Source organism: Trachurus japonicus, chromosome 16, assembly GCF_045865225.1.
Source record: "Trachurus japonicus isolate A0001 chromosome 16, Traja_1.0".
NCBI classification, from domain to species: domain Eukaryota; kingdom Metazoa; phylum Chordata; class Actinopteri; order Carangiformes; family Carangidae; genus Trachurus; species Trachurus japonicus.
The window spans coordinates 12,838,441-13,093,240 of NC_140922.1; the positions used below are offsets into that span (position 1 = coordinate 12,838,441).

The window sequence follows — 254,800 nt, forward strand, 5'->3', positions numbered from 1 at the left end:
GTTTGAATTTGATCTTTTCTTTTTTTTTTCTTCCCCCACTTGTTGGAAGGCTTTCTCATGACACCATCAGGTTGTTGTGGGGACGCTCACCCTCTTTCCCCTTCCCCTTCCCCCTCCCGTTGTGTTGTTTGCCCTGGTCTTACTCCCTGTGTGACCCGAGCTAACATTTGGGTGAGGCCCCGCAGTAATTAATTGGTTTCATATGAGAACCGGAGCATAAGCAGGGCCGAAAAATTCATTAGTCTGGTTTTATGTGCTCCCCTGGGCTCTGCATACACACACACGAAGGCACATACACACACACACCGGTGAGATAGAGAGTAAATGTGAAGTTGTAAAAAGCTTTCAGGATGAGGGAAAACAACAATAGGTACGTAGGTAAGTGTGTTTGGGTTCTCTTTAATGAAGAAAACTAAATTGAAATCTCCCAGGTGGCTTTATAGCAACAACTAAACTGCAGTAAGTCTCATTAAAGTGAATTATAGCTCTGGATCTGGGCTGGCAGTTAAACCTCAGTGGTCACTAGAGGGCTATCAAAGCCAGCATTAGTATAAGACTGTAGCTGCAGTTAGTAGTCAGGTGTATTGAGCCGATGGTGCACATGCTTCTCATTTGTGGTGTTAACAGTGTTTATGTGCACTATGTGATACATGATATTACAACCGTGTTCAGCTTTATAACCTTTCGAGAAGTGTGTGTCACAGTCTATGCAGCCACTTACGAACAAGCCTTCTGATCTGTGTATGTCATCAGAGTGTGAGAGGGTCAACGCACACTGGTTTCCCAATCAAGTTGTTGTTTTTTTTATCTTAGATGTATTCCTGGAGTTTTGACCTCTTGTTAGACAATTCCCTCTCTCTAGATAGAAGAAGAGGTTGTTACAGAAATCCCTACTGTGCTGCTGTTCTGTTGGAAGAGAGACACATTTTTCACACGTATACAGAGACCACACACACACACACACACACACACACACACTGATTTATGGCTTGGGCAGTTGTCCCCCACCCCAGTCGGCGTCCTGGTGCTCCAGCAGCGCTGTGGGGGGTGGCGGGTCCTCGGCCCTGACGACTGGATGTCCTCCTCAGCCTCTTCTCTGCTCAGTTTCTGCTATTATAATCTGCAGTGATGGAAAGTAACTACTGCAAATAGATTAACTGAAGCTCTGTACTGTACAGCTTTGTGCTTCAGCTGTGTATTTCTATTTGCTCTACTTTAATTTTCTACTTCACACCAATTCAGAGTACGATATTGCAACATAAGAATACAGTATTTATCTGACTGTGGCTGTTACCAATACACTAAGATTTTACACAGGACAATACATTCTGTGATAAGCTTAAAAAAAACAATATACTGTTGAAAAGTAAACCAGTGTTTCACAACCCGTTTGGCCTGTGACCACAAAGAAGAATTTTCCCTCTAAACTTCATAATACCAAAGAGGAAATATCTACAATACTTCATAAAATAAGACGGTGTTTCGACTCTTAGAGAACATTAGGTACAAAATATTAATATCAGGGTGTTTTCACATATTGTGAAGTGTTAAAAGCTCTCAGACCTTTACTGCTTTGCATTATGGGTAGTTTCATTTCGAACAATACAAGTTAAGCAACTGCTACAGTGGAGGGACCTCAGGCTATAGCTACTCCTTGTCCACCAGTCTTGTTGTTGTAAAAAGCAGTCACGGCCATGTGATCTGTCTACAGCAGGGAAATACGATCAGTCATTCAGTCAGTCAGTCAGTCAGTCAGTCAATCAGCAGCGTTCAGGACTGTAGCGCCGCCGGCCCCACTGTTGTGGTCCAGCCTAATAAATATGGGAGACACCTAGGTCCATTCAGGTCAAATATTTCTTTATCACTCCAGATGTGTAGACAGTAGAAATAGCCTCAGTTGTTCACAGCGGCAAGATCATCATTGCCACAGAAGAACTCCCAGAGGTGGTCATGCTGCTCCCATGTTTTGTAACGACTTAATGCAGTGAAACAACAACAAAAGAAAAAAAATCAGTCTGTTAGCATCACTTTACTTCAGGTGATCAACACTTGGCAAACTATCCCAGCAGTATGTCAGCGTGGGGTAAACGCAGAGAAACAATATTTGCCACAACAAGCGTTCATCACAATGTGTACAGAGCAGCTTTCCCATATTCCTCCTGCAGAGGGTCACAATATGGCAGCTGGGTTTGTTTGCTCAGAGGACTTGTGCTTGAGTGTGGAAAGTGTCTGCTCTCTGTTTGACACAGAGCTCTCCAAAACACAAAGCACTGCCAACACAAACTCAGAGGGATTTAGTATGTTATAGTTCAGATATACTGTAAATAGTAGTGGCTTTATGTCATTTAATTGATATAATGCAGCATTGTGTGTATGTGTGTGGATTTTACTCTGTGTGTGTGTGTGTGTGTGTCTCTGCCTGATGGTGCATGAATGAGAGCTCGTTGGTCACTGGCTTGTGTGTTTGTGTCTGACCCTGTTTGTGAGTTGGGGCCCATGTGTCAATAGGTATTTTTAGCGCCACCTCTCACTGCATTGCAATGGCACTCATTTGCACCCCTCTGAGCCCACCACCCCCTCCCCTCCCCTCCCCTCCACACACACACTCCTCACCCTTACTCACCCACCCTCTCCCCAGCACCTTCCAGTCCGCCACAACATTCACTCTCACTGGATGGAGCCAGCAACAGCCTGACTGAAAGTTTTAAAGGTGGGAGGGAGAGTTTGAGAGATCCAGGAGCGGGGAGGGGATCAGACTTTACGTTACCATAGCAATAAAGTCGTTGAGCGAGGCATTCAAAATTAGTCCAGTAAAGTAGCTCAATTTTGTTTCTCCCTTGGGTCTTGGCCAATTTGAATATTAATTAAGATAATTAAGGCATAGCTATAATTATATATCTTTACACACACACACACACACACACACACACACACACACACACACACCGACCCTGGGAACATGACATGGCTGTATGAGACAAAACTTCAGCCAAGTCTAACTATTGTTTAAGCCCAAACATCAGGGGTGTGGAAAGGCTAAACATGTAATTGGTAAAGACAGTAGGGCGGATCATGCTCAAAGCGCTATTGTTAGCAGGGGAAGAGAGTTGGAGGAAAAGAAAGGGAGGCCATTCATTCAGCGGCTGGCTCGGACAGGTGAGGGGAGGACGGAGAGAAGGAGGGAGGGAGGGGGTGAGGGAAAGGGAAGTAAAATCCTAGAGCGGCTGGAGTGACAGTTTGAACAGAGGGTGACAGTTGTAGAGGAGCCTCCCAAATGCCATAGCAGAGGCAGTAGTCCAACACACTGTTAAGATTTGTGTGTGTGTGTGTGTGTGTGTGTGTGTGTGTGTGTGTGTGTGTGTGTGTGTGTACAGATGAATAGCAGGGGATTTCTGAGGGGGGAAAGAAACCCGACACCCAAAGAGTCTGAATCTCCCTCTCCCCTCCTCCCTCCTCCTTCAGCCATGAGGAAGAGGAGGCACAAGTGCGCTGCTGCTACAGCTGACAGGGGTCTCCAGGGACTCCTGACTGTGTGAGGGGTCATGTGGAACGCTCACCCCCACCAACACCGGACAATCCCACCTCACCCTCACCCTCACCCACGGCCTCAGCCTCCCTCCCTCCCTCCCTCCGTCCCACTCGCCTCACCCCTCTCTCCCCACATTCCCCTGACAACACTGAGCTCATCGTATACTTCACACACATCCAGCTGCGTGATCACGAGGGCACTCGAGGCAGGATAGGATTTATCTAGTAGCAGATACTGGCGTGGCTTTGAGAGAAGCTGTACGATGTGAGGCCGCAATAATCAATCTTTCCGCTACAGGTGAGAAATGTTTTGGTTTCCAAATGAGAGTGTAATGCTTGAAAGAGATTTCACCTTACAGGATCATTAAAAGCACAAAATTCAAACACAGGAGGATGGATTTTAAGCAGTGGGTACTTATGTGACATATAAGGATAACACAAAGTCTCAATGATGATTTTAAATTAAGTGCATGATTTACCCGATCTCAGCCAGGGTCGTGGCTCTGGAGACAACAACTACAACACAACAACTGATTCCATCTTAGTTATTCATGGTGCTCAGATGATGAAACCATCATAACCATCATAACATCCCCACATCTATGTGATGGATTGAACATTGTATCCCAATTCTCTGCCTGTTTGTCTCAGGTAGGCCTTCAAGGTTTGGGTTTTTAATGCCACTCTGATTATAACTTAAAGTTATTTTTGTGGAGTGTTTTTGCCTTTATTGGATAGGACAGCAAAGAGAAGCAGGAGAGAGACTGGGGGAATTACTCAATTTGAATCTAATCCGGCCATCGACTGCTCTGGAGCAGACAATGTCCATATGGGATGCGCTCTAACCACTTGACCACCCGAGCAGCCCATAATCAATGCCATTTTAATTGGTTCAATACTTTGGGTTATATGACCTGCAAACTAAGAGTAACTGCAACATTCCCGTGGAAAGTGAGAGGAGCTGACACGCCATTTTTTCCTCACTGAACACCTAAAAGGAGAGCTTCAGGGCAGGGATGTACACCGTGACCCCTCTTCCCCCTCCCCAAACCACCAACCCACCCACCTAGGAACCTCCCCCTGGAGCAGACACCGACCCAGCGACCCCTGACACCTCCACTGCTCCCAGATCCTCTCCACGGGCCAATCAAATACAGCCTGCCTCGGGCCTGTGACACTGATATTGACAGAGCACGGACAAGTCACCGTAAACACACATTAGGGGAGCATGTGGAGTTGTACATTTACACAGACACACATGTGCTCTCTTTCTCACATGCAGACATGTGTGTTTACACCAAACATGGACTTGAAGTCACACATGCGTGTGAAGAAAGAGAGTGTTTTGTGGTAAATGGAGCTGTGGGGCACTCTGGGGATTTCCATTCACCATAGAAAATCTGAGACATTTATTGGTTTTCGATATTCCCAGTGAAAAAGAGGCTGGCAGAGATGTTTCAAAGGGCAGAATGCTTGGTATGTGGTTTTACGCCAGTTCCCAACATACTGCAAGCTTTGCATTCTGCAACTGATCTGTGTTGTCTGAATCCCGCAGCCCTGCACAGCTGTCAGAGCATGACAGGGGGTGGACAGGCTGCCTGCGCCTGTGTGTACGAGTGTGTATGTTGTCGCAGGAAATGCCTTTGAGTCGAACACTTCCATTTTTAATTCAGATGTTTGTGCTTTTTGACTAAAGTGATGTCTGAGAGGTGATAAATTCAAGCTGTGTATTCACCGTGACAGGCAATAGATCTTCTGTCATCCCTCCTGAAAAAGAGGCTCTCGATGAAAATGGTAATTTTCTGCTGAATGCAATAACCTTTTTTAAAAAAGTAAAGCTATTCTTTAACTTTTCTTTTAACTTTTAACATACTTTTCTCCTGTTGAAAACCTCCTTTCTTTGCCTTGACAGATCATTGATGTTCCAGGCAACTCATTCTTTCCCCCTCTATTTATCTTTCCTTACCTATTGCACCAAGTGCTTGCTTGTCCTTGCTGACTCATAAGTGCAGTACAACTTTCTTTCTTTCTCTGTCTGTCTCTCACTGAGTGAATTCCTCACAGGATCAGACCTGCTTTTTAAGCTCCACTGGTTTTCACTCAAAGCGAGAATGAGAAGAGAGAGAGAGAGGGAGAGAGGGAGAGAGGGGAGGGGGGTGACGACAAACCAAAGTCTATAGAGGAACTCATCGTATTTTGTAAAAATGGAGAAGGAAATATAAAAGAAGCAGGTCGTGGGGGAGTGAGACACAAAAAGAATACGAGAGAAGAGGTATATAGGGAAGAGAGGAAATAATGCTGAAAAAGGTCATAATTTCATGCCAGGGGATTTGCAGTTGCCCAGACAACGAACAAACCAGAGCCAGCTGGACTATGTGCACAACAGAAAGGGCTGAAAAGAGAAGGGAAAGGCTCCGGGGAGCGAGAGAACAAGGGCTGAGAATTAGTGTGCTCGTCAGCAGCATCATTTCTGAGAATCCGTTAACATTTTATTGGTGTACACAATTGATACAAGTGTTAGACATCCAAGGGGACAACATCCACAACTTGAACATACCTTTGTCAATATCTTTTATTTGAACTGCTTTAATAAAAAATCAAGTTCTGAGGGGGGGAAAAGTAACAAGAGTCCAGAGAGGCAGAATAGATCCATAAACCATGATAGCACTGGGGCTATACAGCAAGAAAGCTCAAAAAGCACAAGGTTATGTTTTGTGTAGAGGACTCAGGAAGGAAGGATAGCTATTAAACAGAGAGAGAGGGAGAGAGAGTGTTTTGATTTTAGTTAGGTCTGAATTGAAAAGTGGTGAGAGAGAGTGTTAATGATATGCAGAGGAAAGGAGGCCAGGCCTGATGAAAGTCCAGCTAAAGTCTGTATAAACACAAAGACTTTTGGAGGAGGGTGGGGGGTGAGGATGGAGGGGTGGGAGTGGGTGAATTGGGGTGAAGTTGGCCTGAACGGCGGTGAAACAGAGAGAAACAGCTCAAGAGCAAAAGTAAATTCAGAAAATCAAACACATTTGATCTCCTGGATCTATCGAATGATATGCGCATACACGCTCGCACGCACACACACACACACACACACACACACACACAAAGTGAACCTCAGGCAGCCGAGTGTGTCAGTGTCCTCTTCCCTGTTTACCCAAGGTGGAGCTCAGAGTTTGTTAAATGACCTTTATTGTCCCCGGCTGGTGAATGAGCTCCAGCTAAAGTTTCCCTGCTCTCTCTCAGTCACGCAGACAAGAACCAACACATACAGTCAGTGCTGCTCAGCCTGTTTGTTTCAGTCACTTCATTGTTTGACTTTTTGATATTAACTCCCAGCACAAACACAGGCACATGTGGCTCTTTTAAAACATGAATTCCCACCTCGCTGCTGCTGCTTTTCCTCACGGGCCCCGTATCAACAGCTCTCCTGCTTTACTGCGAAACCTTTCAACCCGAGTCATTACAGCCCAGGGCCAGTAATGATATACAGTTACACCGCTGCTGCTCTGTAATAAAGTTTCCTCTAGGGGTAAATACCAAGGCAGGGTGCTGTGGCTCTACATTAAATGGCCTTATCCAGGTGCTGAGAAGTGGGACAGATAATTCAAGAAGTTTACAAGTTTATATTATGAAGGAATGTGGTTTGAAACAATGTGTTACATGCAAAGGGTTAAGGAGGTGAAACTACCTCTCTGCCTGCTGCTGTATCATATGTCATATTCTCCAAATCTCAGTGTTGCTGTAACAAAGACCTCCCACCCTCCTCCTCTCCCCCCAACTTCACATTGGATCTCACTCTACAGTGTTGTTAAGGTCACAGGTCCCGCCCACAGGACTCTCTGATTGGATGTCGACCCTGTTGGGATATTCAATCAGACACCTTGCTCGGCGCTGTGATTGGACACAGCCGGTGCAGTTATGCAAATGAGCACCTGGTGGCGCCTGCTGGCCGGACTGCAGATCCTGGACTGAGGTTAGAGCAACACAAGCCAGGGTTTGGATTCAGTGAAGGGGCGCGAGGAAGCGCAGGGACCCCGGACGGTCTGGTTTTAAAAAAAAAATATCTCTCTCTCTTATTGTCGATAAGTTTTTGAAAGAAAAAAAAAACTATCCATCCCAAGAGTGTGAGCTGAAAATCTGGCTGCGGGTGTTACTATATCGACCAGCAAGTGCGGAGTGTTTGGTTGTTGTCTGACTTTGGACAGAAGTCGTCCGCGGAGCGCAGCAGCAGCAGCAGCAGCAGCAGCAGCAGCTCACTGCTCCGGGGCTCGGGGCTTGGATTATTCAGTGGACCCGTGTTGTTTATAGTGGCAAAAAAAGAGACAAAAGTCAAAGAAATACAGCTTCTCCTCCTTCACACAGACTTCACGTGAAAGTCTGGACTGCTGTCAAAGAGCTCCTCTGCGTGTCTTTTTAGGTAAGTCCTGACAAACTCCTTAAACCCTCCGCGCGTTTCCTTCCCCCGCGCACTTTCTACTCCATAATAAGCCACTGTAATAATAATATTGCAGCGGATATTTCCAGCTGTCTGTGTGTGTGTGTGCGTGCGTGTGTGCGTGTACGTGCGTGCGTAGGCTATCTGTCTGCCTCTCACTCTGTGGTTTGGCGTCTGTGAGTCTCGGTGTGAGGCTGGCACGGTGACGGCAGCCCTCAGCCTGGACGCTGGCCACGGGGGCTGTTTGGGGAAGCGCACACGGTGTGTATGTATAAACGTCGCGCCCCGGGGGCTCTGCACGTTCAGTGTGGGGCAGACACGCTGCGGCGTTCACGTAGCTGAAATATCCCGACAGAGTACATCATCACCACCAGTCGAGTCTTATTGCAAATTGTGCTGCTCAACATCTCGCTGTCCTTGGCAGCAGAAGAAAACCATCATCCACAGCCCCAGACTATGACTATTGCTTTCACAATGTTTACATTCACTTAATGTTCCTAATGTACTTTTATTTCTTCCATCCAACCCTTCATAATTTATATACCCTCACCAAGGCTCATGGAAACTGTAACCCTCAACTGTGACATGGATTTAGGTGAAGTTGTCACCAGTCATAATGTTTCACTCATTTCTTCAGCAGCTTTACATCGCACCTCATTCAAAGAACTCCACAAGTTAAACAAAAGTAATTCTTCCCGGCATGTCCCAGCTTTTACAGCCTGCCCCAGCCCTGATGAATGGCTCAGTAAAATGTGTAATGTTTGAGATGACCTCCACACATCCAGGTGGGGGCCGTCATTAACCCTGAGACCTCCCAGCACCACAGGTGACCTCCAGTGAGAGACCATCAGCTCCAGTTTCACTCACCTCTGGCTTTAACATGTGGATGATGATGATGATGGTGATGGTTTTTGGGGCCGAGTGAGTCACCAGAACCAAAACGCCTGAAAACGAGCAAAGAGCAGCTTGGCAACCAGAGACGGGAACACTTCACTCTCTGGGGATGAACTCGCCAGAGGGTTTGGACTTTGAACAGGTTGTCGATGTTTTGTTTTTCGTGAGCCAGGAGAAAGAGCTGGTGTTGAGAGCGTCTCAATCGTGTGGTATGATAAATGGATCCTCATCTTTTTTTTCCAAGAGCAGGAAAGTTATGCTCAAAAACTGCATATTTCAGCTCCCTGCGCTGTTCGTGGTGTAAAACAGACAGAAGGAGAAAGGTGGCATCGTGGGTGTGTGATTGCAGGTGTTCCTGTCACCTGCTCGTTCCCGGTGTGTTTGTGTGTGCTCCTGTGCTCGCAGGGAGGCGGAGGTGGCCTGATGTAGGAGGTAACAATGGGCTTCAGTGGGTGTGCAGTGCAGCGGTCAGCCACCTTTCACATCGTATGAAAATGGTACGTGTGTGTGGGTAGTTTGTGCGCTGCTGGGCGAGGCGTTAGGGGACTCTAACAGAGTCCAGAGGAGGTGTAGCTCTGTTCGAGGTTGAGGGGAGGAGGTTGTGGAAGCTTGGTGTGGCTCAATGTGCTATTTGCCAAAAGATAGGGAGGCAATAAAAGGCACATTTCTCTTCTCGCCATCCCTCCCTCTTTAGCTTTTTGTAGCAAAGGCATAAAGGGAGGAGGAGCAGTGAGTGGTGGTGGTATACAGCCCCTCGCAGCAAACACTGGTCTGCTGGATCCCCGTCTAATGGGCATCTGGCTGATTCTCCCAGATCATCCCTCGAGAGCCATTGGCCTTGCATAGCTGCTTTTTATCAGCTGTATAGTCCAGCAGAGGAGACGCAGAATATATGAAATGGTTGGATAGACCAGTTATGTGAGTATAATTGTGAATGCACACACACACACACACACATTAGGAGCATTTTTTTGTGATCTGTCTTTATCATGACAGGTTTTAGGAGAAAATGACGCTAATTGCATAATATGATTTGTTGGGAAATGTGCATAGAGCAAAGTAATTTGTCTGATGGTGTCAGAGAAATGCCTGCTGTTTTTTTTTCTCCGTCTTAAGAGATTTTAAGAATCAGCAGTGAGACTATTGGAAAGCTGCTTTTTTTAATACACAAAATAAAATACAAACAAAGTGAGGTTTTGTGGCATTGCTGCTGTGTTGGGACTGGAAACACACAGATGCCTGCCTGTGTGCAAGCTTACACACAGACACACAGACACACACACACAGCAGTAGGATTTGTTGTCCACAGTGAGAATTGCTGGTTTGCACAGGCTGGTTGATCATTGACCTCGGTCTGTTGTCCCTTATCCGACCCATTGTTTTTTTGTGCTTTTCTTGACTTTGTCCTTGTGTTTCTGGTTGTTGACCGTTCTGAAAAGACTTTAAGCAGGTGGGTATAAATCCAAAAAACCCAAAGGCAATTCCCACACAATGGTTGACCTGCATGTTTTGCACAGTTGCCTGGTCTTAATAGCAATGTGGCTATAGTTAACCACATAAAAGAGCACAATGATGAGAGCGGTGGGGGGGTTTCAGTCCAAACGAAATGTCTTTCATGTGACTTCTCTCGCAGCGATCGTGTTGGGAAGCAACTCCTCTAAAATTGTGTGTGTGGTCATAATTGGCTCCCAACAGACTGTGCAGGAACCTCAAGGCCACTGGAAGAATTCATTTAAGTCCAAAGACACGGCACAGCTACTCGCCTCCCTTCACTACGGCTCGCCTTCTAATCGGAAATGAAACCAATTGAAGGCAGGACTCCGATGTCCACCCCTGTTTTCCTAAACCAATTTCCCCCTCAAGTCTAGACAGCTGGACTTTTCAATTGCATTTGCCGAATGTGTGGTCATGTGCAGAGCGGGCCTGACGTGACTGTCGGAGAAACAAATTCATCGTGTAATGGGCGGTGACACTTCAAAGCGGTATCCAGTGTTTTCTTGTGCTTTGGTTGTCAGCAAGTTCTTGAATCTCTGTTTGATTTCCTCTCGATGAATCTCCAAAGTCCCACCTTCCTTCAGATCAGCCGTGCCCGCCCCCCTCCACTCGGCCCCCCCGCCCCCCCCTCCCCGCCTCTCCGCCCCACCCTGACATCCAGCGTACCTTTTGATCCACTAATTGATCATTCTGGCAATCTGTCTCTCTCTCTCTGTATCTAACATGGTGCACAGATTCTGCTTCTTCATCTTCTATCTTCACATTCCCTTTGAAGCAGCACTAGATGTTCCATTTATTCTGCTCCCTCCTTCCTCGGCTCATCCATCTCATCCTCAGCCTCCCATCTCCTGTCGTTCCTCTGACTGCGAGCACAACCTCATTTATCTGTTTGCTCATCCCACTACTGGTTGCCCTGCTCAGATACCAGTGTTGTTGTGTAGATATAAGCAAGCAGGGGTGATGCTCTCACTGCTTCAAAGAATTTGCCACAGTCTCTTATCAAAGTATCTCAGACCTTGGCTTCATGCTTAATTTTTACCTGAGGAACTGAAATAACTGTTTCTGCATATAACCCAAAATTTAAAGGCAGGCTATTTTTGAAGTGCAAATATGAATATGATGTTAGTCATCACCAATCAGAATGAGGCAACGTTGTTTTTTACAGAAAAAAAAAAAGATTGCCAGTGTTAATACAACAATTTTCTCAACAATGATGAATGTTTAATAACCCAGAAAATACTGAAATACTTTAATTAGAAAACAGCTCTTCTAATTTATTGTGCTCTTATAATATAACACTGTCAGACTTCAATGGTTTTCAAAAAGCGATTTTGTCTTTCTTGCCTTTACTTGTCAAAACCCGGCAGCCACGTTACCCACAATGCAACTTGGTCCGCCAACAGTTTAGTCGAAGATTCTGCATGTCGTCCTAAGCAGTGGCAGAGTGCAGCCTGGAGCCGGTTTGCCTGGAGCACAGGTGACGAGCGTGCAGGTTGGTTAGCTCACTTCTTTCTGGCTCCATGTTTTTCACTTTCAGACATACAGTCTTTAACCACCACCGCCTCCAGTGACATCACTCGAGGCGGTTTATCAGACTTTGTGCAGCTCCCTCTGGAGCCACAAAAGACTTAACACAACTTTTTCCACACATGCACTTGTGCTCCCGAGGACCAGTAAACAGACTTTACTATACAATCTTTAAAATCCCTCCTTTTTTAGATCTCATAATGTCGAGTTTAGGTAATGATCTCATTAGATAAAGACAATGCTTCAGTGCTAATGCTGAAGCCTGTGGGCTTAAAACCAACCACAAATCATGTCATGTTCCTTCACATGTCTCTCCAGCATCTGGCAGTCGAAGTTATCGCTTCTGGAGAAAGAAAGACAACCCAGATGAAAGATGGAAACTCACAAACCTAAAAGCCAGTGTGCGCTCTGTTCCCCCTTTCGTCTCTTTCTTTTCAGTTTTTTTTTTCATCTCCGTTCAAGTCCTCACACTGTGGTGGTGTTTTCAGCCAAGCTGCCAGCACACACCGTGCCTCTTGTGGCTCACTAATAATTACTAATAGCTCCTGGCCAAGTAAGTGCTTTTTGAAACCTTGGAACATGGAAGAAGGCCGCGTCGCACATCAAAGGTTACCTCCTTCTTCATTATGTCTCCTCCTCGTATGATGAATTTGAGTTGTAACAAAATCCACGCCGAGCGGGGCGGACCTGTCTGCCGTTCACTCAGAGGGGTTTAGAGGGGCACATTAGCATCAGGAAACAGTTGTGTGATGTGTAATTTAGCTCTTTTCAGGGGGCGTTTTTTCTGCTGAGAGGGAGGAGGAGGACTGTAAATGTGATAGAGGTATCAGCCCGTGCCCCAGGCTTTTAACTGCGACGAATGTGTGTGTTTATTTGGATATATGTGTGAGTGGGGTTTCAGCAAATACCAGACTTTATTATTAGTCAGGTGCCACACATTTTGAATGGTAATTTGCTTCTCGTTTTTTGGTTGTTGCTGCGGGTGTTTTTTTGTTGTTGTTGTTTTGTATTTTATGCCTGGTGCAGAGGCTCAAAGACGTATGAAAAGATTTTCTCTGTGCTCAGCTGTCGTTCATTAGGAATGAGGAAAAGACATCTGTTGGAAGGTTGTGTTAGGCCAGACTTTTTTTCTCACTTTGACTCAAAATGCTGAGTCTCACTGAACTCCTTCCCGTTTGACCTGATCTCTCTGGTTTTTCTCTCTGCTGTGTTCTGTTTCTCTCCAGGCCATCCCTCCTTCACTGTGTCCCCCACTCTCTCTCTCTCTCTCTCTCTCTCTCTGTTTCAATAGCTGCTCACTGGATGAATAATTCTCACCCTCCTGCGGGGCAAAGAGTTGCCTTTGTCCCACGCTTGCTCTGTCATTTGGAGTCTCTGTTCAAATACTTGAGGGAATTTTCCTTCACCATGGCGTTCTTCTGTCCGTCCGCCTGTCTGTGTCTCAGTCTGTGGTCGTTTTCTCTCTGCCCATTGTGAGAGTAGCACTGTGCTGTCACATGCCTCTCCTTTCTCCTTTCACCTCATCCTCTCCTCTGCCTCTCACTTGTTCTCTGACAGGTGGCAGTGAGACTGTACAAATTGAATTCGGGGAATTGGCTGCCATGGCACTGCAGCCCTAAAACAGCCCTTGGTGTCAAACCACAACCAGAGATCCACATCGTGCACTCTGCTGCTGTGCTGTCATATTAACATGCTAATGTTACCACATGCCCACTAGATTCTCATTATGATTTTTGCACCCACGCTTCAACTAAGGTCACACTCCGGGTTTAATCTTCACCCACTGCAGCGGCGAAGCAGATAACTTGCCTTTTTAGCACAGGAGAGTGAGGTCTCTTAGAACTTGTTTCACTAGAAAGTGAAATGACACCCCTCTCATTCCTGTTGAATTATATGCAGAGGGGAAAAAAAGGGGGAAGAAAAAGTAGAACATAGTCTCAGGACGTGTGTGGACATGCATGAAGCTTCAAGCCCTAAGAACCAAAAGGTGATCCAGTTGCTGTGAGTCAAAACCAGTTTCCCAGAGTAAATTATAACGCACACACTGTTCTAGTGTTTTTCCTTTGCGTGCACAGAGAGAAGATTAAGTTGGTTCACGTGGCAGCCGACTCTGTTTAGATCATGTTGATTGACAGAGGTGCCAACAAGGCCTTCACATTGTGGTGTTTTTGTGTTGTGCTCTCAGTTTGTCGTCATATTTCAGCTCTCACAGAAAGTCTTTTGTTTTATTTCCTAGGCTCTTAGTTGTCATACATATACAAAAGGCAGCCCACCTCCTTCTGGGTCGTTTGTTGTTGTTGTGATGTGTCTCTCCAGGATTATTTCCTTTTTATTGCTTCTGCAGATGCCATAGTGTTGTAGCATAACGACGCAGCCATAATTAAAAAACAGTCCAGACTAAATGTTGTATTTGCACTGCCGGCTGGTAGCTACAGGCACAAAGTCTGGGTATACCTGGTTGTAACTTTTTAATTTGCAGCTCACTAATTCTTGCGATGATTGACGGAGGACAAACCTGCAGATGTCACCTTGTTCTTTTCTTTTGTTGTTTTGTAATTGACAAGCTTTTAATTGGAACAAAGGTTAGACAAATCAGCTGTCACACATTCACATTATCAGGAAAACAACGTTGCTCTCCGAGGACAGAGAAATGGTGGTGCAGGCTGCAGCAGAGGATCAGGGTAAACTGTATTCTCCAGGAAACCAATTATAGACAACTAGACCCAGTCTGTGAAGGAGAGGCTGAGATGTATGCATTTATTATTATGTATCATTTGTAGCATTCAGTCTGTTGAAAGCTGTTAATGAGGATGGAGCCTGACCATGGCTGGATTTTTGTGGGTGATAGAAACATCGCATTTGAAAGTTTTAAAGAATCTGATGATGATAAAAGGACTGATATTCATTTTTATACCACACAAATACAATTTTCTCACAGAAAATCTCTTTTGCATGTAATCCGTGTCTTGTCATAATTGGCCGGACCACAGCATAGACTAATATCAGCTGATATTTTGTGCTGGCCGAGTCTAAACTCAACCAGGAGCCATTGAACAAACATATACAGTACAGTATCACCAGCATGGCCAGAGGCACAGAAAACTGCTCACCTCCACCTGACTCTTAAATAAGTGATTTTAAAAGTAACTTTTGGTTTGGTTCTGCGCACTGTGTGCCTGTGTATTATACATATTTTATGTCCGATTTCGTTTGGTTCAGATGTGAGTTTTAGGCTGTAATTTTACCACCAGTCCAGCACAAATCGAGCTTCTACCATGAAACTTAAAATCTCTGAAATTTGATATAATGTTTCCCAACCAACCCACCAGTCCATTACACCAAAAAAAAAGTAAGGAAGCAAAAGAAAGTGTGTCTGGGTTAAAGTGTAGGCTAATCTTTTGTCCCTACACTTAGCAACAGGCCTGTGAGGCTGCTGTTGATGAGGGCATTCTTCACTTGCCAGACCAACCTGTAGTAATCAGTCACCATTTGTCTCTGTCCGCCATGCAGATATGCTGAGCACTGCTGCTACTGGTGCGGACTGATGGGACCAGTGAACCTGCTTCCAAGTATAAAGTAGACGGCGAAAGGAAAAAAGATGGAAGTTTCACTCTTTTAGTTATGATTGATTTCAGTTTGTATAGCTGCATGCTAATGAACCCAGCTTACATCCGTTTTCCCCCAGTTTTTCGGGTGTGCTCTCTCTGCTGAACTATCTCTGGTCTTATAGCTCATAAATTATATGTGTTATTTTGTTTTGCACAGCACTGCTTTATGACACTGCTCTGATGTGACTGTACCGCCAGGAACTTGCGTTTTGAATTGGGTATTTTTTTGTGGAAGCTGAGCTGTCATAATGACTCAATAGATGTTAATAGATGTTAAGAGCAAGCAAAGTATTCCTGGAAACATGTTTCTGTTTTACAATCCCCTTACCGAGCTTTCTTTATCATGACTCACCACCTCTTGAAGTCATCCGTCGGTCCGATATGCTGCACTTTCTCCTTTTTTTCCTGTTGCTGCCGTTTAATTTGTTTTTCTGACTCTGCCACTTGCTGTCTCCTCCGTCAGCTCTCATTACCTTGTTTAAGTGACTCATCCATCCTTCCCTCCTGCTTCCTCAACCTGCGGTAAAATTCAGCAAAATCAGATTCCACAGCTCTGACCAGCACTTCCTCATATAGAGGAATATTGTGATACACGCCGGTACAATTTGATGACCAGTCTGTGACTGATAAGACTGTAGCCAACAGAAGAGCACATTGCCAAACTTCACCCACTGTTACTGTAGGTATTATTAGGATTGGTCTATAATTTCAATTTAAAGAGCAAACGTCTCCAGCCTGTCTCCAACATCCCCGCAAGCTTAGGGGGAGTTCTTGTTGTGGTGTCGTGTTACCTTGTTTAGCATGGGGAAAGTATTACACAGAGTGATGTATTAATATTTAACCAAAGAAAGCTGAAGAAAATTCGTTCAAGACGGGAATGAAAGGAACCCTCTCAACAGATTTGTGCAAGCAGGAAACTTCTGCCTGCCCTTGGAGTGGGTCTTCAGTAAAAACAAGGAAACCGTTGCCCCACAGGGATCATCACTTCACTCACACCATCTCTGAGTCACACTGAAAGGAGCTTGTTTGTAGGAAAGCCATCTGAGGACCTTGTTTCTCACCGTTTCAAAGTGTGGCAAAGATTGGAGACTAATTCACACTTCCTTCTCTCCAGGACGCATAGGCTAGCGGTGTGTATGACCTCGACAACTTCCTCACACACTAATGGAAATCCAAAAACAAAGAGCTCACTGCTCCCGACTCCCCAGTGGCGATTAGTCACGTCTAAGTGGGGCAGTGTGTTACTCTATCCGGCCGTGATTGGAGACTTCACACGAGGTCTGTGTGGGGAACAAGAACAATGTGAAAGCATCAAAGCTCAGTATGTTGTAAATCATGTGATCACATTATTTCTGTCTTTCCCCCAAAATTACAATTTTTAGATGAGGTTTTAACATGTATTATAAACCAACTAAGACTAAAGGCTGTTTGTAGCTATGTGAGTGAAATTTCTCCAGAACTACTGGATGAGTTGTCACAAAAGTTTATTCCGACCTTCCTGCGGAAATGATTGTTCTGAGAGAAACATCTCCACAGCTATTTAATGGATTTCCATGAAACGTGTTACAAACATGTTGCCTTCAGCATAACATTGACTATCTGCTCTTCTTATCTGCTTTTCATCTCACGCCATCGTCAGGGCAGTCTCAGCTTAATGTTAGCATCAGATCACTGGGAGCAAGTTAGCATGTGATGTAAGCTTTTGTTGCTGACTTGGTTGTAAACTCGAATGAAATGTGAATCAATTTTCTTTTAATCAGCAGTTGTTTGCCATATGGTCCTGTGGTACAGTTGAAATATGAAATTGCAGCTACTTAAAACACTCATGACAACTATCCACCAGAGAAAACATGATAGAAGATATCAAGAAGATGAGAGAAGGGGCTGTTTTCTCCCTCAGCAACTCTCATTCAACAACAGTTCATTTGTAAATTGGCTGCTAAGAGCTGCCGCGTTCAGATGGTTTGTATTGTAAAGGTAAAACTGAGATAATGAGCAAACACTGCCACATGCATAAATGTGAATTTGCTGAGGATGCTGCGCAGCAGCTCTGTTAAGTCTCAGATGTTGATAATGCAACTGTGACAGCTGGGAAAAAATGGACTCCATATTGACTGTGATTGATTGCCTCTGTTAAGTCCCAAGCTTCTGTGAGCTGATTTTAATACCACTCTGACACATTGAAACTAATGTCTGTCTGGAAAGGAGGAAAACCGACCCAAAAAAGTCTAAAAGTAAGGATATGCATTGGGAAATGGGCAGCAGTGATGTAAAACATACACACTTTTCAGTAACTGTGATAAAAACTGAAAACCACCTGAGCTTTGCCTTAGGTCACTGTGCTGACATTTGGACCGGCTTTATTACACAACTGGAAAGAACAACGTATGCTAACGTTTGGTTCCAACACGAGGGCCTCTCTAGAAACGACGCTAACCAGCGCCAAGGCAGCGTTGCCATTTTCTTTTTTAACTGAAGCAATCTAATTATAGAGACTCTGGCAGGCTAACTTTAATGATGCAATCACTGCTAACTAAAAAAGTTCTCTGTGTGTCTCTCTGCCCTCGACTCTGCCTCTCTCTCTCTCTCTCTCTCTCGCTCTTGTCAGTGGTGTTTAGTTGTGTGGGACAGAAACGGCAGCTGCTCATGAGTATTCATTAGTCCTGCTCGTGGATTAGCTGAGACAAAATGTGAGAGAGTGGATTGAGCTCCACAGTGCGCTGCCTCCTCCAGAACACAGCGGGTCCTTCTCCCTCTCTATGAGCACTAACCACAGCTGTTCAACAACACTTGACTTTTCCAACAACAATGTTCTCAGATGGCGGCGGGTTAGGGTTCGATCCTGCTCGCCGAAACATTTGTCTGGTTTTTGTTTTATTGGTGTTTGTAGTGTCTTTCTGCAGTGTGGTAGATTAAAGTTTATTCCCCCCCTCCCCTCCCTCCCTCATTGACAAATGGCGATGAAACACTGTCGAGCATAATGTTTGTTGACATCGTGGTGGTTGTTATGGTGATTGCCTTGGAATTGTGGCCCCCAGTCATCAGATTCGCAGCTCAGATTTTTGCACACACAGCTCAGTCCAGTAAGCCCCATATTTCACCATTTTGTCATCTGGCATACTGTATGTTCACACACACACACACACACACACACACACACACACACACACACACACACACACACTGACTTGAACGACTTGTGTGTTTTTTCCTGCAGCTTCTCTCCCTCTCTGTTTCTCTCCCCTCCTGGAAACACATGCACCATGGATCGGTTGCGTTGTGTCTCTCATTCAGGACAGCTGCACTGGCTGGCTGTTTCTAAGATCTCCTCTGTGCCCACATTTGCAGCCCATGTACCCATGCGTACACGCACTGTGAGGCCATAAGTCACCCTCCCTACACCACATGTACCCGTGTCATCGCTGCTCTCGTTCCACCGTCTCCGCCATGTTGTGCCTGAGCTACCTCTAATATTCACTCTGTTTCCATACATTCACCCTCTCTGCCTCCCTGGTCGACCTCCCCCGCCCCGCCCCGCCCCTCCCCATCCTCCAAATCTCCTGTCACTACAGCTGTGTGTCAGCTGTCGGCCTGTCGCAGTCTAGGCAGAGATGAATCTGAAACACAGAGGGTCTACAGGGAAGACAGCCTGGCCCCTCCGTCTCTCCCAGCTGTCACTCCCACTTCAGACTTCCACTTATCAGGAGGTTTCTTTCCTTCGTCTTGCTCCACCACTGGAAGTCTTCCTCCGACGTGTTCAGAAGTAAAACATGCACATGGGACAGTGCTGTGAAATATGCATGTTTCTTTTCCATATGATTTATATGTTCATTTGGTAATATTAAACTGGTGTTGTCAGACAAAAAGCACAAAAGATTTCTAGGAAGAAAGCTAATAAATACTGCAGACATGCCAGTTTATTATGTACGGACTAAAACTAATGAGGGCAATAACAGACTTGCATTAAATTCTAGGCTCATTAAGGCTGTGATGTTGAGGTGCTGATTCATTTGTATGGTCAATTTGGAAGCGTACTCTTTAACATTTTTTCCACCCCTTTTTTATTTATGTGGGTGAAACAACGGTCTGTATATCATTTCAACCACACAGTAGAATTTACTGCAGGGCTGTTGCATTAAACTGCACTATGTTTTAGCTTGGTGTACAGAACAAACTCACAACTAAGTGGAGGTATTTTGAGAAGCTTTCATCTTTCAAGGATCTCAAGCCACTCAAGAACTCATACAAAACATCTGCGGTGTGGTGTCAAGTCAAAAGTTGTTTATTTTGCGCTTCAGCAGCACAGACCAATGTTTGCGTCCCCATTACCTCAAAATACTTTCGACATCTGTCCTTCTCCTCTCTGGCACTCATTGGTTTTGATTTCTCCAATCTCAACGCTTCATCTGTTTGTTATTTATTCCAAACAAGCATCTCCAACTGGGTGCTCCAAATATGCTTCGTCCTATTAAGGGAAACTAGGTTTGAAATCAGTAATTTGGAGAAATGATTGGTATTTCAAATACAGACGGAATAAAATTATCTGGGAGTAAATGGGGCCGGCTAATTATACCATCTTCAATTACCAAGCTGTTTGTACCCCTGCTAAAGGCAGCGAAGTATTAGTGTATCACGGCATTCGGCTGCCAGAGACAAAAACAAATTAGCTCGTGAACGTGGCCTTTGTTATGTGGCTTTGTGCTCCCTCCTCTGGGGTCCAGCCTGAGCTGGGCATGCAAGACGCTGAGAAACAAACGACTGAGACGTGCTACGTGCCGTGGACTAAGAGGATTGGCTTGAGGAGAGTTGAGATATTGATGGAGATGTTGAATGTGTTTGCATAGCAGGCAGAGGCCAGAGCTGCATGAGTAAATGTTTGATGTATTTGTATACCTGACAATGACAAACTTTGTGTTTTCATAGTCCACAGGCAAGAATCCTAACCAGACTTGTATATCTCTGTTTCTGTGACAGGTATGCCTGTGGTCGTCGGCGTGTCTCCGGACAGGTAACCAGGTGCGTTGCTGCTGTCATGGCCTTGCCTTCCCTGCGGCCATTTCCTGTCACTCTGCTCACTGTCCTGGTGGCACTGGTGTCGTCTTCAGAGGAACATGAGTGGCACTTTAACCCAGGTAGGATGTCATATCGAGTGAACATCGAAATTGTGATGGATAAATTGTAATTTTTTTCCCCTATCGTTGTTTTTTTGCTCCCAAAAAAACGGTCACATTTCATACTGTCGTTGTTGTTTTTTACAGCCACAAACTCAGACATGATTGCATTTTCAAACCTCTTCCCCGCTTCCTCCCGTTCGCGGACCCAGCAATCTTCTGTCCCATTGCTCCGACATTCCCCTCACATTCTCAGATCAGTAAGGCTCATTCTCCGTCCGCTATCAACAGGCTATCCTGTGTCCGCTCCCTGTCTGCCAGCCGGTCGTGTGTAATAGGAGAACGAGATAGCTGGGCAGGCCTCAGCCGCCCTCCCCTCTCCTCCCCCTGGCTCGTCAAGATTGCTAATGCACAGGCAGCTCATGAAAGTGTCAGTCAAATGCCGGGGAAGGGGAACGCATGAGGGGTTAGTTAATGCGAGCCAACCAGGTATGACCAGAAGAAGACTGTCAACCCTCTGCCTGCAGCAGCCAGACTGTGAGGGAGAAGGAGGATGTTGTTGTGACTGTTGTTTTAATTATAGGCTGATTCTGCAGTCCATCAATGATTCCTGAAAGCCCAAGGTAACATCTTGAAATGCTTTTTAATCCATTAAACAGTCCAAACCCCAAATACTGTCAATTTTTGATGTTATAAAACTGAGCAGAGAAGAGAAAATCCTCACATTTGAGAAACTGTCAGGAACCAGCGAATGCTTTGTGTTTTCGCTCAACAAATGACTTAAATGACTGAGTGGAACAATAGCTAAAATGACAAAATGAAAATGTGTTGGCAATTATTATGCTGTTGTGGCATCTGCATGGTGCCCCAGTGTCGGTTTGTTGGTCCAGACTGAAATATCTCAATAAGTATTGAATGGAAAGTTGGGAAATGTGGCGAGCTGAGAGGAATTGTAATAACTCTGCTGATCCCTTAATGTTTTATTAAGTGTCAACACCAGCTCAACATTTCCTTTAATCCAATTGTGACCAAATATCTGTGACAATAACAGCATTATCATGAGGCCCAGCTGTGCTTTGTGTGTGGTGCTAATTACCAAATTCCTGGGGGCTAATACACAAATGTTACCCCAACTAAATATCAGCATGTTAGCGTTGTTATCGTGAGCTTGCTACAATGCTGTAAATTAGCATTTAGCATTTAGCTCAAAGTGCTGCTTTTCAGCCTCAAAGAGCAACTAGCACGTCCATACACTCTTTGTTTAAGAGAAAGTGCCTGGAAACCTTTTTAAATTAAGGATTTGCTACGTTCCTTTGTCTAGAGTGATCATGTAATATTTTAGGCTTTTGTGCCTTTTGGTTGGACAAAAGTGATTTGAAGATGCCATCTTGGGTTCAAGGAATTTGTGATAGTTTATGTTTTTAATTATTATTTTTTAATTTTGTTTTTCCATCAAGTGCTTAATTAGAAAAAATAACTGCCAGATCATAATGAAATTATTGACTTGGTTGTTGGTTGGAGGCGGAGCCCTTAAAGAAATTGTTGGAGTAATTGTCTGCTGAATGATCTGCTGATTTATGGCCTGTGCGTGTCAACATAAAGTGAAACTGGGATTTGTAGTGAAATCGATGGTGATAGATGGACAGACTTTAGCACAACCCACTGACAAACACAGACACCTACACATTTTGTCTCGTAGAAAAGAGGCGAATGGAGTTTGACAGTGTGAGCAGAAATGTTTTGATACGTGGGCTAAAGTTTCATGAAAAATGACAAAAACAGGAGGTGAAAGCAGAGGACACCGGAGAGGAGAGGGAGCCAGAGACAGAGCTTGCAAAGATTGCAGGTGGCAGGGTGTTGACTGGCAGTGTGTGCTGATGATGATGGTGTAATGAAATGGGCACCTGCCTGTAGGGTATGGATGAATTGTGTATGTGTGTGTGTGCATGTGTGAACTGAGGGTGTGTGTGTGTGTGTGTGTGTGTGTGCTGCACCCGTCGGGGTTTTTAGGGTTTGTCATCCAGCCCAACATTCCTGTGCGCTGACTCAACGACAGAAACTGAGTCAGACGCCGACCCCCGCCCCCGCCTCTTTCTGTCACCCTCAGCTTCCCGTCCATATCACTGTCAGTACCCCTTTCCACTTTATCACTACCCAACCCCTCCCTCAGCCTCTCACCTCCCGCTCCACCTCCACCTCCTCCTCGTGACTGACTTTCGGAGTGGATAGCTGGGTTGTTGGGTAATCCCTGCCTGGGACCATGCTATCTGGATCATTTGATAATGCTGCCGCTGGAGCGCAGTCAGCACAGATATTCGAGACCTGTCTGTGTTCTTGAGTTCGCCCTTCGTTTCTTTCGCTCCTTTGTTCTCTTCCTGCAAATCCCCAAGCGTTGGTAACTGGAAACGGGGGGTGTGCAGGGTGGCTGGAGACGAGAGGAGGTGGCTTTGTGTGGGATGGAGACAAATGGACCAAAGAATCTGGACTGGTGTAACTGGTGTCTCATAGGACCACTTTATAGAAGAAGCGTGCCAATTAAGAATTAATGACGGTCTTTGATACTGTCAGTTTTGAGAGGACCGAGGGGAATTTCTGGAATAAATGATGCAAAAAACACTGCTATTTAGTTTCACACGACAAACAAATCCTCAGAGATTCTGCCCCAAATTTCGGCAAAGTGGAACAAATTATTGTAGGGTTTTTGGTATTTTCCTCCCTCTTCTCATTGTCTACATGGGTTATGAAGCATGAAGTCCGGAAGTTTTCACAGGGATGACATAACAACATTATGCTCCGTGACCAATGATGGCTGCTGACACTTTAATGGAAATATTAAATTTCTCCTGGGCATGTGCTCCGTGAAAATGAGTGTTACTCATGTCTTTATTCGGCCTCTGTCCCCCTCTCTCCTTCCCCCCATCCTGCCCCGACAGCTCAGTGTCGTTACGCCCTGGGGATGGAGGATGGCACCATCCCAGACTCTGACATCACTGCCTCCAGTGCCTGGTCAGACTCCACCGAGGCCAAACATGGACGGTAGGAAAGTGTGTCTGTGTGTGTGTGTGTGTGTGTGTGTGATGGAAGGATCACTTGCTTGTATTTTTGTATTGCTTGACGTTTACACTTTTGCCACGATAAAGATGATACATCATGTATTGAACATATAGCATTGCACCATTTTTGGATGCTTGCTTTAAAGATAGAGAGAAAGATTTCAGGAGCCATTTTTCCTGTAACATACATTTTCCAGGTGATCATTGGTTTGTTGTTGTGAGATAATTCAGTGCAGGCTGCACACATGACCATGTAATGACATTTTCCCAATCTCTAAAACAGCACAATGATTAGCTTCAATGCAAAGTGTATATTATAGGTTGTAAATGGGTTAAAACATACACAAGCAGTGGTATACCCCTTTCAGTTTGGTTTGCCTTGCTCTTTTCAAACCAGCGTACAAAGAAAACATAATCACCACGTTGAGCTGCCGTGCTGAATGGGATGATTGGTTGTGGCTTGATAGGGCATATTTAATTACCTGGTCCCTGAACTCTATAACATCTGCATCTGGGATTTGTTCTGCCGTTCATTTAATGAATAAGGTGTAAATTGGACCAGTTAATCAAGCTGTATTATCTGTGTTGTCATTAAAGCAGCGAGGACCATGATGTCACGTTGACTAGTAACTTAGTAACTCTAAGTCAGAGTGACCTTTAAAAGAGCGGATGTTGTACTTTACTGCAGCACAAGTGATTCAGTCAAGTAGCAGCACTTTTATGAGATATTTTTGTGCTGCTCCGCATGTCATGGACTGATGTGTTTGTCTGCATGCCTTTTTTTTTCAGCATGTTGGCACCACGCTCGAGTAATTTGTCAGACGTCTATTAGATTATGATAGAAGATGATAGTGTGTGTCTTTCTAAAACCCACTGGGTAATTATATTACCACCTTGTCTGTCTGGCAGCGAGGTCAGAGTCACGAGAAGTAGAACATGCAACAGCCATGTGCGCAGGCCTTAGAGGATCACGTGTGTGTGTGTGTCTGTGTGTTCATTTGTCTCCATTGGTCTGCTTGGCAGGGTCTCTTGGCCGAGTGTCTATCCATGTGGAAATGATTATTAGCCCTAGCTCGTTTTAAGATACACCGGGGAGACGCTGAGAGAGAGAAAACAGAGAAAGCAGTGAGAAAAAAAAAGAAAACAAGTGAGAGGTGGATCACTGCTGTGGTGTGCTGACAGTTGGAGAGGAATTAATTTGAAAACAAGGTTTGAGGGAGGGTGTTATGTTAAGGGAGGGATTGAGGGATGGAGATCTGGTAGGTATTATCTTTTTTTTTCATGGCTGTTCTTGCTCAGTGGGCAGCGATACATCATCACGTTGGTGTGAGGGAGTGGTGCAAAGATGGAGGGAACTGAGAAAGAAAGAGGAGAGAGGAATGAGATTGTGGGCTGGTATTTAAGTTAGGAAGCGAAAGGCAGACTGGGACAAACAGGAGGAAAGAGAGGTACAGTACTTGGCAGAGCAGTGTGCTGTAACGTTGATCCCACTGGCCGCTGCACGCCGGGTCGAACTCTGCCCAGTCACATTCCTCCTTCCTCCGTCCCTCCTCGTCCTCTCCTCGTCCTCGCCTCCCTCCATCACAGGACACTCTGCCGAGCTCTGATGTGTTGATATCATCTCGTGGGTTTCCGGCTCCATGATCTCACCCATCAAGTGGGGAGAGCAGGATGGATTGAAATATTAGCTCCACTGTCAGCGTGACGGGAGTTGATAGGATGATTTGTTTTGGCGGCCCAAGCAGCGGCTTTCGGTTATGAGAGAAGCCCCACAGCGGTCAGAGCAGGGTTGTGGCCTGGCGTCTGCACTAAACACACACACACATATACACACACGCACACACACATATACACACGCATACGCATCCACACACGGCCAAGTTTGTGGTCTTCATGTGGCCAATATGTGGTGGTAGTATGTACTTTTCTTCTCAGACTGGATTGAAGAAGGTCACACTGAGTGAAAATGTTTTAGTAGTGCATGTGTGTGGTCGTATCCCGATTTTCCATCTGTCTGTAGACCCTCTCTCTCTCTCTCTTTCTCTCTCCCCCTCCCTTTCTCCCCCTCTCTTTCTATTACCTGCGGCGTGTCTTTAGCCGTAGCCAGGTTTCTGTATCTCTGCATTTCTCTGTTTCAGACAACATTGCCTCATTTATGTGAATGTTCGGCTGCCGTGGAATCCAATATGTACGGTGGTAGAGGAGTCGGGCTGTTTGTATTGAATTCTCACTCGTACCTCTGCATGCTGCCAGCACTGGGGGTTTTGATGTTGTCGGTGTTGTTGTGGGTGTGTTGTTTGTTTGGGTGTGGGACTGGGATTTTGTGAGCTTTCTCAGTTGGGTTGTTATTCAAAAAATGTCTTTGTTAGTTTTTCTCGATTTGTTATCGAACATTATGAACCAACACCCTCCCTCCCCCCCTAATCTGTTTGTTTCTCTCAGGCTGAGCACTGGAGAGGGGGATGGAGCGTGGTGTCCTGCAGGAGCCGTTTTCCCCAGTGGATCTGAATATCTTCAGGTCAGACACTTGGTTTACTCTGCTCTGATCTGTTGTTATAATGAGCGCTCAGTCCAGTTGTGCTTAATTGTGTACCTACAACCACAACTGGTGCACCATAACTATCAGTCATCATCATCATCAATCGGATGTCGGCAGGATTGTACCGACAAGGTTTAACTTTTAAACCACATAAATCATAGTTTAAGTTCTGTCACACCAAAGTTTGAAATGAAGAAAGATTCGATTTAAAGCTCTCTATCTTGAAATTTATACTTAGTCATGACTCATGTTTAGTTGGTTGGTTATTAGTTTAGTTTCTATTTAGTTTCCAAAATTGGATTTAATTCTGTTTGTCTTAAACCTTGTTGGTTCAATCCAGCCACCTTGTTTGTTTAATTTGTGTGAAAAGTGTTTTGTGACAGAACGGGGCCAGCAGTTTCCCTGTGTTTTGATCATGTATTTTTTCTTGCCAACAGGTCGACCTGCACAAACTCCACTTTCTGGCTCTGGTTGGTACCCAGGGTCGTCACGCTGACGGGCACGGCCAGGAGTTTGCTCGCAGTTATCGACTCCGCTACTCTCGAGACGGAGTGAAATGGATCACCTGGAAGGACCGCTGGAGCCAGGAAGTAAGCAAGATTATTTAGTGTTTAGTTCTTTATAACACAGCTGGAGCTCGCCGCCTCTTCACATATGTGCACACAAATTAAAGAAAGAGATTGTTTACATCTCACTCAATGAGCCTGGAGGAAATTAACCTAAGGAAAAGACTCCATTGCAGATAGGAACCGGCTAATTATCCCGAGTCTGCTGAGTATAAAAGCATTGCAACCTTATTATTCATCTACATTTGATTTATTATTTATTTAGCAGTGAAGCAGTTTATGTCAGGCAACAGACGCAGCCTTCACTGCCTGATTTCTCAACACCGAGCAATGAAAAGCCTTAACCTTTTGAAGGTAAAAGCACCTGCTCTGCACTGTATGTTCAACCACGCTGACATGCCAGAGTTTTAGGGGAATATTCAGATATTACACACAGGCGCATGTAAATCTTTGAATGAAAGCTGCTCCTGAAGCTCTCGCTCTGAAAAATCCTTCAGTCTGCACACCTTTGAGTATTAAAGAATAAGTTCAGTCAGTTCATTTGTACTCTTCTTAGATTAACAGATTTTGAAGACACACTCTGAATAAAAAGTCAAAGCCTTCAGGCGAGATTATTCAACCTTGCAGATAACGGAAGAGACGAACGATGTACTGTGTGATTGAATATTTGTATTTCTCTCCCCCAGGTGGTGTCAGGTAATGAGAACACCTATGATATCGTGCTGAAAGACCTAGGCCCTCCCATTGTGGCCCGCATGGTGCGCTTCTACCCCCTGGCTGACCGAGTAATGAGTGTTTGCCTTCGGGTGGAACTCTACGGTTGCGTTTGGGACGGTAAGTGTGTGTTGTGTTGCTGTTGTGGCCTACTTAGCTATTCATTTTGTCTGTGTATTCGGAGGCATGCCCTCCAGATCTTGATAAATCAGATCACATCTCATATGGTGAAGGTAAATGAGTTTGCTATCATCCTAGATTTACTTTTGTATGAGATGGAAAAACAGGAGTGAGGGGTTGGGGGTTGGAGGGGGGGAGGGGGGGGTGTTGCATGGATAAAAGAGGCCGCACAGTGATGAATAGTGTTGGTCTCTCTGTTTCCTGAAGCACAACACTGACTAACTGAGTATTTATGACTGGCTCGACTTCTGTCCTGCCCCGGCCTCCTCCTCCCTCAGACAGCATCGGGCTGCCTGTAAATCAGAGCTGTCACTGAGGCTAAAAGCCCCTGTTTCATGGTCTGTGTCTTCGGTGAAGACCACCTCTAAAATATGCTCTCATTCTGATTCTGGGTCGGCGCAGCTCCACGAGCCAGACATTACGCTGGATCCACAGAATGTCAAGGTTTTACATGCATTCGGTATCATCGAGCGGCGGCGCGTTGTCTTCCCCCGTGTTTATTGTTCCACATTTGATACAGACCCGCACGGCCCTCACCCACCCACACGCAGGCACACGAGATGCACATCTGAATGGATAACCACATCCAGAGACACTCGCACTGTGCCGTATGGTCTTTTGTGAAGTATTGTTTATTATGAATAGCAGAGTGACGGCAGCGTCTGTGTCGCTGACGTCACCTCTGTTCTTAGGGACTGGGCTGATTAGCTGTACATTGGAGAGCGGAGGCTTAAGTTTCATTGCTTAATGGTGGCTTGGACAGCGCAGGCCTGAGCAGTGGACCTCTGCGTTTGTTTTACTACTTAGAAAGCAGCTGTAGCTTTTTTTTCCCCCTGTGGCAGTGATTACTGTTGAGTTCTGGCTCAGTCCACATGTAGCTGCTCATGATTCAAATGAAAAACTTTACAAATGAAAGGTGCATCACATGCAGCTGGTGTTTGTGTGTGTGTGTGTGTGTGTGTGTGTGTGCACCGTATACAGTAAACTACAAAAAGCATGTGTCAGTTCAATAACCACATGACTGATATTGATTATTTTCTGTCATCCAGATGGCTTGAAGGCGTACACGGCTCCAGTGGGTCAAGTCATGCAGCTACCTGGATTGCCTGTCTACCTGAACGACTCCACATACGACGGGAGCACTGAGCGAGGGTAAGATATTCAGCCGCTCTATGCTTCTTTGGTTTTTTTGTTTTTATGAGTAAGCATCTCATTTCCATAGATTCCTATAAACTGCTCTCTGTGGACTTTGTTTTCATGGAAATGCACAGACCCCACAGCCTTGTTGGCTGAGCATCGGAAAACACAGAATTGGCAAATCTGATCGTGATAAAGATTCACAAGTGATACAGCACCGTGGCGCTAAATGCGCCTCGATCAATGGGCTCTCCACAGCGCTCACCACGTTACCACAGAGGAGGGGGTCTCGGCCAAATCCTTCCTTGACGAAGTTTATTCTGGGGTCCGCCTAATCGAAAGGGAATGACATTCATTTTTTTTCCCTCTAGTTGCTCGGGGACTTGAGGCGTGTTTCCTGGCTGTAATGTTTTGGCAGCGAGCAAAGGAGGGTGAACTAGGAATTTGTGGGTGGAGGGGGGGTTTACTGGGGTTGCAGTTAATGGGGCTGAAATGTTGTGCTAGCAGGTGAGCTAACAATTTTGATGTAATCCAGATGTATTTGTAGCAGATGTGTGTGTGTGTGTGGGAGAAACTCAGATGGCTTGGAGCAAAGGGATCTATTCGGTGATCCTGTTGTATTGCTTAACTTGTACTGAGGTCTGTATTTGTATTTGTATGCAGTGTGTGTGTGTATGTCAGTGTGTGTGCACTTGTTTGAATGTGTATCTATGTATATATGCTTATTTATGCATCTTTCCATGCCGGCTCATGAATGTCTGTAGAAATAGAAAGTGACAAGCAGTCTTCGGCGTCCAGAATTATTTCTGCACGGAGCAAAATGTTAACCCGCACGGTGCTCTATGTGTGTGTGTGTGTGTGTGTGTGTGTGCAGGATGCAGTTCGGGGGCCTGGGTCAGCTGTGTGACGGTGTCCTGGGAGGAGACGACTTCATACAAACTAAGGAGCTGAGGGTCTGGCCTGGGTACGACTACATGGGCTGGAGCCGGGAAGCCCTCGGGAAAGCGAGCGTGGACATCGAGTTCCACTTTGAGAAACCACGTGTCTTCCACAACATGCAGGTATGTTGTGTGTTTGTGTGTGATGGTGCATGTGTTGCTGACTGCGAGAGGGTTACGCAGGACGTTGTTTTCCCTCTGGCATCTGGCTTCCTGAAATCGGAGATGTCATGGTGGCTTAAACCCCCGGCTCTTGGTCTGGGTCTGGGTCTTCAGGGAGACCGTCTTTCTAAAATCTGAATCTTCACACAGAAGGTTGCAGTGAATCTATAGAGGGCACGAGTTTCATGTGCGTTCACTTTTATCTCATCCTGTATCAGATGTTTTTCCCTCTGTTGCTGCGTGTAAATAACTGTGAGAGAGTTATGCAGAACATCCTTCTCCCATTTGACTCTCTCTTTTCAGGGCAGTAACTCACAAACCACACAAAGGAATTCCTTGTAGCCGAGTATAACTGCAAGATACCATGTTCAATTTCAGCTGGGGGCCTCAGCTGCATGTCATGCATTGTATCCTAAATCATCATGTTTCTTGTTTAAATCTGAAAAGGTCAGAAAAATACCAAAAACTAAACTAAAAGAAAACAGTCACAGTAAGGTTTCCTCACTTGTCCCAGCTTTAGCGTAACTGATGTGATTAGATTTTGCGGCACCTTGATGCATAACTCTGCATATTAATACTGACTTAATCTAAGTCCTCATGAAAAGACAATGAACATGACAGCCAAACCACTTGTTAATTATTAAATTGATTTGGTCAATTAATTATCTCATTTACACCAGACAAACATGTCGTTGTGATTACAGCAGGACATTAGGCTGATTCTCTGATTCTTTTCACGTCTGATGAAATTCCCCAGAAATTCCTCCGACCAATGTTTCCCTTAAAACTGGCCCACCACCAGCAGAGTTATATTTGTTTGTCTGGTTTTTTTTTCTGTTATCTGTAATAACTGTTAATCTGCCATCTCACCAGAAAGCAGCGTTTCGACTTAAATAGCTTTGCAGCCATTTAATTAGTTTTAATGTGCTGTTGTTTATCATGGGATAGCGCGTCTGTGCTCGGATGTCTGGGTGCCACCCAGTTGCGTCACAGACTGTGGTTTTTGAGGTTAGTTTGTGGGGCAGCAGGGGGGGTGATGATATGAAGCAACCCAGTTTGAGTTATAACTGTGTTGTCTCATTGGAAGCGGTTTGGAATGTGGGTTTGGGTGTGATACACTTTATCTATGTGTACACCGAACACCGCAAATCCCCAGTTAGTGTGGTAAAATGACTGAGATCCAAATATTCCTGTGTGTTCTCTCGCTTCCTCACTTGTGTTTTTTTTTCCGTCCGTTATTAATATCCCAGCGTTTCTCAGTTACCTTTTTAAAATCTTTCCCAGAGGTATCCCAAGTGTTTTTCCTTGGCTTATCCTGTTTTTCTTGCCTTTTCCCCAGTGGTTTTCCCACATTAACCTCAGCCGACATGCATTGTTATTCTGGTTTGGCACAGCCTAGCGGATATGTCAGACACACAGGTCAAATAAATAAAGAACTGGAACCTGAACCTCATTCTAGCTCGACTTGTGTCCGCAGGTCAGAGATCCTTAACCTGTGTAGTCACTTCCAATGAGAAATCTGCGCCTTGACCCTTTGTCGGTCATAACCTGCACTTCCTACATTGACTTCTAACAGACGGACTTGGGACACTTCTCTGATCTGCCAGATCCAGTTCTGTCCTCTGGGAATTTATGCAGAACTTTAGTTTGTGAGCGGCGCACGTGTGCAAGATGAAGCAACTAAACAAAAAGATCAGAGGGAATTTATAATGTAGGTTAGATTTATGATGAAACAAGTGAAATGTAATGAATGCAATGTTACGCTCCCAAATTAAGCTTAGTGCGGGTCACTGGAGCTGCATTCCCAGAGGGAGGAGTGAATTACCTTGGTTTGGTTCTTATTAGACCCCCAGCACCACCACCAACAACACACCCCCATCCTCCAGAAAGAATCAGTTACACGTCAACTTCAGCGTCTTGTGCAGCTTTTCCTCCTGCACCTGGCGTGTGTGAGTGAGTATGTGCGTGCATTAACATGTGGATTAGGTTAGAGTGGTGGTCCCTGCAATCACTGCCAGGTTAATACCTAATGTGTCGGAGCACCCTTTGCACCTCCTCAGGGGGAAAAAAAAGATCTCCCACCATCCATCCTTCGTTCTCTATCTCTCAAATCTATAGATTTGACCTCTCACTCGCTCTTTTAAACACCCTCTATCTTCCCCCATCTCCTCTCGACGAGCTCCTCTTCCTCCTCCCAGCCACAATGACTCCTCATATATTAGATCAGCTTTTATGGATTCCCCTTTCTTTCCCTTGCCGGTAAAAACAGGAGAGATATATCTCCTCCATTGCTCTCCTGTCATATACGTGCTGTTCTCCTGCTTCTCTTCTCTGTTTTCTTGCCTGCTGTATTCTAATTTTGTTAATTTGTCGTCCTGCTCAGCTCAGCTCAGCTCAAATTGTGCCAAAGCAATTACAGCAGAACGGGATGAGGATGTGTCATTAATTCTGTGTGTTAATTGAATCTTTCCCCCATTTCCACAAATGCTAAGTGAATAAAGGTCCAATATTTCCCAGAGTTTTCAGATGTTTGTGCAGAGGTCGAGCAAATTCATGTGTAGATTGTTTTCTGGTGGATTATGCTCTCTCCCATCTTTCATCTGCCCTCTTTTCTTTTCTTTTCTTTTCTCTTGTCTGCACTCACACACTTGTCCCTCCACTCTAGGTGCACAGTAACAACCGGCACACCCAGGGCGTCCGAGTCTTCAGCAAGGTGGAGTGTCTTTTCAAGCCGGGCATCCTGCAGCCCTGGTCCTCCCCCGCCCTCACCCTGCCTGTGCCCCTGGAAGATCTGAAGGACCTCTCCTCACGACCCATCTCCCTCCCACTGGGTGGCCGACCAGCACAGATCCTCCGCTGCCAATTCTTCTTTGCCGACCACTGGCTGCTCATCAGCGAGATATCCTTTCTCTCTGGTAGGAAGCTGAACTGATGTGATAGAAGTAGCAGAAGTAAGCGGAATGTTTGTGTTAATAGAAGTCTTAAATAGTTATATCTTCCGACGGCAATCACTTACATAGAGTGTTTGGTCCGAAACACGGGTCTGTCAGTCACTCTGCTCTGCTGTAAGCCGAGGAGAAAACTTTCCTTGTATCCTACAACCTTTATCCAATGAGGAGAGAGAACGGCATAAAGGGGCGGTCCTCTCTGTGTGTGCAGCCAAGGGATGCGCGTGAATGTGGTGACGTAGGGACGAGGGCGGGGACTGCTAACTCCATCGGCTGACAGGAAGTTAGCCAAAACGACCGGATCACTTACTTCCGCTTTAAGCTCAAGTTTTGCACTCCTAGAAACTACGTCTGGTCTTAGAGGTCCAGTAGATTTTTGAACAGTCATTGAATATAGTGAGTTATTATACTAAGTCTAGTGAAGTGCAACTTCATTTGATGAGCTAGAGTTTTTCCCTGACTCTATCAGCATTTCTGGCACTCGACAATCATCTAGTCCTTGGCAGCAATTCAACAGAATCATAATACTATATTTTATTGAAGTTTTTGGGAAAACATTAAGACAAATTTTTGCTCAAATAAGTTGAAAGGTGTAGATAAATAGGCTGAGCAAAAACATAGATTTTGTGTTGTTGTTATTCTTTATATTCTCTTCATTTATTTTAAAGTTTATCAGAATGAGAATCAGAAAGTGTTTTATTGGAAAAATGGCCATTACTCGTCTGTCTGCTGTCTTGTCTTCACACTATCTTTCTGTTTACTGGCTGAAACACGCCCCTGCAGGCAAACAGAGATGGGAGTTCGATATCTCCTGTGAAGATAGGATTCATGCCTATCTGATTGGAAGTCAGATAGAGGAACCCTCTGTAGCTCTCCAGCGGAGATTGCTGTGACTAATTAAACTGTCCTCTGTACTCAAAAACACTGTCGGTGGTCGCGTGATAAGAATCGGTAAAATGCCCAGAAGTCCCACTGTTCTCAGGTCTCTGAAATGACTTGACCCAACACCGGTCTGGTTGTTGGACTGGTGCCAGACGAGTGATAAATGTTGCACTAGCGCACTGGTCCAGTTCATGGCCTCTGCTCTTCGAAAATGACCAAAATCATGCAGGTGTCACAACAAACTAAAATACCTGCTACTGCAATATAAGGTTAAAACTTTGACATGAATGTTGAAGTTCAAAACAATTCAGAAATGGTCCGTTAGTCATTGAACTATGGTTAGTGAGCCGACACAACGATTTAGTTCCCATGAAAAAAACAAACTCATCTCCAGAAATGAGTCGTTTTGTTCGGGAAATAAAACCAGAGCCGCAGTTTCCCAACAGCTGAGGACTCCTACACACGATGTGTTGTGCCTCATCAAAACTCTCCGAACATATAGAACATGATTCAATTTCACTGAATTGTTTCCCGTTTCTTTCTCTTTCTCTCCCCATCCAGAGCCGTTTGAGGAGGATGTCACAGAGCCTGATTCATTTCCCCCTAATCCTCCAGAGATTCCCTCCATCAGTTCCTCTCCTCCTCCTGTAAACCACACCTCCCCCTCTCCCACCTCGGGCCACAGCTCCTCCAACACCACCGCCGGCGCCTCAGGTAAGCTCCTGCTCCTCTTCATCCTCCCGCTCTCAGCCCCCACATCTTCTTGTCCCTACTATCCCTCTTTTCACCAGCCATCCCCCCTTTCATCACCCACCACGCTGCTTCATCCACCCCTCTATACTTCTCTCTCCTGGCTATCTAATTCCCCTGATCCCTTACTCATCACCTCTTGTCTCCGTGCCCGTCTTCTTCACTGCAGTTGTGATGAGTGTGAGCATGTCGGCAGTGTTTCCAAGCCATGTGTCTAATGCAGAGCCAAAGGCAGGCCGTGCCAAAGGAGGCCCATGTCTGAGTAGCCGCCCGCTTTATCATGAGCGCTGAAATCCTTTGGATTCGAGCCAACATTCGCTGAAACTAAGTCAATGCCGGATGCTTATCTTTAAGATTTCATTATACTTAAAGGGCAAAGGAAGATATGGCTTAAAATTAAAGGTCAAAAAATGTTAAACTTATAACTCTTTATTTTTTAGAAGCCAGACCGAGATAATGAAAAAACTTAAGTTGGTTGAAACCTGTCTTGGGATTTTCATAGTAATGGATGAGAAGCCAAATAAGCTCTGCTAAACTCTGCTATCCATGATTTCCTCTCCTCATCACTCTCTTCTGAGTCCTCACCATCTCTCTTCTCACACATTCCTCCTTTGTCCATCCCTCGCTTCCTCCAGAACCCCCCACCACCATCACCTTCATGACGGACACCACTGATAACTGGACACTGTCAGGTGAGAGAGAGCAAAAGAAGAAATGGACAGATAAGATGAGCTGAGGGAGGGGAGCTCGATCCGTCCACTCTGACCCTCCCTCAGCTTCTAAAAACCATCCAACTGCTCAGTAGAGAGTGTGAAGTATAATGGAGGAGGGATAACAGGGGCAGGCTTTGGCACTGGGCTCGGTCCCCTGGGCTTGGAGATATACTGTTGTAGAAAGAACACTAACACAGCTATAGTACATTATATTTATGTACAATATCAACTTGGCTTCCTGTGGTCGCACAAATGGCATGTTTTCCTTTCAGGGAACTGGCTCTGTTCGACACAGCTAAACATTAACAGGCTTTTTAAAAAGCTGGAAATGTTTTTGTGGCGTGTATGCTGCTTTGTCCTTGTAACTGGCTGTGGTTGAATGGCTTTGTTTGGGTTTATTTATTGCCTACACGCATGGTGTTGAAGTGACAGAGAAAGAGGCGATGGCTTCTCTTCTGTGGTAACAAAGTGGCATGGAAATCTTCTGCTAAATAAATGTGTGTGAGTGCATGCCTGTAAATGCTGCTTGGTATTTATGAATGTGTTGTGTGCATACATGAACTTAAAAGCGCCATGTATAGAATGGGTGGCAGATTTTTTTTGTTTGTTTTCATCTTTTTAACCAAGCTTTTTTTTTTTCCGTACCACTTACTCTGTTAAAGTGGTTTGAAGAGTTGAGGAAACTCTTTCATCCCACATTTAAATAACATTTCACGTGTCTCTTGACCTTCAGCGGAGAAAAAAATAACTGGATGATTCTGACTAATAGTCGACTACAAAGCTGTTGAGAAGCAGAGCAGTGTTCACATTCTGTTCCCATGCTGCCGCCCCTGAGAATCCCTTTGGTATGAGCGGGCAGGCTGGATGCATACTCTCACAGACAATCCCCATCAGATGTTTAGTAAGCCTGATGAAACTATGCTGGTGTGTGTATGTGTGAGACCTCAGCGACTGCACCGAAACAGCTAAATGCTCAGACTGAACCGCGCATTATCTCAATCCAAGGTCCTGTCATACCCACAGATAGAGACAGCATTGAACAGTGCTCTAACAGGCGTCACATTGGACGGATACATACTGTACCTGCAGGTTTCAGACAATAAACCGCGTACGCATGCAAACGCCTTACATTTCATTTCCTTTGTTTTCCTCCTACAGGGTCTGAATTTGCGGCCGTGACTCCCAGAGCAGGCCTTCCTGTCGCCAAGGACGACAGCAGTAATACAGCTATCCTGATTGGCTGCCTGGTCGGCATCATCCTGCTGCTGCTGGCTGTGATAGCTGTCATTCTGTGGAGACAGTACTGGAAGAAGATCCTGGGCAAGGTGAGCTCACATGCAGCTGGTAATATTTATGTTCATGTTTTTGACCCTCATCGATTCACTTCACCCACATTATCTTTCTTATTTACCCCAAATGATATCTCTGAGCGCTCTGTTACCACCTTAATACAATGGAGACAAATTAAATTTTGTTTGTATTGATCCAAGCTTTGGAAAAAAGTACAATTTGAGGAAGAAAACAACAAACAACAACTTGCTTTTCCAGACACAATGATCCCAGTTACTCCATAGATCTTGCTGATAACAGTCTCAGTTTCATTAATTGCTCTCTAAAGAACAAATGGCCCTATGTGAGAAATTCTTTTTCTGGGGCGATCAGGCCGAGCTGCCCCTTTATCTGAGTTTAATTGACTGATGGCAATCTGCGATCACAAGTGAGTCTCCTGGCAGAGTGCCACTGTGTCTCCATCTGGATGTGTTTCGGGAATCGTTTCACATTTACTTCCGATTGTTCAAAGATTAGAAGTGGTTCCCAGAGCCTGGTGGTCGACACCTGCTTTACCGATTCAGAGGTTGCGTTTTTGTCACCTGTGTTCAAGCGAATGCTCTCTGCCACCACAGGCCCAGGGTAGCCTGTCCAGTGACGAGCTGCGGGTTCACCTGTCGGTCCCCTCGGACAACGTGGTCATCAACAACACGCACAGCTACTCGAGCCGCTACCAGCGCATCCACACTTTCCCCGACGACCGTGACCACGACAGAGAGGGAGAGGGAGAGTACCAGGAACCCAGCGCTCTGCTCAGGCCACGGGATCAAAGAGACAGCACAGGTAAGTTAGAAACACACACACACATAGACGGTTATCTTATGCCTTGAGTGCATCTATAGACATGTTTGATAACTATAGGGCCTGTGCTTTTATCGTAACTTAGTCGTGTGACAGAGACCATGAGAACATGCTGACAGGCAGTAAATCAAACCACATGCTCAATACGTTGGATTGATCAACAGTCAACCGCACACATTTATTATGGAGTCAATAAAAACCACGAGACAATGCAGCTGCTCATGTGTTCAGAATTTAAATTTCAACAAACATGTATGTGGTTTGTACAGATTGCTTCATTTGCACCCATGTTCGTGCTTTTGTAACCTCCTCCGATCATATCAAGCACATTTGGAAAAGGGAAACAGCAGGGGGGGAAAAATGCATATGAGGGAAACAGTGGTATGTCAGTGTATTTCACCACACCAAACAAAAAGTAAATCAAACCAAACACCCCACGAGGAAGAGTGCTTCCAAGATGCACAGCACAGAGGGAGCACAGAAGACCTATTGTTCTGAGTTAAGGGAAGAAAAATAAAAACGAGAGGAGAAATAGAGGAGTAAAGAAGGAGAGGTCATTCCTTCACTTGCATCGCACCGCAGGAGGCCTGCATGCCGTCTTTACTGCGCGCCTGTGTGAGTTTGAAATAACACCAGTAACAGAAACATTATTTCATCCACTGGTTCTTGTTTTGTTTGGTTGTGGCCTGTGTTATGTTAACTTTGCCTGTTCTTGCACTGCTCCTCTGTTCTCCATGTGTCAATGCAACCCCCTTCCCCTCCCTCCTTTTAAAAGAATGGATATGCTAACAATGTCACGCTAATGGTTGTTATTGTGTTTTGTTTTGTGTGCGTGTGTGTGTGTGTTTTGTGTCACGTGCCACTTTTTATCATGTGTATGATTCATATCATGGTACCTGTGTGTACTCCACCTCGTCGTGTGTGTGTGTGTATATACTGTGTGTGTGTGTGTGTGTGTGTGTGTGTGTTTGTGTATGTGTGCCCTCCCAGCCTTGCTGTTAAACAACCCAGCATATCACCTGCTCCTGTCAGATCACAGAAAAGGCTCCAGACCTGTAGTCGTCCCCAGCACCACTCTGGCTCAGGAAAAGAGCCTCAATGTACCCCAGGGTAAGACACCTTGGACCAGGCCAACACAGTGCGGGAGGGGGTCCCGACCTCACTACCCACCTACTTCTAACTCTCCAGGCCCGGGACATTAGAGGAGCTCTTACAGTCAGCTTTAGGGAAAACGTGCTTCTCATTTTGCATGAGTTTGACATTCATCATTCATCCTGTTACTCACATAATTAGTCACTCTCAATCACTCACCACTCAAAATGACTCAAGCTTTGTTTGAAGGGAAAGTTTGGTATTGGGGAATTGTACAAATTTGAAACCATGTAGAGTCTGACAAACTCATAGATGCCCTCGTTTAACAGTGCCTGTGCCATGGCTCTGTAGATGCCTTGTGTGTGTCTGGATGAACTGACATGATGTTTTGTAGAGGTATGCCTGAGCTCCACTAGCAGGTCAACGTTTTCATTTATTCTGTGGATTCATTCAGCAGCTTCTCTATTGATTGGGGTTACATTCACTTTTCTCCGACCTTGGATCTTAATGAATTTGGTGATGTTCTGACTTTTGCGCAAGCAGCAGCAGTATGAGGTCAAAAATTAAATTTGCTGAATAGTTTTGCTTTATGGCCAAACACTTTCTTCCTCAGATGTTATAGCATGTTAGCAGCTTAACACGCTAAACTGAGGGGGTTAAATGTGGGCAGTTTCATCTGCTAAGCAAAAGGATGTTAACATTGTCATGAGGTTAGCATGCATCCATTAGCATTTAGTTCAGCGCAGCTTCACAGGTGTCGCTACAGTGAACTTAGTTGAAATGAAGTCTCTCTCAGTTGAATCAAGAAGATGCTACTTTAAATCTCCTGAACTTGTTTAGGGTTCAGTAGGATAAAAGCTTAATGCAACATTTTTATGAATACCACATAAGCATTAGAATACAGAATTCCTATTCATGGGCTTTCCACGTGTTTGCATCGGAGTAGACAGGGGAGATACCTATCACCTCCATTATCATTTTAACAAAGTGGCCTTCAGCAGCTTAGTATTCAAACACCACACTCCCACCATCCCAAGTCTTTAACTTATGTGCGTTGTCAGAGCCTCATGGGAGATCTGTCTGTGTTGAATATTAAGTCATTATACCTTAGTTCAATTAAAACTTGTGTTTAAAATTCATCAAAAATTTAAGTGACAGATTCTCATTTAGTTTCAAAATAAAGAGAGCAGACCGGTACGCCATCCCTGAAAATGTAATTGTAGAGGTGAAGTGTGTTATATATCGCTGATTTGGACAGGAGTCGCCAGCCTACTTGATACCACAGCCATGAAATGAAATGAATCCAAACTAAGCTAAGAGCAGTGTTGAATAGCTGTCAGACTGTGTATTAAAAGCATTTATGAGTTCGTCTGGATCTTGGTGAGTCAGCACAATGATGGAAAGGCAGATCATTTTACTGTACTGTAGACAAATTCAGTGTATGTGTATAGTCATCTGGCCAAGGTCTTTTCATATCCCTCATCATTACACAGAGAACTGAGTGACTCAATGCACGAGGTCAGAGAGGCTGAATGAATCTGCAGATAAATATTTTTCCAAAGAATTTGATCATTTACTTTTGCTTTGTTCTATATCTCTGTCGCTCAGAGCCTTTGTTTTTATCATCTTGTGTTTAATTGCAGTCCTTTTTTTTTCCTGTAAAGATTTTTTCAGTTGGTTATTCAAATAAATAAAGTGTCCCCAGGCCAAACTATCCCTTTAAAACAAGTGTTCTTTCTAAATTCTGTGACAAACCGTAACAAAGATGGTTTTAATCACACAGTTCCTCTTCTCCTAAAGTAATCTCTCTCATTTCATCCACCCTGTCTGTCTTTTACTCCTCCCTCCAGCCTGTGGTTTGGACATGGACATGGAGAAGGGTTTCCCACCAACTCAAGAAGAGCCTCCTCCCTACCCCGGCTCCCCTCCGTACCCTTCCCTTTCTCCCCCTGTATCCCCCCCACTTCCTCCCAGCGTCCCTCATTATGCTGAAGCAGACATAGTGAGCCTGCAGGGCGTCAGCGGGAACAACACCTACGCCGTGCCCGCTCTGGCCTCTTCGAGCCCCGGGGCCGACGCCGCCCCGCTGCCCGAGCTGCCGCGCCAGTGCCTCATCTTCAAGGAGAAACTGGGGGAGGGACAGTTCGGGGAGGTGAGAAATGACTTGGAAAAAACCTTTTGGTCAGTGGAAGGTGGAAAGGTAATCATGCTTTAACAATATCCTTTTTTTTCTTTGTTGTTGCTGTTGAAAGGTGCACCTGTGTGAAATCGAGAACCCTCAAGACCTTCCCAACTTGGAGTTTCCCTTCAACGTGAGAAAAGGGCGCCCTCTTCTGGTGGCAGTGAAGATCCTAAGACCAGACGCCTCCAAGAATGCCAGGTGTGTAACATCATCACACACAAATAAGCCTGCACTCTTTTCTTTTTGCTTTTACAGCTCATCTCTTCTGTCAGGTGTCCCACTCATTATAGTGGATTTGATGGATGGTTCAGATGATGGACAGAAAAATCTCCATATCACCTCAGGCTTTGTTTAATTTGGACAGAATTTCACCATGTTTTGAGATTTTCATAGACCACAAAATAAATCAGAAAATGCTATTTGTGATGAAACTGTGTCAGTTTCATCACACACATCAGTTAATACCAGGAATCTCTCAAAAATACTGAAGACGATTTTGTAGGAAAGTAAAAGGCTAAATTCTTTTGCTGAATTTTTACTTCAAGCTGTGATTTTGAAGTTGGATGTGACCTTTATAGGGCTGAAGGCAGCCTCCAAAACAAACACAGCAATGAGCCACCACATGCTCTGTAGCTACTGCCTTAGTCACCAATTACCTGATATAGCTTATCTATGACATCCAGCAGAAGTAGAGACAGGATTTATTTCCACCTGTTATTTACTAGTCCAATATTTTCTCTTACTTAAAACCTGGTTTGATCCCTCAGAACTGCGGTAAAATATATGGGTCTTGAGCTTTTCTAAATGTTTGACTCCCCTCAGTGTCTGCTTGTTTACCTTGGCTCTCCACACATTATGCACTTGGCAGATAGAAATGAGTCTGAGCAAGGAGCGGCTCCTCCACAGGTTTCACAGGGAAGGTTAGTGAAAGCCGGTGCAGCTCATCCAGCAAAACAAATCAGCGAGGTGCAAGGCTGCAGAGAGCTGCAGACCAGAGTGTTGATTTCTTAAGGTGATCAGATACCTTCTCGCTTGAAAGTGAGGGCCAGGAGGGAGCGCAGATTCTGCACGGTTCACACTTTAGTCCTGATTTGTTTTATCAACTCCAAATCCACCAGCTTTTTCTTTTTCTTTACCTCCAACTCTCCAGGGTTTCTAACTTTTTCTTTGCTCCCTCCCGGTAGGAACGACTTCTTGAAAGAGGTTAAGATCCTGTCTCGCTTGAAGGACCCGAACATCATCCGCCTGCTGGGAGTGTGTGTGAGCAGCGACCCGCTCTGTATGGTCACTGAGTACATGGAATGTGGAGACTTGAACCAGTATCTATCCCACCGGGTGCTTCTGGATAAGACGGGGCCTTCACACAACACCCCGACCATCAGGTAATACAGAAGTGTGCACACACACACATGCGGAATCACACATATACACAGGTATAAATGCACACACAGTCACAGTTTGACTTATTTATTATTCCCTCTATCTGCCATCAGTTACCCAGCCCTCATCTCCATGGCCAGCCAGATTGCATCAGGAATGAAGTTCCTCTCCTCCCTCAACTTTGTGCACCGGGATCTGGCCACTCGTAACTGTCTGGTTGGAGGCGAGAAGGGTGAGAGCGGGGAGGATCGGGGCGGCGAACGTCACATCAAGATCGCCGACTTCGGCATGAGCAGGAATCTGTACGCGGGAGACTACTACAGGATCCAGGGCAGAGCTGTGCTGCCAATACGCTGGATGGCCTGGGAGTGTATACTCATGGTGAGAGGACAGGAATGTGTGTGTTTGTGCATCTGATGTTTAGTTTGATCAATTTTGGATCACACTCAACTTGTATTTATTCATTTTTGTTCTTGATTTAAAACAAGAATTTAGGAATTTTTATTTATGTACCAAAGAAACTAGTGAAACTTTGTTCTAGCCTCAGCTGAATCACCTCAGCTCACCTCATTTTACTCCCAGTTTTTGAGTTCTTTTTCAATACTGAGTTATACATGCAATAACAGGAGCTAAGTAACTGTAAATTGTCTTAATAATAGTGACTGAAATGTACAGTGTGATAGTTGGATACTGACAGAGAGGTCATACTCTCTATCAGTATCCAGTATGTTGAAGGTGATGGAGTCTGGTTGTGTGTTCCCAGGGTAAGTTCACCACGGCCAGCGACGTGTGGGCTTTCGGCGTCACCCTGTGGGAGATGCTGAGCGTTTGTCAGGAGCAGCCGTACTCCAACCTCACGGATGAGCAAGTCATCGACAACGCTGGGGAGTTCTTCAGAGACCAGGGTCGACAGGTACATCACACGGAAACACACACGTAGGCCCACAGGCGCAGGGATACATGACAACCTAGTCACAACATGAAATGTTTCAGCTGCTGAAATGTTACTTTTAATTTAATATATTTTTTTGCCTTAAAGGAGATGCTGTTTTGAGTTATTAATGTTTGTTATCAGTTACCTGGTGTTGTGCAGAAGGAGAGCTAATATTTACTCGTGTTTTAGCCCTCAGGAAGTTGAGTTTTGCCACTCTTAAATTGTGTGCTCTTAATTAATATCTATTAGATATTTTGTGTCAAAATTAACAAATGTTCAAATTGTTAATGGTCATGAAGCAGAGTCTAATTTAATGTGAATGCCTTGCTCTCTATATAGCCCAGTTTTCCTGAAGATCTGGATTGGTCTTTCTCAGTATCTGCTCCTTCCTTTCTTGAAATGTTCTCATACTCTGCGTTTATCATCTCGCAGTATGATTGACGCAACTGAAAGCTGTAAAGTTTTGCTGCTGGAGTAATTACGAGCTCAAAGTTACACATTTATCCTCACAAATAGGACTTGGAGACCTTTATGAGGGCAGTATGAGGAAGGTCCGACTATGTAACATCCTTGTTTCCTGTTACGTCTCCTCCAGGTGTATCTGAGCAGGCCAGCTGTGTGTCCTCAGGGTCTCTACGAACTCATGCTGAGCTGCTGGAACAGAGACTGCAAGCTCCGCCCGTCCTTCGCCTACATCCACTCCTTCCTGACGGAGGACGCCATGAACATGGTTTAAAGAGCAAAGTGGGAGAAACTTAAGAAGAAAGGCAAAGTTAAAGAGGGGAATTGTCCCGTGCTTTCATGGATCCTTGCTGCAGTGGGGAAGTTTTCTAAATCAATGTGGTGGAGGTGCCGCACAGCAGAGGCAGATAGGAGGTTAACGTGGGTTGCTCGCTTTTTATATTTTGTACTTTTTTGGGTGAATGGGGCTGAGACACCGCTGGTTCGGTTTATTTCCACTTCAGACTCCAACCCCAAAAGCAAAACTAACCCCAGCTTTAGATAGGAAACGGTTCACACTACTTTTCAGTGGTTGGTGGTGGGTGCAGTCTGCATAGGAACTTTCTCTCTTCTCAGATACTTGACATATAAGAAGGGGTTTAGGTGACTGGGGATTAAGTGCTGTAGAGTTCAGAAAACAGGAAGTTGCAGAAGCTAAATATCAGAAAACACTCCATAATATGACCATAGGAAAGCTAGAAATTTTAACATGAAATTTCATGACTTTGCTTTATTCAACATCTTGAATGCTACGTGTGGCGTCACGTAACGGGGTGAAGGTGCACACACTCTGACACACAAAGTTCTCTGAATTCAACACCTGTTGATGAAAGAGATGAAACTTCACACAGGCATTGTCTTAGTATTTATAGTATGCACAGAATACTTTACACATTTAAATCGGCCTAATTCAGACAGACATGACTAAGAAATAATGTTAACATTTAGATATAAACTTGGCTGTGTAGAGCCTGGATATCAGGAGAACTAATCATGCCCCATGTACTCACCATGATCCTTAATCAGTCTTCTATCTCAGCCCCAAAACCTCATATAATAACCCACATCCACGGCTGTGACTCTTAAGTTACTGTGGACTAATGTGAAAATGATGTGGACCAGACAACAGCAACCCCCCTTTCTGCAGTATGATCAAATGAAAAGTGTGCTCTCGATCACCGACAACCAAGTGTTTTGAAATGCATCTAAAAGCCACAGAAAGAGAAGAACATACATCCCTGTTGCCAAATAGACGACTCAAACCTGAGGGAGGAAGCACAGAAGAAGAGAGTCTGCTGCCGCCGATGAGATGTGACCCACAAACTGGAACGGCTTTTCTGAGTCGAGAGACAATGCTGCCAGCAGGGGCAGTGGATGGGACGCCTTCAGATGTGCCTGCTCAGATATTTTGAGAGAGATATTGTTTTTGTATCTGGTTTTGACCCAGACACAAAAGGATAGATGTAAAATTCCACAACCAGCTGCACTTTAAATCCTACGTGCATATCCCCCCTCCCCCAACCGAGATGAGACTTTTCTCTGCGAGGGGCCTGATATGATATGATTCCTGTTGACGTGGATTCTGGCGCGTTTTACCTGCAGTGATTAAGGTATTTTGCCAGGGGAGATCAAAATGCATCACACATGCATTTCATAAGGACGGCCTCTCCGACAAGGCAAAACCAAACCATTAGATGTAAAATATTATTTATAAAATGGAATGGCGACATCAGTTCATCTCATTTTTTTTAAACGTACGAAAATCTTTTTGTTCTGAAACTTTCAGTGTGTTGAGATGTGTAAACTCATCACACAGTCTGTGTACGCTCATCCAAATGCATTACTGTATTTTTAAAACACAGTTCTAGCATTGCTCAAACAGGGAACGCTGGGAGTAAACTGATAAAAATGGTGAATGTCAACTTCAACTTCTGCATTATCCCATGTTTAGGACATTAAGCTGACCACGGTAGAATCAATACAGCTACCTTACTGATTGTATAGCACTGTAAATCAGTCCTGAGATGATCAACATTATCACGTACCACATGTTTACTGATTGTGAATGGTCGTGTCATTGGAGTCATTTTTGATACACTGTAGTTCAACTAAACCCATATTTTTATATACTGTATGTACTTAGACACTCCTTGATGTCTGATTTCATCCCTTTGTGTCTTTGAAGTTGAACATTATAGTATGTACATATTTTAAGGACAGAAATGTAATTTCCTTTACTAATATATAGAGAACTCTTTGTTACATTTGGGTCTTCTGTATCTCTGTAGAACGCTTGCTACCTTGTTGCCATTGTAATTCATTGTGTTGTCTATTTTTGTAGATGTTTTCATAAAGTTAACCTTTTCAAATAAATCAAGATGTGCTCTAGGGCTGCAACTAACCATTATTTTCATTTTTGATTCATCTGCCAAGTGTTTTTTTTTTTTAGTCGGTCAAATATTAGGTGGTCTTAATGCAATCACTCCCCTGAATAAAGCAATTTGATGGTGAAACTAGAAATACCGCCTCGCGGTTGTATGCCTCCACCTATCAGTCCTTTATCCATGTCAGTCCAGAGAGAATTTGATTAAGGTTTCGAGTGTGCAAGAGGTGGATCATATAGTGTCTCACTTTTGAAACGTAATGAGACAATTTGACTGGGGAACGCCGTTAATCTTAACATTGATTATGTTGCAAAAGCGACACTTACATCCATGCCTGCCCAGACACGCATTCAGTATAGTGAGGACTTCCAAGGAATTTAATAAAAAAGTATTACCGGTAGGTGTATTTTGTCAAGTGTATATGACAATGGCTGTTGCCACAACAGAGGCAAAAAACAACAGGCGCTAATGATTAAGGTTCATTTTATTGTCTACAATATCTTAGAACATTTCACTACATATAAATCTTCAATACTGGACGCCAGTATACAACTTTCACACTATGTAACATTTATTTCCTATGTCAGTTTAAAAGAGACATGCAGCAACAGTGAAAGATTAGTTGCAAGAACATACAAAAGAAGCAGAGACTGATTTGGCTTTTGTCTACAGCTGTCGATAGTGACGGCTAATGGCTTATAATTAATTACTGGACATAAGAAAGCATTCCCTGACAGAGAGGTGAGACAGATTTAGCTTGAGAAGCCAACTTGACTTGGCTGTTGAAGAGTCTTGACCAGGCACTTCGAGGTCACAAAATGCATAAGGCTAGTTAGCTGGAAATTTAGTGAGGTGGCTGAAGGACTGTTGTTCAAAATCATTGCGAAAGTACAAGACCAACAATCTGCCAAAATCTGTGATAGTCAACTTCATATTGCAACAGAAAATGAGTATAACACAAAAATAAAAACCAAAATATTAAAATCATTCCATCTCTTATGTATAAGTTAAAAATTCAGACAGGTTAGTTGGTTAGTTAGTGATGATGGTCGCTCTTTGGTCTAGCCAGAGAAAAGATCAAGACTCCAGGAGACAATGCAGCAAAGAGTCAAAGTCAAACTTCTCCTACTCCCCCATAACATACTTTCATTGCATTTCAAAGAAAACCTCAATACCTTGTTTCCACCAACCACTTCCTTTCCCCTCAATCTGAAGCACAAAGAAAATTCTCCCACTTGCAGTACATCTGATGTGATTTTGGGCCCAGATATGTAGTCGGTTACAACCAAGAGATATGTGGAATACACTAATATAAACTAGAAACGTGCCATCTTTGTGTGTCTTCATCCTTCAAAAAAACAAAAACAAAGCTAGGTTATAAGTAAATAGTATAAAACTACACTGACAGAAACAATACGCCCACTCACAGTGGTATGAGGTGATGCTGTGATAAAGAGAGTTCAGCAGCATTTAGTGGATTGAAAGGCACTGAACATGAAAATCCGTTTCCAGTTAGAAAAGTTAGAAAACATATTTCCAGCTTTTATTAACCCAGACATTAGGTAGGGATAAAGAGGCTGATAGTAGTAAGAAAGAAAATAAAAACCAACTTGCATACGGAGGGTCAAGTGTAAAAAGACAAAGACAGTGTTTTTTTCTACTGCACTGACAGTCGTGGGCTCCAGGCAGATAAAGTAGCTCCAACAACGACAGAATCGCTTGCATCTGCTTTTTGCTGCAGAAACCACAACAGCTCAGATACAGGTCATGACAGCAAATAATGTAAAAACCCTCTTCCACCTAAAGGGGATCGGATGTTAGAGGGAGGCAGAACCAGCAAAAGGGACACACAAGTGAACAACATGCATGCACACAGATAATCAACCAGGACTAGGATATTGGTGGTTGATACAGTGATTAATGGCACAAGAAGATGGAGACCTCTCAATCTGAATATTGGTGACACCTCCTGATAACCTCCACTCTCCCTGTCGTCTTAACGCACACGGGTGATCTCTCCTCCAACCTGTGAAGTCAATGAGAGACATTTAGATAATCACTACATGCACCATCCTTTCAGCCTCTTACATCATCCATCAGTCTTTCACACACATACTCTGACTAACCTGAGAAATATTAACTCCTGTGAGTTTCTCCACAGTGGCGGGCAGCCTGGTCATGATTTCCAGCACCTCTCCGGCCAGTTTGGCTGCTCCCACCTCCTTGCTGCCACTGGACACCATGGTGACCTTACGGGCCTCCGACAGTGGCTTGCTGATCTCCTCTGCCATCTGCAGGACAAACAAAAGCACTGAAGTCAATACACAGAGGAAGATATCCAACAGTCAGTGTGAACGGGGAAATGTTTTCTTAACTAGTGCTTTGGATTTTGCTTTTTGGATAAAAAAAAATTGGGGGGAAAGTGCCAAAACTGGGACTCCCAAAAAAAAAAAAAACACTTTGTTGAACTCAAACATTATACCATGATACATCATCATCGAAAAAAGGTATGATTTTCTGTACATTTCAAATTAAGACACACAAAGTTTGGAAAAACACACAAAAATGATCTTAAAAGTATTGTGTACAGTGACTCAAATCCATACTGTTGATTAATGACCTTACAATAATTTAGAGTCAAATCAATATACTAAAGAGGTACTACATAATACTATATTATAACAAGCCATGCTACGTTCACAAGTCTACAAGTAATTTTAAAAATGCCTGTGGTCTTGATAATTAGTATTTATAGTACTTAAACATACACCTCTAACATCACTTTATTCATCATCCCATCATCTAGTCATGATAGTCAGACTGACCAGTGGCAGTTTCTCCAGCAGCATGTCCACCATGGCTCCCTCTTTGTACTCCTTGAAGGCCTCAGCCTTCTTGGCCATCTGCTCTGCCTCGGCACGACCCTTAGCCTCCACGGCAAAAGCCTCTGCCTCGCCCTTCATCTACACACACAAACACACACATAGGTTACAGTTAATTTTTATCATAGAGGACGACTAGTCCTTATATATATATAAATGATATAATTATCCACAGGGAGTAAATAGCGAATAGAGAAGAAGAGAAGGACAATCATGGCAGTACTCACTTTGATGGACTCGGCCTCAGCCTCGGCCTCCATGATGAGCTGCAGGCTGCAGGAGAGAAAACAGACCAAGTTAAATTGTACACAGGCACAGCCTCCTCTGTATGATGAGAGTCAATTATATTAAGCTCTAATGCTCACCGCTGTGCCTCGGCCAGCTTCTCCATCTTGTATTTCTCTGCCTCTGCAGGCTTCTTGACTTTGGCCTCCAGCTCCTTCTCCTTGCGAGTAATTTCCTGGTCCTGCAGAGTAATCTGCTGTGTCCGCTCCACCACCTGAATCTGCATCTTCTCCTCCTCAATGCGCTGCTTTGTCTTGGCCACCTGATGAGGGAAGAAGATGAAAGGGAAATTAAGATCAACTACTATATATACACACAACATGGATGGTCTGATGATTGCAAACAAAAAAAACCCTGTGGACAAGATGTGTAGAGGCTGAACCAGACCTTGTCCAAAAATTCTACAAAAACATAGTAAACTTCAAGTATTTTAAAAGAAATATTCAGAGTGTAGCACTGGAAGATCTGATTATGAACATATGGCTGTACCTGAAGCTGATAGGCCATTTCTGACTCTGCCTTCTTAGTGTTGACCTCAACATCATAGGCTGCCTTCTTCAGCTCGTAGTCTCGCTGGGCTTTTGCCATCTCAATTTCATTCTTGTACTGAGCAGACACCTTCTCCTGCATAGCATGAGCCTCCTGTGGGTCGAAAGTAGCAGGGCAATAACAGAAATTTTAGTATTTCTCTTTTGAAATGATGGCTCACTCACATTTTCAGACAATTCCCACGAGCAAAAAGGCAGAATAACAGGAAAATGAAAGGAGGCATTTTACCCTGATGACTGCATCTCTTTTGTACTGGGCCTCTCCAATCCTGGCATCCTTCTGCACCTGAGCTGTTCTGGCTTTACCCAGTGAATGAAGGTAGTCCTGCAAGAGACAGATGGGGAAAAAGTGACAGTTAATCGTGAGTGGAATTACCACCTCGTGGTTGCATGCATTTGTCAACCAGCCATGATGCAGGAAATATGGTCACATCTTCCCCTTCCTGAGTTACAGTTTGTGTTTCTGCAGAGAATTTTTGCAGATGTCTTTGACTACTTCAATATAAAATACCTACTCTTCATCTTTTATCCTGTTTGGTAATTGTGTTAAATCAAGTCATGAGGGGTCGTCGTATGGCAGCTCACTGGGTAGAGCAGGCTCCCCTTATACAGAGGCTAGAGTCCTTGCTGCAGCAGCCTCGGTTTGATTCCACCCTTCAGCCCTTTGCTGCATGTCATTCCCCTCCTTTCTCAGTACGTTTACATGACAACTGAAAATAAAACTAATTATTGCCTTAATCCGACTATAACTGGACATCTGAAGTGCATGTAAACATGTTAGTCGGACTAATATCGCAGTTCTCCAACTCTGATAAAGACACCCAGATAATGCGATTGGAATTTCGACTTTCTTCAGCATGTATACGCTTCGGACTGAAACTGGACAATGCATGTGCGCATGCCCCACAACAGTAGAGACAGCACAAAGTGGAGCTTCTCTGCTCCACTTTGTGCTGATTCAGTGCATTTCACACAGTGCGACCAGCAAGAGGATGTCTTTTATTATAAAAAAAAAAAAATGTAAAAAGAGAGAGAGAGAGAGAGAGAGAAAGTAAGCCCGTGGACCGTCATTTGTGTCCTATTCTCAGCCTGAACCCGGCCCAGACCGGCGAGTCTGGTTGGGGACTGTTTATATTCAGTTTTTTACACAGGGACAGAAAAGTCAACCCGCTAAACTAGGCATATCGCCGCCTGAGGAGGCGGACACCGTCAGTTATTCGATTTTCTCTGTTGCATGTAAACTGGGACAAGCACAGAAGTCCGATTAGACGCCAAAATCGAATTTTGAGCATAGCTCGATTAAGCTGTGCGTGTAAACGTGGCTATCCAGCTATCCTGTGAATTAAAGGCATAAAAGCCCCTCAAAAATACTTATAAAAAATAAAAAATCAAGTCATGGGTCCTATTTGAATTTGAGAGATATTTGGTTGGTGAGGTCACAGCGGCCTTCACCTTCAACAACCAAGTGAATATCTGTACCAGATGTAATGAAATCCCCTCAGGGTGGTTGTGGTATGTTGCAGTCACAACAACAACATGGAACCACTGTGACATTGATCTTAAACCAGCAAAATCTAATAAGGCCACAGTTGAGTCTAAGTAAATGTTTGTGCTGTGCATACAGAAATTCTGTCAAGATGTTACTGAGATATTGTGTTTACGAGAAGGGACATATGGACAACTTCAAAACATAATGCATGCAGGCCCTGGCTGTCGCCGACATTGAGGGATGAAAAGGAAGGCAGTGCATTAGACAGACATAAAAAAAAGATGGTGTGGTTAAGCACTTAAGGCTGAGGCCTAATTCATCACTAATGCACAGAAGAGCCGTGGTCTGTTGAGTCAGAGACAGAGTCAATACCAATTACCTAAGTGCTTTACTGTAACAGAGGAACTCATCCCAGACTCAAAGGTTACATATGAAAGAGATGTGGGATTACAGTGACACTACAGGTTCCTGCTGCTGCACTGATTAGTGTTCACCATCAGAAAAAAAAACAGACATAAAATACCTGATCATCATGAACATCTTTGAGCGTGTAGCTGACAACACCAATTCCCATGTTGACCAAGTCGGAGGAGGCAACCTTAAAGACCTGCTCGGAGAACTTCTTACGGTCCTGGTAGATCTCCTGCAAACAGAGATGGATTATTACAGGCACTGCTAACCAGATTTACCTAAGGGTACAAATAAAGCATCCTTGAACCTTGAATTATATTAAGTATATGCAGAGCGTTCAGAAAATAAAAATGTTTGTTCATATTTTGTTGTGCTACAGCCTTATGCTAAGATGTATAATGATGTATGAATGGAGGATGGATGAGGGAACGGCAGCTTCCACTAATGGCGCTTCTCCACTGGCGCGGCACGGCCCGCTTATTTTGCTTTTCCACTAGCCCTAGTACCTGGTACCAGGTACTATTTTTAGTACCTCCTCGGCCCTGGTTCCAAGCGAGCCGAAGCGATACTATAACTTGACGTCAGCGCAAACGCGACGTCCGACATGAGAATCAAACCCGGAAATTTCAAAAACACAGCGGCAACAGCGCCAGCTGATCTGTATCGAGACTGTTGTTATTCCTTCACCTGAGTTAACTGTTGCTGTGTGTAAAACCACACTGTGGTCTGTTAACGAGGTGCAGACGAGTGAGTTTGGAGCTGACGAGCGGATCGAAAAAAGAGAGGCGGACAATGCGGCCCCGCGATCGTCTCCGCTATCACCCCTGTGCCGCCCCCGCCCCCGCTGAGGAGGTACTAGAAGAACTCAGCTGTAGTGGAAAAGCACCTTTGCCGAGCCGAGCCGTGCCGTTCCGTGCTGTGAAAGTGTAGTGGAAAAGCGCCATAACAGTCTGTAAGCCTGAGCTCTTAGTCATCTCGGCCAATCACTCTCTTAATCACTACACAAATATCTATAATATAAGTTTCTTCATCATATACCCGGGTGTCAAGACATAAATGACATATTCCAGTCAGGACATTTACAGTAAAACCAGTGCAGAAACAGGATGCAGATTGTGATTTAGGTCGTGGATTACAATTCTACACAAAAAACATATTCTGAGACCGCCTCCTCTTCTCCTCTGTACTTGACCTTCTTGCACTTATTTGTTGTTATTTGTTTGACGTTGTACTTACAACTAAAACCAAGGTCTCCTAATGCACTTATGTTAAAATCAAAAAATGTATTTTCACCACCCTAATCAAACTGCATTAAATACTCTGTAATAACAACGTGAAACTAAATTTCATAAAATTTAGCAAATCCCTATTAGCTCTGCTGCCTCCCACTGCTCTTAATCATCTTTGAGATGTTTAAACACCACAATTGTAGTTAATTCTAGCATAAGGCTGCTCCATAACACAATGCGAGAGAAACACTTGAACAGTGAGTGATCTGAATACTTTCTGAATGCATTGCAGGGTGAGTTGGTGATGTATGATACATAATGATACATATCATAATGCCTCTGATGGGTGGAAGATGCCAAGCTAATCTATTTGAAAATATCAGTACCAACCTCCACAGTCAAATGGGCAATAATGGCTCTCTGGTGCCCTTCCAGTGTTTCCAGGGCAATCTGGGCGATCTCATGCTCAGACTTGCCCATAAACATTTGGCAGGCGGTAGCCAACATCTCCTTGTTCTGGCCCTGGATCTTCACCTGTATTAAGACAGAAAAAGGTGAAATAGCAGCAGCTTTTAACAAGTGGCTGTAGCAATGTTAGATACTGAAGCAACTTTTTTTTTTAAAGCGTCTAAACGGGGAGAAATCCAAGTTGCAGTTTTATGAAGTCAGCAACACAAAATTCAAAAGACGCCACCACCAGATGTTCTTTATCTCTCTCTACCCTCTTCTGTCAAAAAATATGCTTCCATTTACAATTAAGTTCAATCCTTTCCCAATGCCGATGTCACATTTGACCGTGTCCAGCCTGGGAATCTTTTCAAGTGTCATCTTCCTTTCCCTTGTTTACTAACAGTAGATAACCTTCAAACTGAACTGTACATGATTGCTGTTATACTTAGCGTTAACAAGACTACAGCAAGCTTAATTGTGATTATATTTATATTTCTCCATTATATAAAAAAAAACTGAATAGTAGTTTCTTGTTGCTACTCCTTAATATGTAAATCAACCAGTGAACCCCAGGCCTGTATGTGCTGTATATGAGCCAATTTCTGTAGTTGATTTTTAGCAGCTGACTTCCTTCTCTGCCTTCTGGGGTAAATATAAAGTAAAATATTATCAATATATTAGAATAGCCTTAGTTATATTTTTCTTGTGTTCAGACAATGAAATCAAGAGTGATGTTACCTGCTTGACAGTTTCGACTGTGACTCCAGTCTTCCTCAGAAGCGTCATCCGACGTGTTACTGACGTGTCATTTATCAGCTGGTCGGTTCGGCGGACCTGTCCGAGTCCGCCGAACCGACCACGCCCCCTCCACCCTGGGTGGTCTCTGGAGCACGGAATCCCAGGTGTGCGAGAGAGTGTACGCCCCCTCGTCCCGGTTGATGGTGTCCTTCGCCCGCTTCCTGATCTCTATGGCCTCTTTTATCCAGCGTTTGAACTTGTTTGTTTCTGATGTGATGATTTTGCCTTTGTCCCAATCCATGATGTGGTTATTTCTTCTGCAGTGATCTGTGATTGCTGATTTTAGGTTTTCCTGTTCTGCTTTTTCTTTTTGTGTCCGTGTGTATCGTCCAACTGTCTCTTTTTCGCATTCTTTTTGGTGTTCTTTTTTCCTTATGTTGAATGACCTCCCTGTTTCTCCGATGTATGTTTTGTTGCATGATTTGCATGGTATGTCATAGACGATACACACGGACACAAAAAGAAAAAGCAGAACAGGAAAACCTAAAATCAGCAATCACAGATCACTGCAGAAGAAATAACCACATCATGGATTGGGACAAAGGCAAAATCATCACATCAGAAACAAACAAGTTCAAACGCTGGATAAAAGAGGCCATAGAGATCAGGAAGCGGGCGAAGGACACCATCAACCGGGACGAGGGGGCGTACACTCTCTCGCACACCTGGGATTCCGTGCTCCAGAGACCACCCAGGGCGGAGGGGGCGTGGTCGGTTCGGCGGACTCGGACAGGTCCGCCGAACCGACCAGCTGATAAATGACACGTCAGTAACACGTCGGATGACGCTTCTGAGGAAGACTGGAGTCACAGTCGAAACTGTCAAGCAGGTAACATCACTCTTGATTTCATTGTCTGAACACAAGAAAAATATAACTAATATATTTGAGAAGACCAAATGAACATAATTATTAATCTATTAGAATAGCCTTTAAAGAAATTTAAATAGCTTTTTGTGGCCTCGAACTTTCAAAGTGTACCTGTGCAATGCCAGTGACCGAGATAGGAACACCATGACGGGTGTAGACTTTGTCACTCTTCACATTCAGAGTGAGCGTGTTGAGTGTGATTCTGAAGGGAAATGGCACAAAACACAGGGAAGGGTGGGAGGCATTAGATGCAATAACAGGCAGCACGAATGAGAAGGCATTGGTTAACCAACTTTTACATTAGCATTGATTTCCCTTATTTATTAACAACTACATCGCGTTAATCAGCTATGTTCTAACAATATGAAATAGAAAAAGGAAAGAGAGAGACTGAAAGGCAAATCACCTCTGAATCTTCTGAATACATGGGACGACAAAAACTCTTCCTCCGGCAATCATTAGAGGAGGGGAGCGGCAAAAGCCTGGAGAAAGATAGAGGAGGGGTAAACATCACACTATCATTCAGTAACACACAGCTAGTTATTGAGGTCAAAGACAAAGTTCAACAGGTAACCATGTATTACAACAATGTGAGAAATGCTTTGCCTTTGTAACCTTCACTTTACACCAAGCTGGAAAATTCCTAGCTTACCTCAAACTATACTGTAGCTGTTGCTCAACTCAATCTAATCACATGGTGTGATGATTCAATCAGTCACAGATATACAGGTCCATGCACTGTCCTTTTTTACTGCATTATGATGACATTTTATAATGATATAGTTATAGACTGGAACATTACAGCAGCATGGGGGCTGGAGTGTTTTAATACCCAACAAGGAATCTATGTGTTATCCATGTGTTATCCATGTGTTATCCATGTGTTATCCATGTGTTATTGTGTTATTGTGGGAAATAATCAAGTAACAATGAGATAAGTGGAAATAAGTCATCTCACCAGACACCACCATGGCTTCATTGGGTCCACATGTGAAGAACATCTTGGTTCCTTATTAGAGACCTTGTCAAAGTATAAACATCACAGTCAGCTAAGTACAAATACAAAACAGTGTAACATGATATGAGACTAGACAACAGGACTCCATACAAAATATCCTGCGTCATCGTAGAGAACATGCACTAGTACTGTCCTAGTGATGGCACCACTGCAACAGAGACTTTCCCACATGTGTTCATTCATACCTAGTAAGTATGAAATTCGCATGAGTAGCCTATATTATTGCGGGAAAAAAGTTGTTTTATGGTTTTAAAGGAAATGTTAGTTAAGTGCAAAACTGTGACTCACGCCCACCAATCACGTGTTGCTGTCAATCATCATAAGACACAACCGTAAATATTTATGCTTTTGCGTCCGTCACCTTAATTGTCCCCTCCCACTGACTCCTCCCTTCTAATGAAACACAGCCGTTGACAATGTGGTTGTCACGCAAAAGCAAAAAAAAAAAAAACCAAAAAACCCAAAAACCAATATGTGGTCAAATAGAGAAACAAAAACAGTCGACGCTCGCAGAATAAGGTCTGCTGTGCGGGTGTAAACCTGGTGTAAACCGGATAACGTTGTACTGAGAGAGTTAGCTAGCTGTTAGCCGCTAGCTGTTACTGTTATAATGCAGCAGGATCTGGACTGGGTCCATAACGATGAAACGTCTGTGGGAACAGCCCCGGGTGGATACAACAACAGCTATTCGCCACAATTAAACGCGATGGGAAACGCTGAGTAAATTGATTGTTTGTTTGTTTCACTTACCGACAACAGTCCTGCTAATGTGATAAAAGGAGTGTTTAGGATAAATCCAAATAAGTTCCCAGTCGCCACAGTCGAGTAGGACGTCGCTACGAGGAATGGCAAAAATGTCTGTTAGAGAAGGAAGTCTTCGCAGACCACACCCATTCTCCTACAAACAAGAGCTCAGTCTGGCGACACCTAGCGGTCAATAGTGACAACTGCAGCCCCCCAGACCCTCTTGCCCAGATCTATCTATCTATCTATCTATCTATCTATCTATCTATCTATCTATCTATCTATCTATCTATCTATCTATCTATCTATCTATCTATCTATCTATCTATCTATCTATCTATGACTGAAGTAAACTAGAACTCATTAAGGTTAGTTAGGCTACTTGGATGAATGTTATAATATGCCTGTTTTCTTGTTATTGCAATAGCCTTTTACAGTAGCTCTTCAATGTGGTTTACAGTCATTTTGTTACATGTAGCCTATGTCTATCTTTTAAATTTTAATGTGACAGTTTCCTGTTATCCACAGGGAGCTCTCAACTGACATCAACACTTACTGTAATAGCTCCAGTGGAACAGACCATCGTGACTGGCAGTGTTCCCAGTTCCCTTGATTGTACAACACTGTAACATAGGCTATACATCTCAACAATATTACTGTACTAGCTATGCCATTTTAAATAAACCAGGTAGAGTGTGGTTCAGATGAATAATTAAAAAATATAGGTTCATTTGGCTTTTTGACTTATAATAACGTTAATAACATGTTATTATTCATTTTTGTTAAGTTATTGCATCACATCAATTGATTGTAATGGAAATGACACAGGTATCTCAACATCATATTTTCATATTATAGCTACCTACTTGAGTATACTGACAATGGATGTACTGTATGGTAAATATATGCTGAAATGTGTTTGAGCTGTGTGATGATTTCCATTGACCTTGGTCTTTTTGAATTGCTCAGGGGTCCAGTTGGCAGCTGCCTCAGCAAAGTCTGGTCTATACCCTGCCTGACCCTGTATTCTTACATAATACCGTCTACTGCTTTTTGTCCTTTGGTTGCATGATTTAAAATAGAGGACACAGAGTAGGGTCAGTGTATCTTTTGGTCATTGGATTTTATTTTGATGAATGGGAATTAAAAAACCAAAAACCACTGGTTTATTCTATTTTCATTTTGAAATAGCCTACAAAAAATAAAATTGAAACACAAAGTGTTCTTGTTTTAGAGAGTCAAAAAAAACAACAACTAAATTTTAAAAACAGTTTGATTTTCATGTTCTATTTCTATTTCATACAAAAATAAAATCACCAGTCAACAGAAACAAATAAACTGACCCAGACCAAAAACACTTTTTTTCCTCCATATTTTGACACTGGATGTTGTCATTTTCAAGGCAGGAGCGCCAATCAGCAAAGTGCCTCTGGTTCTGTAGGCCAAAATGTCTTTAGAGCCCCACTCAGATATGATTTCAGATTTCATATGATTTCAGCAAAATGAGGCCTGACATTTACAGAAATCTGTGCACATATAAGGCAAGGCAAGGCAAGTTTATTTTATTTGTATAGCCTGTTTTTACAAACAGTTTGTCTCAAAGGGCTTTACATGGCATCATAACAACATCCTCTGCTCTTAGACACTCACATCGACTGAGGAAAAACTCCATAGAAAACCCTTTTGTGAAAAATTGGAGAAACGTCAGGGTGAGCAACAGAGGAGGGATCCCTCACCCAGGACGGCAGACGTGCAATAGATGTTGTTACAGACAAGAAAACAGTTTACAGAATGTGGAATTGAAATGTTAACAAGAGCTGGTGGAGGCAGCTTCTGGTGGGAGGAAAGGCAGGGAGAGCAGGCCAGCTTAATGGGAGGACTGGATGGCAGACTGGTTCATGGGAAGGCAGGCCGGTTTAACAGCAGGGGAAAGGGGGGGGGCAACAGGGGAAAGGGGGGGTAATATATAACACGAAAGTGGGGGCAGAAGAGGATTTTCTGCAAGAAGTTTAAGATGAAAACTGCATAAGCTTGAGACTCCAATCTGGAGTTAGAGGTGGCAAAAGTCATAACCAAAGTATGAACCTGCTATATCTCCCCTTTTCTATACTCTGTATTTGGTTAGTGTGCATGTGCGTGTGAAGACTTTGCTTTTCTTCTAAAGACCAGTCCGGCCCACGGCCTTGCCTTGTAAATGACAACTTCCAGTGTAGGAATATGAAAAAAAATGTTAGTTCTTGTTTTGTTTGTTTTTTTGATTCTGTCTTCTCAACTCAACTCAACTCAACTTTATTTATAGAGCCCTTTAAAACAACCACAGCTGAAACAAAGTGCTGTACATAATGCAACAGAAGAATAAATATAACATAATAATTGTTAATTGCTTTTAAAACAATTTAAAAGCAATAAAACAATTTAGAATTTAAATAACACAATTAAAATAAAAAACATTAAAAACAATGAATAAAACAAACCATAAAACACTAAAACAGAGGTAGAGTCTCATGCTGAGTTGAACGCCAAAGAATAAAAGTGGGTTTTAAGACTAGTTTTAAAAATGGACAGTGATTTTATTTTTGTTATATGAAATAGAACATGAAAATCAAACTGTTTTTGAAATAGGCTAGTTAATTGTTCTTTGACACTCAAAAAGAAGAATTCTTTGTGTTTCAATTTTATTTTTTGTACTTCAAAATTAAAATCCAATAAACCAATAATTTTTTGTTTATTTCCCATTCATCAAAAGAGAATCTTGACCAAAAATTGACCGAAATGCATACTAAGTTGAAGTAATTCTAGCAAAAGGTAATTTCAAGACTTCTGTAATCCAGTGAGACTGTTTCATGAAACAGAAAATCCTCTAGCAGTAGATGTTAGTTCATAATCTATAATCTGGGGCTAACGCGCTAATCTGATCGTTTTACAGATGTGGATGGTTTTGCATGTGCTCCTGTTCTTCCTCACTGACTGCTAAGGGCTGGGAACATGGGACTGCGTACCTGCTCACACTGAACGGGCTTTACCGCAGGTGTAAAGGTTCCTGGAGATGATCCTTCCCCTTTTTGTCCAGGCCACTGAGTCAAGGAGGTGCAAGGCCTGTTAGCAGATGTCTGACAGATATGAGCCAATCCTGACTCAAAAACTTGAAACATATTCCTTCAAAGCTTTTGTTTACTGTCTTCACACACTGTGCATATTACGGCTGTTACAGCTCATTTCTAGGTGATAAGGTAGGCCTGAAACATTAAAAGATTAGCTTTATGCTGCTTAATAAATGTAATGACTTTATTATAAGGCTTGACCAGATCACTTTTTCTGACAGCATCATATAGGGACAATTAAAATTGTCAATCAATCAGTCATTTAAGATCTGGAGTAGGCTACTCAAGGAAAAAATGAAGCTGTGAGGTACTGTGTCTAATGGGTGGCAGTAGAAGCCCTATATCAAATGTTTGACCACAGGCCTGTTAAGTGGTTAATACGGCCCTGACATCAAACATAATCATGTCCGGCATTATGACTAAGCAGCTGCAGTGCTAACAGTTTCATCCCTTTCCTTAATATGCAGTAATAGCCAAACACAGCTACACAAGTCTTACAGAAAGAAAAGCACATCAGCGATGCAATGCATCAGAACCCACAGCAACATGACTCCTGGTTTCCTGATGCAACAGTAAAACAGACCAAGGAACATCTAGGAAATGACAAAGTTAATGTAGTGTTTGTGTTTTAAGGTCAATGATGAAACTAACCTTGTGGTGGGACTGCTTGGTTAACATATGATCCCAGGAATTTCTTTAATGCCAAGATGGCCTGGGCCATGGGGCTTGAGACGACTGAACCCATCTTGTGTCAGGCTTGAAACTGAAATTTCAGCCATCTGCCCTCTCTGCAGGGGTGGTTATAGTAAAGGGAGAGGGGCATTAGTGCTGATTTATAACTCTCATTTCATATCTGAAACAAAAAAACCCCACTGTAATACCGATTTTATGGGCGTTTCTGGACACCAGCTGGTTAAAAAAAAGAAAAAGAAAAATCCTGATCAGTCTTCCTATTTAATTCCCACTCCCTGATCTGCAGCAGCCACCCTCCTCCTCCCACTGGTTCTGGGTCAGTCTCCTCGCAGAGTCGCAGCCAATCCCCGTTCGCAACAGCTGGGTCTTGGGTCTGGCCACGCCCGCTGCCCGGCCCCAGCCTTGTTCTGGAAACGCTCCAACATTATAAATCCATTGTCCAGCACGCTCACACTAGTCTGCGGTGGGCTCCTCGTGTGGAAGAAGTGAAGCGTCTCTCCTCGTCGTTGTGAAACTTTCGCTATCATAATGAGGGAAATCGTGCACATTCAGGCCGGCCAGTGCGGTAACCAGATTGGTGCCAAGGTAAGAAATTAAAATTATTTAAAAGCTGGGCCTATTTATTCCTGTGTAAAAAAAATGATGCTTTCACTTCACTGTCACGCCCAGACTGATTATGCAGGTCACAGACAACTCAGCAGACATTTAAAAAAAAATCTTAATGTAGCTGATTTTGATAGGTGAAGACAAAGGAGTCCTTTTGTCTCTTTGTGAGTGAATAAAGACTATTCCTTACATATAACAGTGCATGTTAATACATTATAAACCAGGAAATCTTACTCTCAGATAGTAAAAAGCAACTGTTGGACTGTATTTTTTGTGCTTTTCTGTCTGGATCTTGTGCACTGCGGTAACTGGGAGGTGGGTGTGGAGCAGCGGACCGTGCAGGCTCCTATCGAAATAACGGTATAACGGGACTCTTGTGTCTCGACGGGTTTTGTTCACACAACACCGGGCGTGTCTGCGTCTCAACACTGTGGATTGAGCTGACCTCAAGACATTGTCTATGGGAAAAGAAAAGAAGGAGAAAAAAAAATCTATTCTTCCCCTGTCAGAGCCCCTTCAGTCCGCACTGGGTTCTTTGTCTTGCACAGGCAGATATGACTGGTATTCCAGACAATGAGTGGGAGCTGGGATGGAAGGCCTGGTTATTTTTCTCTAAATGGTCGATGGATCAATAGTCCATATTGATTATACTTTATTTCTGCGGGCTGTGGATGCAGACTGCTGTTTCAGCTGGTGATGAGAAAGCAGGGGAGCTGTGGAAAGGGTGTGGCATGGATAATTTGTAGAGACAGAATATCTCACAATAAAAAGAGAATTTTATTTAAAGACATCTGCTTTTAAGATTTAAATGCCCACACTGACTTTTTTTTTCCGTCAATTTATGCGTAATTTTAATTCATTTAAAACTATATTTTACCCAGTGAGACCCCACTGTCTCGCCTCACATCACTACATCACCCACCCAGTCTCACAGCAACAATTGCAGTCTGCTACAATACATGTCCTCTTGGCCCATTATTATCCCTGTCTTATTATCTCCTTTTGTTCTAGAGCTGATTATTTTCTACAGACAGCATATGTTTAAGTGGGATCGCTTGAATGCAGGAATCTTGCCCGGCACACTCTAACAAATTTTGGAGATCACATGAACAATGGCCCATATTTTACAGGATACATCATTATCGTGGTGATGCTCTGCTGACAGAGATCTTAATGTCCTGTATAGCGGGGCCTGTCTTTGTAATCAATGTCTTTTCTTTCCTAACCAAATTAGGGGTGGGGTGGGGGAGGTATGGAGGAAACAGCTGATGCACAGTGGGTGAAGTCACTGGGTTCTCAATTGATTTAATGTGCAACTGCTGGCAATGTCTTGGCAGAAAAGCCATAGGAAATGAACACAACCTATAATCTAACTAATTTAGTTTAGAATTTCTTTGGCATTTTATCGTAGAAAGCTACAATGTGCTGTGGTGTGGTGTTAAAATAACTATTGGTAGCCTGGCACTGAGGATCCACATTTGTTTCCATTCCCCCAGGACTCATTGATTCAGATGTCCAGTGGATATGATTGACAGAGTTGCTGAGGGACTACATTGTGGTGAATTAGGTCAGGGTGTGGCATTGCTTTCCTGCTTATTGTCCTCAATCTTTCTCCACGATTCTTCTCTTGTCACTGATGGCTATCTGCTGTGTCACTGTCAAATGCTCATCATTTTCTCAGCCCCTTATAGACGCTTCCTTCCAACTCTTTGTTCGTCTTTGTCCTGCTGCGCTCTGATCTCCCTCATATTAAGGTCACTTGGCCATTTTTTGTTTTACATGGTCTTATTTAAATGTCATGATACTTAGTCCACAGCTGACTCCCAATCTCTTAAGCACTGAGCTGCAATACAGCCTGCTTATCCAGATTACTCTAAATCCTCCGATTGCTGCTGTTAGCAGAAAATCACAGGCTGTATGACCAAAAAATTGTCTGAGTTGGAAGAGAGAAAAAAATCTGCATGCAAAGATACGCAAGAAGAGTCACACCCACTTCTGGGATTTAATGCACACACACCGTTGAAGACGCGAGTGTTGTCTTTAAAGAGAGAACCAGACATGAATACAGATCTGAAAACAATGAGTGTCTTCAGTGTTCTGTGACTGCCTGCAAATAGAGTTTATTTTCAGCTTTGCCTGTGGAGTGATCTGTAGTCCCTTTGTGCTCTCTCCTTTGCATTTTACATCTGAAAGAACTGCATTCTGCCAAGTCATCAGTTGGCGACTATGGAAACATTAACAGCTGTATTGTATAAAATGGGTTCAGATATGGCTTGGTGAAAGGGGAAAAAATGCTCTCATTTTCATTCAGACTCCAAAAATGCAAACCCTTCTGCTGTTTTTCTCGTTTAAAGTCCACAACCGCATTGCTAATAGACAGATGCATACTTTTTTTTCCTTGTAAGTAACTGCCATGTGATACTTTCTATTTTCTGTCTGCAGTTCTGGGAAGTGATCAGCGATGAGCACGGCATCGATCCCACAGGAACTTACCACGGAGACAGCGACCTGCAGCTTGACAGGATCAGTGTTTACTATAATGAGGCCACAGGTTAGCTGCCTTCCAATCAAGTGATTCACACATAAAGAATATATTACAGATACATTTTTTCAAGTTTACCATTTAATTATGAAATATAAAATTAGACATGCTATAACTTTCTCATGTCCTCTGTCATGCATGTGTAACATCATAAACTGTGATTTCCTGTGTTATTGAGTTGGTATACCTTTTCTCCCTCTCTCTTCTTCTTATTCTTTCTTTTTTTTTCTTGCGTAGGAGGTAAATATGTGCCCAGGGCCATTCTGGTGGACTTGGAGCCTGGCACCATGGATTCTGTGAGGTCTGGTCCCTTTGGTCAGATCTTCAGACCTGACAATTTTGTTTTTGGTGGGTGGAATGAAGACATTTTGTGAACTAAATTACTAAAAGTTTTTATGAGCTAGGTAAAAGAATCACTCACCTGAATGTCATTGCTTCCCCTCTAGGTCAGAGTGGTGCTGGAAACAACTGGGCCAAGGGTCACTACACAGAGGGAGCTGAGTTAGTGGACTCGGTCCTGGATGTGGTCCGCAAAGAGTCAGAAAGCTGTGACTGCCTGCAGGGCTTCCAGCTCACCCACTCTCTTGGTGGTGGAACTGGATCCGGTATGGGAACCCTCCTCATCAGCAAGATCCGTGAGGAGTATCCCGACCGTATCATGAATACCTTCAGTGTGGTGCCTTCCCCCAAGGTAACATACCCTAACCCCTAAGCCTTGTGATATATAAATTTAGCTTCTCGTGGCTTTGTGTGTTCTTTCCGAGATCATGAGACTGACAAGCAGTTCTGTGTGTTTTCTTTCCTCAGGTGTCCGACACAGTGGTTGAGCCTTACAATGCCACGCTGTCAGTCCACCAGCTTGTAGAGAACACTGATGAAACCTACTGCATTGACAACGAAGCTCTGTACGACATCTGCTTCCGCACTCTCAAACTGACCACACCCACCTATGGAGACCTTAACCACTTGGTGTCCGCTACCATGAGCGGAGTCACCACTTGCCTGCGCTTCCCCGGTCAGCTCAATGCTGATCTCCGCAAACTGGCTGTCAACATGGTGCCTTTCCCTCGTTTGCACTTCTTCATGCCTGGCTTTGCTCCACTGACCAGCAGGGGCAGCCAGCAGTACCGTGCCCTTACAGTCCCCGAGCTCACTCAGCAAGTGTTTGATGCCAAGAACATGATGGCTGCATGCGATCCACGTCACGGCCGCTACTTGACCGTCGCCGCCGTTTTCCGTGGCCGCATGTCCATGAAGGAGGTTGACGAGCAGATGCTCAACGTTCAGAACAAGAACAGCAGCTACTTCGTTGAATGGATCCCCAACAATGTCAAGACCGCTGTCTGTGACATTCCTCCCCGCGGCCTCAAGATGGCTGTCACTTTTATTGGAAACAGCACAGCCATCCAGGAGCTGTTCAAACGCATCTCTGAGCAGTTCACTGCCATGTTCCGTCGTAAGGCCTTCTTGCACTGGTACACAGGTGAAGGTATGGATGAAATGGAGTTCACTGAAGCAGAGAGCAACATGAATGATCTGGTGTCTGAGTACCAGCAGTACCAGGATGCCACAGCTGAGGAAGAGGGTGAATTTGATGAGGAGGCTGAAGAGGATGCTTGAAGATGTTAAGGTCAAGACATCAATGCCAAAAAAAAAAGTCAAAAAAGAACAACCACAACAGTAACTGAGGAACCAACATAGTGTTAAGAGCATTACTAGAATCAAACCTAGCGTATGTTAGATATCCCTTGTCATTCTCTTCAAATAAAATTGAAAAAGGAAAAATTGTCTGCCTCTCATTAATGCTTGCAAATTCCAGGTGCCTGATGAAGCTATATGACAGTGAAGTACACCCTTACATTCTACTTACCACAGTAGACATGGATGGACATGTAGTAGGTTAGACGGTTGCCAGAAGCTATTTAAATGATTACTAGGCTGTAGTACCCCAAGGGACTAATTCTCCTCATTATGATGGTAAAGGGCAAATGAAAAATTGCAACATATTAGAACCAGTTTCCTTCTCAATATCAAGCCACAGTCCCACACCTATCCCAGTGCTAGGCCTGAATCAGTCTGAAGAACATGCACGACCGCACCATGGCAGCATTCAGATAATCTAAATATACTCAAGAATGTAACAAGGTATTTGTTGGTTGAGCAAAATACCATTACACATATGTAAACTTTTCCTTTTGTGTTTGAATTCCTGTGGAAAGTTCTAGCTCACATTTTAAAGGGAAATTCCACTTTTGTCTAAAGGATCACAAATCAACATTTGTCATATCAGAATTATGATACGGGAGAGTGGGGTAAGTTGAGCCACTTTTCATATTCAGGATCATTACATCAAGACAATTATAGTTTTGTTGCTAACTAAATCTGCATGTCAGGATGTTGTGCATCCCTACAAACAAACAAAAAAAAACCAGAATGAGTGTAAACATCACTATGTTGATAATATACCGTACCATATCCAAAAAAGTGGTCTCATGGCACAACTTAAAGGGACAACGAGGAGTTTTGGAAAAGCGAAGCGTTTTCACACTACATTTATGAGCCTCCGCGCGCACCGTAAAATTCTTTGACCGGCGCAAGACGGACTTATTCATTCATCAATAATTAAAGCAGATATCAGTGGAATGTTTTTGTTAATATAAGTCCTAAATAGTCCTATTTTCCGTCAGCAATCACTTACATGAAGTATTTCAGCCTAAACACGAGTCTCTCCGTCACTCTGCTCTGCTGTAACCCGAGGAGAAAATTTTCCTTGTGGGATACTAGTGTTATCCAATGAGGGGAGAGAACGGCATGAAGGGCTGTGTGTGCAGCCAAGGGATGCGCGTGAATGTGGTGACGTAGCACGAGGACCAATTGATGCCTGACAAGGGCGGGGGCTGCTAACTCATGGTGCGTTCAAGGAAACTCGTACTTTGTGTTTTTCCTTCCTGTGAAGTCATACCAGTTCGATCTGGTACGAGTTCACGGGTCGGAAGTTACGAGTGGCCGTTATAGGGAACTTTCACAGACAACAGGACGGTAAAAACACGAGCTACGGGTTACCTGGAACGCTACCAAGTCGTAGTTGTGACTTGAAGCTGTAACTTACGGTTTCAAAAGCCTGCCTTGAACACAGCATTAGCCGAAACGGCCGTGCCGCTGTTATCTGCTTTAAAGTCAGAGGTTCAAAGAGGTTCAGCTACCGTCGTAGTTCCGACCATAAACGGCGATTTGGCTGCGTTATTCTCATGACTCGCCACGAAGGAAACGCTGGTCGGCTCGACCAGCATTTCCGCCACCACTAATAATAACAAAATAACGATAGAGACAGAACGATATATTTATCGAAAATGGGCCCATTAACAAATGTGGGTAGCGGAGATTCATCCACATTAACGTGAGACTTTTTTATAACCGAATAGAAACTCCTCGTTGTCCCTTTAAAGGAGAATTCCGGTAATTTTTGACCCCTAAATCGTTGTCCTGATGGTCACCCAGTGTTGGGGGGAGCAAAAAACGCGACTAAAATTGATGCAGGCAAACCAGAGTTACACCATGGCTAGACGGCGCTAGCGCTAGCGACAACGCTAAAGTATGGGGGCAATTTTTTCAACCACAAAAAACAATCAAATATCTATGGTACATGACTGGAATCCTTATGACACACCACTGAACTCATAAACTGTACAGTATAAACCGGTATAAACAGTATAAACTTTGTGTTTTTGCATGTAATCATTCACCTCAGACAGCCGAACTCTGGAACAAAGACATAAAGCGATCGCAGAGCGCCTTCTCCCCGCCACAGAAACAAACACTTTTTCCTTGTTGTGATGATTTCTTTACAAAAATAAACGGTCGAGCAGTGCAGTGGCATGTCCAAAATATCTCTAACCGTTCACTGGGTGACCATCAGGACAACGATTTAGGGGTCAAAAATGACCGGAATTCTCCTTTAACCCGGAGCCTACAGGTGGATGCTGGGGTGGTGGTATGGAGAAAGAGGAGAAAGAGGGTAGAGCAGTGTAATGCTGCTGTCATAGACAGGCAAAGAGGACGATGGGTAAGTCAAATCGACCGCCATGAAATGATGCAGGCAAAAATACTACTGCCACCCCCCCTACTCCCCCCCACTGTGGTAAATTGATGACACACATTGCTTTAGTGATATACCAAATTAACACAAAACTGAAATATGAGCGAACTGAATTTGAGCAAAATTTTGACAAGAAACAAGTGCTATGCGGAATGTTTGTGTGTTATGTCTACAACCTTTATCGGCTATTTGCATTTTTTTTTTTTTTTTTAATAAAACAGATGACCATTATTGTTATTCTCTCATTAAACTATCTATAATTTTCCAACACAAGCATCTAGAAGTATACAGTTTGACCAGTTTAGTCAGTGGTTTAGAACAAGTGAACTGCTTCAACTCACCTCACAATCACATTACGGTCTCTTTGGTGTTCGGTTACGGCGCGAAAATAAATGGAGGAACAATGACGCCCCTCCGACGTTTGGTCCAATCAGAGACGTTCTCAGTAAGCCTGTGGTCTGAATGTCCAATGGGAACAGAGTATAGCGTGAGTGACGGTTATGCTATCCAATCGCTTGTGGTTGAAACGCCTCTTGTGGGCGTTGTTTAGGTTTTCCAGGATATGCATGCACAGTTTTGTCCACGGAACGAGGATTGGCGTGTGAAGGTGGGTAGCATAGTACAACCTTTTTAATCATAGACCATTACAAGAAACAAATTGCAACGCATCCACATGAAAAAAAAGAGAGCACACGATTTCCTCATGCAGCTGTTTGAATTAACGGCCAAGCGAGCCGTTCAATCGCGTTAACTCTCTAATTTCCATGGTAACAATCAGGATAAGGATTGTTATTTTCTTGAAAACTAACGTTAGGAATCAACTCATGTATAGATTTGAAGCATGTTTCTTCTTCAAAACTTATAAAACGAGCGGTTTTATTGACCTTACCCAAACTCGTTTAAGTTGTTTTGTTTTGATACTGACAGGAAGTCGGTGATTCAGAAGACATGTTTGCATGTTGATAAAAGTTGTACTATCTAAACGCCGTTTGCCTTAATGCTAGACAGTGGGCGCTAGCCACGGATCTAATATAATACACCCATGGTGCTAGCACGAAAACAACAGAGAAGTACAAGATAACAATGCGGTATCAACGTTAAGACCACTGCTCCGTTAGAAATCACCACTTAGCTTCTCGGCTAACATTAGCTTCTTTGAGTTGTCCAGGTAAATCTGGTGAAGAAGATATTAACGTACGTTGTTGACATTATCGGCATTTATCTGTGCAGAGCAGTCACCCTGTCCTGTGTGAAGCATGGATGCTACTCAGGTGATCTGCGACTCATTCATTGAGTCAGATGAGGAAGAAAATGAGGAGGAGGATGAGAGCAAGAGGGAGCGTCCTTTGGCTAAACTGTGCATCCTAAAAAATCAACACATCCCTGAAACAGGTGAGTGTTACTGCTACTGTTAGCAATGGTGATGTATCAGCTGGTTATTACAGTGTATGTTCTCTATCACTTAGATTTACCCCTCTTTTTGGGAGATAATGTGCTCGGCCGTGACCCCAGCACCTGCACCCTGCCCCTGACAGCACCCTCAATATCCAAGCAGCATGTCACCATCAGTATATCTCTCTACCGCAGAAGAAGTTCTCACAGTGACACGGATGTAGAGGCTTTGGTTTGGGATGTTGGGAGCATGAATGGGACCCGCAAAGGCCGCTTAAAGCTGACTCCTAACGTGCGCTATGCTCTGAGTGATGGTGATAGTTTGGTGGTGGCTGATATCCCATGTCGGTATGTCAGCTGTGCTGTAGACACTGTAGTCTCTTCTCAAGTGGACCTGAGGACATCTGGGAGCAGAAATTCAGAGGTAAAAGACAGATTGCCAGATGCCTTGGGAAAGAAGGGAGATGACAAAAGTGCAGGCAGCAAGAAAAGTGTCAACAGTGGTGCAAAAGCTAGGGTGTCATCACTGAAGACTCCTGACAGAGCCAGTTGCTTGTCCTTTGAACAAACTCCAACCCAGCCACAGGGCACCCTGGTCCCAGAATCTGATTCAGACTCAGAAGGAGAGAGAAGGGGAAGAGGAGACGGAAGGCGCATGACTCTAGGTATGCAAATCATGTAAATATATATAGAAATGAAGCTCTGTCTTTTGTATCTGATGATTTACAAACTCATCTTTATTGTCTTTTACAGTTTCTGATTCCGACTCTCATAAGTATAGTCCCACTTGCTCAACATTCTTGAGTCCCACTAATAAAATCGTCCCTGAAAGGTTTGTTAGGCTTTTTGAAACATGTATGTATATGTCTATGCAATTTATCCCTTCATCTCTAAATTATAATTCTTATCACCTTGTTTTCCTCTGTTTTACAGTGAGGATGAAAGTCCCATCACACCATCCTCTTCCACTAAAAATAGACCTCACAAACATGTCAGCTTTAGCAGGGAGGAAACAGAAGTAGATGTGCATGGACAGCTGCTGGAGGAAAAAAAGGCGCTTGCATTTGTGCATGACAGTGAAGAGGAGGGAGGAAGGGAGGAAGAAAGAGCAGCACCAGGAGATAAGGCTGAGAAAAGTGGACAACGTGTGCCAGTGAAAGAGGAAAGCAATGCCAGTGTCACAGGACAGGATGAATTGCCTGTGTCTACAGCAGCAGTCTCCACAGATGCAATTCCTGAATTTAACATGGACAGTGACACAGACGTAGAGGGAGAGGATGAAGGGGTGGCATCTGTGGGTCCTGTAACCTCAAACACTAACCAGGTCAAAGAGCCACCAAACACAGCTCAGTTCCACATGGACAGTGATACAGATGTCGAGGGGGACGAAGATACAGTAGACAGAGCTCCTAAAACTGTGCCTACCTCTGTTAATTCATTTATTCAGCCTGAGGAAATGACTGTGGACAGTGACACTGATGTGGATGATGAAGCTGCCACAGAAGCAAAACCCTTGTCATTTCAGACAGCACACACAGCTGACACTGGCTCTTCAACACAGCCAAAAGATTTCCACTTAGACAGTGACACAGATGTTGACGAGGAAGAAGACAAGGGGTGTGAAACAAAGAAACCAAGCTCAAAGATAGAAGGAGCTCCCACTAGATTAACTGGGCCTGAATCTGCCCCTCTGCCTGTTAATAGCCTTCATCCAGACAGTGACACAGATGATGAAGCAGTCCCTGCCCCTGCCCTCAGTGACCCTGTGGTGGTGCCTGCTGCCACAAAATCGTGCACTACTGCAGATGGAGGTGCTGATGTGCTGTCTGACAGTGACACAGATGTGGATGACGATTCACCCCTGGTCATACCTGTTGAGGTCACAGCCTTGTCAGAAGTCCTTGAGTCAGATTCTAATGACACAGATGTGGATGCATCCAGCATGCCCCCTGCTGGGGAAGGAGCCAATCCACCTGACAGTGATACAGATGTGGAAGACAAGGAGACAGACAAGGGCCACATCCCCAGCCTATGCAGAGAGAAAACGCCTGAGCTGCTGGTTCCTGTTCAGAAGTGCTCTACCCCAGCACAGTTGTTAGGTAAAACAATAATATATTTATAAATCAAGAACAATATGTATGTTGGTAGTTCTCATATAATAATTATAATAATAATTATTATTATTGATATAGCCTAGTTATTAGTTCTCATATAGAGAGGATAATTACTAAAGGGAAACTATAATGAAGTGATTCAGTTAAAGCAGACTTCCATTTTTTCACTCTGAAGACACATTAATGCCTCTGTCCACTGTTAGTTTTTTGGCATTTCTGAAATCTTTTAAACATGTGTTCAACCAATGTTATGTGACAAAAGCATGTTCTTGTCTAATTTCATTATTTTCATTCTTGGGTGGTTCCAGAAAAAAATGTGGAAGTTATGGAGACTCAGCCTTTCCTGATTCCCTCTTCAGTTCCTTTGAAATGTGAGTAAATTGCTTGTAATACATAATAACACAAATAACACATAACTTTATTTTAAAGTAGATGGATATACAGTATCATTGGGTTGCAGAAACGTCTTTATTTTGTCTGTCTCCCAGGTGCTGTAGCCCCGGTTGCACGACCTGTAACATCGTCTCCCTGCTCAGACAGCCAGGACGATGAGGACATGGTAGTGGCAGAGACGCAGTCCTTTATTCTTCAGACCCGAGATTACAAGAGCAACCCTCCAAAAGTCAATACCACGGACCTGACCCAACCTTTTGGCCTTGAACCTTCTGATGTTGAAAATGATGAACAGTCCACAAGAGAAGGCTCTTTTCAGCTGGGATTGTCTGACAGCAGCCACCTGCAGTGTCCGGCCCAAGACCTGGCCATGGAGAGCACTCAGGCGTTTGTCCCTACAGGTTATAGTGTGACAATGGAAGACACCCAAGCATTTGCAGCTGTCTCTACTGGAGAGAATGATCTACATCTAGAGGCCACACAGCCCTATGGAAAGACAGAGGAGCTTGCCAGAGGTTCAGTAATGTCTGAGAAGGAACCCCGGATAGATTTGGCTCTAGAAGCAACACAGGCGTACACTTCAGAGCACCGCAGTGATTCAGAGAGTGAAACAGATGATGATGACAGGAAATACATTACTGCTACAGCTGAGACTCAACCTTTAAGCATTCCCACCACCTCTACACCTCCTGTACTTAAGGGGGAGGCAGGGCGGCCTCAGCGGAGACGCCGTGGTGAACTTTTATGTGCCGAAACTCAGCCTATGAGTGCATCGGATGATAAAGAAAGTGATGATGAAGATTTAATTCCAGTTCCACAAAGAAGAAAAGCAAAGCCACTGCAACTTGAAGAGGAGCAGACACAGCCCTTCATTAGGTCTGATTTACCAGTTTTTGAAACTCAGCCCATGGTTATGAGTGAAAATGAGGACAGTGATGATGGGGACTCGTTTCCATTTTTTCGTGGGAAGAGAGCAAAGCCTTTGCAGCTTGAAGAGTGTACACAGTCCCTCTCCTGCTCTGAAGTATCCACAAACGAAACCCAGCCCATGCACTTTAGTTGTGCTCAAACTCAGCCTATGGATGCGTTAGAAAGTGAGCAAAGTGATGAAGATGACTTGCCTCCAGCACCACGAAAAAGAAAAGCAAAGTCACTGAAAATTGAAGAGGAGCAGACGCAACCACTCATTTCTGAAACCCAGCCTATAGATACAGGTAAAGACAACGAAAGTGCTGTCGAGGAACCGATTCCAGGTCCACGTAAAAGAAGAGCAAAGGCAAAGAAACTTGAGGAAGATGAGACCCAACCGCTCACAAACGCTGAGGTCTCAACTGTTGAAACTCAACCCATGGAGACACAACCCGAGGCTGGGATCAGTGGAGTCACTGTTGGAAAGAGAAGAGGGACAAGGGCAAGATTAAGAGAGGAGGAAGAGCAGGCGAAGTGTTCTGAACCACCAAAGAGACAGACAAGAGGGAAGAATAAAGCTTTGACTACTACCAGAGGACGGAGAGGAAAATCCAAACCTGATGAGGAAGAGGAGGAAGTAGAGCAGGCCAAAAGCATTAGAGGGAAAAAACCCATGAGGCAGCAGAAACATGAGGAAGATGGAGAACAGTGTGAAATGGAAGGAGATGAGCATGCTGAAAATAGCAGCCTAATAAAGGAGAAACAAGAAGGGCAAGAAAAACAGAGAAAGGAACAAGAAGAAAAGGAGAGATCTGCTCAGTTACAGAAAGAAAAAGAAAAATCAGAGAGAGAGAGAAAGGAGCGAGAAGAAAAGAAGAGATTGGAGCGAGAAAAGGCAGAACAAGAGGAGAAGGAGAAACTGGAAAGAGAGAGAATAGAAAAGGAAAGAAAGGAACAGGAAGAAAGGGAAAGACTAGAGAGAGAAAAGAGGGAACTGGAAGAGAGACTTGAGAGGGAGAGGAAAGAACAAGAACTCCAAGAAACACTGCAGCGGGAAACAAAGGAAAGGGAAGAAAAAGAAAGACAAGAGAGAGAAAAGAGGGAACTGGAAGAGAGACTTGAGAGAGAGAGGCAGGAACAAGAACTTCAAGAAAGACTGCAGAGAGAAGCGAAGGAAAGGGAAGAAAAGGAAAGACTGGAGAAAGAGAAGAGGGAACTAGAGGAACGACTTGAGAGAGAGAGGAAGGAAAAAGAACTTCAAGAAAGACTGCAGAGAGAAACAAAGGAAAGGGAAGAAAAAGAAAGGCTGGAGAAAGAGAAGAGGGAACTGGAGGAAAGACTTGAGAGAGAGAGGAAGGAAAAAGAACTTCAAGAAAGACTGCAGAGAGAAACAAAGGAAAGGGAAGAAAAAGAAAGGCTGGAGAAAGAGAAGAGGGAACTGGAGGAAAGACTTGAGAGAGAGAGGAAGGAAAAAGAACTCCAAGAAAGACTGCAGAGAGAAGCGAAGGAAAGGGAAGAAAAAGAAAGACAAGAGAGAGAAAAGAGGGAACTGGAAGAGAGACTTGAGAGGGAGAGGAAGGAAAAAGAACTCCAAGAAAGACTGCAGAGAGAAGCGAAGGAAAGGGAAGAAAAAGAAAGACAAGAGAGAGAAAAGAGGGAACTGGAAGAGAGACTTGAGAGGGAGAGGAAGGAAAAAGAACTTCAAGAAAGACTGCAGAGAGAAACAAAGGAAAGGCTGAAGAAAGAGAAGCGGGAACTAGAGGAAAGACTTAAGAGAGAGAGGAAGGAAAAAGAACGTCAAGAAAGACTGCAGAGAGAAACAAAGGAAAGGGAAGAAAAAGAAAGACTGGAGAAAGAGAAGAGGGAACTAGAGGAAAGACTTGAGAGAGAGAGGGAGGAAAAAGAACACCAAGCAAAACTGGAAGGGGAGGCAAAGGAACGGGAAGAAAGAGAAAGACAGGAGAAAGAACAAGAAAACAAGGGAGAAGTAACCAGTAAAGGGCCCACAAGAGGTCGGAGGGCAGCCAGAAGAACAACTGCTGCCCCATGTACAACAGGGCCTGAGCAAGACTCAACCATATCAACCAATGATGATGTCCCAGCTAGGAGAACCAGATCTCGCTCCAACTCCTCCAACTCCGTCAGCTCAGAGAGATCTACTTCAAGCGTCAGCACCCTGGAGGGCAGGGGGAGAGGTCGAGGCAGAGGCAGAAACAGGACCAGTGAACCACCCCAGGCGACCATCAGCAGAGGCAGCAGCAGGAGGAGGACAGTGGCTGCTGAGACAACAGAGCAGAACAGTGATAATAGTTTTCCTCAGGGAGCCCTTTCGAGGTCTAGCTCCACTAATTCTCTCAACTCTGACATTTCCAGTTGCAGTGTGAGCTCTAAAAACAGAGGAAGAGGAAGCAGGCGGCTGGAAAGTCAGAGGAGAATAGAGCCTGAACTGGACTCCATCCCGCCTGACAATAGTAATGATAAGAAACCTGCAGCCAGGGGCAGGGGCAGCAAGAAAACCGAGAGACCTCAGGAAAATGAGGAGACAGCAGACTCTCAGCAGGCTAGTGCCACAAGAGGGCGGCGTCGAGCCACTGCACATGGCTCTGAACCCAGAGCTGCAGAGGAAGATCAACCAAATGAGGAGGAAGGTGTTGCCAGCGAGGTATCACTTCAGCCTAAAAAGAATGTCAGGAGCAGAGGCCAAAAGCTAGTGAAGACTGAAACTACAGAGGCCCCAGTTGCTCCTGCAGTCAGTGATGGGGATGAGAGTAAGGACAAAAGAAAAGGAAGAAAGAGAGAGTTGGAGGCAAATACAGAGGAGGAATCCAGTAGTAGCTCCAAAATCTCAAAAGGAAGAGAGAAGGCCCAAACAACTGAGGCAACAGAGGAAGAAGGAAAAGAGGAGGAAAATGCTGTCGAAGCCAAGAAGAGAGGTAGAGCATCCAGTGCACGAGCCAAGAAGAGTGCAAAAGAATCTCCTGATGAAGTGGAGGCAAAAGAAGACAGTGAAAAATTGGAAAAGGATGTTGTTGAGAAGAAAGCCAAAGCTCGGCCGTCTGCAGTCCAGAAAAAAAAGAAAGAGGAGCAGGAAAGTGGAACAAGTGTCAGTTCAACGACAGAGAACGCCACATCAGAGGTGATTGATCACTTCACTTCAACATACTTGTTAGATATTAAGGTGTTGGAAGAGTTTGTTGTTGTTTTTTTAAAACATAAATCAGACGAAACAGAAAGCTTGAGTAGCGTGTAACGAGTGCTCTGGATCATCTGTCCTTGAAACGAAAGGCTTTTACCTTGGCCAAAGGCCCTGGTGCATTTCTCTCTCGTGAGTCAGCCTTTCCAGACATCATAATGTACTGCAATCACCGTCAGGGACTGTCTCAGTCTCTCTCAGCATCATGTGTAGTTTGACCCGCTTCACATCGCCATTAATACACAAATAAATTAAGAGGTTTAGTGGTCACACAGTCACTTCCCACTAATGTTTTATCAACATTGCTTTCTTTATCCCTCCTCGCCTCACTGCTCTCTTGTGTGTTTCATGCCTTACCCTTGTCTACTTTGCCTCTTGCACTATTTTGGTGCCCCCCCCCCCCCCACCTGTCTCTCCCGTTTAACAGCCCCAGACTCCAACCACCAGTGCATCCCGGAAGCGACAGGCTCCCGCAGACTCCTCTCCCGTGGCAAAGACTCCACGCTCCTCCCGTGCTTCCCTTGCACCTAGTGGTCAACAACAAGCTGCCAGCCAGGCCTACAAGGTCCTTTTTGTTTATCTCTGCTTGTCAATGCAACCCTTTAGGCAATTTGGTCATGGGAATTATTTACCAGAGGGAAATATTAAAGCAGAAGTAAGTGATATATTTGTGTTAATATAAGTCTTAAATAGTTATATCTTCCGACAGCAATCACTTACATAGAGTGTTTGGTCTGAAACACGGGTCTGTCAGTCACTCTGCTCTGCTCTGAGCCGAGGAGAAACATTTATCGTATCCTACAGTTTTATCCAATGAGGAGAGAGAACGGCATGCAGGGCTGTGTGTGCAGCCAAGGAACGCCGTGAATGTGGTGACGTAGGGACGAGGACTGTTATGGTGCGTTCAAGGAAACTCGTATTTTTCCGACCGTGAAGTCGTACCAGTTCGATCTGGTACGAGTTCACCGGTCGGAAGTTACGAGTGGCAGTTATAGTGACTTTCACCGGTATAACAGGTCGGAAAAACACGAGTGGGTTGCCTGGAACGCTACAAAGTCGTAAGTTGTGACTTGAAGCTGTAATTTACGATTTCAAAAGCCTGCCTGGAACGCAGCATTAGCGAAAACGACCGGACCACTTACTTCTGCTTTAATATATGATGAATATAAGAATGTGAAGGAAGAAAATTTAGAAGATTGATGCCACTTGTATCTGTTAAGTATGTAGCTAAAGCCAAGCTAAAATTACCCTACCATAACATACTTATTGGAGGCAGAAGGAGGCAAAAATATAAACACAGAAATGTAGCAATGACAGTCATGTTTCCCTCTGTTATGACCTCCTGTCTGTTGCTTCATAAGTCATGGACACTCATTAGATTGGTATCAATCTGCAAAACTATCTATCTACTATACGTATCACATCCACACTAAGGATGTGTAGATGTTCATGCTGTCTACTTTTTTGTTTGGTTGTTTTGAACTGCCTAGTTTTGCTCCGAGCAGTCTGTCTTGTTTGTGAGGGGGATGGTTGTGTAATTCAAATCAGCAACAGGAAATGATACAATGATGCATGGTAAAATGCACACAGAAGATGTGCTTTGCCAAAGTTAGAAGCAGATTTGTTTCAATTGCCCCATTTCTAAAATCACTAATCTCATTGGATAACGCTTTGTCATAAGATTGTTCAATAAGCAAAGATGACAACACAGTGTGTCTGTGTGTGTCATTCCCTCAGGTGCTGTTCACAGGCGTGGTGGATGAAGCCGGGGAGAAAGTGCTGGCTCGTCTAGGAGGCAGCATGGCTAAAGGTGTAGCAGACATGAACTGCCTGGTCACTGATAAAGTGCGGAGGACCGTCAAGTTCCTGTGTGCACTGGCAAAAGGAATCCCCATTGTCACCACACACTGGCTACAAAAGGTTAGTCACTATAATAGCAGTTCAAACTGGCCCTAGAGTATTTGTTTCACTCTTGGACAAATAAAAATTAAAGTACACTGTATACACAAATAGTACACACACTTGCAGAGACATACTCAAGCAGACGCTGTCCTCTCATGACGTTTCAGAGTGGCAAAGCTGGGAGCTTCCTGCCTACTGATGCGTTTTTGGTGAAGGACCAGGAGCAGGAGAAAAAGTTCAGTTTCTCCCTGCAGGAGTCTCTGGGGATCGCCAGCAGTCAGCTTCTCTTACAGGTACCCTCTAATCCTGTTCATTTCAGTGCTTACATATTAAGAGTGATAGGTTGACAGTGTGTCAGTGTAGTGTTTCACATGGCAGCAGGGATGAGGAAGGTGTCTACTATTAGAATACTTCGTAGGGCTGAAAACCTTTCCTCTTTATCTACAAGATTAGCTTTTGGCTCAGCATTTTTGCTGTTGAATGTGCTCACATCTTAAGAAGAGCACAGTGCTGATTGTTTACCATTATACTGTGGCTTTGTGGGAAATAACTGGACATTTACTGTTAATGTACTGGTTATGTTTTATGGGCACTTTGCATAAACAAGCAGGCAGTACATAGTCCTGCTGCTCTGCACCGTTTCATCAAAGCTGCAGAATTGATACCACATATTGTGCTGATACCAGCTATAGTTGAGGAACAGTATACATGTGTAATATCAAAATCTATTCTCAGGAGTCTTGTATTGATTTGCTGAGGCACTCTTGGATAGATTAAATAAAAACCAAGAAATCACATCTCTTCGTAGGGATATGAGATCCATGTCACAAAATCAGTGAAGCCGGAGCCAGTTCAGATGAAAGACATAATCTGCTGCAGTGGAGCTACCTTTCTACCTAAGATGCCCTCTTCTCCCAAGGTACCTATCTTCCTTCTCAGTGTTTCACAAAAAGTAAATTAACATTTAATCACGGTGCTCTTTGTTCAAGTCTCATTATTCCACCTTAACCCATAAGGACCCACGGTGACACGGGTGTCACACTGCCTTCAAGTGTCCTGGAAAGCCCCTTACACATATTGATGTTGAACTTTTAAATCATGAAGTCCCTAAGTGACATCTACTCAACATCCTGGTGCAGTCACATGACTCTCTGTGAATCTCTCTATCCATGACAACATTTCCAAGATGGTGGCCAGCAGAGTTGGCACATTTCACAGAGGCAGCTACTTTTAAAAAGCTTGCTTTCTGTCAATAAAATAAGCCACCACCCATTTCACAATGCAAATCCTTTTATAACATGTCCCTTGTTGTATTTAACCTGTTCTGACCTCATTTTTTGAAGAAACTCATATAAAACAACTTAAGAAAATATTGCTGTGACATATACGTCACATCGGGCCTTAGCCTTAAAAAAGTCAGGAAAAATACCATGTGACGCCTATGTCACAATGAGAAAAATGGGAAAGAACTGCTCAATTAAATTAGGTGATTCAGGTATTTTGAATTAATATACTCTATGTTGTTCAATTTAAAACATAATTTTAAAATGTTAACATAAAAATAATGTCAAATTCAATCAATATTTAATAAAATGATATATCAGTCCGGAAATTGAACCACAGATTTAGCAGAGACACTCTTCTCAGTAAATGAACAAGATTTTAGTATCCCATGCTGGTCCCATATTAATGTAATTATGCTTTTTTGCTGTATTTTCTGTAACAAAATAGGATACAGTGTTCAGGATGTACTGATGATCATCAGACGTGCAATAGATGTTGTATACAGAACAACAAATACAGCAAAGAAGAATGAGAGTTTACATAAGAAAATATTAGGAAACAAATAAGAAAAGTTAACTCAGTCAAACAGTCATGAACCAGGTTTGAGACAAGGGTTCTGGACTGCTGTACTGATGGGAGAGAGGGTCCCATGTGGTGCATTGTGAGAGAAGGACGTTTTACCCAGCTCACTTCTGACGAATGGAATATGACCCAACTATCAGTTCTGTGAGTGGGTACCAATGTTTTGTGATTTCATAGTTAACAGAGATGATAAATAAGGAGACAATAACTGTGACAGGGCTTTAAAAATGGATAAAAACCAATGCTCTTTTCCCCGTACTGTCAGAAATGACCAGCCGACATTTTGATAAAGAGTGCCGTGATGAGTATTATATGAATCATTGGAAATGAAATGTAAGGCTGAGTGGTAAACAGCATCCAGGGGAATCAAAGTGGAACTAGCAGCTCTTCCATAGATGTCATCTCCATACTCTAAAACAGAGAAAAAATAGTGTCTCCAATTTTTTTCCTGTGGTGAGTAGGGAAACGGTGCTTATTTCTGTATAGAAAGTCTTAGTTTAGCAATGAGGGTGGTGATATGGTGCTTAAAATTAAGACAACTGTCCATCCAGATGCCAAGGTATTTGTAGTTGCAAAGAAAATTGTGGTTGCACAGCTTTTAAGGCTTCAGTAACTGGTTAAAGCCTTCAATATGAGGCAATATTCGCATTTCTATAGTGTTTGCCCTTTTTTGTTGTGAAACTTGTCTTAAAAAGGTGTTAATAGTAACCAGCAAATTTGTAATTTTGATATATGTTATGGAAATGCAAATAAAAGGTCAAATTTGTGTTACAGAGCAAAAGAAAATGTCAAGCCCATTTATTTTCAAGTGACAATTTTAAGTTACCAAAAACGCCCGATGTGACATATATGCAACATTCCAGATCTCTGACAATAGGTGGCGCTATTTCAAAAAAAACTTCAAAAATGTGTTCCATGCATTCCACTTGGTCTGTGTTTCACCCCACTTAATTTTCCTTCAAGGATAAATGGGTCTGGGTTCTTATGGGTTAATTTGGAATCTAAACTGTGATCGCCCCTTTAATTTTCTGTCTCCCTGCTGTCTCTATTAGCCTCAGACTTTGGTGGTTTCCTGTGAAGAGGACTGGGCGCTGTGTGGCCCCGCCGTCTCTGCATCTCTCCCAGTCGTCACCGCTGAGTTCATTCTCACAGGAATCCTTCAGCAGAAAGTTGACTTTCAAATGCACACTCTCTCTGGCCCTGTAGCTAATCCACAGCCTGCAGGAGGCAAAGGGAGGGGCAGGAGGAAGATGTAGCATCAGTGGCGTACAGAGGAAATCTACATTAGTGTGTGCGTAGTCATAATTTGCAGGCAACCTTTCAAATCAGAGGTCAATATAAGACCTAGTGAGACGACTGATTGTCTGAATGAAAGCCTTGAAAAATATATTTGCTGAATGCAGCTAATGTTGAAATGAATGTGAAGACATTTTGTATGTGCATTGTCAGCCCTTGAAGTGATAGCTGTCAAAAGTTCAGAAAGAACATCTCATTTTATATGGACACATTTCTGTTTTGCCAGAGGAAACTGTGAGAAATTAAATTTAGGAAGCAAAGAGGCAAATGTCTCTACTTTTTATGTTTCTTAATTCCAGTCTTTTCTTAGTCTTACATGTTGCCTTGTCCATGTGGGAAGGATTTAGTTTTTAAAATAAGTAAAGCTAAGAATGATGTTGCTGCTATACAAGGTGTTAAATAATTACCAATTAACCGTCCTTGTCAGTCCCTCCTCTCCTCCTCCTATGTGCTCTACCCTTCTCTTTACACAACAACAACCAGAGTAGGAATTACCATTGCTAAACTGCTACCACTCTCTGCTAAGTGCTTAAACTCAATCAACCTTTTTGGCAGGTAACCAGCTATGAAAAGGGAGTTGTTTAAATCATGTTTAGTCGGTGGAACCGTAGACCCCACGGGGTCTATTTGCAAGTCCATCAGCTACAGTGACCAGTAGATGGAAAAAAGCTTCTTTTTTTTCTTTCCTGATAAGAAGTGCTTAGTGCCTTTTTATACCCAGGTAATCAGGAGCCTACCAGTGTATCTGTTGTGTCTCTGTCTCCATTAACCACCACCACCTACTCCATTAATGCTTCACCCAATCCTATTACATTCAGGGATGAGATACAATACAGGCACCTGAATGCTGATGCTGCTATTACATCAATATCTTATGATGTTTCCCCCTTGCCTGTCTCTTCACTTCTTACATACGGCCTTGAAGCTATGTTGTTATTGTATGGCAGAAAAAAAGACAGGATATGGTACTGACATGATATCTGATTGCTGTGTCAGTGGTGTTTTAGACAGACTCATTAGCTTGTAATTTTGTAGAACTGTTATCTTATCTAGTTTGTATTTGCACCAATTATGAAATCTGTCTGTACAGTCGATGGAAACATTAAACATTTTCTAAGACAGTTAACCAAGTGTTATTACTTTTTTGTGCCAGTAGCTACACTTAATGTTGATATTTTTGGGATTTCCGTAGACTGAAGCGGTTTGGTTGAGGAAGGCCACAAGATTTGACTGAGAGCACTGGAGAACATTGAGTAAGGGGACCTTGTTGAGTTTTATTGAAACCGAAAATGACTGACTCATGAAAGGAATTTAGTTTTCCAGTAAAAACAGAAAATGTTATTTCACTGAGACATTCAGTATGTCTTGTGACTTCATACTCATTAGTTACAACCTTAACTTAGAGTATACAGTTGCTACATTGACTCACTTGAATCTTAACTATTTAGATTTAGAAGTGTGGTGATGATACAGGTTAACATTCCTGCCACCCTGTTGACTTAATTAAGTTAAATTGACATTTTTTTATTTTATTTAATGGACCATGCAAGCAAAATGCATCTAAGTATGTTGAAAACGCCTTTGTGAACACCATATCATCCACTTAAAGTAACATGTAAACTCAATTCGTTAATGGATGAACAGGTTGTGCTGCATCAGCATCCTCTATTAAATAACCCCCCCTCCTCGCTGTCAGATGACCGTATAGGTGTCTTTCTTTCGGGGGGCGAAGGGTGTCCGGTGTTTCCCGACACCAGTCGAGTGGCTCCGAGTGAGAGCAGCGTCCGACATATTCTGAAGATCTTCCAAATGTTGAGCCCGAGTCGTGAAGTGCTGCTCTTGAGGGGGGCGAGGTTCAATGGGAGGGAGACGACGAGGGAGCAAACGGGCATCGTTCACACAGATTTTCACCTCTGAGAGCATCCGGACATCTCCGCAGACAGGCAGCGCAGCTCCGACCGCTTAACGTGAAGGTAGGTGAGCTGCCGAGCGCTGATTTTCTTCTTCTTAACATGCATGTGCCGATGCGCGTCCTAAATTTGGCTGGTGTGTGACGGGTTAAATTCTGCAGTTTTTTGGTTGATGCGCTTCCCGGCTATCCTGATCAGATTGAAAGCTGTGATAGATAGATAGATAGACCCCTAAATACACATCATCATACATGCCCGCAAGGAAAGGTGTGAAATTTAGTTTGTGCTGACCTCGCCTTTATTGAATATTCTAGGTTTGTTTCACTTATTCCCCAGACTCCCGGTGAGATTCAAGTGGTCAGGAATATCGCGCAGATCCATTTTGTTGGATGCCAAATGATGTCAGTTATTAATATTATAGGCCTACCCTTATATCCATGGAGACAGCTTTGATAAACTGATGCGAATATTAAAAATATGAGAAAAAATAAAGTAGGCCTATATGAAAATAACATATGATATAAAATTGCCTGATCTAATTTTACATAGGTTGCCTTAAGGAAGTTTAAATTGTCCAATTGACTGTATGTTTTCTACACTTGAGTTAAATAGCTTATATTATCTGGGAGGATACTCCCAGCTGAAGGCTCTCTGGCTGTGCCGCCTCTGCCTGCAGTGTGCTGCTCATAGACTGTGACCAGACCTGCTCTAAGGCCCTAAACACATCACACACCACTGGCTGCACTTAACAGGAGGTCCAACCCAGTCAGCATGATAACCATCACCATGAACTGAATCCATATATTCTGCTCCTCAAAGTCACATCTCTCTGAGAGGATTTTGTCAATACTGCACGTAGCTCCTCCAGCTCCCCCCCTCCTTCCCCACTCCTCCCTCATGTCCACTGATTTTCATGAATCTGACAGGTGCAAGCAATATGGTGGAAGCCTGTCTTATCCATTAGTTCACTGCCAGCCGACTCACTGCAGGCTTCTTCTCCAGGACAAACTTTAGAAATCATATATTTGGATTTTGTCTAGACAAGATTTTCCGCTTGTTTGAATCCCTTCCCCTGCATCGTCTTTCTCTGCTGTGCTGATCTGAAACATGAGATGAGTTGTAGTGATGCAGAGGCCACTATAGTTGGGATCATCAGAGTGGAAAATGTGAAGTTTTTGGATTTGGTATGCTTCTCATTTTCACAAAGAGAGATCTCCATACTTGTTTGAAGGCAGTGCACCCAAAGTAAGCATATCCACTTTCACATGTGTGTTGGTGCAGCCGTCTTTTTTTATTTATTAATTTATTTTGATGCCTCATAAGTTATAAATGTCTAATGCTGTTAGAAGAGAGTGCAGTACATGCATTTGTGTGTGCACACCAGTGAATAAGTGTGTTCATGTCTAGCAATCCTCCTCGCCATCAGGGGACCTTTCCCTTATGAGGTTATTTCTCCCCATCACTTGTGCAAAGAAATCAGAAAGAGAAATGATGAGGGGTAAAGGCTACAGAGATAGCTTTGTAGGGTCCCCACATCTGCAGTCATTGAAGGCATTTCCGCCTCTTTAAAGCCCATGGACAAAGACTTGTCTGTCCTTCCAATAAGCTGGGAGTTTGGAGTTTTGAAGGAACACAGGCACAGGCTTTCATTTCAGAGTGGGATGCACAGGCTTGGATTATATAAGATAAAGAGGAGGAGAGGATGAAAGAGACGTGATAACGAGAGAGAGAAATGCAAAGAAAAAGGGGAGAGCGATATGAGATATGTCCCCAAGATATGGAGTGATACGGGGTTCAGGTTGAGAGGAGTCATACCGAGAAGACAAAATGTGGCGGATACAAAATGGGAGATGATGCAGAGCTAAACAGAGGCCTAGAAAGTTATAAGAGGCAGCAGAAGAGGAGCGGGATGTGATGATGGTACAAAGTAACACTGGGAGATGTGAAAATGTTGACAGAAGTAGTGAGAGAATGGGAGAAAAAGAAAAGAGCGAAGAGACAGCTCAGGATCCAGTGAAGTAGAATTAAGGCTGAATGAAGCTAAGTGAAGGGAGAGGAAGTCGGGGAAGGGGAGCAGATGGCATATCTGTCTGCGCCCATGGTCTACAGCCCAAAGGACAAGTGTATGAATAAGCTTATGATGCAGCTTATTGCATGTGTCTCATGTGCTTGCATGTTTGTGCTCAGCTGGGCAGACCTTGTAGTGGTACTTTTGGCTTCAAATACTCAAAATCACACAAAACAAAGACAAAGTCTTTGGATTTTTTTTTGCCTTCCAGACCCTGCATAGAAATACCAGATCGGTCGTGGTGACTCCTGTGAGGCCTGCTGCTGGCACTAACAGATGGACATGGTTCATTTCCCTCTTTCATCTGAGCCAACCAATGTTATATGTCCAATTGCTGTATTAATTAAATGCTGGCAGCTACCGGGGGTCAATTTTTTTTATGTCTTTTTGGCTGGAAGTTATGATGCTGCGGTCGCAGAGGGTTCAAACCCCGACAAGAATTCCTGAAACAACAATGAGGGCTGCAGTAAAGAAATTACAGTGTCCTTTGTTGTACAGATGTCAGTAGCAAATGACACCAAGGGTTTGTTTGCTAAGAGACATTGTTCTGTGTGACGCGGTTCTGTTCCGTATTTTGTTTCAGATACAATAAAATCAGTGGGCTTTTAGGCTTCCTGCCCAGAGTGTGGTGCGGGGATGTAGCAGTGCAGAGGGCTGTGTTAGGCTGTCTGGGAAACAGCAGCTCTGGTTGTCAGATAATGACACAGTGAAATGTTGATTATCCTTGTCTAATAATAAGGAGCAACATGCACATAAAGACAGACATGTGGCAGACGTATGGAAAGCCAGCACAAGATTTTTTCATACGTGAGGTTGGCTTAAAGCTGCATCATTTGCAGCAGCAATTTAGATGTGTCATGATGTCTGCTGTGTTACAATAAGACACTTTAATCGGTGCTGCGTGTCTATTAACTCCTGCAAAGTGTGACTGTGAGCACTGCAGGTGTTCGCTCCCAGTCCCCTCCTGGGCTTTGCAAATGAAAACCGCAGCAAAACCTCTTTTGCACAAACTCTGGATGTGTCGCCTCAGTGTAGCAGAGAGAGGAGTTCAGATCATCATAATATCCTCTGTGTCGCTTTTAATCGTGATCCTTCTCAGAAACCATCACAGGCTCTGGAGGGAGATATGTTTTCATCCTGGATGTTTCCTGTAGGAAACTCGGCAGCCCGGTCATCACTCAGTTATCACCACCATCCGACTGATCTGGTCAGTCATGAATTATTCTGTATTTAAATTCAAGCCCGTAATCAATAGACAATCATTGGCTGTGATCCAAAGCCAGGTGGCCCTGGTAAACGTGCACACACTTCAAAGGGGGGAAGGGCCTCTTTAAGACAAAAATAGCTGTTGGTATGGCCTTTAAATAACAGTAACTTTGACCAATAAATCTACTCATAGCCCCCATTTAAAATCAAGCTCAGGTATGTTATTAAATTATGACACTGTCTTTGGCTTTCTAAACAAAGATTGACCCACAGGCTGTTTTTATGTCTTAAGTCCTATAATAACCTCTAGGTAATGGCCGATAAATTGAATTTACAGGGACAACAAGATTGTCTGCAGATAGTCTCTTCAGGGAGTTTTTCTTCTTTAGATTTTTAGTGTGATTAAGTAGCCTAATGGTATTTGCAGGACACCTCAAGGAATAAAAACGAAAGAACGACACAAAGAAAGCCAATGCCGACCTCAAAGACACTGTTAAAAGTCACTGCTTGAATAATGAAACATTCATACAATAATTATGAGGCTGATGTGCATTCTTTCACTTTGTAGGATTCTTTTCTGGTATATAACCTTGGCTGCATGCCACATAGATGCTGCTCTGTCTGACTCTGTGAGCACTGCAGGTGTTTTCCTCTGATCCCCTCCAGCGCTTTTAAAATGAAAGCCACAGGAAGGTGTCTTTTGCGCCAACCTCCTTGATGTGTTGCCTCTGATGTCTCAGCACAGAGGAAAGCCATTCGCATGATCAATTATCTCCTCAGAGCTGCAATTAGTCAGGATCCTTCTCAGAAACCTTCACGTGCTGTTGTGGAAATAGGGGAGTGGGTTGGCAATGGATCATATTAGCATATTGGGATTTGATATTGATTGTAGCAATGGAGAAATTATGTCTAAGAGATTAATGTACTTCTTGAATATCTGCAGCAGGATGTGTATACCATGAGGAACATTTTACACTTTGGATTATTAATAGTGACATCACTGAATGGTGGAGCACTTGAGAATAATTTGTCAATTTATTGTCTAATTGCAACTGACACATTTTTTTTTCTCTAAGTGCCTCTGTGTGTTTGTGTACCTTTGAGCATATGTCAGCAGGACATCTCCCAAGCAGCAGGCATCTCCCAAATAATAAATCTCCACATGATTGTCCAAGCCATGTCTAGACTGCATAGACCTGTCTAAGTACAAAATTCATGTGTACAAATATGATGGAGAAATGCAGCTTTCATTTTTCTTTCTAGACACAAAGACACCGACAGGATGGGGAGCCTCAGTGTGATCACACTGAGCTTGATGGTCACTGCAGGTAGGGAATAATAGAAGAATGTATTAATGTCAGTGGTGCTGGGACACTCCTTTAGTCTAATAGACAAGATGTGTAGTAATTTAGGTATAAGAGGAATTTCTGTAGATGATGTAGAAAAACCTGTAGGTCTTCATTTTAATAGTGAAGAAAAGAACTCTGACACTGAACTTAAATTTATCTGACAGCATGAAAGAGTCCAAGTAATACGGAGCCACTTTTGATCTGTGTTTTCTTTCATCTTTGTTCACAGTCCTTTCTGCCCCTGTGAAAGGTAGGTCTCTTGTGTAGTTCATCAGATATAACTGTTAGCTCCTCACCCATCAGTGATGATTTATGAGCTTTTCTTATTAGGGTCCGGGCAGCTAAGCTGCCGGGACACTATTGTATTCCTAGGAATTCTTCTTCTTCTTCTTCTTCTTCTTCTTCTTCTTCTTCTTCTTCTTCTTCTTCTTCTTCTTCTTCTTCTTCTTTCTTTCTTTCTTTCTTTCTTTCTTTCTTTCTTTCTTTCTTTCTTTCTTTCTTTCTTCTTCCAAGGAAGTCATACTTCCCATGGGCGAAAACTCACCAAACTTTGCACAAAGGTTCAGTCCCATGCCAGATTCACTCAACTCCAAGGACATGTGCCCCCCCCTCCTAGGGGGGGCACAATAAGCGTTTAAATTTAAAAACTTTAAAAATTCCTACCAAACCAACGGTAGATGCTACAGTGTTGAAACTTCACCACAATGTAGCCTCAATACTGCTGAAACTTTTGTCCACTTAAACTTATTACAAATTATGAAGTCCATCACTCTGTTTTTTTCAATAACTGTAAAACTTTTAAAATGTATCTCCTCCCACAATTTTTGCTCAATTGACACCAAACTTGCTACAGAGCATCTCCAGACCGTCCTCCACAAAACTTGTTTCTCGGATTTTTGATTAAGCAAAAATTGAGCCTACAGTGCATGAAAACGTTTGACTGTAAACGGTACTGTAAACATATACCATTAAATTCTTGATAAATACATTTTCAAACTTCCTGAAAAAAATGACAATATTCTGGAGTCATGGTTGATGAAGTTTAGCAAATATCAGAATTTTAATTCAAAAACTGAATTTTCTAGAACATTTTGAATTCTGCTCTCATGGGAACAACTGCAGCCAATGTGAGTGTGGAATTTATAAACATCATATTTTCTCTTATGAAGCAAAACACGTATCATTAAAAACAAATCACCAACATTTCCATGCTGTCAAGATGCAATTTATGTATTATCAGATTTTTGTTTAGATGACTGAATTTCTGACTTTTGACCATTTCATCACAACAGCTGCCCGGGCACTGACTCACCTGAGTGGATAAATGAAGCTACACAGCAGGTCTCACTACCAGCCAATTAGCTCAGTGAGTTAGGAGCTGGTTCTTCGTGTCAGAGGCTGTGAGTTTGAGACCCAGCAAGGGTGATGATGATGATGACAGATCAAAATGTCAGTTGTCCTCAATACGAAATACAAGACAATTGTCCTAATGGTGGCATCACAGCAAGCCTCTAAGTTTAAAAATCCAAATAGCTTGGACTGGACCATGTGCGAAGGCTCCTAACATCTTAAGAGTCACAGTAGATGTTTTACAAATACATATCATTATTTTACCTCAAAAACTGATTTTTCTTTTTACTGTGGTTTCAAATCTGCCTACACGACAGTGAATGACTTACTCAATTTGTGAAGCCACTGTTGCACTGCCACTTGTCAATTAGCTCAGTGCGAGACAACGGTCTTTGGTTCTAGAGGTTGTGGGTTCAATCCTCAAATGATGCAAATTGGACATTATAAGGACAACTGTCCTGTCTTCCAATTCTCCTGTTTGTTGCTCAGAATTACCTAAATATGCCCGAAAGTAGCCCGGACCCGACCCATTGCTGCGCAGCAGCTATAATCTTCTTTTGTGTTTGTCAGTGCTTACACCTTCCTTTGTCCCAATGTGTAATTCCAGTGGACGAGGACATGACCTTGTTCCACGGAGAGGACTTTCACATCATGCTGCCCTCGCTCTGGCTGGAGGTCACATTTCAGAACAGGTCCACTCCTAGGGCGTCTGATGTGGTCCTGATGCAGGGCGGCGTTGTGGTCAACAATCGGACCAAACTCAACCGCCACCTCAGCCACCTCATTATAGACGCTGTGGGTGAAGGAGACGAGGGCGTGTACACAGTGAAGAATCCAGATAAGCCGGAGGACACAAAACACATCACTCTTATAGTCCGAGGTACTGGATGACACATTAGGAAAGATAATGAAGTGCCTTCACTGACATATATCACTCTCACGGGTACAGCTTGAATTTCAATTCACAACACTAAGATGAAATGTAATGGACTTGAAGGTTTAAAATTCAGACTCATATTAGAACCAGTTTTACATCACTTCATCTGTGATCATACTAAATCAGGTTATTCTAAATCAAATCAACCATTAAAACTTCTACAACTTTCACTCTCAATACAACACAGACCAGAAAAACAACACTTTAGATCCAAAATAATTGTACAAGTTTCTGTTTTTAATATATATTTTCTAAATGGTTCCTGTCAAGATAGTCAGTTATATGGCTGCATCTTTGAATAATCTTATAATATTCAACAAAGGAAAAAAGGGTCTCCCGCACACTGTCCAATCACTTGCAAAAAAACGTTATTATAAAAGAGACAACGTTTCGGTCCACAGGACCTTTTTCAAGCAGAGATTTTTAAAAGAATACTTTACAGGCAAATATATGGCCTACCATGTCTAAGATAGCCAATCACAGGCTGGGTCAGTGGGGGGTCCCAGAAGGTCCTACAGCTATAGTCAACTAGTGGTGATTTGGGCAGCTCCACCCAGGGGAGGTGCCAACAGACTCAGTGAGTGCATGGATAAGCAGTGAGCCTGTGAAACTATATATTATATTTTCTAAATGGTTCCTGTCAAGATAGTCAGTGATATGGCTGCATCTTTGAATAATCTTATAATATTCAACAAACATAAAAAATAGTATCCATCTTACTCCATCTTGATGGACTAAGTGACAATAACATTATTGTCTTCCTCCAGTAATGTATTAAAAACTTAGAGGGACCAATTTCCCAGAATATTAAAATTCATAGAATATTTATTTTTGTATAGATAAAAAATGACTTTACATGCTAGAGTTTTACTTTTAATATTCCATTTATTACCTCTGAACATTGTACCTAAAACTCCAGGATGACGAATAATCCTCTCATATCCATGCAGTCAGTGTCATTTCCTCTGTAGTGCAGTGAACGGCCTGATAAATCTCACAGTTACACGTCCTGTTTGTCCTGTGAGTGTTACAAGTTGCAGCTGTGTTGACTCATCACGCTGCCCAGCAAATTCTGATGAAATTACAAACGTAAACAAAAATGTGAGAGAAAGATGAAATGACTCCACCTGCACAGTCTGAGTGGGCTCAAACCCAGCGTGGATAAAGGAGACTGTAGTGTAGCAGTATGTGGACGATGGACCATATGGAAGGAGTCATGTGTTGCGAGGTGATGAAGATACGCATGTGTGTGTGTGTGTGTGTGTGTGTGTGTGTGTGTGTGTGTGTGTGTGTGTGTGTGCGTGTTCTCAGAGTATGCCAGAACTGCCAGGCAGTAATTAGCCAGCTCTTCAACCGCCAACCCACTCCCCTCTCCTTACCTCCCTGCTGCTTTCCTGTCTTTATCTAGTCTTTACTGTCTTCCCCTCTGCTTGGTTTGTACCCCTACCCTTTCATTGCAGCTAGTCTGATATTTTTGGATCACTGCTCCTTCTGTTTCCCTGCAATCTGTCCCCTTTTCGCCACATCTGCCAAACCATCCCCTCCTCCCCCCATCCTTCTTCGATCTTTTCTTCCTTCACCTGAAGCAAACACTCTCTCTCTCTCTCTTTTCACTCCTTACATGTCAGGCCATTTCCTATCTACTGTAATTACTGCTGCTTCTTCCATTAACTCAAGAGCAAAATGTTTACCACCTTCCTTTTACTGTCTAGATTGCTCCAACGAGCAAATCATTAAATATGGAGACAACTACCATATTCCACTGTTGGGGGTGACGCCTCCCATCACCCTGGAGTACAGGTCCATTGCTGTGGAGGCCAACCTGACCTCCAGGTAGAGTCAACAAAATTACTCTGATATTTTAATCTAAGAGAATGTGTAATGACATTTTCCCACCGTGATGTGCATGTACTGTGACAGGCCGTTACAGAATTACCAGGAGAGGTTGAGCAAAGTTCAGCCTCTTTTGACTTTCTCTCCTGCAGACCGGGGATGGTGCTGCTAACCAACGCAGGCTTGTCCAGGGAGGGCTACGTGGGCCGCATCAGCGTCAACGATCGCCACGTCACCCTCAGCGCTGTCACCGGTGCAGATGAGGGTAGCTACACTGTCAGGGATGCCGATGGTGTTATCCAAAGGAAAGTGTGTCTCAACGTCAAGGGTGAGAGGACAGATGAAGACAGATGATGCGCTCTCTCCTGTCATGCTTGGACTTATTTAAATGACCAACAGCTCCCATCAGGATGTTGTTGTTGTTGTAGTTCCGTTGTTGTGCTTTTCTTGTGTGCAATAATGGCTTTTTAAAGACCTAAATGTTAATGGGCTCTCACAGGCTAATGTATCTTAGATGATCTAATGGACCTGTAAACAGAGCTGTGATGTTATTTATTCTCCATCTTCCCTTCCCCTTCATCTTTCCCTGTCTCAGAGCACCAAAACTTTGTGACCCTGCCTTACGGTAAAAGACTGAAGATCAACCTGATTCTCAACAGCTCCTTGGTCCACCTCTACTACACGTCTGACCGTGACTCCACAACCCATCTGCTGCTGGACAAGGGAGAATTCACAAGTGTAACTGGAGCCCCTCATTTATCTTTATTCCCACCCCTCATGTGATTATTTGCTTCCTTCATTAATCACCATAACAACAAAAATGGGTGATATATAATGGAAGCTCTCTTTGCCCTTTCCCTTTCATTTATTTAGTTGGTTTTTATAACCCCAAGAAAACATGAATGTTTCATTTTGTATATAAATATATCATATTAACACAAAAGCATTTACAAGATAAGAATTGTAAGACGATTACGATTATATCTAATAAAATCTGCTAATGGACATTTAAGTCAGTATTACTTCAGAGTTAAAGCCTTTAAGCAACTGTTACAAGTGGTGTTTATATTCTTTTATCTTTGACCACATTCACTGATGTTTTATGTATGCTGTCCTGTCATGATTCAGTGTTTTGATGTTAAAGAGAGTCATGTTTGTTTTTGCATTCTAGGCTCTAGAGGAGCTTCGTCTCAACGACCGTCTCTCTCTGGAGGGTTCATTCATTTTTCTAGATCAGGTCACGGGTGCAGATGCAGGCCAGTTCAAAATTACTGACATGCTGGGATTCACTGTGTCCACAATCCACCTGGGAGTACAACGTAAGGAGGAGAGGAATGGTTGATAAATGGGATAATATTGCTGTGACAACTGTTTGCTGATGTCAAGAAATAGAGGAGCCAAAAGACTTGGTTTATAAGCTAAATACTAAACATATTCCCTTTCTTTTGTCAGCTGTCATTCCTGCATCGGAATTTCAATACGTCAATGAAAAAACAGTTGAATTATTTACTCTCCCACTCATGTCCTTCTCTCTCTCTTCCCACTGTGCCACCATGTAGCCTACAAGCTGGAGTCACTGTATGTGGCCATCATCGCCCTGTTGGGCCTGCTGGTTTTCCTTCTGCTGGTTTGCCTGTTGTCCTGTCTGGTCAAGGTGAAGAAGAGGGCTAAGAGGGCTGCTGCCCTGGAGAAGATTGCCCAGAACGCTGGTAAAGAGGACGAGGGAGAGGCCTTCAGACAGGTTGGAGAGACAAATACGTGTCTGACAATGTGCTGCTGCTGCTGCTGTTGATGTGTGCCCTGATGTTGTTTTGTTTTTCTCTGCACTTCTTCACAGGTGGTGAAGAACATCACCAAACTTAGTGAGGAATCAAAGCATTCCCAGGCTGACACCACCGAGAAATCTCAAAGCACTGAGGTGGACATTAAAGTAAGTGTATGTGGTGTCTATCTTTTAAAAGTGCATCTTTGAGAGGTTTTAATCATGTCTCCATTTGTATGCTGTTTTCTGCGTTCAGACAGCTGCAGTTTATTCAGAATACTGCTGCTAGAGTCCTCACTAAGAACAAGAGAGAAGATCACATCAGTCCAGGTCTCAGATCTTTGCAGTGGCTTCCTGTGTGACAGACAGTTGATTGTATAATATTACTGTTGGTTTATAAAGCACCAAATGCTTTAGGGCCAAAATACATCCCTGACCTGCTGCTATGTTACGAACTGTCCAGACACCTCAGATCTTCTGGGGCAGGTCCATTGTACCGTCCGCAAAGTCAAAGCTAAACTCAAAGAAGCAGCATTCAGATATTACCCACCACATATTTATTTGAGATATTTATTTGGTTCATTTCGGGCATGTCAATTAGTCATCATCATCACACATCATCTCAATCCAATTAATACAATACACATGACCGAAAGGGAAAGCGGGAGAAGCAAAAGCTTATCTAGTCCCGCCCCCAATACTCACATATTCATTTTTTCTGCATGTTACATTTTTGACATATCATATCATATCTCATATCATATCTGGAGCTACAGTGCTGTGGAGACAGGTCTGGCTATGTGAGACTAATTTGAAGTAAGGTCCCAGAAAACCTGAGGTCTACCCAACTCTCAGTTCCTTTAAATCAAGGCTGAAAACTTTTCTGTTCGCTGCTGCCTTTTATTATATTTGGGTCTATTCCCTATTATCTTGCACCGTTCTATACCTGTGCTGTGACCGTTATCCCCCACTCTTACCCAATTTTTACCTATTATTATCTTCTTATCTTATCTTGTATATTATCTTTTCATCCTTTTAAAATCCAAAGGACATGTTTCTTTTATATCACCTTGTATGGCTCTTATATCTTGTCTTCCTATATTGTGTCAAGCACTGTGGATTGGCTCGTCCTACAAAGCTGCTCCGCAAGTGACTGTAATTTGCCTTGTTCTCTGTCTGAACTCAGGGTCTGGAGGTTTCCTCTAAAGAGGTTGGAATCGGTAACCTAGAGACCAGTGACTCTGGTGTTGGCTTTAACACCGCCCTCCCGCTGGACACTGACACTGATGCCCCCGATCAAATCCCCGACTCTGAGGCTGTAAGCATCTCTGTTGCTGCTGAACCCAAACCAAGTCCACCATCTGCTGCTGAATCCAAGCCAAGCGCTCCACCAGCTATGGAAATTAAACCCAGTCCAGTCGCTGAAACTAAACCCAGCCCATCACCTGAGATCAAGAAAACCCCTGATCAGCCCATGGAAGCAAAGTTGGATGTGCCCAAACCAGAGGAAATTAAGCTTAGCCCAGCCCCGAGCCCTGAGCCCAAGGCTCGTCTGAGTCCCGCTGATCCAAAGCCTGCACCCAGCCCAAGCCCAGAGCCTAAACCAGCTTCCCCTAAAGCCCCAACCCCAGAAAGCAAGAGTGCCCTAACTCCCACACCTGAGCCCCCGAAACCGACCACACCAGAACCTATCACCAACGGTACACCTGAGCCAGGTCCGGATTCCAAACCAAGCCCAGATCATGCTGATGTTATCGGAGACTCTGGTCCAAAGGTAGCCCCGCCTAAAACCCCCGAAGTGGAGCTGAAATCTGGTGACACCGTATTAGAGGCCAGCAAAGATGGCACTGTGGCTGAGGATTCAGCCACCACCTGAGAACTGCCCTTACAAAAACACAAGGGAAGCCCCACAAATCTTTTCCATGTCCCACCACTGTAGACAATCGAGCACCCCCTACCAAATGTTGAAGAAACCACTGAAACTAGGGTGAGGGCTTTGGTTTAACATTTCTAATGTCTGAACACAACCTTGATTATGGTATCTCACTTGTCTGTTACTAACACCTAACCTTTGAGACTTTCTGATTCAGAAAAACTTCACGTAACAATTGCGGCTTGTTGATTGTTAAATATTTAGTTGTACTGGTAGTGATAGTTTAAGTGGTGCTGGTGTTGTTTTTTGTCTTTGGTTTTGTTTTTCTGGTAGCTTCACAGTAAAACTGCCAGACTTCAAATGAAATCCCCTGCAGTGTTTACAACTTATCTGTTAACCCCAAATAAGGTCTTTTCTAACATAATGAGGTACCCAGAAAAGTTTACAAGATTTTATTAATACAAGGACGAACTAGAATTCCTTAGTTGACCCTAACTAACCATCCTTTCCTATGAAGATGCCTGTTTCCCTACGAGCATGTTAATAAAACAGACAAAATGCATGCATCAAACATACTAAAATGCGCAATGACATTTTTTGATTGGACCTAATCAAAACAGAAAAGCCCTTTTGGTTACTTATACCACATCCTGTTGTTGCCATTTTGTACATAGTGAAAATGTGGATGTTGCTTACACTGCATATGCTTCAGAAACATCAGAAACATTAACATATAGCAAAAACAAAAAGAGTTCTGCATAGTTTAAGCCACACAAGGAAATATACTAATAATCCTAACCTGACTATTAATAGTCTGTGATATTGAGTTTCAGATCCAAAGTGGATATCTCAGATGATTAAACTGCTTTTTTCAGACTGATCCCTCAAGTCCAGATCAACCGTTTTATTCTCTTTGATCTGGATTTTTTTCAGTGGCTCAACAAAATCTCATTACTCTTACGATTAGAATAGGAAGCTCATGGCAGCAGAAACTCCAGGCAGTTATCGGGACCACAACGTTCCTCCTGTATGTTGGGCTTTCCACAGGTGAAATACTGAATGAAAGTGTTTACTTATTCCTTTGTTTTTTTATTGTCATTACTTTGTTCCTTCCTTCTTTTGTCAAGGCTTTGTCTGCCACTCCTCCCTTGAGCCTCTGTATTCTTTCCTCCCCTCACTCTCCCCCTCCCTTTCTTCACTTAGCTATTTAGTGTAAAATGTACGTATGTGTTTTGTTTTTTTCTTTGCCAATGTTGGACAGTAGTTCCTGAAATGTTGAAAGCCTAACATCTTTAATGTCTCCAAAATAGTCCTATGAGGCCTTTTCCATTACCACAACATTGTTTGTTCAGAGCTGGTCTATGTGAGTTTGGAGGTTGGATGTTCAGTGAACACTTAGTTGAAACTTGTATGGTAAAGAGGAGGTGTGCAGATACAGTTTTCATGTGACAAAATGCGTGTCTCTACCTCATGTTTTAACTGACAACTGAAACAAAACAGTTTGATGCACTGAAATGAACAAGAAGCATTTTGGATTTTTGAGAAAAGCACAATAAGACAGACACGTTAGTTTAATCGGTAAAACGTTGTTAAATTGTAGGAAGCAGAAGGATCAAAAACCAACTGGCCTTTCTCAGTAGTTTTCCTGACTAATAGATTTTTCTTACAAGTAAATCGATATCTGAGATATGTCAAGCCATAGGATTTGATACTGAAATCAATATAATAAATAAAGTAAAACTACAAAAAAATAATAACAAAAATCAAGGTGCCTCGGCGTAAAGATAGACATATAGCATCAAACTTTCAAGTCACATGTATTGAAAATGAACAAAGGCAATCCAAGGATTAGATCATTAAAAACAGTTGATATGCCTATTTTCCAGCCTGGATCTGTGAAGGAACCACACACCTATTTTGGCAATACTGAAAATGGTCTTTATATAGACATATAATACTGTACATTACACTGAGGTAAATAAAACACACACACACACTCCAGCCTTGTAAATATTGCATGTGTACGCCAGTTTAACCCCTTAAGGCTGAATGTTTTTAGGGTATAGTACGATTATTGTATTGTACTTAGTAATAAAAAAGAAAACTAATTTAAATTTCTCACCAACCTTAAATCCAGAATAAAGAATATATACACATAACATACTATATACTATTTACACTAATATTCACTAACGTCTTGAACTAATTTAAGAACAAAATATTGTAAAAATCCATCGAGACTATATTAGATCAATTATCCGCTATTGTAGCCATTCCAACCTGATGATATTCACATCTTACAGTATCTCTCACAGTATTTACATATTGTATTAAAATGTTAACCTATGCCACTTAAAGCAGTGACCGCAGCATGCCCACAACATGTCCTAAACAACAGGCTTTTGTTGTCCTAAAGTTGTTGTTGTTGTTGTGTGTGTGTGCGTGTGTGTGTGTGTGTGTGTGTGTGTGACCAGAGGCGTGATGTTTCAATGTTGCCATCATTGTGAGCTGGGGATCTGTGTGTTCTAAGTGCGTATGCCCATTATGCACCTGTGCGTAAGTGTGATTGATTTATGACTAAAGCGTGTGTGTGTGTGTGTGTGTGTGTGTGTGTGTGTGTTTGTACAGAATGAAACTATTGTTCTTTCATGTGAGCTTCTCCATCTGTTGTGAGTAAGGTATCCATGTGCCTGCTTAGTGTTGCAATGTGAACAAAAACAAGTGCTGTGTGTGAATGTGTTGAAAACCACAAAGAAAACAGAAAAAAAAAATGTAAACGATATTGTAACTTTGAGATATTTGAATGATTCTGATTCTGATTTGTTTTAGTGCCTAAAATGTGTATTGGATAGTCGGTCTGTACTCTTGTTGTTTGCCGACACTTCTAATGGCACCTTTTTCTTAATAAGTAGGTAGGGTATTCACAGATATAGGATGCTGTTTGCACATGTGACTGAACAAAGCGATCTCACTGACTGGCCTATGATATGATAATGTGCAGGACATGTGTGTGACATATTGTATGAGAATGTTGAGAGCAACGGTGAAGGTCTGACTTCCAGGTTTCCCGGATGATTATGTGTAGCATAAGGAATTTCATTTGTGATGGAGGGTGTTTTCCATTGCATCGATCGAGTGTGTAGCACGGTTCAGAGTATGTGAGGGAACTCTCGATGTCGGCCGATGAATGACTAAGCTTTGTGTGAGTAACCCTGAGAGTTATATTGTGATGAGCAGCTGAGGAGAGACTGCTAAAACAGCATTTCCATGCACCACCACTACTGAGTATTGTCAGTGATTGTAATACCAAGCCACTCAGAGTGAGTAGGGAAGCGAGAGAGGCAGAGAGTGCATTAGTGGGCAGCACGAGCCTTTGGTTTACACATTATGAGCATCTCATAGAAGGCTCAGTCTAGTGGAATTGGACTTATTATATCTAACAGGTACCAGAGGGATTCTGGTTTCATATCCACCTCTGATAACCACTAATAGAAATCACTACTGTTAATACCACTGGCACTACTTGCACTATGTAGTTGTCTCTGCCCTGATCCTCTCTGTTTACTTCTGCTGTTCTGGCCTGGGTGTGGTGTGACGTTCCTCATGTTTTCTCTTTACTCCCTTTTTGCACAACACTTCACACAGATGTTTTGTAAAGACAATTCTTTTCTTTATTTCATGTCTAAAGGAATACTAAGAATAAACAAAAGATTATGACATTTGCTGTGCGGTTGTGTTTGTTTTCCCTACACCACAAACTCACAGGAGGGCTGTGTAGTCTCACAGCTCAGACGCTTATCTCTCACAGTGTCAGCCATCACTTGTTCTGAGTGTCACGCACCACTTTCTCACCCCAGGTCATGCAAATTCCATAACCATGCCAGGATATGTCAGAGCAGAACAGGCACAACAAAGATATTTATAAACAGGCCAAAGGTAACATCGTAATGTTGCTAACACCTGCTATAGACCTGAAGCTCCACACTGAGTACAGATTACATCTTTCATGCTTTGTCTTCTTGTGCTCTTTTTAGTACAACTGAGTTCAAGATGTATTGAAGCATCTCATTCAAATAGGCTACATGGACTTTGCCAAATCTAACAAAAAAAAAAAGAAAAAAGAATTCAAGTAATATCTTTAAAATTAGAAGAAATACATTAAAATTACACAGACAATCATTGGTAGGTCCAGTAGCAACTTTTAAATGTTTCGGTAAGTATTTAATTTTCAGATTCTCTATTTAAAACACTCTTACAACAAGTTGTAATGTAATTGGCAATGCTTTTTTTATCATTGATTATTGTTTCCATATCAATAAATTTGATGCTTTGTCTAGAAAATAGTGAAACACACTCCCAGAATTGATGGCTTCAAATGTCTTGTTTTGATGAAAAATTGCTCAAATAATAAACTAATGTAGGAATAGTTGCCTATTACTTAGCTTTTGATCAACAAGCAGTAGTCATTAAGCTATAAATCTGCTCTGAATAGTAATGTTGACCATGTGTACTGGACCGTGCCCAAACTAATAGTTCTTATTACAGTGATGGGGTAAACATCTTCATTGGCGCTGTGTTCTTCCCATCATCTGTGTCACATGGGTTATAGAAGGGAAACAGAGGACCCAATACTGTTCCCATGGTGAAGGTGTAAATGGGCGCCATGGTAACAGCATTATAAAAAGACACCTCCTCCCTATCGCAGTCTAAGAACACGCCGATGCGGACAGGCAGGACAGACACTCTGACTTTGATGGGTTTTGGGTCGGTGCAGGCCATGATGGATCCGCCCTTCAGGGCCAGGGTCCAGAGGCCACTGGACGTGCCGGTAGCAGCCATCTCCCCTCTGGAAACATCTTCCCGTGCCACACCCAACCTCCACGCTGTCTTATGACCCACCTCCACCTCCCAGTAGTGACGCCCTGTGGTGAAGCACTGATGAGCAAACACACAGTAATAGTAGTGGAACCGCCGTGGGTTGAGCTCAATGTCTGTTGTGTCTTTATCCTCCTCAAACCATACTGAGGTGCACGACTGGGACAGGGACAGGTTGGGATGGGCTGTCTCAGGGTCAAAGGTCAATGATGTAATATCTGTGGGTAAACAGAAATTATATTAGGTATATACTCTGCTGTTGTTTTGAATGACAAACTGGATAACAGAACACACGTACTTGGGTAGAGGCAGCTTTTCATATGCTTCCATATTCTATACTGGATGGGCCCCACAAACTGGCCGGAGCGCACCTCAGTGTCCACCTCCGCTGGAGGAACGAAGCTGACCTGAGACCTGCTTGGACAAAATTGGCAAAGCTAAGGATTAAATGATGGATGACAGAATATAAATCATGCAAGACACATGGAAGAGAGGATTTAAGGGCAGGATTCATTAACAGGAGTAAGAGGAAATGACAAGCACACATGAACAGAAGCTTAATGCTAATTAGTGAGTGAAGAAAAACAGATTTGTAAAAACATCCTATCAGGAAACTTGCCTTTTTACAAGATCTTGAATTTCCTGAAATGAGAGAGACAGTTTAGGAAAATTGGGCTGAAAACATGTATACAGCATTTTAAAACAGCTGGTTTTGAAACCATCAATAGACCTCCAATTAGCTGCCTCCTGTCCCTGACTGCCATATACCGTCTATTCCTAGTTGGTGACTCATGTACTGACTGCCTTTTGTCCTTCCACTTTTAAATGAGAAATTGATTTTGACTCGCAAAGTCAACTGTTCAGCCAATCAATGTCTGTAAGTGATCAAATAAGTGCCAATGTAGAGGTCACAGAGGTTTATTTAACAGGTTTATTCTGCAGCCCTGGGATCGGTGATTCTGACTTATTTTCACCAGTCAAGTCACCAGTGACATGAGTTTTGTCCAACGCAGTGGGAAATGTCAACAGTGACGGGATAAACCCACACGTTCCCGCTCTGTTGCTGTGCAAGGACTTTTCCAGAATGTTTTACGCAATTCTTCACCTCCTCCTCTCTGCCCACCCACACCGAAGTTCACCCTTGGCCCAAATGCATGCCAACCCATCAATACACCTAACAGAAAGTCAGCCGTGAGATAAAAGATAGGAATAATCAGATTCTTTCTTTTTTCCTCACTTTGAGCAGCTTTGGACTGTCATCTTCAGCCAGTTTGCTGTTGAGCACTGTGATTGCTCTCTCCAGGCCTCTTCCTTGCTCTACTATTTTCTTCTCCCTCTCCTTCAGCTGCTTCAGCTGTTTCTGTTTCTCCCTCCCCAGTCGCTCCAGGTCCTTACACTCCTCCTCATCCAAGAAACGATGGAGGTTCTGAAACTCGGCTCTGATTTCTCGTTCCAGGCCATCAAAACTGTTCTGAATGATGAGGGGGAAAATGGAGAATAATTAAAGCAGTTTAGTTGCTACTAAGTTTGTTTATAGCCCGTATAATGTGCCTTGTAATGGAGCAACAATACCTCTACTTCCACAGACTCTATGTACGTCTCTCTCTCTTCTTCTCTGCACTCATCTACCTCATGCTTGATTCTTTTAATAGCCTGGATAAGCTTTTGCTGTGACACACACACACACACACACACAAGAGAAAGAGAATTGAAAACACGGAAAATAAAATATTTTTGATTTAATATCGTCCATATTGAGTTTCTCTTATCATCAAATGTGACCTATCAAATAAATACTCAGAAAATGTAGACAGCTGCACTTCACACAACAGCAGGTGAAAAATATAACACGAGGCTTACCTTGTAATCAGCAAGTAGACTTTTATTGCAGTTGTTGTTGGTGTCTTTGGTGTGGTTTTGGTACATTCCAGTTTTCTGCCAAAAAAAAAAAGACGAAACAGAAATTGAGAGGACTATTGAGAAAGTCCCATAAAGGTTGATGGCGGGAGTAAGAGGGAGGGACAAAGTGAAGGACAGGAAAGCGTAACAATACACAGAGGGAGAGGGAGAGAAAAAAGAGTGAGTGAGAGGGGGAAAAAAGCGCATGCCAGCACAGTGAAAACAACAGCCAAACTATGGTTAGATTAATAGAGCAAACAGGGACATACATCCAAACAGAAAATTAACGAGGAAATGTATTGACAAGCACAGATCAGTAGCCACAGCCTGACTTGTGTAGGCTATGGATCCTTTAAATGTAGAGGAGAGATATGGAGGGGTGGGCAGAAGGCAGATGACTGTAGCTGCCAAGGGGGCTTGCTGGCTGGCTGGATGGCTGGCTATAGCGATTTATGGCAGCAGGCACAGAGGAGTCTATTTTTGTCTGCCATGTGTTTGGAAAGAAGAATCTGGCGGTGGAGAGAGGCGGTCAGTCAGTCAGTCAGATATTGTGTTTCATATCAGTAGCCTAGCAGTTGTTTTGCCTGGAAGGGAGACAAATAGATGTTTATTTTTTGCAAGGTCACTCTCTAAGGTCTGTGGGTGTGAGAGGATCCAGTGCAGCAACGTTAAGCATTTAAAATGCTTGCTTTGATAGCAGTATCGAAGGATGTGGTTTAGCTATTCTGCTGCCACTGTCTCTAAATGGACAGTCAGCATTTCTGCTCTATTTTCTCCAAGGGCTAAATCTGCGCCCCACTACCCAGCCAAAAGCCTCTTCTTCTTTTTTTAAACAGCCAATCTAAACTTTTTATTTCCCTACATCTTTCTTTGTCTCTGCCTGCATGTCTCTTCCTCCCCACCCACAAACCGAGACACACACGGGGGTCTGGCTGTGGGTATGTGCACTGAAGCGGCATTACTCATCTCTGCAAATGTTCCTCATCTATAATTCATTGTGCTGGATCCTGGCAAGTGCCTGTGCTGAGCTAAGGTTGAGCTGCATACTCAGTGCACTACAGTAGGCTATGCGGCAGGTGGAGGGGACACTGACAGGATGATTCAATAAAACACAAAGACCAGCTGCATGATGTCATGGAAGCGCATGAACAGCCACTCCTGCAGTGGCGCACCAAGACTGCCTATCATATCTTACAAATTTATCTCTTAAATTTGGAATTGAAATTTTAGAGTTTTTTTGTTTGTTTTTTGTTTTTGTTTTAATATCTTTTAATATCAAGCCCCATAAAATCCACATAAATTGGATTTTACCGGCTTGTCAGTCAGACGCTTGTCAGTCAGAGTATTAAATTAACAAATAAAAAAATGTGCACTTAACGACCTCTGCCTTTGTACCTCTGTATGATATTAAATATTTATACATAAAAATAAATATTTTTAAAAATGGTCCGCCCATCGCGACGCATGAGTATGACGTCACGTCACGACAGTAAACAAGCGTCGCACAGACAGACTCAAACGAGAGGTATCAGTGGGTTTTCTTGGATAAAAGCGTCCGTAAAGTTTATCTGAATCATGTTTTCACATTTGCGATAAATCTCTGAGTATGTTTTCCAGAGCTGCTGAGACCTGCAGTTTTGTATCTTTAGCCCGCTAGCTGTGAAAACCAACGTTTATCTTTAGCTTAGCTTAGTTTAGCATCCAGCCCATTAGTTATTAGCATCCACTGTAGTATCATCGTGCTTTCCTAACAAACAGAGCATGTTATGTAAATTGCATTCGGTATATTAAAATAATAATAATAATAATAATAAAAACTGTTTTCTCACGGTAGGTTTTATGGGTCATGTGTGTGCCTTGTTTCAGATATGAACGGTCAAGCGGACGTCGAAGTTGACTACAAGCGGAAATACAAAAACCTGAAGAGAAAGTTAAAATTTCTTGTCTACGTGAGTAGATATATCCGTAACATTCAGGCGATCGTTTACAAAAACATACAGTCTCGGTCCGTGTCTCACCTCGGCTGCTTGGTTTCCTTTTCCAGGAGCAGGAGTGTTTTCAGGAGGAGCTGAGGAGAGCACAGAGAAAACTCCTCAAAGTTTCCAGGGACAAAAGGTGACTGAACATTGTGTGTGAACATGAAGGTGAATAAAAGTGATAAACAACGTTACCCGCGTGTAGTAAACAACAACTCATCTCATTCACATCTGTAGCTTCCTTCTGGACCGACTGCTACAGTATGAGAGGGTAGACGAGGACTCCTCAGGTCGGTGTGAAACCACATTTGTTGATCAGTGAACAGTTTCTCTTGTCATACACTCACCGTGTCATGTGTACAGGTTTTAACCAATTTTCCTATCTTATCACCTAGATTCAGATGCAACGGTGTCATCAGAAAACAGTGAAGGAGAAGGTCCCAGAGAGAGGGAACGGGAACGTGATGGAGCAAAGAAGTAAGTTGGGGTTATTATTACATACAATTCAGACATATTAGACTGTAGCCCATGTGGACCGTGCATGAATTGCTTGAGTCATAAACATCCTGTCAATATGAATGTGTATTATACACATTGATAAATCAACTACATTGTAGTGCATAATCCTATTATAATAAATGGCATAATATTCAATGAAATCTCTAAAATATGTTGTCTCGAGAGGCAAGGCAAGGCAATTTTATTTGTACAGCCTGTTTTTACAAACAGTTTGTCTCAAAGGGCTTTACATGGCATCATAACAACATCCCCTGCCCTTAGACCCTCACATCGACTGATGGAAAACTCCATAGAAAACCCTTTTAACAGGGAAAAATTGGAGAAACCTCAGGGTGAGCAGCAGATAATGGGAGGATTGGGTAAAATGGTTAAAAGGGCTTCAATCTACTATTTAATCTTGTCTAGTAACCAAACAGAACTGACACTAAAGTCAATACACAACCTATAGGTACCTGTAATTAAAAAAAGTCTATTTATGCTAGTTGAGTTTCACTAGGGTCAAGTTTAGGGAATGACTGGATTTGTGTGGACAGGAGGCCAAAACACAGAGAAACACATTATCTGACTCTCTTTCTGTTAAATCCTACACATTCTCACATATTCTTTTTAGGCGGAGAAATAGTCCGGGGGCGTGTCTTCCTTCATCCTCCTCCCCTCACCTCTCGTTGCTGTCCCGTCCTGGTGTAAATCCCCTGCAGTCATCAGGCTCAGGACCCTACCTCAACACTGTGAGTTTCCATCTCACTCTCTGATATCTAATTGTGACCAGAAACAGTAACATTGTTCATCTCCTCATCAGCAAACATAATCCTTGTTTTAAACCCTGTTTTAATTTGGCATTATTTGTATAATTTTATTATTTTGTCATTTTATTCATAGCTCTGTTTTATCTCTTTTTTTGTTTTTTTTTGTTTGACATCAATAATGGCTTCACTGTCCCTGCATTGTTCATTCTTCTGTGTATGTTTTTTGTGTTTTCTGTGTGTCTTTCTTGTGACTTGCCTATGCCTGTGTGCATGTGTGTACGTGTGGTCATTTGGCAAATTGGGGGCTGCGTGCGTGTTGGGCAGATGCCCTTCCCACCAGAGTATTTGGCTCCCCCAGCTGAACGAATGAAGAAAGAGAGAAAAACAAAGGCGCCAAAAAACAAGAAAGAGACTGCGGGGAAGGTGAGAGAGAGGAAAACAGAAAAATGGGATAGTCAGAGATAATGATAATATATATACAAGTTTTGTTGTTTTGTTCTCCATGAGGAAAAATTCAATATTGGTTCATTTTTTTGTTGCACTGTGGCAGGTTTTAATATAATAGCTTATTATCAACGTAAAATTGATCATTAGACGATGTATTCTGAAGCAATGACATATCAAAACATTGATTATGTAAAAGAATTCAGCCCTCTTAGTATTTTTTAGTTTGGCCCTCAGTTAAAATGACAGTCTGGACAGTATGCCTGTAAGGTCATGTACACGCTACATGCTGATTTATTCTGTACATCTGTGATGCAGTCATCCATCCAGACGCCTCCTTCCTGCATCATAATCTCCATCTCTCTCTCTGTGTCATTTCTAACATTTTTGTTTCATCCCGACGTCCTCAGGTTGTTGCCCCAATGGCAGCGAATTACCCATCAGCCCCTGCAGCCCCTGCGACAGCAAGCGGCCCCTTCAACTGGGTTCCCAGACAGATGCTTAGCGGAGATGCAGCTGAGGAGGAGGGGGAGAGCGACGGAGACAGCGACAGAGGAGATGAAGACAGAGGGGAGGGAGACGAGGCTGAGCTAGTTATTGACATTCCCAATGAGTAAACTTGAGTGTGTTGAGATATTTTTATGAGCAGAGATTGGAAAAGGTTGTGTGTGTGCTACAGGAAAAGACAGAGGAATGTGACTGACTGTGGAGTTTCTCTGTTCAGCAGCCCTCTCCATATTTTCAAAATGGAGGCCAAGCTCCCCCCTGTGGGCTGTCGCTTCACAGCAGCGTTGCTGTCACAAATATCTCCCACAGACATTCTTCATATATTATGTTCAGAATTAAATCTGTGACAGAAATTCAGTTTGAATGCTTTTAAGAAAAATCAACAGCCACTTACTTTTAGTTTCAAGCTGCCTGCTGATCATATTTTGTCTAAACAGTCCTGCAGTGCACAACTGTAGTGTGTGCACAACTATTTGTCTTCCATTGTCCAACAATCATTAAAGCTGAGTTAGTATAATAGTGATAGTTAAAACCTTGAGTCTTGTTTGCTTGTTACAGGCAAATTTGACACCTGGCATTTCTACTTGTAATGCTAGATCATCAAATCAACATTCTTGATATACATTATATGTCAACCATCAACTGTGTGGGTCAGAATGAAACTAGTATCATGTTAGAGGTTTATGTTTTAAGTGCAATGATTTGTCAGGTTTGCTGCAGGAGCCATTTTTGCCTAAAAGAGTCGGTCAGTGCTGTTTTGTGTTTGTCTAAAATATTTCATCCTTCACTCACCGTAGGTGTGTATAAAGCTGTGGAAGTGTGAAACATGTTTTATAGAAAGGCTGGATGCCCCACCCAAGGGTTCACGCCCTAAAACTGTAATTCCAGAGCGACAGTCACTGAGGTATGCTGCAGTCTGCATTGTATCCAGGATGTCAGTACTGACAACATTCATTCTTATTCATATGAATAAACAAAGCCAGTGTAAAAGCCACTATAATTTTGTTTCATGGTTTTCTTTGCTGGTTTGTTCTGCCTGGAAAGGAATCCTAAAGCCACTTTTGACAGAAACCTGCAGGGACCCTGAAGCAACATGAACGCAGCCTGGCCAGATTCCACCTATTCCAGATCTCACAGGGAGCGCCAGATATTTCTTCTGCTCGCTCTTGCACATACCCAGGAGCACGGGAATGTATGCCAATTGCTGTTTTTGCTGCGTAACGATTTCATGAAGAAGAGTTGGCCAACATCGTGTCCCAACAGGCACGGCACTGATATTAGGAAAGAAGAGTAGGAAAGAAGAGTTGCAAAGAAAGACAAGTGTGTTGTGTCTAGGGGGAGAGATTTCAAGAGTCGCTGCACCCTGGGTGACACAGTGACCCATGACCGTGACACTGTCTGGATTAAGCTTTAATGAGGACGTTGTTCTTTTTAAATCTCTGATATTCACTTTCCAGTCTGAAGTTCAGTTTTATCAAGCCACATTTCTAAGCAACTGATTAAGCACTTTCAGAGGTTTGTGTTTTACCAAGAACAATATACAACAGGAGTGACTTAATCAAATGACTAAACTCACATAGAGACGTTTGTTTGGGAATGTAGACCTACAGGTAATTGACAGCTTTCAGTGGGTGTGGGCTCGGCTTGTGTACCTAACAGCAAAGAGAGTTAAAGGTGTAACCATAGAGAGCATAAGAGGGAGGGGTGAGGTGGAGGTACAGCCTGAGGGAGAGTCAGAGAGGGTGGATCTGACAGAGGGGGCGAGGTTGTCAGGGAAAGGGAAATGAAGTAGTAAGCAAGATTGAGCCTGCAACACAGAATCCCTCTGTCAGAGTGCTGCTGGCATTAAAGGAAGACAGGCATGGCTGGAGACAGACTGGAGGAGAGAGCAAGGAGCGAGTGAGAAAAACAACAAGAGATCAGCAGCCACTTTATCTTCTCCATCTATATACGGAAGCTACTGGATAATTTATAAGCCTCTCCCCCTCGCTCTGTGTGGTGTGAGTGTGTGTGAGAGAGAGGGAGAGGGAGAGGGAGAGGGGGGGGATTTGCTGAGCTCACCACCACCATGCTGTGTCCTGCTGCTGTCAGTGTAGCTGCTGCGGCTGTCTGGCTGCTGGCAGCCCTGGGCCCGGGCCTGGGTCTTCCAGCTGAGGACAACTCGGAGTCAGACGTCACCCTCTGCAGTCAGTGCTTCCACAGACAGACGCCACCCCGGGGAGCCTCTGTGGGGCCGCCGCTGCGCCTACTCTGCCACAGATTGCCCAGAGGACAGGCGTTTGCCACTCTGACCAAACCAACTTGTGACACAGCTGTCTGCTCTGCCTTCCATCTCAGACATGGATGGACAGAGGGAGAGGGAGAGGAGGGGGAAGAGTATGTGGTAAGAACACATCTCTCATGGTGTTTAAAGTGGTACCATCTGCTTTTGAATAATGGAATTTGAGGAGTGGAGTACAGGATAAAATCACAGATTGCTATTCCAGCATGCAAGCAGTGAAAAGCAACTCAGTCCGTTGCTCAAGTTCTGCTCTTTTAAGATACTTGTACTGGAGTGTTTCCTATTTTACTTATACCTTTACTCTACTGTGCTACTTTAATCTCTTCTATATCTATCTGACAGCTGTACTTACTAAGATTATGCACCAAACACTTGGTAAGATAATAATCAAGTGGCTGGAGTGTAACGCCTTGCAAAAATGCAGTGTTTGGTTAAGGCCTGTGATGACTAAGTGGTTATCAGTTCCATAAGCAAGTCATTTCCCCTTTAAATCTCTCAGACGGTTTGAATTTAAAAACTGTGCAAGCCTCTTTTTGTTACAAAAATGTCCAAAATGAAAATAAATTTGTGTAGGACATTATTCTAAATTTGGTATTTTGGAATAAACAACTTAAATGTATATAAAGTAAATAAAACAACAACTTCAGACATCTGAAGCAGTGATCTCCATTTTTCCAAACAGTGAGTTTGAGTAATTTCCTTAAAGATAAGAGCATTTGTGGCCAATTATCTGTAATTAGCTGTAATCAGTTGGTTATTAGAATACTTAACTCTACATAGATCGTAAGACAGGAATAATGCATTTTTCATATGTCCTAAATATCTCTGAATATTTATTCAATGAATTAAATTTTGTGAGATTCATATTTGAAAGTACAAACTCATGTGTCTGTAAGGTTATACAGTGGTTTGTAGTTGATGCATTCAGACTTTAACAAATGGTTGTCATTACTCTTCTCCCAGGCAGAGGAAGAGAAAAACGTTGATGTAGCAGTACCAGCTCTTCTCAGAGGAGGCGGGGATTCAACTCATGCTGTCTCGCCCACAGACTCCCCTCTTCAACACTGGGACTCCACAGTCACAACACTGATTCAGTCAAGCATCAGTCCCCAGTGCAGCGATTTAGGGGGCGATCTCTACATCCTGATTGGAGCGGGAGGTCTGGGGGCTGCAGAGGATGGAGATGAGGAATGTCAAAACAAGCCGCTGTGGTCTGCAGTGTGCTGTGCTGTCCCAGGGGGGGAGGGTAGCTTCAGCATTGGGTTTATCAAGGAGACAGAGGGAGAGGAGAGGCAAGTGAGCCTGAAGGGGCTGCAGGAGATGCTGGGAGTAGCAGAAATGTTCTCTGGCGGCTGTGAAGAGGCAGCTGTGGGGGCTGCTGGAGATGAAGTAGGTCTTGACAGTGAGGAGAACCCAGAAAATATAGAAACGACTGATTCGGAGGTTCCTGATGAGGAGACGGATGTTGAAGCTGTGGATTCAGACACTGCTGGTCAAGACAGCAAAGGGGAAACTGCTGTTGATGCTCAGCCAGAGGAAGCTGATGAGGAGCAGGGTGTTGTGAGGCGTTCAGGAGCTGTCAGATCAGAGTCTACCGGGACTTCTGCTGACTATGAGACTGTGGAAGAAGAGATAGACGCAAATTCCACCAGCACCCTGGTCTACGTCCTCTCCACCACCTTCTACATTCTTACAGCCCCGCTGCGCCCTGTGGTCTCCACGGTCACACAGTTACCTGGACAGGTGAAACAACTTAATGAGCTTTGCAGACATTCATATTATTGAAAATTGATCAAGATGTCCCTGCTATAATCTCATTTGTTACACTGAGTGTCCATATATAAACTTTGTTTTTTTCCACATCTAAGCTATGCTAACCTCCTCTGAGCTGATATCCTCTGTCTGAGGATCCTCCAGAGTCTGAGAAGAGATAATGTGGCTAATTTAACATCATGTGTGAAATCAGTGCCCCTTTAATTTCACCCATAACAGGAAAAATAATGGATTATTACAAATACTTACAAAAACCATATACAAATATGGTTATTGGGACAATATTCAGTTGCAATACGAGTAGCAATAACAGCGAGGAAAGGATTCATGATTTTGCAGAATACAAGCAAAATCACAATTCAGTCAGAAATGCAACATCTTGATTTTTCCTTTGAGTTGTTTAGTGTGGTCATATTGTGAAGAGAAACAACTGCATTTTAACACTTTAAACCAAGTTACAGAGTAATGTAAGAGTCACCTCATTCCAGTCTCTGGGTGTAGCAGAGTGGAATGAGGTGTGGTCAGTCAGAGGGGTTGAGCTGAGTAGCTGTCATGTCATTATTTACAACTTTTTTTTGTCAATGAAAACAGTGACATCTGTTTTTATCTCGATTCAGGTGACCTACGTTCTTCAGGAAGACCTTGGAGTTCTCTCTGCCCTGCCTGGAGATACCTACTCCCTCTTCCACCTCTTGACCTCTGACCTCTTGTCCTGGATGGGCTCAGCCGTAGATCTGCTTCTGGGTGTCGGCGAAACCTGCTTCTCCTGTGTCTACTACTGCGTGTCGTCCATGGCGGGAGCTCTGCTGAGCAGCTGCCACACTGGGGTCTGTGGCGTGGGCATCCTAGCCTGTGACACAGTGGGGGTGTTCGGTGGCATGCTGAATAATACCTGGTGGGTGACCAAGTTCTTTGGAGGGCGGCTGTGGGAGCAAAGCGAGGGTTATGTCGAAACAGTGATGTTAGAGATGGGGGGTCAGGCCAAAGCTGCGGGTGGAGGGTTGGGGAAGCTGGTGTGGAGAGGTGGAAGTTGCCTGGGTGGTGTGTTTAAGATGGGAGGGGGCTTCATACTGTGGGTGGTGGATATGCTCACAGGTGCGATGAGAGAGGGATATGAGGAATATAAACAGGAGCCAGAGTGATGAAGAAAAGCAGAAGAGTCCGGATGAGGCCATCAGGAACAAACTTTTCCAAATGTTTTGCTTTTTAAATTTCTTCAGGAAATGGAGGTGTGAAAGAAGTAGAAAAGCTACTTGAAGCTGATGTCATTTGATATGCCTTAGTTGTTATAAGACGTTTGACACAACAAACGTCTTATTATGTAGGTCTTACACTTCACTGTGGAAAGCTGGCTGTTCAACTAATCTGCTGTATTTTAAGAACGGTCCCAACTGTGATTAAAAAAACACACTGTCCACACTGTGCTTCTGGATGTTATTGTTAAAGACTACCTATGATACTTGCTGCGTCACGTCTCTTTGAATAAAATAGATTGCTGGCTTACCATTGGGACATGCATGGTTTTTGTGTGTCATTCCTGTCTTTCACTTATCAAGTAACAGAACTTAACCACTGTTTTATACCATTACTTTCCCTGTAGGCCTACCTTCACTTTAAACAAGTGCTTCCATTTCCTGGTATGTTATTTCATGCTTCACTTGTTTTATGGTCACTGTTGCTCATTTAGATTTAACATGAACATTTTACAGAGTACGACACTTCACAGACTACAAATACTTTGAGTAGAATGTTTTCTGATACAGACTTTTACTTGTAACAGAGTATTTTTACATGGTTACTCTTTGTATTGGAGGGAATTTTTTTGATTTTTTCAGACCACATTTCTGTCACAACTATATTCTTGACATTATTATAATAATATACCTTTCTTATAGAGGCCAGTCTGCCTCATAACTACTTTTTAAACTTGTGCTATTCTTCTCCTTACAATCCTTTTGTAATTTTACTTTGGTAAAATGTTGAATGGGCTGTTATTTGTGAAAAAGTATTTTTGCACTGGTATCGATACTACTTTAATCAATTGTGTGCATTTGCAAGTAGTTGTGATGTATAGCAAACACAGGTAGAGAGCACTGATTGCTAACTAAAAATGTATTTACTAAACATAACAGTAGATGGTGCTATTGTAACATTTTAAAACTGATTGCAAACACTTTGAAACCATAGTCATGAACAGTGTCTGCTGAAACAGGTAAGCCAACATTTAAAAAAAATTCAAATTGTATTAAAGCTTACATCAGCCAGTTTTATTTGCTGAAGATCAATCGCTATGTCTAGAACTTATATGTACGATGGTCAAGAACTACAAAGATTTTCTTTCTGTATTTACTGCCTTACTCCAGCCCCAGTCACATTTGACCAGTTAACAGAATGAACTTTTGCTTGTGTTTTGTGATGATGCCTTTTAGTTCACTTAAAAAGTAAAACTAAAAAACACCCAAACTTCAAGCAAACTTCATTACTAGCTACCTTCCACCTAAAAACAATTTCAATAATTTACATCCTACTGGGAAATGTAAAATGTAAAAATGTATGTGAAAAGATATAACAGCTCTCTAACAGATAACAAAGTGCAAGATTCTTTAACATCTGAGTTTAAAATGAAATGTTGTGTTTGTATATGAGTTAATAGCCACAGGTAAGAGAGTGGAGTTGGAGTCCTAGAGTGCAACTAAATGCAATAATATACAGTGCTGATTGAAAGTTTGTGAACCCCCAAAACATGGTGCCTGTGATTGTGGCCAAATAATTCAATTTTGGACTCATCTGTCCAGACAATGGACTTCCAGAAGGCCTCTGGTTTGTCCAAGTGCTCTTTGACAAAGTTGAAATGGGCAACTTTGTTCTTTCTTGAGAGCAGAGGCTTCCTCCCCCCATGTCTATTCATTTGTCACTTGATTGTTGATGCATGCACATTTATCCCAGATACTACCAGGATACTACCTGGAGGTGATGTGTGGGTTGATTATCACCTGATTTATTCTTCTTCTTGTGCTTCTTGGTTAAAATCTTGATGGCAGTCCACTTCTGGGCAGAGTTGCGGTGATGCTGAGTGCCCTCCATTTGTAAATGATTTGTCTTACAGATCTTACAAAACCTTTCCTGGGGATGTCTCATTTGTTTGGTCTGACTATTACTTCAGCACCCACATGTGTTTCACCTGACTCTATTACCTCATGGACTTTGCCAATGCAGCTGGGATTCACTTACTTTTGCACATACACTGATTCAACGTTTCACGTACCTGTCCCCATGTCAGTATATAGATGTATCAGGAATATCTTGAGCTGAAATCATCGGTTCATTTCAAGTGCCAAACATTTCCTGGTTCCAGTCTCTCACTTGTGACGACTTTTCTGTGTCTGATGTGATAGTAAATCAAACGTCTTTTCGTTTTGAGCTGTTGATATGACATAGTGGGAAATCTGAGGGCAGCTCTTTATACTTGAAGAAATGATGACGGATATTCTTGACAGTTTTATAGACTTGAAATTTAATCGATTAATTGAGGAAGTTATAGTCAGCAATCAAATGAATTATTATTTGCAGCCTTAGAAAAATTATTGCTTTCATAATGAGTATATGGAGATTGGATATAAGCAGATACCAGGGGTAAACAGCCCAATGTTGATGAAGATCATTTGAAAGATCGTTCAAGTATGACCAGCTCGGTGATGCCCTGCATGTTGCTAAGTGGGAAAGTAGCATATTCACAGATGTACTTCCCTTCATCAGTTTTCTTAACATTGCGAATCTGGATGGAAGGACTGTTGAAATCTGGAGGACTGGGTGAGAAGCTGACCCTGTCCTGCACAGGTGACGCAGGGTAGTTGAGTCCAAACACGGGGTGAAACACAGCAATGTTACTTCTTCCTCCTTGCTTTGATTCATAGATCCATGTGACCTATGATGGAGCAGACACAGGGTCAGTGGTTAGTATGTGACTGAGAAACACAACAGACCTCATTCATTACGGTGTTGATAAGTGACACTGGAGAGTGTTAAGAGACATCCACTTTTAGCTGTAGACTCCACAGGTCAGTGTACACAGCGTTATAATTAAACAAGTGGAGCTCTTACAGTATGAATATGGATGAGTGTTTTTATCGGAGTTGAGTTGAACACAATGTTTTCATTGTCATATTCAATCCCACCCATTAGAATTTCATATTACAGCCCCAATTTAGAGTTGGTATGACTGTGATCAAATCCTAAATGAACAACTGCATTATGTCTGTGTGTATCTGACCATTGTGAGCTGTTTTCCAGTGGCATCAGTGAAGGAACAGCGCAGGTTGACTGTCTGGCCGGGATATGACTGCACTAGTGGCTCCACCTCCACTTGTGGACCAGATGCTAGGTCAAGAGGCAAAGGCAAACTTAGTTGTATAGCACATTACTGTATCATATGCTGAGGTCATGTATGTGATTCAACAGAAATAAAAGCTTAAAGGGATAGTTCACTCAAAATTGAAATTGAAACTCATTATCTACTCACCCTCATGTCGACTAAGGGCTGGGAGAAGTTTCAGAGTCCTCCGTGCCTTCTCTGAGTTAAAGGGGGGCTCAGCGGTAGCAAATGGAGCTCACTTTTCTTCGTCCAAAAAGACACACCAAAAAACATCCAAATACCTCCATAGTGCTCGTCTGTAATGTCCCTCTTTTATTGAAGCCCCAACATGAGAAATTGCTCCGAAAAAAATTAAATAAATATATGTTTTAAGCTTGTTTGTAGCAGAAGCTCCAGTGTCTCAGTTCACTGCTTTGCCTTTGTCAGTGCAAATCTCGCACGACCAGTTCACGGCTCCGCAAATCGCGCGAGATTCCGGCAGAGCAACACTGGGAGCTTCCGCTACAAACAAGCTTAAAACATAGACTTATTTAATTTTTTTGGGAACAATTTCTCATGTTGGGGCTTCAATACAAGAGGGACATTACAGACGAGCACTATGGAGGTATTTGGATGTTTTTTGGTGTGTCTTTTTGGACGAAGAATAGTGAGCTCCGTTCGCCACCGTCATATGGCAGTGCAGTGCTGTGCCGAGCCCCCCTGTAACTCAGAGAAGGCACGGAGGACTCTGAAACTTCTCCCAACCCTTAGTCAACATGAGGGTGAGTAGAGTGCAATTTCAATTTTGAGTGAACTATCCCTTTAAATAGAAGTAAAAATCTAAATCTAATCTAAAATCTAAAAACACATATTATAACAAAAGAAATTGTGAGCAATGCTGTAAACACACCAAGCCCTAAATCTTTTTTCACTCTCCTATACCATGTCTTTAATCTAATTACTCTCTGTTCCTATCACATGCCTTTGGTAACTTATTTCCCTGGTTGGTCCAGTGCATTTCCATACATAAATTCTAAATCTCTAAATTAGGAAAGGCAGAAAGAGAGAGAAAAGGTGAAAGTGAGTATGAACATGCTCCCTATATACAGTATAAACACATTACACTGTGTTAATGACCTACCCATTATGACCAGTTGGGTGATGCCCTGCTTGATGCCAAATGGGTAAGTAGCATATTCACAGATGTACTTCCCTTCATCAGTTTTCTTAACATTGCGAATCTGGATGGAAGGACTGTTGAGATCTGGAGGACTGGCTGAGAAGCTGACCCTGTCCTGCACAGGTGACGCAGCGTAGTTGGGTCCAAACTTGGGGTGAAACACAGCGATGTAGCCTCTTTCTCCATCCTCTGACTCATAGATCCACATAACCTGTGGTGGAGCAGACTCAGGGTCAGTGGTTAGGTTGTGTTCAGTGACTGAGAAAAACAACAGACTTTATTCATCATGGTGTGACACTGGCGAGTGTTTCGAGACGTTCACATGTAGCTGTAAACTCCACAGGTCAGTCTACACAGCGTCATAATCAAATGAGCTGGTGTGAATATGGATCTCTCACTCTCTCTCTTACGTGCTCTCTCTCGCACTCTCGCTCTTCATTTAACCAAGTATTGTTCATTTTCTACTTCATTGTGAAAAAAAACCAAACTACGACACGGTCAGGATTATTTCTGTGGGCTGTATTTGTTAGATTTAGGTTTTGTGCGCCAAATAACCCTGTTTCACAGGTTTCACACACCTGCAGGATCAATGAAGGACTGAGAAATACTTCATCTTACAGGAAAATAACAACTTGTTACATAATAAGTATTTTCACTTAATTTTTGTTCACAATCAGCTGAATAATTTCTTTACATAATTCCAGTAAAGAGTTGGTGTGAGTGTGGTGGTATAAATGAGTTATCAAATCCGACTGAATAAACAACAGCTGCATCATGTCTGCGTGTGTCTGACCTGTGAGATGTGAATCCCAGTGATGGTACAACTTAGTCTGACTGTCTGGCCAGGATAAGAGGAGACCTTTGGCTGTACGACCACTTGCTGACCCGGAACTTTGACCAAACAAAGAATATAGGTGGAATTCAAGTTTCAAGTCAGAGAGAAACACAGCGATGACAGTGCTGTCCCCATCTTTCAGCGAGGATGTGGACAGTAACTGAGGCCATGTTCAGACCTGACACATCACAAGTGGAAAGCTCTAATCACGTGAGATGACACCTGGCATTATGCAGTTGGTTTTAGCCAGTCTTATGGGTCTGCTGTCGACGTGTATTTGTGTAAGTCAGTGCACTGCACTTTCTTTTAAAATATCATTAGGGGCCAGGCACAACAGGAACAACAGGATTCTTCTTCTTCTTCAAAAACATTGAAAATTCCTACCAAACCAACCGTACGTGCTACATATTACAATACTTTAAAAACTTTTGTACATTTAAACTCTGTGCAAATGAGAAAGTCCGTTACTCTGTTTTTTTCCAAAACTGTAAAACTTATTAAACACCACAGTTTAACACCCAGATTTTTGATATTTGAGAAATTGAGCCTACAGTGCATGAAAACGTTTGACTGTAAACAGTACTGTAAACATATACCAGCCAATTCTTGCTAAATACATTTTCAATCTTCCTGAAAAAAATTGACATTATTTTGGTGTTGTGGTTGATGAAGTTTGGTAAATATCAGAATTTTATCTCAAAAACTGAATTTTCTAGAACATTTTGAATTCTGCTCTCATGGGAACAACTGCAGTCAATGTAAGAGTGGCATTTTTAAACATCAGATTTTCTCTTATGAAGCAAAACATTTATCGTTAAAAACAAATCACCAACATTTCCATGCTGTCAAGATGCAATTGATGTATTATCAGATTTTTGTCTGAGTATGAACAGCACTAGGAATTAATTAGTGTTGGGTGGTGTGTGTGTGTGTGTGTGATCTTACATTGGACAACTAGCTTCAATGGGAAGCTCTCTGGTTTGGTCTGAGTCCTGTGTGCCACCACACAGCTGATGTCCTTCCCGTTGTCTGCCGCTGTAGGAATCATAGAGTACTCGCTGGTCACTGTCACGGTGTTGTCTGCACTTGACTTGTACACCATTGTCCCATTGCCATTGGCTGTGGTCACCCAGGAGATCTTGGCAGCGGGGCGGCCGTCGACAGACTCACAGCGCGCCACAACGGCCGGCTTAGTGCCTGCATTCACTGTCACGATGGAGGCCGAGTTCTGAGGCTTAGCTGATGGATGGACGGATTGATGCAAAGATGGAGGGTGGAGGGAGAGAGGAGGGGACGCAGAGTAGCAGAGAGAAGATTAAAGGATGTAGAGATAAATAAAATGGAAATACAACAGCTGTGCTGTACTCTTCTTTCATAAATACATAATAGCAAGCATGGTAAAACTGTAGTAAACGGTATAAATTATGTCAGTGACCTACCCAGCATGACCAGTTGGGTGATGCCCTGCTCATTGCCGATGGGGTAGGTGGCATATTCACAAATGTACCTCCCCTCATCATTCATCCTGACATCAGTGATCTGAATGGAGGGACTGGTCAGGTCTGGAGGACTGGGTGAAAAGCTGACCCTGCCCTTCACAGGTGAGTCAGGGTAGTTGGGTGCAAACTTTGGGTGAAGCACAGCGATGTTGATCCTCTCCCCTCCCGTTGGCTCGTAAAGCCACGTGACCTGTGGTGGAGCAGACACAGCGAGTGGTTAGGATGTGTACACGGTGAAATCAAACAGGCCTCATTCGTCATGGTGTTGATAAGTGACACTGGAGGGGGTTTTGAGACGTCCACATTTCTCTTTAAACTCCACAGGGCAGCGTCCACAGCATCATAATTAAATGAGTGGAGCTGGAATGAATATGGATGAAGAGTTGTTCATGATCATCTCTCTCTCTTTCTCTTTTCTCAGCTGCTCTTCATTGAACCAAATGGAACCGGTCACTTCCTCCTTCATTGAGAAGTACAAAGAACTGTTTCCATTACCATACTCAATCCCCTGAAGCAAAATGAAGCTTAGTATTGTTTGTTTGGAGTAATAAAACACTGCGTTAAATGTGATGAAGAAAAAAAACTATTACAGCCTCTGGATTTTTTCTGTGGGCTGTGATTTGTTAGATTAAGATTTAAAGTGCCAAATAAACAAGACACATGGACTTCAAAGCACTCAATGTTTATTTCAGATCACTATGAATCACTTTTATCCACCTGTTTCATACCTGCAGAATCAGGTTAATGCACAATTGACTTAATTTAAAGGAAAACAAAGAAATGTATTTGTTTAGACAAATATAACATTTTTTACTGTATGTTGACTTCAGTTGTAGTCCTAGATAAACTCAGCAATTCACATTGTGTCAAGTCAGCACAATGAGCTGCAGGATGTGACCGACATTTTCATAAGAATGTAATATCATGAAGTACGGGTGTGGTGGGATAAGGAAGTAATTAAACCCTAACTGAAAAAAAGGAAAGAAAAACAACTGCATCGTGTCTGTGTGTATCTGACCATCGTGAGCTGGGTTCCAGTGGCATCGGTGAAGGCACAGCGTAGGTTGACAGTCTGGCCGGGATACGACGAAACCTCTGGCTCCACATCCACTTGCAAAGAACTTGCCACTTAAAGAAACAAAGAAAGAGAAACATTGTCAATTGTTTCCCTCACTCTCAGTCTAAAAGAGGAGAAGTTCTCTTTTTCACTCTTCCCTTAAGGTCAGGTGGGAGAAAAATGGAGGACAAGACTCACCTACTCTTCCCCAGTGTCATGTGTCTGTGTCTGAATGACGATTATGTAAATGTGTGTGACTCTGTATGGTCTAGCCTATGTATAAGTGAAAAGTATTTGTTTTTGTCTTAAGTGTCTCTTTGTATTTTGTTTCTATTTTTATGTTGTTAGTACTATGTATATACTATGTATAGTATAGTTAGTAGATGGCTCTATACTTGACAACATGAAAACCAATAAAAGATTATTTAAAACAAATGAATAAATAAAAGGAGACAAGGAAGGTTATAGTCTGCTGATCATAAGTGAGGATGGTGTAGAAGTGTCTGATACACCAGAAAAAATATAGAGAGCAAAAAAAAAAATACTGGATACACTGGGAGGGAGGTTAGGAGTGTCTTAAAGCAGAAGTAAGCGGAATGTTTGTGTTAATATAAGTCTTAAATCTTCCGACAGCAATCACTTATATAGAGTGTTTGGTCTGAAACACGGGTCTGTCAGTCACTCTGCTCTGCTGTAAGCCGAGGAGAAAACTTTCCTTGTATCCTACAACCTTTATCCAATGAGGAGAGAGAACGGCATAAAGGGGCGGTCCTCTCTGTGTGTGCAGCCAAGGGATGCGCGTGAATGTGGTGACGTAGGGACGAGGGCGGGGGCTGCTAACTCCATCGGCTGACAGGAAGTTAGCCAAAACGACCGGATCGCTTACTTCTGCTTTAACTTTAGATGTTAAACTTGGACATAAAGAAACTGCTGATCAATAATTTTCTTCAGCCTAAATGTGTCAGGATGTTCGGGAGGGACTAGACCCAATTGCAGACATAACACCAGGGTGATAAGTAACAAAAGGTGAACAAGAGAGGTCCTCAACGTCAGGACAGATGGTCATGGGGAAAATAACAAAGTTCAATTTAAGAGACTGTATACGAACTCACTGGGGATCACCAGGGTATGGACACAGAAAACAGAAAACGTGAGACTCATTCAAACAAGCAGGAAACTTGACAGAAAGACAGGGGTAGGACACAGACTTCAAAATAAAACAGGAAATGAGGACAGACCATAACAAAATGTTCTTAGCCTTGGACAATGTGCTTTTGTTTCTTTTATATTTATATTGGATTGTGTATTTTATAGTTGTGCATATTAACCTTCCTCAGAGCGATGCTTTTATGATTTTTATCTATTAACATAACCAGGGACAACAACCTTAGAGATGGCCCTGCCATGCTCCAGTGGCCAGCTTCAAGCACAGACGGGCCCTTTTATCTCAGTCTCCGTACTAGACAGTGCTCCGTCCGTCATGCACCAAATAATTGCTCTTATTTTCTTTGTCATATTAAATTTAAAAAATGTACTTTGCCACTGAGACCTAATGCAAAGATTTGTGCAAATGTAATTACATTCAGAATTTGCTCATCTTTAGCTTAGGGTTAAATTAAGTAAATCCACTTCTCAGATAGCCACCCACGCCCCGTGTTGCTTTAGTGAGCAATAGTCTTGTTATTCAGGGAAATTGCACGGACAGACTAAACCAAAGACGGTTTATAAACCGAAAGAAAATATAAATATCTCACTTTCATCTACCTAAAAATTGTATAAATCCACACACACGTTCACAGACGAGGTGGGGTGACGGTTGGCCACGCCCATTTAGAGAGACAGGAAGTGTATACCATTTCATATCATTGGAGCAGCCGCTCATGGAGTATCTTTCCATTTATTGAATATCTTTGACTAAACCTCTCTCAGTCAAAGTAGCCTAAACCAGGGGTTCCCAAACTTTTCCATGGCAAGGCCCCCCGAATAGCATTAGCTTCTGGTCGGGGACCCCCTTAGCAAACCCACTGAGTTTTGAAACAGTTAACAGTTAATGTCAATGGTCATAATTTTTACCATTTCTTACCTTGACCTATCGACGTGAGCAGGCAGAGCACTCCGAACATTTTCATGCAGTCATGCCAGTTTTGTGCGTCACGTCTCGCCATGTTTCAGTTTCAGCGTCTCCACCTGATAGCTTCGGTGACGTTATCAGACAGCTGACTGCGCTACTGCCCTGGCCCCAAAAAGTGGCTGAAAGATACAACCTCCCGCCTACACAAGGTCTAAAGTCCACCGTTGTGTTACTCTCTTAAAACTGGCAGCTGCCATCCCCTCTGTGCCCAATAGCATCCCAATCTGTTCCTCCATCAATGCAGGACGCAGCATTTCTTGAATGGCATAAGAAATGCCAGGGATGCACATCTTGGCAAGTTCAAAACCAGCTCTGCCGAATAGGCTACTGCATCCCTGTCATGTGTTTCCCTGCAGACACCTGATGGTCAAATGAGGTTAGAGAAATTGTAATAGGTAATATCCAGAAAAATATGAAAATTAGTACCCATTACCCAGCTACTTGCCATCTTGATCAATTTGGTGCCATATCTACAATAAAACTACAATCTTCTTAGTTTTCACTTTTTACAGGACAACAACTACCTAGGCCTACATGAAGTCACAAAATGATTTATCCAACTCCAGACACTTGTGGATGTAATGGGGAGGTGTAAGCAGACTCTTCTGCCCTCTGCTGTTTGGTTGTGCATATAGATCTGAGATTGTCAAAAAAAAAAGAAAAAAGAAAAAAAGGCTACAAATCCAAACTTAAATACGATTGATAATGACATTCATGTCATCATCAATGAAGCAATCTTCTTACATTGATGCTATGTCATTTATAAATAGTCCGAAATATTCAACTCTTCACAATTTAAAACTATTGGTGTGTTCATCCATCATAACTGATCGATTCAGCAGATATAAATCAAGTAGAGGCTATTAAATATTATTACACCTTACACGCCGGACAGTGGTTCATAAGATCATTTACTAAGTGTAATTACATAATTAACAAACTTTTTAGATGTACATTTATGCTGTACACAGACTCTTTGTTCATTAATCTGAAATGAGATCAAGTTTTCATTTTTTTTTTTTATGTGCTGCTAAGGGCAGTAGCCTAATATGGATTATTATCATCTGTGGCGCCCTCAAATGTGTCATTTTGCACAAATGTTTTGACCTTTTTTATACTTTTATTTTGACGTTGATACCAAATCAAACGCAAGTTTAAATAATAATAATAATTTTAAAAAAGTAATAAAATAAAATAAAATAAAACAAAACAACCAGACTTCCGTTTGTTGGCGGAAGCGGCGGATTGAACCCGGAAGCCTCCGTTGCATCAGACGCTGAGAGGCGGAGAGGACTCATGTGGCTCTGCTGTGAATGCTAACTTAAGCTGACGCCTCTTTCTGTTTCATTCAAAGGTACCGACAACATTTTATACAAGTTTGCAGTAACAGGCTCGTAGATGTTTTAAAACCCTGGATTCAGACCCGGTTTAAAGCTCTGACTGTGTGTTAACACGAAACTCGCCGAGGAGCTGCGACAGTCAAGTTTTAGTTTGTCTCGTTGGCTAAAGCTAGCTAGCCTCTGTGGTATGGGTTTTCACCAGCCTTTGACAGATGGCACAGATCAGCTTTGTAGAAAGTGAGACAGCTAGCTTGTCCGCTAACGTAGCTACAGTTTGACACTTTGAAAAGACGACGCAGACCAATACTTTCAATACACTTGAAACGTGAAACACGTTTAAACCAGCTTGTTTGTGAGTTTTGCATCCTTCGTCAATGTTACCTTAAATGCCAGGAAGTTTGTGGTATTTAGCAAACACACCCACTTCAACACGTCTTGATCACCAACCCAGACAATCTTGTTTTGTCGCATGACCACAAAGACAAAAATAAAAATGCGCATGAGCCTGACCCAGTTTCAACATGTACAACATTTCTGTTCCTCCCCCAGAGATGGCCACTCTCTACGTGTCCCCTCACCCAGATGACTTCAGGAGCCTTCTGGCTCTCACAGCTGCAGAGTTTTGTCTGTCCTCTCGCCCTCGAATCATCACAGAGGACCCTCCTGTGTCTCTTCATGCCCGGTCCAGACCGACCCTGGTGCTGGGCGCTGGGGAAGGCGACTCTGTCCTGAGCGGGGCCAACGCTGTGGCCTGGTACCTGGGCCTTCAGGGGAAGAGGGCTGGTGTAGATGTGAAACAACAGAGCCAGGTGTGGCAGTGGCTGAGCTTCGCAGACAATGAGCTCATTCCTGTGTCCTGTGCTGTTGTCTTCCCACTGCTGGGCGTGATGGGTGTGGATAAGAAGGTGAGAGGAATACACAACAAATGAACCTATAAATGTCCATGATTCTTCCTTTTCTGTGGGGGATAAGTGTTTGTCTTGTTGCGTGTCGTCAGCTCCAGCAGAGCTCTCGTGCAGAGATGCTGCGTGTCCTAAAGGTTCTCGATCAGGCGCTGGAGCCAAGAACCTTCCTGGTGGGAGAGGGCGTGACCTTGGCTGACATGGCTGTAGCCACAGCTGTTCTCCTTCCTTTCAAATATGTAAGTGTTACAGGTTTTTCCACATAGCTGTTGTTTGCTCATCAATCTGATTTCTTATGTTCAACAAATCAGATGTCAGCGACTGCATTTCCGTCATATCTCTTTTTTTTAAGGCACTGGAGCCGTCAGACAGAAAGGTCTTGACTAACGTTACTCGGTGGTTCACAACCTGCATTAATCAGCCCCAGTTCTTGAAAGTGCTGGGAAAGATCACTCTCTGTGAGAAAATGGTGCCAGTTACACCAAAGACAACTGCTGCTACAGATGCAAAAGCTGCTAATGGCAGTCCTGCCGCTGACTCTGCTGACGCCGACGGTAACGGTGAGGAAGATTTTTGACACAGTTCGGGAATATGTCTTCATTGTGTGGACAGCATTGTGATTTTCAGAGATGTTTTGTACTCCAGGTCCACCAAAGACAGAGGCTCAGCTGAAGAAAGAAGCAAAGAAGAGAGAAAAGCTGGAAAAGTTCCAACAGAAGAAGGAAATGGAGGCGAAGAAAAAGACACAGCCACCGACGGAGGTATAGATACCTCATTTGAAAAAGTTCTTGTATTTTTGTATTGGTTGCCTTGTGGTGATTCATATGTGTTCTGTTTTGTTCTTTTGTTTTTGTTTATTCTCTCAGAAAAAGGCCAAACCTGAGAAGAAGGAGTTGGGAGTCATCTCATACAACATCTCTACTCCTGCCGGGGAGAAAAAAGGTGATTAATCCCAATGAGAGGGTGGGTGTATTTGTAATGGTGGGTATGGATCTTACATCACTGTGCTGGGAAACTAAAGTCATAATGAAACTCACTAAGCTTTGTGCATAAAGTCAACTAAGCACACAGCTTTGTGAATGAAGTGCTTACAGTAACGAAATGTTTATAGACAAATGTCACTTTTGGCGATTTTTACTTTTAACTTTTGCAGCTTTACCTTTTCTTTGTTTCACCACTTACTGTGGGTGAGGGTGTAGCACATCCTCTATGATACAAATAGCTTCCATATGGAAGTCCATGTATTAAACCTTTTTTTTCTTCTTCTTTTTAAAATTTTTTTAATGGGAACAGGCATATACAATGTATAAACCGACAATACACTGACCAAAAAACAGACAAACAGAAGACAAACGACAGAGCAAACCTAACAACACAACAAAACATGACCAAAACAAGACAGAAAAGCAAAAAACACGCCCAGGAAAAATAAAACAAACAACTACAATAAAAAAAGATGTGAAACTACTAGAATTAAATTAACAGTAACTACTTAGTATACAGTACATTCACTCTAAAGTAAGTTTTTCCCATTTTTTGTTATGCATTTCTACCTTATCTTGATTTGATGTGATAATTTTTTCCAAAAGAAATTGGCGTCACACTTTATTTCTAAAAAAAATCCAAGTTCAAAAGCGTTTTTGTTTGGGTCTTGAATATGAATATTTTCCCCAAAAGGATGACCCTATTTACAATCTGTGGGCATTCTTTTTTTTTTTTCCTGGTATCAGATGTCGTCAGTCCCCTTCCTGACTCCTACAGTCCTCAGTACGTGGAGGCTGCCTGGTATCCTTGGTGGGAGAAGCAGGGATTCTTCAAACCTGAATATGGGGTAAGAACCTCTTTTCCGTGACACTGTATGTTAACACAGCTCCTAGGGCTGTCCCGATTATCATATTTAGAGAGTTGATTATTCGCGGACATAAAATCAATCATAATCAAAGCTTTTTTTAGGTCAGCCCTAACAGCTTCACATTTGTGTTTTTGATAACACGTTTCTCTCTTTTCCTACTTTCTGCAGAGGAAGAGTATCAGTGAGCAGAACCCTCGTGGCATCTTCATGATGTGTATCCCTCCACCTAATGTGACCGGATCACTTCACCTGGGTCATGCCCTCACCAACGCCATTCAGGACTCTCTGACCAGATGGTAACTAGAGTTAGACCATTTACAAAGGAGTACATCATGCCATCAAATATTCATTAAAGGACAATTCCAGGCGAATTCAATTTGGGGGTGTACGTATGTTCCTATCATTTTAGGCCTAAAAGAAGGAATCTGAAGATTTTCAGTTTAATTGCTCCTGTTTTGCGGTAGTTGTGTCTGTCCCCGCATCGCCACGGCAGCAATGAATGGGAGCAGATGCAAGTTCCGCTGCTTAGGCTGTTTCCGGCCCTCAAAGTCGCAATTTTTTTCCACAGACAGCGTCAGATGGCTACTCAAACATGCACCGAGAAGTTTATTTACTTCAAGTAAGCCGACATGTTTGTAAAACTAGATCTAATTCAAAGTCTCCCGGAGTCTCGCGCGAGACCCAAGTTGCCGTGCTCGGTGTGTTTAGGAGCAGTTGGAAAGCTACCGTTTGTGTCATAAACACAGGAATATCAACTCTTGACTTGCTTCAAGTAAAAAAAACTTCTCGGCGCATGTTTGAGTAGCCACCTGACGCTGTCTGTGGAAAAAAATGTACACTTGAAGCAAGTCAAGAGTTGATATTCCTGTGTTTATGACACAAACGGTAGCTCCCACTGCACCTGAACACACCAGCACGGCAACTTGGGTCTCGTGCGAGACTCCGGGAGACTTTGAATTAGATCTAGTTTTACAAACATGTCGGCTTGCTTGAAGTAAATAAACTTCTTGGTGCATGTTTGAGTCACCATCTGACGCTGTCTGTGGAAAAAAATTGCGGCTTTGAGGGATGTAAACCCATTCATTGCTGCCGTGGCGATGCGGGGACAGACACACAACTACCGCAAAACAGGAGCGATTAAACTGAAAATCTTCAGATTCCTTCTTTTAGACCTAAAATGTTTGGAAAATACACCCCGAGCTGAATTGCTGTGGCTGCGAAGCCATGTAATTGAATTTTGCAATTTTCCTCCAGGCACAGGATGCGAGGAGAGACCACCCTGTGGAACCCCGGCTGCGACCACGCTGGCATCGCCACCCAGGTGGTGGTGGAAAAGAAGCTGATGAGAGAGAGGGGTATGAGCCGCCATGACCTCGGCAGGGAGAACTTCATCCAGGAAGTCTGGAAATGGAAGAATGAGTGAGTTCATTACGACGTGAGAAATCTAAGAATGGAAACATTGAATAAAAAAATAAAACATTTTTGTTATTTTGTCTTTTCAGAAAGGGAGATCGTATCTACCACCAGCTGAAGAAACTTGGCTCCTCTCTGGACTGGGACAGAGCCTGCTTCACTATGGACCCTGTGAGTCTTTTGAAATCCCTGAATTCATTTGAATACAATTTTAAAGAAATATTCATAATTTTTATGTCTGCGCTGTTTTCTCTCTCTAGAAACTTTCCTATGCAGTCCAAGAGGCCTTTATCCGCATGCATGAAGAGGGAGTGATTTACAGGAGCAAGAGGCTGGTCAACTGGTCCTGCTCCCTAAACTCTGCTATCTCTGACATAGAGGCAAGTTACTCTTTACGTAATATCAAGCAGTGTGTTGTGTGAAGTCTGTTATAAAAGTAAGACACACTATAATAAAAACTCACAAAAGGTGAGGGCGTTGGGGCTGCTATTGATCTTTTATCATCGATGCCTTGGCCTTTGGGTCTTTGCTGTTTTGGCTGCAGTGCATACATGTCACCAGCAGCATGTTAGGCAGGGTGGTCATGATGTTTTGGCTCGACAGTATATTTATATGAATATGAAACCCACTGCTTACTAGGGCCAGTTTTCTAACACCAAGACATTGAATGACTGCAGAGTTGGGTCTGTTCCAGTGAATAATGAAAGCTATCAAATACAGAAAATTGTCCTGTTTAATCCTTTAATCAGATATTTCCATCTTTAAATCCTAATTTACTGTACTCTATATTTAACTTGGCTTTAACACAAATTTAAACACAGATGCAATTCAGAGGGCTGTCTCATTTTTCTTACTTAGCAAACTAGATGGCATCGTCCCCACCCGATCTGCCAGATGTCTTATTTGTCCCCTGACTGCCTGAAGTCAAATCAAGGATAAACAGATTTTGTTTGAATATGTGTGATGATAATAATAGGAGAAGTTCAAAAGAATATGCATAAGTTTCTGTTTTCACTGCAAATGATATCAAATGTACAGAGCAGTCTGCAGCCCCAGTTTGTTAAACCTGTCATTAGGCTCTAACACATTTAAACGGTTGCGCAAATGCTGAACTGCCCATGTTGTACTCTCTTGATTAAATCCTCTGGTTGGTTTGCAGGTGGATAAGAAGGAGCTCACTGGCAGGACACTGCTGCCTGTACCTGGTTACAAAGAGAAAGTGGAGTTCGGGGTCTTGGTGTCTTTCGCCTACAAGATTGATGGGTCAGGTGCGTGAGCTCATGGAGAGAAAAATGTTTTGGACAATGACGCCTCATGCTGCTCAAGTAATACTGTTGAATTTCTTTCTCTTTGTGTTCTTTAGATGAGGAGGTGATTGTGGCCACGACTCGTATTGAGACTATGCTCGGAGACACTGCTGTCGCTGTCCACCCTGCTGACACCAGATATCAGCATCTGAAGGGAAAAATGGTGCAACATCCCTTCTGTGACCGCAAGATGCCAATCGTCTTTGACGACTTTGTGGACATGAGCTTTGGAACAGGTAGGCGTTGGCAGAGGAAAACACAGGCTGCCTTTTGGTCTGCAGAGTGCTGTGAATAAGTAATCATAACAAGTTGTTATGCCAAGCTGCTTTTCCTCATTATGGCTGTTGTCTCTTTGCCTCCTCTCTACCTCTTGTGTCCCTCTGCACCATTTTCTGTTCAGGCGCCGTCAAAATCACCCCAGCCCATGACCATAATGACTACGAGGTTGGAGAAAGACACAATCTGGCCTTCATCAACATCTTGGATGAAAATGGCCTGCTCATTAACGTGCCTCCTCCCTTCCTGGTATAGTGTCTCATTATCATCTTTTCCCCTGCAGTGTGTGCCTTTCCACTGTGACACTTAAAGTCAACCTTCTGCATAGTTTGTGTGGTGTGGCAGTTTTATTTCAGATTTTTCATTTTTAACTATTCCTTCTGTCCCTCAGGGCATGAAGCGTTTTGAGGCCAGGAAAACAGTGCTGCAGGCTCTCAAGGACAGAGGCCAGTTTAAAGAGATCAAAGACAACCCCATGGTTGTTCCTGTTTGCAGGTAACAGTGAGTTCATGGTTGCAGAACTGCATTTTTTCTATTATAGGATATTCGTCCTATTCAGGGTCACCCTTTAAGCAGCATTGTGCATCTTCCCCATCAGTCGTTCCAAGGACATTGTGGAGCCGCTGCTGAAGCCACAGTGGTATGTGAACTGCACAGACATGGGGAAACAGGCTGCCGACGCCGTCAGAGAGGGACGGCTCAAAATCATCCCTGATCACCACCTCAAGACTTGGTTCAACTGGATGGACAACATCAGGTAATTATCAGCAGTTTCTTTTAAATGCATCTCTTCTGATTGATGCTTATATAGTGTAAGCAGTTCTGACTTCTTTATTCTGACATTTAGTTGAAAATTTTAGCTTTACTTCTGTCAACATTTTTCACTGTAATAAAGTGTGTGACTTATTTTATTACATTATTATTGAATATGCAAATGTTCTGTTTTTAGAATCTCACAATAACAGGACTGTAAATATAGTTAGTTGCCATAACAAATTAATGTGTTGGATAGTTTATTGATTACTTGATTGATCTCTTGGCAAGTAGTAATCCAAAACCTCAAGATATTTAGTTGACAGTTGTAAAATAAAGGTGCAAATGTAAAAAAATTTTTTTTTAGATATTTTTAATTGTAAAATTTTAAGAAAAAAAAAAGTTTCAGCTTTGCACAATATTGTAGTGCGACCTTATTCAGATCTTATCCATCCATCTTTCCCTCAGGGACTGGTGTATCTCTCGGCAGCTGTGGTGGGGTCATCGAATCCCCGCTTACTTCATTACTGTCAATGATCCCTCTGTGAAACCAGGAGAGGTAAGATGACGCCTGCCACTATTGTGAAGGTTTGAAGGTTTTCAGATAACAGATAAAAGCTATTTATGTTGTTAGGCTGCATTTTTGTTGTTTTCCTTCACTTATTTCCCCTCTATTTACCATTTCCCCCCCTTGAAGGACATGGATGGTCATTACTGGGTGAGTGGGAGGTCAGAGGAGGAGGCCAGAGAGAAGGCAGCAAAACGCTTCAATGTGTCTGCTGACAAAATTACCCTCAGACAGGGTAAGATGGAAGAGTCTTTAATTTCACAATCTCATTACAATTATTGTAAAGGTTATCTAATCGGTTCATGTCATGCCAGTGCAAAGGTCCGCCTAATTTAATGAATTCTACTCCATATTCATTGAGATTACACAACTTTTGTTCCTGCATTTCAGACGACGATGTCCTGGACACTTGGTTCTCATCTGGCATTTTCCCATTCTCTATCTTCGGATGGCCAAATGAGGTAAAATACTGAGGTCAACCAACTTTCTACTGACGCAAATGGCACTTACCAGCAGTAAATGTTATAGATATCTTGTGATAGAAAGACACTGCTATAAAACTGCAAGTTATATAATAAAGATGTCACAGAACCTCTCAAAGTGTTAATATAAAATACGACTTTTAGCCGGCGCTCCTCAACGGGTTTCTATATTGCCATCATAAATGTTGGTGTTGCGGCCTTCCTTTAGACACAAGACCTGAATGTGTTTTACCCTGGCACCTTGTTGGAGACGGGCCACGACATCCTGTTCTTCTGGGTGGCTCGTATGGTGATGATGGGCCTCAAACTGACCGGCAAGCTGCCCTTCAAAGAGGTAAGTCCAATCGTAACTGCCAAAAAAAAAACACAGTATAGCACAACATGATGTGACGGTAATAATGGTCCTCATAATTTATTTTTCACAGGTGTATCTGCATGCGGTGGTGAGGGATGCCCATGGAAGGAAGATGAGCAAGTCTCTGGGCAACGTCATTGATCCTCTGGACGTCATTACTGGGATCTCTCTCGAGGTAAAGCCTAATGCATGTGCAGATATATGCACACGTTCACGCACACTCGCATACACACACACACGCAGGCTGTCTTCTCTCTCTCCCTCTTTGGCTGTCTTTTACATGGTCACCATGCTCATTGCTCCCCTGAGGCTCATATTCTTATGTAAGCTTTATTAAGCACCTTTTTCTGCTTTCAACAAGCTTTTATTGAGGCCATCAATCTCTTCACCAGCTTGGGGGAAACTGTTCAGCCTGACTACCCACAACTGTCCTCTAGAGGGCACTGAAGGACTTGAAGTAAACCTCACCATACCATGAATGTCCTCCCTACAAAGGTCCCTCTCTGTCTGACCAATTAAGACTTCAAGAGGCAGCTCACAGGGCCTTCTCATCGTCCCTCAGATGAAAAAGGAAAATTGTAGAACACAGTTTTATTCTATGGTGGCAACGTTTTTCTTTATTCTTTCTGCCCTCCAGGGTCTTCATGCTCAGTTGACGGACAGCAACTTGGATCCTTTGGAGGTAGAAAAGGCAAAGCAGGGCCAGAAGTCAGACTACCCGAATGGCATCCCAGAGTGTGGCACAGATGCTCTCCGGTTTGCCCTGTGTGCCTACACCAGCCAAGGTGAACTCATTTATCTTTTCTAAATTTCCTACTTTCTCCTTGTTGTGCCCTGAATGACCAACAGCCTGTATCACAGCCTTGAAATTCATAAAATGCATCAAAACACTGGAAAAACGGCATCAGAGTGCTGTCAGCACAAGGTCTGTTCTTCAATCAATCTATTCTAATATATACTGGAATAATGATTCGTGTCTCTGCCCCCCCACCAGGTAGGGATATCAACCTGGATGTCAACCGCATCCTCGGTTACCGTCACTTCTGCAACAAGCTGTGGAACGCTGTGAAGTTTGCTATGAAGACTCTGGGAGACAACTTTGTACCATCAGAGAAAGCCCAGGTGAGATCAGGAGAAAAGATAAAGTACACAAAGAACATAAACAAAGACTGCGCCGTGCTCATTTATATTCACCCAGTGGCATACCTACCATATTTTTGACCAAGCAAAGGCTTAGTGAAAAGGATTTCAGATGCAGCACTGTTTGTCTGGGTGTATTGTTTGCTCATAGGCTGCCCTGCTTTGTATTTATAGACTTGTACACATTGACATCAGGGAAGTGCTCACGACAGGAGTCACGTTAACCAAATCTGAACATTTCCTCCATGTCACAATTTTGACCCACAGCTGTGTGGAGAGGAGAGCGTGTCAGACAGGTGGATCCTGTCCAGACTGTGTGCTGCTGTTGCTCTCTGCGACGCCAGCTTTAAGGCCTACGACTTCCCCGCCATCACCACCGCCATCTACAACTTCTGGCTTTACGAGCTCTGTGACGTCTACCTGGTAAGAAACGTTGAAACCATCTTATTTTGATCATTAAGGGCATGTAAAAAGCTTTGCAGATGACTCTAGTGTCGCACTCCACCACCTTCTTCTTCTTATTTCCTCGCTCCCCCTTCTCTCGTTCGCCAGGAAAGTGTGAAACCAGTGTTCAGTAAAGCAGATGAAGACAGTGCCAGCCAGAGACAGGCCCTGGTGTGCAGACAGACCCTCTACACCTGTCTAGAGGTTGGTCTCCGTCTCCTGTCTCCCATTATGCCCTTCGTCAGTGAGGAGCTCTACCAGAGGTTACCACGGAGACAACCTCAGAGCGACCCCCCCAGCATCAGTGTCACATCCTACCCAAGCACTGAGGAGGTGAGTTGAAGAAGGGGGAAAAAGAGTGATGTTAAAATTTCACCAATGTGCTTTGACTCATTGTAGCAGGTCAGAACATCATTTCTATGAAATATTAGTCACTGAAGTTGTTTTTCCTTCTGCTTTTGTGAGCAAAACCTTTCATGTGATTCATTGTAGTTTTGCTGGCACAGCGAGGAGGTCGACCGTGACATGGAGTTTGTAATGACTGTGGTCAAAACGATCCGGTCACTCAGGGCCGACTACAACCTCACCAAGACCCGGGCTGACTGTAAGTGGGTGTACACACACACAACAACAAAAGTTACTCAAAAGTTAAATTTCATTTTCAAGGCCAAATACTTAGAATTTCAGTTAGGAATGGAAAATTGATTTTTTTTTTTTATAAATGCTGTTTGTCGGTCTTCGTCCTTGCCTCTATGAATGTCAGCACTCATTTAGACATGTACAGGTATCATCCACAATTTAAATTTTATACGACTGTACTGGTCCATTGTCAGCACATGTTAATGTTAAACATAAACCAAACACAGTGTATGAGCTTATAAAATGTACAGTATTAAAACAGATCCATCTTGACAACAGTGTTCATAGTAGTAAATCCCACCTGACGGTTTAGTGAAAACTCTGAGTAAGGGGAAATTCTGGGTTTTCGGTTTCACAAAGCCGGTTCATCGACTCTGAGTCAGTTACCATGGCAACATACTCTGTGAACCTAACCTGGTCAGGAGCGGTTGTTGCTAGATGGCGTACATGAGCTGCAGGAAGTGACGTCCTAGAAAACACGACTCTTTACTTAGCTGTGCCTAAACCCAACCAATGGCTTCACTTAATTTGTGCTTTTCCCCCCCTATTTTACACCTGTACATGTCAGTTTTACTAAACTTAACCAGTCGGGAGTTCTCAACGAGATTTGGTAAGATTCTACGTCACTTCCTGCAGCTCATGTACACCATCTAGCCACGTCACTTCCTGCAGCTCATGTACGCCATCTACCCACAACCGTCAGGAGCAGGTTGTCTCTGAGTTTTCAAACTAAATGAATTGCAGGGTTACAGTAATACATTTAACTTTTGGGACTTTTTAGATAAAACATGTTTGTGATTTTGTTTATATCAAAGTAATGTTTAAATGGAGGACTTTTTTTTGACATTGTGGTGCACTTTCTTCTATGAATGTGCCTGATAGGTATCAATCAGGTCAGTGAGAAAAACAACCGGGCTGACAAATGGCTAATGTGAATATAGGAAAAAAAAGATATATTTCTGTGCACACCAGTTGTTTCCACAGAACAGTCAGGGCTTGACTCTTTGCTGCATGTTGTCAAAAAGGTGCTATCCTGTGGCCTAATCTTCACTTTGCACCTGTCTCTCACAGGCTACCTCCAGTGCATAGACTCTGCAACTGTGTCCCTGGTGCAGAAGTACAGTCTGCAGATCCAGACCCTGTCGTATTCTCAGGCTATCATCCCTCTGACAGGAAACCAGCCTGTCCCAGAAGGCTGCGCTGTGGCTATCGCCTCTGACAGATGCACTGTCAACCTTATGCTCAAGGTGAGGGCCGGTAATGTGCTCAATTGTGGTTGGCCCCTCCCATCCACGATGCACACATACGTTTGTCTTGTTTTTGTTGTGGCTTCTGTAGACACGAGATAAGGTGACTTTGCCATGTATCACTTGTTTTTAATGTTCTACATCACTTCAACGTACCCTTTTTGACAATTCGTGTAATGACCTGAAAAGTCTGAGTGCATGAATGCAGATCACCTACTTGGTTATCGAGGCAGGTAAATATGTCAGGGACACCATTAAACTTGAACTTGAGTTGAGCGCTTCCTCCGTCACTGACCTGATATAACGAGATCATAATTTTCAGCTGCCCCTCTTGACTTCACCTTTTGTTCCCGCAGGGTCTCATTGATGTGGAGAAGGAAGTTGCCAAGCTGATGACAAAGAAGGGTGACTTGGAGAAACAGATGGAGAAATTGAGAGAGAAATTGGCAAAGAATGACTACAAAGAGAAGGTGCCAGTGAAGGTGCAGGAGCAGGATGCCGAGAAGGTGGGAAAAATAAATTGACTCACAGGGTTTTTCTGGGTGTAAGACGGTGTGAATTTCTGGTAAATAATGACTTCCTTTTTCTCTGCAGCTACGACAGAGCCAAACTGAACTTGAGAAAGTGAAAGAAGCAGTGGACAACTTCAGGAAAATGATGTAGCGTTCCCCCTTAGAATTATGTAAATCAAGATTTATTTCCACTTTTTTCATGTCGGTGTGTTAATTTTCATATCCAGCTCTCAAATTGATTGTAGTATGAAGGGACTTCAATAAAGCTCTGGCAATTTGAGTCTTTGTGTATTGGTTTGAAGCGATTTATTATTAGTCTTCTGCAATTTGTTGAATCCCCGTATCAAGTAGAGAACAAATGAATTCAGTCCCTTATGTCAAACATTTTATTCAGCATATTTAATAGAACATTTAAGAGCTTCATTTTAGAATACAGCTTTGTTCAGAAAGATAGTGGCTGCAGAACAGAAAAAATGGAAAAGCCTAAACTCTTTGGCTGCATTTTTAAAGATTAAACCATCAACATTATTTATATTAAATTGTAGCAGTGTGTTTTTTACTTAAAGGTGCTTCCTTACAAATACAGCCAAAGAAGGAACAATGGAAGGAGTGAGTGATGGCTTGTGCATTTACATTTAAAATGCATCCATACTTCCTTTTTTTTTTTTCTTTAAAAAAAGGGGACACACACTCAAGTGACTAAACACCAACCTTAAAAGAAAAGATCAAATTTTACATGTTTTTGGCTGTGAGGGAGATCAACCAGATCTTTCCAGATGCCACCACAGCAGCACTACTGTATACATGACAACATATCTGTCATGGGGAGGAGGAGGGGAAAAAAAAATCTGGAACATAATAACAGAAATACATTCACACCATGCCAGGAACACGCTCTGACCACAGGCCATCCAAATCCTCTGCTGCTCATTTCCTCTCATCCATCCGTCCTCTCTCCCTACAGTCTCCAGGGTGAGTGGAACTCGGAGGCGGGGAGAGGAGTGCAATGTGTGGTTTCAAAGTTCCGCATGTACTTCCGTGCCTTGGAGAGAGAAAAGACAGCGGGGATGGAGGAGGAATGGAGAATGAGAGATGTGGGAGGGCAGTGAACAAAAAGTGCAGAACTTGATTATATTAGGCTCGGTCTGTCTGGCTCAGTGCCTTACAAATCTCTCCCATCTCTTTAAGGGTTTACACGGCAGGTGAATAAAGCCTAATTCAGAACGCATTACCAAGGGAGGAAAAGCATAGCATTAGCTGTAATTGATGGCACTCCTCTTGTTTGATGTTAAATGACTTCAATAAGCTGAGCGCGGTGAAATATATTACACCAGTCAACCTGAGAGCACAGGTGAGCTGGTTACTATGGTGACGAGAAACGTGTTCCTCAGTGGTAATGATGTCTGCGAGTAGCTGTGATTTTTTTTTTTTTTGGGGGGGGGGGGGGGGGGTGAAGCTAAACCAAAATCTTAAGCCAAAAAAGGGGTTTGTTGGAGAAAAGGAATTAGACTTTGTATGAGTGAGGAGTCAGACTATATAAAAACCTGATTTGGAAAAGATGAGGGAGACAACAGGTGGCTGCCCAGACAAAAAAAAAAAACAGGAAACAATTGTGTGCGTCGAAACTGAGCACATGCTTAACAATAGATGGTTTCCTTACCAAGAAAAGAGCCAGCTGCCTTCTTCCTTCAGGAGTCATATCCTCACCTGGCAACATTAACAGTGTGTTAGAGCATGTACAAGTGCTGTGAGGTGATGCGTGTAGGTTGGAGGCTGGTGGTGTTGTGTGTGGTTTTATTTGCCTAGTAAATGCGAAGGGAGTCTGGGCTTACCAACACTCCATGGAAACGAAACATCCCTGTCTGCCTGATACGACTGCAGCACAGACACGCACCAGTCGTCGTCCACTTCATAACCACTGTACACAGACGCTGCAGGGCAAGAGCGAACTTGTGTTACTGGAGAACAAAAATATGCACTTTCCCCCCCATTTCTTTCATCAGAGTTCAAAAGCAACTTTAAAAATCAAACACATGGAGCAAACTAACCTTCCTCTATTGGACTGGAGGCCCCCAGCCATTCTCTGACCACTCTGATCCCTTCATCTGTCATTATTTTGGGGTATCTGTGTAGGAGAATGGCATCATGTGTCACTCAACAAGTGTAAACAAACCGAGTGTGCATAAAAATGAAAATAGGGAGAAAAAAAAGAGACTGACCTAAATTGCAGCAGTTTGAGCAGGAGGTCGTTGCCCCTGTTGGACATGATGTCCTCTGGACCCCTGTGACAGTACACAGCTCGGTGTTAATGTGTTGAAATACATGTGAAATGTCTTTCTTCTCCTCAACACCATGACATTGTTTGGAATTTCATTTGTGGCGCAAATGACATTTAAACACTGGCATAATAATGTCTTACAGGAAACAATGTTCAGACTGAGATCCTGCTGTGAACCGTTTTTACTGGAAGTGCTTTTAACTTAAGACATAGTTGCTATGGAAGTTTTTAAACATAAAATATTCCAAAGAAAGTCAAATGTGACTTTTTGAACCATCGCCGTCACATGGAATTTACATTTTCATTGTTTCTTTAAACAGTAATATATTTTCCCCTTGGGGTTTGTCATTTTATCACAAGTTGTTCCACTTGATAACTTGATCTTCCTTCGGAGGTTGAATGCGTTGCTTTGGACAAAAGTGCACACCATGTGAAGGTAATTTAAAACCATTTAGTCTGTCAAGTGTAAATGTTCAAGCTTTTGATCACACTAATCCAAGTGCCCCTTTGTGATGCCCTCATACAACATTTCAATCAAAGAGACTGAAAATCATGCTTCCTGCCACATGTCATGGATTGGTCCACAGGGAATAAGATGTAATATGCCTCTGTTGAATGACTTTAAAGGAGTAGTTCACCAAAAAATGAAATTCAGTCATTAGTGACTCACCCTCATGCTAATGAATACTCCAGAGTAGTTTTTTATTCCTCAAAGTGCATCTGGAGACCCAGGAGGCCGGATCGCAGTCCAACGGAAACTTTATATGAGATTAATAGGGGCCGACGCAAAAACGTCCATATAACTACACAAAAACCATGTAATATTCCTCCACACTGCTCATCCACTGCAATCCAAATAGTATAGTATATAGTCCAGAGTTTACTCGAAACAACGTCATTTAGGACATTTTTACGGCCTAAACAGTACTGTATTGAATTTGCCTGGGGTGCGCTCTCGCGTTCACGTGACGCACCCGTGCATCGTGCCCGACACAAAACAGGCCCATAAGTGTCCTGAAGGGATATAGTCCAGAGTTTACCCAAAACAATGTCATTGAGGCCAGTGTCGCGTGCCCCAGGCAAATTCAAAACAGGACTGTTTAGGCTGTAAAAATGTCCTAAAAGACGTTGTTTCAAGTAAACTCTGGACTATATCCCTTCAGGACACTTGGATTGCAGTGAAAGAGCAGTGTGGCGGAATATTAAATGGTTTTTGCGTAGTTTTATGGACATTTTTGTGTTGGCCCCTATTAATCTCATATAAAGTTTCCGTTGGAGTACGAACCGGCCTCCCGGGTCTCCAGATGCACAGGAATAAAAAACTACTCTGGAGTGTTCATCAGGATGAGGGTGAGTCACTAATGACTGAATTTCATTTTTTGGTGAACTGTTCCTTTAAGATGGACTGTGGGGACTTACGTTGTGGTGATGATCTCATCTCTGGTTCTCCTGATCAGCAGGACTGGTCCCTGATATCTGGAGGAGGACAGGGACAAGTTTTGTTAATAAATCTGGAATTCTAGTTTCATTTTCACATACCAACGTACTGTGTCACAATGCTCTGTGATGCAGACTTTGACTCTGCTATATTGGTTTCACTACAAACAGACTCACTTGAGAAGCTGATCTGCATTGTTGAGGTTCATGTATTGCCTGACTGTGTGCTGCACTAATGGTCCTGAGGGAGAACAGAGATATGTTAGTTGTTAAAATGAAACTTCCTGCTGCTACAACAACAACAACAAAAAACTCTGAATATAGTATGAACTTTAACCTCTAGGACTCACTCCAACTGTCGGGCATGACCTTGAGGGCCAGAGGCAACAGGTCATCAAAGGAGGCGTCCAACACCACTGATTGGATCTCTGGGTATGACATCACAGCCCAACTGGCTGAAAGTGGAAATGGGGAGAGAGACAGACAGAAAAAGAAGAGTAAGGATGCAGAATCAGGATCAAATAATATCAAGTAACATTTACAGCTCCAAAAACGTGCTGATCATGTGTTGTTCTTGTGTACCTGTGAATCCTCCTATGGACCAGGCATACACGACAATGTCACTGAGCTGGAAGCCCAGTTCATGTATTGCAAACTGGATGACTACGTCCATGGCGTTGGCCTCATTCTGGGGGAATGGTACTCCCTGTAAAGAAGACACAAGTAAAACAACAACAAAAAAAAGCGATAGCAATGCTTGTAGGAAACCGTGCATTTAAAAAGTTGACAGATTAACGGTCTTTTATTCCACCCCACTGATAAACCATGGGAACACACTTGCCCTCTTGAGCAACACTACCAAACTGAAACCAGACTTTAAACATACTGCTGTTTTCCATTGCACTATTTGTTCAGAGTAAGTAAAACACAGCTGCTTACCGAGCTGCCTCCAAAGCCAGGGTGGTTCCAGCCCAGCACAGAGTAGCCACCTACAACACACACAAACAAAAGCTTTAACTATAAGCCAAACACAACAACTTCACACTGATCAAAAACCCTGTGCTATTTCGCATCGATTTAAAAAGGATAATAACACATGTTGATGCTTGGAAAGTAAAGAGTTCCTCACCCTCCAGAGGCGTGTTCATGCAGCCCACCTCATAGAAGCCTGCGTTCCCCTCACAGCAGATGACCTGTGGCAGAATTCATTCATTTCAGGAACAATCTGTAATGTGACTGATGTGACAAGAGTCTTTGTTGGAGCCCGGAGCAAGCCCCAGTCAGAAAGACAACAAATCATCGCAGACATTTACCAGAGTCTGGCCGTTCTGTCCCCCTTCTCTCCGTCGATCCACAAACATTGTGTCAATCTCATTACCATCACAGGCCACAAGCTTGTTCCTTTGGCCGTCAAACTGACAGAAAATTGACAGAGAAAGATGATCGGTATTTATTGAAATTAGTATAGACAGTTAGAGAGAGAGAGAGAGAGGGAGAGTGTGTGTATTCTTGTACCTCTTCAATTAACCTAGCCTGGCCTTGCTGGAGCATCGGCCGCATGGCTTTCTGCAGTAAACCTACGGAGCCAGGGTACAGCATCCTCCTCCCGAACGAGTGAGCAATGAGAAAACTAGAGAGGAAGAAAACAGACATGTTGAAACTTTGTAATATGGAGAGAAACTGAGACAATAACTGAACCTCAAATAGAGCTTAATACCTGTTATCTATTCCCTAATTGTAATACTAATAACAAATCTGCGGTGTTATCGTGCAGTCCCTCAGAGCGTGCATTTTTGTCTCGCGCTGAATAAACAGCCTTTACCTGATGATGTGGCATGGCAGAGTGCGCACAGAGTTGAGGATGTTGTCTGCTGCTCCTCTTAATCTGGGCTCTGGCTTCAGCAGTGAAACACCAGCCTTGGACAGTTTTCTGCCACACACAGTCAAAGGCTTATAATGAAACAGATGAGCCACAAAGCATTTGACATTCAGTTGAATTATAAAGGGTACTTCACACTACATTGAATGCATGCATCTATAATAAAAAAAACTTACGGATTGCTGACTTCTGCCCAGCTGAAATCTGAAGGCCAGTGTGAGAAGTCAAAGTCGTAGGACCTCAATTTTTTCTTTACAGAAAACACAAAAGAAAAAACGTTAGGCTTTGGATTTTTTTTGTATGTAAGCCTGGAAATAATTACTCATTCATCTCTTTGATCTGAAATAAAGCATTCAAATAGGAAATAGGAAATAGGAAAGAAAACAGGAAAAGGCTTAGTACTTGATTCACATTGCTATGATCTCACCTTGTTTGCTGGTGTGTGAGTCTTCTTGGTATCTTCAAGAATGGAGACAAACTGAACATATTCAGAGTTCCTCCATCGTCCCCACCCTGAGGGAAAAATGGTTAGAGGAAATGGGGAAAGCAAAGATGGAGAGAGAGATAAATGGAACGCACATGAGACACACATAAAAAAAATTGCTGCAAAGCCTCAAGGGTCTGTTTAATAGGCTTTGTAGTTACAGACCTAGTGTAACTGCCACAGTGTTAATAATAGGTTACTGGTGTATACAGGTACGTATATGCAGCATGTGTTGTGAGATGTAAAGATGAATGAACTGAGTTGGCGATCTGTAGCCTCACCTCTTAGACAGGCCACCCCTAGAAGACACACCAGCACGGTCCCCACATACTGACTCACTGGAACCAATTTACTGCTGCAGATGTAGCCTAAAAATACACAGAGAAACCATGACACAGGCATCTACATCTACACACACCCCCCACAGCCCCATCTCTCTGCCACGCTTGAGCCTCATTAACCAACACCAATACAAAGACTTAGAGCCTGATAGCCGTCCCACAACCATGTGCATCGATCAATATCAGAAGCGCAATTATACATTCAGGAGTGGCACACAACTTCAAGCAATTAATTTCTATTGATGTGCAGTGTTACTGAATAATACACTTGATTAACTTTATATTAATCTCACTTGTCGGACATCAGTGATTCCCAAGAACATCCCCCAGTAGTCATTTGTCTTCCATAATAGAGGAAGAAATGTCATCCACATTATTATTATCCAATACATATTTGACATATATGGCCGCCAAATGTAATGTGGAAGATTACTACTGTAAAGCTCACGTCTTAGACACCATGAGGAAAAAAAAAAGTTTCAGTATGCCTTTTGTTTTTCTTTTGCTTTTGATTCCAAGGAGAAACACTGATAAATGAGATTAACATTATTATCATATTATTCTCAATATCTTCCAACATAGACAAATCATACATAATTTAATTAACTAATGTTCAAAGCTATTTCCTGAGCTCCATTGTTGAGCATAACATTAAACCAAATTCCTTATACAGATCGAACAAAATCATTTTCATTACAACTTGTCTCGACCTTGACTATGGAAGATAGCATGATAACATGATAACATTACACCATCACATACTGTGTGTTGGCAGTCAGTCAAGTGTAAAGTCCACAACTCAGTCTTTGTTGAGAGAGTCTCTTCTGGTATAACCATCTGTCGCCTGAAACATCTTGTGATTCAATTTCACAACTAAGTCTTAATAATTACTTTTATTTTCAAAAATCTGACAATTATTTTCTTATTTAACTGAACACGAATTACATATTATGCAATTCCTCGTTTTGTCTGATCGACAGCCCACCAATGAAGCCAGGGCTCCAGACTTTTTTTTTTTTTTTACTAGGAGCATAGGGTCCCCTAACTTAAAATTTTAGAGTGCAAGCAGAACATTTTGGGGCACACACCATAAATGGACTTGCAAACCAAATATTCACATTTCCTTCTCATTCGTGATCATCACACAGATTGGGATGCCACCTGTAATGACAGATTTCAGATTCTTTAAGTCACCCCTTCCACAATGTCACCAGTGAAAACTTACTGGTTGTAAATGTGCAAGTACATGAAAAAATGACTTGCTCTGTCTCAAATTTTAGGGGCAAAATGCCACCATTTAGGGTTAGTCTGGAGCCCTGGAAGCATATTCAGTACAGAGCTATAGCTAAAGAGCTTGAACAAGTGACTGCTGGTTTTGCTTGATTATTTCAGTTCAGCTGTCAATAACATAGAAATCACATATGACACATTAAACAACTACTACAACCTGAACCTACCTTTCCTGTACAGATAGCAGAGGAGAAGAGGAGAGCTGTAGTAAGAGAGAGACCAGAGTGCTGAAGCCTGGAGGGGGTGAAACACACAAACACATTAGCCTACTTGACAGAACTTCTTATTTCTGTCCAAATGATCAACCGTATGGGGACACTGACCCAGCCGAGGATGCTGTCAGTGTGTTTCTCCAGACTTGTGACTTGGTAGTTCCATCCCTGGAAACACAGAGAGAAACTGTTCTCATGAATCATTACCAAAATCAGATTTATTGGCCAAGTATGTTAGCATACACTAGGAATTTGGTTCTGGCAACTGGTGATGACCCTCAGACAATATACATACTATCTACAACATCCAACTAATATATACGCAGTATATAGATTATATATAAGAGTTAGGGTTATTTGCAGATGTGAATCTAGGTGTAAAAACTATAAACAAAATAAACAAGAGTAGCCTTGCCATAGCAGATGGCATTTATCAGCTATTCATGAGGGTAAGTTAATGCTGTAGTGATTTTTTACCATACTGGTTCTGTAGCACAGAAGTGGACGAATTAAAAATAAATAAATAAATAATATGTGTGTGTGTCCAGAGTGTAAGGAGTCAGCATGTCCTTGTCTGATACTGAGTTCTTGAAAGCTCAGGAGCTTTTTATCTGCTATCCCCTTCGCTACAGTCTCAGCTAATGCTAGTTTAGCTTGTAGCACAGGTTATAGACGTTTATAGGGACAGGGGGATATATACTCCAACCACACACCTTCTGTTAAAGTTATCACATGTCTCCTTTTATTTTGTATTGCGTGTTTAGCGTTTGCCTGCTCTTTTTTCCACGTTGGCAAAGTTTCCTCTCGCTTCTGCCCAAGCTAGCGTTAGCACAACCGGGTTAATGTCAGCGAAGAGCACGGGTTGCGAGGCTAGAGTTAGCCTCTCTGTTTCGGTGATGGTGAAACAGAGAAGGAAATGTACACGAAACGAGACAAATGTAAGTCTGCGCCTGTCATTTCATTCATTTACTGACTGTCAAGGCGGGAATGACAGCAGAGTTTCAATAACAAACAGCTGGCACTTCCGGGCCGCAGCCGCAAACACGTCGTTGCTATGGCTTCAAATACCGCTCCGTTTTCAAACTCAGTGTCATTTAACCCATGAAAATCTTTATAAATATGCCTACCCTTCTTCCCGCTCGGGCCTCGGGTCGAGACTGGTCCGGTGAACGGTGAACTCGTTGCAGATGAGGCCCTAAAACACAGCGGAGCCACAACCAGCCTGCCATTCTTCCACTACGACGGCTACGGAAGCCTGCCCTACCCAGAAGTCTCAAAAGCGAAAGCGATAGCTTGAAGCAAGTTTTACTCACTTTCTTTCTTTCTTTCTTTCTTTCTTTCTTTCTTTCTTTCTTTCTTTCTTTCTTTTCTTTTCTTTTAATGATATAACAGGTTACTTGCCAGAAATTGTTCATTGTTTATTCAGACAATATAAAATATCCCTTTTTACATACAGTAATGGAAATTAAAAGCATTTATACAGGTTAAAAAAACGACTTTTCTCCACTATTTTGTGTGAAATCGTAAGTTACTTATTTTGTGTAGGCTATCAAGATTTTTACATTCACATTATATAGACACAATGTCAATTACGATGCATTGTCCTGTGCACAAGACTTATTTATGGGGCAAATTTAGAACAGCAAACTAGCATAGGCCTATTTAAGACTATAAATAATTTCTCTTGCATAAAGCAGTGGTTCTCAAACCTTTTCACATCAAGAACTAACAACCCAAACTGAAAAAATTATGTTAGATACCCATTTTACATTTCACAAGTTTTAGAATTGTGGAATTATTGTGAAAATAGAGAGACTATATGACAACATAGTTTTTACATGTAGCCTACTTGTAATTGATGTGAATTTTTATTTTAACCTAAGTAAAGGCTCTGAATAATTCCAAAACAATGATCAGATATAGCACAACACTTGCTCCAAATGTTTGACAAAATGAAACAGTGTCAAGAGAACAAAATAATATGTTAACTTTCACACATTTAGAATAAGCTTTACAATCTTTCCCCTTCAAGTGCAGCCTCAAAACACAACACTAAAGCAAATCAGTAGCCTATCAAATAACTTATAAAGAGCAGTAGCTGAGAATAAAAAAAAAACATTTAAAGGTACAGTATGTAAGAAATCTAAAGCAACTGGCCGTAAAATCCTCTTAATATGTCACAGAGACTCAGGAATAATGTTCATATAACATGATGAACTCACCAACAACAATTGTACAGCCAGAGTATTTGCATTCAAAATCTTTTTTTGCAGACTGCAAATCATGTTTATGTTTTGAATTTACGTGTTGGCATGTTGCGCCACCTAGCCCTCTCTCCCAGTCACGGCGGCATCAGTGGCATTTCAGCCTCCGGTCTGGTCCACTGAGCTGCTGCTACGGCTGGGAGGAAAAACCAGATCACTGTGTTTTGAATTGGACTGCAGTAACCGTTTTTGGCCACATTCTTACATATGGCACCTTTAAACAATTGAGTCGCATTTCCCTGAAGCACTGAAGTTTTTCTTTAAGTCCCAATTCTGACATTCAGTTGTTACTTTTGTTTATAAAGCCCTTCTGCTGCAGATGGGAACTGAATGGATGTGACAGCTGTATGAGGATGAGATGTGGGTAGGTGATCAGCTCTGACACTGCTCGAATCTGAAAACAGAGCACAAAGACAAACTCACACAAAAATCTCCCGTCCTCCAGTCTCTTTTATTCTTCCTTAAACACAAACACAGACAGCCCACGCAACAACAGCACACGGGCAAAGGATGGCTGCCTGTCAGCGCGTGGCCTGATATTATGCCACAGTGTCAGAGTGATGTTCAGGCCAGCGTGATTGGTGAGTGTGAGAAGAATGTGCGGGGCAGATGAGTGACAGTGCAAACACACACACAGAAACACACACACACAGACACACACAACATACAAAAAGGCATGCACACAGGTGATGCAAGACTTTTTGCTTACCGCTCCAGTTCCTTATAGACATCATCCTCTCCTCTTGGCTTCAAATCCTGGCATGAAGATGAAAAGGGGGAAGAAAAGCAGGCAGGGGAAGAGTGGGACAGAGAAGAGGAGGATAAAGAGAGAGAGAGAGAGATCCATGGTACTGAGACCAGATGTTCCTCTATTGTGTAATGAGATTGATTTGTTAATACCACTAATGTAAGGGTGACAGCTGATAGGCAATGGGGTTTATCTGAGGGAGGGCTGGCAGTGTGTGAAGGAAGACGTATCTGCTGACAGCGCTGGGAGGGCGCAATAGGACAGAAAAGAGTCTGTGTGCAGAAGTAGATGCATGAGCACAAACATAACACCTGTGTGTTTGTGTGTTTGTGTGTGTGTACATATATGAGCAGAGGACTGCACAATAACTCACCATGTAGACCGAGCCCTGGGGAGGAGCCTGTTGGGAGGGGCGGAGAGGAGAGCAGAGAAAACAGGTTTAATGAACGAGTGACAGAGAGAAAGTGATATTGGAAATCGGAGGAAGAAGGTAAAAATTAGAAAGTGTAAAATACACACAAGACAGAACAGGTGAGGGGAGGGGAAGAGAAACAAAAAGGAGAGAGGAGAAAGAGTGTTAAATACCAGAGCAGAGGTGTAAGAAAGAAGAGAATGAGATATAATTGGGAAGGGATTCGATAGGGGATATTTAGATATTATTGAAAATGTTTAACTTCATCACCTGTCTGATATCCTCAGGATTCTCATAGATGTTCTCGGTTTCACCCGAGTGGACAGACAGAGACTGCTCAATAGCTACGGAGCACAGAGAGATAGTTACAATACACACACACTCAACTGCACAGGGGTATGAGGAGGAGGAGGAGGAGGAGGAGGAGGAGGAGGAGGAGGAGGAGGAGGAGGAGGAGGAGGAGGAGGAGGAGTGTGTGTGGGGTGGTGGGGGGCAGATTCATTACAACAACCCCAGAGGATGTCACGGCCCACATCACTCAGTGGCAGCCGACAGGGGTCGAAGATGGACGGAGCACGGAAAGCTGTCAAAAAAAGAAAACGCCGGAAGACTCACCGCGATCAGAAATGTGTTTCTGTCTCCATAGCAACACACCAACAGCCGCAGCAACCAGGGGCACCAGGAGTAATAAGGCAGAGAGAGAAGGGAGCGGGGAGGGGGCGGCGGTGACACTGACAATCTCTACAAAAGGAGAAAAGCGTGAATGTTTCCAAGAACTGTGCTAATGTTAAACTCACAGGGCTAAGGGTGTGTGTGTGTGTGTGTGTGTTTGTGTGTGTGTTTAAATGACACGCAGGTTGTACACAGAAGTTATTGCTGTTTGTTCTCCAGTTTGCTCTTTTTTGTTGATGTCAAGAGGGGGCAAGCTTTTCTTTACGTGAACTACTTTAAGCTATTATATCTTGAGACATGTTGCAGTGAGGATTTCCTCAACATGTTACACGCATTTGCATCATGCTGCTGTCAGTCACAGGTTGGAAGGAGGCGATGAAATCCAGGCTTTGTCAGGCAGAGTGAATAGTCTGTATGACAGCTTAGTAGACATCGATCTGACAGACCCTCAGTCTGGACAGTAAACGCTGTCAATTTGAAACGTGGATGAGAGGAAGAAAAGCAGCACTATCAAAGAGACCAGACTCTGTCAGACCATTACACAAAGCCACAGCAAATGCCACTGCCATACAAATTAGTTTGATCCAAGTTTTTAAAGTCATTCCCTGTTTTCATATGCATGCACTGTAAATGAAGTCAGGAGACTTTTCCTTGCAAACCTCCTTGACATCGAATCTAAAGCAGGCCTAACTACCGGCCTCTGGGGAAACTGACAAAATGTAAATAGCAGTCTTTCAGCCAAACCTTATGGACAACAAAGACTGCAGATACTGCAGGCATGATCATCACAAGCATTACATAAGCAAACCATTAGCTCACTGAAGTACTAGTCAAATTTTGTGGAGAGAGCACACGCTTGTGATCCAACTCGTCAGCTTTGTTTGCATAATGAGAATGACATCAGTCTCGCAAAACACAGCCACAGGGCGGCATGGGAAACAGGAGGGAGGTGCTTGTTTCCACAGAGACTGCTGTAATTTAGTGTACCTGAACAAGCGTTGTGTCGCTGCCTGCTTACTGCTCATGGAGTACAAAGCTATCTGCATCTGTCAGACAGTTTTGGATCACAACAGACAAGCCCAGCAAACAAAAAAGCATCTACCTATCAAAACAGGCCTTAAAAAAAAAAGAAAGAAAAGAAGCAATTAAGGTTTTATCTGACAGACAGGAGCCCCACAGAAGTGATGTCCACTCACACAGCTCATCAACTTCCCTCAAATTTTTTGTTTGCAAAAGCACTAACCCTTGGACTTCACCTTAGCCCTGGTGTCGCAGCTTTTAGCCTGCTTCAAAATAATCAATCACTGTGCACTATGTGAGGTATAATTGATTGGTGAGTATGTGTTGAGGTTGCTAATGGAATACTGCGGTGAGAGTTGACCCCAGGACTGACCTGCACTGTTCTCCATGCCAGCTTTAACGCTTGAATTATGGTAATTGAGTGCAGTGAAGGGAGGCACAAATGCCCCCAGTTTCTCACCACCACATCTCATCTTGCCTCTCTCTTTCTCTCTCTCCACCTTTCTCTCATCTCTGTCTACCTCACCTTTTCCGCCTGTCTTTTTAGCACTCATCTATTTCATCTTAAATGAGGTAGGGGGTGATTTGTATCAGTGTGATTGTAGAGGAGGGTGGATGATAAGCGACAGACCAAAGAACTGCTAAAACGCCTTGAAAATGACGGGCAGACTCAGGATAGCGGATGATTGCAGAACATCCCTGACATTTGAAGTATTTGTGTGTGCTGCAGAACGCAACGCTTGCCTCAATTTTGCAGTCTCTGAACTGTGCCACAGACGAAAGGAATTCTATTATGCAGTGTTGTTTTAACTTCTACCACTCTACTGTTTTTGTTAGATTTGGCTGACAGCACAATATATAACCCAAAATTTGTTGCTTGTTCTCACTTCCTTGGTTATTTCCAGCGAGCTAAAAAGTTGTTTCAGGTCTCTATCGGAGCTGCCCTAAACCAATCCCACTGTCTGTGGTTGGCTCCTTGCCACACAACAAAATGTTTTACAGCCATAACTGTCACTCCATATTGTCCAACTCTTCATTATTAAGCATTTTTCTGGACAAGCTCACACTATCATAGTGTTTGTGCAACCTGTCATTTTTGAGCAGTGTAAATGTGGGCCACCTAACACTTATAATATTTGAACTTATCACTCTGCTCACTCTAAAATCCCAGTGACACATTGGACAAATGCAACACTTGTCACCCATTATAGATTTTTTAAATTCTAATTCAAGTAGCCTATTTCCTATTAGACAAAATCTTGCTTCTTGCTGCTTTTTTCCCCTCTTGTCCTGTCTTTATTGCCCTCTTTCTCTCTCCTCCGAGCTCCATCGCTCTTATAGCCATACCATCAGTGTGCATCATGATGAGCTCTGAGCCCCTCAGCCTAAGTGATGCATTGGGGTACGGGGAGCGAACTAATCTCTGCTAAGGGATCCATTCAACTGTCACATCCTCCTGTGCTCCCCCACAGCCACCAATACAATAAGCCTGAATAATTTAGTTTTCGTGGGAAGAGAGATGTCCTAAGGTCCTGTCGACTTATATTCGCATATCAGCTGGGCCAGAGTGATGAGAAAAACAATAACGTTTATGTTTTATATTTTATGGAGGAAAAAGCTAAACAGAGTATTAGAACTGGGGCGGGTCTTTATGAAAAAATTGGCATATAAATGGACAGTTATTCCACTGGATATCATCTGGAAATCACAACTTAGAAGTCTTGAACTATGACCTCTCTACTTCGAAAAAGAAAGCAGAACATTTGGTATCTGTCAGGAACTCTCTCCTCTGTAAACCATGGGCTCTCTAGCAGATGAATTGACCTAAGGTTGGCTTGAATGCACAGGACAATGCTTCACAGAGCACATATCCCAGGATCATCCACATTCATGGTTCATTACCTCCACTGAGTTGACAGGAAGTCTGCCAGGACTCCCATGTTAGTAATAGGCTATAGTATACCGTTGATGGAGAAAATCAGAAAGCATAGAGGACTTTTGATACCATACCATCCCTCCCACCTTTAGGGGGCAGTGTGACAGCTTCAGTTGCCCAGATGGTCTGCCCATTTTTTAGCTTCAGGGTGCAGGTGTAGTTCCCAGCTGTCTCAGGGGTGATGGGCAAGGGCACACTGGTGGTGATGATGCCAGGGCCGGTGCTTGAGCTGTTCAGATGGCTCATATTCTGGTGTTTCCACTTGGCACCTTCGACCTGGGACAGCTCCGAGTAGAGGCAGCTCAACTGCAGTTTCGAGGATGTAGGCCTACAGCTTTTTTTCACTGTGGATGTGATGCAGGGTAGAGAGGGGGGAGGGGAGAGGAAAAAATGTTAAAGGTGAAGAAATGAAGGAAGAGTGAGTGTGTGAAAAAGACAAGAGGGGAGAGAAATGGGTGAGACAGGATGAGAAAGTGAGTTAAAGGGTAGTGTGTGAATACAGAAAAGGCCAAGGACAGATGGAGAGTAATGGGGTAAAGGGAAAGTGCTATGAAAAACAAAGAACAATTCAGAGAGGGGTCAAAATAATATATATTCATTAAAGTGATTTGCTGCTAATGCATTGGTTGACTGTGACTGATGCTTAGTGTCTCATCAAACTGAAATGAGAATCCATCTGGGTGTAATCAAGCTCCACAGACTCACACACGCACACATAAAAACGCGCACATTTCAGCCTTGATTAGTGTGATCAGTGTGGGCCACCTACAGCCTTGGTGGGAGGGCAGCAGGTATAATCATACATAATGATACTTATAATGAGGTGGGGTAAAAATATATGCGTCACATGACTGGTGTGGGGGTGGATGTGTAACTGTGTGTGCGTGCGTGCGTGTATGAGGGATGCAGATGTGTGAAGCACGGTGACAGTGACAGTGACAGATCGTCTGGTTACGTCTGGGCAGCTGTGATGGATGTCAGGGGGACTGTGATTAGTAAAGCCTTCCAAGGCCGCCATGACAGGGCATTGTATGTGTGTACGTGTGTGGTGGGTTTCGTGTGTATGTGTGGGTACAAATGTATCCTGCATGTTTCCTGCAAAGGGTGAAACCTCCCCAAGGCTCACTCATAAAAATCAACAGGTGCTGTACTCATTTTTTTTCATGAATTGAGCAAATGTTCCTTTTCACGAGCAATATTGTAAATGTATTCATTTAATAATGTGACATTTTACCAATGGCTGTAGGAAATTCTCATCTATCCTGCATAAGTCAGAGTGGATGATCTGTGAGAGTGTTGCACCGACAGCTGGTAAAAACCCAGTATCTTGCTCGAGGACACATCAGCAGGACAAATAATTGCCAAAATGCCTCTAGAAACCTGGGTCCTTTGGAAACAGACACCTCCCTATTCATTTTGCCACAGTTTAGAGGAATATACCCTCTCTCCTTTTCATTTTCTTGCAAAGAAAAAGATAAGAAGATCAGAACCACTCTCATGTCTGTGCGTGTTATGTTGACCTGGAGCCAGTCGGTGATTAGCTTAGCTTAGCATTACCTCATATGCATTAGGGGGAAACAGCTTGTCTGGCTTTCTCTAATATAAAAGCTTACTAATTAACATGTTGTATTTAATTTATTTTATTCTAATTAGTCATAAACATAGATGTAATTAATGTAAAGTTGTGGTTTAGAGGGAAGTTATGTGTTGTTACTATTTTGTGGCAAACAACCAGCACACGAGCATCAACCATTGCTGCAGAGAAGAGCAACGTTCAAACACAACTCCCCCTAAAACCACAAGGTGTCTGTTTGTACACGGATTAAAGAGATTTACAGGTGCCGCTCTGTGTATTTTTTTTCTTTTTACTTTTTAGAACGCTACGTTAGCTTTGCCCCCCTGCTTCCAATCTTTCAGCTACGCTAATCACTTGCTGGCTCTTGCAGCGAATAAACATATGTCCCTAAATATCAAAGTATTACTTCAAATAAACCAGACAAATGACTAAAAAAAGTGGATAAATGGGTTCAGAACTGATGCAGCTGCCTCCAACCAGGTTAGGAGGGGTTACTGAAGATTTGATGATAATTTGACTATGTAAATGTCAGTGTGTAGTTTACACACACACACACACACACACACACACACACACACACACACACACACACACACACACACACACACACACACACACACACACACACACACACACACACAAAGATTTTTCTGTAATTCATCATGCATCTGTGTATTTACCCCTTTCATCACTGGTACTTAATAAAAACAGCATCTGCTCCCACATGTTATATGATACCAACACACAAGGTTATGATAAAACTGTCAACACTTGTCTCATAAATCCATCTCTGCCCCTTGTTTTATTCCACCACCTACTCCCTTTCTGTCTCCTCCTCCTAACCCTGATCTCTACCTTTCATCACGCTGAGAAGGGTCTTCTGGTTGAAGGCGTTGTCATTTACGAACACTTCACATATGTAGAGGCCGCCATCTTTGATCTCTGGCAGGAGTAGAAAGGAGAAGCTCCCAGCCTCTGCGTTGTAAGGTGGGCCAGCAAGCCTGAGTCTCTTGCTGTCCTTACCAAATGAGTTGAGAACCCTCCAGCGATCAAAATGGTACACAAGCTTCATAGTAGTTCTCTTGCTGTCTGAGGGTTGCCGGTGGTGCAGCCGGACATAGTCCCCACGGACAACAGGACAGGCAATGTTGAAGGGCGTCAGAGCCTGTGTGGCAGTTTGGATCTCAGCTGAGGACGGAAGAGGGAGGACAAACCAGAATGATGGAGGAGATGAGACAGAACGTAAATGGGGAGGACAGCAGGCAGAGACTGATATAAAGACACAACAGCGCAAGTAGCCTAGACGTAATGACAGGGAATTCAGAATAAAAAGAGGGTGAATGAAAAGAGAGGTGAAGACAGAGCGTAAACAGAATCACAATTGAGTGGGGGGGAATGGAGATAGGGGAAAAATTCCTACAACAATGGGGATTACGTCCTTATATGCTGAGAGTCACTTCTTCACTTGGTCTTGCATTCTGCTCTGCCTGATTAGCAAGCTGCTGACGCAGGACTTTGAGACTACTTGTGTTACAAAGTCACTCACCGTGTGTTATATTGGTGAATGAGGCCACTTTGTCAGCTGCAGAGAGAAGGGAGGCAAGAAAAAATGTGAAAAAAGCAAAAAGCAAATAATGAATAATACATAAATGTAGCAACTATACTATTCACAGGAGGACTGGCTGAATTTTAGTGCAGATCTACAGTAGACTTTTGAATCTTGAAACTGGTCTATGGAAGTAAATACTTTGAAGAACTGTAGCTACAGGACGCTTAAATAAATAATGCTACTTCTGGAGTTTCAGACTCTGATGCCCATTCACACTATCAACAAAAGTAACAACCAATATATTCTATTTGTCAGCTCTTTACATCTGCGTTCTTTTACTCGGTCTCACCATCAACATTCACGTTGACGTTGAAGGGGAAAATGCTGGTGCTGCTGTTACCCCAAGGATGAACCATACAGATGTAGGCCCCACTGTCATTGACCTGGACCTGTGGCAGTTTAGCCACTGTGCCGGTATTTGGAATTACTTCGCTCTTCATTGGAACGCCTTTAGGGGTCACCCAGGTGATTTTGTTGACGCCAACTTCAGATTCAACACTGGCAATCAGCCGCAGGGTGCTTTGCAAAGGAATATTTGGAGAAGGGGCGATGGTAACTGGAGAGGGAGGAAGACATCAGTGGTCAGAGGAGTACTACAATCTTTCAATATAAAAGAATAGAGGGTGAGGGTTGGGGTCAGACAGCAAAAGGCAGAAAATGCTCACACTGGAGGAGCAGATGTGATTAAATTCTCATTCAAAATGTCTCAAAAGATGCATTGATTACAAAAATACATTTTTCCAACCTGTAAGTATGGCTAAGAGGATAATCCTCTCCTTCACATTCTTCTCATTTTGCTGTATGATACATGAGTACAGGCCGTTGTCCTCCGTTGTGGGAGAAAGAACCAGAGAGAAATCCCCGCTGTGTTGAAAGTTAGAGTCTTTCAATCGCACAGATTTTTTCAAGGCACCACCAGAGAACTCCTTCATTTTATTAGCTAAGAGAACCGGTTGCCTTCCACGCGCATTATGGAACTTCACATACCAGTGAATGGTCACAGCACCCTTCACTGTTGTATCTGTACACACCAAGGTGGTGCTTGTGCCCGCTCTAGCCACTACAACATCGTCCCATTCTGAGAGAGAGAGGAGTAAAAGTTTAGTTAACATTATAAAGTGTCATTTATTCAGGTAAGTCCTTAGGAATAACAGTGCTGGTGTGTTCATTCTATCTTGTCCAGCAGCTGTGACATAGGGTCATGCTTTCAAGCCTGTCTTAAAACAATGCTCACATCTATATTGAAAGACCTCCCAGTCATTGTAATTGTGCATCCTGGCTGCACAGATCCCTACTCTCAGAAATTTCAATGTTAATGATGTGAGACAAAATCCACAGCCCTGTTTATATGCAAAAAAATGTGTCCCAGGGTTCAGCTGCAGCTAATATATCGCTTTAGCATTCAACTGAGGCAGTTTAAAGTTAAGTCTCTTTTTGTGCCAAATTCTTATTTCAAAGTCATTTCTTTCTCTGGGCAGCATTTCCTCACTGAGTTGCCCCTGATGGATATTAGCCTCAAATGCATTCAGAAGCACTGTGGATTTTATCTCGCATTGAAATCACCTCAGGAATGGGATCTGAATTACAACACAGGCACAAGCGAAAAATAAACTTTCCCTGTAACCTGATGTAACATAACTGAACACTGTTCATGCGTGACTCATCATTGGTTTGCAGTATAAAAGCGACATTCACAGCTGGGAAATGTTGGCCCCCACCTTCACAGGAAGTTGCAGTAAAAAAAGAAAATCACAGAAAGCATTTCATACCTGTTAAGCCCAAGTGAGAGGAATATACCGCAAATAAAGACAGAAGAACAAAGGTGAGAAAAGCAGACTCCATCGCACGTTTTAAATCATAGAGGCAAAACACTGTCACTGCACCAGCTGTCTCTCCAGCACTGTGACCTTTCTTAGTATGCTCAGAACACCAAGTATTGCTCGCTTTCCTGCAATATTACTGGTGTCCCTGACTGACATGTTAACAAGTTCGCTGTACATCTTCCAGCACAGCAGGATGTGACACAACCAACATGAGGATAATCAGCAGGAAAAGGCTGTGTGTTTGGTTGCTGTGTGTGTGTGTGTGTGTGTGTGTACGGGGCTGATAAACTACATATACTAGAATTAAGCCTCTAACCATAATGTTAACCTACAATGTTTTACAGCTTAACTTCTGAGCAATTAGTTACAGAACTTCTGACCCTAACACTCATTTTGACAAAAGGATTGAGCTTGTACTCGTGTGTGTATCACAATGTGTGTGTGAAATAGAGAGAAATGATAAGAATAGCAGAAAGCCAGGGATTGAGGGAGATGAAAAAGCGAGAAATAAAGAGTTTGGGTTAGTGTGGGTGCACAGTAACCCCTAGGCTACTTGTCTTTACATCCCATAAATGTCTTTAATTAAGCTAAAGGTATTATCAGCTCCTCTGAGCACTATTACAGATTTTTCCATAATTACCATTGGGTGAATGGGGGCGGTGAAGAGAGACAGCAAAAGAGAGAGAGAGAGAAAGAGAAAGAGGGAGAGAGAGGGAGAGAGAGGGAGGGAGAGAAAGCAGATATGTATTGTGGGTGTCTAATGACAAGGAAGGAGAAAGGAAAAAAACGGAGAGCAGCAAGATGGAGAAATGTGGAGAGAGGTGCTCGACGGAATATGAAAACCCGGGGAGGAGAGGAGAAGTGTGAGAGAGTGTTGAAGGGAGGAGGAGAGAGACAGTGTGACTTCAAAGAAGCCTGTGGCTGGTGACACAGAGCCTGGTGCTGATCCTGTGGCCCCTCCTCTATGGGTAAATAATCACCATAAGCCTTGGCTCTGTCTAATGAATCCACTGCCAATGAGCTAATATCTGTTAACTATGTGCTTCATTATCGCTGCCACAGACCCCCGGAGAGCACGAGGATGGAGGACAGGATGAATAGCACCAAGGAAGTGAAGGACGAGTGGACAAAGGAAATCGAATGACATGGGAAGAGACAGGCGGGGAGGGAGGGAGGGAGGGAGGGAAGGAAGGAGGAAGAAATGAGGAAAGGGAGGAAAGTGAAGTGTAAATGAAGGGAAGGTGTAAGGAGTGTGAGATGGTGAGAAAAAAAGAGGTGAGGTACTGTATAAGTAAAGTGGGTGGTAGCTGGAAAGTGGAAGATGTGAAGGTCGATTTAGTACGGTCATGAAAAATGGATGCGAGAATGAAGGAAAAGGAATGAAATCCTCTACTTTCTTTAAAGAGCCACATTTCTACAGTGAATGCATATGATTTAGCAGTATAGCTGAGTTCCTATGGGTGGTCCCTGCACACTCTCTCTGGCTTAGACATTAAGCACCAACCCATGGTTTCATATTGAAATATGGCAGTGAAAAGCACTGATGGCATTTAAAAACCCAGGGCTGCTCTGTTTGTGCAGCGGTCGCTCTCATATTCTCTGGATTCACAGTGGGCAAAGAGTGGAAAGACAATGAAGTTCCTGCTGTGTCATTGAAGACATACTTCAAATGTTAATTTGTTTTTCCTAGTGTGAAGTCTACCTAGTGTACATTGGTTGACCTCTGATCAATATCAGTGTGTTCAGAAGTGACACCTCAGTAATGCAATCTGAAAACAAGGGGGTGTCACGGGAGAAGAAATTGGAAATGAAACAGAACGGGAAGGAAACGAGAGGCACCGTTTAAACTGTGGGACTTATACGGAGATGTAATTACATTGGCTGTAAAACACTTGGGTATAAGGATTAGACCTAAACCAGATAATGCCTTTGCTATGCTGGTATGCACCCAGCTTCAGATGAAAATAGGGCAAAATGAATTGGAAGTTATTCTGCGCAAAGAAAAAAAAATTCTCATCAACAGAGAGTCTGCTGGAATCTGCAAATAGATACATGAGGAGCTGTTTCCTCTTGATTTGATTCTGCTGACTGCCACTGGATTTGTGTTTTGCCGTTCATTAATGAATGTTTATTGATTTGGGCATCTGCTGTGGGGAGTTTATATGAGCTAATCTCCACTCTGTGTGCAGAAACAAACAGCAGAGGGCGTAAGAATCATCTGGTTCAACGTACCTCCTCCTCACTATCATAACAGTCTGGAGTTTGACGAACTGTGTTTTAACTTGATGTTGTTTATCTTTTATAGGTTTCTGCACTTTATATTTCCAAGAATATTGTTTAATTTAAGCCAAGCGATCAAATTGAGCAACATTTCCAGAGTTAATATTGACTGCTCATTACTTTGAGATTACACTTTCCCAGCTGATGGAAGTATCACCATCAGGTTATTCCGGTTTTTCCTGAATATGAATCACTCTTGAATCATTTGTGTTATCTATTATTGACAGCAGTTCCCCGTTAGAGAGAAACCTGCTGCGCACTTTACATGATATGGAGGCGCAGGCTCACATTACCCAAAGCAAAACGCTCTCAACAAGTTGTTCCCAGAGGCTCCTCCCGCTGTGACTGGTCCTAATTGTTTTTTTTGGGAGGGGGAGGTGGTGGTGGTAGTGGTGGTGGGGGGGAATCAGGGCTGTGACGCCTCTCAGCCTGATGACATCACCCAGTCAGTCATACACAGTCGGACCGCCGCGCGCTCACACTCACTGGAACTAGTTGGAGAGAGAGAGAGAGAGAGAGAGAGAGAGAGAGAGAGAGAGAGAGAGAGAGAGAGAGAGAGAGAGAGAGAGAGAGAGAGAGAGAGAGAGAGAGAGAGAGAGAAGCACCATCTCATACACACGGAGCACCAGCTGGGGGGGAGATATTCACCTGTGCGCTGCCGGGACGAATTCACAAGGATTTCCATTCATTTTTAGCAAGACTCCCCTTAAAGGCGCAGTGAGGGGACACTTTAGACAAGAGCCTCAGTCGGACCCCTGCTCTGTCCTGTGGCCAAACAAGTTTGTTTTTTTTTGGACTCTCTCACAGAAACTGAGCCGCGTCTGAAGCTGTGGTTTTCCATCTTATCAGTTGATATCGGAGAGACTCCAAGGCTGGTTCCGCAAAGAGGACCGTAAATCAACCATGGCGAGACATGACGCCCGAAATTGGCATGACTACACAAAAATGCTCGGACTGCTCTGCGTGTTCGCGTCGATACTCACAGAACAAGGTAAGACATTATCACTTCATTATTATTTGAAAGAAAAAAAAACAACAACTCAGAAATTCATCGCCGGCAGCATCTTTGCCTTTAATTTCTTCCCGGAGCTTTATTAATTAACGCAGGGACAAATTTGAAATTGGCTGCCACCTGTCTGGGCGGTGACAGGAGCAGAAAATCAAGCAGGTGGTTCCCTCGCTCGGTGTACGGACTTTTTTAAAAGCTTAAACCCTTTAAATTTCCAGATGAGTTTTTGTTTACAATCACGTGAAAGGAGCTGGTTTCGACTGCTGCTCAGTTTCTTCATTCCGCGTTCACTCCAACCAGCTGTATCGCTCTTTGACCCTCTTTGAGTTTCGGTCGGTGTGACTCACGCCATGTTTAGTTTTTCTAAGGTGTGGCTCTCGCAGAGCAAGGTGCTTTCCGCAGGTGCCTGCTGGGCCACCGGCCCTGGCTGTTTTTATTGTTGTGTCCTCATCTGTTTAAAGTGAGTCACTATTTTCCTGTTAGTCCTTCCTTGGTACTTTGTCCCCTAAAGCCACCCTTCTCCTCCTCAACTACGTCCCCCTGCTCCCTTTCTTCCCTCTGTCCGCACATCATCTTGTATTAGTTACAGTTCAGCAGAGAGAAATGGGACTGGACGCAGCTCTTAATGTACACACGCACGCACGCACACGCATAAAAATGGTTTAAACCTTGTGCTGGCTTTTGTATTTACCAAGTTCCCTATAGCGAACAACCCCTCCCATGTAGGCCTTTACTGTAAATTAGTAGCCATTACTTTAACCCAGGTAACAGGCCCCTCCTGCCTCCTTGGTAACCGGTTTAAACAGGTTAATTATTCAAGTGTTTTCCAGTCCACCAGATTACCTACAGGTACTCCGGCCACAGAGAGCAGGGCCAGAAATGACAGCAAACATTCCTGGCATGCAGTTAACCTATTAACATATGAATGTGTGTGTGTGTGTGTGTGTGTGTGTGGCTTGAAACCAGTTCAACATTTTCTCTGCTGCTCCCGTGCAAGACCAGCTATTTGTTTTGTGCTGTAATTGGGGCAAGAATGTAGGACTTAGACAGTAGCTCCACGGCACAGCTACAGTATACATTTTCAGTAGTGCACTGTAATGTAGTCAAATTGCGGTGTTGTTTTAATCACCACTCATAAGCACAGTCACTCTTTTGACTTATTCATGCAGTGGACCTTTTTTGTCCAATTTCATTTTACAGAACATGAAGTGCTCTTAGGGGAGGGAGGAAAGTGTGGGGCGTGGAGGGGGGGGGGGGGGACAAAACAAAAGGTTTTACATATTTATGAGTGAGAGAAAAACGCAAGGCTTAACCAGTACAAGCAAAAACACTGCTTTTAGTTTTCTTTCATTTAGGTCTTTTTTCTTTTTTTCTTTTTGTTCTCTAAAACTGAACCCCTGGCCTCTTTTTGGGTAATAGTTAAGCTATATGCAACTTAAGCTGCAACTGCTGCAGGAATGAAACTTCTTCTCTTGTCTACTTTGCATTTTTAGTTTCACATTTCCATTCAAGTTTTGACACCACCTTCAACCCAAAGTCTGAGAAGTGATTTGATTCTCTGCAAACTTTAAAGTTTAATACACCCAAGCTTTAATTTTAAAAAAGTCAATATGGAGTTTCATGGGTTTTTAATCAAGATTGGTTTCTGCGGATACACCATTATATATCTTAATAGAAGATGACAGGTGGGGGTCTAGTTTTAAGCCCTGAAATTACACTATAATACCAACCCCCCACTCCCTAAGTCAAGGTTGTTAGAGACCGTGGATGTAGGTTAGGAAGGCTTGGCCCATTACCATGGAGATATTTTTATTGGAAGGAGGGTGGGCTTATGTTGGGGGGAGGGAGGGGAGTCGAGGGGTATGAGGCTATAGCAGCATTGTTTTTATGGCTGAGTAAGCCGTGTGTGTGTGGGGGGATTGGCTGAATGGCTGCCTGAGAAACTGGTGGGCATGTAGGGTCAGGGCCGGGGGAGGAGGGCTGCTTCCTTTACAGCTCACAAATGAACCCATGTTTTTTTTTTCTTCTTTTCTATACCTGAGAGCATCCAGCGAAGCTACTTGAGACACAAAGCCATACTGCCGATGGCCCCTGTCAGTTTGGAGGAAACAGGTGGCTCTCTGGCAGCCCGCAGCGTTACGTGGGGTTGTGGCTTGAGTTTCGGGATTGGCTGGAAAACTACATGGGCAGCAACTGATTAAGACAGGCGACGCCCCACCTCCCCCCCTTTTTTTTTTTCCCAGCCACCACTTGAAGCTTCCCTCACTCCCGCCAACCCCTCGCTCCCTCCCCCACCTCCGCTGTCGAGTACATACAGGGGCCTTGTTCTCTTTTTATTTCCAGCTATCTCCCCTCCAGTGTCTGTCCAGCGCTTTTGTTTGGGAGACTGTCGTGATTGGCTTATTCAAACGGCCCCCCCTTCCCTCCTGTCTCCCAGCCCTCTGTTTGTACTCAAGGCCACGCTGCTTATGACACGAACAACATGCAGACAGATGGGAAAATAAACCACATGTGAACCCACCATGGTCTCGACCCCTGGCTGGAGCATTTCTTGTCAGTCACAGCTGTATGTGCCCCGCTGAAATGGTGTGCTTTGCAACCCGATGTCGTTATACCGGCGCATGTTGTAATAACCTGTGAAAATTCTGGAGAGTTTCCAGCATTTTCGCAACTCCCTGCCATCTCACACACATCCAAAGTATCAGCGCTCACTACTTCCCTCCACATGGAGATATCCTGTGAGAACAGGGAGGTTCTGCCAAGTCCGGGACCATTCATCATTACAACAGAGAAAGAGCATTACACTTTCTCTATTAAGAAGAATATAACTGATGGATCATGAGACACATTTATTTTTTTCTGTACCTAATGAAAGAAGGAAAAGTAAGTCCTTAGTATCTCATTAGTCCCTGCGGAGCGAGGGGCTTCGGTCTTGGTTTGGTTTTTGTGTTAATGGCAGTCGCGGTTAGGTCCTATCATTATGTAAATGAGCTGTCCTCGGCCCTTTGCACCGGCCCTGTAAATGTCAGTAGGATTTTGAAAAGGTCAGGTATGTGTGTCTATGTGTGTAAGAAAGTCTCATTCTGTGTTTGATATGCACCAGCACTTACTTACACACACGTCGTAAGGGGCCTTGGTGTTTAATTGACACATCAATAACCTCCCCCTCCCCGTTATAATCACCATTAAGAGTTTGTTGATTCAGACATAAAAGTATGCTTGAATTTATGACTTAATGGAGATGTGCGAGCGATACGAACCAAATGCGTGTGCGGGAGTGTGTTTCTCTACATGGGAGCTGTGTAGCAAGTGCAGCTCCATTAATTCAGAATAACTAAGATATAGAATGTCTGTAGCAAATATTTGGCATTTCACCAAATGAGCCTAATGATTTAGACAGCTTTCTCTTATTGCTTGTTATTTCACCAGGTAGGCAATTGAAAAAATGATTTCAGCTCAGTGGCAGTATTTAATGGTCGCCTAGAAATGAAGTACCTCTTATCCAACAATAAAGTAGCAATGGATGGAAAGCTTTTTAATAGATGTATTGAAAACATTTCAGAGGGAGGCACTTTTCATTTTTAAAATCCTTTTATACGGAAGCCATATTGATTAAAATGATGTTGATCCTAGACATCTTACACGGTTTTAGATACACAGATGGTTTGATAAATGGGCCTCCGTGGAACGACTTGGCTCTGTAGGCTTTTCATTACCAGTGACCAGAAACACAAAGGATCCATCAGGTTTATTGTTGACTTAGCAAATATTATAAGACGGGAGCGGATAAATCTGAAGGGAGGAGGTCGATGAACACGAGTCACTGCATCTTGTTGCATTTTTAGGCCGCGGTATTTCAACACAAACACAACTGAGTACACACACGCCCACGCACACACACAAACACACACACTCACACTGACACATACAACTGGTGATGAATCAGAAAAGTAACCCGAGGCTGCACCGGAAATCAGATGACATTCCAATAACAGGGAGGAGCCGTCACGTCGTTGATGACAGACAGTGCATGTGTGTGTCGCTGCTTCCTTCAGGAAGTGGTGTGTATCAGCCTCATCAGCAACCCTGTTATCTTCCACAGACATCAGATCTGAGGACACCCTTTTTTTTTAATCACCCCCTGTGTACTTAACTGGCTCTCTTCCTGCAACATGTAAGTAATGATAGTGGCTTTCCTGTTCCCAGAGAACCGAAGCCCAGTAGCAGCTCCGCGATGGCACCATATCCATGTCGGAAGTCTCCCCTATTGCCCTCCGCCTACACGTGCATGCTGGGTAGATGGCGGCCCCTGTCGAGGCCACACTGAGAGCCCCCCACAGGGATGTTTGTGTTTAGCTCCCAGGGTAACCAGACTGCTGGAGCCGATCCCATCTGATCCAAAGGAAAATGAGCTGAAATCCTCCTCTTAGAAGGAATGCCAAGTGTAATTAATATGAATTGGGGGAGCCGAGGGGTTTCCAAAAACACAACAGCGCTGGGGGTCGATGATATTCTTGGCAGAGGTGTCGGGTTAAACTGTTATCTACATCAAATCTGTGTGCATTAGCTCACACATTGTCATGAGTTCACTGTGAGAGACCATGCCATAACGTTGTCTAAACACCCACATGTTTCGAGATAATGGAGTGTTTTAAGACTGAACTATTTGCGGGATGCTGCATGCCAGCAGCTTATCTGGTATAAAAATGCTAAAAGGCATGTGGCTTACTTTATTTTTTTTTTCAGTCACACACACATTTCCACACCATTAGTTAAGATACCTTTTGCCAAATCTGCATTTCCCTGCGCCTAACAAACCCCAGATGGAATTTAGGGAGATGCAGGTCAGACCCATTCGGGCTCAACCGACGTGGAGAATGAGCGGTAATTTCAATTGAGGATCCAATTGAAAGGCAGCCAAACTCTTTAAAATAAAAATCCCTTTAATTAACTAGACTTGGGAGATGGGTGTCTCTGCGACCCCCGCCGCAGTAAAATCACTGAGGAGGAGCCGCGAAAAGAGGAGCAGAGGAGGGCGAGCGGTGATGGCGGCGGCGGTGGTGGTGGGGGTCGAGGATGTCGACATTTTCAAATTCCACGCCGCCGCATTTTGGCAGCAGGGATGAAGGAGGATGTTTCGAAAAACTGTGAGGGAGTCGACCAGGGAGACCAAGAATTATCAGCTCATTTGTAATTTAGTCGCAACTCCCTCCCCTCGTCTTCTCCCCCTCTTGTAGCAGGAGACATATTTAGCAGCCAAAGAGCTTCCCATTGTGGACAGTAAAAGACTGCCTGCACTAACCTTTCTCTTTTTATTATGGTTACCTGACCCATACACTCTCTCTGTCATCTCTCCCCTCTTTCTTCTGTCTTTGTCACATTCTTTTATTTCTGAAATCCTCCCCATCATGCACTCAGCAGATCTTTGTGCAACTAAGCACTGAGGCCCTTGACTGTGTCCTCCTCTGAGTGTCCCTAACACACACACACACACACACACACACACACACACACACACACACACACACACACACACACACACACACACATGCACCCAGCAGCTCATTAGCAGTCACCTTAATGTGTCTAAATGTAGTTTGCGAGGTGGAAGGTGGTTTGCGTTATTGATCCGGTATTGAATGGTGGATGATGCAGTGCCCTTATGTGATATTGAAAACATTTAGGGCTCGCTCTGTCGGCATGACAGCACCATGAAACATCGCCCTGTCCCCTCCTCCTCTGCTAATCCCTCTCTGTGTCCTCTCGGCCGCCACTTTTGTGAAATGTCGAGCCGGTGTCGCTGATAGTACAACCCCCCTCACCCCTCCTTTTTGTTCTCCTCCATGCGTGTTTTTGTTCCTTTTATCAACATGTGTTCCATGCAATATTGCAGCTGCTTTTCGTTGCGTAGACAACATGCCGCATCTTCGCCACATCTGACTTTGACAAGGTCATGTCAAATTCACACTTATCAGTGGCAGTGGACAGGGTGGCTACAGGAGGAAATTGAATTTGCTGTGACAGGGTCCTGACAGGACTCTGGAGTCGTGCTCCTGAAAAACCCTCCTCACAACAACTGCTCTCATCTCAGCTGGCCTTTCCCCGTGGTCCCAGGAGATTTATCCGAGGAGCGGGGGTAAAATTACAAACTGCAACACAAAGAAAATGTAGTATTTTAACACTGATATCATCTCGGAAATACGAGATAAGAGAACAGAAGACGCCATCGCAGAGATAGTGCACAACAGGTTTATTTTTCATGGAAACATGCAGAGAGTGCTCTTGTGTTTCACAAGCGACGCCGTTATGATCCTACAACTCTATCTTGCCCGCTGATATCGGCGCTATCTGTTGTTTCACTTGTTGGTTTAAAAATGTGCTGCCATGTTACGCTGATAAACAAGCAGCGCAGTCGTCATTAGTCCCCAGAGCCTTGAAATGGCAGGAGCGTATAAATCCTCTCCTGAAGCAAACGGCACATTAAGGTCAAATAGAGGCAGCAGGTTTATTCAGTTATCAGCCCAGTGTTTTGTCAACAGGGTGTGCCAGAGTTGGTTTGGTGGGGCTCCTTGGGGAGAGCCGGTCCTCCTTCGTTGGAGCAATTTGTCTCATTCGTCTGCTGAACTGATTGCCCGCTCTCTAATCGGCCACTCGCTCCCCTCTGCCCTGTCTCATTTGTGCTCTTATACTTCCACTTCTCCATCTTGATTCATTCTTCCTCTGCCCTCCCCTGTCGTTCTCTGTTTACATCCTTTTTCCCCCTAATGCTCCAACTTCCTCTTCCCTGTAATTTGGTCCCGCATAATTGATCCATCTGTTCAGTAAACTGCTGTCCCTTACTGTATCTCTTCTCCCCTCCGCTCGTCCTGCTCTTTGTTTCCCTTCTCTCTCTGTTCTTAGTCATCAATCCCTCGTTTCTGCCTCTGTAATTGGAATGTCTGTTGCTTTCCTCTATCCTCTTACGCTCTCTTTCCCCTTAATCTCCCACCCTCTCTTCTTTTTCTCCCTCAGCTTTCTGCTTCTCCCTGTCCCACCGTCCAATTCCCCAGATGTCTCTTCCACCTATGTCAGCCTGGGAGTTCCTCTTTAAGCCCTTCCAAACTGCCTTAGCTACTTCTCCTCTCCTGCTCTCATTTGCCAGCTCTGTCTTTCTCCCTTCTTAACAGACCCTGCTCTCCCTACAGACATTTGTATTACAGGCATCCGTACCTTCCTCCCTCCCCTAACGAGGTCTTCTGTTTTTTTCCTCCACATATCAATCATTCTCTCTCTTTCTCTTTCTTGTACGCTTGTCCTCCTCTCCCTCTTTCTCTTCTAATGGCCAAGAACACCTCCCACTCCACCCTGGTGGGCATTTTTTGAAGGTTAAGTTGCTATGACACTTTTACAGTGTTTCACTCTCCGGCCCACCGCGACCCCCTTCCCCCCGATCATCTCACCCGCCTCCGTGCCCGCACCCAGGCTGCAGAACGACACACATCGCTGCCACCTCCCTCACACGCAACCAACAAAAAAAAACAACAACACACAAATATAACGCCGCAGACACATGCACACACTTCTCAGGGATATTGGGCTGATTTGATGGTTGAGTCACTTGATTACTGTACAGAGGACAGGAAAGGGGAAGTGACAGAACAAAGTCGAGCAGTCGAGCGAGCTGAGGTAAGGGAGGGAGGCGAGGCGGCGGGGAAATGGAAACAGATGCAGGATTTTATTTCATTTCAGCAGAGCTAACCTGTCGTGCAGTGCCGGGATCAGGCTGACAATGTCCACTCCCCTGCTGTTAGATGCTGTCACACGCTCATCTCCCCCGCAGGCAGTGACTAGGCCGGTAATACAGCTTGACTCATCTAACAAGAATCTCACACTGAAGTTGAAATGGGATTACATTTGAAGAGTTAATTCCCAGTGTAGAGTTTGGTACAATCCAATACTGTAGCCTTAACTGAAAACTAGCTTTCAGAAGCATTTCTTGATCAGAAAGTGGTTGATAAATACAAAGGTACTATAATTACATTTCTGGTATACAGATCAACGTGTGTATAACGGTACACCTGCATTGGTTTCAGAACTATCTTGATCTACAAAAAGAAGAAGTGTGCTATAATAATACATGACAGTCTTGAAGGAGCCGGTAACTGTCGTCAGCAGTTTTTTGTTTAACCTTTTGTCAAATGTAGTTGAGTGACAATAATGATAGGTTTAATCAGCGAGTCAGTTGGCAGGAATTGAAGCAGCAGCTATTTTGATAACAGGTTCCAAGCGGTTACATAAATATGATCATGTTTATCTTCATTGTAAATTGACTAACATGGTGTTTTTTTTTTAGAGGTTATGTTTGTCTTTTTTTAGCACAAGTTTGTATTCAGCTTTGTGTTATTACATTTACTGAAGCACCGTGTATGTTCCACGTTTTGAAAGGATGCATTTGAGTTATTTTGGGTTGAACTCTGTTGTAACATATTTTTACATTTAGGATACATTAGCACATGAAGAATTTGGCAAACACGGGGTTTTGTTTTTAGTCCAGGTTGTCAGCCGGCTGCCGCTAGACAGAATGATAGTCGGTGTTGCCGAAAACAGAGACACTATTGTTCTCAGCCAAAGCTTAGAGACCCTCCTCCTCCTTCCCCCAGAATCATCCCCCCCTCCTCTTGCCCTAATCCAGGTGAGCCGAGGGAGACCATTGAAAAGGCCATCTATTGTCCTCCCTCCCCCTTTTCCTTTCCACTGCACCACACCTGTATCAATGGACAGACCTGTCTTTGAGTGGAGGCCCTAGAGGGAAAATGGCCCTATAACAAGAGATGATTGGGTAGTTTCTCTTGAAATGGAGATGATGGAGAGGCCTTTTTTTGTTGTGTGGATGGACCACTATGGTGCCTTTTTAACAGGTTTCCATGGAACACAAGGCCTTGATACACTTCTCAGAAAGCATTTAGGTAGAGAAACTCAGACATTTGGCAGTTCTTACGCGATACACATGTTTGCACTGTGCATGTATCATACTTCTGCTTGTTACTTGGCTGCGTGCTGTTTTGGCTTTCTGTCGTGGCCTCTTTAGGAAGAAGCAGGAGGGGAGGGGCGGGAAAGAGAGAGGAGAGGGAAAGAGACGGAAAGAGCAAGACGGAGTATCTTCTCTGCTGACTTGTGCTTGTCACCGAGGCCCCTCTGGGCGCGTGTGCACGCTCCCTCAAGTTGCTCGGAGACATCTCCCGAGCCTCCTCCTTTTTTAAAAAAAAAAAAAAAAAGAAAAAAGAAAAAGCTTTTAAAGGGAACACTTTATCCACTTACCTCTGTCCTTTTTTCCTTTCCTTCCCACTTTTTCTCCTTTAGCCACAAGCTGGCGGCCGATTCGTGCACCAGTGATTCATGAATTTATCTCTGCCACGGCACAGTCATGCAGGGTGCATGAGCGACAGAAGACGGCGGCATGCTGGGGAGGGGGGGGGCGGACGGGCAGGGAGAAGGAGAGAGGGAATGTGCTGTGATGCCATCCTTGATTAGAGCAGTAGCACTCGCTGTTTAAACACACATTTAAATAGACACAGCCTTAGGAAGTTTTTTCTTTTGGGGGGGGTGAGGTGAGGAAGAGGATATGGTTCCTCTGCTTGTGCAAACTAACACAAGTGCTCTCCATTGTTCTGGTTTTAAATAGAAGTCCCTCAGGCTCCACCTTCTAACTTTCTCTTGTTCATTTGTTTACCTCTTCTTCTTCTTCTTCCCCCTTTTCCTCCACTGTCTCACTCTCCATATCTTTCTGTACCTTTGACACAGAATTGCTTTATCTTGCATAGATTATTGATGTCCTCCATACATTTTTTTCCTCTCTGTCCTTCTCTTCTGTATTCTCTTACATGACTCCCTCTCCACGTCCGCTCATTTGGCTGTCGTCCCTGTGCCAGTCAGTGCCCTTCCTCTCCTCCAATTTATCTCCCCTCCTCATTCCTTCCAGATGACTCTCTTTCTCCCGTCTGAGCCCCCACCCCCCGCCCCTCTGCACGTCCTCTCTCTTCATCACCTCAGCCCATTGTGAGTTTTCTCTCTTGCCGTCTCCCCCTTCACCCCACGCTTTTTCCTCTCTGAACCTGGCTGGGGCGGCCTTGTCTCAGGTTTGAGTGGCCTACTTTGATTTCCTCTCCCACCTCCCCCTTTGCTCTTTGCTCCTCCTCTTCTTTCTGTTGTTTATTTACACAGAGAGAGACGGCGTTTGGGCTGCCGGGATAGATTGATGGATGGCGAGAGGCCACGGGTGAGGGGGATCTGGGCGTTTGATGGACGCCCCTGTCAGTCAGGATACTACTTAAAGAATTGGCTGGTTCGTTATTGTAAAAAGGTCATTGTGTGGTAGACCCGCCGGAAATATTAAGATACTCACCCTTGAGTGCTCATTCTTCCTCTCACCACTACTCTCCCTTCGGTATCCACAGATCTAACATTATTTCCATAATGCAGCCTTAAAGGTTTCTAACGAGCTTAAAGTAAACCAAACCTCTCCATGGACAGAGACACTCTGCCGCGCCACATGTCTGCCCTTTTTAAAAAAGCTCCTCCTTGTAGATGACATAATTAGGCAGTGTCAACATGTGACAAGCTGAGCTTAGCTGCATTAGAGGAATTAATATGCACGGCGTAGGAGGGAGTCCGTCCATGATCTTCTAATGCTTATAGCCACTCAATCCCCTCCGCTCATCTTGGGATGCCATCACACTCTGAGCAAGTTATCTCAGAAGCCATCAAGGCTAATGCTGGACTGTCTTTTTCTTCCCCCAGTAGTTGGTTTTAACTCGTATAATCTCCATTGGTATTGGATTCATTTGTCAAGTATAATGAATGCACTTGAGTTTTTACTTGGTCATTTAATGCTGACGCTGGGGTTAATTGGCCTTGAAAGAATCAGATACTGGCTATGATATCATAGTTAGACCAGTCTGAATACATATTTAATGCATAATTCAATATCGGGCTGGATTCTGATGGAAGTCTTAGAGCTTAAATGATTTCACTCTGACACTTTGATAGGATTTCAGCTAAATATACACGATATAACTTATTATTGCTGTCTGGTGTATGGAAATCCATTGTATTGTATGCACTGTGCAGATTTAAATGTAACATTAGAGAAGTGCTAATGCAAGTTAATGTTTCTTTGGAAGTCTTTATATGTAATGGAAATTGAAATATTATAACTGTACAACACCTGTAACTTTCTGTAACTGCCGCGCAACACAAACTGTTAGATCAGAGTTTATAACACATTCCCCCGGTTGTACTATGACTGTGTGTGAGTTAATAGTTACAGGGAACAGATTGGAGTTGGAGTCCAGCAGTGCAGCTGCCTACGATGATATATCAAAACAAGTGCAGGTCGGCACAGTGAGTCTGTTGCCTGAGATGTTACAGAACATACAGATTGAATTATTACAGCAGCACTCTAGTTCAGGTGATGCATTGTTAAAAGAGGTGAACGTTAACTGAAGAGATGTTTGACTTTGCTTCTGCATTTTTCACTTCTCTGTTTGAGCCGGTAAACACTGGATGCTTTTGTAAACATCCTGTCATTATAAATCCTTTTGCTCAGTGTATTTTTGCTGTGGCTGCACAAGGGAAGTAGCCGGACCAGCCATGCACTAAGCCATGCAGGACCTGTGTCATATCAGTGTATATGGTCTATGTAAAAAGTATTCGTAGCTGAAATGATTAATTGATTTCAAGCAAATGTGCCAAAAAATTCCTATATCTGAGAAAAGCTGTTTATGCAACTTATGTTGGGCGTTTTTTGAAAGTCCTGTAGACTTAAACAATGAATCAGTTGATCGAGAAAGACAATGTCAAATTGACTGATTATGAATGCATTCGTTAATTGCAGCCCTTAAATTTTGTTAATTATGAAAGTAGGGGAGTTGTATTATGATGCCGATACAGGGCTCGGTAACCCAGTATTGATGAGGGCCATACTGTATGTGCTAAAAAGCACAGCTGCACCGTTGGAGTGAAAGGTTGCTCAGAAGACTTCCTGATAAATTGGAGGCATTGGTAAGTCTAGCACAAAATCATTCGGTCACCTAAGTTGACAAACCCAATTTACAGAGAGTCTGTAATGGCAGGAGAGACGACGGAAAAGAAGGCTGCAGACATCATGTGAATGGCATGCGGTGTGATGAGCGAGAGGAAGAGGCGAGTGCAGGCCATGCTGTTAGAGGTAAATGTATGTTGGCAGTAGCTAAGGGGAGGAAAAGAGTGAGAGCGCAATGGCGGGAGGAGGGAGAAGCCTGTTACTGAACCATCAGTGGCGGTAATGAGACACAGGTGCAGCCCATGGAAGCACATCCTTTACCAGAGAGGAGGACGGGAAGGCTGGAAAGTCGTCAAAGCTACTGTAGAGCTACAAGACAGAAGACTGAACGCAGCGCTTCACTTTGATAGTACATTATTACTTATTAGCACGCCCACCCCCATAGGAGCGCTTGAACAATCACCCGAAAACAGTAGGCACCCTGGGGAGGTGTCATCACCGTGGGCGCTCAGCCGTTTTCTGACTCTCCATTCATTTGCATCTATTTTGAGCGCTTAGTTTATAATAAAAAAAGAATCACATTAAACACGAATACGACATGCAGCCACATCATAGGAGTAATTCTGAGTCTTTGTTTGTAGTTCATCATCTGTGATCATTTCATTTAGACTTGGTTCTCAAACATATGCAAATGAGCGAGGAGCCGTCGAAAGCCAGAGCTTTGCAGCTTGATTTGAGAACTTGATTGTTAATGAACTTTATATTTGGATTTTGCGCGCTAAAAAGGGGAAGTGTTGGATTAGTTGGAAAAGCTGCTTCGAAAATTGGTTAGCAGGGAAGATGCAATGAAGGAAGAAGATTAAAGAGGGCCGAGGGGAGAATGTAAGGTGACAGATTGAGATAGGAGCGAGAGAGAGGGGAATACAGAGGTAAAAGAGGAGAGAAGGGCACGAGCTGCGGAGAAAAAGGTGTTAAGACAGTGTCAGGGGTATTGAATCAGAAGTGTGTGCACGCAGGATGTGAGGAGCAGATACACACTCCCTGCCCCAGGCAAGAAGGAGTGCCTACTGTTGCTGCTTTACTTGTTACAAAAAAAAAAAATGTTTTCGCAAGCAACTCCGAAATCAGGGAAAGGCACAAAACAGATGGAAGATTCAGGAAGGGAGGAATCCCCCACAGTAAACAAATGTGTGCGGGCGTGCTCAGCGTCGAGAGAGAGCGGGAGAGAGTGTGATCTAGAGCAGGTGCAGCCACCATGTGCATGTGGGTGCAAGGTTTGTTTGAATGTTAGACATCAAGAGAGAATGAGAGAATGGCCTTTGTATTCATCCAATACAAGAGTGAGTAAATATTTTGGAAGGGCATGCTGCGTCGGTAGATTGTTCTTTTTAGGCAGCGGGGGTGACGGTGGAGGAGGCAGAGATAAGAGCAGAGAAGATGGCAAGCCAGAGGAAACTGTGAAGCAGCAGCTATGTTTACTCCACCATGCCGAGACGCGAACACAAACTGGGCTTTGTCCCGCGCCCGGGCTAACTAATGTTAGAGCTAGCTGTGAGACCTCGGATAGACGCTAGCATAAACTGCTTTTGCTCTTTCCCCTTCATTTGCTGCCAAATGACATCGCTTTACTCTGCTACGGGGTTGCCCTCGCTGCCAGCGGCCGCTATCATGAATGAACAATGTGTACTTCTCAGGGTCCCTACCTCTCCTCAGGGCGCCCTCTCCGCAGGCCGAAGGTGTACGCCACAGGACATGTAGCCGGGCAGAAGATGATATTCACGCTGAGGCGGCCTTGTTGCAGCCGTGTTTGACGCGTTTCATTTTCCTACCGTGGGAACAGGCCAGTGAGTAAGAGTAAACACGTGAGGCACACGTAACACACATACCACAGCGTGACCTTCACGGTGCCCCTGTGGTGTATGTATGTATGTACGTATGTATGTGTGTTTTTTTTTTTTTTTTAAAAGCTATTGTGTTAGGGAAGCACGACGGACCCAGTGGGGGATGAGGGATAAGAGGGGTCATTCATTCATCTCGCACACATCCTCGACACACGCACACACCTCCCTCACAGGCCTTTCATCTTTACTCTCACAGGCTTCTCTTGTTCTGTCAGTCTCGCTGAAGAGAAAGAAGGGCAGAGAGAGAGATGGAGGAAGGATGTCAGAGAAGGGCTGAGAACGGGGACGGGTGAAAGGGATGGAGGGGAAAAGGGCAACAAGTGATTTGAGCTGACTGTCTCCACACACCCCTGTACGGTGTACATTTAGGACATCCTCAGGGTCAGGCTTCAGCGTCAGACCTCAGATGAAAAGGTATAAGGTCTCAGGAAAACCTCTGTTACACACGCCTAAGAAAAAAAAGTGGGCCGTGCCTTGCTGTGCCGTACTGCGCTAGTGGAAAAGCGCCATAAGTTGTTACACTGAACGATCACATTGAACAGCATCAAGATATAAAGTTCTCACACTTCAGTTTTCACACTGAACGGCCTCACCACAAAAGTTGATATAGATGATTCTGACTTCCGGGATCAATAACTCTGAGACATGATGCCTCTTTCACGTCGTGATAGCACAGACTACTAGCTACAATAATGAAAAACTGATTTTTTTTCAAAAACGAGCTGTTCTCTGGATGGATAACATTGATCTCTATGCACAGCCGGTAGCGGGACTCGTCCGGCTAGTAGTAGTCTGTTAGTCTGTTGACAATTCTTTTCCTGATACCGTTCAGCGTGATAACTTTTATCCTGAGGCAGTTCAGTGTGACAAGTTTTTTTTCTTAGGCCTTTTAGTCCGATGACTATTTTTCATGTGGCTGTTTGGTGCGAGTGTGACAGAGGTTTTCCTGAGACCTTATACCTTTTCATCTGAGGTCTGATGCTGAAGCCTGATCCTGAGGATGTCCTAAAATGTGATCCGTACCCCCCCCCCCCCACCACCACCACCACCACCACCACCCTCCACTCTTCCCTCTCCCTCTGTCCATCCCTCACCCTCCCCAGGGCTTGCCTCAGTGGGTCGGTTCTAGTCTGTCTGTTTGCTGATGACTCCACTTGGAGCAGATGTGATGCTCAGCAGCTGTTGCTCAGCTCTGCAGCACCCGCCACCCCCAACCCCCCCTTCATCTCTCTCTCTGCTAACTCTCTCTCTCCAGCTCTCTTAGTCTCTTATGTTCTTATTTATCTACGTCTTTTTTTTTTGTTCTCTGCCACGCAGTTGCTCAACTGTAAATTGGTGGATTTAATTGTATTCTCAGATCTCTTTTTGCATTCTCTGACCAGTCTTGGCAATTTGTTTCGCTTTCCAGTCTCCCTGATGCAGCTGTTAATGTTCAAAGCATATTTAAGATTTTTGTCACAACAATAAGTTTGGGATCTCTGCAAGTTTGTCGGCCACATGAATGCCAACTCTCACGCTGTAATCATGTGTAACAAATTCTGGCCATTGATGGCAGTTTCTTTCTTTTTTTTTCAGAGGGCAGAGGGAGAGCGTTATTGTTCCTCCATAAATCTGGCGAAATGACAGAAATGTGAACGATTGTGTGTTTGTCAGCGCGATTGTGTGTGCGTTTGAGTGTGTTTGTGTTTATCTGCTCAGTCGCACAATGCTGTTCAAAGCCAGGGCCCAGAGCTTGAATTAGAATATCTATGTTTAGCTTGATGTGAAGATGTATAGAGACGAAATGGGACTTGGACACCAGAAGAATGATGAAGTGCGTTTCATTTCGGCTAAGTCCCATCAGTGGCCCGAGCTGCCTCAGATAGACTTATTAGAATCTTTCTTGAATGTCTCTGTGTTCATTTGCTCTCTTTCTGTCTCTCCGCTTGCATCTCTGCGAGGGTTGGCTGGTAAACTGAGCATCCTCTGACAGGTGCCCTCTCGTCTGAGATTAGAAGCGAAGAGGGAGAGGAGCTGGAGAAGGAGGGGGTGGGTTCACGTCACTTTGATGACTTCAGCCTGGAGAAATCTGTTTCTGGACAGGCGTGTGGTTGCATCTGTGTGGCAGGGTGCAAGTGCGAGCATGTGCATAAGCGCACGCCACGCACGCACGCACGCACGCACGCGCCTGAGCGAGCCATATCTGTAATTGGTTGCCGCAGCCGTTCACCGCCGCAATGCTCACAGCTCGGCCTCTGATCTTGTGGAAATCTGGGATCAGTGTGGCAGATCCGCCTGCTAATCAGCACTCCGGGCCCGTGCACAGGAGCGTCAACCTGTGCCGCGGCGCTCTGAAGGCTGGAATATCACCGCGCTCCGGATTTAATCGCTCCAGAAATCCCTTAATGGGAAACGTTACGTGCAGCCTAATTTGAGGATGTTGAGATAAAAGTTTGTTGTGAGTGTGTATGTGTGAGGTTGTGACAATGATGGTGTTTGTGTGAGTCCTGTGCACATGACTGAAACACTGATAAGAGATATCGAGCGCCACTTTGCCCCTGTGCTCATGATGATAAGATTACAACAAGGCCAGATCACCGGTGGCTCTCTGCACTTTAGCCTTCTGGTCTCTCCCCCTCTCTCCGTGACCACTGGGTATTCATGGTGGCATACGGTGCAGCGTCACAGGGAAATTCATAAGGGGGAATCATCACTCATTCCTGGTTCTCCTTTGAGGACTGCGCTAATTAGCCGGCGTCTGTGATTAGTTGGCTTGTGTTTGATCTGCTTCACTCCTCTCCCTCTCTGTTGAAAAGGCTGCCTGCCTGCGCTGCGATTTGGCTGAGGTGCACCAAACACACTCAGGCAGACACACAAAGACTCAAAAACAGACACACAAAGATGTACACAGTGGCAGATTTTTCCCTGCCTTTCGGAGGCACTGCAGGTGGCCTCAGAGACACAGTATCATGCACAGGCAGACAGCCACACACACATACACACACATACAAACACTCGTGAGCTATAGTGTGCCAAACCAAAGCATGCAGCACTTCAGTAGAAAGAGTGCAGCTGTTAATATTTCACCACTGCATCCCAAGAACTATGTTTACTTTCACTCAGAGAGGTTCAGTCTGTCAGTGCAATTCCCCTGAATAACCAGACCTTACATTGCTTACTAAAGCAACATGGAGCGTGGGTGGCTAGCTGGGAAGTGGATTTACTTAACTTAACCCCAAGTGATTACAGCTAAAGATGAGCGAATTATGAATGTAATTAAATTTGTACAAATCCCCCTTTGCTCCCCTTTTGCATTGGGTCTCAATGGCAAAGCACAGTCGGGGATATCCATGCTGCATTTAATATGACACAAATAAGAGCAATTCTTTGGTGCATGACGGAGCACTGTCTAATTACACGGAGACTGAGATATTGAAGGGCCCGTCTGTCCTTGAAGCTGGCCACTGGAGCATGGCAGGGCCATCTCTGTCTGTTCATACCCCCATCTATCTATCCCTCACTTCCCAATCCTCTGTGTGTCACTCTGCCTTAAAGGGATAGTTCACCCTAGAATGATATTTCGCTCATTATCTACTCACCCTCATGTTGACTAAGGGCTGGAAGAAGTTTCAGATTCCTCCGTGGCTTCTCTGAGTTACAGGGGGTCTCGGCATAGCAGTGCATGTCCATATAACGGTTGCAAAGGGACACCGGAGCTCTTCGTAAAAAAACACACACAAAAAAACATCCAAATACCTCCATGATGCTCGTATGTAATGTCCGTCTTGTGCTGAAGCCCCAAATTGCGTAATTGTCCCGAAAAAAATTAAATATGTCTATATTTTAAGCTTGTTTGTAGCGGAAGCTTCTCGAAGCTCCTCTTCCTGGTCCGTCCAAATCTCGCGTGATTTGCGCCGGCGTCAGCATGCGTCAGTGCGGTTACTGCGAATCACGCGAGATTTGGACGGACCAGGAAGAGGAGCTTCGAGAAGCTTCCGCTACAAACAAGCTTAAAATATAGACTTATTTAATTTTTTTCGGGACAATTACGCAATTTGGGGCTTCAGCACAAGACGGACATTACATACGAGCATCATGGAGGTATTTGGATGTTTTTTTGTGTGTGTTTTTTTACGAAGAGCTCCGGTGTCCCTTTGCAACCGTTATATGCACATGCACTGCTATGCCGAGACCCCCTGTAACTCAGAGAAGCCATGGAGGAATCTGAAACTTCTTCCAGCCCTTAGTCAACATGAGGGTGAGTAGATAATGAGCGAAATATCATTCTAGGGTGAACTATCCCTTTAAGGGGGGAGATGGTAAACAAAGACGGCTGCAACCCAATGTAATGACGACCTGACAGGGGACAGCTCCAGCCTGTGTGTGAGAATGCTTTTGTGTGTGAGCGAGAGAGAGAGAGAGAGAGAGTGTGTGTGTGTGTGTGTGTGTGTGTGTGTGTGTGTGTGTGTGTTTGTTGTTGTGCTCCTCTTTATGATCTCTTGGAAGTGGTTTCAATCTTCTGAGAGTCAGATCAATTGTAGCATCATCGTGATTGCTGAGCCATTACAGGCTAAAACCAGGGCCCATGCTGCTATTGAGGAGAAACTTGATCCACTGGCTTTTTCAGACAGGTAAAGGTTTTCAGCACAACAAGTAGTTTATCCACAACACAAACACCCAGCGAAGCCCCACGCTCGGTTGCCGATTGCAAACGTTTTTTTCTCCCTTCTCTTAATACAGTATGCAACTGTATCTTTAAATAGACTGATTGGTTCTGATTGGTTTTTGATTTTCATTAACCCCATTAATTAACCTCATTGTTTCATAGATGTATCCTATTTATTTTTCTTGACTGGCACACAGAAGAGGTTCCCTTTTGACTGGCTGACCTCCTTTACTTTTCATCATGTGTACTGACACCTGAGGATGCAGTGATATTGTAATTTTTTTTTTACAAATCAATACCGCATTGTTGTTTCACCCTCAGGGTTCAAAACAGGATCAAGATTGTTCTTTTTGTCTATAGTTGTTGTTACAATCCATAGGGCTGTAAGTAACCATAATTTTCCATTATTGATTAAACTGTTTATTATTTATTTTTCAATAGTAAAAAATAGCCCAAAGGCCAAAAGCTGTGTCTGCAAATTTAAGTATTTTTTTCCTCACAATAACAATTGAGACCACAGAGGTATCAAGTTAATAACAATAATATAATTCACCAAAGTCACGTCTTAGACGCTAGAATATCGGGAAATGTTTGGCTTTTGTGCTTGACAAATAACCTCCTTAATTAATAGATTATCGACATAGTTTGTGATTACTTTCTGTCAATTGGCTGTTTCAGCCTGACTACCCAAAGCTCAAGAACTGCTTTTTAGATGCAGCAACCCCAGTGTTATACAGCGTGAGAGAATGTAATTTGTCAGCATATTAGTCCAGTGAAGTGTTTGACAATTAATTACGGTGGGATGTGTTCACAGTAATGGTTAAATGTTGACAGCAAAGAGTGAAATGCGTCAGTGCAGCTATTCTTAATCTCTCTAAACAATCTTTCCTTTAACCTTCTCCTTTTATCTGCAGGTTTCATAGTTATCAGTAAAGGGGAGAACCAACCTGTAGAGCTGTTCACACCTTATTCTTGCAGTTCATTGAAAATTAGCACACAACGTGGATTCCTGTGTGACTAATAAATTGTAAGAGAAATGATTTGCATGCTGAGTCTCTGCAAATGAGAGAAGAGTTGCTGCCGTCACGAGGGTGTTAATGCTTTACCTGCTTTTGTAGAATATTTTTCTGTGGCCTTCATCTCCTCTGGCTATTTAATGATCTGTAGTTTTTGTTCTACTTATTTATTGTGAGGCTTTTAATTGTCTCCTGCCTGATTATTATGAGAAGTTTAATCTGTCTGTGGAGCTGTTTTAGAGATAGTTTTAGCCGTGTACTCTATAGCCTGCTGCAGTATGTGCTCTTTTATTGCGTTACCTTGGTTGTAGTCACGCTGCCAACCCGTCTCATCTTTTCACTGTATTTTGTTTAAAATGTAAATTTGTGACCTGTCGAGCTGTAAGTCTGTCTTTCATTTTGCTGCTCATTCATTCGCCCATCGGTCAGAATCAAAACAATACACCGTGCTCTCAAGGCAAGTTGTCATAGTGACTGTCCTTCAGGGCATAATAAAAGTTGATCTTCACGTTCAGGACAAAGAGAAGAAACGGAGTGCGAGCCAGTGAATAACCCTGAGCGCTAACTCCTCGTTCGTTCCTGCTGTTAGTCTTCTTTTCCATTGTACCCTATAGAAACGACACTTCTCCACCATCTCTCTCTTCTCCTCTGTTTCATCTCCTCCCTCCTCTGTATCACCTTTCCCCTCATCCTTTATGGCAGAGCTGATGGGGAGGTTTGTGTTGAAGTGCAGAGTTTCATCTTACCTGCCTCCCATTGAGGCTTAAAGACAAAGGGCCGCTCACCTCCGCCCTCACAGCGCACTGCAGACCTGCAGGAAAGAAACTCCAGCGCATACAATGCAGCTGTCCTCACATACAATGCACGATTTTCTTTCTGCTTTTAATTGCTTCCCTTATCTATTGTCTTCCACTCCCATCTTTTTGCTCAGTGCTGCTACATCCTACCTGTCTGATGTTTACTAATTGTTGCCGCCCTCCTCCTCATTTGTGGTGCTCATTTATCTTTTTGTAAAAAAAAAAGGTTAACTGAAATTATTATTTTTTGAACATGGGTACATACTTTACTGTGTCTCTGATATTTTAGCCCTTCACTAGTTGTATGAGTCATGATCATAACAAATCATACGTTTTGCTCATGCTAGCAATACTTTTGCAAGAGTAGACACACTCAACTTTTCTTTTTCTTTTTTTTTTTTGAAACCAAACGTGGGTGTTGCAATTTGGAACATAACTCGCCTGTCCTCTCAAATCGCTCCCTGCAGACTTCTTTTCAGAGCTCCTACACAGGCTTGCCATCAGTAATTCAATCCAGCTGGTTGTTGCTGTGTGTTGTGACGGACACAGTCATCAGTTTATCATAATACTGGTCCCGCTCCTCCTTGTTTGTTTGCTTGCGGTGCCCGACCTTCTGTCTTCCATATGGCCGGCATTGATTTGGTAACATGCTGTGTGATCCTCCTGACAGACTGACTGTGTTGATAGCCGTCTCCCGCATATCACAGCACTGCGTTTTAATCCTTTAATGTGCAGTATAAATTGGATCGGTCTCTCACCTCCTCAGCTATGAATGAGGTGCGCGTTGGCAGCGTTGTTGACCAATGGGCTTGTCAGTAGCAGATCTGAGTGACACTGTCAGACGAGCAGCTGGGGAATGGAAACCACCCCCCACCACCTCTCCTTTCAAGGTGAAATTAAGGTGAACATGGGCGAGAAAAACCTGGAAACACAGCTGTGTTTGGGACCGGAGGCGGGGTTGTCATGGAATTCCTCTCACTTTAACAGGCAGCTCCGTTTTTAATTCGGGGGAAAGGATCACACCCAGCCTGAAATATCCTCTCTGACACCTCGGTAGACTCTCACATCCAAGTGTTGTTAGGGAGGCGAAAATAGGACGCGTAATCACATTATGTTAACAACTGACATACCGAGAGACGACTGTATACACACAAAATGATGGATGAAGAGATGGATGCACACACGCATATGCAGCCTTCCTTGGACATTTGCAAGAAGTATCTGGCACTTTTCTCCAGCCGTGCACTTCTGACTTAGCTTGAGCCTTTAATTCATGGCTATTTCCGAAGTGAAACGCTGCCAGTGGATGTACACACACGAACGCACACACACACACACACACACACACACACACACACACACACACACACACACAAACAGACACGCTTCCAAAGTCATTCAGAGAGTGATGTCTGAAGGATTTTTTTGGGCAAGCTTGCTGCTAGACCTGATAAAGAGGTGCAAGGCCTCAGCATGCATAATGGGGAATATATCAAGATATTTCCTAGACACTGACCCCAGACCTGTCTGCAAAATGTTTTCCCAAAGCGCCAAATTTACATTTTATACTTGCACACCGACTGTAGATCTGTCACTATGGTCACCCGGCAGTAAAACCCAATATTACATGCAGGGCTAAAATAACATGCCCAGTACAATTACCATGAAGGAACGATGGCACACAGGGCTAGAATGAAGAAGTCAGACAGAAAAAGAACTAGCAGAGTGAAAAAAAAAGTAGTCAAGGAACAGCAGAATGAGCTAGGGGGATGAAAAGGATTTATTCCGAAATGAAAAGACAGGACAGGGCTATGTCACAGAGGGGGGAGAGGAAAAAAAAAAGAAAGTGAGCGATGCCGAGAGAAGGCGAGAGCAGTGTGGAGGTAGAATGATGTGCAGGGCCCGAGCAGACAAAGCAGAGCCAGGAAGCCGCAGGGGAGCTGGGTGTCTGTCAGCCATCCAGCCAGTAAGTTATTCAGTCACTTATTCAGTGGGTTGAAGCGATAGCAGTAGCAAGGCAGTATGGAAGCAGCAGTTATTTGTTTGGCTTAGGAAAGCGGTGTCCTTCCTGTCCACAGTAAACTGCCTGTTACGAGCGAGACTTTACTGACCCGAACGGGCCCAGCGCCAGATTAAAACATGCAATACCATAAAAACCGCGCTCTCGTCTGATGGCCTCGGTCATTTCCTTTTCGTGCTTTATGTTTTATACACCTCCACTTCACACACTTGCAGTGTTTCTTTATGTCCCCGAGTCCTTCTTTATCGCTCTCTTCTCTCTTTGACCATCTCTCTTCTTCCCTCATCCGCTCTCCTTCCTCCCTCTCTCCTGGGTCAGGTACAGTGTAGATGTTGGTGTCTATCAATAATGAAGAGATGAGAGGAGGAGGAGGAGAGCACACTGCTTTCGTTCTTACCCGGGGATGAATAATTCACCCAGTGGAGAAGAGTGCCTCTCCACCCAGTGTGTGTACTATCTTGTGCGCTCCTGTGACTGCCTGTCTAAATGTGGTTATGCTTTACCTAGCAGTTGTAACGTGTGGAAATGTGTTTTGTCTCACCACGACCACACAGACACACAAACACACATTTTACACACACACACACACACCTGTGCACCATTTTGACTACTTTGCAAGTCGTTTTTATCTGGTATGCACGGCTTTCCCTCCGCTTGGCAGATGCTAAATGATTAAGCATGTTGCGTATGCTGTTTGGTTGTAAGGTTCATCCTGTTGTGAGGTGTGATACACTGCGCTAAAACAAAAAGAAACCACCATGTGTGTCTGATGGATCACTCCCATCTTTCCAGTTGCATTCAAAATAAACATTACCCAGACCTTTTTCAGACCGGTTTGACCGACAGAGCTGGCGAGGCTTGAAGTAGCTGGTTTGTAGAATCTATGTAATAGAGAGTGAAAGATAGAGGATGGGAGAGTGAGAGAGGGTCCACAGAGAGCTGTGTGCATATCTATTGTGTATGTAATTTCATGTCAGCGCCCCTGCAGTTAAATGGCTCGGAGATCCCATTGTGAATTTTTCTTTGCCCGTTTCCTCTTACTCTCAAACTCATGCATAGTGTATAGACTTTCATGACAAGACCGAGGTCAAGCTCAGGATTGGATACGTTGAAGCTGTGGCATTTTGTGCCGTGAAGTGTCCACGTATGAAACTTAATATTTTATTTGAAGGTTGTTGTTTTTTTTTTAAACCCTGTTGGGTCTTTTTTCATTAAAATGATGCACTTAATTGAATTGGCAAATGCTTATTTTTGCAAATGATATTCACTGGAGTCCTAGGGCATGTTTGTTCTAAACGGGCAACTAAATAGGAATATGCATCAGTATACAGATGCATGTGTATACACACCCACACACGCACATTCACTAAACACACACACCTCCCCGTGCAGATTTCTCCTCCAGCTGTTCATTTCTCCTTGCCACTTTGAAGCCTGTTCTTGTCTCCCTGTGTCCCTCCCTCCAAAGCCCCTTTTTCTCCTTCGCTCCCCTTCTGCTGCATTTCATGCGTTTCTGCTTTCCTTCTTCATTTCTGCCTGTGCGTCTGATTCCACTTCTCTTTCCACACTGTGTTCAGAGTCGGTTATCATGTATTTCATCATGTCACTGTGAACAAAGTGAAATGTAGCACTCCCTTCTTCTCACACCTTTTTTTTCCCCCTCCTGCTCCTCTTGCATCACAGGAGTTGGTTTTTACCTCCTGTCTCCTGCATGCAACCTCGCTGTAACACCAACCACTGTTTTTTTCTTTGTTACATTTCCCACTTGAACATCTGTGATGATTCTTTTTTTTTTTTCTTTTGAGACTATATCACATGTGATAGCCTTGAAGTTCTTTGAGGTGTGCTACTTCACCAAACCGAGGTGCTTTTGACTAAATTGCTCCCGCAAGTGAAGCCAACAGCATGAATGGATTATGATAGGATGTCATCAGAGTAGTCCGTAATGCACAGTAGCTATGGCTAAATGTAGCTTTCTCATGTGCAATCGATTGGCCCCATATAGAGAGCCCAATGGAAAGGTCAACGAGAAGACGAGACACATCTCAAGTCTTCATTTCCTAGTTTTATTCTTGGCTTGTCAAACTGCCTGGCCTGTCAAAGCTAAGCTGCATTCCCACTCTGCTCCCTGCATACCAAAGTATCCACATCTAAATGTGTGTGTGCACATGCACACTGTATGCACATTCATTGTAGGAGTGTGTGTGCTGCATGTGTGCCTGCGTTCATGTGTGCGTGTGTTTTGTGTGAAGGTCAGAGTAACCAGTACTGCAACAGTGTCGGGCAGCGGCAGCAGCAGCAGACGGCAGGTTCAGGTTGGTGCTGTTCCAGACTCCAGCTGATAACGGCTATTAGTACAGACCAGCAGCAGTTTGGACATGACACACAGCCACAGCGGTGTCACTGTTTTTAGTTCAGATGTAATAATGGAAACATCACAGAGAAATCACACTTATAAGGGCAGCTGCACAGGCAGGTCATTTTGAGCAGAATGTCAGATGGCACATGTCAGCTTTAATACACATTTGACCGTCACCGCTTATGAGTTTTCAAAGCCGCACAAAGGAGCTAACGGAGTAGCAAAAGAAAATGAACAGTCAGTGTCCAAATAGCAGGTGCACCAGGCACAAAACTGCAATATTAGGTTATTTAAAACGATAAAAGGAACGGTATTGAGCACTGGGTGAGAAAGAACAAGCTGTTGCTCTCCGAGAGGGATAAACAGGTCAGCTCTGAAAGAGTTGGATTTAATGTAACAATGGACTTAAAATGATAATTATTGTGAAACTTTAATTGTACAGGGTTAATTTCCACTCTAGTTAAATAGCACAGGAATTGCAGCTTTCCCATTGTCCAGCTCCACTGTTTGAAAACTGAAGAAAAACTGTTTTATTCCCATAGCTGAGGTGACCATTATGGAAGTAAATGCCCCGAAACACCCTCAAAGCTTCGAGTCAGCACTTTAACCTCACTTATTGTTTCATTTCAACCCCATTTTGTTGAGTACAGATCCACAATAACACGAAATGTGTCACTGCCCAAATACTTACATGCTGTATTGTACAAAACTACAACTCAAGTAATAATTGCGAAATTGAATCGGTGCCTCAGCTCCAATGTCTCCAAAAAAAAAAAGAAAGAAAGAAAAGAAAACAGCAACTAACAAACAAAAAAGAAAGAAATTACACATGGGGAGCCTCACAATGCTTGTATTTGTTAGTGCTTTCATTTAGAAACCACTTGTATCCAAGGCCAGTGCACAAACATGAACATACTGTTGTGCTGCTGAGAATAAAACCCCAGACCGCTGAACAATGAAAAGGAAACATGACCTGCTGGGATCATCCATGGCCATTTTTTTTCCCTAACACTTCAGATTCTTGTTTGGCAGAAGTTCAGGGATGATTTGAATGTCTAATAGCATGGATTCCCATGTGGTCATGCAGTCAGGGGCACTCCCTGATTGTAGTGTTGTGGAATTTTTTAGATCTGCCTGTTGTTGGGAGTCAAAAAAAAGAAAACAAGACCAATGAAATATCACATGCATTGGTTTAATTCCCTATGGAGAGGGACACAGCACAGAACTACATGGCAGTCCAGTAGCTCAGGGTTGTGCTCACTGACCAGTGGTTGCAGGCAGCCCCTTCTTATACTGACTTCTAAGCCTCTGGCAGTCTCCAGGTAATAAAGCAATCAAGATACAAGATGTTACCCTACAGGCATTTACGATACTGTAAGTCACATGGTTATCTTGTGGTCATCTGGTCATCCTCACTTCAAACAGATGGTTTAAAGCAGGGGTTCTTAACCTTTTTGACCTTGAGGCCCAATTTTTATAGTACAAAGTGGCCTGGGGCCCATTAAATAAATATATAAAATACTATTTATATAATATATATAATACTATTTAATACTTTTTTTTTATTGCAAATGGCATTCTTTTCATTTCTTCACAGATAAACAAATTTAAACAAGTTTTTACCAAAATCACTCTGCTTTTCATATTTGAAGACCACATAAAACAAAGAAATATTTGTCTGGAAATTTTTTTTTTTTTTTCAAAAATCAAAAAATGTTCTTATCAAGTCTCAACAAAATAGCACTTCAGTAGATATTGACCGTGTGTCATCACAGTAGATGAGGTGAGTAGTGACTGAACTGAGGCTGTGTATGTCGACGGGTGTGGTGGGGGTGTCAGCGGCGTGGAGCGGGTCTCTGTAGCGGGGACAGCTCCGTGACACCGCAGGTGAGTGCTGTAGGGACGGGGGCGGGGGGCTCACGGCAGCACCGCTGCTCGTTGGAAACAGCAGTGATGACGACGTGCTTTCACGTCCGAGTCTCCAAACCAGAAGCGTTTGTAACAGTAACAGCACTGGAAAAGTCGCTAGATTTGTCGCTAGTCGCTTTTGACTAAAAGAAAGTCGTTAAGAGGGTTTGGAAAGTTGCCAAGTTGGCAACACTGACGTTACCTAGCGTTGCTCCTCACAGGTTCACATGCAGCACTGTGTGTGTGGTACATAGAGGTGTGGTAGCGGCCCCGCCTCCCCCCACAGAGACAAAGATCCTGGATGACTGACAAGAGGCTTCACTCCCTCTTGTCAGTCATCCTGTTTGGAGGCCAGAGACGCAGGCCGACTTTGGACATGCCTGATTTACGCAGTGCGTGGCCCTTGCGGCCCACAGGTGCAAAACTGAAAGTTTTTTGCGGCCCCCTGGGGGGTGCTGGCGGCCCAAGCGTGGGCCGCGGCCCTATGGTTAAGAATCACTGGTTTAAAGAGAAATTATGCAAGATTTTTACCTTAATTAAACAGCTTCAGAGATAACTTGTTACGGGGATGGAGGCTCTCTACCTTCCACCTAGCGCGTCTCTTGGCCGAAAACCAACCTTGCAAGATCAGTGCCTCCGACCCGGTGTTACAGCTCTGGTCTCGGCAGCACCGCAACACAAACACACCCCATGTCCAGTAATCTCTTGTTTATGACAGATAGGACTACACAGATATACGCATCGTAACGCGTATATATGATAAATAACGTTATCCACCGCTCTATTGATTGCTTTCTTGTTGGCTTTGTTGAAAACAAATGCAGGGAGGAGGGTTGGCAAAACAGCGGAAAAGCGTCAGGACATACAGTAGTTCCCCTTTAACATACCAGGGTACAATAGGTTGTTACACTAATCATCCTAACAGATTTCCACAGAATAAGACCACATCAAAATTTCCACCACAGTAGAAGGCAGGATGATGAGCTCTGCATATGAACAACTCAACAGTTTGGAGGGACTTCCTACATAAGTGACATAAGACCGGTTGATTACTGCGCTGGATTGAGCATAAAGACAATTTCTGCCAGTGAACGAACCCGAAGAGGATTTGAGCCGCAAGCGATTGACTTGTGATTTGCTGGTTGATACTGTGCATTGCATTATTTTGATCTGTGGCAGACATCATTAAGCCACCGAGACTTTGTATCGTGAAATCTGACGGAGGATTTCCCTCCCAGCATCATGAAAACTCATTTCATGACATCACAAACCCCACTCTCGGGTCCAAAACTCAGCGGAGAATCAATCTAAGTCCTCCCTGTAAGAAAAAAAAAAGATTAAGTTTGAGTAAGAAAAGTGAGAGCCAGAGCAGGCGGAGACAGATCCCATCAGGACGGGAGCGTGATGCTCCATCCAGCACTCGCTGCTGCTTATATCAGTGCTATTATTCTTGAGGAGTGGAGAAGGTGGGCCCAACAATAACAACAACAACAAGACAATAATGGAAATGGAGAAATTCACACAGACCTGGAAGAATAATGAAGGTGCTTATTGAGACAGCAGTGTGCTAGAAAGGCCAAAGGAAAACACACCCACATATTTTCTCTCTGACACACACATACATACACAATGAACTGCGAGGAAGCAATCTTCAAGAACGTGGGGGAATGGGGAAGCTTCATTCTAGCCCACCTGACAGTGCATAGCCTCTAGCTTGATGAAATGGCAGAGTCACTGAGCTCTGAAGGCCATTAGATATTTTAGGTGATGGCCTGCGCTCCCTGTCCCCCTGACGCTGTGCTTTTCTCCACTATAGTGGGGATCAGGCAGAGGACATGAATGCCATTAGGCGTCGGAGTCAGCCAGCCAGGCAGCGAGGCAGGCGGACACAGCCTGATAAGCGTATGCTCGTTTTTATAAGCCACGGCTGGTTCAAATGGGCTCGTGGAGAAAATTAGGATTTTTCCGGGGTTTTTTTCTTCTTTTTTTGGGCGCGTGACTCGCTCTCTTGCTTTCTCTGGCTCATTCACACTGTTTCACTGTGTAGTTTTTTTCTGTCTCTCTATTCGCAGCCACAGTGTTTCTCACAAGGTCAGGTGTGGAGTCTTCTCCCTCTCATCTGCTTCTCCTCGCTCTGTTTCTCTCTACCTGTGCCACCCCCCCACCCCCACCCTCTCTCCACCTCTCCATTTTTAGTTTCTCCCATCACATCGCTCTTGGTCGCCTTTTTTTCCCACCTACTTCCTCTCTCACTCACTCACTCACTCACTATTTCCCTCTCCTGAATGTCTCCCTCTTTTGTCCCTCAGCTGTCTTCTATTAACCTTGTTTATAGCTCACACCGTCTCCTCCTCCTCTCCTCTTCTCTCACCACTTCCTCCTTTTTCGCTTCCGCTTTCATTCTCTATTCCTGGCACCACGTTCTCTTCATACCCTTTCATCCCCACTTTCCCTACACTTCACCCTCCTCCACGCTCACCCTCCATCACTTTGGCATTCCTAGGCTGTCTTTCGTCTCCTCCTTTCATCCCTCCATCCTCCAAGCACACTTCCTCTCCTCCATCCTTCCTGATTCATTTTCCCTCTTCACAGACGAATGGTGGGAAATATGGAAATGTCAGCATGACCAGGCAAGGGATCAGAGAGGACTGTGTTAATATGACAGGGCTGTCGCAATGCCATCAACATAATGTGAGTGTGAGTGTGTGTGTCTGTGTGTGCGTGTGCATGCGTCTCATCATGTGGGCGTCAAAGACATGATGATAGGTGACAGTCCTCAGGATGGTGGCATCTGACTATTTGAGGATGCTGAAGAGGGCAGCTTGTGTGTGCACGCATTTGTTGCTTCACGTGTGTTTGGCGTGGTGTGTGTTTCTTGTATGTCACCTGCAGGCAGCCGAGCTACTGTAAAGTAGAGCAGAGCAGCGGTGACACAAGGCTTCTGTTCTCACTCTCCTCCCCTCCAACCCTCTCTTTCTCTCCCCGTGTCGCTCCCTCCTTTCTTCTCACTCTTACCCTTGAACCGTCTTCTGTAATTCCCTTTAGTTTGCGTCTCTCTCCCCCTCCCCGTCTCGCTTTCTTTCTGTGAACAATCCATTCCTTTCTAAATATTTATACTGACAATTACTATTTCAAATGCTGCCTTGCTTCGGCATTTCCAGTCTGTCGTGTCCATGTACGTGTGCACACACACACACGCACACAAAGACGCTGACTTTTTCCTTCTGTCTGCCATTGTATTGACACCGAGTCTCTGAGTCCACAGTGCTGGGGTTTGGGGACTATCATGGAGGATGATGGCGTGCAAGTCTTTGTATGTCTTGTGTGTAACATTCATTTCCCCGGGGTTGTATGGAGTCTCATAAGGCCAGCCTGTCTCTCATCTAAGCTCTGGCAGGAGTTGACCTGTGTTGGCTCTGCTCTTATTGCCTCAAAATGACAGACAACAGGCTCGGCCCAGCCCGGCTCAGGTCTTCCCTACATTATTATAGACAAACACTACAGCTCTGCATGCTTGCATGTGTTTTTGTGCAAAATTTTTGCACACAAACACACAAAAATTGAAGCAGAGTGGTGTTGGGATTAACTTTTTTCAAATTAAGTAACACAATTATAATTACTGAAGTTTAAATGGGCTTGTTAGCTGTTACTTTTGACTTCTGTAAAATGGACAACTGCAGGCAAATGCAGACAAACGCAGCCATAGCCCGACTTGACTGTGTTGCAAATGAGCGCATCAATCAATCAGCATTAGCCCGCACAATGGCCGACAGCCCGACTAATGCAAGCTTTTCCTCCTGGAAATGTGGACTTTTTTTTCTCCCTCCTCAAGGTTGAAGACAAAAATAAACTGAGTTGTAGTCTGTATGCTGCTGAGAGCACTTATCAATTGAATAGTAATTATATTCCACTGAAGCACCTGGTAAAACTATACACACTCCTCTGAAGCTAATCTCAAAAGACCCCCAGTGAAGCACAGCTGACCTGACTTCATACAAACAGCTAAGACTTGTTTGTAAACCCAAGAATTAGTCTGCACCGTCTGTAAGCCAGAACTAGGCACATTATCAGATGTTGTTGAAGCCAAGCAAACTACCCTAAGTCAGCAGCACTGTAGATAGACTCTCAAAACATGCTAATTGCATTTTCCTGTTCCACTACTTTTTTTGTCACAATGATAATGGGTTTAGCAACAATTATGCTCCACAGTGTGTCACACGCTCAGCAACACCAAAATAACATGGCTTCATGTGCATTAATGAAATAATTAAGAGTAAACGAAAGGAATTCTAAAAACTAAATGCAATTTTATGCAGTAGTCAGTGAAGTGAAACAAGTAACAACTAAATACTACTGTACAGCATTTTGCTTGGTGCTGAGGCACAGTAAGTCATCTTCCAATGCCACACTGTGTAATGACCTCTCAGTCTGACTCTGTCCAGACACCCCAATCAAGACAGCTAATCAAGGGCCTCACTAACCTTTTATCCCCATTTTTCTTCCTCTGCTGCTCCTGATTCCAGCTCCCATTGTCCCTCAGCTAATTTGTAGTCAGTCAGACTAACTCAGGTGGACAGACAGGAGATTGATCCTCACTAAATACTCTTTTGAAAGATATATATTGGAAAGATAACAAGCCAATAAAGCTGTCTTGGGACTCATATGTGTCTGAATGTGTGAGTGCACGTGCTTTTGTGCGTCTACTTGCACAGATATGCTTGTGTGTCTGCGTGTGTGTCCGAGAGGGAGTAAAAAAGAGCGAGCGGCTCCTCTCTCCAGCAGCTATAAGGCTCTCTGCCGCTCCCACGGGCCGCTTAGTGGTCGTCCAGAGGTTCCTCTGCGGCTACAAGGGGGTTGTTTTGTGGTTGTAAATTGGGCTGGTCCTGGGAGAACTGGTGTTATTCTAGGAAAGGCTTGTTTTCTTCCACTTTCCCACTCAGTCTTTCGCTCATTCCTCCCTCTTCTCTTCCTCCGTATTGATATCTCAGATCTCCCAAGAGAAGAGACGGTGTGGTGTTTATTGCTCGTCAAAAGAAAAGGACAGCGCTGCCCTTTCCTCTTATCTCGCACCCTATGGGTTTCATGTGGGTGTATGTGTGCGTTCCATCAGCCCTCAAGATCATATTAGTTTCAACACAACAGCTTTGGCTCAGCACAAACTGGTGGAACTAGTTCCGCAAGTAATTGTTTGTCTTTAGGGGAAATTGTGTTTCGTTGATACTGTTTTGTGTGTGTGTGTGTGCGTGTGTCTACTATATCCTTCCAGTAAACACACTGAAAGGGCACACACACTCACACACACATGTAACCCCGGCTGCAGACATTTGAAGTTATGTATCTGCAGGTAATCCATTCTTACTTAAAACAGCTACCATCTTGCTGACATACACTAATGCGCGCTTACTCATACAAGTAATTACATTTTCACAGAGACCTGGATTACACACACACACACACACACACACACACATTGCACACGCACACGGACAGATTGTCGTTCTAAAGCTCCCTCACTCTTTCTGTTTCTCGCACACCCACTGCCACAACACACCAAGGAAAGCATATTTATTTTGACTCTTAGCTGTTGCGCAGGAATGTGTCGGCACAGCAAATGGCAGGCTATAGAAAAGCGAAACCCATCCTGATGATTTATGACCCATGAGCAAAAGAGGACTGGCTTTCCTCTTCTTTTTTCCCCAGAATACATCCCTCTCTTTTTCGGCCTCTTCATCCACACACGCACAGTCATGGAGAGATACCAGACTCTTGGCCTACTTGCCTGGGTTCACTAATGCTGTCCTCTGTCGTACCAGACACTTCCCCACTGTCCTCATTTATCACCGGCAGGCGTTGTACCGATACTATTCATCTGTTTCCTTTCTTTGTCTCCTCTCCTAGTTTGGAAATAAAGGAAACAACAGACATTAATGTTTCTCTGTCTTTGTCTTGGTTTCTTCCAGGAGCAACTGCTCAGCGAGTGAAGGTGGAGCCAGAGGTTTCGTCGTATCCCGGCCAAACAGTCAACCTACGCTGTGCCTTCACCGATGCCACTGGAATCCAGCTCACGATGGTCAGATACACACAGACACGATGCAGTTGTTTTTCTTTCCTTTTTTTTCAGTTAGGGTTTAAAGCAGAAGTAAGCGATCCGGTCGTTTTGGCTAATGCTGCGTTCCAGGCAGGCTTTTGAAACCGTAAGTTACAGCTTCAAGTCACGACTTATGACTTTGTAGCGTTCCAGGCAACCCGCAACTCGCGTTTCTCCGACCTGTTGCCTGTGAAAGTCACTATAACGGCCACTCGTGTTTTTCCGACCAGTGAACTCGCACAAGATCTAACTGGTACGACTTCACAGGTCGAAAAAACACGAGTTACGAGTTGCCTTGAACGCACCATAACTTCTTGTCAGCCGATGGAGTTAGCAGCCCCCGCCCTCGTCATGGATCTATTGGTCCTCGTCCCTACGTCACCACATTCACGCGCATCCCTTGGCTGCACACACAGCCCTTCATGCCGTTCTCTCTCCTCATTGGATAAAACTTATAGGATACAAGAAAAGTTTTCTCCTCGGCTCAGAGCAGAGCAGAGGGACTGAGAGACCCGTGTTTCGGTCCAAACACTCCATGTAAGTGATTGCTGTTGGAAGATATAACTATTTAAGACATATATTAACACAGAAATATCGCTTACTTCTGCTTTAATTACTTTCTTATCCTAATCCCACCACACTCGTACTTCATAATATTACATTCTTATGAAAATGTCGGTCACATCCTGAAAATGCAGCTCATTGTGCTGACTTGACACAATGTGAATTGCTGAGTTTATCTAGGACTACAACTGAAGTGAACATACAGTAAAATATAATATTTGTCTAAACAAATACATTTCTTTATTTTCCTTTAAATTAAGTCAATTGTGCATTAACCTGATTCTGCAGGTATGAAACAGGTGGATAAAAGTGATTCATAGTGATCTGAAATAAACATTGAGTGCTTTGAAGTCCATGTGTCTTGTTTATTTGGCACTCTAAATCTTAATCTAACAAATCACAGCCCACAGAAAAAATCCTGAGGCTGTAATAGTTTTTTTCCTTCATCACATTTAGACACAATGTTTTATTACTCCAAACAAACAATACTAAGCTTCATTTTGCTTCAGGGGATTGAGTATGGTAATGGAAACAGTTCTTTGTACTTCTCAATGAAGGAGGAAGTGACCGGTTCCATTTGGTTCAATGAAGAGCAGCTGAGAAAAGAGAAAGAGAGAGAGAGATGATCATGAACAACTCTTCATCCATATTCATTCCAGCTCCACTCATTTAATTATGATGCTGTGGACGCTGCCCTGTGGAGTTTAAAGAGAAATGTGGACGTCTCAAAACCCCCTCCAGTGTCACTTATCAACACCATGACGAATGAGGCCTGTTTGATTTCACCGTGTACACATCCTAACCACTCACTGTGTCTGCTCCACCACAGGTCACGTGGCTTTACGAGCCAACGGGAGGGGAGAGGATCAACATCGCTGTGCTTCACCCAAAGTTTGCACCCAACTACCCTGACTCGCCTGTGAAGGGCAGGGTCAGCTTTTCACCCAGTCCTCCAGACCTGACCAGTCCCTCTATTCAGATCACTGATGTCAGGATGAATGATGAGGGGAGGTACATTTGTGAATATGCCACCTACCCCATCGGCAATGAGCAGGGCATCACCCAACTGGTCATGCTGGGTAGGTCACTGACATAATTTATACCGTTTACTACAGTTTTACCATGCTTGCTATTATGTATTTATGAAAGAAGAGCCTTGTCCTCTCTTTCTGTCTCTGTCACTCCCTCCCTCCCTCCACCAAAGGCTGTATGCAGGTTAAAAGCTTGTCCAGCTGGGTTTAATTGCTGTTTTAAGTGGTATTGTCAGATCAATTGTGTTCTTGTTAATGCAATGGAACCATTGGTCTAACCTTGGCCCAGCACCAGTGCCTCTTGTGCGCTCTCCTCTCCCTCCAACGCATCATGCCTGCCTGCCTCCCCTCAGGCTTTATATTGATCCGGCTGCTTGTCATGCCGGCTGTCAGCTTCTGTCCTGCCCGCTCTCCTCTGATCCCGCGCTAGTGTCACGGAGGGCAATCGAGGAGCCATAAGGAGTGAGATAGAGTAGAGGGGGTGGGTACTGACAGAGATCATGTGGAGATTGAGAATTTGTGTATGGAAATGCACTGCACCAGTCAGGGAAATAGGTTATCAATGGCAGGTGATAGGGGATAGAGAGGGAGTAGATTAAAGAAATGGGAGGAGAGTGAAGGAAGATTTAGGGTTTGGGTGTGTTTGCACTGCTGCTCATAATTGTTTATCAATGGAGGCTGTGGAGAGAGAGAAAGGACAGTAGAGAGAGTCTGGGTGAGCGGGGTACAGAGGATGTGTGGAGATTGAGGTTTTGGATTTGCCTTTGCCAGACTGGTGACTCAAATTGTTTATCAATAATGGTGCACATTATCTTTTCCCTCAGCTGTTGTATTTCCATTTTATCTATCTCTACATCCTTTAATCTTCTCTCTGCTACTCTGCATCCCCTCCTCTCTCCCTCCACCCTCCATCTTTGCATCAATCCGTCCATCCATCAGCTAAGCCTCAGAACTCGGCCTCCATCGTGACAGTGAATGCAGGCACTAAGCCGGCCGTTGTGGCGCGCTGTGAGTCTGTCGACGGCCGCCCCGCTGCCAAGATCTCCTGGGTGACCACAGCCAATGGCAATGGGACAATGGTGTCCAAGTCAAGTGCAGACAACACCGTGACAGTGACCAGCGAGTACTCTATGATTCCTACAGCGGCAGACAACGGGAAGGACATCAGCTGTGTGGTGGCACACAGGACTCAGACCAAACCAGAGAGCTTCCCATTGAAGCTAGTTGTCCAATGTAAGATCACACACACACACACACACACCACCCAACACTAATTAATTCCTAGTGCTGTTCATACTCTAACATGATTTCAGACCTTGGAGTAACTAATTAAACTCATTGCTGTTTTTTTCTTTCTCCTCCCGTCCTCCATTCATCTGTCCTTCCCTCAGACGCTCCTCAGGTGACAATAGCGGGTTATGACAATAATTGGTACGTGGGTCGGACAAATGTCATGCTCACCTGCCAAGCTAATTCAAACCCGGTTCCAATCTCAGTCCAGTGGAAGACGTGAGTATCAGCACATCCTCTTCCCTGTCTCTTTTCCATAGGTCTCTTACTTTCTCTTTTCTGTTTCTTTTTGTCTAATTTTCTGCTTTTTGTCCTTCATTCCTGGGTCCAGACTCTTCACAGAGCTGTAATCAGCGCTTTTATTATTGCCACTACAGCCCCATGCTCTGATTATGGAGATAGCCGTATAATTTCTCATAATGGACTCTGTGACTTGAGATTTAACCCTCGCATAATGAGAGACGCAATATGAGTCCCACTCTCCCTTTTTCCTGCATTATCAGCTATTAACATAACTGTGACAAAATTTGAAAAAAAGAAAAGTCTGGGACTTTAAAATGGGAGAGATGAGATTTTGGGCTCAGATCCAGCTGTTTTGATTTTCCTCCTGTCCCCACCGTATTCTCCTCCACTCTGTGATAATGGATTGCCTATTGAGGAGGAGAAACTGATTGGTTTTGCACTGCCGATCAAGATTAGTGGAATTTGATGACTTTACAGAGTACAGCTCATTTCTGTACATCTGTCTTAAATGCTCTCCCTACGCTCAAAAGTGAAACCACAATCCTATTCTCCTTTTTATTTTCCTTTTTCTCCGCTCTCATGGTAAATATTCTCACGTCTCTGCAGGATGTCAGGAGAGCTGCCAGACACGGTGCTGATCAAAGACAACGAGCTGAAGGTGCTGAAGGTGGACGAGGCCGTCAACACCACTTTTGTCTGTGAGGTCAGGAACCGCATTGGCACCAGCAGGGAGCAGGTCGCAATCTTTGTCAGAGGTGAGGGCCACAAAAAAAAAAAAAAGCACACACCGCAACACATGCACACAAAAAGGTAAATAACCAAATGCTTCTCAAGATGTAGGTCAGATAACATCTAAAAATATACTTGAACAAGCTTTAAGGACATTATGTGTGGTATTCGTCACGCAAGAAATCAATTAGGACCAGATGTTTCCTGCACTTGTCTACATGATAAATAGCATTCAAACCATTGCTGTCATCACAGATGCATTAAAACCACAGCCATGTTTAATTTGCAGAAGTTGCTAATCTCACACATATAAATAGTTCACAGAAAACATGCCAAGTAAAGCAGTGGACATTGCAGTGGTGAAGTAAAAAACCCCACTTGGGTCTTGTTCATCATCTAAACTGTCCTCCGCTTTGTATGTGAAAACATTTATATCCTCCAATCTGATACACTGGAACAAAGTGCAGTTTCATCACACATGTTACACATTTCCTGGTGTGCTATGCTCTAATGTCTGTACCCAGGGATAAACCAGGTTCTGCTTCACATGTCACATGAACACAAACACAAACACACGTACACACTCTCTGTGCTGAGGACTGTCTTGGGTCTTGGGACTTAAGTTTAGGGCTAAAGCTGCTCTGTCCATTATGTGTGTGTGTGCGTGTGTGTGTGTACATCTGTGACTGCAGAAGGGAGTATGTGTGTGCATCTGTGAGTGTGTGTGCGTGTGTGCATGCATGCACTTGTGCACTTTTGGGTTCTCCCCTTCAACTTTTCATCCATCCTTCTCTGTGTCGTATTTAGAATGCATGTCTCTTCTTCTGTGTGTCGCATGTGGAATTGGATGGTCCTTCTCATTGAAATTTTTGCTTTTCTTAAATGAGAGAGAGCAGGCCGCCCCCTCCATAATGTCATGATCAAAAAGAGCGAGTGAGTAGCTTCTCAGCAGTACCCTCGTGCATCAGTAATGACAGAAGATGTTAAAGCAAAGTTAAATGAGCACTTTCCGTTAGAGTCACTGTCTTGAAGAGAAGTCTGCAATCAGTATAAGTGATAGATTTTACTGACAGTGACACTGTTGACTTTGACACAAAGTGGATTTTCAGTGATGCCTCGGGTTTAGCTGAGACGAGACTTGCGACGAGAATTGATTATGTGTATGTGCGTCTGCTGGTTCCTATTTGTGATCTTTATTTGTTGTATGTATGCAGGTGTGTACATCTGTCTCTGTACTGTTCAGCTTGTTGTTTTGTATCTTGGTATCTTAAGTCTTGGAAATCACACCATCCAGACTGGAGCCAGTAGAGATGGAAAGCAGCCCGTACTTCCATTCCTGTCTCCTCCTCAGTAGTTTGGGCTACACCCCTCAACAGGATTCACTCCTGCATTTCACCTCATACAAAATACATCCCCCCTCCACTATTTTGGCTCATGCCTGCACTTAACCGGAAGTTATTTTCTGCTGACATACACGTAAACCTTGCACCTAATGGGAGAAAAAGTGCCTTTCTCTGGTGGCTACATCTTAAGAGCCACCCGGCTCCTTCTTCGTGCCCTCATTTCCTTTTTTTCCCTTGTCCTCTTGCTCAGTCTCTCTATATATCACTACTTTTTCATTCTTTCTCTCTCACCCCCCACCATCTTTCCTTCAGTCCCTTGTGGTGCCACGGCATGCGTCACCACTCCTCTGGGGCCACTCTCTGCTGCTGTATCGTAGTGTTGCCGTCTTCTGTAACACAAAGGATGCCACCATCTCCAACTGTGTAGTACAAGCAACAACCAGGGAGCATACAAAGATCCAGGCAGCAGAGTGGGGAAGATGGAGACAGAGTAAAAAAAAAAAGAAGAAGCAAGGGAACGTGCACCAGGATAAATCTGTGCCAGCATGCAGTCCTGACACTCAGAGAAGGGGAGAGAGCAAAGGCATGAGGGATGGAGGGAGAGAGGCTGGATGCTGACGGCATTTAAAACTCCCATGGGAATCTTGTGCCACTGCATCCTATCTCCACTGCTACTGGCCTCCACTATCTCTCAGCATAGCGTGTGTGTCTGTCTGTCTCCAAGCCTCTCAGAGCGGATCAGTCACCCTTTGCTGCTTCAGCTCCTGGCTGCTTCGCTTCTCACTCCACCATCCGTTCTTTTTTTCGCTCTGTCTTTTTTTATCCTGCGTTTCCACTCCTCTCTCTCATTCTTCATCCCACTTTCTCCTTCTTTTTTTCTCTCTCCTCTTTCTTTTTTCACTCTGGTCTCTGTGGTCTCTTCCCGTGTTGAACGTCCCACAGTTCCCTTGTCCTGTCATCTCCCTCCTCCATCTGGTCTTGTTCTCTCACAGCCGACCACCTCCTCCCTCCTTCCCACTCCTCTCTTACTCACTGGCAGAGGAGGAGGAGGATAAGATGTGAGCTAAATTCGCTGGCAGTTAAGGGGTGACTGTGGCAACCAGCAAGTGTCAGAGCGAAGGTTTGAAGAAAGCTGAGAGATGGAGAGAGGTGTTCAGACAGAAAGAGTGGTGGTTTAAGTGAAATGAAAGAGTGCGTAATAGTCGAAACAGAGGGAGAGAGAGATGTGGACTGACTCCAGATGGAGGTGCGATGGAGGCTAATGTGAATGCGTGTAGACAAACAGGGCTAAGAGGGGCCGACAGGCGTGAAATGGCCAGCACCTGCTACATAGCAGGTCCCCCTCTCCCTTATACCCCACAGCTGCATGACACAGACGCACACACAGACACACACACGAGTGTGTGTGTCTGTGTGGGTGTTTGCTGGTGTCCTCTGCCCTCAGTCTTGTCCTGTTCACCTGGAGGCAGAGAGAGGGATGGATGTCCTCTCCTCTCCTTGCCTCTCCTCCTCTCATCTTCGATCCTGCTGCTTAGTCACACACACATGTATCCTACCTGCCCCCCCCCCCCTTCGATTTATCTCTCCCCCACTATCTGTTTCGCTGCAGTTTGCTCTTTTCATTGCATCTCTCATCCTCTCAGTTAGCATATGCTCTCCCCTCATCCCTCCTTATCTCTCTCAGGTTGTCTTTCAGCCTTTGCAAGTCTGGTGCTGATCTCCCTGCTCAGAGAAGAGACTCCTGCCCCTAGCATTCTCTCTCTCTCTCCTTCTCATGTCCATGCTGTCTCTCTCTCTCTCTCTCCAAGCTTAACTCTTAAATACCAGTAGCTCTTCCTTAATCACAGCTTAGTACTCTCCATCCCTCCATCCATCCCTCTATTCCAGGCTCCTCTCGAGGGGTGGGGGTTTCTTGTGTGGCTAACCCAGATTCCCTCCCTCTTCTATCTTGTTTTCTTCCCCATCGCTCCTTACAGGGGTGGCTCATCTGAACCTAAAATTATTAAATCTCCCATTTGAATCCCTCACGTGATCTGAGGGGCTCTTCAGTTCACGAGAAAAGAGTTTGTCTCCTAGTTTGGTACATTTTCTCCCTTTTTTTTTTTTTTTTTTAAAGTATATTTTTGGCTTTTCATGCCTTTATTCGATAGGACAGTTGAGAGTGTGACAGGAAATGGGAGGCAGAGATGGGGGGAATGACATGCAGGATAGGGCCGTCCGACGCGGGACTCGAACCGGGGCCGCCTGCAGCGAGGACTATAGCCTCAACACATGGGGCAGGCGCTCTACCAACTGAGCTAAACACTGCCCCCATTTTCTCCCTTTTTAAGACTCATCATAGGAGACACTTCAAGGGCAAGGAGCTCTGCCCCTTTCCTGCCCTGGGTTTGGATATATATGTGTGCGTGTGTGTGTGTGTGTGCGCGCGTCTGCCTGCATCTGTGTCTGTCAGTGTGCGTCTCCGGTCATGCGAAAACTGCCAGAGAACAGGTCTGATGGAGCCAAGTCTGCCTCTAGCCTGCAACTGGCCCCCTGCCCACCCCTCATTAACACACACACACATACGTATATACACACATATATACACATACATACACACACACACTGGTCAATAACTTAACATGCTGACACAGAATACTACTAAGCTATGCTCTAGGTGCAGCCCAACTCAGAATCAGACAACTGATGACCATAATAGTGTGTGTGTGTGTATGAGAGCGCGTGTGTGTACGTGACCATGCATGTTTTTTGGGAGGCTGCAGTAGACGTTACTTCCACCCCATCTCCCTCATTACTTGCGGCCACTTGGAGCTTACGGTCATGCAGGATGTGACTTCATAAGAAATATTCCCTTTTTTGGCATCCCCAGTATTGTGTGTGTGTGTGTGTGTGTGTGTGTTGAGCGGGGGGTGAGTTATTCACACAGCATACATATTGCAGTTTTTCTGCTGGCTCATCCAACAGCATGTGTTTATGAGATGTCCTTTTCTCACCCACTTAAATAAATTCCACTGGTGCTTTGTTAGGATGTGTCTGGGTCTGTAGTGGGTCTGTAGTGGGTCTGCACTGGCAGCCAGGGGTGGCTCCTTTACATCTCTCTCTTGAATCATTTAAGTGTTCTCCAGAAGGGTAGAATAAAACATGAATTATCATTCACAAGCGGATTTACCAGCATGGACTTTGAGAAGACTTAAGAAGTGACTTGAGCGACGCATTAAAAATAATTGGATGGAATTTAGGGAGAATTTGCATTTAAATTTTAGCGTAATACCCTTTGATAAGACAGAAATGTGCAGCAGCATCTGGCTCCAAGTTTGCACAGACATCGTTGCCACTCCGCATGTGCTTGAGCTCTGCGGAGCCTGAGGTGATAATGCATTTCTTGTGTTCCTGTTACAAGTGGACACAGAGGGCTAGCTCTCACTCTCATGTGTGTGAACAGGGATGTTTAGCACTGCTTGGTAAAGAACAGGAGAGAGAGAGAGAGTGGGAGAGAGAGACTGTGTGCTTTGGGAGACTGGTGAGGGAAATTGAAAGAAAGGAAGAGAAAATATACCCAGATGAAATAATTATTTTTTTCCCCAGGCACATGTTGAAAGTGAAGCAGAGAGGAGAGAGAAGTAACTTTTGACAGGAATACAAACCCAAATTGGAGAGATGGCAAGGAAAATGGATTTTGAGGAGAGGGAGAGTGTGTGCAGCAGACAGCTGGTAAAGTGGCGTCAGAGATGGAGAAAAGGGTGGCGGATAAGAAGAAAGGCAGAAATAAAGAGAAGTGCAGTCAAAGGTGTAGCCTGCCATTTCCTTTCTTGACAAGAATCTGTATTACAAGAGTAATTCTGTCAGCTCTCTGTACGCTTTACAAGAAGGGCCGGCCCCTGCCGGATCTCAATTGGGAATGACAATAAAATCGGGCTGATTCGGTACTTTCAAATTTAGGCAGGGATTTTGACAACAGCATCCACTGGCTAATCCTCTGCAGCAGCTCGTGGAGGTGCAGGGAGAGGAGAGGAAAGCCAGAGCAACAGGGAGCATGTTCAGCGCAGCTAGATGCTTGTGATCGCTCTCAGCCAGGCACTAAAATTAAGAAATCGTTTTTCTCGCCACAGCTTATTTAGCTTTATTGTGGAGCCCGTGTGCTCAAACCTGAAGTGAGCATTGCATTGAACTGAATTGATCGTTGCTCTGATGCAGTTTAACATGGTTCCAACACAGAGAATAAAGCTGATATGCAGCAGACTTTATAGCTATGGCTCATTTTCATCTCTTGTCCCCAGTTGGGTTTTTAAACAGTAAAAATATACAGATTTCAACCTTATACAACCACAATACACTCTAAATATGGACATAAATGGAAATACAAACACACAAAAAGAAGAATGACACATCATAGTTTATTCTTATAAGATGACATTTCTATAACAATGTTCTTTCTTTAAGGGATTTAGAGCATGTTGGTTTTTGCTTCTGTATTGAATTGTACAGGAATGTCCTAAACAGAAGGAACCAGTGTATAAAATAAAAAATACATATATTCTATAAATCTCTACAGAAGAAGCGTTACAGCAACAGCTTAAGGAATAAAGTCTTTGTGCTGCCTCCCATCCCATACTAGATTCTATACTCAAACATCCTTGAATTTCCAACGAGGAAATGTGTATTCAACGTGCATCAGAGTACACTGAATGCAAACAACACGGGTGGAGTCGACCCTTAACTCCAGCAGTGTTTAGTGCAACACTCGCTGCCCGCTGAGTTCCAGTGGATGACCACATGAGGGACATGGTCACAGGGTCCGTCTGCTGGGAGTTGTCACAAGTCCTGGAGAGCACTTAGAGCCCTGAACTCCTGACTCGCAAAAGCCCGTGCAAAGGCAGCAACACTGTGCTCGTGTTTTCAGCGGCTCTACTCACAGGCGGCGAGTTAACTGGGCGGACTGAGATGTGTCCATGGTGCTAAGGGCTGACAGCTGGCATTGAATGCTGGGTCAGATTGGTATTTTGGTTTCTTTAAAGGCTGATTTCAGATTGTATTCAGCTTCAGACTGAGCTTATACACTTGTCAAGGCCTATTTCGACAAATAGACGAGAAATGCTTTTATAGAAAAACACGATTATACTCACAGCTGGAAGTAAGAAAACGTATCATTTAGGTTTGGGGTTTGGTCCACTGACTTTGGCAAGTTGTCAGCGGCCGTGAATTTCACATATTTCAAACAATACCATGCTTGCTGGTTTCCCTTCGTTCTGCAAAAGTAGTTGTATCTCTTTGCAGTTCGAATAACTGCTTTTAAAATACTGCTCTAATATCACTGCAGAAGGATGTCAGGGGAGTGGGTAGTGTGAGTTCAGAGGAAGAGCACTATATGGCTGACAAGTCATATGGGATATCTTCACAACCCTGATTTAGACACCACTGCCTCTCCCTTGAGTTTTTTTTTTTTTTTTTGCACACACACACACACACACACACACACACACACACACACACACACACACACACACACAAGAAGAAGTGCAGTGTGTTGGATCATGGAGCCCTGGTTTTACTCATACCCTCCTCAGCCAATTTTGCACTGTAACAAAGCCTCTGTCTATTTTTAAGTTGAACTCAAAACGGTTTCTTTTAATGTGCGTTCACTGTTCAGATGCGCCGGAGTAAAAGTGGTCACACACATGTAGGACTGACGTGCACTCAAGCGGTGCCTGTAGTTTACGGAAGCGAAGAGGAGCGCCAATCTGTCCCCCTGCTCTTTGTTCATGGCTTCCAGGAGGAGTTGTCATTCCGATGTGTCACTTTGTCACTCACTCAACCCACCGCCACCGCCACCGCCTCCTCCTCCTTGTCCTCGTCATCCTCCTCCTCCTTCTCCTGCTTCTCCTGTTCTTCTTTAAATTTCCAACCTCCCCTTCCTCCATCCATCATTATCCTCCTCTGCTGCATGGCCTCCACCTGTTATGCCCTGCACACGCCATCTTCTGCTCCTCCAGAAAGTGTGGGTCCGTGTGTGTCAGTGTGTGTGTGTGTCAGTGTGTGTGTGCGCCACCACCTCTACCCCTCTGTGGCGTACTTTGTGATTTGTGGAGAGCCTTGGACAGAGCGTCCCTGTTCAAAGGCGACACGCGGGACAAACGTGGCTGGGATGTTGTCATGGCTGTGGGAGTGGGGGACAAGAGCAGCTCAGAGGGAAGAGGAGGAAATGTCAGTGTAGCGGGAAGCTCAGCACACACACACCCACACACACACTTGACTGTACTGACACCTCAGCACTCTCACACACTTGACTGCATACAGTTCAGACCATTACCACTGACATCATCCAACCCCTACCTTCTCTCTGTGTTTTTCCCCTTTCTGTCGTTTTTCCCTGACATTACCCTTTTCCTGTGTCTCCTTTTTGATGCTGTCTCTATTTTCCTCCTTGCCCCCTCTCCATGTTTCACACTGATCTCTTTTTTCCCCTCTTTCTCAACCGTATTCCTTTTCTTCCTCTTTCTCCCCCCCCTCCCCTGCCTCTTCTCCCTCCTACAGAGCCCTCAGTGAACCCAACCAATGCCGGCATAGTGGCAGGAGCTGTGATTGGCTCCCTGCTGGCCCTGATTCTGGTCGTCGCTCTCATCTGCGTGCTTGTCACCCGTAACCGCAGGCAGCAGCAGGGTTACCGCGCCAATGGCGGCAGCGACATGAAGACGCGCATATTTGGCGGCGGCAAGAAGGCCAGCAAGAACGGCACAGGTGGAGGCGCCGGCAGCGGCGGAGTGGGAGGCAGCAACAACAACGGCCCCATCTACGTTTACAACGAGAGCTCGTCCCACCAGGCCCTCGGAGAGAAAAACAACCACCACCAGCCACTCACCATGGGGGGTCGGCCTGAAGTCGTCGCCACTACGCCCACCGCCCAAGACATCCTGCTGAGCAATGAATTAGATGATGCAGAGAGGAGGAAGTTTGATGAGCTGGAGGAGGAGGAGAGGTATGACCACTTCACCGGCGGGGCCCCCATCCTTCAGCTCCGCCCACACAACGAACAGGACGATATTATCGGAGATTACCTGGATGACGACATGGAGTCCCAGCGCGATGGCTCGGTCATCTCGCGGACTGCCGTTTACGTATAGAAGAGGAGGAGGAGGAGGAGAGGAAAGGAGGAGGAGATAAAAGGAGGGATGGAGGTTCCCTCCCGAGGACTTTGTGGCTTCAGGGTCTCGTCCCTGTCTGATAGAGAAGAGAAGATGATACCACTTTTATTTTTGAAAATTGATTCTAAATATAGCCTATTATTAATCACAGTGCAGCCCCAAAAATGAACTGAATGAACAGGAGGAGGCGTGGTGGGATATTGTGAGAGGAGTGTTGGCTGTTATCTGATCCCTCAGAGCTGAAAATCAAACAGAAAAGAAACAACTTGTCTCCCACCACTTCTGCTCATGCTATCACTATCACTGGGACCTTGACAAGGACTCTTGACAGACAGACTAAAGGAGAGAAACTATGTAGTGTGGGAGTAGGATAATGGAATCATGATACAAGCTTGGCTGTAGAGGAGGCATTGCACTCGCATATTCACTCTTATCTTCACCAAAACAAGTAGAAGCGGAAGGGGTTGTCAAGCTGTTACGCTTTGCCAGCTACTCTCTGTCCTCCTATGGGAAACCTTTTTGTTTTGGTAATGCGTCGCACTGTGACAGCCAGTGGGAAGTTAGTGCGTAGTGATCGTAGTGTTGCAAGGAAAAGCATTTGAAGGTATGGGTGGCAACCAGCAGGTGATTTAGAGAGAACAATGTATTTGCTCATATCTGCTGGCGAGTTCTCATTTCCACTCTCTCTGCGTTCTTCTCAAACTTAAAAAAAAAAAAAAATCTCTGCAAACTATCAGCCACAGTAGACCCTCTCGAATTTGCAGGATTTAAAAAAGAACATTAGGTCCTTCTGTGCTGCACAAACACAAGAGCAGCTGAATTTAACAAAGTAAGTTTGCAGAGTTGGAGAGCAAGTTCTAAACAAGGTTTTCACATGCAGACTTTTGTACTGTGCCTGGAGGTAAAAGACGGTAAACAAGAGATGAGGGAATGAGGTGTAGCCAATCTGACAGGGATGGAGAGAGGGATGCAGGAGACAGGATGACTGGAGAGGAGCACGTCTCTTTTCTCTTTCCTCTTCATCCCCCGTCTCTTCAGAGCGCTCCTGACAGGAGGAGCTTGATTGGTAATGAGCCGTGAAGTCGCTCGCTTAGCCGGGACCAACAGATTGCCACCACTTATCGTTTATGACGTGACGATTCCCCTCCCTTCCCCTCTCCTTCCACCTCTATCTCTCTATCGTCCCTCCATCTCTCGCTCTCTCTCCCTCCCTCCCTGTCTCCCGGTGTTTATGAGGAGTTTATGATTTATCCAGGGCAGTGTCGAGGTCAGGGCCAAAGAGAGCAGGGGAGTATTTTACTGCTCCCGATGTGTCAAACGCCCCACTTACTCTATTCCAGCCAAGCCTGCCCTGACATGCCAGGACTGACTAATCCACCTGGAGTGGCCACGTCCACTCTGCTGCACAGACACCACCACATCCTCCCATACTTAAGTAAATGGCCGGATGTAAGGAAACCCTACCTCCGAAGGGCGACTGCGTTAGCATAGATAGATTTTCAATGAGATCATATCATTTTTTTTGATCCATTAGCAGATGTTGTTAGATGTAGCGAATTGATCGGGAAGATGTTAATGCTGCGACCGCAGCCAGCGACGCTATGGGAGTTGTATTGACTAACGGGCAACAAGCAGTGAAATGCCCCTTTATGATGCAGCTTCAGGGCTGATTGTCTCCTGACTGTTAATTTATCGCTCTAACGAGCCACCGGAGGCCCGCTTAAACAAACACAGCTCCATGGCTACTGTACACTACTGTCTTTGAGGCCTAGTGTGCACGTGTGCATGCGTCACCGTATCTGGAAGACTGGATGACAATCTTGCAGAGAAGCCACTACTGTAGCTCCTCTAATCATGTTTCTCCCTGGCCTTCTAATCAGCTCCCCTTTGACCCACTGGGAATCTGGTGAGCGTGGTCCAGATGACTGTACTGACCTCTTGCAAGGCCCAGCAAAGATCTGGGCTGTAGTTGGCTGCAGGTCATGAGGTCAAATGCAGGGTGACCCATTGCCAAGAGCTCAGATGACTGCACTTGGCGGCATTTCTTACTGTGGCTGTTTTTAACCTTGAACTATAGATGGAAGACACACTCACGTACACAGAAAGTATCTATATAGAGTTAGACGGTCCTTGTTTGCCATAGTGATGGCTGTTAACCTTCAGAGAGGCGGAGAGAGAGAATAGGAGAGAGAGACAGGAGGCAGGTGACAAAAATAGAGTGTTCGAGCGCTGTCTGGCAAATTGTAAGCCAGCATGTTCAATTATTGTCTAATGGCCTTAGCGAATACATAAATGCAACTCCTGTCAAACTGGGGTTAAGTACATTTGCAGATCACAGCTGATTTCACCACAAACACTCAAAATAAAAATGCATTACTTATTTTTGCACTTGTGTGTGTCACCACTACCAAGAGAATTATGAGTGTAATACTTTCTTTTTGGGGTTTAAAAAAAAAAAAAGAATAAAGAAAAATAGCAACAAATGACAAAACTGTTGTATGTACATTTTGGTGTGAGGTATCCGTGTACTATATATGTAAGCATTTTTATTTTCTTGTGAAAATGTGGATATTTATGAAAATGTAAATATCAGATCAATAGAGCCAGTGTTGCCAGTGTTGTGGAAGTAACGACGGAGTCCTGGGTTAGCGAACCCCGCAGTTCAAATGTCTAAGAGGGCATTGAGAATGTAATTTCTAATCTAATGAATACCTCGGTAGTTTGGGTGTTTGAACATACTGAACTGACTGAGCTTAGTTTACCTAATGCCTAAAGTCAATTTTGTTTTTTGGGGGGAAAAAAATTCTCCTTGCTCATGTACTTTTTTTTTTATATATAAAGTTAGCATTGACTACATTTCCACATAATAAGCACACACTTTATTTTATTTCTTAAGTTTTGCACAATTGGCTTCTCCTTTTCCTTGACAAACACCCTGCACAATGCAAAAAACACACACAATACTCGTAATTTATCAGGTAGGCCGTAACCACACATGCAGTGGTCTGTATTGCGTATTGAGTCAGCACTGTACATGTGTGCATGTGTTTATCTGTGAATGTGTGCGAGTGTGTTGTCAGTGTGTATTTTCGTGATGCCCAGGGGCTTTGGGACATTTTTCGTCGCAATGGGGGGCTTCAACCTGAGTAGCCACCCTTTGTCACCATGGCAAACTGGCAAACCAGAGATATCATTGTGCATTTTGAGGACACACACTGAACCACACACACACACACACAGGCGTACTGTACATATACATACGCAGAATGCAGAGAAACATTCGCCCACACACAAACACCCCTCAGTCACTCTCATTATGCTCACTCCCACAGCCAAACTGTGCAGAAGACACCTCATACCTGACAAGTCTGCCATCGCCTGACATAAGCCCACACAAATGTGCTCACATAGCTGCAACGAAGACACACACGCGCGCGCACACACACACTTTTACTTTTTCCTCCTCTTTCTCAGTGACTCTGTCAGGACATATACTGTGTCCTGTTCGAGTGGAAAGAACCACAGCATGATGTGTCCCCTGCTCCACTGCTCTCTATCCCCCAAATAGTCCGACCGCAAATCAATTACCGTGCCGAGCAGAGACAGACCACACATTCAGGGACACACGGACCTTTCCACCTCGTGTCAAACAAACAGGCATTTTAGGAAACGGTTTGTCTGTCCAGCTTTTTGTTCTGCATGGGAAATATAGCTTTCATAAAAATGCCACCGTGCTGACCTCCTCCCCCTCCCAGATTCCCTTTGAATGCTTTTAGAGAGTCACAACTTCATACTCGTCTCCAAAATGTTGTTTTTTCGACTTTAGCCACCTCCGCCATGGCGACCGCCTCCACAGACGCGCACACACACACACACACACACACACACACACACACACACACACACACACACACACACACACACACACACACACACACACACGTATACGTATACACACACTCGCATCGTTCCACCCACTTGGTTCCCAACTAAGGCTTTCAGAGAAATCCACGATCCTCGCCTGGGTCTAGCACAAGGTTAGATAGTCAAAGTACCTGATATTTTTCTCTTCCCAGAAAGCCGCATACTGTTGCTATTTCTTTAGCTTCAAACATCTGATGACTAATCAAAGCCTTAACATCTCCCATCTCACTCGCATAAAAGAAAAAAAAGAGAAAACCTTCCTGTGTACATAGTATAAATATATAAATATGTAGCAGAGAAAAAGAATTACTAATTTATGGTGTCACGTTTGTGTATTTCTCAGTGACAGCAAGCATGAAGGATTTATTTTCTCCTATTACAGTTTCTCCTTTTTTCTGTTATTTTGCAGTGCTTTATAATTTATGTTTTCTGAGTGCTTTATTCTTGACTGCTGCGCTGTGATTGCTGCCAAAACTGGCAAATGTGCTTCTTCTATACAAATGAACTGTACACACAACAAAACAGTCTTACCCCAAAATGTGCTTTTTATTATTGACTGCTCTGTGTAAAAGTTGTTCTTTTTTTCTTCTTTTTTGTATTTTTTATTTTAAATTTTATTTTGGAAAAATGACCTAAGTAGAATTGTTGTCACCATTTTTGTCGAGTCTTTCTATACATATATTTTTTTTCGTATTTGGTTGCTATTAAAGATCTTTCGGTTTTTGAAATGTTCCAGCGTTGCAGAGTGTGGTATGTGTTTCTCCTTCTCCTCCTTCTGTCTCTTTAACACTTGAGGAGAGCTTGGATGACTGAGGAGCCAGATTGAACTGAAGCGCCACTCATTGATTCTCACTGATTAGATTTATAGATTAATTGATCGGGATATGAAGTGGCCTCTCTGTCTCTTGTCACCCATCATTCTCACTCCAGACACCAACCTCCTGTGTCCGTGTCCCCCCCCCCCCCACTCTCATTTCCTGGTCTGGCTGTTTGTCTCATTTCAGATTTGATAAATGTATGTGTGTGTGTGTGTGTGTGTGTGTGTGTGTGTGTGTGTGTGTGTGTGTGTCAACAGAGGTGTGATAACAGGCTTATAGGAAATTGAGCACAGGAATAGCAGAAGCCATTTTGTGGATTACACTTGTCCTGTACTGTAGCTCCACCTCCTCCCAGTCTTTCTGATTTGTATATGTGTCCTGGTTGGCTGAAGTAAACTTGCTGCCTTGGTAACAGGTATGTAGGAGATTGCTGTAGTTTTTTTTAAAGGGCATGTTTTCCAGGCTTTACACCTGAGTATGCTGATGATGAAGAGCACATGCACTCTCTTATTTCAAGATGCATGAATATAATCATTATATTCACTTGGGCTGCGCTACACCTCTCAGGCAAATGCAGCACTCACACTGAGAAAAGGATAGAGTTGAGGAATGTGGTGCCGGAGTTTCAGTGGTTTTCCTGCAGGGAGGCAGTTTGTGTTTTCAGTTGGGGAATGTGCAGGCCAAGCTGAAACCCGGCTCAGTGAATGGAGCGCCTCTCAAAGGCTGTATTGTTTGAACTCTGACGAAACCCAACTGGTTCGGTCAAATTTTAACAGAAGGGCATGTGGAGGGGTTGTCTGTGTGTGCACAGGTCTCTGTATCATGAGTGTGATCATGCATGTGTGTGTGTGTGTGTGTGTGTGCAGTGTGCACCTGCCTCATTTGGTTACATACATTACCCCCCCGCGTCCCCACCAAACGATACAATTAAATTCTGCCGTTACCATCCCCATTATGATGACAGGCAGTTTATGGCGGCGTGTCCTCGATGATGCCATCATGTATCTGTGTGCCATCCTGGCTACTTGTCACAGTTCATCTTTGTTGCAAGCTTCTTCTGTCAATGCACAGCTATTTACTGCGAGTCCAGCCCACCATCTGGCCTCTCTAATTGCTTTGGATTTGAGGCTGGCGAGATAGAGAGCACTTACACTCACACACAGACACACACACACCGACTCCTCTGGTTTTCGAGCTGAATGTAAAAGACTCGAGCACAGCAGAAAGGCTTTTAAGCCGCAGATAGGGACAAAAGCTTGTGCAACACTTGCATTTTTATCTGTGTTTGTCACAGGGGAGAAAAAAAAAGGTATGCACCTCTATGTGAAAGCGGTGACCCCGCAACGCAGAACCTGGCCTATTTGAGCTCCAAGCAAATAACCTGGATCTGAAGCCAAAGTGACAGCAGCTACGCCAAGCACTACCACTGTGTTCAACATTAGCTTACAGTGATGAGACATGGTGCAGTACCCTTGGGCAATCCGGCTAGCTGGTCGTGGCCCTGTTTATTCGAAGTTGCGCGTGTATGTGTGCGCATAGGCGTGCATTTGACAGAGGGAGAGCATGTGAGTGTGTTGTTTGGTCATACAGTGTGCGAAAGAACGTTCATGTGTTTAGACACCTGCTGAGAGCTTTGTCGGGCTGCAGACAGAGCAGATTTCCACACAGTGTTTGCAAAGTGAGATTTTTTTCTTTACAGATTTAAGTCTTATCAGATTGTTTGGTATGTGTGCGTCTGTCCTGTTTCTCTCATGGATTTTTGTGCATAGCTTTATGTTGCATTTGCAGATCTGGCAGCTACATCCCCAGTGTTGATTCAACATCTGAGTGTGTGTATGTTTGTGGATTAGCACACAGACCCACTTTTGGCTCTCTATGCTGATAACACAATGCTCCTCATTTAACCTCTCACCCTCTGGTTCCAGACCTGACTAATAAATCCCAGAGTGAGTGATGAATGTCCAGGCCTGTTGCATGGACGTCTGAGTGATGGATGTACTGACCTGGGTGTTCACAGGGATTAAAGCGAGTGTCTGCCTCTGCCCTCAATTATGAAAGCAGGCTCCCGCATATTTTTATTGCCTTTAAAGCAACTGGCTTTTCCCTTTCTTGCCTGTGGTGAATCATTAAATCTCCAGCTGTGTGCGCTTTACTGTCTTTTAACTGGCTCATTCTTTAACTGACAGTGATACGTGCCTCATTGTTTTGGTTCTGTGCTCCAGCAGATTAGATTTGACTAATAGCGCTTAGTGTAGCACACAGTCCTCTAGTTTTGGGCCATTTACCCAAAGAATTAAGTCAAGATAATTAAGGAGTTCCTTAGGGTGAAACACTGGAACATCCTTCATCGGCCAAGTTGGCTCATCTGACCTCAACCCGAGTAAGACTAAACTGAAGGAGGAAAGTAAAATGAAGAAGATAGCTGCAGCACCTATAATAATGGTAAGTGTCCACACACAGCCATGCTAGCAGCTCTGTGTGGCTGTGTTTTTGGGGAGTGGAAAGTAGTGCTTTAAGCTAGATGCTAAAATCAGCATGCTAGCATGTGACAATGGCAACATGTTGATGTTCAGCAGGTAGACTTTTTAAATCCTTCACTATCTTTGTTTACATTTGCTAATTCAGCTGAGGGTGATGGGAATTTCATCATAAAACCGTGGGACAAATGAAAACTTTGGCCCCAGATTGAAAGCGTAGGGGTCAGCAGAGTTATTATATTCATCCCGAGGGGGTCATGAATGTTTGTTGAGACATTTCACCCAAAACCAAATGTCACACACGCTGTGGTCCTAATAATTTCTGACTGTGCCACCCACACCCAGTTATTACTTTCACCGATATTGCTCACTGTCACACTCCCTTGTTTTATTGAAATGAAATTTGAATCAATATTTTAAAAAAAATATTTCATGTGGAGTCCTTAATTTCACACTGTCTGAGCCAGTTTGTGACAAATTGGGGAGTCAGTATGTAAGAGACCAATTTGTTTTCTGACCATGGTGCTTTGTGGGTTTAAATTGGGTTAAGGTACTTCTCGGTGGAACAGGTTACAGTGCAGTTGGTATTTTTGTTTGTTTTGTGGAAAGGACTGGGAGTTTGCTATCACTTCTAATCTGCTATCTTGTCTTTGCTTAGTTACTTTAGTATGAGTTTGTTTGGGGTGAATGCTGTGGAGGCAGTAGCTTCAGGCAACAACCACTCATCCACTATTTACTCTGAAAACACGCACTGACTTATTAATAAAGATGTTGATAAAATGCAGATGAAAACAATAATTCTTCTACAATTTTAAGGACCTTAAAAGTGTAGTGGAAATTAAGAGTTTGTTCATTTTGCTATCGCTACATCACCAGTGATAGTATACAGCTGTTCATTTACATGTCTAGAAGAAACATTGCTTTAAAACTTAGCCTAATCCCTTTACTTGCCAAGTGCTGTCTCCAGCAACAGAGGTACATCTTTTCCTCTTTTGAAGTTGGCACACGAGCCAGCTAGCCTCAGTTTATCTCATCTCTTTTCAGCAGTACACCCCAATCTGGCCTGAAGTCAAAGTGCTGCTCAGAGGGAATATTTTAACCTCTTGTATTGTGAGAACTGCTGAAGCTCTTGACAAGCCACCATAACTACCACTCACTCAAGAAACGTACAAACAGCATCTTTAATATGTATACACAACATAAATTGTTAAAGAATGGTGAGCTCTCAATCAATTTAAGGAAAAATGCTCCCAGGTGTAGCCTTCCTGTTAGAGCAGTGAATTCATTTTTTTTTCAATACAACACTATTTATAAAAATAAAACTTTCATTCATGATAGTGAATGATAGTTCTATCATTCATCATCATATCAATGATAGTTCTACTATCATTCACATACTTTACCTGAATGATAGGCCCGCTTCCTCTAATGGAGTGTTATCATGTTGAACGAGGTGAAATCAGAGTGCACAGGAAGTAACGTTTGTAAATAATCACAGGAAATTGGAAACCATATGACTTCCTTTTGCGGTAAACCATAACATCCGATCTTTAGGCTTCTGGTCATTCGTATTTGTTGAGATTCTGTTGCACACATACAAGCACATGCGCACACACACACTCACATATAAATACACACCCTATCAGACAGAGAGGGGGAAGTGGATGCTCCTGTTTCCCCTGGAGGCTCCAGGGCGTTTACTCTTCCTGTCCCGTGCTGACAGGGCTGGAGGTAAGGGGGTGGTTGCAGTGCATTGTTGGGCGGATGAGGCACATCTCCCCCGGGGTAGCGCATGCTCGGCCAACTGCTGGGAGGGCAGAGAAGGGCAGGGAGAGAGGAATAGAGCGAGGGCAAAAAGGGCACGGTGGTGTGTGGAGAGTGTAGAGGGAGGTGCAGGGTTGAGATCTGAGGCCTTGTGCGTTGGCAGAAGCTACAGCGAACTGGCTAGTATATAAATTTAACAGTGACTAATGCAAGATTGAGTATACAAGGAAGAGAGAAGAAAGGAGTAGAGGAGGAGCCGGGCTGGATGGAGAGAGCAAAAGGGTAAAAAAGCAGAACAGAGACAGGGAGGAAGCCTGATTAAAGATGGAGTAGAGACGGCTGAGTGAAGGGAGGAGGATGACGAGGACTGAGTTGTTGCAGCTGTGTTGATTTAGCTTCTCATAGATCAGATTGTGTGTGTGTGTGTGTGACGGAGAGAGAGGGAAAGAAGCTTTGACATCCTCGGAGTGCTGCTGACCTCGACACACCTGCACAAACACCAACCACCACCAGATGAAAGATGCAGAGAGTCTGCTCGCGTGTTTGCGAGTTACCTGGAACAAATCCTGTTGTAGAAAATAAAAAACAAAGAACATTATGTGAATGCAGTATGACCACCAGGGAGTGTAGCTTTGAGCTAAGAGTGCACATGTCTGTGTGTGTGTGTGTGTATGTGTGTGCATGATTGTGTGGGTATGAATAAAAGAGATTTATATCAGGGAAAGAATGGTTTGTTGCTGCTCCTAAGAATAGATTCTGTGACGGAAATGATTTTGATGCTGTATGCAAGCCTCTGTGTCTGTGTGTATGTTTGTGTGTGTGTGTGTGTGTGTGTGTGTGTGTGTGTGTGTGTGCAGTGCGTGTGTGTGCGTCTCATTTTGTGTGTATTTGCCCCGGAGTGCTTTGCAGATCAAATGCACTTGCTGTTTAATTCACCGTCTCAACAGGCAGCTCTTACAAAGTACATGCACGCACTGGCACATGCACGTCTGCATATACTCAGATATAAACACACAGAATGAGAGATGAATATGAAGATAAAAACAAAATAAGTCTGCAAATATTTGGTCTTATAGGGACTCGAGATAGACTTCTGGGGCCTGCCAAGTCCACAGCAAATGGTGGATGATTGTGTTCGTGTTCATTAGCGTATGTAACTGCTGTGCAGATGTTTGCCTGCCTGACAGTACGGAACGTGCATGCAAATGTATGCTTCTTTTTCTGCGTGGGAGTTTAGGAGGAACGTTTCCTGTTTGTCGTCGGAAAAAAAAACTAATATTTATGCTGTTATGTTTCCAAAAGTGCATTAGAATTGAATTACACCACGACCCGTACGATTACCATTAAATTAGCATGTGTGGTCGTTGCTGGTGTTTATGTCGATGATGTACGTATCGCCATGGGAGACGTGAAAGCAAAATTGCATGTGATTTATACAGACTGAAACACTTTAAATCAGACAAAACTCAATATCTAATTCTGGTTGTAAGTTATTAATAAAACAAGGTTCCTGTTGTTTACAATGCAGGATATACATAGTGAAATACTAGTGTTATGGGACTACCTGTATAAATTAATGTCAGGGGTAACTATATATGTATACACAAGGCATTAGTGCAGGTGAAAATGAATATACTTCAAAGGGTGTTGGTATTATGATGTAAAAACACAATATAATTTTGACAGTACAATCATTTGCTTGGTTTTGTAAAATTGATTTTAAAATACAACACACCCACCAAGTATTGATCGACAGTGACAGTGAATCATCACCCTGCTCTATATTTATTCACTGTATGGGATCCCTGTGTAAAGCGTACTGGCACATACAGCGTGGTGAAGTGATGGAGTGAACTGCACCTTGAGCTTTCATCACAGCGATGTAATCAGCACCGGCCAAATAACATAGAAAGGACTGTAAGAACTTCAGAAGATTGTGTGTGCGTTAATGCGTGTGTGTGTGTGTTGCTTTGTCTGTTCTTATGTGTCAACTCCTCCTTTATATCCACACACTGCCTCCCCATTCATCTGTCTGTCATCTTATCTAGACATCTCTTTCCCTGTAATCACTTCTCCTGCCCCGTCCTCCTTTCTGTCGCTCCTATCTTCTTATCGTCTGCCACCGACTGAATGTTAGAGCATTGTAAATCTGTTAAAGCACGACGTGTGTGCGGGCATGTAGCTCTGCATGTGCCTTCAAATTGCCACATCCAACACTGTCCAACCAATCTTGCGGATGTAAATTCCTCTCTAATAAATCCACTTCTTCTTCTCTTGCCTTTCCCACACATCTCCAATCTCTTGCTATGGAACCCAGAGGCATCATTTTAAAAGGGAAACAGACTCATTGATTGATTTAAACCCATTAATTATTGCTCCTAGAGACAGAAATCTTTTCACACGACATGAATCTGCTGCAAGCTGTTAATCCGCAGCAGTGATGGTTGTCAGACACTGTCCTTCACACTTGTGTCTCTGTGTGTGTTTACGTGTATGTGTGTGTCTCATGTGGAGCCTCTGTGGAGGTCCATGAACAACACCTGCTGGGGGTCCCTGCATGTCTGTGGCCCCCTGGTTAACCCCCTCCCTCACTGTCTGTCTGTGCCCCCCCTGGTTAACCCCATCTCTCCTTTGGGGTCCTCTGTGATTTCAACTATTTCGCCTGTCACTCAACCCCCGCAGCTGAGGCATCATGGGTAGCAGCCCCGATTCACTGGGCCGTTGAAGTGCACTTCAGTGTATAATATGTGAGGAAGAGGGAGAGAGTTGAGTCTCGAAAATGGCTCAGCATTGCCATGCGAAGCACAGCGACGCTGCACCATCGCGTGTGCGTTTAACTGTCAGCTTAGGGTAGGGATGGAGTAAAATAGTCCTGTACAGACAAAAGGTCTTATCTTAGAGGAGGAAATTAAATGTTATTCAAATGCTGCTTTCGGCATCTCAGGGGGATCTACGTGAAGTGTTTATAAATAGGACTCGATTATGGTTCTCATAAGTGTGGTTGTGATCTTTGCCACCTTGACAGTAATGACTGGTTCAACCCACCCTCAGTGCTCGCATCTGACCACCCTGCCCTCAGCAGGAGCAGCCAGTGGAAACATCAACAGAGAATTATACTCTGTTCACTGCATGTAATAGCCGGGACTGTCTTTGTTGTGCACTTACAATAGGGTATAATCTGCAAAAATAGAGACTACAAAGCACTCAAGGGGTGCACGAATGCCAGGCTCAGATTTTGATTAATTTATGTTCCAGTACATTTCAGTTTTCCTAAGTCATTACCCTCCGAAACTACCGCCATTCCCGGGGGATTCAGACAAACAAAACTCTTACAAACAAGTGCGTGCTGTGGTCCAATTCTTCTATTTCTGGTCTGTTTATCATCGTGTGCTAGAGCAGTGCTTTACGTGCTCTCTCCGGGAGTCCGTGTGCCACCATATGGCTTCCAGTTGCCAGTTATTTATCTATGTATTACACACACTGTCCAGGTACTGCTCGCAGGTCGTTCATCCTCCATAGGGCCCCACCACCCTGATATATGGAGCTGTTACATTTCTATATCACAACACGTCTGCCTGCAGAGAAAACACACTTGCATACTGTAGTTTCTAGCACCTGTTTTTCCATGTGTGTCTGGGTGTGTTAAAGGGCAAGTGTGTGCGTTGACTTTAGTTCTTCCTAGTCATTTATCCTATTTTAAGGTCCTTTACTCTGCTGTCCTCCTCTTAATACCACTTTTACTCCAGTGCTTCAGGCTTTTCTGTCGCCCAATTGCTATTCATTAGCGAGGAGAGGTGGGAGAGGTAGAACGACACTGCAGCAGTGTGTTCAAATGTGGCTTCTTCCCAGTTTTTACACTGTCGTTTTTACAGCACTATCAATATGTAGAAGTGAAACCAGTGATTATTTTTCCTTTTTATATTAATTTGAAGAAGATTTTTTGCTAAAAAAGGATGATCACAATTTCCAGTAGCCGGTGGCAATGTCTTCAAATTGATTGTTTTTTCTTTTCTTGAGTAGCAATTTAAAAAAAAAAACATGTTACATTGGGGGGAAAAAGTAATGAAAGCGTAAATTTAGAAGCTTCTGCTGGGAAATGTTTGGGATCTTTGCGGGGAAAATCAAAATGGTTGCAGGTTGTTTTTCTGTCGATCAACCGTTCGTTTCAGCTCGATCAGCTGTGATGATTCTCTCTTGAATAGAAACAAATTGGATGACTAAAATGTTAAATATAGCAAGAGCACGATTTACGTCTGTGAGCTGGCTTGCGTGTAGATATGCAAATTTTCCAAGCGCTCTATGAGTTGATATTCATTGTGTGTTGGTGTTTTGCCCTCCATGTGTGTTCGAGTCCCCCTCTCAGTGAGGAGGCAGCGTATTACTTGTCTTGGTGCAATGAGCCGGGCCTTGTATTAGGCAGGTTGAGCTGCAGGGGGAATTTTGTAACACTTGACCTGTTTTACTGAGTCATTTGTGTGGATGGAGAAAGAGAGGGAGAGAGCTGGCGAGCGAAGGCAAGGCAGGCCAGTGGAGGGAGGAGGGGATGGTGGGGCAGCACAAGTGGTTAGGGGTGATTGGAGGGATGAGTGACAATGAAAAGTGATCGAGAGAGAGAGAGAGAACAACAGCTGGGGGAGCCGGAGGGAGGAGAAATGAGATGACAGTGCCTTCATATTTCTTCTTTCTTACTTTCTCTTTCTCCATCTCCTTCCCTCACCCATCCCTCCATCTCTGTCCTTCATTCGGCAGCCTCTCAGGCAGGCCTGGCTGAGTCGCCCCGCTTCTCATTACTCACCCCTTCAACCTTAAAGGTCATAAGCACAAACTTAGCACTTCAAAATGCAGGAATATCAAACTTATTTATGTGACTGTTGCTGGCTGTTATTGGTGGGGTGCTCGTGTGTATGCACATGCACAATCTGCCTATTTCTCATGTGTACCGTGCATGAGTTGTTGGAAATACTTGATGCCAGTTCTCCACATACATATTAATAGTGTAGTTTTTCATTTGGGGAGCTCAGCTGGTGGGCTCCTGCCTTGGAGGAGGAATTTAAGCCGTATATCTGCATCACTGGCTACTTATTCGCTCTCTATCTTCTCTTCATTTTGTCCTCACATTCCCTGTGTGTGTGTGTGTGTGTGTGTGTGTGTGTGTATGTGCGCTTGTATTTTTTTCTTTGGGAGTAACAAGTAAAAAGGAGAGGTGAGGACAATAAACCCCAGTAAAGCATCCTGCCAGTGCGATCTCAGTGTCTCTCTGTGTTACTAGCCTCCTCTCCATTAAATAAATGTGCTTACTCCTATCTGCACATATATAAGGCAATCGACCAGATGCAGACCACATCTGGAGATGGTGATCAGATCTCAGCCAGATGGAAAAGAAGCCTGCACACAATCCAGTGAACAAGTTGAAAGGTCACCCAGCTCCACTTCTCCCAGCTATCTTCAGCAAACCTGGCAAAAGCTACAAACAGCAGCTGTAGCTATAAAATCTTCCCCTGGGAAAAAAAATCATATGATTCACTCCCTGCCTTGTATCTCACAGCGGTAAGAGACAATCAGTGTTTCTTAAATAGCAAGGGGATGGCTCTGTGTCATTTCAGAGACACACATCACATGCAGCAGGTGTAAATGTTGTGGCGGTAGAATTCAGAGTCTGATGTGACAGGATTTGGCCAAATAAAGCCACCACAGTAGATACCACTACAACTAAGAGAGAGCCAATGTGGCTTGTCATCCTTTGTGTGCACCAAGCGTTCAATAGTTAATGCATTGAGTGCTGCCAGACATTGTTCAACACCCTCAGAACTTTATTTTGAAGTCTCCAAAAATACAAAATAGTATAGAAAGGGTTAAATGTCGAAGTGTAGAATTGCATCATATAGCCTCAGTTGAGAAACAGAATAAGATGAAATCTGTCAGAGTGGAATAAGAGATTCCTTTCAGCCCTCAAGCTACTTAAGTGAAAATAAAAGGCTAAAATTGTTTGTTAAAGCATTAAATCATTCATTAAGTTGTGCTATCGTTTCTCTTGTTTTGCCACTTTCACAAATGAATCTGTGTGCACGGTGCACACAAATGCAAAAAGCAATCATCTTGTCTCGTTCCCTTCTCCTTCAACTCTGCTTTCATTACCCTCCTTGTCCCCCAATCTCTCTTGTCGCCTACTCTGCCGCTCCTGCCACAACTGTGTACCGTACAGTTGTGGCCTTTCAGCTCTTGTGTGACGGCTGGCGTGGCGACTGCCGGCTGCCAGCCCGTCCTCTGGTGATACATGCGTCGCCGTCGGTTGAAACAGAGCCTGGTGTTTGGTGACATTTAGCATTTTTACCGCAAAAATTATGCATCAGTGTTGACATTCAGCCTTATGCATAAAATTCATGATGTATGTGGCACTTCCTGTAGGCGCTGCAGTGGAGAAATAGAAAGAGAGAGAGAGAGAAAGGCAAGTTGTATGTCACAGCTGAGGCATGGACACACACACACACAGCATCCCCATACAACTCATACACATACTGTACGTTTAGCTCATATACAATAGCCACAGACTCAGCCATTAAAAACACACACATCCTCATGACCCTAGATCATCAAGCTGAATGGACGCATTGAAAGTTGTTTCCTGTTTCTTTCCATTCCTGTGTGTTCATTTCATTTCATTCAAGAGCAAACCACTACTCATTTATAGCCACACACACACACACACACACACGCACGCACACCTCCCTGTGGTACTTCACTTTATTCATTCTTCACAGATTAATTCTACAACGACACCTTTTATGATCCCCAATTTATGTCAGCAGACAGGCAGGCCTCCCCTCTTCGCTGCCTCTCTTATCTCCTCTGCCTCATGTGTCTGTCTCCCTCTACATGCGCGCTCCATGAAACAATGGTACTTTCTAGTAACGAGCAATGAGTTTGTCAGGTTTAAAAAAGGAGAGGAAGACAAATGGAGGGAAAGAACGAGAGGATGTGAAGATAATGGGGCTTCTGCGGTGATTAACATTCCAGAGTGGCGCGTCAAAGAAAGTGTGACTGTCCTTTTGTGTCTTCGCTGACAGCCAAGTGAACGGAGGTCTCGGGACCGGTTTCGTCTGTGGCACAGAGGGTAATAAACACCCAGCGTCTAATCTACATCTCGGGTGCCAGGGCGTCTCTCCGTGTGTTTGAGCATCTCTACATGTGTCTCTGTGTAAAATGAGCGTGACACATTCACCCTTTATCTTCTTTCCGTATTTACACCACTCAGCCGGTGAGACTGTGAGCGAGCTTTTACCCTCTCAGTCAGTGAATCAGCCGGTTAGCTGACTAACCGGTCTTTCCGGCTGTCGGGTGGGATCACCAGGTTCCTGCCATGCTGCTGTGTCACACCTGTCACCTGGAGCAAGAGGGACCAGGGCCGGAGCAGGTCACAGTATCTGTGTCTGTCTGAAACAGGAAATGGTGTTGAGCAAGCTCCGGCTCCATTATAGAGAGGATGACATCATTCCTGCTGAGTGAACACTGTTGACATATAGGCTTTACCGAAGTGGTGTTAAGTTGCTCGGTACACAGGTGCAGCTTGTTCCCGTGGTTTCCATCATTAATGCAGTAGAGTGTGAGCAAACACCTAAATGTATAAGCATGGATGAAAGATTTAAGTACAGTTCTATCTAAGACTTCAACCGGAGCTGAAACAATTTGTTCATTGAGCAATTAGTTGATCACCAGAAAATGTAAATTAATCGTGAACGATTTTGTTAATCAATTAATTAAGCCAGTTGAGCAAGAGTGCCAATCAGTGTAGTTTAATCTAGCAAATTTTGGGGGGTTTGCTTTAGCTTTTCTTAATTTTTTGTGATAATAAACAGTCTTTGTTTGGGGGAACCAGCCATTTAAAGGCTTCAGGAAAATGTGATTGCCATGTTTTAATAATGAAATCACCAAGTATTGATTGATTGATTGATCAGTTGAGAAAATGATGAATCAATCAAAATGATGAAAGATAGATGATAGATGTATCCCTAATAGGCTTTATGCCGAGCCCCACTACTTCCTCTGACTCTGACCTCAGTAGTCACAATGGTCAGACACACCTGGATTAACCAGTTTGTCCAATAATGTAAGACAGGAAGTAAAGGAGCCTGTTTAAGTTCAGGAAGTAGTGGGGCTCGGCATAAAGCCTGTTTCAATGGTGTATAATTTAACAAACATGAGGAAAGTAGCAAACTCAGTATATCTAACTGTTTAAGAACAAGCAGGTTTAGATTCATGTGTTTTTCAGTTACGAGTAGTAGCTAGTTGTGTGGATTCATTCATACAAGAATATTCTACAATGGAAATATGGACTCTCTTCTTACCAACAACATGAATAATACAAAATACCAGTTACTTGCATCAAAAGGTTGCAGGAATATTAGATGCAAGCATCTGTTAACCTCAGAGCGGTAGTGCAGGTGATTGCAATGGGAGTCAAACCCTTAAACTTGACATCAGTCACTGCCATTTTGATCTACAAGAGGACCTAGATACAATTCAGCCTCAGGCTTTATCATCAATATTCCTTTCATTTTTCACGCCGGATATAGGCCACAAATGCCTAACTAATCAGGTAGTCTGTCTGGAGGATGCTCATGGATTCAGAGCTAAGATCAGTTGATTCTCCCCAGTCCCCGACTTTGATCCCAATGTCTCGTTTGCCCTCAGATCAAAATGTACATCCGACTCTTCGCTGCTGTTCCGCTGGGCCGTGCAATGCACCCGCACACAGTCAGGTGTTCTTTGAAAGCTGAGCAGAGCAGACAGGTTTTTGAGCTAAGTTAAGCCAAGGATTAAGGAGAAATTTACTGCCCATCTAGGTGTGTGTAATGGTGTCTATTTTTGGCTCTGCCTTCAGAGGGAAACGCTTGGTTTTTTCTCAGAAAGGCATCAAAACCCCTTGCATCATCCCCGGCTTTCACTAGCTCCCCTCACACAGGTACTTTTGTAATCCACACACACTTGCCGACAGTTTGAGCGCACGCAGAGTTTTCTCTCTATTTGTGAGCATTTGTCAGTGTGTGTGTGGTGTGTGTGTGTGGTGTGTGTATGCATGTTGTCCGCACATGTGCCATGTGTGCGTACATGCATGTGACTGTGTTGGGTGTGTGCGCGTGCCCCCTCTCGTCGTGCGTGCCTAACTGACTCTGACACATCTGTGGCTTTTCCAGGCGAATCCGGGCCGGTGCCAAACTGCCAAGAAATCAATGCAACAGACTCTGCTCTCCTCCTTTCCCCCTCATATTCCTCCCTCTCCCTGCTCCTCTGTCTGCCCCCCTCGTTCTCCCCCTCTTCCTCTCTGTCTCTTCTCTCCCTTTTTTTCCCTCCCTCTGTCTTGCTCAGAGCCCTTATTAAAAATGGAGTGAGTGTGTGCTGCATATTTAAAATGGTCATGGATGGATTTAAACGGCTGATGGTATTTAGTGTCTCCTCAGGGAGCTGCTATGAGCCCTTAAGCTGACTCCTCTGACTGGAGCCTGACTGACTGGTGAGCACACACTAAACCTCTAATAATGACTTGTGTACACACAGTCATCCCCCGTGCATGCATGCACGCACACACAGACACACTCACACACACACACACTCATTATACTACTCTGCTTAGTTGTGACAAGGACGCTGGTCACGTCTGTTATGTGTGGAATGGATGCATTGCGATGTGCAGTAGTTGCTGCGCGCGCGAGTGTGAAGGCTCATCGGTCAATAACTCATTAGTTTGCCCGCTTTGATGTAGCAGTGTGTAAATGTTTTTAACTGTATTTGAAGACACTCTTCTGGGTTCACAGGCGTGTCTAAGTATGTGTGTGAGCGAGTGTGTGCATGTGTGCTTGTGTGGGTGCGCGTGCTCCACAACAGTTAGGGTAGATGTCACACCGAGCCCCTTCAGGTCGAGCAGCAAGTGTTTCTGTCATGTTGTCTTTCATGCTGGCTTGGATTTAGGCTCCAATCTGCTCCTAAGTGTCCTTCACTGAAACACTATTGATTACCCCACACGCTCTAAAACACTGGACATAAATACTGCTGTTGTCGAACACACACAAACACACATGTGGATAAACAGATGCCCCCTGCACAGAGGGGAGCATCTGAACAGGCAGCACAACTGAACATGTGTGTGTTTATTGGAAAGTTATAACAGGTAACATCTCCATATTGAGACGTAAAGATCTTTAAGAGCATTTCCAGCAGCTAACCTGCACCGCCTGCAGACACTGTTGGTTCGGCACAATGGGATCAGTGGCACTGTCTTTGCTTTCCGTACGTAGCGGAGGATGAGGATGTAGATTTATTCATTATTGATGCCGTGAGCCTTTCTAACTGCGGCTACTTGGTGTAATGTGGTCTGATGTATGTGCGTCGGTTCTATATCTTTCATCCGTGACACGTGAGGGTTAAAGCGTGTCCGTAAATGTGAATATTTGCATCTGTGCACATGCATGAGCAAACCCATCGGTTTGGATGCCGACGCCTGCGTGCACTTGTGCTGTTCAGGCTCGTGCGGAGGCCTCGACACGTGTGTGCGCATGCTTACATTTGTGTGTTTGTCTTTGCCAGTTAAAGATGCTTGGCAGTGAGGTGGTGATGTATTGTTGACAGAGCGGCACAACAGACACAGTGATGACCTTTGAGAATACTGGCATGTATAACAGTTGCAGAAATCAAGCAGGATACATATTTCTGTCTTCCAAGAACAGTTTGATCCCGCCCCTGGCTCCCCACAGAGGCACAGATTTGGTTTGTAGGGAGTGTGTGTGTACATCTTGTGACAAAATATAGGTTGCATCCTTTTTACCAATGCATAAATCACCAGCGCTCCATCTCAAGCAGCCAATCACCCACATTTAAACACTGATGAAACCATTCTTCATTCCCGCACAGATAAATTGTACTTTGCATGCTTTCCTCTCCACCTTTCCATTCCCTCTGTATTCTATTGTCTCTGTCCGCCGGCTCCCGGTGGAAATGCATAACTGAATGGCAATGGAGGTAACGTCTTTCTTAATGAGCGCTTGAATGTGAGTTCAGCGAGAGCGTAGTTTTGGGGTGTCTCGACAGCTCGCATTGTTGTGGTTTCTCTCCAGGGGCACTGGATGAAGAGGGAAGTGAATGAATGTGGAGAACGTGCAGGGCCATTATGGCTCTGTGTGTCATCAATCAGTAGCTGATGAGAGGCAGTTTGAGGGAGAAATGGGGCCTATTACAGCAATGGCACTCTCAGGACCCTGTGCAAGGCTCTTTTTAGGCTGCCTACTTTGCGGTCAACAATAGAGCAGATACGACCACAGTAAACAACACTTGAAAGGCAAATCATTATCCCGACAAAAAAAAAAGCCCACAACAACTTCAGCGTCATTAGTTTTATGTTATCAAGCTGATAGAGGGGGACGTTTGCTACTTTTTGCATGCCACTCTCACTTTTCCTGTTTTTCTTGGCTTGGTTTCCCTCCTGCACATCTTCAGCGTCTCCACCCTCCAGCTGCAATCTTCAGTTCACTCAATTTCCTATGTTCTCTCCTATATGTTCTACACCCTCTTCCCTCCCTCTCCATCTCTGTCGCCTTCTCTGTGCGTGGTTTCCTTTCTGACAGTCTGTGTGAGGAACTTGGTAGGAGGGCGACATGAAGAGCACTCTCATGTGATTCGGCGAGAGTTGAGAGGAATGACGGAGCTGACTCCCTGCTTCAGAGAGGGAGGGAGGGAGGAAGAGGAGCAGTAGCCAAGTCCTAGATGTTACCCCCCCTCCTCCTCCTCCTTCTCATTATATCTAGCATTTTTGCACAGCATGCAGCTGAAAAGATTGCAGTACATGGAGGCTATTACAGTGCAGCATCCTGGCTGTAGGGGAGAAATCTAAGAGGATAGCAGAGTTTGAGGTTGTATGTGTGTCTGAGTGGTGGGTAATGAGGTGAGAGTCCCTTCTAGCCAGAGGTTAGCAGTGGTTAGGAGGTCAGGTAAACATACCAGCTGCTCCTGACTGCCTGGCCTCAAGGCCGCGGCGACACTAGTAGAGGGGAAGGGGGAGAGGGAGAGAGGTGTGGGGGGGAGCGAGGTGAGGAGAGCAGAAAAAATCAGGGCGAGAAGATGGATGAGAGGCTCGAAGGCATCCTGAGGTAAAAAGAAACACATTGCAACATTTACTGTAAGTTACAGTCTTCACGCAGGGTTGTTAGGTCGCCCGCTCAAAGTCACTTTCCATCGCAGCTGCTCGTCACCTCTGTAATAAATGTGATTTCATCTCAGAGATTAACATAACAACCTGATGACTTTCAGGTGCATTTAAACACATTTTCTCACTCAAAATATAGGACACCTGCTGCTATTTAGAAGACCTTTGAATTTCTCAGTTTCACTCCTCCAGGTATAAAGCTTAGTCACTTTCTTGCACGGAGGAGATGAAACAGAAGTCTGGAGCTATAGAGCCAAGATGTGATTAGCATTGGGAAGCAGGAGGAAACGGCTACAGTGGCTCCGTTCAAATTTAAATAATTCATTGAAGCTTAATAATTAAGACATTATGTCTTGTTTGACTTTGTCTCTCAACTAAAAAAAAAGACTGTTTGGCTTTTAACAGCGAGTTACATGGTATAGCTGCTTGCTGTCATGTCTGTTTTTGCACAGATTAAACAAATGAGGCTCAACATGTTAATAAGTAAATTTTCCAGCCGCAGTCAGATTTTGTTTTATTTTTCAGACAGAGCCAGACTAACTGTTTCCCATTGCTTCCAGCCTTTATGCTAAATTATGTTAATACAAACATGACACTGGTATTGATATTTTCTTCTAACTCTCAGCATGAAAGCAAATAAGCGTGTTTTAAAAAAAAAATGTCTTAAGTATTTTCATAAATCTCGAGTCCTTAAACATTACAGGATGAGGGGAAAAATTAATTTTATGATTTATTAGCTTTAATAATGCTTTGATATTGTGAATATATGGTGGTTTTTCATTGCTGTTGGGCAGATTTGATCTTGAAATTCATTGTTTCAAGTGAGTTTTGATAACATTAACACTTAATTAAGGTGTTTTTTTCCTGGTGTAATACACAACAGTGGGGGGACTCATTTCACTGAAGCTCATTATAATGACACTGATGTAATAAACCCTTCAAATGTTGTTGTATGCATATCAGTATGTCACTGTTAAAATATACAACATGCAGCATTTTAATATCACCATTCTGTCAGTGGTGTAATGTATCATAATTAGTTTAATGTGTTTGATATTTGAAAGTGCTAAAATCGGTCGAGAACTTTCATGTGCTCTCATAGATGTGATGACAGGCTGACCTGCGCTTTTCGAGCATGTGCACCTCTTCTGTTAAGTATCTGCTTGGTTTTTGCAGCTCAACCTGTTAACTCCTACCCCTGTGTGCATGTGTATGTGTGAAAGAGGGAGAGAGAGAGAGAAAGAAGGAGAAACAGAGTGCTTGTAGAACAACAGATTATTCATGTCCTGAGTGGACAGCTACATTTGGCTAATGCAACCTCGCTTTCTCTGCTGGCTGCAGCCAACCACCTCAGTGCCAGTGTAAAGTGGACTGTAAATATTGACAGGGAGACAGCAAGAGGCGAACAGCGACCTTGTCAGAGAGAGAGAGAAGGAGAGGCAGATGGAGGGAAGGGAATGATGGAGGCACAGAGAGAGAGAGGAGGGAAGAGATGGAGAGAGAGGGAGAGAGAGTTCCTGCCTTCTCCCAAGGCAACTGAGTGTGCTTTGATGCACTGTGGCAGGGAACACACTGTCTCCCCAGAGAGGGAGAGGGAGAGCAGCGTCTCAAATGCGCACACGCGCACACACACACACACACACACACACACACACCATGAAGAGTTTTCATATTACCACCACACACGCTTTTTAAAATGTCAAAAAGCACACGCACACACTCTTGCAGACACTTTTGCATGCACACCCACTGTACACACTTAAAACTCAAGGTACAGGGATGGACCTCAAAGGGTGAAAATTCTTTGTTGCTGCAGTGGAACTGTAGAGGGATACGAGCGTGGCACCTTTGAACATCGGTACATTTTTGTACTGTCTTGTACCTTCTTGTCTGTACCGCTGAAAGAACATTTCTGCACCCGGGAGACAAAAATGAACCTTTACTTCCTGGTATAAAAATGTGCTAACTGAAAACCTTATTGGGACCAAATGAGCTCAAGCTGGACTGACCTTTACACTTGTCCAGCAAAAATATGCCCTGACAAAACCATTTATTCACCACTATCTGTTTAAAAGATTTTTGTTTGTTTTTTGCCCTGTGTATGCAGAACATGCTTTGAGAAAGTCAGTAATTAAATAGGAAGAGGACAAAGACAGGAAATGAAGAAGGAAATGAAAGCATATAACAAAAGAGGAAGGAAACCAACGTGGCTTTTCCTGGCGAGGTGTCTGATGACCAAGGTCCATCTGCTTTATGACATTGTGGTCAGTGTGATTTGCACGATTGTTTTTCAACATTAAATCAAAACACAGGGGCTATAGAGCCATTCACTAATCACTGGGTGTAACAAAACTCCCTTTTTTTTAACTTGGTTTTCACACTTAGACTTAACAAAGTTGAATAAGTGCACTTATAAAATGGTACTATATAATTCACCTGCACATTTCGATTAAAATCATACAGTGTTTCCGCATCAGGCTTTGTAAGCTGTTAATTAACCTGTTTTAAATGCAAAAACACTGGATCAGTTTGACACATCCAGCTATGCTGACACTTCCTGCTGACTTGTTTTCTTTTTTTTCTTTTCTTACTTTTGTACCTCCTCGCAGCCACCATTAACACCCATACTTGACGATTAGGGTGTCAACATGGGTTTCTCGCTTCAAGTTTAATCTGACTAGAATCTTGACAGGAGACTTGTGTTAATGCAGGTGGAAACCACAGCACAAAGTAGGTAATACTTGCACAACAAAATTAGTTTAATTCACCTTCCTTTGGTTGAACTCAAGTCTGCAGGGGCTTCATGACAGAGCACCAAAGCAAACAACAAAAACACACAGAAAAACAAGTCCCAACAAACCTATATCAACAGTAAACCTGTGAAAACAGTGTAAATGGATCAACTAAGTTTAATGAAATACTTTAAATTCCCTCTGTAACAGTTCCTTGATTAAAAGAAATGACTCTGAAGCTAATACTGTAAAAGCATAGCCTATCTAAGGAACCTTACTGTTCATGTAGTTAATCAACATACTATAATGGCTCTCTCCTAACCCATCGAAACTACTACTGTTTAACCACGCATGTTGTTTATGTCCAATTGTCCTTTTGATGCTGCTCTTCATGCCTTTTAGATTGTCCCTCGGGGACAAATAAAGTGTTTTGAGTGTTTTGATGTTTTGATTAAACACTTGTTTTGCTCTGCTGTCAAAATAAAATGTCCACGGAAATTATCTAATAAAACCCAAATTGAATCTGTAACAAATATTTGCAATAAACATCTTGTAAATGGCACTTAAAGTAGCCTCAGTTAGTCTCATTAAAGTTAGCTAGCTAGCTAATACTGTATAGCATGAGCAGCTTGAAGGCTCTGTCACTAGCTGTGACTTTCCTTGCCTTTTCTTCATTAATTTTTATTCGAGCTTCAATTATTTTCTTAATGAGTTCATCTGTGGACAAGCTCCACAAAGCAGGGAAACCAACTGACATTTTCACTCTCCCATGGTGTCATTTCACGTTCAGGAACACAACAGGGGAGATGAACCCTGCTGGTTCTCCAAGTAATGACCTGAGGGTGATATCCTCCTGGCATTTTAATAGAACAACCATATTATGATCCTCCAACATTATTGAAACTATTCGGTTAATCATTTGCACAATAACAATAGCCTATAATGTAAAGTAAAATCACTACACTGCACATCCAGTTAAATTATTAATGAAGCTCATAAAACTACCCACAGGTTGTAGAACTGAATAGAAATTTACCTAACCCTTATTTCAGTGACCTCATCCCTCTATTTAAATAGGCTAAAGCATTTGTGATTCACCTATTCAAGGCATTATGCCTGTACCTCAAGAAGCCTTGATGTTTAAAAAAAAAAAAAAAAACAAGTCCACAGTTATCATCTTACGAGGAGCTTTTCTTATAAAACGGGTGAAGAAATGATAGCCTACCTCTATTTCTGTGTGCACACAAAGTTGCAGTGTCAGTGACATGGATTTAATCCTCAGACAGTTTAAATGAACGAGGCTGAGCTCTGGAATCACGGTAGATTAGAAATGACCAGCATCACTGATCTACTAAAACACACACACAAAAAAGAAAGAAACCCTGGCAACAACATCACATAAACAAACCCACACAAACATTTCAGTCAGCATTTCTTTCAGTCGGATCGGTAGAGTCTGTCCTCCTGGAGCCGTTGAGCTGGTCTCGTTGTCCGAATGAGCAACAATCAGTCTGGATCTGATTTGTTTTTTTGCTGAAATGAAGTGTAATGGCATCATGAGTGCAGTGAATAGTAAATGACAAGTATGGCGACAGTGATTGTGGTAGTGGGTGTAGCAGGTCTTCAACTGCCATAAAATTAATGTCAGAGGTAGCTGCAGCACTCAAGACTGTGGCACTTGCATTGATTGTGATGCAACCCATGTGCGTTTCCTGTCAGTTTAGCCACAATTTGTACTTTGCTCTATTTTTTCAACTTTTCATTTTCTCTTTCTGTCATCCACTCACTAAATTCTCTTCACTTTATCTGTGTTGATTATTGGCTTACTGCATTACCAGGTGCACACAGCTCCACCTGAATGAATGCATCAATAGAGAGATAGGGTTTGTGTGTTATACCAAGTTAACCTCAGAATCTAAAGGCTAGGATTTCTCTTTTCTCTTAGTGAGCAATGAGATTACATGTAGTGTTCTTTATCTTAATCTCTCTCAGAGGCCATCAATTCATTCGGTCCTAATCTCATCTCCAGGCACTCTGCTGTGTCTGTAGCAGCCTTGTGTTTTTCTATGCTGGGCGGTACCATAGCCTGTATCCCAGCTGAGTTCAAAAGGCTCAGATTTCAGCTGAAACCAGTTTGTCTCGTTACATTCAAAGTTTGCATTGAGGGCAAATCTTTGCTGAAGCCTAAGTTTCCACTGATGTCTTAAAAAACAACAAAGAAAATCTTGCTGATATTAAAAGAGAATTCTAAATCAAAAAAAATGTTTGCTCCTTCAAAGACATTAATGTTGGTGGTGTGATCAAAAGCGTTGGATTTATATAATTAAATAGACATTTCTCACATTACTGAAAAGCACATTGGAGAGTGACTTGGAAGATGTGAGGGGGGAAATGAGGGGAGGACTACACGCAGTGAAAAATTCACAACCAGGACAATCCCACGACATCAGCGCCACATGGCCAAGGTTACGGCCTGCTGAGCTAACAGCACTCCTCGGGCTTTGGATATTTTGGTCAACAGTCGCTTTTAAAAAGTCAAGCTGACCCATTAGGAATGAATTTGATCGTCATCTACAGTAGGATTGTTTTTCTGGTAACCAGTGGCCTGCTAATCTCTTAAGCCAAGGCCAACCACATGTAAATGGGAACCTTTTCTCCAGTGGATCTACAGAACTCGGTTGGGAGGGAGGTGGGGGGGTTTGGTGCAATAAAATCTGGTCTAGGTGTGTGTAAGGGCTGTGTGTGCCTGTGTGCAAGGTTTTGCCGAAGAGGTCAGGAAGGGTAATAAAAACAGGCTTATCTTTACTCATTAGGCATGGGAGATAAGAGATGCAAGGGGGGAGACGCTGCAGATTTGTGCTGTTGTATTACCGAGCCAAACAAACGAATCCCAAATTACACCAGAGATGGAGCAGGATGACAGGAAAGGGGGATGATGGTAGTGAAGGAGGGATGGATGGAAGTGGAAGGGAGAAGGGAGGGAGGCAGAGATAAATGCAGCAAAAGCCCGGCCTGTGCGGGGAAGCGGAGGATAGGCCAGCATGTTAACCTTAATCCCTTCAGGGATAGGAGTAAACACACAGGAATAGAGAACAAGGGATTGAGTGGAAAAAGAAAGGGATGTGAGATCTTTGTCTTCCCACTCTCTCCTTCATCCTCTCAGTGTGTGATCAGCCAGTTGCAGGCAGCAGCCGGGAAATCCCTCTGTACTTATCTGAAGCCAGCCTCTTAATCACAGCCTTCATCTAACTTGTCTCTTCCTGCTGCCTCTCCCTGGTTTCCTGTGTTTTTTCTTTCTCTCTTACTCCCCTCCACTCACCTCTTCACATTTCAGTGTCAACGCCACTGTTAGGACCTCATCGTCTCCCCTTGACTCATTTCCTCTTTCACTGAGTGCTCTCTCCTCATCTCAGCTTTGCCGTCAGTGAGTCATATGCACATGCTTTTTGTTTTTTGTTTTTTTGTAAGGAGTTGCTGATCTGTCTCCTGGACATTTCCCCCCCCCTCTAAAAGTATTTTGAGATAGAGATGGAAAGAATAGAGGTGAAAGTGAAAAACTCAGTCTCGCCACCGGCTGCAGAGCCAGGATTCAGCCATGCATCTCAAAGCTCAAGAGATTCCGGTGGTATTTTCAACTTGCCGAAGTGGTTTTGTGGTAATTTCAGACAGTTTCAGCCGACCATCCAGCCTCATCTTCCTCTTCCCTTCACTCGCTCTCATCCTCCCCTTCCCTCTCCTGTGCCCCGTGGGAGAGCGGGGGGTCTATGGATGACTGGCTGGCCATGCAGGCAGGGGTGAGTGATTGAGGGGCTCATATGTAGGAAGGCGTACATGTGTATCTGACTGGATGGTCCCTGCATTGATCTGCTCACAGGAATGGAGCTGACCTTTAACTGAGTTTGAACTGTGTGGACCATCTTATAAACAGGAAAGGATAGACACGTCACGGTCGGGTTGGAAATAGAGAGCTACTCTCTGCCTCAGGGCTCCTCTCCACTGACATAAATTTGGTGTTATTTTTTATGTGTGCGTGTCTCTTTTTATATTTTAATGTGTGTGTAGATACGTCTTTGTGCATGCATGTGATGTATATGTCTGGAAAGGAAAGGCAGCGGGGCAGAGGGCACGCTGCAGACCACTGTGTTTGTGTAAATATGTCAGGCTGAGCGACGAGGATACGGCACAGGAAGCCAGCTGCTCCTTGATACAATGCCTCTTGCTTGCGTACACTTGTGTCTGTTCTGGCTTTGTGTGTGTGTTATGTATGATTTTAATGTAGTCTGTGTACAGTATGTGGATGAATATCTGTCTGGTTGTGTGTCCTTGGCAAAAAGCTGCAGAGATTTTAACAGACCCAGCAGATGTATAGTGTACACACACACACACATACACACATGCACATTCCTCTCCTTCTCTGTCTGGGATATTTCATTAGTGCAAGACATGGCTGGTGTCCAGGGCCAACACAGAGGGCATGCTCTGGAGTCAAGTCATTCACACACAAGCACTGCACCTCAATCCTTAAAATTGCCCTTTTTTCCTGCAGCTCTCTCTTCTCTATCAGAGGTTATCTGAGAGGAAAGAACAGCTTTCTACCTGAAACCTGCTGAGTGAAAGTGGCATTGGTTGGATAATGACGCCAGTGAGATAAGGGGAGGAGTGGTAGTGGGGGCCCTATAGCACTTCAAAAAAAAAAAAAAAAACTCCCCGGAGCCAAAATGGAGCAGAGAGGTTGTGATGATAAACAGACAGGGCAGTGGAATGAGGAAGCAGTAACACAAAACACCCAAAAGACAAGGCAGGTATCAGGATGGGAGTATCAGTGCCCTGTGGCGGCTCCGTGCTGTGGTACTGAAGTGACACAGCACCACCATGTGGCAATGGGCTCACATTACAGCACAGGGGGTTCACCGTCAATGTGAAAAGATGGGATGCATCTGATGCTAAATTTTAACATTTGGAGATCTAATAAAGCCTGAATGCCAGCGCGTAAGTCACAGACTGTGTATGGCGGGAGATTTTATGAAAGCACCCTGGCCTTTTATTCTTCCCTATTTTTCTGTGCAAATCATCTCTCCATTCCTATTAACTTGCTTAATGGAAAATGAAAACACCCCCACTGTAGAACCCTTGTGACTTTGCAAATGCCACCGTAAAATGTTCAGCACTCTGCTTCATGACAGTCCCAGTAAAAAATCTGACTAATTATTTAACTTGGCCCGTCTTAAAGTTCATCTTTTTGTAGTTTTACAACCCCAAGACCCTTTTATGGCTGAGCTGAAACAAAAGCATGTTTTACAAGCTCTTGGTCATACACTTTTAAAGATTTAGACTGTTGCATGAATAATTATTTTTAATTTCCTGCTGCTCAGCCTGAATTTCCTCTTCAGCATAATGGCTGCTTGTCCTCATCTATTTTAATACAGATATTTTAGAAACCATTAATAACCTTTACTAATGCTGGGTGATTGTGACTAAATACAATTATTAGAGTTTCACATTTTGAATATTGACTTTGGTTAAAACATAGACATGAGTTTTCTCCAGTGCAAACCTGTAAGAAGAGAACTACTGGTATGTAATAACCCAGAACATATAGTCTCATATCATACAGTAGCACTAATATGTTAAATCAAATGTTATTTTAAAAAAAACAATTGAAATGCAATTCTTTCTTTTTACATACATAAAGTACACATTCTATTAATTAATGGAATAAAAATTAATTAATTTTAATTGATTTTTGTTCCTTTATCAGTTTATGCAGCTTGTGTCTTACCAACAAAATAGTTTTTAAAGAACAAAGGCGCTTAAATTTCCTATTTGATTTGAATCTTGAGAATGAAACGCATAAATAAATGAAACACATATTGTGAATGAGTGCCATAGCGGTTTGTGTCCCTACAGAAGCATAAAACTACTTTAGATGCAATGAGGGCACCACATGTTGGTTTTGTTCCCCAGATAAGAGGAATATAACTTTTGCACAAAGGAAAAAGAAACAATGAAAAACTTATTTGTACCCCACAGACTAAATCCAAGAAACGTAATTAACTCAGTCCACCCTATCAAACGAAGATTTTCTCTTCATTATATCCAGGCAACCATTTTGTTTCATCTTTAAAGAGTCGAAAAGCTTAGTGATTATTGTTGTGACTCTGCAGATTAAGGTGTGTATTGTGCTTCTTTTTTATATTTTCCATTTCCTCGTTCCCATGTTTTATTTTACTCTTCATCAAAATTCAACAAAAAAAGACTAGATTCTAACAATAATATTATTTTTCTTTAAAGACTCATGTTCATATGTCCATTGTGCAGGTGGCACACAGACACCTCCAAACACAGGCTTTATAAATGAATTAGCACAATGAGGAGCATGAAAGAGAGAGGACAAGCAGAGCGAGTATACAGCAGAGAACATGTGGGGTCAGCAATAAGAGATAATGCACTGGGTGGTGATGTGTGGCAGGGAACAGAGATGATCATTAGGACACTTTTGTATGTGCGAAAGAATGAAAATTATTTTAGGAGATATTCAAAGCAGTCTATTGTTAGAGGAGAATTGTAATTAGGGGACTAACAACATTCAATCATGACCCTTCCAATTACTAAGACCAGGGTTTGTTCTCATCAAATGAGCTTCAGATCCTCTCTGCCCTTTACCACCCCCTCATTAGCATAATCCCCTGGGAATACGCGGGGATAATGAGCCTGGTTGCACCTTCACTAAACACACGGTGTGTGTGCGTGCGCGCGTCACGTGTGTGCGTTCGGTTCATGTTCAGTGTGGTCATGGTTCATTAGTGGAACCTCTGCATGATTCCTCTGGTTCATTTTAATCACCCATGTGACTCCACACTCTAATCAAGACCATTTCTATACTTGAGCGTACACACGTACACACACACACACACTTGCAGAACAAGTCACTCTTAGTTACGGGTGTTACAGTGTGGAGTGACTTCAGTTATCTGACCTACACTCTTGTACTGTGTGACTTATTAATTTTTGTTATATCAGTGGTTCCCTACTTCGTTGGACATTTTTAATGTGGCTACAAAATAAACCTAAGCGGTTGATACATTAAAAAAAAAAGACGGCAGCATGAAGAACCCTCTCAACTCAAGGTTCACTTATCCGCTCACATCCCACAGCTACAGTAATGTGTGAAGATCAATACTACTCTTAAATCTGTTTTATAGGGTCTGAGAAGGAAGTTATTGGTCTGAGCCAAGAAATAGTCTGGCACCAAACACCTAAATGTTGCTTTAGAGGTGTAGCTAGGATGGTTTTGTTATCTGTAGACAGACACACACCAGTTTTTGTCAAACAGTGAATAAGCATATTTCCCAAAATGTCAAACTATTCCTTTAATTATTGCTTTTTCATGGAAAACACTGGATAGTTGTAGCTCCTACATTTGGATTTAAGTTATCATTTAAATGCTGCAATCTCAATCATTGCTCATTGATATACAGAGCAAATTACAAGAGGCCACAAGTAGACAAGTGGGCCGGGAGCTGTAGTGTTAAATAACATTAAGAAAAGCAGAGCTGCACTATGGTGTTGACATTACAGTAGCAGCCAAACAAGGAAGTCCACTTTATTAATGTTGTCTTCTGTCTCTCTTTCCTCCCCTCCTCTTCTTTAACCAGGTACTCGTCTGCCAGAGAAGGGTTCTGCTACAGGCACCATCATAGGAATCATCATTGGAGTCATCATACTGTTGGCCATCATTGGAACAGCCATCACCATGTACCGCAAACACCGCAACAACAAACTCAATGGAGAGTGAGTGACTGTTTTGTTTCTTTATGTTTTTTATTCTCAGACATTTGTTCTGTGTTTCATCTGCAGTTCGCTCCATTAGATAAAATGCCACGCAGCATGTCTCATCTTTTTGTGACTCACTAAACGTGACAGCTCTGTGTTTTTGTGTTTCAGCGGTCCACCCAAGTACAAGCCTCCTCCTCCCAAGAAGAACAACAGCTCAACAACAGCTAACGGGGTGAGTCAGCATCGACAAATGCCTGTAATAAGGACGACAGTATCATTGACTAAATTATGGTGTCAGACTGGGGTAAAACTGTGAGCACAGCCATCACATTTGATTTTATCCCCTGAAATATACTGAGTCATGTGTGTGTCCTCAGCAGGGGAACACAAGCTACGCCCCAGTGGCTGAGGACAGATCAAGGGCTCTGCAGGACGAACACTACAATACCCAGAGTGCTGAGCCGGTCACGGTAAGGATTCACTGGGACTGAAAATGCAGAGCTGATATGAACTTGGATCAGTGTAACTGAAATCTACTTCATTGTTTTTTTGTTGTGAGACCACAAACAGACGGAGTGATGTTGCCATACACTATATGTCACTTATATTATTATCACATATTTATTGAAGTGTATGTATGCAGGCTTATTAAAACAGCATACATATATAAAAAAAATACAGCATATTTCTTTACATACATTTTGACATATGTTTGTATATATTTGGGGAAACTAGTCTTAGACTTGGAACCCATTGTTTATAAAAATCAACATTAGGGGCATTGTTTAGCTCAATTGGTAGAGCAGCCGCCCCATGTGTTCAGGCTACAGTCCTCACTGCAGGCGGCCACGGTTTGAATCCCGCATCGAGCGGCCCTTTCCTGCATGTCATTTCCCCCCCTCTCTGCAGAGAAAAAAAAAACAGAGAAAAAAGGGGAATATCCGCACACTGAGTTAAAGTTCCCAGTTATCTTTAATTGACTAAAAAACACACAACGTTTCGACCCAAATGGTCTTCCTCAGGTGGCATGTATATATGACATCACACTTCTGTCATCTGTCAATCAAACAGGCAGGCTTGAAGTCAGCCATATGTGGGCATATACTGTATAGGCTAATTAGTATGCACAGAGGTCAATAAATGCAAGACAAGACAATTTACACAATAAATGCAAACAATACAATATACACAATGGACAGATTACTATAGGGAAACACACAAAGCGAAACAAACCATCCCAGAAAAGGCTATTAGAAAAAATCACTGGAAAAAGTTTTTTTTTTAAATTTTTGAAAATATTTTGAGATTTTTAATATAGAAATTTCTATAAACATTTTGTGAAATTTTAGAAAAGATTATACGAAGATGAGATTACAGTTTTTGAAAAGATTATATATATATACACGTATAAGTGTAATCAACACTGCTTGGAGATAAAGACCAGTAAATACCAGTTCACAAGAAGGGCCTAATGTCAAAATCCTCATTAAGGCCAATGGGTGACATGGCATTCAGAGAGTAAATCCAGTAGGTTTCCCTTTGAAGGAGTTTTCTTTCTATGTCACCACCTCTATGCTGTTTCTCAATCCTCTCCACTCCTAGATAACGCAGCGCACTAACGCTGTGGCCTGCTTTCTTAAAATGGGCTGCAAAAGGAGGACTGCGCTCGTCGCCTGATCTAATCTTTTACTCCTGTGTTCACTAATCCTAGTGCATAGTTCCCTGGATGTTTTCCCAATATAAGCAAGGCCGCATGGGCAACAGATCATGTAATCAAATGCGTGGTACTGCATGTGATGGCCCCCTGAATAGAAATGTTGCAACCTGTATGCGGATGGGTAAAAGTTTTACATCTCTGCGTGTAGACACATTGGGAGCAGTCCCCACATTTATAGTTACCATCCGGTATAGGTGGTAACTATAAATAGATGCAGGGGTTTTGGTGTATTTTGGGGGTTGATGTCAGATCTAACCAGGCTATCTCTGATGTTGTTGGGACGTTTAAACACCAGTTTTGGTGGCTCAGTGAATACATTTTTGGGTTTAACTGAGCCAATGGGGGAATATCTAACACAACACATACAGTAATAGAGTTGCGAGTGGGTGCCTTTTTTCTAGGCTGGAGGCACTCTTCTTGTGTCACCTGGTCATAGCGCCCTCTGGCTGCAGCAACCCACTCCTGTCTATAACCCCTGTTGAGGAACCTGTTAGAGAGGTCTGAAGCCTGTGCTGCATATATACTGTCATCACTGTATACCCTACGAATCCTGTGAAATTGACTGATAGTGATAGGCAGGCTTTTGATGAGTGGTTGGGGGTGAAAACTGTCCCCTCTTAACATGTTGTTTCGATCTGTTGGTTTACAAAAGAGGTCCCCACTCCTTTGTACCAGAACATCTAAAAAACAGATGCTTTCACGGTCATACTCAAGTGTAAAACGCAGGTGATGAATTCAAGTATTGGTAAAACCGATTCAGTTCTTCCACAGTACAGTCAGCAATAATAAAGATGTCAGTCTGGACTGCACGACAGCTTTAAGCCTATGGGTGGAGTCAGAGGACAACTTCTCATAAAAAGCCCTTTTTTTCTCTGTTTGGGTCCCCTGATCATCCGGCACCTGGCCTAAAACAGGATTGGGGTGTGCGCACAACTACTCTGTTTTCTGTGATTTCCCCTCTCTGCCTCCCCATTTCCTGTCTCTCTCTTGACTGTGCTTTCCATTAAAGGTAAAAAAGCCCAAAAAATATACTCAAAAAAAAAAAAGAATCAATATTAGTGATGGATAGATACTTTATATTTCTGTAAAATGTATCAATAATTATAATATATGCATCCGCAGACCTTGATAAACGCATGTATCTGTAGCCTACAGGCTGGATTGAGGATTGTTGTCTAGCATGAGCTTCTTTAAAGAAGAACACACATTAGGCAACCCTTCTCCAGTGCACCACTCATTGGAGTGGGTTATTTCTGTTTTTTTATTCATTCACGACAGTTTCCGTTTCAGTATGATGCAGCTGGTTGCAAATGTAGAAAAAACTGCCAGTCTTTATTAAGGTTTTTGTAAGTCACCACTAGGAATAGGGATTGAAAACGTTGAAAGGAGTTGAAAAAAACCTGGATCTTATAATTATTTGACTTGACCCCAATAATTAAATGATGGGGACTGTGGATGAGCTGCACTCTCAGTATCTACTATAAGCCTGATATGCTGCCCCTTTTCTCACCACTCTATATTTGGACAAGGATTCAGAAGTCTGGAAGCAGATCCATCTCATAATTGGATTTTAATAAAACTTTGGCATATGCACCGATTTCAGCACTGCTAAAAATACACACGCAGCAACAGTTTATGCTACTGCTGAATACAAGGTGACATTTGATGAGTGGTACTGTTTTTTGTGTCTTGGTAGGACTTGGACGCTTACCACGACGATGACGACAGGGCGCATTATTACTCTGCTGCCCCCTCTGGCTGGGATGACCCCGGGAACAACGAAGTGCCACCTCCCTACGTCCGCACAGACAGCGACCCCCATGACGATCACCGGGGTCCCTATGTCAACCGCGGGGACAGCTTTGTGTCTCCGGCCATGTTTGTGTGATGACTCATGGGAAACCACAGGAGATGTGTTTCAATACGTGTGGATGCAAGACTGAGTGGGTGCTCTTTCCTGCTCAGATGAGATGGATTGAGCTCTGCTACAGAGGAGTGATAACTTGTGAATGTGAACATTTGATGCCTAGCTGTAAATTTTCAACTTTTATCCATTGCAGAGTTGGGGAGTTCTTTTTTTGCCTTTTTATTGTTGAAGAATATTTATCTGTGGTCAGCTTACTGATAGTCTTTACTATGAAATAATCGGGGTCAGTTGTGTGTTGTTCTGTAGAGAAATCAACCATTTTTAACCCTGAACCAGCTTGAGCCAGCAAGACACAAAATGTTACTAATGCTTTAAATGCTCAACTGCACCCTATACCCTGCTATTTCTTTAAACTGGAGATAAATCATTGACAATGTTGTTTTTAAATACAATATTCTGAATGTAACCTCCTGGTCAGGACAGGAACAGGTTTAGTGTGCACTGTTGCATGGCAAGAACATGAAACAGTTGTATGTTTGCTGCACACTAGCCTGCTTTGCATTATTAAATGTGGAGCTGTAACACATGTTGTGGTTATGGTTAGTAGAAGCACAATATGAGGGAGAAACATGTTACCTCTGTCTCAGCGTATCTGTCTGCTGCTTGCTGGTTTCCAAACCCAGGTGGCGTAACATCGGTGTAAAACAGGCGCCCTGTGAAGAAGCTATTAGCTGCAGTTAATCAGGCAGCACCAAGAGCAGACTCACAGACCGTGACGACATCAGGATGTAAAGTGCAGTGAGGGGAGGGCTTAACTGCTGAAGAAATACAATAGCTGTGGTAATGTTTGTGTCTGAAACGTTTTTTTATTCTTGTTTTTTTCATATGTTGAAGACCTTTGCCTCTCTTGTAAAATTTAAGTGACACAGCTCAGGAGGAAACAAATAAAACAAAGAAGCTTGTGACTGATTGAACTTGATGGCAGTGGCCTATAACCTAGCTGTGACATTAGATTTTCTTTTTTCTTGCATCCAACCTTAAAGCCATAGTAAAACAACAAACACTGCTCAAACAGTGAGTAGCCAGTGAGTGCTACATTTTTTCAGGTCATCTTTTCCTTTAAAATATCTGTAAACTAATGTGTTTTTTTATGTACACTTTGTCCAACAGCGTGCTCACATGGATTAGGATAAATCTGGATTATGTCCATGAAATCTGTTGCAATTCATCTCTCTATTGGAGGATTAAATAGTTCTTTATGGAGTTCAAACTGCAGCTGACACAGAGCCTGCTAGTAGACTGACATGTCCGTCCATTACCAGGATAGGGGGTTAAACCGGTCTGTGATGCGTAGTCAGAAGTTTTATTCCAGTCCATCATGAACTCCATGGTGTCTTAATATGTGTTAGTGCCAAGCAGGGTTTTATTTTTATCACATAGCCTTGTGAGAAAAGCAGCTATTTTTTCTCTCTCTTAATGAATGATATTGTTTTTAATCTGTTTTGATCATGATTGATTGTAATTCCATTGTTTTGACAGTTGTTCTCTCAATAAACATTTATATTGTAATTCTCTTTAAATCAATAAACCTGAATTTATTCTTACTCAGTTCATGGCAACAGCTTTTTATTTTATTTTATTTTATTTTATTTTATTTTATTTTATTTTATTTTATTTTATTTTATTTTATTTCATTTTATTTTATTTTATTTTTCACCTCAGTTGTAATTCCAACATTTCACCATATGGTTGCAGTGTAGACTGAAAGTAAAGGAGGGTTTGGCACAGCAAAGAGCCTTGACTAGCATCCTCTACTGTCTAATGTAGGGCATACTGCATATTGGGAGAAATTGCAAATGTGTTAGTTATGAGCGAGTATTATCACTTTGTAACATCAGTGAATAAAAGATGGCGTGGGGGTGCAACATTGCAGACAGACTGCAGCTGCAGTTCCCACACACATCCACATGAGGGCTCTAGATTTTAAAGGCTGAAACTGCAAGAGGCTCTAGCTCACCTGATCCAGTGGCAGGGACTTGTTCTCTGCTTCCTCTCCTCGTGCCTGACTCATCTCTTTCTATCTTAAGCTGCATTTCCACCAATCCTGTACGCACAGTCCATGAAAAGTCTACTGGCACATGCGGAGGAGCTTTTTTAGATCACTGTGATTCATTTCCTGCGCTGGTGAGACTGCACCAAGGGAGGCAAAATGTGCAGCCCGCGCAGATGCAGAATATAAGGATTACATACATCACCTTCCTGCACCACTGACTCACATGCATAAACCATTTGTGACTGGCAGATTATCCATATTAATTGGTGTGTGCGATGTAGCAGTGTCCTGACTGAACCCGGTGCAGACCAGACAGTGGTACTGCAGATGAAGGTGAGGCTCGACTATATAGCAGCCCACCATGACTCTGCAGTCTGTTCCCTGCCTGTATTCTGATCACACAGGTACTCTGGGATTTCACAGTGGCAACAAATGTGTTAGGGGGCTTTATTGCTGACATAATGTCTTTTGCAGCTAAGGCCAATCAAGACTTAACACAAAGGTCAGCTCACTCTGTTGAAGCACTGAAAACTCACCTATCTAACTTGTGGTTTGCTCTGACTTTCATCCTGTGTTTTAAGTACAGCTAAAGGTGGCCTCTGTGAACATAATTCTCCATTAATGTATTCTTTCTATTTTTAGTCGAGCTGTAATACCCTTCCCTGACTTTGTGATGTACATTAAGGTGCCTACTATATGAACATCTGGATCAATGCGTATGATCTGGGAATTGAGCTGGTGGTAACTTTCTCAAATGGCTCTATGTGTATTGATTGAAGGAGTGTTACACTGCTACAGTGGAGGTGCACTGTCCTGTCTGGTGCACTCATCACAGAGGGAGACAAAAAGGAGATCTCAAGATTGAATAAGTTAGATCAAGGTGTTTTTAAGGTTCAGATACAGTTAAATATAACACAAAGAGAAACTATTGTCATGGTTCACTGTGCCACTTTACTCTAAACTAGCCGTGATCTGTGCAGTTGAAGCATTATGGGATTAACAGACTTTGTGATTCGACAGCCAGGTAATGAGTGAGGGAGAAGGCAGAGAATAAACCTCTCATGCCTTCAGTGCTGCTAAGCTGGTTAAAAATAGAGACAGAAGAGAGGGATTGAGAGAATCGGGGTGGACAGAAAAGATGGGGGATGGAGGAAACGAGTGATTTGACTCCTAGCAAAGTAGGCGAGGAGGGATTTACCAGGTGACCTTGACTGCCAGTAGAACAAACGTGTAGCAACATGCTAAAGGTGCACAAAAGAAACACTCATCGTGCAGTGATTCTGAGTGTTTTCTGAGCATATAGTCTGACTTGATGGACAATCTCTGCCCAGGCTCATCATGTGTATGACAATGATGAGCATGTTTGGCTGCATGCTGTTGGCTTGGTTGGTGAGTAGATGCACACACACATTTAGAATCGCAGGCCTGTGTGAGCATGAGGAGGCTGAGGAAACCTTGAATGACCTTGACTTTCTATTTTAAGAGCTGGGGATAAATACAGATTAAAGCAAACTGTTTAATTTAAGATGCAGCTTGACAAAGTTGAATCATATTCTCTCAAAAGAGATCAAAGACATTTATTTAGGCACTGCAGCAGTCTTTCATATGCATGCCGATCTGAAACCTTCAACCGCCTATAAGAGGATAAGGTGAACACATGACTGGATAGGGACTTCATGTGTTTCTATAGATTTGTACTCATAGTAAAAAATAGATTGCAGGCAAATGGTAGATAATTTTGTAGATCCCCTATTGTCTTTCAGATGGGTTTCCAAAGAGTAACTGAGGTCTAACAGCTTCCAAAAGCTCCTCATTTGTTCTCAGATCCACAGCTTTTCCTCTTATTTATTTCATTTTATTTTATTTTTTCATGTCCTCTGCCATCATCTTTCAACTGGGCTAATTCTGTAAACACCAGGCCAGAAGGACACACTGTGCGAGAGGAGAGCGGGAGGATGAGGGAGGCACGAACACTGGCACCATGGTGAGTGACACTGTCGAGACGCCCTCGCAACGGGGAAAGCATGCGAGTCTGGGGAGGAATGGAGAGAGGGAGAAAGTGATAGAGCGGGGTGGAGTAGATAAGAGGAACAGGCTGTGAAAGAGGAAGAGAGAGAGAGAGAGAGAGAGAGAGAGAGAGAGAGGCAGAGAGAGGCTTTGGGGATTAAAGAGGAGCTGAAGGTGGAGGGCAGACAAGGCCAGTGGACAGCTGGGAGAGGCCTGGTTCACTGCAGATTGGTTCATATTTGAACTGCTTGTCTCTGCATGTTCTCATTTTGAATGAGATGTTAGTTACAGTATATATACAGATAGTTTTTGAAAACAGAGTAAATTTAACTTGAGGCAAAAAAAAGGATCTCTGACAAGTTTATGTCTATAAAAAATGTAGTAAGTCAAGCATAAACAGTGCGTAGTAACACATTCAGTAAGGCTAAAAATATCTGTCAAAGGGACATAAGTGTTGCAATGTTGAGAGACATTCAGGGACTATCTGATTGGCCAGTGCTGCTCCCACACACAAGCTTTGTATCTTCTAAAGCACCAGCTTTCACTGTGGAATCTTGAAACTCTTATTTTTTGCATTAAACATTGACACAGCTGTAATCATTTTACAGTACGTGTTGATTATTGTCTCTGCAATTGTGTGCATCAGCAGAAAACAAACAACCAGAATCAACAGTGTCATCCAGCAGACACACTGATGTGATAATGGTCCTACAGAGGTGTTCAATATTACAGCACTTTGCTCTCTGTATGCCTTAGGCAGGAGCACGCTGACGAATAGTGAATGCAGCCACACTCTGGTTTGCATTGCTTACTGTGGTGATGTAACTCTCAGCTTTATGTAAATTAATCACATGTGTATATAAAAAATAAGGTTTTTGACTTTTGTTGTGAAAGAAAATTCATTCAAAATAAGATATTAGTGGCAAGGAAAAGCCTTTTGTTAATTGATTGCTGCCAAGCATAATGGGCATAGTCACATTGATGAATTAATAGCAACAACTGTGGTAGATTTCATAAGATATAATCATTTCACTGTCTTTACACAAACTGTGTTAGAATTAAAATGAGGTCAGAGCAAATCTATGCACTGTGGCCTTGACTGGTGATTACAGAATAATGTTAAGTGCTAAAATGTAGTGCAACATTAGTATGAGCAGATAAAAGTCATAATGCCGATAAACTGCATATTATGTCACCACAGCGTAAGACAGTGGTCATGCAACAGAAGTGATGAGATGTGATTTTATCTTATCTGTGGAGACGTATGTACCAAAGGAATGTAAATAATTGAGCAATTCACAGATAATCAGACATCATCTGCTTCACAGTTGTGAGTTGCACCACCTCATGACCATCTTAGTCATTGCTGGTTTATGATGATTAGTGATAATTTTGTAGTCAGAATTACTGAAAAATATACAGAATTAATTAATTATTAAGAGTTAAATTTATATCTTTGCTCATGATACTTTACTTTGCACTTGTATGTTCAGGTCATTGGTGACCTGATTAAACACAACAAATCCACAAATTATAATGCATACTCACAGGTACAGGTTTTGGAAGCAATCCTCCTTCAAGAGCCGGCATTAGTAAAAAAAAATTAAAAATTTAAAAATTTAAAAAAAGCAGTGGAGGGACCCTGGTTAAAGTGATCATCAGCTATATCTCTAGGTCAGGGCTGTTGTATAGGGGAGAAAGGTGATAATAATTCTAGGGGCCCAGCGCCCAGTGGGGCCCACAAAAAACCCCTAGTCTAATCTTTGTATGACTGATTTATTCTGCATAAGACCCTGACTAATACTCATAGTAATGCTGCATCAGCATCAAAATAAAGTAGGCTAAATAAAAAATGATAATACATACGTAGCCTAAGAAAAAAAAATGGAAAAGTAAGGGGGTAGGGGCCCACTTCAGTATTCTTTAAGGGGGCCCAGACTTCCTAGCAACGGCCCTGCATACAGTAGGTATCCCTAAGTCTGGGGCGAATGAGAACCTTGTCACCTCCCATGGTCTTTATTTTAGGTAGTTGTGTGCTGTGTGTGCATCACAGACATCACATCTACAATATGTATCAGTACTAAGAGAAAAACATATGAGCAGCAGTAGTTTTGGTATCTTGTTAGTGAAAAGTATATTGGCTGTGGTACTCATCCTAATTATCAGTGAATGGTGTTTACATGTGTGTGTGCTCTGTGTGACATTTACAGCTTGTTTCCCTGGGGCAGTCATGATGCCAGCTGGGTTTAAAATGATGGTTAATATTTAATGTTATCAGCATAATTCTTCTGTACCTGCAGAGTGACTCCCTTTAACTGTCTCCACATTTTCTCATTTAAAGGAATGAGATGTACAACATGCCCTTTAAATGCCTCCCTGCCTGAGCTGATCATCTCTGTGCACACACCCACAAATGAAGTTATCCACCATTTAACTATACTCGCTCATTTAGTATCAGATAGATGGGCTGGTAATGGTGCAGGACAACATCCTTCCTGTGTTGAAATCTAAGTGTGTGGCGGGATAGTGTGACAGAGACAGAGGGAGGGGGCTGTTACATTAAGTCTTTGATTCATCCCTCTGCTCATCTGCAATGTCATGTACCTTCGTTTCTCATAATTCTTCAAGGTTTTTATCTTTATTATATATTTTTTTATGCTTGTGTTAACAGAAACAATTGTGTGTTTCAACGAGCCCAGCACCATGAGAGTCCTCTTACTCCGATCACGTTGTGCTGAGTCTCGGCTCTTGTCTGATAAAACAGGGCCGTGTCTTCTCTCTCTTCCAATCACAGACGTTACAGCTGCACTGCAGATGCAGGTGGTGGGACGATGTGCACGCGTGTGCATGCTCTTGTTACATTGTTAAGCAGGTGATCCATCTGGACAAGATGAGGCAGGAAGGCAGAGAAGAGAGGCTTGTATGAGCTGTAATCACCACAAGCAAAAAAAACACTTAGAATCGATGAGTATGTTGCAGGAACCAGGCTTCAATCAGCAGGATGAGTTGGCAAATGGTGGTGGTGTCATAAAAAGGAGGCACTTCCTTGCATGATGAGTTATATAAGTAATGATGCCACAAACACACCACATATTTACCATTCAACCACACGGTGGGCATGCAAGTGTTGCGGTGAAATAAAACAAAAGACACAAATTTGTAATGAGGCTTCTTTTACAGAGCATTTATACAAATTTCCACTGTGTCTCACGCCTGTGTTAAGAGAAGGTTGGATCAAATCTTTTGTTTTGGTAGATTGTGAAAAATCATTGTGACGGGTGTTCAACTTCTCTGTTTAGCATTAATGCAGCCATGAATGATGTTAATCCAGGAGTGGTTTCATGTGTAGGGTCTGAGTTGATTCTGGCTGCAGGACCTTTTTGCATATCATGCCCCTATCACGTAACATGTTTATTGTCGTACTCTCTCAATACAAATAATTATAAAGTAGGCCAACAGCCCCCAAAAAAAGACAACTAAATGAATCCCCAATCCTAAAAGTGAAAATGTTGTTGTTGTTTGGATCTATTATTTTATATGTAATCTACAGAGGTGCATCATGCATATTGTTAACAATGGGCTTCAGGTGCCTCAACTTTTACCTTTATTCCTGTTGGAAAATTTGCATATGAACAACGGTAAAAGAGTAAAAGACACATAGGTGGATGATAAACCTACAGTGCTGGGCCCCTGCTGCTAGATCAGCACTGTCTATCAACCATACTGGAGTTATGAACACCATTGATAAGGGGTGATATCCCATTGGTTTTCAGGTGATTTGAGATGGGGAATATAAAAGATGTAGAGCTCAGTATAATTTACATTGTTTCGATTCTCGTGACATTCCCACACTCTCTGTGTAGAAGCATCTGTATTCATCCTTTTTTCACCTTGTCGGAAGATAAACAAATAACAAATGAAAGCTACTTGAGGCTTCACTAGTTACTCTTGTGGATAAATAAGACCTATTCATTGGAATAAAAGGATTCATAATAGTTTGATTAATCAGGGCTACTGTACGTACAGTGGAGCTCCCCCTGCACTGTGAGCAACAGACTTCCTCAATCAGTCTGAGTTATTCTCTGCTTAATTATGTGTCTTTGTGACTGAGCAAGTAAATAAGTAAAACCAGCCAGGCAAGGCCACCACACCAAAACAGTGCCAGATGTTTCACTCCCCAGTGATGACACAACATTTGAATGACTGAGTGCCTCTTGGGTACTCATCCAAACTCCCTCTCCTTCATCATCCCTCATTTCATTCAATCCAAAATCACATTTCTGGGCACGTGTGCAACCTTGCCGTCTCGTACACAAACATACACACTGACACAGACACACCCGCCTACTTTCAAATGGCTGCCAGGGAAACACTTGAATAACACCATGTTTTCAGGGAGTAATGAATGGCTCAGCCGATCATTCAGTCGGAGTAAACAAGGCTTGATTTAATCGCAAGACATTCGTTAGCATGTGCTAGTGAACATGCTATAATCTAATGAATCATGACTCACATGTGTGTTGAGCTACTCAAGTTAATGAGGTGTATATGCTTGCGTGTGCATCCCAGACTGCCATCCTGCTAGGGTGTGCATCCCAGATGTTCATTTCAATCAAGCCTGCAACCACACCCAGAATTCACTATCGCCCCTGGAGAAACAGCTGGATGAGATTTGAATTCATCAGTCAGCAGATGTCAGAAGATGTCAGTTCTAATAGTCATGTCTGTTCCTCAGGTCTGTTAAGCAGATTGAGTTTAACCTCGTAACATTAGTGGTCTCGCCTCTTAGAGCTGACCTGTTAAACCTCATTTGCATACATTTGCATATGTAAAAGTAATAAGCTTATAACAGAAGAGCTGTAAGGCCAAAACGCATTTATGAGACATGGTTTGAAAGGTGACATCTTCTAATTCCAGAAAATGTCCCTCTTTTGCATGTGACTAAAACCCAACCCAAACTACATCAATTCAAATTATTATTGTTATTTTTTTGTATTTATTGGTCTTCATTTGTGAAAGTCATATTTGATAAAGAACAAAAGAATATACTTTAAGGCATCTTCAAGAATCTTCAAGGCCTCGAGGTCTAAGACAAGCATTATTTTTTTATTGATGCCCGTAAGCCTCTCTAAAAGGGTAAGCAGGAGAAATGTGTTTAACTCTTAATATGAATTTATGAAATACTAGAAAACATACTGCAGCATGTTGCATTGGAAAAATGGCTGTTAATTTAACCCAATAATAAAGCACATATACAAATTCCTTTTAACCTCTTGATTTTTCATGATCTGTGGACCATTATGAACTAATGGTCTGGTTATGAACTAATGGTCTGTGGGCCATTATTTCATCCTGCTGGAGGAACGATGATGGAGGAATGGATGCAGAATTGTCTAGAGACTCAACACCACCTTGTTAGTTCTGCGGATACACAATGCTTGTGTATTTTGTTAATCATACACATGTTAGTGCAGATTAATAGCACAAAATGAATTGAATATTTGAATCCTGGAGACTCTAACAAATCTGACAAGGAGTAGCCTTCATATTGACAAAAGTGTTTACTCTTTTAGGACACATTCAGAACCACTTTAAATATTTAAATACATTATTTAAATCTTAGTAGATGCTTTATCTGCCCGTCCAGTAATCATTCCAGTACTATTTTTGATCAGTGCAAAAAAACTGGGGAAAAAAGCAGCGAGAAGTTTTTTTGTTTGTTTGTTTTTTAACAGGGTTGCTTCCATCTGTTCATAGTCACACTATCCTGTGTCCGTCTCTCACCTTGCTCCTCTGAGGATGTGACTGACCTGTGATTTACTGCTATAACATGTCGGTAGTTTAAATGGAAATGTGATAATCCCGCTGGCTTTACCAAGGATAAGGTTCTGCTTCACTTGCTGTACATGTGTGTGTGCGGTTGTGTTGCACACTACATGTTCCCCCCCATGTGTTGCCGTGCATAACCTTGGGAGCTATCCTTCCTCTGAGCATCATGGGATGGCTCAGAGGACAGAGAATTAGCCAATCAGCCGTTAGGGTCACCCCAGTCAAATGCCCCTGGAGACTTGCTGCTTCCCTACCCCCTCCCTTTTCATCTCACTCCTCATCACATGATTCATCTGTTCACACATGCTGCATACACACACACACATCCTCTCAAGATGTTTTATGTGAGAATGTAAATATCATGGGCAATAAAATATGAGAATAACTGATGTGTTCCAGTCAAAATCAGACAGTCTCATCATGAGTATACTCACAACAGAGAAAGACAGAAAGAAGAAGATAGAAGAACAGAAGGAGTAAATTGTGGAAGGGAGATGAGGAAAGAGGGAACAGGTCTGATTAGATTTGTCAAATTAGTCAAATAGATTTGTGACGTTCAAGAGAGAAAAGAGAAAAGAATTTCAGCTGTTTGCTCCTGTTAGCACTTATTATAGATTGTATACTATTTCTTCTCAGTCATTATAATAATTATATAAAATTAGAAATAAAAGTGTGTTTTTACTAGGAAAAACTGAAAGAGCAGCTTGCAAAGTGGATTTTATATGGCTAAGAATTTACAACACGAGTAAATGTCCTTTGAAACAAATAGTCCAGGGGAGGTTTTAGAAAGAATAGATAGATAGAGTGCATTTCAGAGGCTGAACTGCAGCTCAGATTTTTTCATAATACACAGCTTTAATAATGGTTTGCAAAATGTAAAAAGGTCAAGAGAAAACAAGGTTGGAAAATGAAACTAGAAACTATTCTTTTGAATGGACAGATTAGTATATGTTATCATCATAGGAGATGCTGTAATAGGTGCATTTCTATACATACAACACACTGATTGATTGGTTTGGAGAAGAATTGCACACTCCTATCCAGAAGGAGACACTGTAGTTTGTGGAGGAAAGTGGTCATGTAACCACACTCTCATTAGTATCCCAGCAGCAGGCTGGAGGCTCCTGGCAGGAATCCAGAGGCATGGTACACTGCAGTACTCCAGCCTTGAGGAGATGAATGGGCCGGCTTCTCAGCACCAGGGAGGAATTAAATGGCACTGTTCTCGAGCTGATAGAGGAAGGTTTTGCAGAAATGTCTGATGTGGTCTGCATGCATCATTAGTCTGAAGACACAATTTGCACTTGACTGTCAAAGCATTACCTTCTTGTACATTATACATGACCTTATACTGGACATCTTGCGTGGATGTCCTCTGCATGTGACAGAGGAGTAATGTGATGACAGGTGGAATGAGAGGGAGATTGGAGGGAGGAGGGCTCGCAGTTGTCAGGATGACCTCCTCCAGTCTCCAGGGTCATGTGCCAGGGCGATCCTGACAGCTAGCACTCCATTTACTATTCAACACTGCACATTCTCTGTTGAATGACGAGTGTCTTGGTCGAGACCGACGTCGTATGAACAGTACCTGTTGCACAGATGACATGCCTCTCACAGACCATCAGCTTACATTTGGACTGCTGCAGCCTTTGACTGTACGAGTGAGTGCACACAGAGGGGACAAAGCAGTGGCCGGTGGAGAGCCAATTATCTAGTCACTTACACACACTCCACACTCCCACTGAGGGAACAGTGTCTGTGAGAGTCTTACAATAACGAGCACACAGCAGCCTATTTCTGTCAGAACACAGCTCAGGATAAGGGCACGAATACACATCTAGCGGACAAGCCTTGAGGACAGAAGACACAGAAACACACAAGGACACACACACACACACACGCATAAAGCTTCTTATGCACACGCAGTTGACTTACACTCAGAAGACAAAAGAATGACAAAAATAAGCACAAAAAAGAGATGCATATTTATTTTTCTGCAACATTTATATTTTATGTTTTGTTATGTGTGCGTGCGTGTGTGTGAATATGCATTTAAATGTATTCGGCCCAGTAGACAGGGACTGTGGGTCAGGGTGGGGTGCCATGTCTGAGGTCACTGGGTGCAGCATTGATGAGAATATTGCTGAGTTTGCCTCACTAGCATAGCGTCGGGCTAGCACTTCATCACACTGACTCATTGGGCACAGCAGCAGCAGCAGCAGCAGCAGCAGCAGCACAGCAGGCCCCCAGTCACACACGCATATGTAATGATACACACACACACACACCACATATACACGCACACAAACACTGTTAGTCCCATGGCTAGTGAGCACACACTGACGCACACAGTGCATGCACAGATCTGCTGACGCAAACGAGGCGAAGAGCATATTCAGACACACTAATTTCTTTGGTGCAATCTTCCTCTTACATAAAAAAGGCGAGCACAGGCACAAATACAAACTCAATACAAAGATACGCTCACGCTATTTCTATCATCAGAATCAGGTCACACACAAGGCAACACATCTGGTGGGTTCAGAGCGCTGCTGTGCCTGCTGCTGACACCATTTGGAGGAGAACCGATGACCTCACTCTTAAAGTGACCTCATCATTCGGCTACTGTTGAAATTATGTATTTTATAATAGGGAGTGTGTGTGTTAACAAGCATACAATCACTGCTGTGCCTCACTTGAGGTTTAATAGTAATTCATTTTGAAGGGGAGTGTTAGAGATTTTGTAGATACACCTATTCACTTTTATTCCAAACGTTTTATGAGAATAATTTACAGCTAGGAGGTCATCTGAACATTAACACTACTGTAATATACTTATCTACTCAACTTACCACAATTTTTGGTTAAGTTTTTCTTTGGATTGAACAAAAAATATTTAATGTCATGAAGTGATCTTAAGAAATGCTGCTAGACCGATTGTCTTTAGATTTAGCCAGGATATCAACTCTTGTTTCCAGCACAAACTACGCTATCCATCTCTTGGCTGTGGCTTTATACTTAACACTCAGACAGAAGAGTGGTATCAGACAGTCAATAAGCATATCTAAGTTTAACAGTGTCTTTTAAGGAGTCTCCTATTTTCTCAGCAAAGGAGCTTCAAGAAACCTGAGACTCTTTTTTTTTTAAATCTTCTTCAAGCACACTTTTTATGTCCACGTTTTTACCACTCCTAAATCTGAGCCCTATTCTTATTCCTCTCCTTTCATCCCTTTCAGAGAAATTCTTATGCAACACAAGAGTGTGGCATGCTTTCAATTTAATCTGGACGGGATGACGTCTGTGTGTCTGTCACAGAAGGAGGAAGAGACAGAGGTGGAGTGAAGCAGAACTAGCTGAACTTTTAATCCTCTTTAGTGTCCTCAACTATCTATCTCTCATTCATCTGTCTGCGTCAAACTATCTATCTATTTATTTATCGTACCAATGTCTATTTTATTCAGCAGTAAATTACATTTGTGGCACAGATTATGCATGCACATGCATCTTTCTGAGTGTACATTTTCTCTCGTTTCCATGATTTCCTCCATCACCCCAGAACTCTCTGTACCAACCCCTCTCGTCCTCCCTTCATCTGCCCCCTCCGTGTGCTCTTCCCTCTCTACCATCTCCATCCGTCGGCCCCCCTGCAAGGTCGTTCCCAAGGACGGCCTGCTCCCAGCATCCCCCGCCTGATTGGCTGATGGGTATTAAAGGGCCGGTTCTCCCGCCAAGCACATGGCTCAGCTCAAGCTCCACTACGACAGTGTCATCGCTCCCATCACTCCCGAGGCTGCTCACTGTACTTGCGGCACACACATACACACACTCACTGGCTCACATGCACATGCAGCAGTGAACCCAAAGACATGCTCGGCTAACAGAAGATGCTGACAAAATATCTGACATACTCACATCCATAGAAAGTCTCCTGTCTATTAAATTAGGTTGGAGCTGCTTGCTGTACACTCTACATGGCATATCACTTATCAGACTGACAAAAGATGCTTGCTTGCAAATACCCAAACATACAGTTCACGTTGAGAAAAAAAACACTTGACCCACACTCACAGTCAGTGCCGTTTGAACCAAGCATGCCTCTTCCTTTAAGATAAGTGAGCGTGACATACAACAAGCTCAGCAGACATGAAAATACAAAGCAGCCAGCTTCAAAGAAGCTAAGATAGACAGTCAGCAAAATGGCCACCACTGTGAACAAATTTAGCCGAAAGTGCTGCTTGGATCTAAAAGAGGATTACAAGGTAAAACACAAGAGTACAGTTCTGAAATATTCCTGCACCCCTTAATAGGTTTTTTAAGACTCCATCAGTACCCATCGGCAAAAAGCTCATCTGCTAATCTGCTGAGTAATCATAGCACTCAAATGTTCAGTGGCCTTGAGAGCTCAACTGTAACTTAGGAAGACACAGGCAAATACAAAAATGCCCTGTAAATTCAGAAAATATCTCCATCAATTTGACAACACACACACACAGAGGTGTTTCCAGCGAACTCAAGATGGGGTGGGTTACTGAGTGTCACCTAGTGAATGACGTTGTAGTCCAGAGCCAGCAGCAGCCAGTGTGTGAGTCCAACACATAGTCCTTTTTAACATCAAAAGTCACAATTGGGCATCGGATGACAAGTCCCAGTCAGGTTCATCACTTTTTATCTTTCCTCAGAAACACTTCTGTTATGTCGTGAGTATTTAGCACGTTGCACATGATTCAGTTTGTTGCCAAACCAATTATATTAAGGCTACTGTACAAATGCCATTTTCCCTCATCCTAGGAACCTCCATATATGTTTTTACCCAACCTGAGCGTACCCGCCTGTCCCAGCCACTGTCTGGTAACTGACTATCAAATCATTTCACTGCAAGACGTACTTTGCTGAAAAGGCAGAGAATGAACACATAGCCTATAAAAACTAGTTAGAGTATTGCATTTGAGATACTTAGAGCTAAATGAACAACTTTGCTAAGAAAAAAAACCCTTTTTTTCAAATGCACATTTTGTGAGACTGAGAGGCGTCAGAGAGGCCTCTTCATGTCTTTATTTTTGTCAGAATGAGTCATTTGAACTATTGAAAGAATAACCCACAATATCAAAGAAAACAACTGCGTACTGGGTAGAGATGTTATATATAAACTTTATGTAATCAGGTAACCATTTTTCTCGAGAGCCCGCAATTAGACAACCACACTACCAGATCAAAAATTAGACAATAAAAGTGCAAGTATAAGATGTTAAAATGTGCTTCTGTCAGAATTAATGTACACCTTATTTCTCTTCTCAAGTGCATCCAAGTTTATGACAAACCAGTGACGAGTACAAATTGCGTCTGTATTGAGGACACGTAGGAAGGTTGACTGTCAGTTTGTGTCCAGACATTTCTGATAGGGGTGGCCCAAGTGGGGCACTGACTGACTTATGGTGGGGTGGCATGAAGCGTGAGCATGAGCGCCTGCACACACACATTACATACTCATGTATGCACATGCACACGCAAACACACACACACACAGGTTTTGGCCACAGTTTTTTTCTTTATTTTATTCTCGAAAAAAAATTAAAAAAGACAAAAGCCTGTATAAAACAATAAAATGCCTCTGACTGTGCATATAGCCCATCATATTGTGGGGTGGCCAATCAGATTTCAGGGGTGGCCCGTGCCACCCAAGGCCACTCCCTGGACACACCCCTGTTGATTGTGCCTAGTTTGACTTTTACGTAATTCATGACAAACAATTCATGTCAAACCCTGAATGTGAATTTTGAGTGACAGTTATCTCAGAGCCAAATTTCCTAAATATTTGTGTGAGAAAGAATGATATGGGCACCATTTCATGTTTTTATATCAACATATTAGTGCTTATGAGGTCTTAATGGATTTACGTGAGCATTTCAGTGCATACTAAGAATCAGTAGCTACTGAAAGTCAGTTACATAAAATGGAAAACAAGTGATGGATGTTTGCTTTCTAATGGCCTTGCAGACTGAGACACTTTGCTAAATGCTCTTTAGTTTCACTCATAAGTCTTCATTCCCCTGTGTTTATAAAAAAAAAGATGTTCTATTGAAACCACTGAAGACATTCACATCGGATAATCTTTTAGGGAAATGCATTAGTCAAACCACCTGAACGCAATGAATATTTTAACAGTTAAATGCACTTAAATAAAAAAAAAATGTTTCGAAACAGTGCAGACCAACTGCATCTTCGCATTCGAAGCATGGTGTTCCCAGTCCTTTGTATTCGCTGTTTGCAGAGATTACTGAAGCGGGCATGCGAGTGGTATTCTGTAGCTAAGATGTAGGTGTAGTTAAAAAAAAACATGGTGTTAAAGGCAGAGTGGAGCAGAGTTTTGCTGCAGTGGTTTGGTGCTGAAAGAACAGCTACCAGAGGAGGAGGAGGAGGAGGAGGAGGGATCAGGAAGGACAGAAGAGAGAGAGAGGAAAGGTTAGAGCCAGATGAAATGAGAGAGGGGGTGACTGAAAAAGTCTAAATGTCAAATAGTGGAAGGTTGAAATCTTGATTTTTAATTTCTCTTTCTGTCAAACACAAATTTTCATAACAAAGCAGGAAAAGCACAAGTTTAATCAGTGACGTGATAAATGGCTGCATTGAGTGTCCCAGGTCCAGGATCCGTGTGTAATGGATGCCGGTATGTATTACGCACTCAAATGGCATGGAGCCATTGCTAACGTTATTACGAGACCTGCGCCTTTCCTGCCATGACAAGTCCAAATGTCTGCTGTTCAAATTCAGAGCTTGTTGCCAAGTTGTAAAAATACAGAGGGCATGAGTTCAAGCCTCTTACTGTGCCCAACAGAGACACCAGAAAGAAATACTGCCTGTGTATTTTCTGTAAATTTTTAGCACCCTACAATACCGAAAGGGCTAATTGATGTTTCCAAGCCAACGCTGCACTGCCAAGAATAAGATTCTGTGGGAGACGCGCCGAGCCCTCGGAGGCCCTATAATACCCGAGGTATCACATAGGTGATTTCCATTATTTTGGTTGTTTTGATGTCCTCTACCAGTGCTGTGTGTGTGGGCGTGCACAGACTGCAGTTGATTGAAATCTTCCCC

The 254,800-nt window shown here is 43.4% G+C and overlaps 14 protein-coding genes across 36 annotated transcripts; 8 read left to right on the top strand and 6 right to left on the bottom strand.

Moving 5' to 3' along the window:
* Positions 1 to 7,421: 7,421 nt before the first annotated feature.
* Positions 7,422 to 45,793, top strand: ddr1 (discoidin domain receptor tyrosine kinase 1). Of its 16 annotated transcripts, none has more exons than XM_085801625.1 (20): positions 7,477 to 7,939; positions 20,455 to 20,612; positions 23,525 to 23,627; positions 26,087 to 26,162; positions 26,621 to 26,773; positions 27,436 to 27,583; positions 28,693 to 28,795; positions 29,655 to 29,841; positions 32,546 to 32,795; positions 34,272 to 34,424; positions 35,096 to 35,152; positions 36,332 to 36,498; positions 37,078 to 37,285; positions 38,294 to 38,413; positions 40,246 to 40,547; positions 40,648 to 40,775; positions 41,762 to 41,959; positions 42,071 to 42,338; positions 42,721 to 42,870; positions 43,487 to 45,793. In XM_085801625.1, exons 2-20 carry the CDS (start codon positions 20,513 to 20,515, stop codon positions 43,625 to 43,627), a joined length of 3,012 nt encoding a protein of 1,003 aa, XP_085657751.1. In that variant the 5' UTR covers positions 7,477 to 7,939; positions 20,455 to 20,512; the 3' UTR covers positions 43,628 to 45,793. The 16 variants fall into 16 exon arrangements, with proteins under 16 accessions (XP_085657756.1, XP_085657762.1, XP_085657751.1 ...); XM_085801629.1 differs by having other exon boundaries at positions 38,336 to 38,413; XM_085801626.1 differs by lacking the exon at positions 7,477 to 7,939 and adding an exon at positions 8,947 to 9,348.
* A 1,649-nt stretch (positions 45,794 to 47,442) lies between these two features.
* Positions 47,443 to 56,617, bottom strand: flot1b (flotillin 1b). The gene is made up of 13 exons (XM_085801639.1): positions 56,505 to 56,617; positions 55,695 to 55,757; positions 55,143 to 55,218; positions 54,848 to 54,938; positions 53,011 to 53,154; positions 51,504 to 51,623; positions 49,721 to 49,816; positions 49,433 to 49,585; positions 49,024 to 49,205; positions 48,886 to 48,931; positions 48,602 to 48,739; positions 47,903 to 48,067; positions 47,443 to 47,802 (listed from the first exon to the last, which is right to left on the bottom strand). The coding sequence occupies exons 2-13, from the start codon at positions 55,735 to 55,737 to the stop codon at positions 47,773 to 47,775; spliced, it is 1,284 nt and encodes a 427-aa protein (XP_085657765.1). The 5' UTR covers positions 55,738 to 55,757; positions 56,505 to 56,617; the 3' UTR covers positions 47,443 to 47,772.
* A 4,131-nt stretch (positions 56,618 to 60,748) lies between these two features.
* On the top strand, positions 60,749 to 65,225 carry tubb5 (tubulin, beta 5). 2 transcript variants are annotated; one of them, XM_085801642.1, is made up of 5 exons: positions 60,749 to 60,877; positions 63,341 to 63,449; positions 63,678 to 63,788; positions 63,887 to 64,131; positions 64,248 to 65,225. In XM_085801642.1, the coding sequence occupies exons 1-5, from the start codon at positions 60,821 to 60,823 to the stop codon at positions 65,058 to 65,060; spliced, it is 1,335 nt and encodes a 444-aa protein (XP_085657768.1). In that variant the 5' UTR covers positions 60,749 to 60,820; the 3' UTR covers positions 65,061 to 65,225. The 2 variants fall into 2 exon arrangements, with proteins under 2 accessions (XP_085657768.1, XP_085657769.1); XM_085801643.1 differs by having other exon boundaries at positions 63,681 to 63,788.
* Positions 65,226 to 68,022: 2,797 nt separating this feature from the next.
* On the top strand, positions 68,023 to 81,723 carry mdc1 (mediator of DNA damage checkpoint 1). Of its 2 annotated transcripts, none has more exons than XM_085801640.1 (12): positions 68,023 to 68,147; positions 68,772 to 68,928; positions 69,003 to 69,593; positions 69,682 to 69,760; positions 69,862 to 71,027; positions 71,351 to 71,413; positions 71,531 to 75,480; positions 75,965 to 76,102; positions 77,275 to 77,457; positions 77,607 to 77,732; positions 78,248 to 78,358; positions 80,358 to 81,723. In XM_085801640.1, the coding sequence occupies exons 2-12, from the start codon at positions 68,793 to 68,795 to the stop codon at positions 80,559 to 80,561; spliced, it is 6,747 nt and encodes a 2,248-aa protein (XP_085657766.1). In that variant the 5' UTR covers positions 68,023 to 68,147; positions 68,772 to 68,792; the 3' UTR covers positions 80,562 to 81,723. The 2 variants fall into 2 exon arrangements, with proteins under 2 accessions (XP_085657766.1, XP_085657767.1); XM_085801641.1 differs by having other exon boundaries at positions 68,123 to 68,143; positions 68,767 to 68,928.
* A 5,331-nt stretch (positions 81,724 to 87,054) lies between these two features.
* On the top strand, positions 87,055 to 98,608 carry LOC146971970 (uncharacterized). The gene is made up of 10 exons (XM_085801672.1): positions 87,055 to 87,113; positions 87,364 to 87,384; positions 89,092 to 89,364; positions 91,134 to 91,254; positions 91,407 to 91,582; positions 91,850 to 91,992; positions 92,426 to 92,573; positions 92,814 to 92,995; positions 93,092 to 93,184; positions 94,203 to 98,608. Exons 1-10 carry the CDS (start codon positions 87,068 to 87,070, stop codon positions 94,890 to 94,892), a joined length of 1,893 nt encoding a protein of 630 aa, XP_085657798.1. The 5' UTR covers positions 87,055 to 87,067; the 3' UTR covers positions 94,893 to 98,608.
* A 649-nt stretch (positions 98,609 to 99,257) lies between these two features.
* LOC146971971 (zinc-binding protein A33) lies at positions 99,258 to 102,000 on the bottom strand. Of its 3 annotated transcripts, none has more exons than XM_085801677.1 (6): positions 101,933 to 102,000; positions 101,625 to 101,699; positions 101,337 to 101,432; positions 101,002 to 101,235; positions 100,063 to 100,201; positions 99,258 to 99,982 (listed from the first exon to the last, which is right to left on the bottom strand). In XM_085801677.1, the coding sequence occupies exons 2-6, from the start codon at positions 101,688 to 101,690 to the stop codon at positions 99,429 to 99,431; spliced, it is 1,089 nt and encodes a 362-aa protein (XP_085657803.1). In that variant the 5' UTR covers positions 101,691 to 101,699; positions 101,933 to 102,000; the 3' UTR covers positions 99,258 to 99,428. The 3 variants fall into 3 exon arrangements, with proteins under 3 accessions (XP_085657803.1, XP_085657804.1, XP_085657802.1); XM_085801676.1 differs by lacking the exon at positions 101,933 to 102,000 and adding an exon at positions 100,384 to 100,406 and having other exon boundaries at positions 99,263 to 99,982; positions 100,063 to 100,178; positions 101,625 to 101,914; XM_085801678.1 differs by lacking the exon at positions 101,933 to 102,000.
* A 1,151-nt stretch (positions 102,001 to 103,151) lies between these two features.
* Positions 103,152 to 106,855, top strand: ino80e (INO80 complex subunit E). Its single transcript, XM_085801679.1, has 8 exons — positions 103,152 to 103,188; positions 103,530 to 103,612; positions 103,708 to 103,778; positions 103,877 to 103,929; positions 104,035 to 104,116; positions 104,769 to 104,886; positions 105,229 to 105,327; positions 105,759 to 106,855. The coding sequence occupies exons 2-8, from the start codon at positions 103,532 to 103,534 to the stop codon at positions 105,963 to 105,965; spliced, it is 711 nt and encodes a 236-aa protein (XP_085657805.1). The 5' UTR covers positions 103,152 to 103,188; positions 103,530 to 103,531; the 3' UTR covers positions 105,966 to 106,855.
* Positions 106,856 to 107,579: 724 nt separating this feature from the next.
* LOC146971973 (uncharacterized) lies at positions 107,580 to 111,324 on the top strand. Of its 2 annotated transcripts, none has more exons than XM_085801673.1 (3): positions 107,580 to 108,238; positions 109,100 to 109,879; positions 110,527 to 111,324. In XM_085801673.1, the coding sequence occupies exons 1-3, from the start codon at positions 107,924 to 107,926 to the stop codon at positions 111,049 to 111,051; spliced, it is 1,620 nt and encodes a 539-aa protein (XP_085657799.1). In that variant the 5' UTR covers positions 107,580 to 107,923; the 3' UTR covers positions 111,052 to 111,324. The 2 variants fall into 2 exon arrangements, with proteins under 2 accessions (XP_085657799.1, XP_085657801.1); XM_085801675.1 differs by having other exon boundaries at positions 107,679 to 108,238; positions 109,106 to 109,879.
* A 2,054-nt stretch (positions 111,325 to 113,378) lies between these two features.
* On the bottom strand, positions 113,379 to 116,439 carry LOC146971974 (nectin-1-like). The gene is made up of 4 exons (XM_085803324.1): positions 116,234 to 116,439; positions 115,402 to 115,651; positions 114,180 to 114,286; positions 113,379 to 113,834 (listed from the first exon to the last, which is right to left on the bottom strand). Exons 2-4 carry the CDS (start codon positions 115,646 to 115,648, stop codon positions 113,568 to 113,570), a joined length of 621 nt encoding a protein of 206 aa, XP_085659450.1. The 5' UTR covers positions 115,649 to 115,651; positions 116,234 to 116,439; the 3' UTR covers positions 113,379 to 113,567.
* Positions 116,374 to 118,923, bottom strand: LOC146971975 (nectin-2-like). The gene is made up of 4 exons (XM_085802471.1): positions 118,793 to 118,923; positions 117,715 to 117,964; positions 117,221 to 117,514; positions 116,374 to 116,453 (listed from the first exon to the last, which is right to left on the bottom strand). Exons 1-4 carry the CDS (start codon positions 118,793 to 118,795, stop codon positions 116,374 to 116,376), a joined length of 627 nt encoding a protein of 208 aa, XP_085658597.1. The 5' UTR covers positions 118,796 to 118,923.
* Positions 118,924 to 122,233: 3,310 nt separating this feature from the next.
* Positions 122,234 to 134,469, top strand: vars1 (valyl-tRNA synthetase 1). The gene is made up of 29 exons (XM_085801680.1): positions 122,234 to 122,316; positions 122,852 to 123,207; positions 123,300 to 123,443; positions 123,557 to 123,764; positions 123,850 to 123,965; positions 124,071 to 124,146; positions 124,935 to 125,035; positions 125,225 to 125,352; positions 126,311 to 126,475; positions 126,559 to 126,640; positions 126,730 to 126,849; positions 127,629 to 127,737; positions 127,833 to 128,012; positions 128,177 to 128,301; positions 128,444 to 128,547; positions 128,651 to 128,809; positions 129,274 to 129,364; positions 129,503 to 129,608; positions 129,764 to 129,834; positions 130,064 to 130,189; positions 130,281 to 130,385; positions 130,848 to 130,995; positions 131,205 to 131,332; positions 131,618 to 131,773; positions 131,903 to 132,127; positions 132,287 to 132,398; positions 133,505 to 133,680; positions 134,037 to 134,186; positions 134,275 to 134,469. Exons 2-29 carry the CDS (start codon positions 122,854 to 122,856, stop codon positions 134,341 to 134,343), a joined length of 3,834 nt encoding a protein of 1,277 aa, XP_085657806.1. The 5' UTR covers positions 122,234 to 122,316; positions 122,852 to 122,853; the 3' UTR covers positions 134,344 to 134,469.
* Positions 134,470 to 134,564: 95 nt separating this feature from the next.
* abhd16a (abhydrolase domain containing 16A, phospholipase) lies at positions 134,565 to 143,362 on the bottom strand. Its single transcript, XM_085801681.1, has 20 exons — positions 143,241 to 143,362; positions 142,225 to 142,281; positions 142,069 to 142,135; positions 140,552 to 140,638; positions 140,214 to 140,299; positions 139,963 to 140,036; positions 139,730 to 139,837; positions 139,423 to 139,537; positions 139,221 to 139,322; positions 139,037 to 139,100; positions 138,847 to 138,896; positions 138,490 to 138,613; positions 138,258 to 138,362; positions 138,085 to 138,148; positions 137,890 to 137,946; positions 136,412 to 136,474; positions 136,241 to 136,317; positions 136,025 to 136,123; positions 135,853 to 135,899; positions 134,565 to 135,234 (listed from the first exon to the last, which is right to left on the bottom strand). The coding sequence occupies exons 1-20, from the start codon at positions 143,340 to 143,342 to the stop codon at positions 135,151 to 135,153; spliced, it is 1,632 nt and encodes a 543-aa protein (XP_085657807.1). The 5' UTR covers positions 143,343 to 143,362; the 3' UTR covers positions 134,565 to 135,150.
* A 1,720-nt stretch (positions 143,363 to 145,082) lies between these two features.
* Positions 145,083 to 154,338, bottom strand: g6fl (g6f-like). Its single transcript, XM_085801682.1, has 10 exons — positions 154,120 to 154,338; positions 153,096 to 153,428; positions 152,640 to 152,906; positions 152,288 to 152,323; positions 151,597 to 151,929; positions 149,240 to 149,509; positions 146,153 to 146,278; positions 145,808 to 145,881; positions 145,499 to 145,525; positions 145,083 to 145,133 (listed from the first exon to the last, which is right to left on the bottom strand). The coding sequence occupies exons 1-10, from the start codon at positions 154,190 to 154,192 to the stop codon at positions 145,083 to 145,085; spliced, it is 1,590 nt and encodes a 529-aa protein (XP_085657808.1). The 5' UTR covers positions 154,193 to 154,338.
* A 2,730-nt stretch (positions 154,339 to 157,068) lies between these two features.
* Positions 157,069 to 239,425, top strand: LOC146971979 (nectin-2-like). 3 transcript variants are annotated; one of them, XM_085801686.1, is made up of 10 exons: positions 157,069 to 157,444; positions 190,088 to 190,197; positions 191,609 to 191,858; positions 192,750 to 193,043; positions 193,202 to 193,319; positions 193,950 to 194,098; positions 234,115 to 234,250; positions 234,404 to 234,467; positions 234,613 to 234,705; positions 237,649 to 239,425. In XM_085801686.1, the coding sequence occupies exons 1-10, from the start codon at positions 157,357 to 157,359 to the stop codon at positions 237,838 to 237,840; spliced, it is 1,494 nt and encodes a 497-aa protein (XP_085657812.1). In that variant the 5' UTR covers positions 157,069 to 157,356; the 3' UTR covers positions 237,841 to 239,425. The 3 variants fall into 3 exon arrangements, with proteins under 3 accessions (XP_085657812.1, XP_085657813.1, XP_085657811.1); XM_085801687.1 differs by having other exon boundaries at positions 234,616 to 234,705; XM_085801685.1 differs by lacking the exons at positions 234,115 to 234,250; positions 234,404 to 234,467; positions 234,613 to 234,705; positions 237,649 to 239,425 and adding an exon at positions 201,947 to 207,210.
* Positions 239,426 to 254,800: the final 15,375 nt, after the last annotated feature.

Excerpts from the sequence above, each read along its gene's own strand:
- mdc1 (XM_085801640.1), top strand. The coding sequence starts at position 68,793 with ATGGATGCTACTCAGGTGATCTGCGACTCATTCATTGAGTCAGATGAG. Across the intron at positions 68,929-69,002 it reads TCAACACATCCCTGAAACAG|ATTTACCCCTCTTTTTGGGA; the intron begins GTGAGTGTTACT and ends TCTATCACTTAG. Across the intron at positions 75,481-75,964 it reads CAGAGAACGCCACATCAGAG|CCCCAGACTCCAACCACCAG; the intron begins GTGATTGATCAC and ends CCCGTTTAACAG.
- LOC146971973 (XM_085801673.1), top strand. The coding sequence starts at position 107,924 with ATGCTGTGTCCTGCTGCTGTCAGTGTAGCTGCTGCGGCTGTCTGGCTG. Across the intron at positions 108,239-109,099 it reads AGGAGGGGGAAGAGTATGTG|GCAGAGGAAGAGAAAAACGT; the intron begins GTAAGAACACAT and ends CTCTTCTCCCAG. Across the intron at positions 109,880-110,526 it reads TCACACAGTTACCTGGACAG|GTGACCTACGTTCTTCAGGA; the intron begins GTGAAACAACTT and ends ATCTCGATTCAG.
- LOC146971971 (XM_085801676.1), bottom strand. The coding sequence starts at position 101,870 with ATGCGCTTTTTTCCCCCTCTCACTCACTCTTTTTTCTCTCCCTCTCCC. Across the intron at positions 101,433-101,624 it reads GTCTACTTGCTGATTACAAG|CAAAAGCTTATCCAGGCTAT; the intron begins GTAAGCCTCGTG and ends TGTGTGTCACAG. Across the intron at positions 101,236-101,336 it reads TAGAGTCTGTGGAAGTAGAG|AACAGTTTTGATGGCCTGGA; the intron begins GTATTGTTGCTC and ends CTCATCATTCAG.
- abhd16a (XM_085801681.1), bottom strand. The coding sequence starts at position 143,342 with ATGGCAGGCTGGTTGTGGCTCCGCTGTGTTTTAGGGCCTCATCTGCAA. Across the intron at positions 140,639-142,068 it reads CTGCTATCTGTACAGGAAAG|GCTACATCTGCAGCAGTAAA; the intron begins GTAGGTTCAGGT and ends GTGTATTTTTAG. Across the intron at positions 140,300-140,551 it reads AGGGGTGGCCTGTCTAAGAG|GGTGGGGACGATGGAGGAAC; the intron begins GTGAGGCTACAG and ends TTTTTCCCTCAG.
- tubb5 (XM_085801642.1), top strand. The coding sequence starts at position 60,821 with ATGAGGGAAATCGTGCACATTCAGGCCGGCCAGTGCGGTAACCAGATT. Across the intron at positions 60,878-63,340 it reads GTAACCAGATTGGTGCCAAG|TTCTGGGAAGTGATCAGCGA; the intron begins GTAAGAAATTAA and ends TTCTGTCTGCAG. Across the intron at positions 63,450-63,677 it reads TTACTATAATGAGGCCACAG|GAGGTAAATATGTGCCCAGG; the intron begins GTTAGCTGCCTT and ends TTTCTTGCGTAG.
- ddr1 (XM_085801622.1), top strand. The coding sequence starts at position 9,744 with ATGAAATGGTTGGATAGACCAGTTAT. Across the intron at positions 29,842-32,545 it reads GTGTCTTCCACAACATGCAG|GTGCACAGTAACAACCGGCA; the intron begins GTATGTTGTGTG and ends CCTCCACTCTAG. Across the intron at positions 37,286-38,293 it reads GGATCAAAGAGACAGCACAG|CCTTGCTGTTAAACAACCCA; the intron begins GTAAGTTAGAAA and ends GTGCCCTCCCAG.
- LOC146971974 (XM_085803324.1), bottom strand. The coding sequence starts at position 115,648 with ATGTGGATCTATGAGTCAGAGGATGGAGAAAGAGGCTACATCGCTGTG. Across the intron at positions 114,287-115,401 it reads CACCCAACTGGTCATAATGG|CATCTGGTCCACAAGTGGAG; the intron begins GTAGGTCATTAA and ends CTCTTGACCTAG. Across the intron at positions 113,835-114,179 it reads CTGGAAAACAGCTCACAATG|GTCACATGGATCTATGAATC; the intron begins GTCAGATACACA and ends GCTCCATCATAG.
- LOC146971970 (XM_085801672.1), top strand. The coding sequence starts at position 87,068 with ATGGGGAGCCTCAGTGTGATCACACTGAGCTTGATGGTCACTGCAG. Across the intron at positions 91,255-91,406 it reads GAGGCCAACCTGACCTCCAG|ACCGGGGATGGTGCTGCTAA; the intron begins GTAGAGTCAACA and ends TCTCTCCTGCAG. Across the intron at positions 91,993-92,425 it reads ACAAGGGAGAATTCACAAGT|GCTCTAGAGGAGCTTCGTCT; the intron begins GTAACTGGAGCC and ends TTTGCATTCTAG.
- ino80e (XM_085801679.1), top strand. The coding sequence starts at position 103,532 with ATGAACGGTCAAGCGGACGTCGAAGTTGACTACAAGCGGAAATACAAA. Across the intron at positions 104,117-104,768 it reads GAACGTGATGGAGCAAAGAA|GCGGAGAAATAGTCCGGGGG; the intron begins GTAAGTTGGGGT and ends TATTCTTTTTAG. Across the intron at positions 104,887-105,228 it reads CAGGACCCTACCTCAACACT|ATGCCCTTCCCACCAGAGTA; the intron begins GTGAGTTTCCAT and ends CGTGTTGGGCAG.
- flot1b (XM_085801639.1), bottom strand. The coding sequence starts at position 55,737 with ATGTTCTTCACATGTGGACCCAATGAAGCCATGGTGGTGTCTG. Across the intron at positions 51,624-53,010 it reads TTGCCCATTTGACTGTGGAG|GAGATCTACCAGGACCGTAA; the intron begins GTTGGTACTGAT and ends CTCTGTTTGCAG. Across the intron at positions 49,817-51,503 it reads AAGATGTTCATGATGATCAG|GACTACCTTCATTCACTGGG; the intron begins GTATTTTATGTC and ends TGTCTCTTGCAG.
- vars1 (XM_085801680.1), top strand. The coding sequence starts at position 122,854 with ATGGCCACTCTCTACGTGTCCCCTCACCCAGATGACTTCAGGAGCCTT. Across the intron at positions 124,147-124,934 it reads TCCTGCCGGGGAGAAAAAAG|ATGTCGTCAGTCCCCTTCCT; the intron begins GTGATTAATCCC and ends TCCTGGTATCAG. Across the intron at positions 129,609-129,763 it reads CAAAATTACCCTCAGACAGG|ACGACGATGTCCTGGACACT; the intron begins GTAAGATGGAAG and ends CCTGCATTTCAG.
- LOC146971979 (XM_085801685.1), top strand. The coding sequence starts at position 157,357 with ATGGCGAGACATGACGCCCGAAATTGGCATGACTACACAAAAATGCTC. Across the intron at positions 190,198-191,608 it reads CTGGAATCCAGCTCACGATG|GTCACGTGGCTTTACGAGCC; the intron begins GTCAGATACACA and ends GCTCCACCACAG. Across the intron at positions 194,099-201,946 it reads GGTCGCAATCTTTGTCAGAG|AGCCCTCAGTGAACCCAACC; the intron begins GTGAGGGCCACA and ends TCCCTCCTACAG.
- LOC146971975 (XM_085802471.1), bottom strand. Across the intron at positions 117,515-117,714 it reads CACCCAACTGGTCATGCTGG|CTAAGCCTCAGAACTCGGCC; the intron begins GTAGGTCACTGA and ends TCCATCCATCAG. Across the intron at positions 116,454-117,220 it reads ATTGAAGCTAGTTGTCCAAT|GTCTGAACATGGCCTCAGTT; the intron begins GTAAGATCACAC and ends GTGATGTGTCAG.
- g6fl (XM_085801682.1), bottom strand. The coding sequence starts at position 154,192 with ATGGAGTCTGCTTTTCTCACCTTTGTTCTTCTGTCTTTATTTGCGGTA. Across the intron at positions 151,930-152,287 it reads ATTCACCAATATAACACACG|CTGAGATCCAAACTGCCACA; the intron begins GTGAGTGACTTT and ends TTCCGTCCTCAG. Across the intron at positions 146,279-149,239 it reads CCCTAAAGGTGGGAGGGATG|AGATTGTCAGTGTCACCGCC; the intron begins GTATGGTATCAA and ends CTCCTTTTGTAG.